The sequence below is a fragment of the Bufo bufo genome, chromosome 1 (assembly GCF_905171765.1).
Source record: "Bufo bufo chromosome 1, aBufBuf1.1, whole genome shotgun sequence".
Taxonomy (NCBI): Eukaryota; Metazoa; Chordata; class Amphibia; order Anura; family Bufonidae; genus Bufo; species Bufo bufo.
The window spans coordinates 201,681,133-201,962,903 of record NC_053389.1 but is presented as its reverse complement, the minus strand read 5'-3'; the positions used below and the strand labels follow the sequence as shown (position 1 = coordinate 201,962,903).

Sequence of the window (281,771 nt, the reverse complement as noted above, 5' to 3'; positions counted from 1 at the left end):
TTGAAAAGCAATATTGACTCCACAGACGTGAGTAATCACATACTGTATATCACGTCTCTCAAGGTCCACACAGGGATTTCAGAGGGACTTAAAGTTATGTCAGTAAGAGTATACATTAAGGCAAGCATAAATAAAATAAAGAACAAAAACATTCAACATGTGAGTTACAATTAGGAGAGAAGGCAATTAGGTTTTAGTGGCATTGCTACTCAGAGAGCAGAAGTGTGAATAGCAAGTTAGATGGTGATCATGATTTGGAGAATTTGGCCCATAAGTCCCATTTAGGCATCAATTTGGCCCAAGTGTGTGATCGTAAGACAAAGAGTTTCTCCATCTCATAATTGAGTTATACAGTGGAAATAAATTCCTGTATGGTTAACGGTGAACTAGATTTCAAGGATTTTGCAATCATCGCCCTGGCTGCCAGAATGATCTGGCCACAAACTGTTCGAATTTGCAAAGGAAAGTCTGCCAGACCCACAAAAACATAAGGACAGAGACGGGGGCATGGGGATGATCCGTCCCACAACTTTCTGAAGGAGAAGGAACACGGCTTCCCAAAAAGTGGACACAAGATGGCAGTCCCAGCAGACATGTTTGTAAGTAGGCGGAGTATGAGTGGTTGAGTTTGTTGATGTGTGCTGGTGTGAGGTACCAACAAAGTAGAAATGCTATCTCCCAATGTGTGGCACCTTTGGATACCTGCTTTACAATGGGGAAAGCGAAGTACCAATCCTCCACAGGATGTATCACCCCTAAGTCTTCTTCCCATCTGAGTACAAATGGAGGTTTCACTGTTATATTCGGGGATATACAGATGCTGTAGAAAAAGGAGATGCCTTTAGTGGAAGTTCTAGGGGATGAGAGGAATTCCTGAATTTGGACGGGGAACCTGAATGAGGATTTATCAGGGCTAGCTAAAGCATGTCTGATCCTCAGATATTTATAAAAATCTCTTTGCGGAATAGCAAAGCTGTGAGTTATACTCTCAAAAGAGTGCAGGGATGTACCTTCATATAGTTGGTTAATTCTATGTACAGGTGAAACTCGTAAAATTTGAATATCGTGCAAAAGTTCATTTATTTCAGTAATGAAACTTAAAATTAGAATATTGTGAAAAGGTTCAATACTACTGTGAAGGCTTGGGTCTTCAACAAGTTAAGTTTGTAGTAGGAGACATTTTGAAACATATTTATGACCTTCTGTACCCCTGCTAGAGAGGTTTCTGACTGGGACAGCGACAATATGACATTGTCAGTATAGAGTCCTAGAGTATGGGAAGTTCCCTTAACCAAGATACCTGAGATGTCAGGGGACGGACAGTTTCTGCAAACGGCTCCATAACTAAGGCAAAAACAATAGGAGAAAATAGGCAACCTTGTCTGGTTCCATTGGATCCGACAAGAAGCCAGGGGTGCATACTCGGGCTGACGGGGAGGAATACAAAGCTAATATAGCAGATTTAATAAGTCCCTGAAACCCAAACTTGTCCAGAGTGGCCGATAAATAACCCCAGTACACGCAGTCGAATGCCTTCTCTGCATCCCATGCCAGAAACAGAGAAGGCGTCTGGGTGCTCTTGGCTATCTGGACCAAATTAATGAATCTTCTTGTTCCATCGGGTGCCTGTCTGCCTGCGACAAATCCTACCTGATCTGGGTGGACCAAAAGCATGATATAGTTCAACAGGTGTGTTGCCAATATTTTTGCATAGAGTTTCACGTCCGAGTTCAAGAGGGAGATGGGGCTAAAATTCTCAGGAGTTGTCAGGTCCTTGCCTGGTTTGGGGAGGGTGACTACATGGGCCATAAGTTTCTCAGCAGGGAAGCTTCCTTCCTCAGCTGCCTTGTTAAAAACCTTCTCTAATGTCAGTGCCAACATAGAGGAGAAATGTTTATAGTAAGTGTTGGTAAACCCATCTAGGCCTGGGGCTTTGTTTGGTGGTAGTCAATTGATTGCCATGGTGATTTCTTCTGCAGTGATAGGCGTTGAAGGGCTATGTACCTGGTCTGGTGATAATTTGGGCCGATGTATAGTGTCAAGGAAGGAATTAATAGCCTCCTCCGTGGGGCATGGGGTTTGGGCATCATCTTGCAAATTATAAAGAGCCTCATAGTTTGTCTAGTACATAACCGATCCAGGAAGAAGCAGTGGTTTGTTTAAGTCTATTGGCTAAAAATGCCCCTGCTTTATTGTTATGTACATAGCATTGCAACCTGAATCTTTTAAAAAGGAACTCATGTTGGGATGACAGTACTACTTGAAGACACCTTCTGAGATCCCTCAGAGTTATGGAATGAGAGGCAGAGACAGAGGCCTTATTTAAGGTCTCAAAACTATGGATAGAAGAGATTATTGCGTTTCTTCTTCATCTGTGCACAGCACTAGATGAGAGTGCCTCTCATGACAGCCTTGTGTACATTCCACAAGATCTGGGGATTAGGGATGAGTGGACCCGTGGATTTTCAGGTTTGCCGAACTTCGGGTCAAAGTTCGGGTTCAGGACCAGAACTTGACCTGAACCTGAACCCATTGAAGTCAATGGGGACCTGAACTTTGGTGCACAAAAATGGCTGTAAAATAATCGTAGTAAGGGCTCCAAAAGGAAGCAAAATAAAAATAATAATCTTGAACTAGGAGGTAGAGGTCAAAGTGGAGTAGGAGGTTGAGGAGGCGGTGGACATGGCGGTGTAGGTGGAAGCGGCGGTGGGGGAGGAGGAGGTAGCCAACACTGTTTTTGTTGTTTTTTTATTTTTATTTTTTTCCCCATTATTTATTTATTTTTTATAAATTTTTTTATAAATATGGGAAGACCCCAAAACATTGGGAAATAGAAAAGAGAATGCAAAGAGAAAGTGCGCTAGAGTATAACAATGGCTGGGTGCGGCCGGTATACTTGTCTACTCAGCACAAGGTACCGACAATACACTTGCTGTAGGGCAGGCCAGCACCTCCAAGGCGTAAAGGGAAAGCTCAGGCCATGTGCCCAATTTGGAGACCCAGAAGTTTAATGGGGCAGACCCATCAATCAGTACGTGTAGGTATGTGCACACGTACTGTTCCACTATGTTGCTGAAATGCTGCCTCCTGCTAAGACGTTCCGCAGCAGCTGGTGGTGCTGGTTGTTGTGGCGTGCTGACAAAGCTTTTCCACATTTCGGCCATACTAGCCCTCCCTTCTGAGGTGCTGGCGGTGCCCCAGCTGTATTTGCGACTTCTTCCTCCTCCTCCTCTGCCTTGTGCTTTCACTGAGCCCCCACTGTCAGGTGTGAATGCCATCAGCAGCGCGTATACCAGCGTGCGCTTGTATTCGCGCTTGTATTCTTCCAATCACGCTCCAGTGACAGAATTAAGGACAGCACATTGTCCTTGTAGCGGGGATCCAGCAGCGTGGCCACCCAGTAATCAGCACTGATTAGAATGTGGGCAAATCTCCAGTCGTTGCGCAAGCACTGCAGCATGCAGTTGCTCATGTGTGACAGGCTGCCCAGAGGCAACGTCAAGCTGTCCTCTGTGGGAGGTGTATCGTCTGTGTCCTCTGTATCTCCCTAGCCATGCTCCATTGATGCCCATAAGCTGCTTTGGGTGCCACCCTGCTGTGAACACGGTTCATCCTCCTCCTCATCCTGCAGAACTGTGCCCTGGCTGGACAGTTGTATACCTGGCCTCTGTTGGTGCAGGAACCCACCCTCCGAGCTACCTGTGAAAGACTGGCTTGATAACCAGGCAAATGATCCCTCTTCCTCCTGTGACAACATCCTCTTCCATCATCGTCCAAAGTGTTTTTTCAAGGAGACATAGAAGTGGTATAGTAATGCTGAGGACTGCGTCATCGGCACTGGTCATGTTGGTGGAGTACTCGAAACAGCGCAACAGGGCACACACATCCTGCATGAAGGCCAAGTCATTAGTAGTAAAGTGGTGCTGTTCCGCAGAGCGACTCACCCGTGCGTGCCAAAGCTGAAACTCCACTATCGCCTGCAGCTGCTCGCACAGTCTCTGCAGCATGTGCAAGGTGGAGTTTCACCTTGTGGGTACGTCGCATATAAGGCGGTGAGCAGGAAGGCCGGAGTTACGCTGCAGCGCAGACAGGTGAACAGCAGCAGGGTGAGAACGCCGAAAGCGCACACAGACGGCCCGCACTTTCTGCAGCAGCTCTGACATATTGGGATAATTATTCAGGAACCTCTGCACCACCAAATTCAGCACATGCGCCAGGCAAGGGATCTGCGTCAAACCGGCTAGCCCCAGAGCTGTTATGAGATTTCGCCTGTTATTGCATTCCACCAGGACAGGCTTGAGGCTCATCGGCAGTAACCACTCATTGGTGGTGAAGGTGTTACGCTGACTGGATGAGGAGGCGGTAGAGGAGGCAACAGGAGGCAAAGGAAAACGTCCTGCAACCCTCGGTGGCCGAAGAACTCGCGTCAAACTGCTATCCACCTCAGGCCCAGCTGCCACTGCATTTACTCAGTGTGCAGTTAGGGAGATATAATGTCCCTGCCTGTGCCTACTGGTGTCACTACCAGAGCTTTGGGACGTTCTCACAGCTCTGTTTCTCCACCCCTGTGATGATGTCACTACTAGAGCTGGGAGGAGTTTTCTGTTTCCTTCCTCCCAGCTGTTTCTCCTCCGTTTGATTTCCCTGCCTTTATATTCCCCCTCCTCCTATTGTAGGTGTGGATTATATTTCTCATTTGGGTTGTAGCTCTTTCTTGAGTATGTTCCCTTGTATGCTATCCTTTCACTGGACCTGTGTTCTGCTGCAGCAAGTACTCCGGATATTGCCAGCCTGTCTTTGGATCCGTCTTCACTGCGGCTGCAGCCCTTCAGCTAAGTGTGCAGACATTGCTGTGTATCTGTGTGTTTTCTGACTGGATCCGAGGCGACCACGGTTCCCTCCATATACTGAGCAGGGCACCGGTGGCCGTGCCCCTTCCACTATTGTAGGGGTTACAGTGGCCATCAGTCTTAGGTACGCGGGCATGCCTCCTTCCACCATTTGGATCCGGGCATGGGCTTAGCAGCATAGGGAGAGCTTTTGAGGGTCGGACAGGGGTCACCTTTTATCCTCCCTAGTTTGGGTCCGGTCAGTAGCTCTATTTTCTGTGCATGCTCTTGTTGCTCACACACAGCCATGACATTATAATCCACCAAAACCGTCTTTTTTGACATGGATCCGCTTTCTGGGTCTTTCTTTGGAGGTAGCGGATCTCCGTCAATCTATGACTCAGCTTCAAGCATTGGGCTCTGCTCCGGCCCATGGAGTCTGTTGCGAGCCAAAGGTCTCACTTCCGGAAACGTTCTCCGGGGGCAGTGAGAGTTTTGTTCGCTTCAGAGAGGCATGCAAACTCCATTTTTGCTTGTGTCCACATTCCTCTGGTAATCAGGAGCAGAGGGTGAGGATTGTCATCTCCCTGCTCAGGGGTAATGCTCAGACTTGGGCTTTTTCGCTGCCATCAGGGGATCCCTCCCTTCGATCCGTGGAAGGATTTTTTGTGGCCCTGGGGCAGATATATGATGACCCGGATCGTGTTGCTCTGGCCAAATCTAACTTACGTGTTTTATGCCAGAGCAAACTGTCTGCGGAGCTTTATTGTTCTGAATTTCGGAGATGGGCAGCTGAATTAGGTTGGAATGATGCTGCACTCCGGAGTCAGTTCTGTCATGGTCTCTCAGAGAGATTGAAAGATGCGTTTGCTTTCCATGAGAGACCAACGTCCTTAGAGTCTGCCATGTCACTGGCGATACGCCTTGACAGTCGTCTAAGAGAAAGAAACGAGACCTCTCTGTCCAGCCATTGTCAGTCTAGGGGCAGTGGTGCGGACTTATTCAGTGTGCAGGGGCCTCATCCTGTCTCGCTCCCCTCTGAGGAGGAGCCCATGCAGCTAGGTCGACTTGCCCCTGATAAAAGAGGATTTAGTCCTCAGAGTATGGTGTGTTTTTGTTGTGGGGGCATAGGTCATTTGGCAAATGTTTGTCCGTCTAGGAGATTCTTGAACTGTACTAAGAGCGATAATAAGAGAAAAACCTCAAAAGGTAAATCATCAAACTCTGCTTCATCTGCTACTTTGGGCAAAGTTGATGTAGGAATTGATGCTTTTCCTCTGACCTGCAGTTCCCGTTTTCTCCTGTCTGCCAGGGTGGCGCTAGAGAGCAAAGTCATTTCTTGTGAGATTTTTGTTGATAGTGGAGCGGCCGTCAATCTTATTGACACTCAATTTGTAGCCATGCATGGTTTTCAGGTTTGCACATTAGAAAAGGATATACCTGTTTTTGCTATTGACTCTGCTCCACTCTCACAGAGATCTCTGAAGGGCATTGTTCACAATATTCGGTTAGCTGTAGGTGACACTCATGTGGAGGATATATCTTGTTTTGTCCTTAACGGATTGCCTTCTCCTCTAGTTTTGGGGTTACCCTGGCTCACTAGACATAACCCCACTATTGATTGGCAAGGAAGGCAAATAAATGAGTGGAGTGACTTTTGTAGAGAGAATTGTCTTACAGCGACTTTTGCAGAGGTGTCTACTAAAACTGTGCCATCATTTCTCTCTGATTTCTCGGACGTGTTTTCCGAGAGCGGTGTTCAGGAGCTACCTCCTCACCGGGAGTTTGACTGTCCCATTAACCTCATTCCCGGCGCCAAGCTGCCAAAAGCTCGCCTCTACAATCTCTCACAACCGGAAAGAATCGCAATGCAAACCTATATCTCCGAGAGTCTCGATAAGGGGCATATTCGTCCCTCAAAATCACCTGTTGCCATTGGTTTTTTTTTTGTTAAAAAAAAAGATGGCTCTCTGAGACCTTGCCTAGATTTTAGGGAGCTGAACCGTATCACGATTCGCGATCCCTATCCCCTTCCTCTGATCCCGGACCTCTTCAACCAAATTGTTGGGGCCAAGGTTTTTTCCAAATTGGATTTGAGAGGCGCGTACAACCTGGTCAGGGTAAGAGAGGGGGATGAATGGAAAACGGCCTTTAATACCCCTAACGGGCATTTCGAGAATCTCGTTATGCCTTTCGGCCTGATGAATGCTCCGGCCGTCTTTCAGCATTTTGTTAACAGTATTTTCTACCATTTAATGGGGAAATTTGTATTGGTGTATCTTGATGATATTTTGATTTTTTCCCCTGATGTTCAGACCCATCAGGATCATCTTTTTCAGGTTCTGCAGATTCTGCGGGAAAATAAATTGTACGCCAAGCTGGAGAAATGTCTTTTTATGGTATCGGAGATTCAATTTCTGGGTTTTCTCCTCTCTGCTTCTGGTTTTCGCATGGATCCGGAGAAGGTCCGTGCTGTACTTGAGTGGGAGCTTCCTGAGAATCAGAAGGCATTGATGCGCTTTTTGGGTTTTGCGAACTATTACAGAAAGTTCATTTTGAATTATTCCTCTGTGGTCAAACCCCTCACTGACATGACAAAAAAGGGGGCGGATTTTTCCTCTTGGTCGGAGGAGGCGCTTGCAGCTTTTTCTAAGATTAAAGAAAGTTTTGCATCTGCTCCCGTCTTGGTGCATCCCGATGTTTCCTTACCTTTTATTGTTGAGGTGGATGCTTCCGAGGTGGGTGTGGGTGCGGTTTTGTCCCAGGGCCCTTCTTCTGCCAAATGGCGACCCTGTGCCTTTTTCTCTAAAAAACTCTCCCCGGCAGAGAAAAACTATGATGTGGGAGATAGGGAGTTGTTGGCCATCAAGTTGGCTTTCGAGGAATGGCGCCATTGGTTGGAGGGGGCCAGGCACCCTATCACCGGTTTTACCGACCATAAGAATCTGGCATACTTGGAGTCGGCCAGGCGTATGAATCCGAGACAGGCCAGATGGTCTCTGTTCTTCTCCAGATTCAATTTTGTCATCACATTCCGCCCTGGGATCAAAAATGTGAAGGCTGATGCTCTCTCTCGCTGTTTTCCGGGAGGAGGAAACTCCGAGGACCCGGGTCCCATTTTGGCGGAGGGGGTAGTTGTTTCTGCTCTATATTCGGATTTGGAGGCCGAGGTCCAGGCTGCCCAGACTGAGGCACCTGCCCGTTGTCCTTCTGGGAAGTTGTTTGTGCCTCCTGAGTTACGTCACAAACTCTTCAAGGAGCATCATGATACTGTTCTTGCTGGTCACCCCGGGAGTAGAGCCACGGTAGATCTCATTGCTCGGAGATTTTGGTGGCCGGCTCTTCGTAAGTCGGTGGAGGGTTTTGTGGCTGCCTGTGAGACGTGCGCTCGCGCTAAGGTCCCTCGTTCACGGCCTTCAGGTTCCCTTCTCCCGTTACCCATACCTTCCCGTCCTTGGACACACCTGTCCATGGACTTTATCACGGATCTTCCTCGTTCCTCAGGGAAGTCGGTGATCCTGGTGGTGGTGGACCGTTTTAGCAAGATGGCTCATTTCGTACCTTTCCCTGGTTTACCCAATGCTAAAACGTTGGCGCAAGCTTTTGTCGACCATATTGTTAAATTGCATGGCATTCCCTCTGATATTGTTTCCGATAGAGGCACGCAGTTTGTGTCCAGGTTCTGGAAGGCTTTCTGTTCTCGCCTGGGGGTTCGGCTGTCCTTCTCTTCTGCTTTTCACCCGCAGTCGAATGGTCAGACTGAGCGCCTCAATCAGAATCTGGAGACATATTTGCGCTGTTTCGTGGCAGAGAACCAGGAGGATTGGTGTTCATTTCTCCCTCTTGCTGAGTTTGCTCTGAACAACCGCCGTCAGGAATCTTCTGATAAGTCGCCATTCTTTGGTGCATATGGGTTCCATCCGCAGTTTGGGACATTCTCGGGAGGGGCTCTTTCTGGTTTGCCTGAGGAGGAGAGATTTTCCTCGTCTTTGTCTACCATTTGGCAAAAGATTCAGAGTAATCTTAGAAAGATGAGTGAGAAGTATAAGCGTGTGGCTGATAAGAGACGTGTGCCTGGTCCGGACCTGAGTGTGGGTGATCTGGTGTGGTTGTCTACAAGAAATATTAAACTGAAGGTTCCCTCCTGGAAATTGGGTCCCAAGTTTATTGGGCCTTATAAAATCTTGTCAGTCATCAATCCTGTTGCCTTCCGTCTTGATCTTCCACGGGTTTGGAAGATACATAATGTATTTTACAGATCTCTCTTAAAACCATAAGTCCAGCCCACGGTACCCTCCTCTTTGCCTCCTCCTCCGATTTTGATTGATGGCAATCTGGAGTTTGAGGTTTCCATAATTGTGGACTCTCGCATTGTCCGCAGTTCTCTCCAGTACCTCGTTCATTGGAAGGGTTATGGTCCTGAGGAGAGGATGTGGGTTCCGGTGTCGGACATTAAAGCCACTCGCCTCATCAGGGCATTTAATAGGGCTCATCCTGAGAAGGTGGGTCCTGGGTGTCCGGAGTCCACCCGTAGAGGGGGGGGGGTACTGTCACTACCAGAGCTTTGGGACGTTCTCACAGCTCTGTTTCTCCACCCCTGTGATGATGTCACTACTAGAGCTGGGAGGAGTTTTCTGTTTCCTTCCTCCCAGCTGTTTCTCCTCCGTTTGATTTCCCTGCCTTATATTCCCCCTCCTCCTATTGTAGGTGTGGATTATATTTCTCATTTGGGTTGTAGCTCTTGCTTGAGTATGTTTTCTTGTATGCTATCCTTTCACTGGACCTGTGTTCTGCTGCAGCAAGTACTCCGGATATTGCCAGCCTGTCTTTGGATCCGTCTTCACTGCGGCTGCAGCCCTTCAGCTAAGTGTGCAGACATTGCTGTGTATCTGTGTGTTTTCTGACTGGATCCGAGGCGACCACTGTTCCCTCCATATACTGAGCAGGGCACCGGTGGCCGTGCCCCTTCCACTATTGTAGGGGTTACAGTGGCCATCAGTCTTAGGTACGCGGGCATGCCTCCTTCCACCATTTGGATCCGGGCATGGGCTTAGCAGCATAGGGAGAGCTTTTGAGGGTCGGACAGGGGTCACCTTTTATCCTCCCTAGTTTGGGTCCGGTCAGTAGCTCTATTTTCTGTGCATGCTCTTGTTGCTCACACACAGCCATGACATTATAATCCACCAAAACCGTCTTTTTTGACATGGATCCGCTTTCTGGGTCTTTCTTTGGAGGTAGCGGATCTCCGTCAATCTATGACTCAGCTTCAAGCATTGGGCTCTGCTCCGGCCCATGGAGTCTGTTGCGAGCCAAAGGTCTCACTTCCGGAAACGTTCTCCGGGGGCAGTGAGAGTTTTGTTCGCTTCAGAGAGGCATGCAAACTCCATTTTTGCTTGTGTCCACATTCCTCTGGTAATCAGGAGCAGAGGGTGAGGATTGTCATCTCCCTGCTCAGGGGTAATGCTCAGACTTGGGCTTTTTCGCTGCCATCAGGGGATCCCTCCCTTCGATCCGTGGAAGGATTTTTTGTGGCCCTGGGGCAGATATATGATGACCCGGATCGTGTTGCTCTGGCCAAATCTAACTTACGTGTTTTATGCCAGAGCAAACTGTCTGCGGAGCTTTATTGTTCTGAATTTCGGAGATGGGCAGCTGAATTAGGTTGGAATGATGCTGCACTCCGGAGTCAGTTCTGTCATGGTCTCTCAGAGAGATTGAAAGATGCGTTTGCTTTCCATGAGAGACCAACGTCCTTAGAGTCTGCCATGTCACTGGCGATACGCCTTGACAGTCGTCTAAGAGAAAGAAACGAGACCTCTCTGTCCAGCCATTGTCAGTCTAGGGGCAGTGGTGCGGACTTATTCAGTGTGCAGGGGCCTCATCCTGTCTCGCTCCCCTCTGAGGAGGAGCCCATGCAGCTAGGTCGACTTGCCCCTGATAAAAGAGGATTTAGTCCTCAGAGTATGGTGTGTTTTTGTTGTGGGGGCATAGGTCATTTGGCAAATGTTTGTCCGTCTAGGAGATTCTTGAACTGTACTAAGAGCGATAATAAGAGAAAAACCTCAAAAGGTAAATCATCAAACTCTGCTTCATCTGCTACTTTGGGCAAAGTTGATGTAGGAATTGATGCTTTTCCTCTGACCTGCAGTTCCCGTTTTCTCCTGTCTGCCAGGGTGGCGCTAGAGAGCAAAGTCATTTCTTGTGAGATTTTTGTTGATAGTGGAGCGGCCGTCAATCTTATTGACACTCAATTTGTAGCCATGCATGGTTTTCAGGTTTGCACATTAGAAAAGGATATACCTGTTTTTGCTATTGACTCTGCTCCACTCTCACAGAGATCTCTGAAGGGCATTGTTCACAATATTCGGTTAGCTGTAGGTGACACTCATGTGGAGGATATATCTTGTTTTGTCCTTAACGGATTGCCTTCTCCTCTAGTTTTGGGGTTACCCTGGCTCACTAGACATAACCCCACTATTGATTGGCAAGGAAGGCAAATAAATGAGTGGAGTGACTTTTGTAGAGAGAATTGTCTTACAGCGACTTTTGCAGAGGTGTCTACTAAAACTGTGCCATCATTTCTCTCTGATTTCTCGGACGTGTTTTCCGAGAGCGGTGTTCAGGAGCTACCTCCTCACCGGGAGTTTGACTGTCCCATTAACCTCATTCCCGGCGCCAAGCTGCCAAAAGCTCGCCTCTACAATCTCTCACAACCGGAAAGAATCGCAATGCAAACCTATATCTCCGAGAGTCTCGATAAGGGGCATATTCGTCCCTCAAAATCACCTGTTGCCATTGGTTTTTTTTTTGTTAAAAAAAAAGATGGCTCTCTGAGACCTTGCCTAGATTTTAGGGAGCTGAACCGTATCACGATTCGCGATCCCTATCCCCTTCCTCTGATCCCGGACCTCTTCAACCAAATTGTTGGGGCCAAGGTTTTTTCCAAATTGGATTTGAGAGGCGCGTACAACCTGGTCAGGGTAAGAGAGGGGGATGAATGGAAAACGGCCTTTAATACCCCTAACGGGCATTTCGAGAATCTCGTTATGCCTTTCGGCCTGATGAATGCTCCGGCCGTCTTTCAGCATTTTGTTAACAGTATTTTCTACCATTTAATGGGGAAATTTGTATTGGTGTATCTTGATGATATTTTGATTTTTTCCCCTGATGTTCAGACCCATCAGGATCATCTTTTTCAGGTTCTGCAGATTCTGCGGGAAAATAAATTGTACGCCAAGCTGGAGAAATGTCTTTTTATGGTATCGGAGATTCAATTTCTGGGTTTTCTCCTCTCTGCTTCTGGTTTTCGCATGGATCCGGAGAAGGTCCGTGCTGTACTTGAGTGGGAGCTTCCTGAGAATCAGAAGGCATTGATGCGCTTTTTGGGTTTTGCGAACTATTACAGAAAGTTCATTTTGAATTATTCCTCTGTGGTCAAACCCCTCACTGACATGACAAAAAAGGGGGCGGATTTTTCCTCTTGGTCGGAGGAGGCGCTTGCAGCTTTTTCTAAGATTAAAGAAAGTTTTGCATCTGCTCCCGTCTTGGTGCATCCCGATGTTTCCTTACCTTTTATTGTTGAGGTGGATGCTTCCGAGGTGGGTGTGGGTGCGGTTTTGTCCCAGGGCCCTTCTTCTGCCAAATGGCGACCCTGTGCCTTTTTCTCTAAAAAACTCTCCCCGGCAGAGAAAAACTATGATGTGGGAGATAGGGAGTTGTTGGCCATCAAGTTGGCTTTCGAGGAATGGCGCCATTGGTTGGAGGGGGCCAGGCACCCTATCACCGGTTTTACCGACCATAAGAATCTGGCATACTTGGAGTCGGCCAGGCGTATGAATCCGAGACAGGCCAGATGGTCTCTGTTCTTCTCCAGATTCAATTTTGTCATCACATTCCGCCCTGGGATCAAAAATGTGAAGGCTGATGCTCTCTCTCGCTGTTTTCCGGGAGGAGGAAACTCCGAGGACCCGGGTCCCATTTTGGCGGAGGGGGTAGTTGTTTCTGCTCTATATTCGGATTTGGAGGCCGAGGTCCAGGCTGCCCAGACTGAGGCACCTGCCCGTTGTCCTTCTGGGAAGTTGTTTGTGCCTCCTGAGTTACGTCACAAACTCTTCAAGGAGCATCATGATACTGTTCTTGCTGGTCACCCCGGGAGTAGAGCCACGGTAGATCTCATTGCTCGGAGATTTTGGTGGCCGGCTCTTCGTAAGTCGGTGGAGGGTTTTGTGGCTGCCTGTGAGACGTGCGCTCGCGCTAAGGTCCCTCGTTCACGGCCTTCAGGTTCCCTTCTCCCGTTACCCATACCTTCCCGTCCTTGGACACACCTGTCCATGGACTTTATCACGGATCTTCCTCGTTCCTCAGGGAAGTCGGTGATCCTGGTGGTGGTGGACCGTTTTAGCAAGATGGCTCATTTCGTACCTTTCCCTGGTTTACCCAATGCTAAAACGTTGGCGCAAGCTTTTGTCGACCATATTGTTAAATTGCATGGCATTCCCTCTGATATTGTTTCCGATAGAGGCACGCAGTTTGTGTCCAGGTTCTGGAAGGCTTTCTGTTCTCGCCTGGGGGTTCGGCTGTCCTTCTCTTCTGCTTTTCACCCGCAGTCGAATGGTCAGACTGAGCGCCTCAATCAGAATCTGGAGACATATTTGCGCTGTTTCGTGGCAGAGAACCAGGAGGATTGGTGTTCATTTCTCCCTCTTGCTGAGTTTGCTCTGAACAACCGCCGTCAGGAATCTTCTGATAAGTCGCCATTCTTTGGTGCATATGGGTTCCATCCGCAGTTTGGGACATTCTCGGGAGGGGCTCTTTCTGGTTTGCCTGAGGAGGAGAGATTTTCCTCGTCTTTGTCTACCATTTGGCAAAAGATTCAGAGTAATCTTAGAAAGATGAGTGAGAAGTATAAGCGTGTGGCTGATAAGAGACGTGTGCCTGGTCCGGACCTGAGTGTGGGTGATCTGGTGTGGTTGTCTACAAGAAATATTAAACTGAAGGTTCCCTCCTGGAAATTGGGTCCCAAGTTTATTGGGCCTTATAAAATCTTGTCAGTCATCAATCCTGTTGCCTTCCGTCTTGATCTTCCACGGGTTTGGAAGATACATAATGTATTTTACAGATCTCTCTTAAAACCATAAGTCCAGCCCACGGTACCCTCCTCTTTGCCTCCTCCTCCGATTTTGATTGATGGCAATCTGGAGTTTGAGGTTTCCATAATTGTGGACTCTCGCATTGTCCGCAGTTCTCTCCAGTACCTCGTTCATTGGAAGGGTTATGGTCCTGAGGAGAGGATGTGGGTTCCGGTGTCGGACATTAAAGCCACTCGCCTCATCAGGGCATTTAATAGGGCTCATCCTGAGAAGGTGGGTCCTGGGTGTCCGGAGTCCACCCGTAGAGGGGGGGGGGGGGTACTGTCACTACCAGAGCTTTGGGACGTTCTCACAGCTCTGTTTCTCCACCCCTGTGATGATGTCACTACTAGAGCTGGGAGGAGTTTTCTGTTTCCTTCCTCCCAGCTGTTTCTCCTCCGTTTGATTTCCCTGCCTTATATTCCCCCTCCTCCTATTGTAGGTGTGGATTATATTTCTCATTTGGGTTGTAGCTCTTGCTTGAGTATGTTTTCTTGTATGCTATCCTTTCACTGGACCTGTGTTCTGCTGCAGCAAGTACTCCGGATATTGCCAGCCTGTCTTTGGATCCGTCTTCACTGCGGCTGCAGCCCTTCAGCTAAGTGTGCAGACATTGCTGTGTATCTGTGTGTTTTCTGACTGGATCCGAGGCGACCACTGTTCCCTCCATATACTGAGCAGGGCACCGGTGGCCGTGCCCCTTCCACTATTGTAGGGGTTACAGTGGCCATCAGTCTTAGGTACGCGGGCATGCCTCCTTCCACCATTTGGATCCGGGCATGGGCTTAGCAGCATAGGGAGAGCTTTTGAGGGTCGGACAGGGGTCACCCTTTATCCTCCCTAGTTTGGGTCCGGTCAGTAGCTCTATTTTCTGTGCATGCTCTTGTTGCTCACACACAGCCATGACAACTGGTCCATGTATCGGTAGTTATGTGGACTTTGCCACAGATGGCATTGCGCAGCGCACATCTTTTTTTGTCTGCCACTTGGTTGTACAGGGCAGGGATGGCTCGCCTGGAAAAGTAGTGGGGCTGGAAAGAGCCATGTACTGTGGGACAGCCACCGCCATAAGGTTTTTAAAAGTCTCTGTCTCCACCAAACAGAATGACAGCATTTCAAAGGCCAGGGATTTTGAAATGCTGGCATTCAGGGCCAGGGATCGCGGGTGGGTAGGGGGATACTTCCTCTTTCTCTCCAGTGTTTGGGTAAAGGACACCTGAATGCTTCCATGGGACAGTGTGGACATGCTGGGTGACGGTGGTGGAGGTGGTGGTGTTGCAGGTGCCACTATCACTCCATAGGGGGAGGAAGAGGCCGAGACTGCAGCAGAAGTGGTAGCAAGAGCAGCCTGAGATCTTTTGTTGTTTTTCAGGTGTGTACTCCACTGCAGCTCGTGCTTTGCATTTCGATCCCTGGTCATGCAGGTGGTGCTCAGGTTTAGAACATTTATGCCTCACTTCAGCCTCTGATTGCACAGCATGCAAACTACTTGCGTCTTGTCGTCAGCATATAGTCTGAAAAAAAACTGCCACGCCAGGGAACTCCTTGGAGCTGGCTTTGGTGTGTTCAGTCCCTGGGTGCAGTGGGCAGTAGCAGGCATACTGGCTAGGGGACGGCCACTCTCCTTTTGCACCCTGCTCCCTCTTTTGCTGTGTGGCTGGCGCTGTGTGACCACCACCTCTTCCTCCGAACTGCAAACGTCCCTCAAATGACCTTGATTCCATGTGGGGTCTAGGACATCATCATCCTCCACATCATCTTCCACCTACTCTTCACCCCTGCCCTCCTTGCCAGTCTGCACACGGCAGAAAGTCGCAGCAGTTGGCACCTGTGTTTTGTCATCATCAGAGACGTGCTGCGGTGGTCCTTCCTTTTCCACATCCTGAAACATAAGTGGTTGGCAGTGCACTCAATCTTTTCTAATTCTGGGGCAGGGTTATGTGGATTGCCCACGGAAACCCCACCAGCAGAGTCATCAGAAAGCATAAGAGACTGCTGCATGACTTGGGGCTCAGACTGCTTAGCTGATTTGCAAGGGGGTGAGGTGAAATACAGATGCCCATGGGCTGCAGGTGCCAACTCTGCGGTTTCAGCAGGTGACCGGGTGGGAGACAATGTGAAGTAACTGGAGGCACTGTCAGCCATCCAATCGACTACCTCCTCTACTTGTTCTGGCCTCACCATTCGTACACTGGTATTTGGGCCTAAAAAGTGACGCTGAAGGTTCTGTCGCCTACGTGCACCTGAGGAAGGTGTTTCATTTGGGCATGTAGCGGGCACAGATCGACCACGTCCTCTCCCTGCAACAGGAGCTCCACCAACACCAGCAGCACCACGACCAGGGCCACGTCCCTTATTTGATGCTCTCCTCATTCTTTGAGGTCACCCACCAAACTAACAGACAGATGACCTATATTAATTTCCCTGTCACATATGCAGTGCAGGTGTACCTCGAACCAAAAGTGGGTATATGTCACCCACTGAACTAACAGACAGATTAACTATATTAATTTCCCTTTCACATATACAGTGCACGTGTACTCACAGAATTAACAGCCAGATTAATTATTATATTTCTGTGTCAGGGGTACAAAGATGGTGCATTGCACCCACAAAAAATTGCTGTAGGTAACCCACAGAATTAACAGCCAGATTTATTATTAGATTTCTGTGTCAGGGGTGCAAAGCTGGTGTATTGCACCAGCAAAAAAATCATTATAGGTCACCCACAAAACAATAGCTAGATTTCTAACACTCTCCCTCGCTTCAGCTGCCTGCTTCCTGTCCCTGCACTACTCAGAGCTGATGGGAGGTGCTACACATGATACAGCTTGTATAGAGGCTGGGTCACATGATGCATCGGCCAATCACAGCCATGCCATTACTAGGCATGTCTGTGATGGCTTCTAAGTGCACACAGCTTAACAGCTTGATTGGCTACCCTGCAGCCTTTCAAAAGCTTTATTAAATGCCCGAACACCGAACTTAAACCCAAACTTTTCTGGCAAAGTTCGGTACGGACCCAAGCTTTACAGTTCGGGTTCGCTCAACACTACTGGGGATCTATGTGAGGAGTAGTGTTTAAATCAAAATATGTAGATAGGGCCGATTTCAACCTATTACAATAATTCGGATGGGACAAGGTCCGCTAGGTTTAGGGTAAAAATCAAAGCTGGAAAAAGATTGATAGGGGGATGAGAAAAAGGTGAAGTCAATCTCACCTCCATGCTGACAACGCCATACATTGCAAAATCCCTCCTCTGCCAGAGAGTTTGCAAGCGGTGGAAGATGTCTCCCAGGAGCATGGTGTCTAGTTGAGCATCCAAAATGGTCCCCAAGCTCACCAACTTTATCTTGGGGAGTGGAGACGCCTAGAACCGAGGTTGGTGCCTGTTGGGAAAATAAACATTAAAGAGGGTATATGTTACATTATTGATGTCACACATTACCCCTAGATATCGACCTTGCGGATCTGTGATGGTATCATGTAGTGAGAAAGCTACCGAGTTTTTGATAGCTATGGCTACACATTTACGTTTAGCATGGCAGGATGAAAAAAAGATGTGAGGGAACAGCTTATTGGTAAATTTGGGTGATTTGAGCTTATGAAAGTGGGTTTCTTGCATAAAAAGGACATTGCAGTGGAGGTTTTTGGCTTCCCTCCAAACCATGCTCTGCTTTTAGGAACTATTAAGTCCCTTAACATTCAAAGAAGCTATAGATAATATCATAATAAGATGAGATAAGGTGCATAGTATGGGTTGCCTAAAACTAGAAAAAACATAAAAAGGAAAAAAAGGAAAAATAGGAAACGTAAGTGAATGCCAGCTTGTAGCTGGCCAGCTAAGACCTTTCCTAGGTTGCTAGTATAGCTTATACAGTATGTGTATACAGCTAAACCTGCTAATAGCCTTAATACAGTTCCTATGTTTATGTGTTAAAGACAAAAGCAGAGTTATTTACTGTGACATCATGTTTTGGATGTCATATAACTGTTATATTTTGTGTTCACAGAAGCAGAAAAAGATAATATGCCTTTAAGATTTATTTTGTAATGAAAGGTAAGCTCAGTGACACAGCAGAAATAACAGAAAGCATAGTGTTAATCTGTTGTTGCTGGGCAGAAGTCTAGACCAATCAAAGCCAGCTATTCACACAGCAAGAGTTTTCACCAATCACAGCCAGCCTCACACACAACCTGTCTGGGAATTTGCCTAGAAGGAGCTGCTAGAATCATTATTCAACAGAGACAGGAGCTGAAGAGACATTCACTCCACTGAGAGCTGTGTTTTTATGGAAGCAGAGAGGCCAAAATAGGTATTTAAAACAGTTATATAATGTTCCTACTGTTAGTATAGTGATTCGAAGTGTATACTGAACCAGTTATATGTGTGTTTACTTACTTGCATCCAATTGCAAACTACAAATACCAATTGCAACCATTCAAATTCCATATTGCAATCGAAATTGCATACAACCATAACAGATCATACTCAACCAATATGCAAATAGGTACTGCAAACTGCAAACCCAGTTTAGCCAGTAGAACTGTTAAATCTCAGATATACCTCTCAGAGAGACCATAAAGTGCTTAAATAACTTAAAGTGACAGTACAGATACTGAAGAGAGAAATATATCCACCATTTTATGTTAAATGACAAGATTGAACAATTGAGCCACCATCTTATGCATACCACCATTTTATGATACTTTATTCAACACTTGTTTCGTACATGGACTATCTGCTGCGGAGGTTTAAGTTAATAAAGATGTTATTTCAAGCATTTGGTGTGCTCTTTAAACCTACTGTTTCAATAGAACGGCGCTAGAGGAATTACAGAGTAATAGACAGTCTGGTTAGACTAAAAGTCAGAGATATCAATATTCTTCTATTGCCACAGCGCAAAAGGCACTTCATAGTGCTGCGCCTGCCATACAGCTTGTATAGCAAATCAGTCTCTGGTACAAAGTGAAACTGTACCATAGCACACGGGGAGAGAACAGTCAAATCCACATTGATGCTCAACTCAAGGTTATCTAGAAAGCTAAATCAAACCTGCATGTGTATAACAAACCAGAACACGTTCAATACCAGTCCTCATCCCGTCAGGTAAGTGGCAGTGACTGTTGTCCAGTCGGCAGCAACTGACGGAGGCGAGCGGTGTTGTGATCGCAGGGGCTATATGATCTGCCATCTTGAAGGTTCCACTTCTCCAGGATCTTCATACCCTCCGCCACTGAAGAGATGATCGTAGAGACTCCATTGCGCGAAATCATAAGCTTGATTGGGAATCCCCATCGGTACTTGATATAGTTTTCCCTCAGTAATTTAGTGATTGGTAGAAAGTCTCTATATGCTTGTAGCGTAGCCGCTGAGAGATCAGGGTATAAAGAAAGTGCGGTGTATAGTGGTGGAAAAGAGCCATATTTACAGGCCTCAAACATTATAAGTTCTTTAATATGGTAGAAATGTACCCGCATCGGGGTGTCCCTCAGGGATTTATCCGGAGCTGCTTTGGACTTTTGTGATTCCAGAGTAATATCCATAGAGGTTAAGGTGGGCAACAGGGCCGTCTTTTCGAATGGGCACGCTGGGCAGTTGCCCGGGGGCCCCACTTGCCTGGGGGCCCGCCTGCCCAGTGAACCCACCAGCCAACTTCCCAACCGTCATTTAGCAGCGTTGCCGCCAGGGCCGTCTTTACCAAGGGGCAAAAGGGGCAGCTGCCCTGGGCCCAGTTGCTCCTGGGGGGGCCCAAGGCAGCTGCCTCTTGAGCCCTGCTAGCTACTGCCCGGGTGTCAGGCTGTCGGCTACACAGGCATCATGATCGTACTGTGTTAATGATCTTAATTCTAGGACCTTAATGAGTTTTGATCTAGGACCTTAATGACATCATTACCATGTGACCAGTAACCTAGCAATTACTGGTCACATGGCTATGAAGTCATCACAGGTCCTATCAGGAGTGTTGCAGAAGTTAACTGTGGAGCTTTTCTGTGTAAAGATTACATCAGAAAAAGGTGACATGGGGTTGTTATTTTAATATACTGTAAACTACTGTATAGTGGGGTGCTGTGTACTGTGTGGGGGGCTGTATACTGTGTGGGGGCCTGTATACTGTGTGGTGGGCTGTATATTGTGTGGTGGGCTATATATTGTGTAATGGGCTGTATATTGTGTGGTGGGCTGTATACTGTGTGTGGGGGGGGGGTGGCCTGTATACTGTGTGGTGGGCTGTATAGTGTGGGGGGCCTGTATAGTGTGGGGGGCCTGTATAGTGTGGGGGGGGGGGCTGTATAGTGGGGGGAGTGCTATACTGCTGTACTGTATAGTGTGGGGGGCTGTATACTGTGGGTGCGGTATAGTGTGGGGGTCTATACTGCTCTACTATATACTGTGGGGTACTGTATAGTGTGGGGTGCTAAACTGCATACTGTGTGGTGCTGTATACTATAGGGTGCTATACTGCATACTGTGTGGTGCTGTATACTATAGGGTGCTATACTGCATACTGTGTGGTGCTGTATACTATAGGGTGCTATACTGCATACTGTGTGGTGCTGTATACTATAGGGTGCTATACTGCATACTGTGTGGTGCTGTATACTATAGGGTGCTATACTGCATACTGTGTGGTGCTGTATACTATAGGGTGCTATACTGCATACTGTGTGGTGCTGTATACTATAGGGTGCTATACTGCATACTGTGTGGTGCTGTATACTATAGGGTGCTATACTGCATACTGTGTGGTGCTGTATACTATAGGGTGCTATACTGCATACTGTGTGGTGCTGTATACTATAGGGTGCTATACTGCATACTTGGGGGTTTACATCCACTTTAATCATACAACTAAAAAAACGAAATAAATATAGATATATATATAAATGTACACACACTCTGGTGCTGGTGGGTAATGCTGGTGTGGGTACTGCTGGTGCTGGTGGGTATTAATGTTGGAGTGGCGTGTGTACTGCCTGGGTACTCTACATTGTGACATCACAAAAAAAAAAAATGTTTGGGTTTACATCCACTTTAAGTTATTAGTGCCCCTCAAGTTTTGACTGTAATATCTTATGTGTCCCCCTTATATAGCAATCTTAGAGTTGCCACTCGTTCGAGGAAGTGTAAAAAAGGTGAGGAAAAATAAAGTTTATTACGTGTTGGTGAAAATAACCTTTAGTGCAGAAATGAAACGTAATGTTTTGAGTGGAGCACAGAAGAGGAAAAAGGCTGCAGAGGAGAAAGAGAAAATGTGCAAACTTCCAAAACTAACATCTTGGCTCAATCCAGGTGCAACGTCAGCCAGTAGTTCTGCTCCTCCAGATGTAGCATCCACATCTACATGCACTCCAATTCCAGCAGAAATACCAATGGTATCATTACCTGATCCTACTGCTGGGGAAAATCCACAAGAGGAAATGCCCAATAAATATCGCCTTATTGATAATTTGCATTTTTATTCTAGTGCGTGATTGTGTAGACAGGGCCCCAGTGCACTGTATTGCCCGGGGGCCTATAATGCTCTTAAGATGGCACTGGTGGGCAACAGTGTCTGGAAGAGGCGCTTAAGGTAGTCCATGAGTTCAGGTGTAGATACTTCCTCTGGTATGCCTCTGACTTTAATGTTATTGCGCCGGGACCTGTCTTCGGCGTCTGTGGCTTTAGTCTTAAGCCATTTGACATCCTCTTCCAATGCATTATGCGCATCCACCAAATCATTGTGGGAGAATTCAACTATTTTACGCTCCTGATGATCTGTACGTTCTCCTATGGCGGAGACATTGGATTGGAGTTTGCGAGTGGACGATACATTCTTGTTGATCCCGTTTTGCAGTAGGATGAGCATATTCTTTAGAGTGTCCACTGTAACAGGAGCAGAGGATGCTGGTGAAATGTCTCATTGAGGCAATACTGTATTAACATCTCCATCATCATCCTGAACATTACTCATCTTTTAGGCTGGGCCTTTGCTATTGGCGAAGGCCGACGGTGATGCCACTGACCTCCTCTTCCCATGCTCCTCATTGTGCTCTGGAAGGATGGATGCCGCATTATGTACGAAGAGGGTGGGATCCCCATTCATCCAGGGAGCCCCTAGATTGTGATGAGTGGCTCATAGGGCGAGGCAAGGAAGGCGCCGTCTCGGGTTGGGCAGGCATAGAGAGGTCTGCGGCCCCCAAAAAGTCAGTTAATCTCCTCGGTGCACAGGCTTTACCTTTCTTTTGGTCATGGTGGGGCCGACGGTGAGGTGCCACAGCCACACTATCTGTGGGATTACCTCCCAGTGGGGAAGAATAAGATGGTGTGGCTCAGCTAGTTTAGTAGGCCTTGGATTAAGCAAGCGCTTGTACATGTGGCCAAAACGGCCGCCACAGTTATGCAGAAGCCCTGTTCAATATGAAGCCATCTGTGCTGGGGAGTGGAAGGGTTGGGTGTAGGACGCCGCTGCAGGGAAATTTCTACAGCTACCTCACCTCTGACTGTGGAGTCCCGCAGTGTGAGGAGGTAACTGGAGTTGGGCGGTGGTGTATTGTCAGCAATGTTGGTGCTGGTGCCCTTAAATACAGTCCCAGTAGATGGCCGCCGATGTTAGAGTGTAGAAGGTCACCACACTTGGCAGGTTATGCAGGTTTTAAGTGCTGCGAGCCGTGTTAGAACATCTGTCTCCGGGAGAGCAGCCATCTTCCTCAGCCGCCAAGCTCCCCCCAAAAATATTCTACATTTTCAAACCAGCAGATGAAACTGAATACTTTTGTAACTGCACTTAATTAATATTAATAGTTATTCAATAAAATGCATCTGTTAATGCCACCTGCTGTTTGTTCTTTGCCTTATATCTCTGTCCACTCCTGTAAAATCTCTGAGGCGGACGCACATACTAATTTCCATCCTTTAACTACCAAAACCCTATCTTCTGTTAGAACCTGTGACAGATACAGTTAGAGAGTTGCAGCAGAAAGGACACGTGCCCTGAGAAAAGACCCCTGAGCTTGAACGCATCGGCTTAAGACACATGACGAAACGAGGCCAGAAGCCTGAAGTTGACCTGTGCCCAGGTTGGAGCACATCGCACCACATGGGACTTCCCCCTCTGACGTGGGAGTGTCAATCTGGAGCATATAGTAAAGGCTGGAAGGCTACTGATTCTGTCTTTACTTCATCTCATATATGTATTGGTGAGTGCAGCCCTTTTGTGATTTATCTGTTTTGTGCTCCTGATGACACCCAGAAACTCGTCGAGCTTTTACTATAATAAAAGAGTATTGATGAGAAGAGCTGTTAGATCATTTCAGGGACATCGGGGCACATTTAGACGCCGGTCTTAATAAAGGCCAATAGCTGGCAGTTATGAAGAGGTGTTGGCGTCTCCTTTATTTTTTGCACATTCAGCGCCAGTTCTAAATGTAAGACAGCTTCAGAGTGGTCTTACATTACGACCATTTTCTACACCTAAACCAGGCATAGAAAATGATGAATGAGTCGAGCCTGTTGGCCTGTCCCCCTTCCCCGCCACTCCCACAATTTTAGACCTGACGTGAGTGGGGAGAAGTCGCAGATAGTGGTGCAACTAACTGCTGCGCCATCATCTGCACCTGAAATTTGACAAATTTAGGAGTATTTCAAATTAGTAGATGACCCCCATCATCTCTACTAAACATCTACAAGTGATTTTGGCGGGAGAGAGATGGGCTTGAAAGTGTCTTGAGCTTATCTTGCAGACCCCCTCCCCAGTGGAGCGAGTACCACATATTGTAACCTAATTTTACACCCTCCTTATGATACTAATGTCAGGTACCATATATTTTGAATCTTCTATTAACTTCTTTATGTATGCCATATGGAATATAGGTAGATCTGGCACCTGTCTTAATGTTTTTATATAGCTGTTTACTATGATTCTTCCTCTCTGGTCCACAAGGGAGTGATCCCATGGCGAGGGAAGCCTTTTCTTCCTCAATCTATTAGCAAACACTATTGGTGAAAGTGATTAGAGAACTCACTATTTATCTAATAATTAGATAATATCTGCACCCCCATCCTGTTGGAGCCCCCTTATATTTCCCTTTGGATTTTTGGAAGATGAATTGGATATCTCTGGATTCATGTGAGGTAAAGAGCTGGTTCTAGCTTTCTTAGAAAGAGATTGCCGTGTACTATATGACATCTGATTTTAATTTTTTACATTAAAGGGTTTGTGCAGTGCTAGTATATTAATGACGTATCCTATCAGATTAGCAGGAGTCCGACTCCCGATAGCCCCGCCCATCAGCTGTTTGACAAGGCCATGGTGCTCATGCAAGTTCTCCGGTCTGTTCAATGTTTACCTGCTCGCCATCTAACTGGTAGTGGCAGTACAGTGTAGCTACAACTTTTCTTTCTGTTTGCCCGTTAGGATGCATCATCAATATTGTAGTGCCGCACAACCCCTTTAATCATGGATATCACCTTTAAATCTGTTATGATTTTGTCTATCATAACCACATTGGACAGTATTTCTCATCATTAAACAATGGTGAGTTGTGTAATTGACTATAAAGGAGACCCTTACACATTAGACAGAAGTAGTTTGATGGTTGAACCATTGAGTAAAAGATTATCTGGTGACCAGTCTGTTGCAGATACAATCATACACCTTTTAGTCCACATTCTTTCAAAGAGCAATCTTTTGAACATTGTCCATGCACAACCTTTCTGTGAACTAGAAATCTTTAGTCTGACTATCATCCAAACATTTCAAACATGGTACATAGTCTACTTCTTTTCAGATTATGATGGTCTGTCATCAGGTGGCTAAAACAATTATTTGTTGTTAAATGTCATCCAATGAGCAATCATTTGAAATTTAGGCTAATGTTTATGGTATTCTCATCTTTAGCAAGAATGGTATATCCCATGGATATGTCATAAATGCCTGAAAGGGGAATAACTCTTTGAAAACAAGGAGGTTTGACACATTCACATGCATGCTTGGCTGTGTACCTAACAAGGATAGGGGACATCTCCACTGAGAAGAAAGACTGGGATTGTTCAATCTAACATGCCCAACCCTTCTCTGACCTGACATCTGCTAATGGGTGAGAGATAGGATAACATCATATCTATTAGATAGTCAATTGGATGCAGAAATTAGTCGGTTCAGTACATATACTATCAAGGGGAGCAGCAGGATACACAAAAGAAACTCTTCTCAAAAGGCCACCGTACACATGCAGGACTTCTGGCTCTGCTTCAAAAATCTCCCTCTGAGCGGAAACCTAAAAGACTCCAATATAGTTCCTCAGTTCGGCTCAGGTATGTGCCGAATCCGTCCTTTCCGTTCTTCTGCTCCTATGAAGGAGCCGGAGAATGGAAAGGCTGAACGCTGATGTGAACTCAGCTTAAATGGGACTTGCAGAATTTAATACATATGCTGCAGAAAGCACTCTATTCACATGATTTCTCTGCATACACTTTGTATGTTAGTTAAAGTTGATGTTGGGACAGAGTTCATATACCTCAATGCGTAGATGACTTGGTCAGGATCAAAATCCATGCAATGAAGGTCATCAACACAAGTAGCAACATTTCACATATTCACAACTTCATTGGGGGCTTTTGTTATTTTCATATTTCAGATCCTATATAACCCTGCCCCTTTTTCTTTATACGTTTAAACCCATGCAAACAATCATATTAGTATGGAAGTCAAATATTAAGGCCTCATGCACACGACCGTTGTGTGCATCCGTGGCCGTTGTGCCGTTTTCCGTTTTTTTTCGCGGACCCATTGACTTTCAATGGGTCCGTGGAAAAATCGGAAAATGCACCGTTTTGCAGCCGAGACCGTGATCCGTGTATCCTGTCCGTCCAAAAAATAGGACCTGTCCTATTTTTTTGACGGACAACGTTTCACGGACCCATTCAAGTCAATGGGTCCGTGAAAGAACACGGATGCACACAAGATTGGCATCCGTGTCCGTGATCCGTGGCCGTAGGTTAGTTTTTATACAGACGGATCCGAAGATCCGTCTGCATAAAAGCTTTTTCATAGCTGAGTTTTCACTTCGTGAAAACTCAGAACCGACAGTATATTCTAACACAGAGGCGCTCCCATGGTGATGGGGACGCTTCAGGTTAGAATATACTAAAAGAACTGTGTACATGATTGCCCCCTGCTGCGTAGCCAGGCAGCAGGGGGCAGCCCCCCCCCCCCTGTAGTTAACACATTGGTGGCCAGTGCGGCCGCCCCCCCCCCCTCCCTCCCCTGTAGTTAACTCATTGGTGGCCAGTGGGCCCCCCTCCCTCCCCTGTAGTTAACTCATTGGTGGCCAGTGCGGCCGCCCCCCCCCCCTCCCTCCCCTGTAGTTAACTCATTGGTGGCCAGTGGGCCCCCCTCCCTCCCCTGTAGTTAACTCATTGGTGGCCAGTGCGGCCGGCCCCCCTCCCTCCCCTGTAGTTAACTCGTTGGTGGCCAGTGGGCCTTATCCCCTCCCTCCCCCTCCTAATTAAAATCTCCCCCCTATCATTGGTGGCAGCGGAGTGTACCGATCGGAGTCCCAGTTTAATCGCTGGGGCTCCGATCGGTAACCATGGCAACCAGGACGCTACTGCAGTCCCGGTTGCCATGGTTACTTAGCAATTTGTAGAACCATTATACTTACCTGTGAGCTGCGATGTCTGCGTCCGGCCGGGAGCTCCTCCTACTGGTAAGTGACGTCCGGCCGGGAGCTCCTCCTACTGGTAAGTGACATGACTTGACATGAGGAGTTCTGTATGCTAAAAAATGTGTCCCTATAATGAAGAGGGGGCGGGGCGTGATCTTGTGGGGCGTGTGCAGGGACAGTACAAGGACAGCCAAGGAGACTGCAGGGAATGTGTATCGCCATGTGCATCATGTTCTAGTGCACCAACATTCATAATTAATATATTCTGTTAAGGATACAGTTAGTGTGCCTCAGTATTAAAGGCAGGTGCAATATATCTCTGTGTGCGTCACTGTGCAGTGCACCGACATTTATAGCTAATCTTTTCTGTTAGCAAAACAGTTACTGTGCTTCACTATTAAAGGCAGGTCTAATATATCGCCGTGAGCATCACTGGGCAGTGCACCAGCATTCATAGGTAATCCATTCCGTTGGCTGTAGCCTTACGTTGTGTCTGTATTTACAGGCAGGTGTAATTCATTGCCCTGTATATGAGTGTGCAGTGGAGTGAAATTTATCATAGCTAATCCCTTCTGTTAGCTGTAGCATTACAATGCATCCATTTTACGGGAAGGTGTAATTTATTGTCCTTTACACACACTACTCATAAAAAATGAGGAATAATTGGCTTGTGGGTGAATATTCAGAATGAACCTAAAATTTACTCTAACCGCTACAACCGTTACTGTAACTTAATGTGACCTTTTCTAAACTTTTGAATTTACATGTCGAACTCTTTCTTTAACAAGGAGCTTGAAGGCAAAATATACAACAGGTGTTTGATCCATGAATCGCCCAGTATTTCCTGGTTCAATTAGAATTGGTATTTAAACAGTCCTCCTCATCATGCTGTTTCACATTTTGACATCATGAGACTAAGACGACATCCTAACATTTGATCAACAGTACCTTGCAATTGCGAGACTTCAAGCAGGATTTTCTTAGACGGAAGTGGCCACTGAGAGTGTCACAGAGTGTCATCAGCAGGTTGCAAAAGAGATACAGAGAGACTGGAAAAGTTACAGAAAGACATAGAAGTGGACGCATCCCACACTGATGACAGCTTCTTTGTGAACAATACGTTGCGGAACCGGATGATGAATGCCACACAACTCGAGGCACATTTAAGGGAGGTGAGAGGCACCCAAGTGTTACGTCAGACCATTTGAAACTGTTTACATCAGCGTGGTCTGCATGATAGCCGACCTGCAAGGGTACCCAACCACACCATAAGGCACAGGCATCATCGTCTTGCATGGGCCAGGGACCATCTACGCTGGATGAGGGACCAGTGGGCCTCAGTGCTGTTCACTGATGAAAGTCGATTCACGCTGAGCAGAAATGATGGCCGACAAACGATGTTGGAGATGTCAAAAAGAGAGCTATGCATCAGCCACTGGTGAGCCGATGGTGGTGGTGATGTTTCAGTGTGGGCAGGTGTGTTAGAAGCATCCAGGCTGCCATGGTACCCAATCAGATTTCACTGTGGGGGCTCCGATTGGAAGGCAGAGGGAGCCGCATCTGAAGGGTTAAATTATGGGGTTTGGCGGAATCGCTATTCCCCGTCATTGTGGCCGGGTGCCTGCTGTATGATATAGCTGGCACTTGCTGCGTATGGACCGGGCTCACTGCAGCAGCCTGCTCCATACATTCCTTAAGCCACTGTGACTTATGGGTATACCTGATTTATAGCAATTTGTGACTAATTCATTCTTAACAAATCTAATTTCTTGGCTAACTTTGGCGAATCGGCCGAAACAAATTTTTCAAAACTTCGCTCATCTCTAAAGATGGCATGAATTTACCCTTGGAGCTCATCCTAGACACACCTACAGGTATCTCTAGTTTGTGTACTAAGGCACAGACTACATGTAAAAGGATACTTCATAACTATAGTTGATGCGTTAAGGCCCTTGTACACAGAGGTAAAATGCTTTTTACTGTCAAGTAGTGTACATGGCACATAACAATAGGAACAAAAATGGCCATGCCAAGTCCTTAAGATTTGGGTTCAATTTATTGCTTTTCGAGCTCAAATAAAAAAAAAATATATAGAAACAACACAAATTGTCAACCCAAATCTCTGCCCTAGAGACCATTCAAAAGTCTGTATCACCCAACTCCGTGGAGGAACTGATTATAGCTAATAAAAAGCTGGAAGACCATCTAAATGTTAAATCAGAAAAGGCATATTGTATCAATATAGCAAATTAAATCAGGAGCCATTATATATCATTTCATTCAAGACATACACATTTAAGTCAGATGATTATGACCACTTCCTACTTTCGATGTCAGCAGCATGTAGCTCATGAGGGAAGTCACCTGTGGTGAGCTGGCTTGGTGGTTATATAAGGTGTGTGATAGGCTGTCTGCACACATATCCCTAATGGCTGACCTGAGTAAAAGGGGTGATTTATCACAATTATAAAAATAGATATTATTGGCGTTCGGGCCAAGGGTGGCGGTATTTCTGAAACTGTTCATGTGCTGCTGTGGTAAAAGTGTTTAGTGAGAGAACAAATGGCACCACTGCAAATAAGCGACATTGAAACTACGGAGCACTACGTGTCATTGATGTGAGAGGTGAACATCGGCCACAAAGGTGCGTGAGGGTGGGCCGGCATGTTACAGTTGAGCAGTTCACCAATAAAATCAACCAGGGGGCTACCAGACGTGTATATAAAACAACAGTTCAGCAAACCATACTGTATATGGGGCTCCGATGTAGACAGATTGTCACTGTACCTCTGCATCTGTAGTTGCATCAGCAGGAAAAGGCTTCAACTTTCGCACCAGTATAGGCATTGAACCTCTGCTGATTGGCAAAGGGTTGCCTTCTCCATTGAGTCATGCTTTATGCTTCATTGAACAGATGGACGTTGGCATGTCAGACAAGAAACATCGAAGAACAAACATCCTGCAACCATTGCTAGAAGAACACAAGCTAGTGGTAGCAGCGTTATGGTCTGGGGAATGTTTTCGTGGCATTCTCTGGGCCCACTCATCCATGTGGAAAGCACTCTTTACTGATTTGCATATGAATCCATCATTGCAGATCACGTACACCCATACATGCTAAATGTCTTTCCTGGGGCGAATGGGATCTTCCAGCAAGACAATGTGATGTGTCACATGGCTAGAAATGTCCGACATTGGTTGGAAGTGCATTATCAAGACCTCAAGTACTACCTCGACTCCATTATTGCCCAAACTTGAACCCAATTGAGCATCTGTGGGACCCCCTCAATCATCGTGTTTGCTCTATGGATCCTCCTCCATGCATTCTCCAGCAGCTGCGGGATCGACTGCAGTCAGCATGGCTCGACATACCTGTGACAATCTACCAGGACCTTATTGAGTCATTCCCAGCCAGTCTAGCTGCCGTCTGTGCTACACACAACGGTTACTCTGGATATTAGCTGGTGGTCATAATTAGAGATGAGCGAATTTTTGAAAAATTCTAATTGCCGGTTCTGCAAATTTTTCGGGAACAATTCGGTTCGATCCGAATAAATTTGTGGCGAATTACGTTAAAAAACGTCTATTTCCTTTCTGCTGAGAGCCTTTATAGTGGTGTAGAACACTGTGCCTTGCAGTAACACACATAGGGAGTCTGCTTTGCTAGTGAAATTATACTGCGAGTCCATATGACATGCAGATGACAGGAGTCGCTCTTAGAATGACTGCACACTTCACTTATTTGGGCGGTCACGGGGCCAAAACTGAAGTATCAACTTACAGGTAGATGTTATCTTCAAGAAGAAGTGCACTCCTTTTACACCCTCGTAAGCTGATTCCACATAGATGTCTACTGAACCTGTTCTATTAAACGCTTATACAAGTAGAGCCCCCCTGACAGAGTGGAGAGGGTGTCAGCAGTGCGTTTATGTTGACGTCACTGATTAATTTTCCCCATTCTCTGATCCATCAGACCAATTACCCAGTGTAACGGACCGTTTCAGCAGACAAGGGGTTAAAATCCGTTTAGGCGATATGCTGTCACGGCTGAGGGTGGGGGAAATCCTCAGCCGTGTGGAGCCCGGTGATGTTATGGCTGCTTGACCAAGAAGACAGGATTAGGAAGCAGGTCACCTCCTAAACGCATCCCTAACCTGACCCTGACTCCTAGCTACATGAGCCAACCTTGATGGTAGGAGGGCTCATGCTCCGGAACCTAAAAGTCCCTGCTAGCCCTCAAGATGGCCCTAAGCTAGGAGCTGAGTAAGACAACCCACTCCTCCTAAGCACGGAGGAGCAGGAGTCTCAACGGCCAAGCTGCTGGAAAAGAGGAGACATAAACAGCTCTATGGATATGGCAGGTGAACAAAGAGTTCCACCTACCTGCCACAGCCTTGCTGACTGGATCCCTGTGTTAGCAGGGTGCAGATCACAAACGCATCCCCACACAGGGACCCAGATCCATAGCTGCACAAGATCACAACAAAACATCAAACGGACATCACACATCACTAGAAATAAACTTAATGAGACATTATGGTTATGACCACAGGGGTGGCTCTTACTGGCAGGTAGTAAAGACAGGAGGCTGCTTTCAGCTAAGCATGGCTGAAGCAACCTGCAGACCTGCAAAAGCAGTGAGGCTTTATAGGCCAAGAAGCCACACCCCACTGTCGGACACACCCAGTGCACACACACACTAGGAAGGAGATTAACCCTTCCAACACCAGGGAAGGGAAAACACCACTTAAAGGGGACGTGCACACAATAACATAAAAAGCAAGTGCACACATACACACATCACACAAAACCGCATGCACAACATAGCAAGCTGCAATGGCACAGCTCAGACTGCTACGCTGCCACATACATACTGTTGCCAGCGGCAACCACAGGTGAGGCAAATACCACCGCCCTCAACTGTGATTGACAACCAAAGAAAACCGCTGACAACCGCATGCGGTTCAGGAGTCACGGTCATAGCCATGGCCGTGACATATGCCCCTTTCTGAGAGACAGGCACAGCTACTGCAGAACACCCAACTCCCGAACTGGATACAAAGTAGCACTCCAAACTGGAACCTCACGCCGCTGGGGAGGGCGACCGACCGTCTCCGCTCCCAATACAGTGTCCTGCTGCTGGGGAAAGGAGACTGGGCTCTCTATTCCCTGCTGGACACTCTGCCGCTGGGGAATGGAGACTGGGCTCCCAATTCCCAAAAAATCACTCTGCTGCTGGGGGGCAGGAACAACTACCTCTGCCCCCTGTAACTCAGCCTGCCGCTGGGGAGGGAGGACGCTGCTCTCCTCTCCCTGCATTTCACACTGCCTTCCCGGCATATCACTCTGCTGCTGGGGGGCAGGAACAACTACCTCTGCCCCCTGTAACTCAGCCTGCCACTGGGGAGGGAGGACGCTGCTCCTCTCTCCCTGCATTTCACACTGCCGCTGGGGAATGGAGACTGGGCTCCCAATTCCCTGCAATTCACACTGCCGCTGGGGAATGGAGACTGGGCTCCCAATTCCCTGCAGGACCAGGGGAGAGACCTCGGTCCCATCTCTACCGGCCACCTGGGGTCCTTCCCAGTAACACTCTACAATATCTGCCCAGCTGAATGGGTCTGGATCTGGGTCTGTCACCTTACTGTCCTGCTGAGCCTTCCCAATGGAGTGGAAGAGATCTCGGTAGTCCTGCTCCAGTTCCCACTCCAGGGTTGCTAGGTGAGCCAGTTCTTGCTCTACTTCATGGGGGTCATCCCACTGATGCCTAGCCTCCCTCTCATAGAAAATGTCCTGAAGTCTGGACTGTGCAGGGCTCCTGAAGTCAGGCTCTGCAAAGGACTCCCATAACAAGCTAGGACCATCAAACTCCTCTCCCTCTGGCTTGTCATGTTCGGCTGTCCAGGGTATATACTGTGCCATATACCACCAAAGCGCCTGGTAGGCATCCTCCAGCCATAGCTCCTGCCATACCCGGTGCTCTAGTTCCTTCACCCATTCCTCCAGGGGCTGCTCTCCCAGGAAGGGCATCCGCAGGGCCACTTGCTTCTGCAACCGCTGCTCTTCACTGGGGAGACTCTCACCCCGCTGGTATTGTACCTTATCCAGGGCCTGGTACCAGATGCCTTTCCTTAATGCATCCCAGCCATCCAGGTCCTCCTCCTCGTATAACACTGCTGGTTCCATCCTGGTGCTTTTAGGGTCGCTGTACTGGGACATGCGTTGTCCTTAAATTGTAGAATCCACAGAAATGGTGTCTCCTGTAGCTGTCCTTCTGGCTGTAGGAACGATCCCGCTGCTTGCCACCAATGTAACGGACCGTTTCAGCAGACAAGGGGTTAAAATACGTTTAGGTGATATGCCCCTTTCTGAGAGACAGGCACAGCTACTGCAGAACACCCAACTCCCGAACTGGATACAAAGTAGCACTCCAAACTGGAACCTCACGAATAGCTGCTAGCAGACGAACAGGAATCAGCTTACACTCCTGGCAATCAGTCTCTAACAGCATACAGCGGATCCCCCCAATAACGAGACAAGGCTCCGTGTTGAGGGTCAAGCAGTGGTCTGAGGTGCTGGCACACCCAGCCTGGTTTTTATTACAGTTGTTTGCAAATACAGGTCCGCCCACAGGGAGGTATAAAACAACCAAGCCCATCTGGTGTACACGCCCCTAGGGGACCAGAATGAAGACTGTGACATAGGACAGATACAACATATCCCCACAATGCATCATGGTTTCCTCCTCTCTGTCCCGGAGACAACCTGAGGAGCAATCCAATTATCTCTCAGGACAAAGGGAGATTGCCAATACACATGGGTATACAACAGGACAGTCATCACCATTTAAACACACAATGGGACAATGGCACAATAGAAACACACCCAGCATATTCCTCCCAAGCTGACAAGTTACACTTATTATAAATTGTTACAACTTTGTGAGTTTACATTGGCCATACATATAACTTACATCAATTTAAACAGTATAACTTGGGGACAAACCTATCCAAAATTCACTTGAATAGGTTCAGGGGTTTAAAAATTAGTATGGGCCATAATCCTGAGGCAAGAGGCGGATAAACAGGCCTCTCCAAAACCCAGTGGCGAAGGTTGGTTTCGCCACACCCAGAAAAAACGGATCCTGTCTGTGGAGCATACGCCTTCACTTGGTCAGCATTTGCTGAATAATCCATCAGTATTGTTAAAAGCAAAAAAAAAACTAAGTGGATCTAAAACAGAGATGACACGTGAATGGAATATTTGCATGTCTTCTGTGTTTTCTACACACTCCTGCTTTTGGCTTCCAAATCATAAGCCAATTCTGATGGAACCATACAGACCTTAAAGCTGCTACACAGACAGGATCTGTTGTGCGTCTTGTTTTTCCTTCCTTCTGACAGATCAGAAGAAGTGTCAAATAAATGATTATGTCAGCCACATCTGAAAGCCAAAATAGTGGACCATTCATGAAGTGGGAAGGGTGGGAACAGCATGAGAAGTCCACAGAGTAGACCTACGACATAGTGGTGAGGTGAAAGAAGCATGAGGAGACCACAGAGTGGCCCAATGACAGGGTCTGGAGGTGGCAACAGCATGAGGAGAGCACAGAGCAGCACAATGACAGAGTCTGGAGGTGGCGGCAGCAGCATCAGAAGATCACAGAGTGGCAAGGTGACATACTGTGGAGGTGGGTGGCGATACCAGTACCCACTGAAGATGGTGGGTGAAAGAAGGAGCACTTGGCATCAGATGTGTGGCATCAGGCGGGTAACGGCATCAGAATAGTAGCTGAGCCAGGTAGCCAGAAGAAGACGGTCTCTTTTGTCAAATTGTTGGTGTGACACCATGGATGATCTAGTCTGATGCATCAGGCATTGGTGTGTGGAAATCCTGGCTGATCCACGCCTGATTCATCTTGATGCAATGTCCCACTATGTGCTATATGTGGGCACTTTAAACTCTTGCTAAATGTCATATCAAATGTATTGTGGTATCATGCTGTAGTTCCCTTTAACAGTCTGGGGGGTGTAAAGTTAGTGTGTCCGATGCTAATGAAAAGATGAGGAAGTTAATGGAGGAGGTGGAAATTTGTATTTCCATCAAAATAATTAAAAAAAACCATTTTAACGCATATAAGTACAGCACTGAATGCTGAATACAAGATTTTTTGTCCACTGAAATAATTCAAAAAATATTTTACCGCATATAAGTGCAGCGCTTAATGCTGAATACAAGATTTTTTGTTCACCGAAATAATAAAAAAAATATTTTACCGCATATAAGTGCAGCGCTTAATGTTGAATACAAGATTTTTTGTTCACCGAAATAATAAAAAAAATATTTTACCGCATATAAGTGCAGCGCTTAATGCTGAATACAAGATTTTTTTGTCAGCCGAAATAATAAAAAAAAATGATTTTACCGCATATAAGTGCAGCGCTTAATGCTGAATAAAATTTTCTTTTCACCGAAATAAGTCACAAAAGATTTTGCCACATATAACTGCAGCGCTGAATAAAAAATTTTTCCACCGAAATAAGTCACAAAAGATTTTACCACAAACAACTGCAGCACTGAACGCTGAATGAAATTAGTTTTTCCCCCGAAATAATAATAAATTATACACTGTATAAAATGTATTTTTACACCATAATACTTGTCACGGCTGTGTGTGAGCAACAAGAGCATGCACAGAAAATAGAGCTACTGACCGGACCCAAACTAGGGAGGATAAAGGGTGACCCCTGTCCGACCCTCAAAAGCTCTCCCTATGCTGCTAAGCCCATGCCCGGATCCAAATGGTGGAAGGAGGCATGCCCGCGTACCTAAGACTGATGGCCACTGTAACCCCTACAATAGTGGAAGGGGCACGGCCACCGGTGCCCTGCTCAGTATATGGAGGGAACCGTGGTCGCCTCGGATCCAGTCAGAAAACACACAGATACACAGCAATGTCTGCACACTTAGCTGAAGGGCTGCAGCCGCAGTGAAGACGGATCCAAAGACAGGCTGGCAATATCCGGAGTACTTGCTGCAGCAGAACACAGGTCCAGTGAAAGGATAGCATACAAGGGAACATACTCAAGCAAGAGCTACAACCCAAATGAGAAATATAATCCACACCTACAATAGGAGGAGGGGGAATATAAGGCAGGGAAATCAAACGGAGGAGAAACAGCTGGGAGGAAGGAAACCGAAAACTCCTCCCAGCTCTAGTAGTGACATCATCACAGGGGTGGAGAAACAGAGCTGTGAGAACGTTCCAAAGCTCTGGTAGTGACAATACTTCAATAAAGATTTTACCACATATAACGGAACACGGAGATGGAAAGGGTCTTCGGATTCCCCCCGCACTATATGGACGTCTCAGAAATGACCCGCTGCTCCTGACAGCAGCTCCTGGGAAGGTAATGGAGCATCCCGGTCATCTGGCATCTATTCACTCCGCTAAAGGATTATTTAGAAAGTGTGTAGAAGCCACACGGAGCTCCCCATGCTGCAGATTTATCATGGAGACATCATGGAGATTTAACCGCATATAACCGCAGCGCTGACCGCTGAATACATTTTGTTTTTCGACCAAAGTACTTCAATAAAGATTTTACCACATATAACCGCCGCACTGACTGACTGTTACCGCCGCTACTTCCATGACCCCCTGCTACTTCCCGGGTAGGTAGGCTGCTGCGAAGCAGGTGCTCTACGCCGGGCATGTTTGGCTCCCGACCTCCCACTGCTGCCACCCTGCTGAATCCCAGCCATGCTTTCAACACATACAGTTGTGTTCAAAATAATAGCAGTGTGTTTAAAAAGGGAATAAAGTTCATAATACTTCTAATAGCTTTTATTTCCATACACATAAATGCATTGGGATTTGGGAACACTACACATTCTATTCCAAATCAAAACATGAAGAAAAATATATCAAATTTGTGTTGTTCCTCTAAAAAAAATTGAAGAAAAGTTAAAAAAATAGCAGTATTTGTATTCTTCTTTACAAACTCAAACATTCACTATATAAACGGAAAAATGTTTGAAGATTTTGCTTTCCTTTGAATCTTAACTAATATTTAGTTGTATAACCACTGTTTCTGAGAACTGCTGTACATCTGTGTTGCATGGAGTCAACCAACTTCTGGCCCCTATGAACAGGTATTCCAGCCCAGGATGATTGGAGTACATTCCACAGTTCTTCTCTATTTCTTGGTTTTGCCTCAGAAACTGCATTTTTTATGTAACCCCACAAGTTTTCTATTGGATTAAGATCCGGGGATTGGGCTGACCACTCCATAACGTCAATCTTGTTGGTCTGGAACCAAGATGTTGCACGTTTACTGGTGTGTTTGGGGTCGTTGTCTTGCTGGAACACCCATTTCAAGTGCATGACCTCTTCAAGTATTCTGATGTATTCAAACTGATCCATGATCCCTGGTATGCGATAAATAGGCCAAACACCGTAGTATGAGAAACATCCCCATATCATGATGCTTGCGCCACCATGCTTCACTGTCTTCACAGTGTACTGTGGCTTGAATTCAGTGTTTGGGGGTCATCTGACAAACTGTCTCCGGCCACTAGACCCAAAAAGAACAATCTTACTTTCATCAGTCCACAAAATGTCTCTTTAGGCCAGTCAATGTGCTCTTTGGCAAATTGTAACCTCTTCAGCACATGTCTTTTTTTCAACAGTTGGACTTTGCAGGGGCTTCTTGCAGATAGCTTGGCTTCACATAGGCATCTTCTAATTGTAACAGTACTCCCAGGTAACTTTAGACCTTCTTTGATCTTCCTGGAGCTAATTTTTGGCTGAGTCCTTGCCATTTTGGCTATTCTCCTATCCATTTGAATGGTAGTTTTTCAGGTTTTGGTTGCCATTTTAAAGCATTTGCGATCATTTTAGCTGAGCAGCCTATCATTTTCTGCACTTCTTTATATGTTTTCCCCTCTCCAATCAACTTTTTAATCAAGGTGCGGTGTCTTCTGAACAATGTCTGGAATGACCCATTTTCCTCAGAATTTCAGAGAGAAATGCACTGTAACCAGCATGTACAACATTTGCTGCCTTCCTTCCTTAAATAAGGGCAATAATTGCCACCTGTTTTTCAAAGAATGAATGACCTCACTCATTGAACTCCACACTGCTATTATTTTGAACATGCCCCTTTCAATTAGTGATTGCATTACAGAGAATCAGCAGCATGCATATCATGACTGTTTGGTCTGTTGGATTTATATTACTCTACTACACCTGCTAGTAAATTATTTGCCATGTAGAAATATAATTTCTACCAAAAACAGTGATTGATCAGGTAAATAATGTCTGACTGAGAATGTATTTTTCTGTTTGTACTGAAATAGGCCACTAAAAGCTTTCAACACATCTAACCACCGCCGACGTGAACTGAGAATGTATTTTTCTGTTTGTACTGAAATAGGCCACTAAAAGCTTTCAACACATCTAACCGCTGCCAACGTGAACTGAGAATGTATTTTTCTGTTGACATATCCTCTAACATTTCCAGGTGAATTGCTCTGGAGCTCAGACATGTAAATATTAGTCCATATCTCTTGTACTCCTTGCGGTTCTGTTTGGTGATGAATGGGCCAAAACAATCCATTCCGCTATAAAGAAATGGTGGTGATGGGTTTACACGATCTGCCGGTAAATCTGCCATTCTTTGTTCTTCTGGAGGTCTACGTGCCTTCCTGCAGACTACACATTTACTTATATACTTTGCTATAACTTTGCTTCCTTTCACAATCCAGTAACCATCTTTTCTCAAACAGCTCTGAGTAAAGCTTCTTCCCTGGTGCAAGGATTTGTTCAATCTTGAATAATCAATCTTGTGAAGGTAGAGTTTTTGGGTAGAATTGCTGTATGCTTCACTCTGTTAGGTAACAATGAATTTTCCAGTCTCCCTCCCACCTTCAGTATACTATCCTGCAGAACAAGATTAAGCTTGTACAATAGGTGGTTGTTTGGAAGCCTTTTAGGTTCTTGAATAAGTCTCTTCAACTCTTCACTGTAGAATATCTGTTGGATGAGTCTTATGACTGTTTCTTCAGCTTTCATTCTTTCTTCTACATTCAACAATTCCTTCTTTCTGATTCCCTTTGCCAAACGTTGAATTCGAGCTACTACATTTATGACTGTATTTCATTTTAAACATATGGCTAGTCTTTCAAGTATGTCATCTTGACACTTGGCAGCAGTGCTCAATGTTTGTACAATTTTTACTTCTGGATCATCCATAGACAATTCTGTGTAAACTTTACTTGACATGATTTCCTTTTCCCAAAGGAACTCTGGGCCTGTGAACCAATTAGAATTTTTCAATTCTGTTATATTCAGGCCTCTTGAAGCATGATCTGCTGGGTTATGCTTTGTGTCAATGTGATGCCAATGTACTGGATTTGTTATTTCCTGAATTTTCTCAACTCTGTTGGCAACAAAGATATGGAATCTTCGAGCTTTAATGTTTATGTATCCTAGGACAACTTGTGAGTCTGTCAAAAAATATTCTTCATCTATTTTCAACTCCAATTCTCCTCTCTTGCTTACTGATGCTGAAACAACAGCTGGTGTCAGTTCAAGTCTTGGTATTGTCTGAATACTGGTAGGTGCAACTCTGGCCTTCCCCATAACCAGGGCACAGTGTATCTCTTCTTCTCCTATCACTCTGATGTAGGAGCACTGACTATAACCATAACTACTGGCATCTGAAAAGTGATGAAGTTCTATTTTCTTATACTTTCCAAAATTATGAGGTACAAAACATCTGGGTATCTGAACTTCTCTCAAGTTTTGCAAGTCTCTTATCCAACTCTCCCACCATGGCCTCAAATTTTCATATATGGGCTAATCCCATCCTAACTTCTGTCTGCATAATTATTGTAGTATTTCTCTTGCTCTGAGGATTACTGGGGCCAAGAATCCTAATGGATCAAATATAGAAGCCACTGCGGAAAGAATGGTACGTCTAGTTGCAACTTTCTCTTCAATAGATACTTCAAAGAACATGTCATTCTCTACATTCCATCCCAATCCAAGTACGTTCTGAACTGGAAGATGATCATAATTTAGATCTACATTCTTCATTGTTGCTGCACGTTCAGAGTCACTGATGGATTCCAGTACCTCTCTGTTGTTTGAGATAAATTTGTGAAGGCACAGGTTTCCTCTTGCGCATAACTTTTGGCTTTCTTTCACTAGTTTGATTGCAGATTCTGTAGACTCTAGACTTATAAGACCAACATCTACATAAAAGTTTTTCTTCATAAAATTTGCTGCTGATGGGCAATCCTTTTCATTCTGATTGGCCAGGTACTTCATACCATAATTGGCGCAACCTGGAGACGATGCTGCTCCAAACAAGTGTACTTTCATTCTGTATTCTGTTGGCTCTGAATCTGTATCTCCGTCCTCCCACCATAGGAAATCTCTATCCTAATTCTTCACATGAAACTGGTGGAACATCTTTTCAATGTCACACATGACCGCTACGGGATACATTCTGAATCTACAGAGTACACCAGGCAGAGTGTTCGTAAGATCGGGTCCTTTTAGTAGATGATAGTTCAATGTAACACCATCATACTTTGCTGAGCAATCAAATACTACTCTAATCTTATCTGGTTTCTTTGAGTTGTAAACACCTTGATGTGGGATGTACCACACGTCTCCTTCTTTAGGTTGGTTATTAACTTTCTCTGCATGTCCTTCTTCGAGGATGCCTTCCATGAATTTCAAATAATCATTCTTGAGTTTGGGATCTCTTCCCATCCTTTTCTTCAAACATTTCAATCTTGCTAAGGCAAGATTTCTGTTATTTGGCAGACTAGGTCGTTCTCTAAAAGGTAAGGGCATTTCAAGAAGACCTTGTTAATTCTGCTGAATACTTTCTTCTAGAGTGCGTACGAACCTTATGTCTTCTTGGGATACACTCTTTTCTTTAGAACTTATGTCTGCCAAGTTGGATTTAAGGATCTTGATTACTTTTGCTGGACTTACAGTTGGTAACTCTTGGACAGATATTCGATGACACAATCCTGTCACCTGTCTTGAGTTTGCGATCTGCTGTTTTCCTCCAACAACACCCCATCCTAGATCAGTTTCAACAGTGTAGGGTTCACCCTTTCCTCCTGTGATCACCTTTGTGGTACCAAGGCTTCGGGACAATCGTAGCCTATCAAAAGTCCAACACCAAACTCCTTCAGTGGGACATTTTATGAGATATGACAGATAGGTGCTCCCAATTATTGGCTGTTTCACAGGTAGGCATGCGATCTGAATCTAGAGGTATATCGTCTTTTGTATAAGCTGGAGGTACATCTAATGTGAAGTTTGAATGAAGTCCTCTAACTCTCAGTCCTTTGACCTTTTGACTGTTCACTAATGTGTCTCTTCCCGTCATTGTGGCGAGTTTGAGCTTCACTGGTTCTGTAGCCACTTGTAATTTCTTGCAGATTTCTTGATCAATGAAGGTGACGTCATTGTGGGCATCCAGTAGTGCATAGGCGTATACCTTCTTATTCCTCCTTTTAGGATTTTAGGATTTGAAATGCACACTAGTACAACCATTGATGTGCCATTGCTTTCTCCTTTCTCCTTTCACAGATAATACCGATACTTTCTTTTCTTCCTCAATATCTTTAGGTATTGAGGATTTATGTTTCTTTGGACGTTCTTCATGTAGTGGTGTAGGATGGCATCCTTTACAACTGCTGCATGTGGCCTTTTTCTTACACTCCTTAGTAACTTGGCCTTTTCCTCGACAACCGAAACACAGTTGATAATCCAGTACAAATTTTTTATTTTCCTCTGGGGAATTCTCCTTCAATTTTTGCCACTTGTGTATAGAGTCTCTCCACAGAACATACCATTTGAAGGTAGTCTGAAGATTTGTCGGTTCTGTCTCTCTACTGATCCCAGTAGTTACTTTGAACTTGCTCTCGTAGGTATCTGGACTTTTAGCTGCTGTGTTGGTTGCAAAGCTAGTTGCTCTGGCACGTCTTATCTCCCTTGCAGGCCTTTCTTCTAAGGATTTTAGGACGTAAGATGATGTTACTGGATTATATGCTATCCGTGCTTCCTCATTGATGACTTCAGAGGACTCTTTAAAACTTGGGAAGTTCTTACCTAGATCTGTTTAGTCACATAACGATTCCATCTAGAAGCCACTTCTTCAGGTAGCTTAGTTAGCATCCTGTGGTTTCTAGATAGTCGTTCAGTACTTCCAGTCCTTGAACATGTGGGATGGCATTGCTGCATGCTTGCAGGAACTCACCATACTTTTGGAGTCTGAAGGGTTCTTTAGGACCTATTTTAGGCCAGTTATTCAATTTCTCTCTAAAGGCTCTTTGTACTAAGAAAGGATGACCATATCTTGCATTTAATTTTTCCCAAGCTTGCTTGTAGGCTTCTTCGTTTCTTCTATAGAAATTATCTTCAAGAACTTCCTTGGCTTCTCCACCAACATATCTCTGAAGGTAGAATAACTTGTCAACTGGACTGAAGCAATGATGTATTCAAAGCTTGCCTTCCACTCTATGAACTTCAGTAAGTTTCCTGAAAATACAGTAGGTTCCGGAACGGGAAGTGTAGCGAGGATTGTTCTCTGTGGTCTTGCTGGGACAATGGTTGTAACATTCTCCTGACCGTTGCAGTGACATCTAGGAATAGAATCATCCAGTTCTATTTCCTCATTTAGTTCTGAATTAGGGGAGTCCTCTTCTTCTTTTTTCCATTAGAGATAGAAGGTAAGTTCACACACCTTTTTCCTAACACTGGACTAGGTCTCTCTTTGTCTTTCTGAGCAAGGGCGGAAGGATAATGACTTATTTCCTCGCTAAGTGCTGGAGATTTCCTTTCATTCTCCTGGGCGTATGGAGGAAAATAGGAGTCTGTTTCTTCACTTAGTACAGATTTGAACCTAAGACTACTCTGATTCATATCCTCTTCGTGTACTCTAAGTCTGGCTTCTAAGATCTTAACTTCGTTTTGCTAAATCTTTAGTGACCGCAATACGTGTCCATGTTCCTTACAATGTCCTGGGAATGTGTCGTAAGCGACTGCAGGTTACCATATGCTGCCATAAGCTCTGATTCAGATTCTTCTACAGTCTCTACCATATCACTCAAGTTCCCTTTTATACTTTCTTGCTTTAATTTTCCATGAATACCATTAATGTATAATTTCCACCTCTCATACATTCTGGTGAACTTTTTCCTTTTAATGCTGATTCTTGCTCCAAATTTTCCAGCATCTTTGGGGTCAGTTTTCTGGCACGTGATGAACCTCTTAGTTCATCTGTTTGGGCTATATTTGTTTGAGGCAAGACATGCTGCATCAGACTCTTCTAACTCAGACAGGTTCTCTTGCTCTTCCCCCTCTACTCTATCTTTGCATCCTCTAACAGTGGCATAGTAATATCAGGTTCAGAGATTTTACTTTAAATGCTATAACAATCAATACGAATATTAAAGACTCTTTCACTTTAAATGCAATACTGACAAATGCAGAAATAAATTATTTTCATTTTAAATTCAATAGCAATAGATGCAGGCAATAAATGACTTTCACTTTAAATACTTTAGAGTCCGTGTAATACAAACTCTTCTTTTTTTTTACTTTATTCCTAAACACGAAAAGTCCCTTTATGCCAAAGCCTATATGCAATGATAGGTATTAAAAGGAAAGCTCTGACCTTATTCTGAAGAGCAGGCTCAAATGTCAGTCTTAAAGGAGACGTGTCTTTTCTTGATGTGTTGCAATGCTTGCTCTGACTTGCGATGCTCTGTGATGACTTGCGATGCTCTGTGATGACTTGCGATGCGCTGGCTTGGATACGCTGCTGCAGGCTTTGGGCCTAGTGGAGGGAAACTAGCTGGCTGCAGTACGTGGTCTATCCGTGGATAGCGGTGCGGGCACTCTAGCTCTGGACTTTGGCCTCCCACCATGCATCTATTTCTCTCTCTAGGGATCGCAGGAGGGTTGGCGCTCTTTCTCTGACTATTTTGCCTTTGCCGTTCTGCCACTTTAAGAGTCGGCTGCAGTTTGACTAATGCACACGTTCTATGGCCTCTATGGTAGCTCCGCTGAGGTGTCTTTGCTTGCTCACTCAGGGATCAGTTGCTGCGCAGCGGTATATGCTGGCGCTTCGCTGCTCTAATGCGCTCTTTTCCAACACTTTGACATTTCTTAATAAGTCAAGCACTGCATGTTCCGGCCTGATCACCATATATTTCAATGTATTTACACCAAACATTGGGCATAATACACTTATAGATCCAAATCCCTTGCTTCCCTCAACACAGTACGTGATAAAACTGACCACCTTTAACCACCAATAGGGGAACTTAATCCTTATTGCATAAGAATTTATACAACTAGCAATCAATTTGATGTGGACCTGTCAGCTCTTCCGTTTTACTAAATACCATCTCTCTGTGATTCCTCCTAAAAATATATTAATAAATGGACAATTATGTGCCACCATTCCCCAAGTCAATTGGGTGAACCTATCCAATTTGACAGTTGCAGCACTTTTTGGACTGTATTGGAGGGTGTAGCGGAAATAACAACCCAGTTGTCAATTTATTCATGCATTTCAAAAAGCAGCAAAAGAGGAATGACACAACATAAAAGACTTAAAGGGGTTGTGCAGGGGTTTTATATTGATGATCTATCCTCAGGATAGGTTGTTCTGTCTTCATACACGTTCACAAAGTGTGCAGTCTGACATTCAGCATAAACCATTCCTGTCTTCCAAATAGGACTGTTCTTTGTAGTCTAACTTGTTTATTGGCAAAACAGGAGTATTTAATGATAAAACTATAAGAATACAAATAACATGAATAAGTATATAGCATAGCATGTACTGTAACATTTGCATAACACTGAAGCACATGGTAAAATGGCTGCTTAACATAGATTCCATGGCTAGCTAACAGTATTAACTCCCTGAGTGACAATGATAACTAGCTGAACAGCTCTGCATAACATATTGTCCCTGAAACAAAGTTAGATCTCTCACCAGATATGTTTTACCAGGATGGTGGAGTTTAAGAAGGAGATATGCAGAAGGACAGCTCTGTGCTGTGTCCTGGAGACTTCTCTTTCCCAGGATGGTTTGCACTCCCACAATGCTTTGCACCACCCTCAATACAGCAGTCTTCGAAACAAGAAAAAAAAAGATACAATTTAACACCGCTAGATGGTGCTATTACCACATTAATCACTACAGAAATACTAAAACCCTGGCTGATGTGAAATAGAATTATTTTCCCAAACCACGCTAGGCAGAACATAGGTCATTAATATCTGTCAGGCGGAAGTCCGACACTCGGCACCCCCGCCGATCAGCTGGTTAACAAGGAGACGGCGCTCCAAATGAGCGCTGCTTCCTGTTTATTGCACCACTTGTTGCCTCGGAAGTGAGTGTAATTACAAGTACTCGCCTGATTCACTTGAATGGAACAAGTACTTGTAATTACACTACACCACTGGTATACAGGGGAGACGACACATAGAGTAGGTCATCAATATAAAATCCCTGCACAACCTTATTAACCACCTCCGGACCGCCTAACGCAGATTCGCGTTCCGGAGGTGGCAGCGCTGCGCACAATCACGCATATACGCGTCATCTCGCGAGACGCGAGATTTCCTGTGAACGCGCGCACACAGGCGCGCGCGCTCACAGGAACGGAAGGTAAGAGAGTTGATCTCCAGCCTGCCAGCGGCGATCGGTCGCTGGCAGGCTGGAGATGTGGTTTTTTTAACCCCTAACAAGTATATTAGACGCTGTTTTGATAACAGCGTCTAATATACCTGCTACCTGGTCCTCTGGTGGTCCCCTTTGTTTGGATCGACCACCAGAGTAGCTCAGTAATATGTTGCACCAAGCACCACTACACTACACCCCCCCCCTGTCACTTATTAACCCCTTATTCACCCTTGATCACCCCTGATCACCCCTGATCACCCCATATAGACTCCCTGATCACCCCCCTGTCATTGATCACCCCCCTGTCATTGATAACCCCCTGTAAGGCTGCATTCAGAGGTCCGTATGAATTTTACGGATCCACTGATAGATGGATCGGATCCGCAAAACACATACGGACGTCTGAATGGAGCCTTACAGGGGCGTGATCAATGACTGTGGTGATCACCCCATATAGACTCCCTGATCACCCCCCTGTCATTGATTACACCCCTGTCATTGATCAACCCCCTGTAAAGCTCCATTCAGATGTCCGCATGATTTTTACGGATCCACTGATAGATGGATCGGATCCGCAAAACGCATACGGACGTCTGAATGGAGCCTTACAGGGGCGTGATCAATGACTGTGGTGATCACCCCATATAGACTCCCTGATCACCCCCCTGTCATTGATTACCCCCCTGTCATTGATCAACCACCTGTAAAGCTCCATTCAGATGTCCGCATGATTTTTACGGATTCACTGATAGATGGATCGGATCCGCAAAACGCATACGGACGTCTGAATGGAGCCTTACAGGGGCGTGATCAATGACTGTGGTGATCACCCCATATAGACTCCCTGATCACCCCCCTGTCATTGATTACCCCCCTGTCATTGATCAACCCCCTGTAAAGCTCCATTCAGATGTCCGCATGATTTTTACGGATCCACTGATAGATGGATCGGATCCGCAAAACGCATACGGACGTCTGAATGGAGCCTTACAGGGGCGTGATCAATGACTGTGGTGATCACCCCATATAGACTCCCTGATCACCCCCCTGTCATTGATTACCCCCCTGTCATTGATCAACCCCTTGTAAAGCTCCATTCAGATGTCCGCATGATTTTTACGGATCCACTGATAGATGGATCGGATCCGCAAAACACATACAGGCGTCTCCCTGGAGCCTTCCAGGGGGGGTGATCACCCCATATAGACTCCCTGATCACCCCCATGTCATTGATCACCCCCCTGTCAGGCTGCATTCAGATGTCTGTATGATTTTTACGGATCCACGGATACATGGATCGGATCCGCAAAACACATACGGACATCTGAATGGAGCCTTACAGGGGGGTGATCAATGACAGGGGGGTGATCACCCCATATAGACTCTCTGATCACCCCCCTGTCATTGATCACCCCCCCTGTCATTGATCACCCCCCTGTCATTGATCATCCCTCTGTAAGGCTCCATTCAGACATTTTTTTGGCCCAAGTTAGCGGAAACATTTTTTTTTTTTCTTACAAAGTCTCATATTCCACTAACTTGTGTCAAAAAATAAAATCTCACATGAACTCACCATACCCCTCACGGAATCCAAATGCGTAAAATTTTTTAGACATTTATATTCCAGACTTCTTCTCACGCTTTAGGGCCCCTAGAATGCCAGGGCAGTATAAATACCCCACATGTGACCCCATTTCGGAAAGAAGACACCCCCAGGTATTCCGTGAGGGGCATATTGAGTCCATGAAAGATTGAAATTTTTGTCCCAAGTTAGCGGAAAGGGAGACTTTGTGAGAAAAAAATAAAAAATATCAATTTCCGCTAACTTGTGCCAAAAAAAAAAAAAATTCTATGAACTCGCCATGCCCCTCATTGAATACCTTGGGGTGTCTTCTTTCCAAAATGGGGTCACATGTGGGGTATTTATACTGCCCTGGCATTCTAGGGGCCCCAAAGCGTGAGAAGAAGTCTGGTATCCAAATGTCTAAAAATGCCCTCCTAAAAGGAATTTGGGCACCTTTGCGCATCTAGGCTGCAAAAAAGTGTCACACATGTGGTATCGCCGTACTCAGGAGAAGTTGGGGAATGTGTTTTAGGGTGTCATTTTACATATACCCTTGCTGGGTGAGAGAAATATCTTGGTCAAATGCCAACTTTGTATAAAAAAATGGGAAAAGTTGTCTTTTGCCAAGATATTTCTCTCACCCAGCATGGGTATATGTAAAATGACACCCCAAAACACATTCCCCAACTTCTCCTGAATACGGAGATACCACATGTGTGACACTTTTTTGCAGCCTAGGTGGGCAAAGGGGCCCATATTCCAAAGAGCACCTTTCGGATTTCACTGGCCATTTTTTACAGAATTTGATTTCAAACTCCTTACCACACATTTGGGCCCCTAGAATGCCAGGGCAGTATAACTACCCCACAAGTGACCCCATTTTGGAAAGAAGACACCCCAATGTATTCCGTGAGGGGCATAGCGAGTTCCTAGAATTTTTTTTTTTTTTGTCACAAGTTAGTGGAATATGAGACTTTGTAAGAAAAAAAAAAAAATCATCATTTTCCGCTAACTTGTGACAAAAAATAAAAAGTTCTATGAACTCACTATGCCCATCAGCGAATACCTTAGGGTGTCTACTTTCCGAAATGGGGTCATTTGTGGGGTGTTTGTACTGTCTGGGCATTGTAGAACCTCAGGAAACATGACAGGTGCTCCAGAAAGTCAGAGCTGCTGCAAAAAGCGGAAATTCACATTTTTGTACCATAGTTTGTAAACGCTATAACTTTTACCAAAACCATTTTTTTTTTACCCAAACATTTTTTTTTTATCAAAGACATGTAGAACAATAAATTTATAAATGGATCTCGTTTTTTTTGCAAAATTTTACAACTGAAAGTGAAAAATGTCATTTTTTTGCAAAAAAATCGTTAAATTTCGATTAATAACAAAAAAAGTAAAAATGTCAGCAGCAATGAAATACCACCAAATGAAAGCTCTATTAGTGAGAAGAAAAGGAGGTAAAATTCATTTGGGTGGTAAGTTGCATGACCGAGCAATAAACGGTGAAAGTAGTGTAGGGCAGAAGTGTAAAAAGTGGCCTGGTCTTTCAGGGTGTTTAAGCACTGGGGGCTGAGGTGGTTAAAGAAAAATGCTCCAGAATAGTTATTTTACTGGGGATGACTAAAACAGACACTTCAAGAAAGCTGACAGGTCCTCTAGTTAATGAAAGCTGTAAAAATACCTTTGCACTGAGCTCCCCCTAGGGGTAGCTGCAGGAGATACTATGGCTCTATGTCCTGAAGCAGCAGGAGTTCAGAGCTGGGCCCTCTTCTCACTATGGGCCCCATTGCAGTGACATAGTCTACCTTAAAAACCCGCCATCTCTCCTGACATGTATGTTGTAGTAGCTATAGCTAAATGCACTCCCCATAATATAACAATTCTTCAGCATCTATTCTTATGACTCGATGTTGTGCTGTTCCCCTGTTATTTTATTTCTAGCCTCTAGGAGCAATGGGCTCAGCTCTATCTGCAATGACAATGCCACGGTAGCACTGTCTTAGAGGATCATCTGCATAAATTAAAACATAATTTTTCTCATCAATGCAGGCAAACATAAACATGGGACCAACACAGATGCCTTCAGCTGCCAAGCACACATGTAACAGGTCAGTCAGTTTCTTAGGTACAAACCTGCCGACAGATGCCCTTTAAAACTCTTAAAAATGGTTCTGAGAGCAAGTAGAAGTTCCGAGGATATAAAGTCACAGGCTATAACTGTCACGGTACCTTCTGTGACAGAGGTTAGAAGATCAGAGAAACTGACTGCACGTGAAGCTAACTGACAGTCTCTTAATTCTCAGTGTTGTTTGGTAATGACCACACCTCTTGTCAGGTGCAGCTGGTGGTCATTACTGCTTCCCTATTTAGTTTGGTTTCACACTTCATACCATGCGGTTGATATTCTCTGCTTGGATTTGGAACAGTTGGTGTGTGGATGATCACATCCATTTTCTATAAGATAAGTTGCACTGCTCTTTGTATTTGGTTGTTTCCTTGTGCTTGTTGTTACTAGGCCTCAGGGAGATGCTGGTTCGTTCACCTGGGAAGGAACCAGTAGTCTCATTCCCTTTCACTAACTCTAGGGCATCTCAGGGCTATTAGGGTTTAGGTTACGGCGTATGTATTTTCCCACCTTCAGGGTCTATACATACTGACAGAAGTTAGGGCCAGATCTAGGGATTTCCTAGGAGGTGACCTTTCCCTTTTCCCTAGCCTTGAAGCCTAGTTCTTTGTCTTCTCCCTTCTGTTGTCTTTCTGGTGTCCCTCTCCTCCCCATTATTCGTGACATTATCAACCGCCGTAAAACCCCAATTTTTTTTGTATCAGTGCGGCAATGGATCCGATTTCTGCACTGGTCGGACAACTCCAGGGGCTGTCTCTGGAGGTAGCAGACCTCAGCATGACCGTCTAACGGATCCAGACACCACAGGCGGCTGGTTCCGACAGCGGGAATCTGGTCTGCCCTGAACCCAAAGTGGCTCTTCCGGACAGATTTTCTGGGGGAAGTGACAATTTTAGTCGGTTCAGGGAGTCATGCAAATCATATTTTAATTGGCGTTTTGGCGTTTCACGAATATCGCGAGTCATTGGAGGTGGCTATGTCCCTGGCTGTGCGTATTGATAGACGTTTGAGGGAGAGATCTAAGGCTCCTCACATTCAGGACGTACTATCATATAAGGTGGCGGCCTCTTCTGGGTAAAGAGACACTTGAGCACTAGAGATGTCGCGAACATAAAATTTTCCGTTCGTGAACGGCGAACGCGAATCTCCGCAAATGTTCGCGAACGGGCGAACCGCCATAGACTTCAATAGGCAGGCGAATTTTAAAACCCACAGGGACTCTTTCTGGCCACAATAGTGATGGAAAAGTTGTTTCAAGGGGACTAACACCTGGACTGTGGCATGCTGGAGGGGGATCCATGGCAAAACTCCCATGGAAAATTACGTAGTTGACGCAGAGTCGGGTTTTAATCCATAAAGGGCATAAATCACCTAACATTCCTAAATTGTTTGGAATAATGTGCTTTAAAACATCCAGTGTGTGTATACGATCAGGTAGTGCAAGGGTTACGCCCGCTTCACAGTGACAGACCAAACTCTGACAGACCAAACTCCCCGTTTAATGCACCGCAAACAGTCCATTTGCACAACCGCAAACTCGCCATTTGCACAAGGTTGGATACCAAGTTAGCCATGTCCCGTTCCTTGTCCTCACTGACGTCATTGAAGGTCTCTTGCTCCACCCAGCCACGTACAACACCAAGGGTCCCCGAAAGGTGACAACAAGCCCCCAGGGATGCCTGCTGTGGTTGGTCTTCCACCTCCTCAAAGACACCTTCCTCCTCTGACTCCTCTTCTTCAGACTCCTCTCTCTGCGTTGCCGCAGGTACAGCAATCGACGACGACAAGGCTGCTTCTGGTGGTGATGGTGACCACAACTCTTCCTCTTCATGCTCATCTACGGCCTGATCCAGCACTCTTCGCAGGGCACGCTCCAGAAAAAACGCATATGGGATGAGGTCGATGATGTTGCCTTGGGTTTGACTGATCAGGTTTGTCACCTCTGCAAAAGGACGCATGAGCCTACAGCCATTGTGCATGAGCGTTCAGTAACGCGGCCAAAAAATACCCAGCTCCGCAGAGGCTGTCCTCTTTTTTTTTAATAAAAAAAAAATCTGTTCTTAACAGTTTAATCTCTTTTTTGTCCCCTATCAGGGGCCGGTGTATGGAATAGATTTTAGGAACCGGGAGATGGAAAAAGATGCTTGGTCGGTCCTCTTACTTCCAATTTGGGGCACTGCGCGTACGCCTTGCAATGTACTGTGCCACCAGATATGAGTGGTGCGTTTAAGTAGTACTATTCCTATCAGTTTAATCCCTGTTACGTCCCCTATCAGGGGACGTGTATGGAATAGATTTTAGGAGCCGGGAGATGGAAAAAGATGCTTGGTCGGACCTCTTACTCCCAATTTGGGGCACTGCGCGTGCGCCGTGCAATTTACTGTGCAATACCAATATGAGTGGTATGTTAAGTAGTACTATTCCTATCAGTTTAATCCCTGTTACGTCCCCTATCAGGGGACATGTATGAAATAGATTTTAGGAACCGGGAGATGGAAAAAGATGCTGGTTGGTCCTCCTACTTCCAATTTGGGGCACTGCGCATGCGCCGTGCAATGTACTGTGCCACCAGATATGAGTGGTGTGTTAAGTAGTACTATTCCTATCAGTTTAATCCCTGTTACGTCCCCTATCAGGGGACGTGTATGGAATAGATTGTAGACAACCGCAAAGAGTTGTCAATAGTTGACACACTCATGACATAAATTTTATTCCTCTATGCGTCAATCTTGGTGTAGTGATGACTGTGCTCGTGCGCACGTTTGGGAGATTGCAGGCGATGGGGTTTTTTCAAAGCCTATGGTTGTGCTGAGGTAGTTCAGTGACAGTTGAGTGACCCAGAAAACAATGATTCTGCAGTGTGGGCCCATTGTTGGCCTAGTGGGCTTTAATGATCACCTTAGATGATCACAAAGAAAATTAATGTTTTTTCTATGCAAAATTATCCAGCCGATCGTTTTTGGTCTGTTCACAATGAAGCAACGACCTTATCATCTGGGGTGTGCCAACATTGCCAGTGCCAACACACTCATAGAGGTGGTCGCTTCATTGTGATACGCAAGCCCCTTCACCACAACAAGGTAACGATCACGAAGGGGAATTGACACATGTATGTGCCTTTTTTTTTGTTTTTGCATCCACAGTGCAGCACCAGAGGCCATAAAAATTGATGTTTTCCAGGCAGAAAGTGCACTAAAACATTGCAGCTTGAACCCTAGTTGGTGGCGGATAAGTCACGCAAGTCACCCGGCATGCAGAGATAAAATACAGCAACGTGTGGACCATTTTTAACCCAAGGCAGCTCATCTCATCAGGCCTTTTTTAGTCAAATGTATCGCCCACTGTCAGTCCCTTCGGGATCCATGCCTCATTCATCTTAATAAAGGTGAGGTAATCTAGACTTTTTTGACCTAGGCGACTTCTCTTCTCAGTGACAATACCTCCTGCTGCACTGAAGGTCTTTTCTGACAGGACACTTGAAGCGGGGCAGGCCAGAAGTTCTATCGCAAATTGGGATAGCTCAGGCCACAGGTCAAGCCTGCTCACCCAGTAGTCAAGGGGTTCATCGCTCCTCAGAGTGTCGATATCTGCAGTTAAGGAGAGGTAGTCTGCTACCTGTCGGTCGAGTCGTTCTCTGAGGGTGGACCAGGAAGAAAACAAATGGGATGATGTCGCTGATGGTGCCTTCAGTGCGACTGACTAGGTTTGTCACCTCCTCAAAAGGACGCAAGAGCCTACAGGCATTGCGCATGAGCGTCCAGTAATGTGGCAAAAAAATACCCAGCTACGCAGAGGCTGTCCTAGCACCCGGTCATACAAATACTCATTGACGGCTTTTTCTTGTTGGAGCAGGCGGCCGAACATTAGGAGTGTTGAATTCCAACGTGTCGGACTGTCGCAAATCAAGCGCCTCACTAGCATGTTGTTTCGCCGCTGAATATCTGAAAAGTACGCAATGGCCGTGTAGGAACGCCTGAAATGGCCACACACCTTCCTGGCCTGCTTGAGGACGTCCTGTAAGCCTGGGTACTTATGCACAAAGCGTTGTACAATCAGATTCAACACATGTGCCATGCATGGCACATGTGTCAACTTGCCCAAATTCAAATACAAATTGCTTCCGTTGTCACACACCACTTTGCCGATCTCCAGTTGGTGCGGAGTCAGCCACTGATCCACCTGTGCGTTCAGGGCGGACAGGAGTGCTGGTCCGGTGTGACTCTCTGCTTTCATAGCCCCTGGGGCGCTGGGGGGGTGCAGTTGATGTGGAGCAAGACGCAGCAGCAGAAGAGGACTCAGCCGAGGAGGCTAGCGAAGAGGATGGAGTAGGAGGAGTAGAGGTGGTGGCAGCAGGCCTGCCTACAAGTCGTGGCGGTGTCACCAACTCCTCTGCAGAGCCACGCATTCCATGCTTGGCAGCCGTCAGCAGGTTTACCCAATGCGCAGTGTAGGTGATATACCTGCCCTGACCATGCTTTGCAGACCAGGTATCAGTGGTCAGATGGACCCTTGCCCCAACACTGTGTGCCAGACATGCCATGACTTCCTTTTGCACAATAGAGTACAGGTTGGGGATTGCCTTTTGTGAAAAGAAATTTCGGCCGTGTACCTTCCACTGCGGTATCCCAATAGCTACAAATTTTTTGAAGGCCTCAGACTCCACCAGCTTGTATGGTAAAAGCTGACGGGCTAAGAGTTCCAACAAGCCAGCTGTCAGACGCCGGGCAAGGGGGTGACTCTGTGACATTGGCTTCTTACGCTCAAACATTTCCTTGACAGACACCTGACAGTGGGCAGATGAGCAGGAACTGCTCAAGGCGAGAGACGGAGTGGCGGATGGTTGAGAGGGGGCAAGGAGGACAGCAGTGGTTGACGTGGCTGAAGATGCTGGACCAGGAGGAGGATGGTGGCTTTGAGCTTGTGTGCTGCTTGTACTCGTCATCATGTGTTGATCCCATAGGCGTTTGTGATGTGAGATCATGTGCCTTCGCAAAGCAGTTGTACCTAGGTGGGTGTTGGATTACCCACGACTCAGTTTCTTTTGGCATAAGTTGCAAATGGCATCGCTGTTATCAGAGGCAGACACACAAAAAAAATGCCACACTGCTGAGCTTTGCAATGACGGCATTCTGGTGGTGGCATCAGCATGCATTAATTGGCGTGCTGTCTGGCTGACCCCGGGTGCCGATACATGCTGTCTGACTGTGCCACTAGCTCCTTGCGACGACCTCCCCCTGCTTCCAACTCGTCTCCTCCTCCTCTTTGTCTCCCCATCTGAACTTTCCCCCTGTTCTTCTTCTCTTCGAGCGGGCACCCACGTGGTGACATCCACGGACACATCGTCATCATCAACCGCTTCACTTGTATCTGACAACTCAGCAAAGGAAGCAGCAGCGTGTACAACATCATCATCATCACACCGTTTTTTTAGATTAGTTGTACTATGTGTGCAAGCTACTGTGACACCAGATATGAGTGGTACTGTGCACTGGCAGTAGTTGGCACAGTACACGCTGTAGGCCTGACACACACGCTTGCAGGCAACTAACTGCTATTATATTACAGTCAAAATTGTTGTTGTTTTTTTAAATGTAATCTACTGTGACACCAGATATGAGTGGCACTGGTGACACTGTGCACTGGTAGGGCCTGAAACACACACGCTTGCAGGCAACTGACTGCTATTATATTACAGTCAAAATATATATATTTTTTTTTTATGTAATCTACTGTGAGACCAGATATGAGTTGCACTGGTGACACTGTGCACTTGCAGGGCCTGAAACCCACGCTTGCAGGCAACTGACTGCTATTATATTACAGTCAAATATTTTTTATTTAATGTAATCTACTGTGACACCAGATATGAGTTGCACTAGTGACACTGTGCACTGGCAGGGCCTGACACACACGCTGGCAGGCAACTGCAATTAGATTACAGAGGGAAAAAAAAAAAACAGACTGATGTACTAGCCTTAAAAAGGGCAGAGATCAGATGAGTCTTTCAGGACTGGAGTGGACACTGAATACACTGGCCTAGCTATCGATTTCCCTATTAAATCAGCAGCAGCTACACTGTCCCTCCTCTCACTAAGACTGCAGCTTCCGAAAGAATCTAAAATGGATGCTGTCCAGGAGGTGGGAGGGTCTGGGAGGGAGGGTATGCTGCTAATTGGCTGGAATGTGTCTGCTGACTGTGAGGTACAGGGTCAAAGTTTGCTAGATGATGACAAATAAGGGGCGGACCGAACATCACATATGTTCGTCCGCCGCGGCGAACGCGAACAAGCTATGTTCGCCCTGAACTGTTCGCCGGCGAATAGTTCGAGACATCTCTATTGAGCACATGTCTGGTGATAAGCCAATGCAGCTGGGGGGAGCTACCCCTGGATCTGGTAATAAGAACTTTAGGCTTAAGATGAGACTCTGCTTTTTCTGTGGAAAAGGGGGACATTTTGTTAACGTATGTCCTCATGTTAAACGTCAAGGTGAAAAAAAAAATGTGTTTAGTCCCCATCTCACTCTTGGTGGTGTGGGTGGGGAATCTGAGAAATTGCTTTTGTCTTTTGCCTGTGGGAATTAAAGTATTTATTGACAGTGGGGCAGGGGTTAACCTAGTTGATGGTCAGTTCATTTGTATGCATGGGTTATTTTGTGCTGGAGGGTCTGCCTGCTCCCTTGGTGCTAGGTTCAAGCAAACATAAACCTACCTTCGATTCGCAAGCAAGACAGATTTTTGATTGGAGTGATTATTGCATTGACAACTGTCTTGGTAAATCGCTTTCTGTTGAAACCACTAAAGTTGTACCTTCATTTATTTCAGATTTTTCAGATATATTCTCTGAAAGTGGAGACCAGGAGCTACCTCCACATTGGGAGTATGATTTCCCCGTCAACCTTATTCCCAGAGCTATGTTGCCCAAGTCTCGGTTGCATAATCTTTCTGAACCCGAAATTGTAGCCATGCGAGAACGTATCACCGAGAGTTTGGCTAAAGGTCATATTAGACCATCCAAATCCCCACAGTGGATGCAGGGTTCTTCTTTGTTAAGAAAAAGGACGGAACTGTTAGGCCATGTTTGGAGTTCTGTGAGCCTAATCGCAATACTGTCCGTGATCCTTATCCTCTTCCTTTGATCCTGGATTTATTCAATCAGATTATTGGTGCCAAGGTGTTCTCCAAATTGGATTTGAGGAGGGCATATAATCTGGTAAGAATCAAGGAGGGGGACAAATGGAAGATGGTCTTTAATACCCCCCTGAAGGTCATTTTGAGAATTTGGTCATGCCTTTTGGGTTGACCAATGCTCCTGCGGTTTTTCAACAATTCATTAATGACATCTTACATCATCTGGTGGGCAGGTTTGTTGTGCTGTATCTGAATGATATACTAATTTATTCTCCAGACATGGAGACTCATCAGGATCATATGAGACAAGTGTTACAGATCCTAAGAGAGAATAAATTGTATGCTAAGATGGAGAAGTGTGTATTTGCAGTTCCGGAAGTGCAATTCCTGGGTTACCTACTCTCATATTCAGGTTTTCGTATGGATCCGGAAAAAGTCCATGCTGTGTTGGACTGGGATCGACCCGAAAATCCGAAAGCGCTCATGCAATTTTTGGGGTTCACCAACTACTACCGTAAATTTATATTGAATTACTTGTGGGATTTCCTAGGAGGTGACCTTTCCCTTCTCACTAGCCTTGAGGCCTAGTTATTTGTCTTCTCCCTTCTGTCGTCTTTCTGGTGTCCCTCTCCTCCCCGTTATTCATAACAATAACATTGTGAACAGTTATAAAGATATGTAATCTGATGTGTTAGACATCACAAAAAGTCACCATAAATGTATAGATTTAGGTACTGTGCATCCATCCACGATGAGAGAAGTTAAAATTTTTCAAAAAGGAAAACAAATATGACGAAGATTAGCAAGTTAGTGGGATAAAATGTACTCTACCATGGAAGTGGAACTTCCAGGTCTTTAGTTTTAATGGTACAATAGAAAAGCTCATGAATGGTGGGTATGTAGGAAAGAATGAGATGATAACGTCTTAAAATCTTCTTTATTATAAATGTGTGAAAGTCTAGTCATAAGAGTTGAGCGAACACCTGGATGTTCGGGTTCGAGAAGTTCGGCCGAACTTCCCGGAAATGTTCAGGTTCGGGATCCGAACTCGACCCGAACTTCACCCCGAACCCAAACCCCATTGAAGTCAATGGGGACCCAAACTTTTCGGCACTAAAAAGGCTGTAAAATAGCCCAGGAAAGGGCTAGAGGGCTGCAAAATGTAGGTAAATCCCCTGCAAACAAATGTGGATAGGGAAATGAATTAAAATAAAAATATAATAAATTAACCGCCTCACGTCCGCCCATAGGATATAAACGTCCTATGGGTGGACGTCTATTTCTGACAGCACGTTTTAAAACGTCCTGTCAGAAATAGCAGCTGCACGCTAATCGTGCAGCTGCTGATCGGGTTGCCCGCTGTCAGTGACAGCAGGGCAACCCTAAGACAAGGCAGGGACAGTTCCCAGGTGTCCCTGCCTTCACGATCGCTGCAGACACAGCGCTCACCGAGCGCTGTGTCTGCAGAGAAGGAAGCGCTGTGCGCTTCCTGTTCCGGCCCGGCGGTCATGTGACCGCCGTGACCGGAGAGTGCAGGGGCTGTGTGAGGTCTCTCAGAGACCTCGATCAGCCCTGCTGTGAGGCTGTACAGCGCAGGATTGCTGCTGTACAGCCTCTATAGGGGTGCATTTGTCCTGTAACTGGGGCTACTATCTCAGCCCCAGTTACAGGAGAAATCAACTGTGAAAAAAAAAAAGAAAAAGTGAAGCAAATGTCCCCCAGAGGTCTTGTATGACCTTATGGGGGACAAAAGTGTAAAAAAAAAAAAAAAAAAATAAAGGGTTGAAAAAATAAAATAAAATAAAGTTTCACATGTAAAAAAAAAAAAAGTTCCCAAGTTAGGAATAAAAAAAAAAAATTAAAATAGAAAAAATAAAGTAAAATAGACATATTTAGTATTGCCGCGTCCGTAAAAACCAGCTCTATAAAAATATCACATGACCTAACCCCTCGGGTGAACACCGTAAAAAAAAAAAAAAAAAAACGGTGTCAAAACAAGCAATTTTTGTCACCTTGCATCACAAAAGGTGCAACACCAAGTGATCAAAAACGCGTATGTCCCACAAAATGGTACCAATAAAACCGTCACCTCATCCCGCAAAAAATGAGCGCCTACATAAGAAAATCTCTCAAAAAATAAAAAAACTATAGCTCTTAGAACATGGAGACACTAAAACATAATTTTTTTGGTTTCAAAAATGCTATTATTGTGTTAAAGTGAAACAAATAAAAAAAAGTATACATATTAGGTATTGCCGCGTCCGTAAAAACCAGCTCTATAAAAATATCACATGACCTAACCCCTCGGGTGAACACCGTAAAAAAAAAAAAAAAAAAAACTGTGTCAAAACAAGCAATTTTTGTCACGTTGCATCACAAAAGGTGCAACACCAAGTGATCAAAAACGCGTATGTCCCACAAAATGGTACCAATAAAACCGTCACCTCATCCCGCAAAAAATGAGCCCCTACATAAGAAAATCTCTCAAAAAATAGAAAAACTATAGCTCTCAGAACATGGACACATTAAAACATAATTTTTTGGTTTCAAAAATGCTATTATTGTGTAAAACTTTAATAAATGAGAAAAAGTATACATATTAGGTATCGCCACGTCCGTAACAATCTGCTCTATAAAAATGTCACTTGACTGAACCCCTAAGGTGAACGCTGTAAAAATAAATAAATAGAAACTGTGCTAAAACAACCAATTTTTTGGTCACCTTGCCCCATAAAGTGTTATATTGAATGATCAAAAAATCATATGTACCCAAAAATAGTACTAATAAAACTGGCACCTTATCCCCTAGTTTCCAAAATGGGGTCACTTCTTGGGAGTTTCTACTGTAAGGGTGCATCAGGGGGCTTCAAATGGGACATGGCATCTAAAAACCATGTGGAGTTCCTTTCCTTCTGCGCCCTGCCGTGTGCCCATACAGCAGTTTACGACCACATGTGGGGTGTTTCTGTAAACCGCAGAATCTGGGTAATAAATATTGAGTTTTGTTTGGCTGTTAACCATCGATGTGTTAGAGAAAAAAATTGATTAAAATGGAAAATCTGCCAAAAAAGTGAAATTTAAAAATTTGATCTCCATTTTCCTTTAATTCTTGTGGAACGCCTAAAGGGTTAACAAAGTTTGTAAAATCGGTTTTGAATACCTTGAGGGGTGTAGTTTCTACAATGGGGTCATTTATGGGGGTATCCACTATGTAGGCCCCACAAAGTGACTTCAGACCTGAACTGGTCCTTATAAAGTGGGTTTTGGCAATTTTCTTAAAAATTTGAAGAATTGCTTCTAAACTTCTAAGCCTTCTAACGTCCTAAAAAAATAAAATGACATTTCCAAAATGATGCCAACATAAAGTAGACATATGGGGAATGTTAAATAATAAATATTTTATGAGGTATCACTTTCTGTTTTAAAAGCAGAGAAATTGAAATTTAGAAAATTGCGATTTTTTTTAAATTTTTGGGTAAATTTGGGATTTTTTCATAAATAAAGGTGAAATATTTTGACTCAAATTTATGACTATCATGAAGTACAATGTGTCACGAGAAAACAATCTCTGAATGACTTGGATAAATAAAGGCGTTCCAAAGTTATTACCACATAAAGTGAGATATGTCCGTTTTGCAAAATTTGGCCTGGTCAGGAAGGGGGCAAAGGGCCCAGATGGGAAGTGGTTAACCAATATCAATTGGAGAGAGGTCTCATGGCAGAGAATCAGGCTTCATGTCATAGCAGAGAATCAGGCTTCACGTCACCCACCACTGGAACAGGCCATTGTCAGATATTTAGGCCCCGGCACCCAGACAGAGGAGAGAGGTCCCATAGCAGAGAATCAGGCTTCATGTCATAGCAGAGAATCAGGCTTCAAGTCATAGCAGAGAATCAGGCTTCATGTCATAGCAGAGAATCAGGCTTCACGTCACCCACCACTGGAACAGGCCATTGTCAGATATTTAGGCCCCGGCACCCAGACAGAGGAGAGAGGTCCCATAGCAGAGAATCAGGCTTCATGTCATAGCAGAGAATCAGGCTTCATGTCACCCAACACTGGAACAGGCCACTGTCAGATATTTTTAGGCCCCGGCACCCAGACAGAGGAGAGAGGTCCCATAGCATAGAATCAGGCTTCATGTCATAGCAGAGAATCAGGCTTCAAGTCATAGCAGAGAATCAGGCTTCAAGTCATAGCAGAGAATCAGGCTTCATGTCACCCAACACTGGAACAGGCCACTGTCAGATATTTTTAGGCCCCGGCACCCAGACAGAGGAGAGAGGTCCCATAGCAGAGATTCAGGCTTCAAGTCAAAGCAGAGAATCATGCTTCATGTCACCCAACACTGGAACAGGCCACTGTCAGATATTTTTAGGCCCCGGCACCCAGACATAGGAGAGACGCCCCATAGCAGAGAATCAGCCTTCATGTCATACCAGAGAATCAGGCTTCAAGTCATAGCAGAGAATCACGCTTCATGTCATAGCAGAGAATCACGCTTCATGTCATAGCAGAGAATCACGCTTCACGTCACCCACCACTGGAACAGGCCATTATCAGATATTTAGGCCCCGGCACCCAGACAGAGGAGAGAGGTCCCATAGCAGAGAATCAGGCTTCATGTCATAACAGAGAATCAGGCTTCAAGTCATAGCAGAGAATCAGGCTTCATGTCACCCAACACTGGAACAGGCCATTGTCAGATATTTTTAGGCCCCGGCACCCAGACAGAGGAGAGAGGTCCCATAGCATAGAATCAGGCTTCATGTCATAGCAGAGAATCAGGCTTCAAGTCATAGCAGAGAATCAGGCTTCATGTCACCCAACACTGGAACAGGCCACTGTCAGATATTTTTAGGCCCCGGCACCCAGACAGAGGAGAGAGGTCCCATAGCAGAGATTCAGGCTTCATGTCATAGCAGAGAATCAGGCTTCATGTCACCCAACACTGGAACAGGCCATTGTCAGATATTTTTAGGCCCCGGCACCCAGACAGAGGAGAGGTTCATTCAACTTTGGGTTGCCCCGCAATATAATGGTAAAATGAAAATAAAAAAAGGATTGAATGAGGAAGTGCCCTGGAGTACAATAATATATGGTTAAGGGGAGGTAGTTATAAATGTCTAATCTGCACAAGGGATGGACAGGTCCTGTGGGATCCATGCTTGGTTCATTTTTATGAACGCCAGCTTGTCCACATTGGCTGTAGACAGGCGGCTGCGTTTGTCTGTAATGACGCCCCCTGCCGTGCTGAATACACGTTCAGACAAAACGCTGGCCGCCGGGCAGGCCAGCACCTCCAATGCATAAAAGGCTAGCTCTGGCCACGTGGACAATTTGGAGACCCAGAAGTTGAATGGGGCCGAACCATCAGTCAGTACTTGGAGGGGTGTGCACACGTACTGTTCCACCATGTTAGTAAAATGTTGCCTCCTGCTAACACGTTCCGTATCAGGTGGTGGTGCAGTTAGCTGTGGCGTGGTGACAAAACTTTTCCACATCTCTGCCATGCTAACCCTGCCCTCAGAGGAGCTGGCCGTGACACAGCTGCGTTGGCGACCTCTTGCTCCTCCTCTGCCTTCGCCTTGGGCTTCCACTTGTTCCCCTGTGACATTTGGGAATGCTCTCAGTAGCGCGTCTACCAATGTGCGCTTGTACTCGCGCATCTTCCTATCACGCTCCAGTGCAGGAAGTAAGGTGGGCACATTGTCTTTGTACCGGGGATCCATCAGGGTGGCAACCCAGTAGTCTGCACACGTTAAAATGTGGGCAACTCTGCTGTCGTTGCGCAGGCACTGCAGCATGTAGTCGCTCATGTGTGCCAGGCTGCCCAGAGGTAAGGACAAACTGTCCTCTGTGGGAGGCGTATCGTCATCGTCCTGCGTTTCCCCCCAGCCACGCACCAGTGATGGGCCCGAGCTGCGTTGGGTGCCACCCCGCTGTGAACATGCTTCATCCTCATCCTCCTCCACCTCATCCTCGTCCTCCAGTAGTGGGCCCTGGCTGGCCACATTTGTACCTGGCCTCTGCTGTTGCAAAAAAACTCCCTCTGAGTCACTTCGAAGAGACTGGCCTGAAAGTGCTAAAAATTACCCCTCTTCCCCCTCCTCCTCCTGGGCCACCTCCTCTTCCATCATCGCCCTAAGTGTTTTCTCAAGGAGACATAGAAGTGGTATTGTAATGCTGATAACAGCATCATCGCCACTGGCCATGTTGGTGGAGTACTCGAAACAGCGCAACAGGGCACACAGGTCTCGCATGGAGGCCCAGTCATTGGTTAGAAGTGGTGCTGTTCCGCAGTGCGACTGACCCGTGCGTGCTGCAGCTGAAACTCCACTATGGCCTGCTGCTGCTCGCACAGTCTGTCCAGCATGTGCAAGGTGGAGTTCCACCTGGTGGGCACGTCGCATATGAGGCGGTGAGCGGGAAGGCCGAAGTTACGCTGTAGCGCAGACAGGCGAGCAGCGGCAGGATGTAAACGCCGGAAGCGCGTTAATGCCTCGCTTTAGGCTCTGATGGCACAGCGTGCAAACCACTTGGGTATTGTCGTCAGCACATTGTTTGAAGAACTGCCACGCCAGGGAACTCCTGCCTTTGGGGTGCTCGGTTCCAAATGGCGGTGGCCAGTAGCAGACGGACTCTCTTGGCGGCGGGTGTTCTGCTTTTGCCCACTGCTCCCTCTTTTGCTACGCTGTTGGCTCGGTCTCACCACTGCCTCTTCCTCCGAATTCTGAAAGTCAGTGGCACGACCTTCATTCCATGTGGGGTCTAGGACCTCATTGTCCCCTGCATCGTCTTCCACCCAGTCTTCCTCCCTGACCTCCTGTTCAGTCTGCACACTGCAGAAAGACGCAGCAGTTGGCACCTGTGTTTCGTCATCATCAGAGACGTGCTGAGGTGGTATTCCCATGTCCTCATCATCAGGAAACATAAGTGGTTGTGCGCCAGTGCATTCTATGTCTTCCACCGCTGGGGAAGGGCTAGGTGGATGCCCTTGGGAAACCCTGCCAGCAGAGTCTTCAAACAGCATAAGAGACTGTTGCATAACTTGAGGCTCAGACAGTTTCCCTGATATGCATGGGGGTGATGTGACAGACTGATGGGCTTGGTTTTCAGGCGCCATCTGTGCGCTTTCTGCAGAAGACTGGGTGGGAGATAATGTGAACGTGCTGGATCCACTGTCGGCCACCCAATTGACTAATGCCTGTACCTGCTCAGGCCTTACCATCCTTAGAACGGCATTGGGCCCCACCAAATATCGCTGTAAATTCTGGCGGCTACTGGGACCTGAGGTAGTTGGTTCACTAGGACGTGTGGCTGTGGCAGAACGGCCACGTCCTCTCCCAGCACCAGAGGGTCCACTAACACCACCACGACCATGTCCGCGTCCCTTACTAGATGTTTTCCTCATTGTTACCGTTCACCACAATAAGAAAAAAATTATTTGTATTGAATTCAAATTCAGGCCTTTTTTTACAGGCACCTAACACTATCTGGCTATCTATTTAGGTACTGTATTACACTAATACAGGGACAGCAGTAACGACAGATTTAGCTGAATATAAATTGTAGGCCTAGTATTTAGGCCCTGGATGACAGGTATCCCTTTTACGGACAGAATTAGACTTGGAAATGCACGGTAGCATGTGAAGTTATTGAGGATGACCCTATCCGCACCTTCAATGTAATATACCCTTTTATGGATAGATTTAAACTTGGCCTGATACAGCAGAAACCACTGATTTAGGGAATTGCTAAGTTGGGAATTGTATTCAACCTAGAACAAAAACTGTGCTTCGGCAGACAGCAGACAGTATTACAATTGGCTAGCCACAGCTGAAACACCAGATTTAGGGTACTGCTATTTTGGCAATTGTATTTTACCCCTCAATAAAATAGCAAGCACAGCCAAGTCCCTGATGTAGGATATAGCAAAAAACAAAACAAAAAACACACAAGACACAAAATGGCCGCCGATCACCCCAGAAAAAAGTGACTGAAAAACGCTCTGGGCAGGCTTAAAACAGTGAGCAATTGAATAGCAGAGGTTGTATGATACACAGCTGTATATCGATCACTTCAGTAAGTAAATCACTGCCTAATCTGGCCCTAACAGAAGCAGCTGCATTCTATCCCTACACTGATCATAGCAGAGTGACGTGCGGCGCTACGTGACTCCAGCTTAAATAGAGGCTAGGTCACATGCTGCACTGGCCAATCACAGCCATGCCAATAGTAGTCATGGCTGTGATGGCCTCTTGGGGCAAGTAGTATGACGCTTGTTGATTGGCTGCTTTGCAGCCTTTCAAAAAGCGTCAAGAAAGCGCCGAACACCGAACCCGAACTTTTACGAAAATGTTCGGGTCCGGGTCCGGGTCCGTGTCACGGACACCCCAAAATTCGGTACGAACCCGAACTATACAGTTCGGGTTCGCTCATCCCTACTAGTCATCATTATCGGTAACTGAATAGGAGTTTGAGTCTTCTCCATGAGGAAAAGCCCATGAGAATACAGCAAGTTCTGGTGTCTATACGAGTCCCATTGACTAGAGCAGAGAAGTTGTGTCATTGAAGCCTGATCTGGTTTTCCTTGGTACTTATTAGCTGACCCTGTATTAGATGACCTTATATTTACCCTATGAGTACTTTCACAGTTTTCCTTATAACTAATTTTCTGCTAAAAAAAAAAAAGGCCACACAATAAAGCCATACTTTATCAGCGCTTTTATAGCTTTTTTTCCCCCGGTATTTTTGCCCATATAGTGTGTTTTACTACCTGCATGCCCAATGTATTTTTTAGAGAAATGTATGGGCCCTCCTGTGATGTATGGAAGAAAAGCATTCGTAAAAAAAAACACCATGCAAACAACGAATAAAAAAAACTTCAACACACATTGAACATGCATATTTTTTTAAACAGAAAAAACAACAACAATAGAGGTCTATGGGAGACAAATGCCATGCAATGAGGAGAAAAAGACTTCAGCCAGTGTATGCAGGGATTAAAAAAAAAATAATGGCATTAACTCAAAGAAGGTGAAAAAACGCCATTTCACAAAATGTGTGTTTTTGTCCTGAATTTAATATTTCCCACAGACTTCTGTGCAATGTCTGTAGCTGGCATTTATTTAAAGAGTAACTTAACCTTTGTATAAAATGTTAATACGATGTCCCTAATAAAACTTTTTCTAAAATACTTTATTTAATAATTTTGTATTTTCTTAGTCTTTTCCATCCCTAAAGTGCATTCACTGTGCGCTTAAAACTCAGTTATCTGTACATCGCTTACAGCTCACCGATGTACGGTGTACATTTTATCAATGGGGCTGCAGCAGTGCTGTGAGTAAAGGCAGGAGCGCATATTGCTGCTCCTGCCCGTGCTCTCCGGAGGATTACTAGCTCCTGGCTTAGCACATGGGTACCCTGTACCCATGTACTATGCCAGGATTAGCTGAGTGGAGCGGGCTTCTGCTTCACTAAACTAAGAGCACTGCATGACAGCTTTTAGCTAAGCAGAGCAGTCAGAAGCAGGAGCCCGCTCCACTTAGCTAATCCTGGCATAGCACATGGGTACAGGGTACTTCAGGGTAATACTCCGGGGAGCACGAGCAGCAATATGCGTTCCCGCCAGTACTCACAGCGCTGCTGTGGCCCCTTTCATAAATTTCACAGCCCGTACTCCATACACTGCTGAGCTGACAGCGGTGTACAGAAAACTGAGTTTTAAGCGCACAGCTTTATGGAGGGAAAAGACTAAGAAAAATATAAAATTAATAAAGTATATTAGAAAAAGTTTTAATAGGGCAATAGGGACATCATATAAAAATTTGATACAAAGGTTTAGTTACTCTTTAAATAAAAAATTCAGGAAAAACTGACAGCAAAAAAATGCCCCAAAGAAATGCAAAAAAACACATCCCAACCCACCTCCCCCCCTGAAAAAACAAAAAACTAAACAATGCGTCAGTCTAAAGCAGCTAATCCATAAACATTATTACACACTGCTACAATTCAACATCTCTGGCTTTATAAATGAGGACTTGATGGTGCCTCAGGATTGGGGAAAAATACTTATTTCATGGTCCAAAGCAGTTGCGTACTGAAATGTAAGGGTACTTTCACACTTGCGTTGTTTGATTCCGGCAGGCAGTTCCGTTGACTGAACTGCCTGTCTGATCAGGCAAACTGTATGCAAACGCATGTCATTTTTTCTGACTGATCAGGCATTTTTCAGACTTATCAGGATCCTGGTCAGTCTGAAAAATGCCTGATCAGCCAGAAAAATTGCATTGCAATACCGGATCAGTTTTTCCGGTGTCACCCGGCAAAACGGATCCGGTATTTTTTTTTTTTCATTTTTAAAGGTCTGGAATACCAGATCCAGCAATGCGGCACTAATACATTCCAATGGAAAAAAATGCATTCAGGCAAGTGTTCAGTTTTTTTTGCCGCATTCATTGGGAAATCAGCAGCATCTTTACACTGGCAGATTATTGCTAACGAGTTTTAGAACAAATGCTAGTTAGTGATAATCTGCCTGAACATCAGGCAGTGTAAAGGGACTTTAGTGAGAGTTAGAGAGACACACAGAGAATGTTGCCCATTGTAGTAAATTTTCTACTTCACAACATTTCTGAATTCAAAGCTACACTGCAGTACTGTAATGCAGTACTGTTCTCCATGCTTCAGAGAGATCAGGATCATCTCTTCTCTTTGTGTGTGCCTTGTATTGGAGGCACCATAATAGCTGGTCTCCTTTCTCTTCCTCAAGGACTTCTTTGGGCAACTTCATTGCTCAGTCAAGATGAAAAGCAGTTACCTCTCTGGAGATGAATTCTGAATAAGTAAACAGTTAAGGAGAAGAGGAAAGGAACCTGATAACTGAAGAAAGAGGCATTTTCTGCAATTAGATGTATTACAAAGTTTCTGTTATCAATATTTAATTTGTACTTTTGATTTATTGAACGTTGTTTATATAATTGGAGGTACCCTTTTAGACTTATTCCATGGTCCTTAATGGTCCATGTGTTTGGATAAAATATAACTTATTTGCCTCTTTTTCGGTCTGATGCATGTACAAAGCAATTCCAGGTGCAGCAGGTTGTCCCTGTGGCATCCATTAGAGCTTGCTAAGTCTTTTTTATCTGTTAGATCCTAACAGAATCCAACAAATGAAGCTACCGTATGAAATTGAAGGCATTTTTACAGTAGAGCCCTGAAGAAGTCTATGGCACAAATAACAAGGACTGCATGAAATGAAACAGAACATATTTAATTAATAGCTCCTGTTTTGTTGTCTCAAATATTTCAGACTTTTTTGGAACATTAGTAGCAGAAGTAAACCATTAAAAATGAAAAAAAAAAAAAAAAATCTCTCTAAATATTAGGATAGCAAATGGAAAGAAAATTAAGAATGGAGAACACTTGTACATTACTTCCATTACCTACTACACCTCCATAGATCTGAATTCCTACAGGCTGTTCATTTCATTTCCCTGTATATTTACTAAAATAAATTATACATTTTGTATATAAAAATAGTATGCATTTCTGAATATTCCACTTGTCCTGAATTCCCCCCCCCCCCCGACAAAACATACGCCATATCATAATAAATGAGAATTAAAAGGAAAACCCACCTAAATTACCTTCTAACCTGTCAAAGGCATGTGGGAAGAGTACAGGTCCAGTGAGTACATAGCTCCTCTATGCAGCATCAAAGAGGTCTACAGTACCCTGTCAGGCACCATGGACCGTTGGTGAACCCACTCCTTCCCTTCCCCAGACGTTTTGTTAAATTAGTTTGATTTCCCACTTTAAACACTGAATATTACATTGCATGTGTCAGTCAAACAACTATGCTCCAGCAGATAATTGGATTTCCCCATGAACAGGTGAGAAATCCGAATCAGGAGCATATTATTCTATTATGATCTGTCAATCATATGTCTATTGTATATTGTCCAGCTAATAAAGAAATTCAGAATTTCTAACTTAAAAAGGCATACTAAACCTGAGAAGCAGCAGAATGCTGGGGATTAATGTCCAGTGTGTGCTTTCATAGATGGTCAGTTATCACATTTCATAGTGTTACACATAACTGACAGGTTCTTTGCTAGACGTGCTGGTGGAGATTAAGGTTTTACCTCAATGAACCCTGAGACCTAATACAATCTTTACTTTCTACTTAAAGGGGACCTATCAGATCTTTTTGGCCACCTAAACTTCCTCCATGCAATAAGAGATGATCTAGCAAAGTTTCTAAACAGGTTCCTATAGGTTTCTTTTTTCAAATGGCACGTACCTATGTGTTTATTAGTAGTGACGAGAAGACCTCTAGGGGTTGCCACTTGCAGGAAAAGTCACGCTGCCCATAGTCCAAATCCGCCCTTCTTGTCTGGACTGACATTCCCCAGCTGCTTTACATCACTACTAGCCTCCTCCAAATCAGCACCATTGACTTCCACCGTTTGGTCATGGGTACTGCAGTGAGATGTACTGGGCCCAACTTCATTGCTGTACTGCGCATGCAGGAATCCCCTTCTGACATTCATTAGTAAACCAGCGCATGCGCAGTACAGTAGTTAAGCAGGGCCTGGTGTACCACACTGCACATGCTCAGAGAGTACAAGGATACTGCATAAGGGCTCATTCACACGAACGTATTTTCTTCCAGTGTCGATTCCGTTGTTTTTTTGTGGAGTGTATGCGGAACTATTTATTTCAAAAGGTCCACAAAAAAGTTAATCGGTGTGCATTTTGTTTCCGTTTGTCCGTTCCGCCAAAAAATAGAACATGTCCTATTATTGTCCACATTTATGGACAAAAATAGTACTGTTCTATTAGGGGCCAGCTGTTCCGTTCTGCAAAATATGGAATACACATGAACGTCATCTGTATTTTTTGCGGATCTATGTTTTGCGGACCACAAAATACATACGGTCGTGTGCATGAACCCTAAGCCTACGTTTTGAAGGAGGCTGGAAGGCTCAATCAAGACTGGAGGAGCAGGTTTGGACACTGGACTGTCTGACTCTTTCCTGGATTTGACAACCTCCAGATGACTCTTCATTGGTAATTATAGCGCATGCGGTTTGTAGCATCTGTAAAAACCATACAGGACATGTTTGGAAACTTGGTCGGGTCACTTTATACGGCACAGTGGAAGTTTAGGTGACTAAAATGACCAGACAGGCTCCCTTTAAATTGTGTAAACAATTGATACAATCAAAAGGCTGGAAATCTATAGAATAATATTTAGCGCCTACACATAGTAACACTGTTATATGTCACACAGTGTATAAAGGAGATGTATAACACACCACCAACACAGTAATCAACTCATACTATTAAATATTTAATGTGCAAACATTAATAGCATATTGCTAGAATGTCAGCCATGACTGATCGTCTATGATATCTAGAGCAAAGTGATTTTTTCTGAAGGCTAAACGGTTGGCTCATAATAGTCAATAGCCTGTCCACTTGGTTTCCATAAAGAAAAATTAGTTATAGGGGTTGTGCAACAATATATGTTGACGAGCTATCCTCAGGATAGGTTATCAATATCGGAATCGGCAGGGGTCCAACACCCAACACCCCTTGTCTTCAAGTTTCAGTGGTCCAGTGTAATAGAAACATGGAGCGAGTACTTGTAATTACACTTTCTACCACAACTAGGGAGACGACAATTAGTGTAATGAAGAGAAAACTTTGCTCGCACGGAGCGCCTCCTCCTCTTCAAACAGCTGATCGATGACACCCGCCAATCTAATACTGATGAACTATTCTGTGGATAGCTTGGCAATATATGTTGCTGCACAACCTTTAAGTCACACCAATCAAAGCAAGTCCGAGTAGGAAATAACGAAAATATAGCTTTATTATTTCATGATAATTAAAATCACAATATTAAAATGGTTGGTGACACAAACACAAACAAGGCTAACAATGCCCTAGCAGGGAATAAAGGGTAATGGCTTCATATTGCTGGACAATTGATCCACCTAGATATACATGTATATTATGTTAGGACCGAAATAAAGTGCAAAGTGCATATGCTTATTTCACATATATATCCTATTGCAGCCCACGCAAAGTCAAATAGCATCCATATATACGATCATACCAAGATATACATTCATGTAATGTTAGGACCGAAATAAAGTGCATCCATATGTATGATCATACCTAAAAAGCCGTCTCCTCCTGCGACCCCAGGAGGCATGATCATACATATGGATGCTATTTGACTTTGCGTGGGCTGCAATAGGATATATATGTGAAACAAGCATATACACTTTGCACTTTATTTCGGTCCTAACATAATAAACATGTACAGTACAGACCAAAGCTTTGGACACACCTTCTCATTCAAAGAGTTTTCTTTTTTTTTCATGACTATGAAAATTGTAGATTCACACTGAAGGCATCAAAACAATGAATTAACACATGTGGAATTATATACATAACAAACAAGTGTGAAACAACTGAAAATGTGTCATATTCTAGGTTCTTCAAAGTAGCCACCTTTTGCTTTGATTACTGCTTTGCACACTCTTGGCATTCTCTTGATGAGCTTCAAGAGGTAGTCCCCTGAAATGGTTTTCACTTCACAGGTGTGCCCTGTCAGGTTTAATAAGTGGGATTTCTTGCCTTATAAATGGGGTTGGGACCATCAGTTGCGTTGAGGAAAAGTCAGGTGGATACACAGCTGATAGTCCTACTGAATAGACTGTTAGAATTTGTATTATGGCAAGAAAAAAGCAGCTAAGTAAAGAAAAACGAGTGGCCATCATTACTTTAAGTAATGAAGGTCAGTCAGTCAGACGAAAAAATTGGGAAAACTTTGAAAGTAAGGGCTATTTGACCATGAAGGAGAGTGATGGGGTGCTGCGCCAGATGACCTGGCCTCAACAGTCACTGGACCTGAACCCAATCGAGATGGTTTGGGGTGAGGTGGACCGCAGAGTGAAGGCAAAAGGGCCAACAAGTGCTAAGCATCTCTGGGAACTCCTTCAAGACTGTTGGAAGACCATTTCAGGGGACTACCTCTTGAAGCTCATCAAGAGAATGCCAAGAGTGTGCAAAGCAGTAATCAAAGCAAAAGGTGGCTACTTTGAAGAACCTAGAATATGACATATTTTCAGTTGTTTCACACTTGTTTGTTATGTATATAATTCCACATGTGTTAATTCATAGTTTTGATGCCTGTTTGAATGAGAAGGTGTGTCCAAACTTCTGGTCTGTACTGTATATCTAGGTTGATCAATTGTCCAGCAATATGTTTACATGAAGCCATTAGCCTGTATTTCCTGCTAGGGCATTGTTAGCCTTGTATGTGTTTGCATCACCAACCATTTTAATATTGTGATTTTAATTATCATGAAATAATAAAGATACATTTTCGTTATTTTCTACTCGGACTTGCTTTGATTGGTGTAATAATTGAGGGGCTTTGCTTCCGGGTCATGACATTTTGCCCCAATACAATTTTTTGGTGACAACCTTTAAGTCAGTGGCAGTGCTCTCTTCCAGCAATGCGGTCATTGCCATTGTCTGGGGTCACGGGGGTGGGGAGGGTAGTTGCCCCACTGATACTAGCAATATGCCATCAATGTATGTGCAGACAAAGCCTCAGCTGTACATTTTGGTATGTCTAAAAATGAGTAATAATAAACCCATAGAGAGTTGACATGCCACACATATTTGTTCATGCTAAAAAAAATACTTTTCAAAAATTCAAAAAGCAACACTGAATGACATCTCCGGCAAACAATACAAATTAAATAACATCCACAGCACAACTAGATTTTATCCCAGAGATTTAAATTGCACAGAACCCAGAATGTCCAGTTTTACATTAAGGCAGTTCACTGTACGCACAGTAACAAACCACTAGCCCAAACGTTTATATTTGACATAACAAGTCAGTCTTCTCAGTGTAGGCTAATGTCAGTCATTAGGTTTGTATCTGCCAAACAATGAGATGGCTTCTTTCTGATCTCCTGTATCTTGGGTTTGTTTGTAGACGTTCTCCATAACCCTCCTCTGTGTCTCCAGTTTCATCACCTAAATTAAGAAAGTAAAAATAAGAATATAAAACCATGAAAGTAATACATCAGTAGGCACGCTAGATGGGCAACTAACACAATTTGAACCTCTAAGGCCCCTTGCAGATGAGCGTGTCCGGATTAGGTCCGGATGCGTCCCGGTGCATTGCGGCAAACCCGCGCGAGTAGGAACGCAATTGGAGTCAGTTTTGACTGCGATTGCGTTCCCATGTTCAGTTTTTATCGCGCGGGTGCAATGTGTTTTGCACACGCGTGATAAAAAACTGAATGTGGTACCCAGACCCGAACTTCTTCACAGAAGTTCAGGTTTGGGTTAGGTGTTGTGTAGATTGTATTATTTCCCCTCATAACATGGTTATAAAGGAAAAATAATAGCATTCTGAATACAAAATGCATAGTACAATAGGGCTGGAGGGGTTAAAAAAAATTAAAAAATTATTTAACTCACCTTAATCCACTTGTTCGCGCAGCCGGCATCTCTTCTGTCTTGTTCTGTGAGGAATAGGACTTTTGATGACGTCACTACGCTCATCACATGGTCCTTCACATGATCCATCACTATGGTGATGGATCATGTGACGGACCATGTGATGAACGCAGTGACGTCATCAAAGGTCCTATTGCTCACAGATAAAGACAGAAGAGATGCCGGCTGCGCGAACAAATGGATTAAGGTGAGTTAAAAAAAAAAAATCACATTTTTTTTTTAACCCCTCCAGCCCTATTTTACTTCATTGTATTCAGAATGCGATTATTTTCTCTTATAACCATGTTATAAGCGAAAATAATAATGATCGGGTCTCCATCCCGATCGTCACCTAGCAACCATGAGTGAAAATCGCACCGCATCCGCACTTACTTGTGGATGCGGTGCGATTGTCACGCAACCCCATTCATTTCTATGGGGCCTGCGTTACGTGAAAAACGCACAAAGAGGAGCATGCTGCGATTTTCACGCAACGCACAAGTGATGCACAAGAAATGAATGGGTCCGGATTCAGTGCGGGTGCAATGCGTTCACCTCACGCATTGCACCCGCGCGGAAAACTCGCCCGTGTGAAAGGGGCCTTAACAGCGCACCATAATACACCAGTCAAGGTGCTATCTAAAATTAACAGCCTTATATAAAATCCGTCAGTCCCAATTAAGCGAGCATATATTGGCCTCTGGGAAAGAGACTTATGACTCAGCTTATCACCCACAGCAATATCTAACATCTACAAATACTACCATGGACCGTCCTCATGCATCCAAATTCAAGAAAACTTGTATAAGATACTGACTCGCTGGTACGTTACCCCGGGTAAAACCAATAGACGGTATCCTTTTATACCGGACACCTGCTGGAGATGCAACTCAGAAAGAGGGACGTCTTTGCACACTTGGCGGTCATGCTCTAAGTTGGCGACATTTTGGACCTCTGTTTTGGAGACTACCAAAACCATTCGCTCTTTAACATTGCCTTTACCTGCCTTCTAGGTTGGAATGTAGAACGACAAAGCATGCAAAGAAGATCTGAACTTTCATACATGTTAGTGGCAGCTAAACTCCTTATCCCTCCGCTATGGAGAACACAACTTTGCCCCACTCTCTCTCAATGGTTGAACAAAGTAGATCAAATATATAGTATTGAAGAATGAGAAATAGCTGCATTTGCTAACCATTCACACGCTAGATTTACGAAGCTTTGGTCCCCGTGGATAACTTCCCATAAAGCTCCTTCCTTCCTTAAAGGGGTTATCCCATCAAAAGGATCACAGTTTAATTTGTCCACGCTGCGACAATGATCATTTTACTAAATAACCAATTCCTACCCTTCTCGCTAAAAACCTCCCCCTTTTACTTCATTGTTCTACTGTGTCCTCCCTTAGTTACGGCCACCTTTCGCCGGCCGAATGCAATTGCCGCGCATGCGCGGCGAGCGAAAACACCTTAATCCAGTGTGTGGCTGCATTTCTTCCATGAAGCAGTTCTTCATTCCCTTGTGCTGCTTCTAAAACAGAGCCGCGCATGCTCTGTTTTTAGCGCAACACAAGTGCGGTAGTAATTATTGTGCCAGCAAGTCCGGAATGCAGGACGTGAGAGGGTAGAGAAAGCGCTGCGGCGTCTCCCGGAATGAAGTTCGGCTATAACGGGAGCGCGCACGCAAGTAAGGGAGGCGGAGTCAACTGATCAGCAGAGCGCTGACGAGCTGCCCATCAATAGAAAGGACAACGCCCCAGGAAATAGGCGTTAGTACAGAGCGAACAGGAGATGCTGCGATGAAATTAAAAGGTGGGATAACCTCTTTAACCATATATCAACGGACGACCCTAACAACACCTGTGCTCAAGACACACATGAGACGAAAGCAACAACTATAACACTAGTTTTACCTCTTTCATCTAAAGAAATCTGAAGACTGTGATCTCGGGTTAGACAATCCATAATGACCATTCCCCCTCTTCCCTCGCACCCTCCCTTATACATATCGCATAAATATTCTACAAGTTCACTTACTTTTCAAGTTTATCATATGTTACTACTTTCTTTGCGTTGTTCTTTTAAGGAATACTGTTAAAGGTCAAGGTACAACTACGGGTGATCATCTGATGCATTATTTATATATTTCCTTGACCCTTCTGTATTAATTAGCAACATCATGACTGCACATTCCTATAGAAGAGCTATAAGTTTCACAAGTTATGACCGGTTATTATGCAATCTATACCTGTAAAACATTTATGGTCTTTAATCATTATCCTATAAAATCTGAATAAAAAGACAATTCAAAAGAAAAAAGAAAAACCATGAAGGTAAAGAGGTTGTCCAGTTTTTGTTTTTTTATAATTAAAAAAAAGTGATGGATGGTTGGCTTGGTAAAATATGAAAAAGGTGCCTTCCCTTCCTGCCTCATTTCCTTCAAGCCGCTCTGACATCTTCCCAGACGTGTTGTTTTGACTCCAATGGTGGCATTATGTATACTGCTGCAGCCAATCACTGACTTAACCGTTGTACAGAACAAGGCCGCTGAGGCCAGTGATTGGCTGCACAGGTATATGGAGCAACACTGCTGCAGCCATCAGTATGTCACTGGCCAGGAAGATGACAGAGGTGCGGTGATAGATCAGAGTGGGCACAGTCAATAATCAATATCTACCTAAAGGGGCATATAAAGATCTTATAGGGCCTTCAAAGCAAAATTTAACATGGCCCCCACTGCCACGCTAACTGCAACAATACACGTTTATTAATAATTCGCACCGCAGTGTGCAATCCCCCAGATTTCTGACAAGTGGAAGAAATTTTAATTAAAAAAATTGTAATGCAAAAAGTCTCCCTCCACCTCACCCAAATTATTCAGACTTCTATGTTGGGAAAAAGTGGAAAAGGTACCTAATAAATATGGCATTCATTCTGACCACCATATTTTTCAATGTGATTCAATGAGAGGGGTGATTCCCTCTATATGAGGTTGCAGCACCATACCTTAACTATTGCTAGTGAGCCACCACAACCTACCAATATTTTTCAATGTATTTACATCAGGCAACTGGCAAAAATAGAATTATAAATCTCCCGCTTCATGTCTATTACAAAGCTGGCTGCCTGCAGCCACCACTAGAGGGGGCTCAGTGCATAGAAATTTATGCGGTTACAATTTACTGGAAGCTGAAACAATTTCTTTGAATTGTGCTCAGAGGGAGCACAATGCAAAGAAATTATTTCAGCTCCGAGTAAATTGTAGAGGACTCTAGAGGAGTGGCGGTTGTATGAAATCGCCGTGTTTTCACCTCGTGAAGAGAAAGTTCTTTCCATGGGTTCCCATAGCAGTTGCGTCGTCTGCCTCCACTGAAGGTACTCCACTGTCTACCTATCTATTATCCATCCAATCGCTGCCTCAAGTCTCTCTGCCTCAAGTCTCTCTGCCTCAAGTCTCTCTGCCTCAAGTCTCTCTGCCTCAAGTCTCTCTGCCTCAAGTCTCTATCGATCTGCTATCTATCCATCCATCATAACGGAGTACATACCAATCTTGAAGTTGATGTATCCTTCACCGCCGCTCATCACTAAAATACTTGAGTTTCTTGTATTTCCACTGCCACCTCCTGGCAAAGAAGGGTTGATGTAACCTATTGAGTGAACACGGTTTTAGTACTATAATAATCATTTTATGCATTGTATAAAGCATCATCATGTCACGCTTTGTTTCCGGGGTAGGCAGGAAATCCTGCAGGTTGATACACACCATGTGCAAATTTATCTCCTGTTTGTTTAAACCTAGATATTAATGGGGTTGAGTCACAAATAAACTTATCCTATAGCTAGAGCCATCTGATGGGGATGGGTACAGCTGCTATGACCCACAAGGATCATAAGTATGGCAGCATTGTGTGTCAGTATGAATGAAGCAGTGCAGCGTCCCAGTGGTCACTGCTAAAGGGGTTAATGTATCGTTAAAGGCCGTATATAGGGATATATGGTTAATTTGCCAGCCTCTTAGATGCAGTTACCAGGTGTTGGCAGGTCCCACCCCTCTAGATGGTAGCTGCTGGGGAGTGAGCTCTAGGAAGTGTGTGTGAGAAGAGAAGCAGAAGACAGGGATACACAACCAGAAAAGGTGATCGTAATAAGTGCCAGACTCTGAGGAAGTGAGAAAACAAATATAATAGAATGTAGAGCAGTCATTTCAAGAGAAAGAGTGTGGGCAGAAGCCAGCGAAGGTAATGCCTGCCTCAGGCTACAGACTTCACTGCAATTTGGATTGGGTTAGTAGCTTCAAGCACCCTTCCACACCCAAGAGACAGATTGGCCATCTCTCAATGGACTGCACCCGGCAGCTGGCTATTGCAGAATTATGGATAAAAGAAGAGAAAATTTGCACCCCTTTGGCCGGATTGGAAAGACTGCACTGTTAATGTGGAAAGGGACTCGGGGGGCTATGATACTACGTCCTTCTCCCACCCTATATGCAGCCTTGGGGAACTGTTTTATGACACGTAAACAGACTGTGCCTACTCGTGCAAAGACGTGTGTATCAACTGCTGAGCTCCCTCAGTGAAAGGTGGCGTTACCAGTCATTGCAACAAATTTATCTTCACTTACGCTAGTTTTCTGCTGCAAATGAAACCAGAAATCGAGAGCAGCTCACAGCTGCTGTAGATGCACAGACTGTCGGAGGATGTCCTAAATTATGACGACGCCTGCGCCTCATCATAAATAAGGTGCATCCTCTGGCACCGCAAGGGATATCACAGGGGCAGACTGGGAGCTTAAAGTGGCCCTTTGAAAAAACCTACAACTGGCCATATGTTGTATGCTGGTCCAAATTGACAGCAATAAAAGTAAGCAGGGGCAGCAATAATGTAGGCCAGCACAAAGTACCAACCTAAGCAGAACCAAATATAACAGTCCAGCACTATATATATAAGTATTCAACGGTATCACCATCCTGAGGATGGCAATATGGTTGATTTTAGAAGGGTACTTATGGCCGCCAGCCAGGTGTATAAGTACCTGATGCTTCTAGCATTAATTAATACTGAGAGCATACTACTACGTCTTTCTCCCACCCTATATGCAGCATTGGGGTACTGTTTCATAACACGATTACATACTGTGCCTACTCGTGTGTATCAACTGCTGAGCTCCTTGAGTGAAGCTGCATGTGTTCCATTGACAATCTGGTCTGGTCATTTCCTCCTCTGGCCCCATCTTCTGCCTTGCATCATACAATGCATCACCAACCACCATCAGGCAGGAGACAGTCACCAGGGTGTGCCCCAAGGGGAAGAAGGGGAGGGAGCACGGGAGCACCAGGAAGGACTATAGCCATCATGGGTACTACCCACCATCCTCTCCGCCCTCGCAACTCCCCTACGCAGGCTGTAAGGATAAGTTCATTTTGTGGCACAACCCATGTAATGATAAAAGTAGTAGTGTTCCTTTCACAGGTGGGAACAGCTAGGAATATAGGGGGCTGTGCAGAGCCAGACAACGTCGGGAACCCTGAAAGACACCGCATTTCCAAGGCAAACCATGGGAGCAATCTGCACTATGTATTTGAATTACTAGCAACAAGTTATGTAGATAACTTCAAATTTTACTTTCCCTAGTATGAATTTGTTAGTACTTATGCTATGTCATATCTGTTAACTAGGCCTTTGCTTTCCTACACCTAGCCCTTTCTTGAATTTTGACGTACACACTCATAATAAGCAGGAAGGAGTTCCTGCAAAATCCTGTACATGGAGCTGGGTACATGGGATCCTACCGGAAGCTCAGTGGTGACTGGCAGACACTCCCGCTGTAACGGCTGGGATCAAAACATAACTCAAATCCTGACTGTTTAACCACTGAGATCTGCAGTCAGTGCTGACCACAGCATCTGGGAGAAGCTCCATCAATCAACCTAATGGCCCCCATACAATGTGATTGTGGGGTGCTGAGATATACTATGGCAGCCGGATGCCTAAAGGTTGGTTTACACGGGCCGATGGCCGATTGTCGTAAAGGAAGTGCTCGGTCAGAGAAGAAGATCTCTTTCACAGTAATAGTGCTCCTTTGTCCCCATACAGAATCATTATTTCTGGGCAGCAGACCACTGTTTAGACCGCACATTCTGGTCCCCAGAAACGATGATTGATGTGTCTGCGCGAACTACAGGATCACCCGATGAACGAATGTCTTGCTTCTTCATCGAGTGATTGGTGACACATTTAGATCGCCAGATTATCGGGAATGAGTGTTCACAGGAATGGTCGTTCCCGATAATCTGGGCGATTATTGGTTCGTCTAAATCCACCTTAACAGTAGCTTCCAAGCCTACCGTGTGCAAGAGCCTATTAGGCCCTAAGGGTGAGCAGCCTCAGACAGTGGTCAGCCCAGAAATCATTTCCAGGGAGAGAGACCCAGAAGAGTCTGTATGGAATAGGTGGGGGACTGGTGAGGTGATTTTTAATTTTTTTTTACTGCATTTTAGTATTTTCATTTTACACATAAGAGTCTTACCTGGAACACATGCAAAAAATTTTACAGAATCTCTGTGACCGTGAAACGAGACTTGTGCATGCTCCAGGGAACAGTAGGGGCTCGTCTGATTTAAGATATCCTTGTTGTCCTTGACTTCTCCAGACTGTTCCTGTGTTCCTACAAGTATAGCACATTCATTACAAGAGCTGATTTTTATTAAGTGGGGCAATCAAATGATTGAGTTAAACAGGTTTCCCAACACTAGAGTAGAACAGAAAGTTGAATTATACAATGAGTAAGCTATCTTTTGTTAAAGTGGATCTGTCAGGGAGGGAAGATCCCTTTAAGTTAGAGCATCTGGTGGTGTGAGGAAGGACTGGCGATAGGGTCATGGGTGCCCACAGAGGAGCCATTGTAGCACAAATTGCTGAAAAAGTTAAAGAGGTTGTCCCATAACAACTTATTCTCTATCCAAAAACTATGGGGGTCATTTATCAAACTGGTGTAAAGTAGAACTGGCTTAGTTGCCCATAGCAACCAATCAGATTCCACCTTTCATTTTGGACAGCTCTTTTGGAAAATGAAAGGTGGAATCTGATTGGTTGCTAGGGGCAACTAAGCCAGTTCTACTTTACACCAGTTTGATAAATGACACCCTGTGTGTTTGCCACAATTTTTATGCCACCCTCAACAGTTTTCTGAAAGGGGGAGTAACCAGCCTTCTGCCACAAATGAAACCAGAAATCTAGAGCAGCTCAAAGCAGTCGTAGATTTCGGTTTAGGAGCACAGACTCTTGGAGGATTCCCTAAATTATTACAAGGCCTGCGCCTCGTCATAAATAAAGTGCATCCTCTGGCTGCGCAGTGGATTTCACAGGGGTGGACTGGGAGTTTAAAATGGCCCTGGAGAAAACCTAAAAGTGGGCAACAAAAGTAGAAGGGGACAGCCATAATGTAATGCTGCACAAAATACCAACCCAACAGAACTATACCACAAATACCACAGTACCGCACAAAATACTGCCGCAGTATTCAACTTTATCACCATCCTGAGGATGGCGATATGGTTGAATTCAGAAGAATACTTAAGGCCGCCAGACAGGTGTATAAGTACCTCATGCTTCTAGCATTAATGCTGAGAGCATCAGATTGTTATGCACCGAGACAGCAGCCATGAGGAGGGGCGGCCCCCTAAGCATCGGCCCACCAGGAAATTTCCCTTTAGCGAGTATGGCCAGTCCACACCTGGGATATCAAGACCAAAGAGCCGGTCTTGATCAATCTCCCCCATAGTTTTCACTTTGAAGTCTAGGATATTTTATGGACAATTGCATCAACAGCAGATCAATGCAAGAATAAAGATGGTTTCAAGGTCGGACGCCTCTAGAACACTATATTTTGGGTTAAAAGCTTGAGAAAGGAAAGACTGCATGCTACACAGTTACTGATAAGTGAACGAGGACCAAGCATGATTATTTCAACCGGGAGAGGATGACCGGAAAAAGATAAAAATTTGGCATGCTAAAAACTAACATGTCCGGCAGGGGCACATTGGCCATAGACCTTACAGGGAAATTTCCTGGTGGGCCGATGCCCAGGGGGCCGCCTGGGCCCTCCTCGCAGCCTGCCCAGTGGAAGTTTTTGGGGATGTATTTTGTGCTGTTGGCAGTATTCTGTGATGGACTGTGGCACTTGGCTCTGTTGGGGTGGTCTAATGTGCCACAATATGGTATTGCTGGCCTTGCCTTCCATCAATTTGGACCCGACCACAAAACGGGGCCACTTTTAGTATTTTTTTTTCCAGGGCCACTTTATGTTCCCAGCCCGCCCCTGATGTCCGGAAGCAGGGGGCAGTCAAACCCCTCTATACACAGATTGGCCGACATTAGTCTAATGTGTATGGCCAGCTTCAGAACACGCCAGCAAACATTTCACAAAGGCATTGCTAAAATATATGACTGATCAATCATATCTGTGCTCCCATAAATCATCTTACCCTTGGAGAAAGGAATAGAAACTATGACACCGCAGGAGGTGCCGACCCACAAGCGCTCACAGAATACAGACAGTGCAGAGACCTGGGCCATAGACATAAAGCTGCTCGAACCTGCAAAAAACGGTAAAAAACGGTTTTACATTTTATTTTCATCTTAAAGAGGAGCTGCCACCTCTGGTTTAGTGACTGATGTAATAACAACTAATGCCAGTCTCCTATTATTCCTGGTTTATAAAAGGTACAACTGGGTGTTACCAAGTAGGGGAGGGGCGTGGGTGTGTCCTTGCAGTCTGGCGTTGCCAGCACTGATTGGACAGTATCTGCATGTGCAGGGACACACCTCCGAGTGGTAACATTCAGTTGTACCTTTATTTATAAACTTACAGCAGGAATAAGAGGAGGAAGGAATAGGAATGGCACAACACTGAGTTAAAAGAATAAATGCCTCATGTGGAATACAATTATTTCTTAAAGGAGTTGGCCGCTTTCTGGCGACTGTGTATATACGTCGACTATAAGGCACTTATTAATGTAGCCTATGTAGAAATTCTGTGTCCGTTTCTATATTTCATAAGACATGCCCCCTTGTTGACCAAGACTTTTGTGCTGTCCACATGGAGGTCCTGTGCATAAAATGGCTGCTGATGGACCAGACCAATCACCTCCATGTGATGTCTCCTTTATTCACATACACTGCACCTGCCATCTGCAGGTCACTGCCGGCAGTTTAGTGCAGGTACGGCGTGTTAGAATGGAGGAGGCTGAGTGATGTGTCTGGTCACATGACCCTCCATCAGCGGCCATCTTATGGACAAGACCTTTATGTGGACAGCACAAAAGATTTGCCTAACAAGGGGACATGGCTTATGAAATCTAGCAAATGGCACATAATATGAACACAGGCTATATTAGTAGGTGGCATATAGTCATCTTACATATGCAATGGTCAACAGTAGCCAAAAAGTGGACAAACCCTTTAAATCAGTCATGTCAGGAATGGTGACATTCACTATACACACACATCATAGGGATTTTTTACCAGTATACGGTACTACACTGAGAATTATTTACTGATGATGTAACTATATTCATTTACTCACATTGGAGGTAATATAAAGTCTATTATACCCTGGGCTTCAATTTCTTTCTATTTTCAAGATCTCAGCTTGCTGTTGGTGAATAGAAACAGGGGCTGTCAGAGGCTGTAAACCAGTACACAGCTACTACGCGTCACTGTTGTGATTCTCTGTAAGCCGAGCAAAGGGGACGTCTGGCAGGGTGTCTTATGTGTCAATATGCTTTCAGAACCAGATGATTATACTATATAGAATTGGAGAGCGCACCGCAATATAAGATTACCACTAGATGGTATAGAACTCCACTGCTACTAAGTAGATATAACTCTGAAGTTTCTGATGTGTGCTGGAGATGCGGACAGGGCATTGGAAATTATGAGCATATATGGTTTTCATGTCCTTCTCTTACCACCTTCTGGAAGGATATATGCAGTGTGATCAATAAGATTTTTGGCACGGATATTACTCTGTCAGTTAACCTGGTTTTGTTTAACTTGTATAACACACATCAGCATGTCGCAAAATCAGATCTTTGCAACTATTTCCTAAACATTGCCAAGATACTTATTCCAAGGAGATGGCTTCAGAAAGACCCGCCGACTTTGAACGACTGGTTCATTGAACTGTACAAAGTATGCGATTTTGAACGAAAAAGATGGCTTACGGCAAACAGACCAGACAAGTTTGAGAAGATCTGGAGAAGATGGCTAGCTGCGGATAAATCAGATATCCTTTCTGCTTAGAGTGAAATAGATGATCGTTATAATGTACCTAGATAGTTTTAGGCTCACAAGTATTTCGCTTTTTCCAACAAGTCATTCACTTGTATGAGCAAGCTAAGTCAGATTTTGTCTTATACTTTTCTAGTTTGTGACAGGGCGTTATTGACTAGTAAAAATGCTTTTCCCCCCACCCCTCTTACCCTACTCCCTTCCCAATTATCTGATTGCTGTTCTTTATGATTTACATTGTAGATCAATATTGTCTAGGCTACAAAAATGTTTACTGTTATGCTCAGATGGTTTATGTAACCTTTTTGTACTTATGAAAAAAATAAGTATAAAATGTGAATAAAATAATAATTTACACAGATGATTATACTATATATTACCAGTTTTATGTCAATTTAACATTTTCTTGTGGAAGTAAAAAAAAAAATATATATTTTAAATATATTCACAGTTCTGAAAATAAACCTCCTTCAGTGGTGTAAAAACCTCCCGCCCTAGTCCTTCCCTGAGATGTCACATAACCTCACAATAGCGGCCAATTTTAGAACTGGCCAGGGCCACGGCTGCCACGTCATAGACATTCAAGGTGACTTCACTGCCCTGATGACCGGCAGCAGCCGAAGCAGTCAGACATGGCGGTGGAAGCAAGAGACTGTGAGTATATTTAAAAGCTCTGTCATTTCTTCCTAAGTGTTTTTTTCTGAAATCCACCAGGACGCCCAGAAGACCCCTTCAAGAAGTGCATAAGTGACATGACAGCTCTGTGTTGGTGGCTCCTCTCACCCAACATTCTCTGAATGAACGGCTCCAATTCCAGTTCTTGTAAAGGCTGCCCGGTCTCGGGATGGAACAGACGTAGAATAGAATCCAGGCGGACGGACACCCATACTCCATCTCTCGCAGCAGCAATGTGCCTCACTTGACTTTCAGGACGATGCGTTGCTTCAAACCATATCTAGATGTCAAAAAGGACAAAAAGGTGTATATAATCCATTTACATCTCCAACCACGGCTACAGACTCAGGCGGTATGTCCGACAATTACATCCCGAATCCTCCGAGCAGGAAGAGGGAATGAGCACAACAGACTTCTGCAGAGGCTCACCCCCTCACACAGAGCGCCCACAAAAACAGAATCCTTATTGAGAATGCATTAAAAAGGTTATGTCATGATTGATGTAAAAAATACAAATCAGACAAAATATAGTAAATGACAATCTCTATCTCACCAAGCTAGAACCAGCCCTGTGCCTCCAGAGATCTGCCCATTGCACTGCTAGATTTATTTCAGGCTGGCAGCTTAGGGGGCGAGCCCTTTCTCAGGGGATGTGTCCTTTCTGCTGCAGCTCTCTCCCTGTGACTGTCGCAGCTTCTAACAGTAAATATGGCTGGTGGCAGTTGAAGATTTAAACTGAGTGCGGGTGATGGACAAGAAATAATAAAATAAAAAAAACAGCAGGTGGGGGCTATACAGATACAATTTCTTGAATAACTCAGTGGCTATATTGAATTTTTAATTACATCCAATTACAAAAGTATTAAGATCCAGATGCTGGTTTGAAAAATGTAGAATGTGTTTCGTGGCACAAAACCCTGAAATAAATCTAGCAGTGCAATGGGCAGATCTCTGGATCCATGTGTTTAACAGTAATAACCTATTTTTGGTAGCCTTTTATTAATAGTACCGCACTCCTTAAAAGAGGTTGTCCCACATCAGAGAAAGGGGCATTTATCATGTAGAGAAAGGGGCATTTATCATGTAGAGAAAGGGGCATTTATCATGTAGAGAAAGGGGCATTTATCATGTAGAGAAAGGGGCATTTATCATGTAGAGAAAGGGGCATTTATCATGTAGAGAAAGGGGCATTTATCATGTAGAGAAAGGGGCATTTATCATGTAGAGAAAGGGGCATTTATCATGTAGAGAAAGGGGCATTTATCATGTAGAGAAAGGGGCATTTATCATGTAGAGAAAGGGGCATTTATCATGTAGAGAAAGGGGCATTTATCATGTAGAGAAAGGGGCATTTATCATGTAGAGAAAGGGGCATTTATCATGTAGAGAAAGGGGCATTTATCATGTAGAGGAAGGGGCATTTATCATGTAGAGAAAGGGGCATTTATCATGTAGAGAAAGGGGCATTTATCATGTAGAGAAAGGGGCATTTATCATGTAGAGAAAGGGGCATTTATCATGTAGAGGAAGGGGCATTTATCATGTAGAGGAAGGGGCATTTATCATGTAGAGGAAGGGGCATTTATCATGTAGAGGAAGGGGCATTTATCATGTAGAGGAAGGGGCATTTATCATGTAGAGGAAGGGGCATTTATCATGTAGAGGAAGGGGCATTTATCATGTAGAGGAAGGGGCATTTATCATGTAGAGGAAGGGGCATTTATCATGTAGAGGAAGGGGCATTTATCATGTAGAGGAAGGGGCATTTATCATGTAGAGGAAGGGGCATTTATCATGTAGAGGAAGGGGCATTTATCATGTAGAGGAAGGGGCATTTATCATGTAGAGAAAGTTAATACAAGGCACTTACTAATGTATTGTTTATGTCAATATTGCTTCCTTTAGTGGCCAGACCCATTTTTCCATCACACTATACATTTCTCGTTCCCATGGTTATGACCACCCTGCAAGTCAGCGTCAGTGGCCATGCTTGAACACTATAGAAAAAAAGCACTGGCCTCTCTGGTGGCCAGGACCATAGGACTGCACATAGGTTGGTGTTTTTTCCTTTGGTGTGCAAGCCCGACCACCAATCCTGGATTGAAGGGTGGTCGTAACCACGGAAACGAGAAATGTATAATGTGATGGAAAAATGAATCCAGGCAGCGAAGAAAGCAATATGAACAATCACAATACATTAGTAAGTGGCTTGAATTAACTTTCTCTACATGATAAATGCCATTTCCTGAAGTGAGAGGACCCCTTTTAAAGTATGCATGTTCATGTCCATATGACAAAGAATAAACCGTGCCATAATGTTTCTCAGCATACATCAAGTAGATCCTGATTCTTTCAAGCAAGCAACGTTTCTGTCCAGGGTGGACCTTTGTCAAGTGAAATCTGGAATGGGTAGGAGCTGGATGTGTGGAGCGAAGAAAGCCACAGCCAGACGCACGGATTATTCTTTGTCATATGGATTAATAGATGTGATTCGCTTTGCATTTTTAAGAAGCAGTGCCGCAAATTTCTGTACTATCCTTGGGACAGGTCATCAATATCAGATAGGTGGCGGTCTAACTCCCAACACCCTCGTCATTTGAAGAGGGTGTAGCGATGGGACGAGCACTATATATCGTATTCTGGTTGTGCTTGGTACTGCAGCTCAGTCCCATTCTCTTGGATGGGAATAAGTTGCAGGAAGGCCATCACTGAAGAACGAGACATCACAGGCCAAGGAAGAGGCCACATCGCTCACCAGACTTTCACAGTCCCTTCCAACAGTTGCTTGGCAGGAGTGCCGGGAGACGGGACCCTCACCGATCAGATATTAATTACCTACCCTGAGGATATTTAACTCCCTGAAAACCCCACATAGATGAGAGGAATGACATGCTGGATGAGCGCTTCTTATCTGTGTAGTTGTTCTCGTCATATTTTTTATGCATTTTCAATAAAGATGAGAATTCATTTTTATACAAGGTGTGCTGGGTTCTACTCACATTCTTGTGTCCACCTTGTAACATCATGTATTTTTAGGTCCAACTGCTTGATGGTTATTTTCATACCATATCTTTATAGCGGTTGGAGCTTTGATTTTCTCATACAGAGCTCCAAATCCCCTGCACAGAAAGGGCTGACGGATAGAGATTCCAGAGGCAGCCACCTGATGGAGTTTAAGAGCCTAGTGTACACCATTTATTATTGCATTCAATGTATAAGCCATTATTGCATGTGATTTGGAGCTTTGTATCAGTAAAACAGATATGAAATTATGAGAAATAAAAAAATAATAATAATAAACAAATGCATATATAGATAAAAAGTACATTTACTTTAACCCTCGGGTCTGAACTAAAGGCATTATTAAAGGGTTTCTCCAGCATTTTACTATTGATGGCCTATCCTCAGGATAAACCATCAATATCTGACTGGCCCGGGGTCTGACCTGCACCTGGAAAATATAGTGGACAGAGCTAGTTAACTGAAGTGAATGCTAGTGTGACGTGACTCCTGCCGATCATATAGCGATGGCCAAACTGAGAACTGGCAATAGGAAAAATCTGGAATACTCCTTTAAATAGCGCTTATATGTCATGGTTTATATGTTATTCAGCTTTTTCTGTATTAAGGGCAGCTGAGGAGTTTTGTGACAAATCTACTACATTTACCAGATTTACAGCTGAGAGATCATGTCACTTGGCTCCTGTTACCTGATTAGAGGAGTTATTCTTGATCTATGAATATTATGGTTTAAGGCTATGTACATCTTTGGGGGCAATTTTATTCATTATTATAATTTTTTTCCATTGGTCTTTTAAAAATATGGCATCCTTTTTTCTGTACAGAGCTGACATGCTGCAGTAGCTGCCTGTGGATATTCTATCTTTTCCATCAGACCAGGAGCAGACGGGCTCCTTATCTTTGCTCTCTGACATTATAAACACTCATTATACTGTAGCTCAGTTCTTGTCTTACTGATAAGAATGTGGCTTTAATAAGTGTTTATGACCTCTCAGCAGTTTAGAGATGAGGGTTATTAGATGACCGCCACAGTGAAAGTGAATAATAATATAATAATAATCTTTATTTATATAGCGCCAACATGGGATGAAAGCCCAGGGCCAGCAACACTGCAGCAGGGCGTTTCTCCTAGCAACTAGGAGGATGACCACTGCAAGAAGGATGGGAAAAGGAGTGCAGCAAAGGTCAGACAGATGCTGGAGGTAGGGGACTCTATTATTAGGAGGACAGACAGGGTCATCTGTCGCCGAGACCGTGAATGCCGAACAGTGTGTTGTCTGTCGGGTGCTCGGGTTCAGCATATTGCTGATCGGATTGGCAGATTGCTGGGTGGGGCTGGGGAAGACCTGGCGGTCATGGTACACATGGTGCACCAATGACAAAGTCAGGGGAAGATGGAAGGTCCTTAAAAATGATTTTAGGGAAGTAGGAGAGAAGCTCAAGTCCAGGACCTCCAAGGTGCCACGAGCGTCCCCAGTGCCACGAGCGTCCCCAGAGAGACAACGGGAGCTTAGGGAGTTAAATAACTGGCTCAGAAGCTGGTGCAGTAAGGAAGGGTTTGGGTTCATGGAGAACTGAGCCAACTTCTCTGTCGGTTACAGGCTCTACAGTAGGGACGGGCTGCACCTCAATGGGGAGGGTGCAACTTCCCTGGGGGGAAAATGGTTAGACGGCTGGAGGAGCTTTTAAACTAGGATCTGGGGGGAGGGTGGGTCATACTAATAAGGGGGTAGATAGTGTAGATACAGAGTGGGATATAGGAGGGGACAGCGGGGATTTAGTGGGGGCTGGGGTTAGTGAGGAAAGTAGGGAGAAGACTGGGCAGAACTATACACTTACAAGAACCTGTTACATACAAACATCAACCAAGGTAACCCAAAAATCCCGGATATTCACTTTACAGGTAATAGTAATTTAAAATGTATTTTCACAAATGCCAGAAGTCTACCTAGCAAAATGGGGGAGCTGGAGGCTATGGTACTAGAAGAACACATAGATATAGTTGGTGTGGCTGAGACCTGGTTGGACTCTTCGCATGACTGGGCTGTAAATATTAAGGGTTTTACACTATTTAGGAAAGACAAGGTCAATAGAAAAGGAGGTGGCGAGTGATCTGAAGACAAGTGTGAAAGAGGCAATTGTGGGTGAGGATGGTGAGGATGTAGAAACCTTATGGGTGGAAGTTCAAAGGGATATAATCACGGAAAAAATAATACTTGGTGTAATCTATAGACCCCCTAACATCACAGAGGAGATAGAAGCACAACTGTATAACCAAATAGAGCGGGCGGCACAGGCTGGTATAGTGGTTATAATAGTAAAAGGGGGGGGGGGGGGGGGGGGGGTAGTCACTAAAGACAAGGAAAAGGCAGAGTTACTAAATGTTTTTTTTTAGCTCTGTATATACAAAAGAAGAGAAAGGAGCTGATATCTGTGGTGCTGGGGCTGTTAGCCAATTGAGTATATTACTGGTTGTACTAACTGTAGATATGGTCCAAGATAAGTTAGATAAGGTGAACAAGGCTCCAAGTCCTCGTGCCTGACTTTTGCTAAATTTAAATTAGCCCAACATATATTGCTAGCCGCCAGAATTCATATCGCCTCTAAATGGAGGTCCAGCTCCTTGAATTTTCAGGCAGTGATCGACAGGGTTAATAGAATCCTCCTATACGAGAGGCTCTCGGCCATCCGATTGGACACGTGCGAGTCTTTTGAAAAGCTCTGGGAGCCCTGGCTGTCCTCTTCCTACTCAGTGGATTTTCGATATAGCATGATACTATAATCTAACAAATACCTAATACGGTAACATATAGATGTATAAAATTGAAATGTCGACAAAACCTTGGTTTTGCTTTATTGTCAAACTACATTACCTTTTTTAATTTTCATCATTGGATCTCCCATTGTAATTGTTGTAATGACTTTATGTATTTACATGTTTTTTACAACACTTGTACTCTTCTCTATATACTGAACAGCATCTAAGATGCTCCTTTCCAGTAAATAAATCTTTGAAACATAAAAATTATAAGCAGGGGGACAGCAATGACTGAACTGAGCTCTTTAAGCACTCTTGGGTGTAATCCATCTGGGTTTGTCTCCAAGAAGGCATAAGGAAGGTGAAGGTGAGTAAGTACAGTCCAGCAGCGAGGATAGCAATCTGGAAATTTTTTTCCAGAATTGCTGGACACGTGGACAAGACCACCAAATGTGGTAGACCGTACCTTCTCCCCCACATCCTCTAAAACATAAAGGAGAAACTTCAGGATAGATGTGGTGCAATCTATAGGGCACTAGATATGTCCTATGGAGGACTTTTATCAAGGTCTCCGCCAAAGTAATTTGCCATGAGTTTTTGGTCAGGGTCTGGGAACGGAGATGCCATTTGGATAGGGGAAATTCTTCCTGGATATCCTCTTCCCAATCTTTCATGTATGGCAATTTAACTCCTGGGGAGGCATTAAGCGTGACAGTAATGCCTGTTTGCACAAGTAGAAAGTAATAAACCAAAGGGTGTAAAGTCTAAAGTTAAGTTACTAACTCTATGAGAGTGAAGAAAGGAGAATATTTGGTTAGCATTATATAACTCATTAACTGGGAGTGTGTATTTGTCTTTAAAGTCACTTAGGGGTATCATATTTCCCCTGATCAATAACCTATGGAGAGAGGAGAATCCATTAGAAATCCACCACTGAAAAGTATCTGTCCGGAGACCCGGGGGGAAAGCCGGATTTCCGAACAGGTAGAGAAGTGATGAACATCTGGATTGTAATTTAGCCTTGAACCTGACAGACCTCCAGAGTATTAGGGAGTGATAGGATAATGGAGAGTAGGTCCGAATTCTTGGTGGCAAGGGGAGGGGGGACCAGAGTAGAGCTTTCCAAGACCAAGGACTAAGAAGGGATTGTTCAAAGGAGACCCACAGAGGGTGTGCTTCTGGCTGTAGATGTGTTAAGAATAACTGGGCTAAGCTTGCCGCTTTCTAATACTTTGCAAAATCGGGGACTGAGAGACCCCCTTGTGATTTATGTCTACACATTACGGTACGGGAGATGCGGGCTCGTTTATTGTTCCAGATAAATTTCATCACATCTGACTACAAACTACGGATATCTTTGCTGGGTATTTGAACTGGAAGATTCTGATACAAATCTTAAGGCCTGTAATATTTGGGCTATTCCTAATATGAATGGCGAGAGGCTCCATCGCAATGGCAAATAAAGCAGGTGATAGAGGGCAACCCTGACGTGTTCCCCTAAGAATCTGGATGGAGGTTGGATGTGTAGATGGGAGTTTGAGATAGGCAACTGGGGTAGAATAAAGGGAGTGGACAGCTTGTAGAAATGGACCTCTAATACCCATAGTCTGTAATACTCTATACAGATAATCCCATGTGACGGAGTCAAAGGCCTTTTCTATATCTAGGGCCAAAAGTTGTTTTATTATTCGCTACTTGTATTATATTAAGGACCTTTCGGATATTATCAGGGGCCTCCCTGTCGGGGATGAAACCCACCTGGTCCTTATGTATAAGGCTGGGTAGGAGAGTATTAAGCCCTCTGGCCAAAATGGATGAGAAAATTTTTGTGTCTAAATTCAGTAAGGCTATGGGTCTGTAATTGGATGGTGATAGGGAGTCCTTTTTTGGTTTAGGAATGACTGTGATATTGGCCACCAGAAAATCTGGATGGGGAATGTTACCCTTCAGTAAATGGTTGCAGAAGTTTGTGATATGTGGGGTTAGTATGGGGGCAAATTTTTTATGGTAAAGGGCTGAAAGGCCGTCCGGGCCTGGGGCCTTCCCCAGTTTCAAGGCTTTAATTGTGACTTCCACTTCTTCTGCTGTAAATTCCCTACCCAGGTCACATAGCACTACGGGCGATATCCGTGGAAGTGGGATTGATGATAAAAAGGTATCATCTGCCTGCCTCTGGTCAGAACCCGGTTTCGCATAGAGTTGTTGGTAGAAGGCATGAAAAGTGTTGTGAATGACATCTGGGTTGGAGGACACTTGGCCAGATCGTGAACGGATTTGAAAAACTTGGTTAATTTTTTGATTGGCTTTTAATTGGCGCGCTAACATCTTGTCAGGTTCATTCGCATATTTATAATACTATGCAGTCCATCGTAAGGCTTTTTCTGTATTATTTGATAGGATCAGATTTATCTGCATTTTGGTGTCTTTTACTGCCTTAAGCAAGTAAAGTGAGGGTGTCCTCTGGTGAGCTTGGACCAATCTACTCAGTTTGGCTTCTAAAGCCAGGAGGGTTGAGTTCCTTTCCCTCTTTAAGTGGGACGCCTCCTTGATCAGATGCCCCTTCATGAAAGCTTTATGAGAAAGCCAGATCACCACAGGGTCTATGTCTGTGTTAGCATTGTCTGCAAAGAAATTTACCATCTCTTCCTGGAGCCGATCACAAACAGTGGGTCTAGTTAAAAGTGATTCGTTAAGTCTCCACGTAAATAGGCGACTGGTGGGGGCGGATGGAGTGACGTCAACCATGACCATGTCGTGATCAGACCAGGAAGCAACAATATGCCTGCAATATGACACAGATGGCAGGATGGATGTGGAGGCTAAAATGAAGTCTATACGAGTGTATAGGCGATGGGTGGGTGAGTAGTAGGTGCAACTCCTCTGTGTGCCGTTATGTTCCCTCCAAGTATCTGCAATGGAGAGAGATTCTAAAACCCTTTTGATATGGGCCCCTTGCACAGCAGAGCGCGGTGTATGTGGTGGAGACGAGCGATCCAGTAGAGGATCCATCACAAAATTAAAGTTACCACAGCACCACATCTCGTCGTATGTGAGGGTTTCAAGCAGTTGGTGCATTTGAGTAAAAAAAAGTAACCGGATCGTCAGTAGGAGCATATACATTTTCAATACATATAGTGCGGTCCTTACATTCACCCAGCAAGATAACATATCTACCATTGGGGTCTATGATGGAGCGGGAGATTTGGAGAGGGAATGAATTCCGTATAAAAGGTTATTACTCCTCTGCTCTTGGTTTGAAATGTGGATGAGAAGAACCTGGTGTACTGAGGATGAAACAACTTATGATGGGAGGTGGATGTGAAGTGGGTCTCCTGTAGGCAAATAATATCTGGACTTGATCGATTGGGGTAAAAAGAGGATGTGCCCCAAACGCATACCACGACGTGGACGCAATGATTTTTGGACTAACGACTCAGACTCGAGTTTGTCTGAGGGAAATGGAGCCAATCCAGCAAATAATCCACCCCTTTAGAAAAAGAACGAGAATGGGGCGTGGGAGACGCTCAAGAAAAGTCCAAAGAAATTCGCAAGTCGACGAGACAGAGGCGTCAGGTCTCGTGGCGACAATAGAAATAGAGGACGAAGCCTCCAATGTCAGTGCCATGGACATAGTGGTGACCCTCACAGGGTTAGAACTGCCCACGGGCTGCATCCCTCTCCTCAATCGAGGGTTGGGATTCAGCCTAGCTGAGCAGTAATGCCCAGTCGATTTTGAAATCGATTTGTTCTTATCTGTTCGTAAATTATTTCTCAAGAAAATGTTCATGGAATCCCCTTCTAGTGATAAACCTCCCTTGCCCGGGGAAATCCCCGCGACAATAACGGAAACCGATTTTCATTTGAAGGGTCGCTTTAATAACCACCTCAGGACCGCCGTACGCAGGATTGCGTCTTTGCGGCGGTCCTGTTGTTCTGGGTGGACGCGCCGGTGCGTCCTCTCGCGAGACGCGAGATTTCGTGCATTGCCGGCCCGCGCATGCGCATCGCGGGCCGGCAAAAGTTAAAGAAGTATTTCGTCACCAGCCTGCCAGCAACGATCATTGGCTGGCAGGCTGGCGATTTTCAAAAAATCGAATCAGAAGCCAGATAACAGATCATATTAGTAAATATGATCTGTTATATGGCTTGTCTGCTCCTGTGCTGGTCCTTTTCGTCGGTTGGATCCAGCAGAGGAGCAGACTTCACAGTGAGTAGCACCAACACCACACTTTAGCCCCAGATCACCCCCCTGCACCCCAATTAACCCTTTGATCACCCCTTTGATCGCCCCTGTCAATCACTATTGAAAGGAAAAAAAGTGATCAGTGTAAACTGTCACTTTTTTTTTTCACTAGTATTGGCTGTTAGGTTTTAGGGATAGTTTAGGCCCCTTGGTTAGGTAGTTAGCGTCAGTTAGCGCCCAGCCCACCGCACCGCAGTCACTTTTATTCGCTGATTAGCGTATCGCTAATCAGCATTTGTACTTTTATAGTATCTGTAAGTGATCAAAACTGATCACGGTCAGATCTATAATAGTATTAGTGTCACTTTAGTTCGCCCTCCACCCAAAACGCAGTGTTTGCCCGATCAGGCCTGATCGGTCGCCCACACGTGCGTTCACCCACGCCCGCCCCACCGCAGTGACAAAAAAAATTTTGTTTTTTGATCACTGCACATTCACTTTACAAGCACTGCGGCGATAAAAAAAATCAGTTTTGATATTTTTTATCAACCGCAGCAGCCTCCGGTACTTCGCTAGCCTCCCCTTTGTAAGACAGGTTTGCTTTTTTTCTTGGGTAGTCTCAGGGAATACCCCTAAATTTAGTAGTCCAAATGTCAAACAGGGGGTATTCTTCTGAAGAGGCCTACAGGATTCTGACCCAGTCGGATGAGGAGTGGGAACCCTCATCTGATGAATCTAGCGGGTCAGAATATGAACCTGTGGAAAGCAGTGGCTCTCTGACCCAAAGTTCGGACGAGGAGGTGGAGGTCCCTGGCAGCACCAGGCGTACCCGGCCCCGTGTCGCTAGACCACAGGTTACGCAGGATCCGTTTCAAGAGCAGCAGAGTGGGGCTGTCGCTGCCGGATCACGTGGTGAGGCATACACCAGCAGCGCAGCCCTTCCTGGACCTAGTACCAGCACTGCCGTACAACATGGTGACGTGGCGAGCACCAGAAGGGCAGTTGAAGCTGGTACGGTGGCACGTGCACTAGTTACCCCGTCGCAGCCACCGCGCAGACAGGCCCGTAGAGCCCCTAGAATCCCTGAGGTGCTGGCAAACCCTGATTGGCAGTCACCAACTTCAGCCGCACCTGTAGTTCCCCCTTTCACCGCCCAGTCTGGAGTTCGGGTTGAGACGGCTCAAATCGGTTCGGCCCTGGGATTTTTTGAGCTGTTCTTGACTGCGGAGCTCTTGGACTTAGTCGTGGCAGAAACAAATCGGTATGCCACACAATTTATATCCGCCAACCCGGGAAGCTCTTATGCCCAGTCTTTCCGGTGGAAACCAGTCCAAGTTTCCGAAATTAAAATTTTTTTGGGCCTTCTCCTCAACATGGGTCTAACTAAAAAGCATGAATTGCGGTCATATTGGTCCACGAACCCAATTCATCACATGCCCATGTTCTCTGCTGCTATGTCCAGGACACGATTTGAGACCATCCTACGTTTTCTGCATTTTAGCGACAACACCACCTCCCGTCCCAGAGGCCACCCAGCTTTTGACCGGCTCCACAAAATTCGGCCCCTCATAGACCATTTCAACCAGAAATTTGCAGATTTGTATACCCCTGAGCAAAACATCTGCGTAGACGAGTCCCTAATACATTTTACCGGGCGCCTTGGCTTCAAACAATACATCCCAAGCAAGCGTGCCCGGTATGGGGTCAAATTGTATAAGCTCTGTGAAAGGGCCACAGGCTATACCCACAAATTTCGGATCTATGAGGGAAAAGATCAGACCCTGGAGCCGGTCGGTTGCCCTGACTACCTGGGGAGCAGTGGGAAGACAGTCTGGGACTTGGTGTCACCCTTATTCGGCAAGGGGTACCATCTTTATGTGGACAATTTCTACACAAGTGTGGCCCTCTTTAGGCATTTGTTTCTAGAACGGATTTGCGCCTGTGGCACCGCGCGAACTAGTCGCGTGGGCTTCCCCCAACGGCTTGTAACCACCCGTCTTGCAAGGGGGGAGAGGGCTGCCTTGTGTAACGAAGAACTGCTCGCGGTGAAATGGAGAGACAAGCGTGACGTTTACATGCTCTCCTCCATTCACGCAGACACGACAATCCAAATTGAAAGGGCAACCCGTGTCATTGAAAAGCCCCTCTCAGTCCACGACTATAATGCGCTCATGGGAGGGGTGGACTTCAATGACCAGATGTTGGCTCCCTATTTAGTTTCCCGCAGAACCAGACGCTGGTATAAGAAGGTGTCTGTATATTTAATTCAATTGGCGCTGTACAATAGTTTTGTTCTCTACAGTAAGGCTGGGAGAACACGATCTTTCCTCAAATTCCAGGAAGAGATCATCGAGAACCTCCTTTACCCAGGAGGTTCCGTGGCCCCATCCACCAGTGTAGTTAGCCGTCTACACGAGCGACATTTCCCCAGTGTCGTTGCTGGTACCTCAACCCAACCGCCACCCCGAAAAAAATGTCGTGTCTGTAGCAGGAGTGGAATAAGGCGTGACACCCGCTATTTCTGTCCTGACTGTCCTGACCACCCTGCCCTATGCTTTGGTGAGTGTTTCCGGAAGTACCACACACAGGTACACCTAGCATAGGGATTGCATCTCACAGGACAGGCACACAGGGCTATTAGGGCCCTTTTACTCACAGCTGCTGCAAACCTCTCCTTTCACCTGGGATAAAGTGCATAATGTACTTCGCCACATCTTTGGGCAATTTGCGCTTTGCACATTGTCCCATGGGGAAGGAGAGGTTTGTTCTATAAAGGTAAAAAAAACTAAACAAAAAAAAAATTACCGGTAAGTAAAAAAGTTAAACGTTCAGTTAAAAAAGTTAAAAAAAAGTTTCTATGTTCTGTTCAACAGTTAATAAATTTATTGCGTTGCGGCCTGGTTTTTTCTTTTTTGTTTTGTTTTTTTTTACCTTTCAGGTGGACCAACCGATCGACTAGCTGCAGCACTGATGTGCATTCTGACAGAAGCATTGCGCTGCTGTCAGATTACACGCAAGTCGGTGTATGCGGCGCTGCAAGACGAGATTTCTCCTCTGCAGTAAAAGATATGTTTGCCGAGGCATATGAGCTGAGGAGGTGGCGGTGTTCATATACTTTGGCAAACACTTTGTATATATAAAAAAAAAAATCCCGGCAATGATTTATTCATCCACATCGATTGATGTGAATGGAGAAATCTGGTTTGCCAGGGCATACGAGCTGAAGTGGGTATGGATGTTGGGCGGAGCTCCTATGTCCTGGCAGACGCCTTTCCCCTCCTTTTTTTTTTTTTGGCAGAGATTTTTTCATCCACATTGATCGATGCGAATGAAGAAATCTGTGCCGTTCATTTTTTTCTTTCAGCCCAGAGGCTGAACGGAAAAAAAAAAATCTCATTACCCGTATGCTCAATATAAGGAGAATAGCAGAAACTCCTAATGCTGGGCATACATGTAATGATTGTGGAGACCCTCAAATGCCAGGGCAGTACAAACACCCCACAAATAACACCATTTTGGAAAGAAGACACCCCAAGGTATTCGCTGAGGGGCATATTGAGTCCATGAAAGATTGAAATTTTTGTCCCAAGTTAGCGGAAAGGGAGACTTTGTGAGAACAAAATCAAAAAAATCAATTTCCGCTAACTTGTGCCAAAATTATTTTTTTTCTATGAACTCGCCATGCCCCTCATTGAATACCTTGGGGTGTCTTCTTTCCAAAATGGGGTCACATGTGGGGTATTTATACTGCCCTGGCATTTTAGGGGCCCCAAAGCGTGAGAAGAAGTCTGGTATCCAAATGTCTAAAAATGCCCTCCTAAAAGGAATTTGGGCCCCTTTGCCCACCTAGGCTGCAAAAAAGTGTCACACATGTGGTATCTCCGTATTCAGCAGAAGTTGGGGAATATGTTTTGGGGTGTCATTTTACATATACCCATGCTGGGTGAGATAAATATCTTGGTCAAATGCCAACTTTGTATAAAAAAAATGGGAAAAGTTGTCTTTTGCCAAGATATTTATCTCACCCAGCATGGGTATATGTAAAATGACACCCCAAAACACATTCCCCACCTTCTCCTGAGTACGGAGATACCAGATGTGTGACACTTTTTTGCAGCCTAGGTGGGCAAAGGGGCCCACATTCCAAAGAGCACCTTTCAGATTTCACAGGTCATTTACCTACTTACCAGACATTAGGGCCCCTGGAAAATGCCAGAGCAGTATAACTACCCCACAAGTGACCCCATTTTGGAAAGAAGACACCCCAAGGTATTCCGTGAGGGGCATGGCAAGTTCCTAGAATTTTTTATTTTTTGTCACAAGTTAGTGGAAAATGATGATTTTTTTTTTTTTTTTTTTTTTTCATACAAAGTCTCATATTCCACTAACTTGTGACAAAAAATAAAAACTTCCATGAACTCACTATGCCCATCAGCGAATACCTTGGGGTCTCTTCTTTCCAAAATGGGGTCACTTGTGGGGTAGTTATACTGCCCTGGCATTCTAGGGGCCCAAATGTGTGGTAAGGAGTTTGAAATCAAATTCAGTAAAAAATGACGAGTGAAATCCGAAAGGTGCTCTTTGGAATATGGGCCCCTTTGCCCACCTAGGCTGCAAAAAAGTGTCACACATCTGGTATCTCCGTACTCAGGAGAAGGTGGGGAATGTGTTTTGGGGTGTCATTTTATATATACCCATGCTGGGTGAGAGAAATATCTTGGCAAAAGACAACTTTTCCCATTTTTTTATACAAAGTTGTCATTTGACCAAGATATTTATCTCACCCAGCATGGGTATATGTAAAAAGACACCCCAAAACACATTCCTCAACTTCTCCTGAGTACGGGGATACCAGATGTGTGACACTTTTTTGCAGCCTAGGTGGGCAAAGGGGCCCATATTCCAAAGAGCACCTTTCGGATTTCACAGGTCAATTTTTACTGAATTTGATTTCAAACTCCTTACCACACATTTGGGCCCCTAGAATGCCAGGGCAGTATAACTACCCCACAAGTGACCCCATTTTGGAAAGAAGAGACCCCAAGGTATTCGCTGATGGGCATAGTGAGTTCATGGAAGTTTTTATTTTTTGTCACAAGTTAGTGGAATATGAGACTTTGTATGAAAAAAAAAAAAAAAAAAAAAATCATCATTTTCCACTAACTTGTGACAAAAAATAAAAAATTCTAGGAACTCGCCATGCCCCTCACGGAATACCTTGGGGTCTCTTCTTTCCAAAATGGGGTCACTTGTGGGGTAGTTATACTGCCCTGGCATTCTAGGGGCCCGAATGTGTGGTAAGGAGTTTGAAATCAAATTCAGTAAAAAATGACGAGTGAAATCCGAAAGGTGCTCTTTGGAATATGGGCCCCTTTGCCCACCTAGGCTGCAAAAAAGTGTCACACATCTGGTATCTCCGTACTCAGGAGAAGGTGGGGAATGTGTTTTGGGGTGTCATTTTATATATACCCATGCTGGGTGAGAGAAATATCTTGGCAAAAGACAACTTTTCCCATTTTTTTATACAAAGTTGTCATTTGACCAAGATATTTATCTCACCCAGCATGGGTATATGTAAAAAGACACCCCAAAACACATTCCTCAACTTCTCCTGAGTACGGGGATACCAGATGTGTGACACTTTTTTGCAGCCTAGGTGGGCAAAGGGGCCCATATTCCAAAGAGCACCTTTCGGATTTCACAGGTCATTTTTTACTGAATTTGATTTCAAACTCCTTACCACACATTTGGGCCCCTAGAATGCCAGGGCAGTATAACTACCCCACAAGTGACCCCATTTTGGAAAGAAGAGACCCCAAGGTATTCGCTGATGGGCATAGTGAGTTCATAGAACTTTTTATTTTTTGTCACAAGTTAGTGGAATATGAGACTTTGTAAGAAAAAAAAAAAAAAAAAAAAATCATCATTTTCCGCTAACTTGTGACAAAAAATAAAAAGTTCTATGAACTCACTATGCCCATCAGCGAATACCTTAGGGTGTGTACTTTCAGAAATGGGGTCATTTGTGGGGTGTTTGTACTGTCTGGGCATTGTAGAACCTCAGGAAACATGACAGGTGCTCAGAAAGTCAGAGCTGCTTCAAAAAGCGGAAATTCACATTTTTGTACCATAGTTTGTAAACGCTATAACTTTTACCCAAACCATTTTTTTTCTACCCAAACATTTTTTTTTTATCAAAGACATGTAGAACTATAAATTTAGAGCAAAATTTCTATATGGATGTCGTTTTTTTTTGCAAAATTTTACAACTGAAAGTGAAAAATGTCATTTTTTTGCAAAAAAATCGTTAAATTTCGATTAATAACAAAAAAAGTAAAAATGTCAGCAGCAATGAAATACCACCAAATGAAAGCTCTATTAGTTAGAAGAAAAGGAGGTAAAATTCATTTGGGTGGTAAGTTGCATGACCGAGCAATAAACGGTGAAAGTAGTGTAGGTCAGAAGTGTAAAAAGTGGCCTGGTCTTTCAGGGTGTTTAAGCACTGGGGGCTGAGGTGGATAAGGAGGAGATAGAGTGTATTCAGTTTTTGGCCAGTATGGAGGCAGAGGAAACAGTCAGCAGAGACAACCAGGTGGAGAAACATGTAGGTGGCATCAGGTCCACTTTCCTTCCTCCCATGCCGGCCGGCTCAGCGATAGACCTGTTCCACAACAACGGGTATTGAGGGAGATACGTGCGCTGATGTATCCAGCTGCACCCCCTAATATTACTGGGGAAGAGTATCAGGCCCTTTTGTGGTTGAAACAACAGGATAATATCATAATTAAGCCGGCCGACAAGGGAGGGAACGTGGTCCTGATGACCAGGGAGTATTATTTGGAGGAGGCAGGTAGACAACTGGGGGACGGCACAGTATACCAGAAGTTGAAAGGGGACCCCATTCAGGGGGTGACCTCGAGACTTTGTGCACTAATTGAGAAATACATAATGGCCGGGTTTCTACCCAGAGGTATGGCTAGAAGGCTCATCCCTACCCATCCTAAAACTCCCGTATGGTACTTCGTACCGAAAATTCACAAGTCACTGACCCGACCCCCAGGCCGCCCCATCGTGGCAGGGATCGGGTCAGTGACTGAGCCACTTTCTGGCTATGTGGACTGGCTCCTCAGGCCACTCCTTGCTAGTACTCAGACATACCTCAAGGACACAGTTGACTTCCTCCGTGCACTCCAGTTTTTTAAGTGGTGGAGGAAGTTTAGCCTGGTGTCCTTGGATGTTGAGAGTCTTTATACCAGGATCCTTCATGATTTAGGGCTCCGGGCCATCAATCTCTTACTCAGTAGGAGCGATAAGGGAATTATGTTCAATACCTTCATTCACGAAGCACTCGACTTAGTTCTCACCAGCAATGTGTTCCAGTTCGATAGTCAGTGGTACTGCAATGGGCACGCCGGTGTCGTGCACCTTTGCGAACCTGTACCTGGCGGTATTTGAAGAGACGTATGTTTTCTCGGTGCGTAACCCCTTCCTGCGGTTTATACATTTATTTCTACGTTATGTCGATGATATTTTTTTGGTCTGGTCAGGCGGCGAGGAGTCGTGTCGCAAATTTGTGGACTACCTCAACACGCACAATCAGATGAACATGCGATTCACTTCCACTTTTGGGGGTGAGTCGCTGGACTTTCTGGATGTGCGCGTTACAGTAGAGGATGGTATATTACACACCATGGGCTTTCGTAAGCCCAAGGCGACTAACTCGCTGCTTCACCAGACCAGCTTTCATCCGCCATCGGTGAAGGGAGCCATCCCATACGGACAATTTGTCCGTCTACGGAGGATCAACGACACCGATGTCGGATTTTATCGGCAGGCAAATGAGCTTAGGAACCGGTTGTTGGATCGGGGTTACGCACCCGGAGCAGTCTCAGCAGCTTTGCGGAGGGCAGCTGCACTCGATCGGGACTCATTGTTGGTCGAGAGAAACACGAGTGTTGAGCAACCCCGTTTTGCCTTCGCATTTAAATATAGTCCCGCCGCGGATATCATCAAGCGGGTAATAAATAAAAAATTGGGATCTGCTTAAAGGGGATCCTGCTTTGAAGAACCTCACAAGCCAGCGGCCATTGGTCACGTTTAGAAAGTGTCCAACTCTAAAAGATAAGTTGGTCAACAGTGTGTTGCATAAACCACTGACGGAGACCTGGCTTACGGGTAAAAAACCAAGAGGAAACGATAAGTGTGGGCATTGCTCTTTTTGTACATTAAATGTATGTAGCAAGTGGCTACAAATTGGAGGAGTTAAACATGTAGTGCGGGATTTCATGACTTGTCGTACGCCCTACGTTGTTTATGTAATTTTTTGTCCGTGTAAGAGATTTTATATTGGCAAAACAATCCGCCCACTCTTTGAGAGAATACGAGAACATGTCAATTCTATTCGTTCGTAAGGGGTGCCCCCGCTTGATTGAACATATTAGAGCTGCGCATGGTGGTCCCCCGCGTAGTCTTTCCTTTGCAGGAGTGGAACAGGTTCGACCCATCCCTAGGGGAGGGGATCGACACCGGCTGCTCCTGCAGAGGGAAGCAAGGTGGATTCTACGTACCGGAGCGACCGAAGCATGACATGTCCATATTCCTTTAATATATAAACTAGGAAAATATGAAACCCATATGTCTTAAGCTCTGTGATGGTAAGATAGTGGACCCCTTAAGAGATGGGTCCTCTCCTGCATAGCAGTGTTTTCTTTATGCTGTATGAAACAGCTAAGTTCATTGTGCAGCCATTCGCATTATAAAAGCATGCTAGGATTATCATGAGTATATAGCTAAGTAATGGTACAGATCTGTAAGTAATAATCTTTCTCACATGTATGAATTTAACGTCACTAATTTTAGGCGCTCAGCTGTTCGCTGTGGCCACGGCTACGGGGCGTTGATCCTATAAAGCGCTAGATTGCGCGATGACGTCTATAGCGGCCAGAGGAAGCGCGATAGTACGCGCGAAACGGCCGTAGCCGCCGATCATCTGCAACAAGCTGTCCGCCCCTGCACCCCGCTTATATGTGTCCTGGAAAAAGGAAGAATAAAGATTTACATGATTTCAACTTCGGTGAGTGCCGCATGATACTTTGTTTCTTCTCTCTACGCTACAATATCTGGACTATGTTTAATGTATGAGATAAAGGCCGTCTTACGTTTTGTCGGGGAATTAAAACCTCTTACATTATGCGTTAGTAACTTACACATAAATGGAAAGGTGATAAAGCTTCTGCTAATGTCAGCTAACATTAATAACCCTTTTGCATCAGAGAGGATAGAAGAGATGATCTCCATAAAAACATCAAAAAAAATAAGACAAAAATAATAACAAAGCACTAATAGGTGCAAAGTGATAACATAAATAGCTGGACCAGGAAATATAGGTGGGTCAATTGTAGGGATCAGAGGGATAATAACTAACCCCTGACCTGCAAAAGAGGACCCTATAATGGATGGCAACATGTGGGTCCGAATCGCTGTTTCCCTGTATAATAACAGGACTGCTGCTAGATGAAGGGGTAGTTAGGCATGTTGAAAATCAAGGGGCACACCGGGAGGGAATAACCTTGAGGTGTTGATGTGTGCAAACCCCACTTGTACAGCAGCCGTAGGAAGGTGATTCACAACGTAACGTTCAGTGTCCTGGCGGTTTGTTCACTGCTTGAGAGGCGGCGGGGATCTTTGTCCAGACCCGGGCCGGTCGTTGTGGTCTTGGGGGAGCCGGAGATCCTTCTGAGCGGTCTACCGCTATACCGGCGCGTTGTAGAGTCTCAAAGCCCTCCGCGGGGGTATGGATCGTGTGAATGAGAGAATTCAGCTGAAAAGAGAGGGCGAAAGATAACCCCTATCTGTATCGTATTTGAGCTTGCTGTAAAGCTTGGGTCACTGGTCTAATTTCTCTGCGTTTTCGCAGGGTTGAATGGGCTAAGTCCGCATACAGATGAACAGAGGATGGAAGACCAGGTAAGTTGGACATATTTCGTGCATCAGTGAGGACCATGTCCCTCACCTCTGGGTGGTGAAATTTAAGGACCACATCCCTAGGAATCTCCGGTGAGCGTGGTTTGCCCAGGGCTCTATGAACCCTATCCAGCCGTAGCTGATTCGGCTGCGCTTGGGGCAGCAAAGCTGCAAAGAGAGAACCCATGGTAGAGGAGAGGTCTTGAAATGATTTAGGCAGGCCTCTAATTCTTAAGTTCCCTCTCCTGGACCTATTCTCTAGGTCTTCTAGTTTTAATTCAAGCGCTTATAGTTGTGCAGTATGGGAATCAATGTCTTCCCTATCGGCGCCTATGGCGTCTGCAATCTCGTCCGTTCTGGACTCCAGGTCAGAGACCCTATTTCCCAGGTCTTGTATTTGGCGGGTAAAGTCCGCCACTGCTTGAGAGAGTTCAGCACGAAAGAGGACTTCAATATTCTTGTACAAGTCAGCCTGACCTGAGTGCGGCACTTCAGAGTCGAGGTGCGGTCCACTTTCAGTTGAGGAGGCCGGGCTTGCCGGGGATGGGGCCTGGTCCGCCATGATGGAATGCCTTGTGTTCCTGAAGATCTCTGGTAGGGTCTGTGACGGTGCCGGTGTGCCCAGAATTTTAGATTTACCCTTTCCGCGGGTCTTCTGTGTCCCCTGCATGGGTGTTGTAGGCTGATGGAGCCGAAGGATCGGCGCTGAGAGTGGGAAAATGTCAGCGGTCGGAGAGGAGCTCACAGAGGCATATCTTCCCTGTAAGCCGCGCGCATGCACCCCTTGCTTATAATTTTTAAAGATTCTCTAGGTACTGGTACAGTGCCAAGTGATTGGCGCAAGGCAAATGTGGTGTCCATATTGAAAACACGATCTAGGTCCTCCACAGGTAATTATAGACCAGTTAGTTTAACTTCTGTTGTGGGAAAATGTTTGAAGGACTCTTAAGGGACTATATACAGGAGTATGTGACTGTAAATAATATTATAAGTGATAACCAACATGGGTTTACCAAGGACAGAAGTTTAATTTATTTATTAATGATATCGAGGAAGGGATTAATAGCACCATTTCTATTTTTGCAGATGACACTAAGCTGTGTAGTACTGTACAGTCTATGGAAGATGTCCATAAAATACAAGCTGACTTGAACACTGAGTGATTGGGCATCAACCTGGCAAATGAGGTTCAATGTGGACAAATATAAAGTTATGTATCTTGGTAGTAATAATCTCTGTGCTTCATATGTCCTAGACCTAGGTGATGTAACACTGGGAGAGTCACTTATAGAGAAGGATTTGGGTGTCCTTGTAGATGGTAGATTAAATAACAGCAAGTAATCAGCTGCTTCTAAGGCCACCAGGATATTGTCATGTATTAAACGAGGAATGGACTTGCGCAGCAAGGATGTGATATTACCACTTTACAAAGGGTTAGTGCGGCCTTATCTGGAATATGCAGTTCAGTTCTGGGCACCAGTCCATAGGTCATGTGATAAAAATATCACATGACCTAACTCCTCAGGTGAACACCGTAAATAATAAAAACGGTGTCAAAAATGCCATTTTTTGTCACCTTAAAATTTACCCAGTGAAATCTGCTTTCCAAAAAATCATATGGCGTTCCTTTCCTTCTGCACAATGCCGTGTGCCTGTACAGCAGTTTACGACCACATATGGGGTGTTTCTGTAAACTACAGAATCAGGGCCATAAATATTGAGTTTTGTTTGACTGTTAACCTTTGCTTTGTAACTGGAAAAAATGGATTCAAATGGAAAATCTGCCAAAAAAGTGAAATTTTGAAATGTTCTCTCTATTTTCCATTAATTCTTGTGGAACACCTAAAGGGTTAAAGTTTGTAAAATCAGTTTTGAATACCTTGAGGGGTATAGTTTGTAAAATGGGGTCATTTTTGGGTGGTTTCTATTATTTAAGCCTCACAAAGTGACTTCAGACCTGAACTGGCCCTGAAAAAGTGGGTTTTAGAAATTTTCTGAAAAATCTCAAGATTTGCTTCTAAACTTATAAGCCTTGTAGCGTCCCCAAAAAAATAAAATGGCATTTCCAAAATGATCCAAACATGAAGTAGACATATGGGGAAAGTAAAATAATAACTATTTTTGGAGTTATTACTATCTATTATAAAAGTAGAGAAATTGAAATTTGGAAATTTTTCAAAAATTTGGGTAAATTTGGCATTTTTATAAATAAAAATGCATTTTTTTTACTCCATTTTACTAGTGTCATGAAGTACAATATGTGACGAAAAAACAAACTCAGAATGGCCTGGATAAGTCAAAGCGTTTTAAAGTTATTCACACATAAAGTGACACTGGTCAGATTTGCAAAAAATGGCCTGGTCCTTAAGGTGAAATATGGCCGTGTCCTTAAGGGGTTAAGGGCCATGGCTGCTTGTAATCCGGGAGGCGCTTAGGATTTCATGTTTCCCCTAGTTTGGCCAGCATGAATCTCTGTACAAGTTCCCTTTATGCTATTTACAAGGACACCAAAGAGGAAATTTATCAAAACTGCTGTAAAGGAAAACTGGCTATTGCCTATAGCAACCAATTAGATTCCACCTTTCATTTTTCACATCTCTTTTGAAAAATTAAAGGATCAATCTGATTGGTTGCTATGGGCAACTGTGCCTGTTTTCCTTTACCCTAGTTTTCATAAATCTTCCCTCAAGAATTTTCTAATGTCAACCCCAGGACCAAGAAAAATTGGATTTTTTGTACTCACCGTAAAATCCTTTTCTCGTAGTAGGCATTGGGGGACACAGCACCATGGGTATATGTCCAACTACCACTAGGAGGCACTAGACACAAAAAGTGTTGGCTCCTCCCCGTTGGGCTATACCCTCTCCACAGGCACAAGGCTATTCAGTTTGTACAAAAAGCAGTAGGAGAGAGAAAAAAAGCAAGGAACCAACAACTCCCGTCCCAGGAAAGATCAAGAGACCAGCCCGGAAAATCGGAAGTAAAAACATAGGGTGGGATCTGTGTTCCCCAATGCCTACTACGAGAAAAGGATTTTACGGTGAGTACAAAAAATCCAATTTTCTCGTGCATGGCATTGGGGGACACAGCACCATGGGACGTCCCAAAGCAGTCCCCGAGGGTGGGAAAAGAACAGCCATGCCACCGGTTGGGTATACAGGTGCAGGAGAACCATGTGACCCAACAGTAGAAAACACGGAATGGGCAAGAGGTTCCATAACAAGGAAGAAGCCTCAAGGAAGAATCAGAGAAGACTGTCAGCACCCCAGGAAAAATGCCTGGAAGAAAATCCCAAATGCAAGAAGGCGGCAAAAGGGAACACCGAGCTCAGCCAAGGGCTGGAGAAAAAATTAGGACAGCACCGCGTGTTGGGACTACCTAACGCTCTAAATTGTCTCAGACCCAAAGAGCGAAAAAACCTGTGGCCAACCCCTGACAGGCCAGGGGAGAAAGGAAACAAGGAAGTACTGGAAGCCAAACGAGTGAGTGAAGCCGTAGCAAGGCTCACATGTGAAGGGAGCAGGTCTCCCCTCACCGCAAGGCAGATGATGAAGTTATGCGCCCTATTTAAAAGGCGAAAACCCAAGGCTGCTAGAGGAAACCGCCAACCCTTGGAGAAGGAGGGGGTTGTAGGTAAAAGCCAGGAAAAAAGAGTAAGACCTGCGTCCCAAAAACAGGAGATGAGGCCCGAGCCTCGGAAAACAAGATATCACTGTGAAGCGTAAGGCCAGAGGAAACTCTGGGCATGTGAAGCATCAGGGAAAAAAGGAACCAGATACAGGCCCAGGAAATCTCAGCAGGACACACTGGACTGAAAGACATGGAAGTAGAAGGAGAGTACTCCAACCGTCTAAGGAGGAAAGGTTCTACAACAGGAGGAGGTCCCTCCCGAAGGAGACTATACGGCGGAATTGCAAACCGTTGTGCTAAACCACTCAATACCAGGTACTTGACGTGGGAGGATGGGAAAAGAGACACGAATCCCAAGAAGACCACAAGGTTATTGGAACCCATAAAGGGAACAATCAACCCAGGCCCCGATCCCCCCAAAAAAACGATTGCCATGCAGAACCTGAGTGGTCAAATAAACGGGGACCAGGGACTCCAGAAGGAGTACCCGGGATGGGCTCACAAGGAACCAGGAGCTGAACCACCAGAAGACAACGCAAGCCAGAATATCCAGGAAAGGAGAGATGAAACTACCATAGGGGAAGGGACATTGGCCATGGACAACTACCCATTCCAAGAACAGTGACTAGCAAACTGTATACATTGTCCCAGAGAGGACAAGTACAGCAGCTCGGGATGTACCACTAAATTGACAGACATCCATATGCATAAGGAATGCAGAAGTCGCCATGAAAAAGCCGGGTGAGACTACACAGAAATGTAGAAACCAGCCGCGACCGGCGTACTGAAAACTCCCAGGGGGGAGAAAGTACCTGACAGGTGCAAACGACGGCAAGGTCCAAGGGGACTGCCCCTCTGTCATGTAGTACAACTAAGCAGAGAATATAAGGGAATACCGAGAACACCTGGACCCAGAAGGAACTACGGGACCCTGTCCGATGCCAGAGCAACCAGCTGAAAAATTACCTACCAGGCAGGTGTGTGGCGCTCAGTGGTCCTGTCCCTGACCCGTCAGGGAGGACGTCCAGCGATGAAAAATGCTGATGACCCCAGAAGGATTCCATGTGGCAGAGGACATCCAGCGATGACCGAAAACTGCTGCAGCGGCCGATGCACACCAGCTACGTGCCCCAACAAGGTAGAAGATCCAGTGGAGATCCCTGTACTCCACCAGGAATGGGCCACTCTGTAATAGGAAACAACGCGAGTACTCCTCTATAACATGGGGTAACGCGAAGCGCAGCATACCGTAGTACCTTATAGAGATGGCAAGAGCAACCCTAGCACAAAGGCCAACAACCACCTGGCCATGGTGTAGGGAGCATGGTTGTATGTGGACCACCCGCCAGATCAGAACAGATCAGCCATATACTGGAGCTACAATAAGTAGCACTAGACCGACAAGGTGGGGGTTGGGCTGGCCCACCCCTGCCAGATATGGAAACCATGCACATGCAGAACCAGGATGGCCTGTTGTAGACAGTGCCCTGAGAAGTACAAGGAGACCATTGAGCACGACAGAAACGGAGTGGAGATGTATGGAAGAACCAAAAGGGTGAAACCAACATCCGCAGCACAGATTAGAACCTGGGGGCAGAAAGCACCCAGTAATACAGAAACTGTATGGGCCACAGATTGCACCATAGGGCCCAGCACCTTGAGTAATACAACCACACGCCTAAAATATAGGGAAAGTGGCTGCATGTCTAAGGAGAGTGGAAACATAGCCACAGAATCTGGGAATGCTACTGCATTTGGAGGGTACAGGTACTCAACCTGTAAAGTAGAAATATGGCTGCGTAGTGCAGAAAACGACCAGAAAGGTGTAATGGGTACAGCATCTGGAGATGGTAGAGGTACTACCTTTAAGATCGGAGCAATGTGGCCACATGGTGCACCCTAAAACCAGAGAGGTGCAACAGCTACCGCGTTAGCAATGGTACCTATATTCCGCCCGGGAAGGGGAAAATAGGGCCGCACGGTACCACAAAGAACAAGACAGGTGCACACTACAATCAGGTAGGTGAAATGGCAACTGAAGGAGGCCCTCTATTTCGCCTGAAAAAAAGGGAAACAGGGCCGCATAGTACACCATAGAGCCAGACAGGTGTAACGGCTGCAGCATCAGAGACGGTGCAGGAACTCTACCTATGAAGGGAGTAAGATGGCCGTTTGGTGCACACTATGATGAGGTAGGTGCAATGACCACGGCAATTGGAGGAGGCCTCAATATCTCGTCCGGTAAGGGAGAGAAAATGCCACATGGTACACCATAAAGCCAGACAGGAGCAACAGCTACAGCATCAGGAAATGGTGCAGGTACTCTACCTATGAAGGGACCAAGGTGGCAGCTTGGTGCCGACTAGAACCAGACAGAGGCAATTCTACGGCAATTGAAAGTGGCCTCTATATCTCGCCCGTAGGGAGAAATGTTGCCGCATGGAACACAATAGAGCCCGCCAGGGGTATTGGCTACAGCATCGGAGATGGTGTAGGTACTCTACCTATGAAAGGGAGCAAAAAAGTCTGGGGACAGACAGGAGCAATTGCAACGGCAATTGAAGGCGGCCTGTATATCCCGCCCGGAAGGGAAAAATAGTGCCGCATGGAACACCATAGAGCCAGCCAGAGGTATCGGCTACAGCATCAGGAGATGGTGTAGGTACTCTACCTATGAAAGGAGCAAAGTGGCTGGGAACAGACAGGTGCAATTGCCAAGGCAATTGAAGGCGGCCTGTGAATCTCGCCCGGAAGGGAGAAATAGTGCCGCATGGAACACCATAGAGCCAGCCAGGAGTAATGGCTTCAGCATCTGGAGTAGGTGTAGGTACTCTACCTATGAAAAAAAAAGCAAGGCGGATGGAAACAGCCATATATAATTGCTTTTCTTTACCAACCAACAGGAGGCGCTTGCCAAGAACAGGGACCCCCTGTTATGAGGTAGAGTGGCGAACACCAGCACCAGGATGGGGACCCGGTGGAAACACTCTCAAATGTGTAGAGCATAGCCCCTGGTATAGGGGAACCAGGAAGGCTTGTCAGGTACAGCCTATGGCAGTGGTGCAGGTACCCCCCTGTTAAGGAGAAGGCGTACGTACCAGAGACACCAAGTAGGTGACTCATTATGCTAAACACGGGGACGGCTGCCTTACCTGTGCGGTAGAATACCTGTGCAGTCAGGGGAGCGCCATCCGAAAATCCACTAGAGGGGATACCAACCCTGGGTAGGAGAGGTTCCTCCGTGCACGTTAGTCTTGACCTCCCAGAGGCTTCTGTATGGAGGAAGACCGCCTGATGCTCTGTTCCGAGGGAATCGGTGCAGAGGAGTCCCCCGAGGCAACGGATGGGGTGACGGGAAGGATTCGTCACCAGCCTCAGGCCTGTCCTGGGGAGGACGCGAGGATGTCGAGGAGGGGTGGAATCCTGTTGAGACCACCCGAGGTTGTACTGTGAGCTACCCCTTGCCGGACCCGGTATCTGAGCATGCCTCATCTGCAGGGAGGACCCTGGGAGGGCATAGGTGGCCGTAATTGGATAGGTAGCGGTCCAGCGACTCCGCCAGGGATTGGGAGAGTCGGACAAGGTTCCCATGGCTTTGACAAAGAGGGAGACCATTCAGAAGGGACCTACACAAAAGGATTTGGTCAGGGGACACAATGGGGTCTGGAAAGAGGTACTGCACACAAGCAGGGACAGGCCAACCGCATGGCAGCCTTCGTAGACAGCGGACGCACGTGAAAAGACGTGGCGATCCGAGGAGAGGCTGGGAGAGGAGACCCTCATAGAGCAGCCAGCAGAGGCTGTCATATCTGGACCCGGATGCCATGTTCCCCAAAGAGGTGCTGCAGCAGCTATAGAGGCTGCAGGAGAAATGAAGCAATTGAGGAGGGGTGGGGGGGAACGACTTGAGTGAACCCTATGTACAGCATTAGCTGCCTTCACACAGTACATAGGACAATGACCTAAAGGGGGTCTGCAGTTCTTTTAAACGGAGGATCTATCCACTGGATAGATAACCCACGTTAGACCAGTAAAGGGTGGAGGAGATAGCCCCTCCCGAGGGCCGGGCGGGGTCAGAAAAGCCCGGGAAGCAAGGAGGAGGGGCCGGGAAGATCGCGGCCTAGCAGGCCCAAAAGCCGGGGCCTCGATTTATGAGGCGGCCGGGAATGGAGCGAGGGGGGCGGGACGAATCGCGGCCGACCGAGGGGCCTCCGGACCCACAAAACTAGGTGAGGAGGGTGGGGGGGGGGAGCGACGCCTGGGGGTGGGCGGAACAGGGCAAACAGAGCACCTGGGAGCCGGGAACGGGCCATGGAAGATGAGGCCTAGTCCCTGCAAAAGCCGGGGACTAAAGTAGCGGGGAAGGCCCAGGAGAAGCGACGCCTGGACTGTGTGGCCAGGGAGGAGAGAAAAAACCAACCAAGGGGGAAGAGAAAGGTGGAGGAAGATGGAAGCTTCCCAGGACCCCCAGCTAAGGTGGATCCCACCCCCCTGGCCACAGGAGGGAACCTAACCCTGGGGCAGGGACAGGGGATATACTCACTATACTCACCATCTGATGTCTTCGGGCGCCGCAGGGTCACCCCTTCGGCAGACTCAACACGGGAACCGTGGGAATGCCGGCAAGCCACTGCGGATGCAGTCTGTGGGGACTGGGTGACCGGCGATGGTACAGAAGTACGCGCCCGCAGGGGGGGCAACTAAAGTGGAACACGATGGAGCCCCAGCCTGCAGCAGGTATAACGGTGGAGATCACCGAGACCTGCAGAAGAGAGAAAAAAAGAATAAAAAATAAAATAAAAAATAAACAGCAGGACCTGCAAAAAAGCAGGACAGGTCTGCCTCCTACGGACACTAGACAAAAACTGAATAGCCTTGTGCCTGTGGAGAGGGTATAGCCCAACGGGGAGGAGCCAACACTTTTTGTGTCTAGTGCCTCCTAGTGGTAGTTGGACATATACCCATGGTGCTGTGTCCCCCAATGCCATGCACGAGAAAACAAGTCCACTATGCAGTCTTACATAGTACAACATTTAAATCCTCACCATACAAAACTACAGAATGTGATCTATACAAAATAGAAATAGGCCCCCATATTTTAATATTTAATACCTGCACAGACCTCAGTGGACACTATGCTAAATGAATGCTGTCATAATGTGAAGACATAGCAATACATGGGCCTTTTAGACACCATGGGGCAGATTTATGAAAACGGTCTCTGCTGCCAACAGCAACCATTCACGGTGCAGCTTTCATTTTTTAAGGCACTATATGAGATGAAAGCCGCGCTGTGATTGCGTGCTGTGGGCAAAGGTTTTTCTGTTAGAGAGTTTTCGTAAAACTGCCCTAGTGCTTTAATGAAGCTGTTACATGTTAAATGCTCACTCCAGCCTCGTACGAGGTCTCAACCTGTTCCATAAAAATGAGGTGGAAATTTTGGAGGAGAAATTACTTTGACTTTGGCCATCCTTGGAGCCACAACATAAATCCTATTCCGGTAGCCACACCACACGTCCCCGTGAACAGCCGCAGAGCAGCGGATGGATTGCTGCGGCCTCCCCAAGTCCACAACTTTTGGATTGTCCAAATCCCAGTTCCTAGCTGAATGAAAAAGAAATGAACGTATTGAAAGGACACCACTTCATAGAGATAAAAGAATTCACACTGGAATCACTTGAATTTGTCAGTTTTACTTACCAGCGTTCCTTTTAAAAATTGCAAGTGTCCCGTCACCCAAAGTAGTGACTACATGGCCATCGTTGTGCCTATAGTGAGATACCAAAAGACCAATAAACAGCTGAACATTACAGCACTGAGTCCGTCATACACATTCGCAAAACGACTATTTTGGTGGTTAGATTTTTCTAATCCGATTTTGGTCACTTTGCTCCTCTAACATCCAATGTGATGGACTTGATGGTTGAATCTAGGTAATATTATTTCCTGACTGTTATTTCCTTAGGCTGTCAACGATGCCACTCAGCGAAGTCCGTTGGGCACAGCTGGTGTCATATGACGGATCCAGCACCACCATTATTTTCTTTGTCCTGCACCTTCGACAGAGCAGATCAATGGAAATAACAAAGCAGGTGTCAACACGAAGGATTGTAATTTACAAAAAAAGAACTGCAACACAGCAAAAAGCTGACATTTCAACTAATGCTCCGAAAAGCGTCCCATGTGCAGACAAGCTCTCCTCTAGGTAACTCCATCCTCCTCTTTCCATCCAACCCACCCGCTGAGGGAGCAAAAGATAGTAATGGTGGCATGACGCTCAGATCTCAGCTGACTCTGGAGGAGATACTGGGAGTTCAGACTGGGAGTGCATGTTTAATTCCGAGACTCTTCTGGTAGTAGATAATCACCCGAGGCAATGCTGAAATGAAGTTCAACACACACCCAACATCTTCCATGAGTAGGGAGAGCTACTTTACCTGTCTCACCAAAACCAGTAGGTATGGCAAATTTTCATCTAATGTGTATGGATAGTTTTAAAGGGGTTGTCCGAGCTAAAGATATTAGATAGGTCATCAATATCAGATCGGTTGAGGTCCGACTCTCGGGACCCTTGACGATCAGCTGTTTAAAGCAGCCGTGGCACTCATGCAAGCTGCACCCTCTTCAATATTTACCGGCATACTGTCTCCACTGTAGCGGCTGCGCAGTGTATTTACAACTGTCCCATTGAAGTGGAAACAGCATACAGGTAAGCACTGAAGCGGATGCAGTCTACTTCAAACAGCTGATCGGAGGAGGTCCTGGGAGTCAGACCCCCACCGATCTGATACCGATGACCTATCCTGAGGATCGATCATCAATATCGGTAATTCGGACAACCCCTTCAATTATCAACAAACACTGTGGATATCAAAATGTTATCTTGCACTTTTCCATACATTTCTATATAGAGAAGATGTCCAGCAGTGTCCTTGTGACAAATCACATTCGAGGACCTGCATGGATTTTAGGACATGAAGCAGATTATCAAAAGAATTGTTCCAGATTTTTAGCAGAATTTTGTAGCAGATTCAACTTTTTGCAAAGCTAAGGATCTGGAGTAAAATTAAAAAAAAAATCTGCTACATCTAAACCAAGCCCATCAGTATAACCCACCTTAAAGGGGTTATCTGGGCTTTTAATATTGATGACCTATCCTCAGATCAGCGGGGGTCTGACATCTGGCACCCCCGGCGATCAGCTGTATGAAGGGAATGCACACGCGCCGTCTCCCTTCTCTCCATAGACATAGCAGTGGCAAGCAGGGACAGAGAATGGAGATGGCACGTGTGCATTCCCATTATACAGCCGATAGGCGGGGGTGATGGGTGTCGGACCCCCACCTGTCCTGAGGAGAGGTCATCAATATTAAATGCCCAGAGAACCCCTTTAAACTACTCCTATTTCTAAGGCAAATATTAATGAAACATGCGAGAAGCACAAAAGTCTTACGTAATACTGTGGATTGCATCTTTAAGCTGAATTTTCTGAAGACACGTCCTCCATCCAGAGACAGCCGAGTGAATGAACAAACTGAATTGAAAAAGGAAAACAACACTGAGAGACGCATATAAAAATCTGCACCAGAAAATCCACCAAAACTGTGATACATTTTTGGGCGTGGATTTTCTGCTTATGTTAACTACCACATTGAAGTCTATGGGAAAAGGTGCAGAATTTGTAATTCTGCATAACAGGTCAAATTCCACACGGAAGAAAGATGTGAAAAACCATTCAATTTGCAGATACTGCATAAAGCCTCATTCACACGTCAGTGTTTCACGGACGTGTGATGCGTGTGATGTACATGTTCTCCGCGGACAGCACACGTCCTCATTCATTTTAATGTGTGTATTCAGACATCAGTGTTTTAGCGCGGTCCGTGGGTCTGTTTTTTTTAGCACGGATGCATGCTCTATTTTGTCTGTGTTCACGGATCCATCACGCCCATTATAGTCCATGAACACCACGGATGGCACACGGACAGCAAAAAAACGGACACACGGACCCAACACGGATCCACAGACAGCTTCACGGATGCATCACTGACCACCTGCTCACGGATTTGAGCACGGACACGTAAATGAGGCTTTACACTAATGGCAACTCTCTACAATGCCCAATTCAAAAATGGTGGAGAGAAGCGTAGGTATCTCTAGTCATTACGCATGGCATGGTGCATCATCACGGCAGATTGCTGAGTGTAGGTTGGAGGTGGAGCGGCGTTTGGGCGTGATGATGCATTGCGTCTCACATGTGCCTTGGCATTCGGAAATGATGGAACATGATTAATTGTCACTGTTGTTAGACCTTATATTTAACCCTATATAAGACTCATCCCTTTTCATTACTCTCAGCCCCCCCCCCCCCAGAAGAAGCTGCTGGGACGTAACGCATTGGAATCTGAGGAGCAGCGCATGACACAGGTTCTGACTTGAGGGACTGGTAACTATACATGAACTGGATCAGACTATAATAGTTTTGCTTTAGTTATTAATTTCAGTCATGTTAATATGACATTGGATACACAATACTGCACTTCTATACATACAGCAGTTACCTATAAAGAATAGTGGAAGGGACTACCTGTTATTTCAATCATGTTAATAGGATTTACTTGCTATATAGCACCGCACTTTATATGATAGGCGGTCTGCATACAGCAGTTACCTATAAAGAGTACTTGAATTGATTCGATGATAGGGTATTACTGTGTTATCATATACGATAATTACCTATAATGTTGTGTTATATATCCCCTAGGTATAATATACTGTACATGAACTCTACTATAATAATCATGCGCATAGCCTGCGGCCCCTTCTGACATTGTTTTAATGGGTTTTTAGTGGATTTTTGTGCTATTGTAACAATAAAGTATTATATTCTGAGTATTATTTATACATGTTTTGGATTTATATATCGGGAATGCACTTACAGGAATGTAGAAAAGTTTTTTGCTCAAACTGTATTCCAATAAATATATTTTATTTTCTAAGTAGTTGGATTATTTACATGATGGAGATGAAAAGCCTGATGTCGCAATTTTACAAGAGTAAATTTGTTACTTATAACCAATTAACCAATCTAACCATACATGAGCTATTTACAAAGGTGTCAAAGTGTGGAGAAACAGAAGGGTTGGATTTAGGAGGCCGGTGGAGCATTTACAGCTCACTGAGGGGGCACAGGCCAGGGCCACTCAGGTGGTAGGTAAAGGTAGGAAGGCTATATCTGGGTGACAAGGGAAAGAGTGCACCCGAGTAAATCGACTTTCTGACTGATTTCCTTGATGTAAATTCCAGAATAGCATCATCACATCAGGATATCTTTTCCACTGCTGTAGTAAGTATAAGGGCAACAACAAGGTCCAGACAGGTGCTGGTGCAGGGGAGTCCATTATTAGGCCTTATTCACACGTCAGTGATTGTGAGCCAAAACCAGTCTTGGAGACTGCACAGAGATGAGATATTAGGGAAAGATCTGCACCTGTTCTGTGTTTAGCGCTGCACCAGTTTTGGCTCAAAATCACTGATGGAAATCACTGGCCGAACACTGACGTGTGAATGAGGCTTTAGGTGGACCGAGAAGGTCTCAGAGTGAGTTTTTCATGATGTGCTCAGGTACTGGACTGGTCATTTTACATATCAGTGAAGCCTTATTCACACAGTCAGTGTTTGGTTAGCGATTTCCATCAGTGATTTTAAGCCAAAACCAGGTGCAGATCTTTCCCTTATACCTTATGTCTGTGGAGGCTCCAGTCCTGGTTTTGCCTCACAAATCACTAGTGGAAAACACTGACCAAAACACTGACATGTGAATGAGGCTTAAGAATGGAACAGCTAGAAGACAACTGAAGGCCAAGAAGTAGGTCTTAAAGGTTTTCAGTTAGGGTAAGGATAGGCCAAACCTAAATGGGGAAGTTAGCTGGAGATATAAAACTAAAACTGCTAAAAAGAAAGACTTGGATATAACAACAAAGAACAATATATTGATTGGACAAAGTATTAAAAAATGCTTTCCTAATTTAAAGAACATCAGCTAATGTAAATGTTAAATCAAGTAAGAAAAGTTGCACCTAGAAAAATAAATTGTTAATCATATAAAAATGAATGGCAAAAGATTTGAATGGGTTGTTTGGCTCCTGTTCCAATACTTACCGGGTCCTCGATGGCCTCTGCTCCCATCGCAACACACAGGAAATCCCAGGAGATGCCTACTAAGCCAATCACTGGCTGAGAGGGCTTCAGATGGGACCAGGAAGCTAGGACTCGGTAGGCATTGGAACGGGGGTGGAGGGGGGATTGGTGAGGTGAGTAATGCTGCTTCTGTTTATTTGTTTTAACCTACTCTAAGGCTACATGCACATGATCGTATGTGTTTTGCGGTCCGTCAAAAAAAAAAAAAAACTGATGACATCCGTATGCCATACCTTTTTTTTTGCGGATCCATTGTAACAATACCTAAAACGGACAAGAACAGGACATGTTCTATTTCTTTTGCGGGGCTACGGAACGGACCTACTGATGCGGACAGCACACGGTGTGCTGGCCGCATTTTTTCGGACCCATTGAAATGAATGGGTCCGCATCCTATCCGCAAAAAAAAAACAGAACGGACACAGAAACAAACAACGTTCGTGTGCATGTAGCCCAAGTCCTTTTCTAAAAAAGTATTCCCTAGTGAACAACCCCTTTAAGAGTGCCAAATCTAGGAAAAAACTAAGATAATTGTTGGGGACCAAGAAAAGGCTTGAGACCTTAACTACCTTCATGTAACAGTTGCAGTCAATCACTGGCCCCAACGGTGACCCGCTACATCCTGTCATCATCACTGCAGCAGGAAGTAGAGAAAGGAGGGGGACTGAGGACCCTTAGAAGGAGAGCGATGCAGGGTCATTGAGGTGTGAATACCTTTTTGTAACTTACTTTCACTCTGCTGCAAAGTTTTAAATATCATTTTTTGCCTTAACCCTTCAATCAACAATGGAACATTACATCAGAACCGGTTTTATATAATAATCATTTTTTGAGAGGAGGGATAAATCTGGGTGTTGATAAACATTAATGTTAAGAGAATCCAGTGAAATGTTTTGACTGCCTTTATGGAATCTACTAAATGCCATGTGTGACACATCAGAAAAACGTTTTGACTTGATTTCCCCATTTAAGAAAGTAAACAGAGATATTCATGATTTATGACCATAAAGAAATGAATTATTACATAAAAATTTGACATAGTAGACAGAATGGGTTTCTTATAACCTTCCTTCCTGTGTCCCCAGCCAGATGGTGGCATCTCTGCTGACATCGTTACAGGCTTCTTGCTCTTCTACACAATTCAGTCTGTGGGCTATAAAAGATATTGGAGCTGTAATCCTATTACATGTAAAATAAATAACTTATCACAATAACTACTGGTTCATTCTTAATCCCTTCTATCCCATGAAGTCTGAAGATATTTAAACTCCCTCGTACTCCCCAAAAGTGCTCAGCTGCACCCAAAGGATTCAAGAACATTGAATTTAGACTATCGCTCTGTATGTTCTACAGTTCTGATGGCGTTCGGGTTCCGGGTGAATTCCGTTATGGATTCTGTTATCACGGAATATAACGGAATTCTATGACGGCATGCACCACGGAAGCCTTTAAGACTAAGAGGCATTCAGTTTTGTATTTCATCATAATAAAAATCTATGGGCAGCATAACAGACGCGGCTGGTTTTCATTACGCAGGACAGGATTCCTTCTTAACGGAAACTGGCCAGATCCATTACGCTGCCCATAGACTTCTATTATGATGGAATGCAAAACTGAATGCCTCTTAAAGACTTCCGTGGTGCATGCCGTCATAGAATTCCGTGATAACAGAATCCATAACGGAATTCACCCAAAACCTGAACTTGCTCATCTCTACTCATGACCTATCCTCTGGTCACTATTATCTGATTGGTGGGGGTCCTACACTGGGGACCAAAGGTCACACTACAATTTTTCCAGAAGAGTAAATTACTTGTTTTAAAAAAATTTAGGAGTATTTTTAGGTAAGGAGGAGTACTAAAGGTGCAGTAATTCAAATACATAATATAGAGGCCGAAAGGCTTGTTCACTGTTTGTGGCCTCTGTCACAGACTCTACAAGAAAAACTGGACAAAAATCCTTGCATGGAGAACTTTTTTTGTCTGGTAAAAAGACAAGATCCTGAACGGAAACTGAACGGACTCCATCATAGTCAATGCAGTCTGTTCAGGTCAATTATGTGCCCGATCCATAAATTCCTCTCTATTACATTTGTAAGACTTGTCCAACCACATCAAGCATATTTTAAAATGGATCAATGTGAAATTCTATCCCTTTATGGTGATGGATAACTATAAAAAAGGCTCTGCAGCTGTAGCTACAGTGTGTATTTTAAAGTATGCTGGCCTCATAAAACCCACATCAGCTGTCCCAGACCAACTGAAGATGCAGAGTTATCCCCTCACGAGTAAGGGCTGTATTACACCAACAGATTATCTGACCAATATCTGTCCAATCAGACCAATAGTGGGTGTGTATAATAAGGATCGACCGATTATCGGAGTTACCAATATTATCGGCGATATTCATGATTTTCAAAGTTATCGGTATCGATAGCGCGCCATCACAGAACATGAGCGTGCTGATGTCGGCGCGCTCATGTTCCCTCAGCAGCACAGGGGAAGAGTCACAGGAGGAGGTGCCCAGCCTATATGACAGGAAGCTGCGATCAGCGGCAGTTAACCCCGCAGGTGCCGCACCTGAGGGGTTAACTGCTGCCACTGATCGCAGCTCCCTGTCAGAGGTAGGGTGCCGGCTATGTGATTCTGCGCCGACACACCCACCTCCTGTATTAAACGTTTATTATCATTGGTGTTGCATTGCGCCCTCCCCAGTATTAAAAACATTGGTGGCACAGTGCGCCCTCCCCCCCACCCCCCAGTATTAAAATCATTGGTGGTGCAGAGCTCTATTAGGGTGAATAGGACAAGGGATTAAAAGATCCCAGGTTCTAGCTCCTAAGGGGGAAAATAGTTATTAAATAAAAAGTAAAAAAAAAAAAAACACCAAAATATTAAGTATAAATCACCCTCTTTCCCAATTTTACATATAAAATATATAAACAATAAATAAATAAACATATCACATATTGCCACGTCCGAAAAGTCCAAACTATTAAAATATTTTAAAAAATAATCTTCTATGTGGTGAACGCCGTAACAGAAATTTTTAATTTTTTTTCAAAAATGAAAATGCACAGAATATCGGTATAAGTTATCAGCTATCAGAGTGAAAGTTCACAGGTTATCGGTATCGGCTCTAAAAAAATCTATATCGGTCGATCCCTAGTGTATAACAAAAGATCTGTGTGTGTAAACAGATGATTCAAACAATGATTGGTCAGAAAATCTGTCGGTGTATTACAGCCTTAAGGCCTGTAGTTCACTGAATGAGGGTCGGCCAGATCATCGCTAACAAGCGTTCGTAGGAACGCTAGTTAGCGATGATCAGCCTGTGCAATACTGCTGCTGATTCCCCGATGAATGGCAAACGCATCTTATATACAGGTACAAAAATCATCATTTGCCGGCAGCAGATCAGGACGTCTAATCACGCTCTGCTACCGGCAAATAATGATTCTGTATGAGGACGAGCGATGGCATTAGCGATCCCTCCTCCCCACACCGAGCAGGCGATTGTTGGGAAGGAACGCTTCCTTCCTGACAATCAAAATGCTCATCTGCCAGTCTAATACAGCCCTTAGTTCTGGAGCAGCTTACTTTTAAAATTGTGATATAAATGGGCAGCACGGAGAAAACGAAGGCCTACCTGGCACATAGGTGACGCAGAGGACATGTGCATTGTTAATTTCAAACTGATCCATGACATGGTTTGAAGAACTTGCATCTATCACCATGATCTCACTGACAGAATGGGTACCCGAACAGATCCACGTTAAACTATTCAAGTGCGTACCCTGTCCATGAACGAAATAACAAACAACAGTTAATAAGAAAAAGATCAGTTCTGTCAACAACACGTTAAAATATCCGTCACCAAAATAATCTATGATTTTTCAGAATCCATGTTAGGATGGTATATAAATTCTGCACTCGGAGAAAGTTATTGTCATCATATGTTCTGCACAATTCCAGGATTAAATCTGTACATCTACTTCTCACAAATATTTATTTGAAAAAATAATAAATTTGACATCTCCCTTTTTAAACCGACAGCTGATTGGCCAGTCATGTGACTAGGGCTGAATCAATTACTCGACTGAATCGAGAAATTCTACACAAAAATATCCTCGATGCAAATTTGCATCGAGGATTCGTTTGCGTCATGTGACCACGGAGCAGGAGTGAAGCGATTGCTATTACTTACCGCTCCGTGGTCACCCGCCGGCCCGTACCGCGGTGCACTTTCAGCCCTGACACATCGTCAGGACATAGTGCACGTATGCGTGCACTATGACCCGACACTGTGTGATGTCAGTACAGCGCGTGGAGAAGAAGATGGAGGAGCTGTGGAGCAGTGCCACTACAGGAAAGTTAAGTACCGGCACTGGGGGGGCAAGCTGATGGCACTGTGGTGGGGGAGAGCTAAAGGCACTGGGGTGGGGGAGAGCTGAAGGCCCTGGGGTGGGGGGGAGAGCTGAAGGCACTGGGGTGGGGGGAGAGCTGAAGGCCCTGGGGTGGGGGAGAGCTGAAGGCCCTGGGGTGGGGGAGAGCTGAAGGCCCTGGGGTGGGGGAGAGCTGAAGGCACTGGGGGAACGGAGCTGAAGGCACGGGGGGGAGCTGATGGCACTGGGGGATAGTGGAGCTGATGGCACTGGGGGGAACTGATGCACTTGAGCTGATCGCACAGAGGGGAACGAAGGGTGTTGGGGAATGATGGCAGGGGGTCTGATGAGTTTTTATAAAGGAAAACAGTCAATTAATTATTTTTTTTATTATTAGAGTACGCGATTAATCGTAAAAATAATTGGTAGAATACTTGATTGCAAAAATAATCGTTTACTGCAGCCCTACATGTGACTAACCATTCACTTCTATGCAACAGTGAATGCGATTGGTCACTAAACCAGAATCATTCAGAGATGCCCCTTAGACTTTCACTTTCAGTAGGTCTCTACTTGAAAGGGGTTGTGCCATTAAGACAACTTATTCCCAAACCATAGGATAGGAGATAAAGAGTCTAATCAGCGGGTTTCATGATTGTGTGGCCCCGCGCCGATCACGAGAATGGGGAATCAGGGCTCCTCTGTTTGAATCGATCGGGGGTCACCCATGCATGTTGAGGCTCCACTCAGCTCTATAAGGCTATTGCTATCTCCGGCAGTCCCAGAGAGTTGACAGGCCAGGGGATGCTAATCGGACACTTATCCCCTATCCTGTGAATAGGGGATACCGTATTTTGCGCTCCATAAGACACACTTTTTTCCCCCCAAGCTCTCATTAGTACCGGAGGACCGAAAAGCGGTCAAGGCTCTGTACTTACTGCTTCCTGGTCCTCTGTGATTCGGCTGTGCAGTGGCTGCGCACAGCGTGAGGGCGCTCTGTGAGCTGAGGTCTGATTAACATTGGCGGTCTGATCTGATGTCTAATGAAAAATTATTGTTTTATTGTCCTCCTTTAAAACCTAGTTGCGTCTTATGGGCCGATGCATCATTTAGGGTGAAAAATACGGAAAACCCCTTTAAGCAGAACTACACTTTCACAAAACTGCAGGGTACCACAAAAAACGTGATTGTAGGGAAAGAGAGGTGTGAGGACTGCAATGAAACAAATTTGGTCCATTTATAAGTGTTGAGGATCAGGGCAATTATAGGGGACAGACATTTGTAAGAACGCATATTCCTGATATTTGCCCTGTGTAAAGGTGCCGCTGCTCAAATGAGCGAACTCTTGTTCGTCGGATGATTGCATCTATCATGCGACAAAAATCCTCATTTGTCGGCAGCACGTTGCTCTTTGTAAACCGGGATGTACTGACAGACAATGAATTTGTAGGAGGATGAAGGATTGTAGCAGCGATCATTTAACCCCATACACAGGGGATGACCGCTGCACGTAAGCAGCTGAATCCGCTGGCAATGATCGGGAATGAGCAGTTTGTTTCCAATTATTGCCCTTCGATTCGTCCCATGTAAATGTGCCCATAGGCAAGTACTGTGGCCATTCATGTTAAACACGGATGAGCATGTAGAGAATATTTTATAAAACACAAGTGGATTCCATAAGTCATGTTATCTTCCTCTGCTTCTTCTCTCACAAAGAACCCGCTAGGCTGTCTAGTAAAATATAACAAATTGAAAAAAGTTGAATTACATCTTCATTTCTTTTGGTCATGGAGTCTGTTGTCGTCGTTCCAGTTGCACACCACAGCTGTAAAGAAATATATAACATGCAAAACTGTAAGTGACACACTGAAGACAGAAGAACTTCATAGGAGGTCATAGCAATCAAGTATAAGATCTCAGTGGTGAAGTCATGATCTTCAACTGACTTCCATACTGAATAGGATCAATTAAAGGAGCACTCCTGGAAAAATGGAAACTGAAGGTAATCTTCTTACCGGTGACTGTCTTTAAGAGTTATCCATGAATCCATTCCCTTCTGGTCCTCTACTGTGTAATGTGACCAGCACTGACTCTTACTTTATTTCTATGACAGCCTCAATGTCAGCCACATAGCAATGACTAGAGAAACGGACTTCCTTCTACACATAAGATGCTGTGTCAGTTGAAGAGTCAAAGTGTCTGTAATATGACACAGGTTAGGACCAGAAGGGAATGGATACATTTCAAATATAGCCAGCAATATGAAGATTACCTTAAAGGGGTTGTCTCACTTCGGCATATAGCATTCATCATGTAGAGAAAGATAATACAAGGCACTTACTAATGTATTGTGATTGTCCATATTGTCTCCTTTGCTGGTTTGATTCATTTTTCATCACATTATATACCGCACATACGCATGGTTACGACCACCCTGTAATCAAGCAGCAGTGGTCGTGCTTGTATAATGTAGGAAAAAGCGTCGGTGACCTTGACCGTGGGAGTGTGCATAAGCTGGCACTTTTTCCTGTAGTGCGTAAGCACGACCACCGCTGCTGGACTGCAGGGTGGTCATAACCCCTGGATACGAGCAGTGAATAATGTGATGGAAAAATGAATCCAGCCAGTAAAGGAGGCAATATGGACAATAACAATACATTAGTAAGTGCCTTGTATTAACTTTCTCTACATGATAAATGCCATTTGCCACTTCAACTTACTTCACTCAGTAATTCAATGTAACAACACATTCCCTGAATAAATATTTTCTTCTTCCACAATACATTAGTCAGTGCCTTGTATTAACAATATGTACATGATAATGTCATTTCCTGAAGTGATACAACCCTTTAACTATAATTAACATCATCTAGCTTTCTAAGGCCCCGTTTACACGTCCGCAATTTCATTCCGCAAAATGCAGACCCATTCATTTCTATGGGGCAGCACGATGTGCTGCCCGGATCCGGAATTGCAAAACACACACGGACGTGTGAATGGACCCTAAGGGGTCAGAGAATAAAAAGTTTTGTGGGAGTGCTTCTTTAAAGTCATTTAACCTTGCTGGCATTTCCGTTACTTGAAATCTGACAGGTCATTTTAAAGTTATTCAAAAAGAATCAAAATGTATTTTCTGGCACCCAGAAGCAGACTTCATGCATGCATTTATCACAGCTGACCACGGTTGTCGGTCGATTGGTGATACAGCAGGCACCTGGCCTCTATGGTACCCGCTCATGTCTAAATCAAGGAATTCCGCCATATATGTTCGGCAGTCATCCTTAAAGGGGTAGTCTCATCATAGACAATTGGGGCATATCGCTAGGATATGCCCCCATTGTCTTATAGGTGCGGGTCCCACCGTTGGGACCCGCCCCCTACAACGAGAACTGGTGGCTGGAGGACTCTGGTCCGGCCACCACCAAGCCGGCTCCCCATAGAAGTGAATGACCGGCCACCGCTCCCATTTACTTCTATGGGCTCGACAGAAATAGCCGAGCCAGCGCTCGGCTATTTTCGCCGGCCCCATAGAAAATGAAAGGAGGGCGGCTGCGCATACACAGTGCACCCTCCTTCACTTTCGTGGCTCCGTTCTCGATATAGGTGAGGGTCCCGCACCTATAAGACAATGGGGGCAAATGCTAGCGATATGCCCCCATTGTCTGTCATGAGACAACCCCTTTAAGGGGTTCATTTCCTGGGCATTTAAGGAACTTTTTATCTGGGCACTTCGCCAAGAATACTAAAAATCATTCACACTTAGGCCTCCAGACATAATACACTGTACTACAGAAGTATTATACTGGTGATTGAGCCCTCTAGTGGTCAAATCCCATAGTGGGACTACAACAATATTTAAAAAATGAAAATAAAATGTTTATAAATATTTTGAAAAAAATAAAAAATAAAAGTCACAAACATATTTGTTTCCATTGAAAAAAAGGTATGAAAAAAAAATACATGTTTTGTATTGTCACGTAGGTAAAGAAACTTACTATAAAACTAACAATATTTATATTGCATGGTGAACACCATAAAAAAAATATATATTAAAAAATTAAATAAAAATTGCTTCTTGTTGTCAACTTGCCTAAGAAATGAAATAAGAAGTGATCAAAAGTTATATATTCCTGAAAATGGTCCCAATAAAAACTACAGCTTTCTCAAAAAAAACAAGCCCTCACACAGCTCCATCAATAGCTCCAAGAATAACTCCTAGGCCTAGAATGACAGAGGTTTAAAAGAATAAATCAGTTTTACTGAATCTTTCCCCATGAAACTATATACGCCGGGCCCTCACGTAACAATATTAATTGGTTCCAGGACATCCATTATAAGTTAAAACCATTGTAACTTGAGTCCATAACTCTATGGAAAACTAGTAAGTTGTTCCAAAGCCCCAAAATGTCATCCCAAAAAAAAGATTTAAGACAAATAAGCAGATAACATAGGGTACTTTCACACTCGCGTTTTTCTTTTCCGGCATTTTTTTCCATAGGAATGTATTAATGCCGAATCCGGCATTCAAATTGTTGCATTGACAGATCCAGTATTCCGGTCTGCGCATGGGCAGAGCTTTAAGGGTACTTTTACACTTGTGTTGTTCTTTTCCGGCATAGAGTTCCGTCCTAGGGGCTCTATACTGGAAAAGAACTGATCAATTTTATCCCCATGCATTCTGAATGGAGAGCAATCCGTTCAGGATGCATCAGGATGTCTTCAGTTCAGTCTTTTTGACTGATCAGGCAAAATATAAAACCGCAGCATGCTACGGTTTTATCTCCGGCCCAAAAAAAGGAGATTTTTGTATAACTTACCAGTAAAATCTCTTTCTCGCTCTTCATTGGGGGACACAGAGACCGTGGGTATAGCCATGTCCTCTAGGAGGCGTTGACACTAGGCAAAAGCTGTTAGCCCCTCCCCTGGCAGCTATACCCCCTCCCGCCTGGAGAGAGAGCTTCAGTTTGTGTACCAGCAGTAGGAGAGGCAAGTAAACAGACGAAAAAACGTGGAACACCAACAATGCCAAGGAACCAACAACGGGGTTCTAACCAGCAACTGCCGCAACTGTGGTCGAACAATACTGGGTGGGTGCTGTGTCCCCCAATGAAGAGCGAGAAAGAGATTTTACTGTTAAGTTATACAAAAATCTCCTTTTCTCGCCCATATTCATTGGGGGACACAAGAACTGCCACCTGCAAGACCACGCAGCCCAAGACAGCGTCCACCGATGCATGAGTATGCATCTGGTAGAATTTGTGAATGTGTGTCAGGAGGACCAAGTAGCCGCCTCGCACAACTGTGAAGCCGAAGCGCGATTCCTCCAAGCTCAAGATGCGCCCACCGGTCTGGTGGAGTGAGCCATGACACCTAAGGACGGGACCTGCCCTGAAAACGGTGTGCCTCCGCAATTGCAGCCCAAATCCAACGTGCGATTGCCACCATGGAGGCCACCAATCCCTTGCGAGCACCTCCCAAAATGACAAAAAAAGGGGGGAACCGTACGCCGGAACGAACTGGAGGCTGCTATAATCTTCAGAGCCCTGACAACATCCAAATGGCATAACACCTTTCCTTTAGGGTGTGAAGGAGAGGGACAATGAGGGAAGGGAAATGTCTCGTTGATATGGAAGTCAGAGACCACCTTCGGGAGAAGGAATGGGCCGGAGAACCGCCTTATCCTTATGAAAAAACCCGAAAGGGTTCTCTGCGAGACAGCGCCGCCAACTCGGACACCCATCAGATGGATGTGACAGTTACAAGAAAATACTACCTTCCAGGACAGGAGTCGGAGATCTCCTGCAAGGGCTCAAGGGAGAAGTCTGGAGCGCTGAGAAGACTATACTCAGAACCCAAGGCGGTAGAGGAGGACGGTACGGAAGAACCATATGTGCCAGTACCTGAAGGAAGGTTTTTATGGCCCAGGGGACTCTGGAAAAGCTGTGTCCCCCAGGGCAGAAGGTGCCGACACTTGACCCTTCAAGGCACGAAGGGCTAATCCAAGGTCCAATCCTGATTGTAAAAAGGACAGGACCGTGGGGAGAGAAAAAAAACTGAATTGGGGAATGCCCCAGCCTTCACAGAAGCCCAGGAAGGACCTCCAGGTCCTATAATGGATCCTAGGCAATGCAGGCTTCCTGCCTGATCATAGTGCGGATGAAAACCGGCGAAAACCCTCTCCGTGACAGAATGGCGGTTTCAATAGCCACGTCGTCAAACGAAGAGACCTTAAATGCTGATGGAAGACCGGACCCTGAGGAAAAAAAAGGTAGTTTCTGAGTGGCAGTGACCAAGGAATGTCTTCTAGAAGGAGAACGAGGTCGGCGTACCACGCGTGACGGGGCCAATCCGGAGAGACTAAAATCGTCGGAATGCCCTCCACTAGATCTGTCATAGAACCCCGGTAGGAGTGGGAAGGGGGGGGGGGGGGAAACACAAGAGTAGTGAGAACTCCTGCCAAGGGGAAAAAACAGGGCATGCACGCCACATGCTTCCAGATCTCCTACTCGGGAGAGAAGGAGGGAAGCTTTCTCATAGTGGGAGGGATTCCCTGTAGAAGGAGGGATGTGGAGGGCACCACAGTCCACCAGTCGGAACCGGAGCATGTCTGGAAATGGACGGCCAACGGACGAATGCCTCGTGCATGTGGATGAGGGAAGGAAGTAACACAGAGGCTACCAAGGCTTGCGGGGTGGCTATGAATCATGAGCCAGAGGAGGAAAAGACAGAAGGAGAGGAATAGGCTAGGTCTAAGCTCATTCCCCATCTGAGACTGGCGCTATACAGAAGTAGCCAGGATATGATGGCTGTGCAAAAAACTCCGCCTGAGGAGGAAGCCAGGCAAGGGGAGTCCATTGTATTGCTAGCCCTTTACCTCAGCAGAGTATAAGCCACCGAATGCAGTGTGTGGCGAAACTAACCTCGCCACTGGGTTTTGGAGGGGCCTGGTTGCCAGCCTCTTGCCCCAGGATTATGGGCCCTCTCATCAGCCATGCTTCCTTTGTTCACAAAGGACTTTTACTAACTTTTGAACCCCTGGTCTAATTCGTGCCATTTTGGGATATGTTAAATGTCTATGTGTACTGTAAAGGGTGGGCCATTGTATGTTTGAGTGGTGATGTCTGTCCTATTGTCTCCACATGTGTATTGGCGATAATTGACTTACTCCTCGGTTCTCTCCAGGACAGAGGACATTGTGTATTCTCCTGCCTGTGATAATTACATCAACCCATTGTACCATAATTATATCACAGGCAGAGGGGAGGATTTTGTGTGGGAGTGTTTTACTGTATTGTACGTGGTTATTGGTTGTTTTTACAAAACCCTGTGGGTGGTACTGATGTGTACCAATGTTATATAAGATCAATAAAACGCACAGCTCTGGGTGACCACTGCTTGACCCTCAACACGGAGCCTCGTCTCGTTCTTGGGGGGGATTTACTGTATGCTGTTAGAGACTGATTGCTAGGAGTGTAAGCCGCTTGGGTGCGTTTCCTATTCGTCTGCTAGCAGCTATTCGTGAGGTTCCGTTCGGAGTTTGGAGCATTCCCTTGTATGCCGTTACACAGTGCTAGAAGAGTCCACCACCTGACAAAGGAGCTGTGCAGTAAGAACCCTAGTATGGAGTGGTAAGGCAATACCACTCCCCCAGTAGTAGCTAGCGCTCGCCCGACCATACTGCTCCAGAGAAGTAGAGCTAACGTAAAAACTCTACCTGGAAGGGCGCTGAACAGGAGCAACTGCCAAAGCTAGCGCCAGAGTAGGACCCCTACCTGAGGGGGACACCCCACTGGAGCGACCACGAACTCTAGCATTAGCGTAAGCTGCAACTGTGGAGAACACGCTGTAGTAGCTAAACCAGAGTGCTAACAGAACCACCTTCCAGAGAAGGAGGAGTGGTGGATAGAGAATATAGAGTCAGTGAAAACACACTAGACTCGCTGGAACGTACTCACCATATTATGTGCAATGGTGCACGCACTACGCATTGTTGCGAACAATATCATGACCGACTGGAACAGAGGAGGCCCATGGAGATGGGGGGTCCCACAGGACACATAGGTGATGCTAGGTAACCACCTGAGAAGGCAGAGGAAGATATAATCTTGCCCAAAACCAGCACCAAAGAAAGAAGGATACAATGTGGAATAGCCACCGTATCCACTTGCAGCATCCATATACTACTAGATGAAGAGTATCGGGCACTCGCGGATACCAACTGATGCTACGTCCCACTTGGAATAAGCTAAGGCATCATAAGATTATTAATTATTCCCCCACGAGTGGATCACTTTTTAGAAGACGGTAATGCAACAGGAAGCACGGTGATGTGCAACACTCCGTCTATGTAAAGGATAGTACGACAGTAGGGACTATATCCAATGGTAGTTAAACTACTCCACCTAAGAAGTGGAATGCTCTATGAAGGGGGATTAATGCCCACGGTGGGAACTAGAGCATATGGCGAGTCCTGTACCGTGTGGGAGTGCAATTATTGCACCTAAGTAAGGGGGTAATGCATACAGCAGACCTTGTAACCAGTGATAATGTCATCACGCCACCTATGGAAGGTAATGCATACAGCAGGTACTGAACTCAGCAGAGATGCCATTTTGCCACCTACAGAAGTGGGAAAAAATACGTCCGGCACTGAAACCGTGTTATTGTACTTAGTCCACCAATAGCAGAGGAATGTATAAGGCAAGTACTGTATCCCGTAGAAGTGCAATAACTCAGCTAATGGAAGTGGGTAATGCATACGACAGTACTGCTGGCTACCGTAGACGCAATCTTGGGAGAATGCTCCGGATTGATGTCAGGGTCTGAATCAGTGATTCCCCCCTCTCTCGGACTGACTCTCTCCAGGAGGGAGGGTGCGTCTGAGCGTGACCCAGGGAGGAAGGGTGGGGGTGTGAGATATTCAAGGAGAAAAGACGACCCGCTTGCGCGTAGGTTTACCCCTCAGAATCTCGGCTCTGGCAGTTGCGGACTGCGCAGGCGGACACTTATCAACCAAACTACCCGGTGGGTGGGATGGGAATTTCTAGAGGCCCATCCATCGGATTGCGCAGGCGGTGCATAATCAACCAAAAGACCCCAGAGGGTGGATTGAGAAGTTGCAGAGGTGCTCCATTAGAGTGCGCAGGTGGAGAATTATCCACCAAGCGACCCCGGAGGGTGGAGTGGGATATCCAGAGGTCCTCCATTAGATGGGAACTGTCAGAGGTCCTCTGTTGGATTGCGCAGGTGAAGGATTATCAACCAAGCGACCCCGGAGGGTGGAGTGGGACATCCAGAGGTCCTCCTTTGGAATGCTCAGATGGAGAATTATGAACCAAACGACCCAGGAGGGCAGATCGGGAACTGTCAGAGGTCTTCCGTTGAATTGCGCAGGTGAAGGATTATCAACCAAGCGACCCCGGAGGGTGGATTGGGACATCTAGAGGTCCGCCAATGGAATGCGCCGATGGAGAATTATGAACTAAACGACCCAGGAGGGTGGATTGGGAACTGTCAGTGGTCCTCCACTGGATTGCGCAGGTGAAGGATTATCAACTAAATGGTCCCAGAGGGCGGATTGGGAACCTTCAGGGGTCCTTTACCGTATTGCACTGGTGGAGCGATATCAACCCGACAGCTGCTCCTCCAGAATCCGTAAAGAGCACGGACCCAGTCTGGTACCGCATAGTTAATGTTACATATTTTGAGGCTGAAAGGGGTTTTTGAACAGACACCCTGGACATGGTGTAAGGCATTACCACAGAGCTACCAGCGTGATGAGGCTGGATAAGAAGGAAGGGGTAAATTCTGCATTTCTAAACCCCACAAAAAACCTGTACTGGCCTATACAGAAGTGGCCGGTCAGGAAGGGGTAAAGAGACCAGGGCGGTGACTTAGCGGGCTTCTGAGGTCGGGGGACCGCTTAGGCGGGCGGGAAAAATCTCGTTAGTGCGCTGCTCCCCCCCATATCCGGGCAGGAACTTTGCGGCCTATGCATGCCGCGAAGCCGGGTCCAAGTGAATGCGGGGCCGACCGGGAAGGAAGCCCTAACGGTCGGCCGGAGGACCGGCAGAGGTGCACAGATGTACACACCGGCCGGGGGAGCCCGCCATGTGGGCCGGAGAAAAAACGCAGGAGGACCTCCTATGTGAGCCGAACGAATAAGGTGAAAAAACGGGGCTTAATGCGCTGCCCTGTGGCGCCCGGCTGAACTACACCCCGCGGCCCCACGACAATAAGCTTTGCGGCGGCAACCCTTTTCGGAGCGGCGCATGGCGCCCGCTTCCGAAAAGGGGGCAAATCATGGCGTCTGATATCGGGGAGCGGGATATTTATCCGCTCCCCTCCTTGCCTGTGAGGCGGGGGGCATGGAAATTAATTCCCCCTATGTGCTTAAGCCATTGGCACTGAGGGGAATGAGGGAGCCATTTTGGGCCTATGCTGTACTGAGGAGGTCCTCACGTCTATGAGAGATACACACGTCTATGAGAGGATACGGGGGGATCCCCTACCTAATACCCTACAGTTGTTGAAAACCCTCATCAATAGATATGTGGAGGTTGGCTTTCTCCCCAGAAACATGTCGGACAAACTTGTCCCATTATCTCCAGCCAAGCCATCCTGGTATTTCCTGCCCAAGGTTCACAAGTCGCTGAGCCATCCCCCGGGACGTCCCATCGTCGCGGGGATTGGCTCAGCGACCGAGCCTTTGTCCAAATATTTGGACTGGCTCTTGAGACCAGCACTCACTAGCGCCCGTGCATACCTCAGGGACACAAATGATTTTTTACTAGCCCTCAGGGAGATATGCTGGCAACAAGATTACCAGTTGGTGTCCCTCGATGTGGAAAGCCTCTACACCCGCATCCCACATGATGCGGGTGTCGAGGCGGTCCTTGACATCGTGACGAACCTGGGTAAGAGCGATTTATATTGTGAATTTGTTGGTGAGGCACTCAAGTTTATTTTAACTAATAATACTTTCCAGTTTGGGAACGAGTGGTTCAGACAAAGGGTGGGAACGGCTATGGGGACCCCCGTCTCCTGTACATTTGCCAACATGTACCTTGCCAGACTAGAGGACAGGTATGTTTACTCTACCAGTAATCCTTTTCTCTCTAAGCGCAAAACGTACCTACGTTTTGTAGATGATGTGTTTCTAGTCTGGGAAGGTACAGAACAAGAATGTGGTGAGTTTGTGAAGTATCTCAACAATAATGACATGGGTATGACCTTCACCCTCAATTTTGGAGGCAATAGGTTAGAATTCTTGGATGTGGCTGTCCTGGTGGAAGGCGACGGGTTGGTCATGGAGGGCTTTCGTAAGCTCACGGCGACCAACTCCTTGCTCCACCACGACAGCTTCCATCCACAGTGTGTCAAGAAATCCGTACCTTACGGTCAATTCATTAGATTGAGACGTATCAACAGCACAGACAGTGGATACCATAGACAGGCTCAGGATCTCAAACAGTGATTAGTTAGGAGAGGCTACCCTGAAGAGGTACTAGATAGGGATATGGAACGAGTGGAAAAAAACTTCACACAAGATAGTCTCCTTAAAAGTGGGTATGAGAAAAAGGATCAGAGCCAAAGGGGGAAAAAGGGTGCCAGATTTGCATTCTCATTCAAGTACAGTCCCATGGCTGAACGCATACGATCAGTCATATTTAAAAATTGGGACGTTTCGAGAAGGGATGCAACTCTAAATGAACTGACACAGCAGAAACCCCTGATCTCCTTTAGAAGGAGTCATACTGTCAAAGACAAGCTTGTTAGGAGTAGGTTTCAATCAGATAGGAGCAAGAACTGGCTTAAAAGTAACCTTCCTAAGGGCAACTTTAGGTGTGGAAGCTGCTCACTGTGCACTAGTAATTCTCAGAAAAAATGCATTGAATTTGCTGGCATTTCACATAAAGTCAATACTTTTATTAATTGCCGCAGTACTTATGTAGTATATTTACTATTGTGCACATGTGGACGCTTCTATATCGGCAAGACGATAAGATGCCTTTATGAACGAGTCAGGGAACATTTTAATTCCATCAAGACAGGGAAAGGATGTCCGAGACTCATAGAACATGTGAGAAGAGCTCATGATGGTGACATCAGTTGTATCTCTTTTTCAGGTTTAGAAACCGTACCCACGCCCCTGCAAGGAGGAGACAGACATCGTCTACTCCTACAGAGAGAGGCTAGGTGGGTACTACGTACACAAGCCCTAGGGGAATTAGGTATGAACGACAGGAACGATCTTAGCCCCTTTCTATAACATTTCATGTATTAGCATATTGTTATATTATCTATATTGCCTATGATCCGTGACAGTTGCACATGTCATTGTTTTTATATTTATATTTATATTATTTTCAGTCATTCCCTTTATGCAGACGCAGCCTGGCTTGTTAATTTCCATGACAACGGCCTGCGCCAGCATTTAAAAGGTGCGATGCGCAAGCACGCATTGACGCACAGCCAGAAGAAGCGCATGTAGCGCGAAACGGCCGCCGCTGTTCAATGCGTGCTCAGGATCTGTCCGCCCCCTGCCTCATGTTATTTTGAGAAATAAAGCTGTCTACTTACACACGGGTGAGTGCCGCTGCCTATTTTCATTTCTACACTGACTTCGTTTTGCATCTCATCTGTTACGTCCAGCTGAGCACCTCCGATCGTGTGTGTCCTCTTCAAGCCACGCCAGCGTCTCATCCATGTGCGCCTAGCCGGTGTAGTGGTGCCGCCCCCTACCTTATTTCACTTAAAAAATAAAGAATCGGCTAAGTAAGCCGCCCTGCATAAGGCAGGGAGGTCTTGCCTCCTATGACACTAAGCTAAAACTGAAGCTCTCTCTCCAGGCTGGAGGGGGTATAGCTGCCAGGGGAGGGGCTAACAGCTTTTGCCTAGTGTCAACGCCTCCTAGAGGACATAGCTATACCTACTGTTCCTGTGTCCCCCAATGAATATGGGCGAGAAAACTGAAGACTTGCCTGAATGCCGGATCCGGCATTTTTTTCCATAGGAACGTATTAGTGCCAGATCCGGCATTCAAAATATCGGAATGCCGGATCCGTCCTTCCAGTATGCGCATGAGCAGATCGAAAAAAAGGTGAAAAATAAATAAATGCCGGATCCGTTTTTCCGGATGACACCGGAAAGACGGATCTGGCCTTTCAATGCATTTTTCTGACTGATCAGGCATTTTTAAGACTAATCAGGATTTTGATCAGTCTTACAAATGCCATCAGTTGGCATACGTTTTGCCGGCGACGGAACTGCTTGCCGGATCACTCTGCCGCAAGTGTGAAAGTAGCCTAAAAATTTGAAAAATATAAATACCGGATCCGTTTCGCCTGATGACACTGGAAAAACAGATCCGGTATTGCAATGCATTTTTCTGACTAATCAGGATCCTGATAAGGGTACTTTCACACTAGCTTTATTCTTTTCCGGAATAGAGTTCCGTCAAAAGGGCTCAATGCCGGAAAAGAACTGATCAGGCATATCCCCATGCATTCTGAATGGAGAGTAATCCGTTCGAGATGCATCAGGATGTCTTCAGTTCAGTCATTTTGACTGATCAGGCAAAAGATAAAACCGCAGCATGCTACGGTTTTATCTCCGGCCAAAAAAACTGAAGACTTGCCTGAATGCCGGATGTATTAGTGCTGGATCCTGATCAATCTTACAAATGCCGTCAGTTGGCATACGTTTTGCCAGATCCGGCAGGCAGTTCCGACGACGGAACCGCTTGCCGGATCACTCTGCCGCAAGTGTGAAAATAGCCTAAGTCTGAAAAAATGACATGCGTTTGCATACAGTTTGCCTGATCAGGCAGGTAGTTCAGGCAACGGAACTGCCTGCCGGAATCAAACAACGCAAGTGTGAAAGTACCCTAAGGGTACTTTCACACTAGCGGCAGGACGGATCCGACAGGCTGTTCACCCTTTCGGATCCGTCCTGCCGCTATTTCGCCGTGCTGTCGGACTGCTGCTCCGTCCCCATTGACTATAATGGGGACGGGGGCGCAGCACGGCGAGAGGCCGCCGGACTAAAAAGTCGGACATGCAGTACTTTTAGTCCGGCGGCCTTTCGCTGTGCACTACCGTGCTGCGCTGTAGCTCGCACTACCTTTCGCTGTAGCTTGACTATAATGGGGACGGGGGCGGAGCTACAGCGCAGCACGGTAGTGCACAGCGAAAGGCCGCCGGACTAAAAATACTGCATGTCCGACTTTTTAGTCCGGCGGCCTCTCGCCGTGCTGCGCCCCCGTCCCCATTATAGTCAATGGGGACGGAGCAGCAGTCCGACAGCACGGCGAAATAGCGGCAGGACGGATCCGACAGGGTGAACAGCCTGTCGGATCCGTCCTGTCGCTAATGTGAAAGTAGCCTAAGAAAGATAAAGAACACCCTTACATATAACAGTCAGGAATGGCCGGTGGATGCTGTAAATCCCTTTCTATGATGAGGACAGGAGCTTCTTCAGGGTCCTGTACAGTACACAGTCTGCCAGAAAAATAAAATGGAGCCGCCCATGTAATACCGCACTATACTGTGAAAAGGCGCTACTATACAACCAATATAGATGTTTTACCAGTGAAATGGCCATGTTGATTGGTTAGATTTGAGTCTGAAGCATTGTATGTTGCATCTAGTTTCAACTTTTTATAGCCCAGAAAAGACCTGCTCCGCTCCTCCTGTTCTCGTCCTACCAGCAGATTGTGCTTCCAGTCAACATCTCTTTTGGTTGTGTAAAGGATAAAATGTCACTTACCTTTGTTCTGGGATCTTTCTGATCCAAAAGACGAAGTTGGACTAACACAGGTGCATCCCTAGGCTCGCCTTCTGCATGAGAGTCCCCCTAGCAGACACAATAAATTCAATGCATTAATGTTAAACAAGGTCATACTGTCATAAATCTGCCTGCTATGCCCAAAGTGTCAGATGTGGTAAAAAGGTAAAAAAAAAGCCTTCCAGGGAAATAAAACGCCTACTACAGGAAATGTGATAAGAAAGACTTCCCCTTCCACACGTGCTTCCTGTTGACTCCAGAGGAAGCAGCAAGAAGCTGCTGCAGATTGCCATCTTTCATATAGCCTACCATACCGAGCCTGGTAGCCTATAACCATGAGTGATGGCAAAGCCTGGGTTGTACGTCACTCCCTATAAAACCCATGGAAAAGCAGACCTTAAGCACTTCTAGACAGGGCCATTTGCCCCCTTCCTGACCAGGCCTAATTTTGCAAATCTGACATGTCACTTTATGTGGTAATAACTTTGGAACGCTTTTACTTTTCCAAGCCATTCTGAGATTGTTTTCTCGTGACACATTGTACTTCATGTTAATGGTAAATTTCAGTCAATATGTTTTACTTTTATTAAAAAAATCCAAAAGTTAATGAAAATTTGAAAAAATTCACTGTTTTCTAAAAATTCACTGTTTTTGAATCTCTCTGCTTTTAAAAACAGAAAGTGATACCTCATAAAATATTAATTACTTAACATTCCCCATATGCCTACTTTATGTTGGCATCATTTTGTAAATGTCATTTAATTTTTTTAGGATGTTAGAAGGCTTAGAATTTTAGAAGCAATTCTTAAATTCTTTAAGAAAGTTTCCAAAACCCACTTTTTAAGGACCAGTTCAGGTCGGAAGTCTCTTTGTGCGGCTTACACAGTGGAAAACACCCATAAATGATCCCATTGTAGAAACTACACCCATCAAGTTACTCAAAACAGATTTTACAAACTTCGTTAACCCTTTAGGTGTTCCATAAGAATGAAAGGAAAATGGAGAGGAAATTTCTAAATTTCACTTTTTTGGCAGATTTTCCATTTTAATAATTTTTTTTTTCTTTAACACATCGAGGGTTAACAGCCAAACAAAACTCAATATTTATTACCCTGTTTTTGCGGTTAACAGAAACACCCCACATGTGGTCGTAAACTGCTGTATGGGCACACGGCAGGGCGCAGAAGAAAAGGAATGCCATATGGTTTTAGGAAGGCAGATTTTGCTGAACTGGTTTTTAGATGCCATGTCCCATTTGAAGCCCCCCTGATGCACCCTTACAGTAGAAACTCCCAAAAATTGACCCCATTTTGGAAACCAGGGGGATAAGGTTCCAGTTTTATTGGTACTACTTTTGGGTACATATGATTTTTAATTGCTCTATATTACATTTTTTATGAGGCAAGGTAACCAAAAAATGGCTGTTTTGGCACTGTTTTTATTTTTTACAACATTCATCTGACAGGGTAGATCATGTGCTATTTTTTATAGAGCAGGTTGTTACGGACACAATGATATCAAATATGTCTACTTTCTTTGTTTGTTTGTTTCAGTTTTACATAATAAAGCATTTTTTTATTTTTTATTATGTTTTTGTGTCTCCATTTTCTGAACGCCATTTTTTGTAATTTTTCTGCAAATCGTCTTGTGCAGGGGCTGTTTTTATTGGTACCCTTTTTGGGTACATGTGATTTTTTGATCATTCATTATTACACTTTAAGGGGCAAGGTGACCAAAAAATTTGTTGTTTTAGCACAGTTTTTATTTAATTATTTTTACAGCGTTCACCTGAGGGATTAAGTCATTTGACATTTTTATAATGTAGATCGTTACGGACGTGGCAATACCAAATATGTATACTTTTTCTTATTTATTTAATTTTTACATAATAATAGTATTTTTGAAACAAAAAAATAAATCATGTTTTAGTGTCTCCATAGTCTGAGAGCCATAGCTTGTTTAATTTTTGACCGATTGTCTTAGTTAGGGTCTTATTTTTAGCGGTATGAGGTGACGGTTTGATTGGTACTATTTTGGGGGGCATACGCATTTTTGTTCGCTTGGTGTTGCACTTTATGTGATGTTAGATTACAAAAAATGGCTTTTTTGGCACAGTTTTTATTTTATTTTTATTACGGTGTTCACATGAGGGGTTAGGTCATGTGATATTTTTATAGAGCTGGTTGTTACGGACACAGCGATACCTAATATGTATACTTTTTTTTTTTTACACTTTGCGGCCCCCATAAGGTCATACAAGACCTCTGGGGGACATTTAACTCCATTTTTTTTTTTTCACTATTGATTTCTCCTGTAACTGTGGCTGACATAGTAGCCCCAGTTACAGGGGAAATACAGCCCCCAGAGAGGCTGTACAGCAGAATACAATGCTGTACAGCCTCAGTGCAGGGCTGATTGAGGTCTTCAGAAGACCCGACAGCTCCTGCACTCTCCCGACCCCGGCGATCACATGACCACCGGGCCGGGACAGGAAGTGCATATCTGTATACACAGTGCTCGCTGAGCGCTGTGTATACAGCGATCTAGAAGGCAGGGACACCTGGGAAATGTCCCTGCCTTCCCTATGGGTTGCCCTGCTGTCCCTGATAGCAGGCTCCCCGCTTGGCAGCTGCACGATTAGCGTGCAGCTGCCATCTCTGAATGGACGTTTTAGAACGTCCATTTAGAGATAAACAACCGCCCATAGGACGTTTATATCCTATGGGCGGCCGGGAACTGGTTAAAAATTGGATCTCCTGTCACAAGTTTGAAAGGCCCAGTTATTTGTAGAGTCAGTACTGAAAGACTGAAATTGTTGGAACAGTAGTACGGCAATATTAGTAAATGGCAATATCTTGGTACAGTGGTAAGTAGGGGCAGTTTTGTTAAAATACCAGTGCAGGTAACTTTCCCCCATTCGCTTACCCTGTTCTTTAAAGCAAGAGGAAGACTCCAGCCATGAATCTGTGCTCTCCCGTGCTCACTCCAGATATGAGAACGAATCTGACGATAATGTTCTTGTTTCTTTCCTCGTAATGACAAAGAGTCAACGTCACTGAAGAAAAGACAAACATAAAACCAGTGGTATTTTTTTCAGACTAAACTGATCAGAAGTTCACAATAATATACATGTGTATAATACACTGCAAAACACCTGCATTGAAGTGAATCAGGCCTGTCAGGGTAATGATGACAGGCATCTCATTAGAATCTGCCTTGGGGGCATAGTCTATTAGGTTAAGGGTCCATTCACACGTCCGCAAAAAGGGTCCGCATCCATTCCGCAATTTTGCGGAACAGGTGCGGACCCATTTATTTTCAATGTGCTGTCCGCATCCTTTGCGGATCCGCCAAAAAATAGCGGATAAGAAAAGGCATTTTCTATGAGAGTGCCGGCAATGTGCAGGCCGCAAAATGCGGAACTCACTTTGCTGATGTCTGTGTTTTGCGGATCCGCAAAACACATACGGACGTGTGAATGGACCCTTACACAGATGGTAGATCCAACGGCTCATTCTTGGGTCCCCAGCTGCCATAGTAACTCATCATGTCGTTGGGAGAAGACAGGGCCATGGGGTGACAGAGGGAGCATGATCTGAGTTACCTGTAGCTGTAGGCTTCAGCTGACACTTGCTATTGATGGTGCAGGCTAGGTCCCGAGCCTGTGCCATCTATGCTCCTTACGTGCATGCCAGTTCATAGAAAGGCTTCTCATCAGGGCCAAAACATGTTAAAAAAATATATATTGCCATATGACAAGATGTCATGTTCTCAAGGGTGAGAAGCCATAGTTTAGAGGATTACCAATAAAATATAGACGTCAGTGGTTCTATCTTATAGAGAACCTGCTACCAGATTTATGCTGATGTGAGTGCAGCATAAACTGGTGACACTTACCTTGAGTAAAACACTAGGTCACTTACTTAAACTAACCCAGTGAATTTTGCTAAAATCTGTAAGCAACCTCTCCAGCGTGAGACGAGAACTGGAGTCCGTTCAATACTGAGCAAGAGCTAGGGAGTCCTCAGATTCATGAGCTTCCAGCAGTTCTATCTCTTTGCCCCGATTGACAGGTCTCCTCCTATAGCAATCAGTGGACGGGGGCAGTGTACAATACAGCTCAACTAACCCAAAATGGCTGGATCAGTTCGAGTAAGTCACCCAGCGTCTTGCTCAAGTTATCTGTCACCAGTTTGAGATCAGAGTAACAGAGAAGGTTATATTGTCCCATCTTGTAATGAACAACAATGGCGCTTGTGCAAGATTTCGTCCTAGCGTGTACTGGCGATCTCTGTAGTACTCACCCTCCCCAGTCTTCTTTTCTGGAAGCGGCACTTCACTGTCCTGACCGCATACAGCGTCAAGACGCAGTGCGCGCACTATGACCTGACGCTGCATGCAGTCAGGTCACAGAGCAGCTCAGGCCGGGAAGACAGGGGAGCGCAACTTCTGCCGGAGGTGAAGAGGACCCGAGGCGCAGGATAGGTAAAAGGATGTTTTTATTCTAATCTGATCGAGGGCTGATCTGAGATCTGATAGGGGTCTGACAATGAGGGCTGATCTGAGGTCTGATGGGGATCTAACATTGAAGTCTGATCTGAGGTCTGATGGGGGTCTGACAATGTGGGCTGATCTGAGGTCTGATGGGGGTCTGACATTGTGGGCTGATCTGAGGTCTGATGGGGATCTAACATTAAAGTCTGATCTGAGGTCTGATGGGGGTCTGACATTGTGGGCTGATCTGAGTTCTGATGGGGTTCTGACATGGAGGGCTGATGTGATGTCCTGATAAAGGGGTCAGGTGTGATGTCCTGATATGGGGGCCTGATCTGACGTCCTGATATTTATGGGGGTCTGATCTGATGTCCTGATATTTATGGGGGTCTGATATGAGGTCTGATGAAAAATATATTTTTCTCCTCTTAAACCTGGGGTGCGTCTTATCACCGGGTGCATCTTATAAAGCAAAAAATACGCTACTTGTAGAGGCAGTGTGGGGAAAACACAGAGCATCTTCTTACACGTTCCCTTTAAGAAAGAATTGCATGCAGTACAAATTTCCAGTGCTAGGTAATGTGACATAAGTGTGCTGTAGAATACCGAATGCCACCAGGCTCATCTGTGATACAGCATAACCCCTACATGCCTTGTCACATGTCAGTGAAATTACTAGTAGTGTTTTATGATTATTGGGGCTGGCCACCCTCTGGTTACTGTTGACCAATGTGTTTGACGATGATTATATTGCACTTACTAATACAGTCTTTGTTGAAATTCTGTGCTATTTTTTATAATTTAATAAGGTACACCCCCTTGTTTGCCAAGTCTTTTGTGTTGTCCACACATAGGTCTTGTCCATAAAATCACCGCTGATAGAGGGACATGTGACCAGGCACATCACCTCCATGTGAGGTCTCCTCCATTCAGATACACTGGGGGAAATTTATCAAACTGGTGTAAAAATAGAACTGGCTTAGTTGCCCATAGCAACCAATCAGATTCCACCTTTCATTTTTCACAGCTCCTTTGGAAAATGAAAGGTGGAATCTGACTGGTTGTTATGAGCAACTAAGCCAGTTCTACTTTACACCAGTTTGATAAATCTCCCCCACTGGACTATGCCTGCTATCTGCACTTGCACAGTTGGGAGCTAAGTGCAGAGTTTTTGAATAGAGGAGTCACTCTATGGGCAGTATATTAGAGAATGGAGTACCGCACACTGTTTTACTCTTCCAGGTGCCAGCAAAGACCCAACGGTCATCCACCAATAGTATAAATATGCGGCTCACAGTAATTTTATTTAGTGATTTTCACAATAAGAACTTCATCATCCAGTTTATAGGAAATAAAAAACTGTGTAACCACTATCCATATATGAGACGGACATTTCGGTACATAGGGACCTTCTTCAGCAGCTCAGAGTTTCTATAGGAAAATAATAGCACATCTATAATGAGGTATCTGAACCCTTTGTGATAAATGAAGTATTCAATATGGATATATATACACAATTGATTATATACATAGTGAGGATAAAGGCCAATATATAGAGGAAAAGTGGTGGAAGGGAGAGTATAGGAGGAATCCTGTGTGAGGGTGTAAGGAAAATATAGGCCAAAATGTCATTTTGCTCTATGGTTTCCTATAAACTGGATCATGGAGCTCTTATTGTGAAAATCACTAAATAAAATTACCTTTAAATTGCAAAGAATATTCCGTGTGCTGCATATTTATACTATTCTCTATAGACAGGGCCTCTATGTGGACCGCACAGAAGATTTGCCTAACAAGGGGACATGGCTTATGAAATATAGCAAACAGCACCTAATATCAATAAAGGCTACAATAGTAAGTGCCATGTAGACATCTGACATCCACATTGGTCAACAGTAGTCAGAAAGTGGGCAACCCCTTTACACAACTGTTTAAGAAGACGAGAGCAAGCCACTCACTCGGAGGTATTAGGAGCATATAAATTCACAGACTGATTTCGTGTAACACTGTTTCCATCAGTAGAATACATTATAGCAGCAGAAGACTTGGCTCGGATAAGTACTGGAGAAGGCGTTGGTGGTGGTGTTACTGCTCTCCCTTGTGGTCCAGTAGAAGAACTAAATAGTCTGTCAAATCTGTACAAATAAAGCAAGATTTTAAAAATGCCACTATAGTCAGGTGAAACATTTAGTAGAACACACAGCAAGCATTTACATATAAAAAATGAATCAAAATAGCTTTTCAAATAAATAAAAATAAGTAAATATATTAATTATGTCTTCAAAAACCACCTGTAGACCTCCCCTCATGCTATCAAAACAGCTCTGACCCAGTGTGGCATTGAGCACACAAGCCTTCTGAAGGTGTCTTGTATCTGGAACGGAGATGTTAGAAGCAAGTTCTCTGTGGATCGGACTTGTTTTTCCAGCAACTCAACACCATGAACTCTACGTCATGTTCCTCAAAGGAGTGCTGAACAATTTTTGCCGTACGGCAGAACGCATTACCCTGCTGAAAGTGCTCACTTGCCATTAAGGAATACTGTTGGCGTGAAGGGGTGTACATGGTCTCCAACCATGTTTTGGTAGACAGCACAGCCACATTGCCAAGAACATCAAATTGCTCCTGTCAGCTTGCCTCCTTCTCATAGTGCAGTCTGGTGCCATCTGTTCCCCAGGTAAGTGATGAGCATGCACCAGGCTGTCCACATGACGAAAATTAAAACTATCAGACCAAATCTATTTTTTCCATTGCCTCCACGGTCCAACTCTGATGCCCTCTGTACCTGCTTAGGGCAGTGGAGAGGGTTCACCATTGGCACTGGTCTGCAGCTACAGACCCATAAACAGCAAAGTTGTGATGCACTCTGCGTTCTGACACATTTCTATCGTAGCCATTAACTCGCAATTTGTGGGATGGGGCCAGACAAGCTAGCCTTCATTATCTAGGCATGTCAATGAGCATGTCGCTGATTCACCGGTTGTCCTTCCTTGGACTATTTTTGGTAGGTGGTAAATCAATCACTGCATATCAGGAACACCCTACAAGTCCAACCATTTTAGAGATCTTTTGACCCAGTCTTCTAGCCGTCTTGGCTCTTGTTAAAATAGCTTAAATGCTTATACCGTACGTAAACTTCAAGAGCAGACTGTTCACATGCAGCCCAACATATCCCACATAACACTGTAGCATTTTTCATCAAAATATCAAATGTATTTCCATCTCCTGGCTGGTGCCATTAGTACGCCTCAGGTTGATCAGTAAATAAGGGAATGAGTGAGTAATGGAGATGGTTTATCGACATCAGAAAATTATCTAAGAGCAAAAATATTAACCTGGAATGAACTAAAGGGCAACTTAACGTGGGACGAAGATGAGCAAATGCTAAAATGCAAACAGCACACAAGCTGTAACCAGCCTCACTGTGTAAATAAATGAAAGCTTAATATACACTTCACTCACCTATGCGGTTTGTTACGTTGCCAAGCGATAGAGTTAATATATGCTAAGTTATCATATACCTCATGCTTGTTGAACAGCAGACAGTGCCAAAATATTTTCAGCACTGAACAGAGAATGTACTCATTCACATGGGCCTTAACCCCGTGGAAAAACTGTCTAATTTCCATTTGACATCACAAAAAACCTATAGAAACTTAAAACTACCTACAAAATTCCATTACAATTCCTATCATTACAAGATAAAATAAAATCTCTATTATTGGAATCACAATGTCCACAGCCTTGATCTGCCGGCGGTCTGCAGTTAAGAAGCCGAGTTGTACTTCTAAGCTGAACCATCTGGAGAACATCTGTCTGGGCTACAGGGTTCGACGCAATTCTTAAAGACAAATTCATACCTCAGACATTATATGTAGCAGGATATACCGCACCTTAAATATCTGATAAAGTCAGGTGATCGCATGTTAAAATTCCCATATTAAAAATAAATAAAGATAATTGCTATTGGCTACGTCCCAAAATGCCCAAACTATTATGGAGGGCATTATCGCTATTGAGCGTACTGTAAGTGTCACTATTACTACTAAGGGCAGTCTGGGAGCACTGGGGGGACTAGCTATATGGCAGTATATTTTCTGCATAGTAAATTGGGTGCATTGGAGACACAGTATTTGGAGTAGAAGCAGAATTACAATGTCGGGGCACCAGGAGGGGGAGGATGATGTAAAACTGAGGAATCTAAGATGTACGTGTGCCAGACTCTGCAGAAACAAGACACAGCTGAAAGATGTCATCAAGGCAGTCTGGGCCGAATGGAGAAGATGAGGAAAGAGAACGTCTACATCAGAGAAGTCCCCGGTCTTAATAACCCCAATATCTGGCTTTGGATCAGACGACGTTATGAAGAGACGCAGGCCTCTACATAACTTTGGCGCATCCAGCGCCAGTCTAAATGTAAGACTTCTTCCTAGCGGTCTTACATTTAGACCATTTTCTACACCTAAAACAGGCATAGAAAATTGAGAATGTGGAACACAGAGCTGACCACAGCACTCTCCCAAGTAGCTTTATTGGGTGCGTGTCCCCAGGTTGGTCTCCCTCCACCAGGGTCACCAGATATACTTTTGTATCAATGTAGGAGACAGCACACCAATGAGTTTTTTTGATTGCTTCTTTTAGTTAGTTCATTTCAGGTATTTTTTTCAGCACCAGTGGTATCAAATATACATCAGTGCAACGTATCGGGCCGTTTATTTGGTTCCCTTTTTCAAGCTGATCCGGTGTACGGCCATGTCTGGTGTGCATGCATGGCCGCACACCGGATCAGCTTGGAAAAGGGCACCAAATAAAAAGGGCCCGATACTCCTACATACATACATTAGAAATTGGTGAATGAGACAGGCCTGCTGGCCCATCCCCTTCCCCGGCCACTATTTTAGACCTGGCGTGAGCGGGGTGAAGTTGCAGATATTTGCACCTGAAATACGCCTAATTTAGGCATATTTCAGCATAGTAAATGAGCCCCAAACTTTATACATATAATTTTGATTTCTAAGGCTACTTTTACACTATTCAATGGGGACAAAACGGAAATTAACAGACTGGAATTCTCCAAAATGTATTCTGTTCCATTTGGTTGCGTTCCCATACCGGAGAGCAAACTGCAGCAAGCTGTGGTTTTCTTTCCGTCAGGGGATGCGGAGAAAGACAACACGACCTACAATGGATCCGTTTTCTCAGACACAATAGAAAATGGATCCGTTCCCCATTGACTTTCATGATGTTAAAAATAATACAACCGGACCCGTTCATAATGGATGCAGACGGTTGTATTATCAGTAATGGAAGCGTTTTTGCTAAACCATGACGGATCCAGCAAAAACACTAGTGTGAAAGTAGCCTAAAGCTATGTTAAAGACCGGTACACTTACACCTTCCAGAAGGAAGACTTTTTCATCTGTACATCTTGGACCTCCTTGGAAGCCCTGCAAAAAAATAACAAAAATAATATCTCGTGAAATAATAGTCATAAAAGCACAAATATCATTAACCTATATTTTCACATAAGTCATTGCTTTAAAGGCTATGTACACCATGAAATCCTAAGCGGCTCCTGGATTACAAGCAGCCATGGCCTTTAAAGGCTATGTACACCTTTGGAGGCAATTTTTGTTTATGATTGCATTTTACTCATTTTTGGCTAAAAAACTTATTTTCAAATGGTCTTTATTAAAAACATTGAGCCATTCTGTTACAATAGGTTAACTGTTTTTCTAACTGTGTGACTGGTACTTTCCCTTTCATTTTGTGCCGGTCATCTAATAAGCCTTATCTCTAAAATACTGAGAGGTCATAAACACTTATTTAACCCTTCAGTGACCACCCATACATGTTTTTACTGCGGACACTAAGGGGCCTTAGGCTGAGCCGCCGCTTTTTCACATGAGAGCCGCGGCCCTGCTTTAACAGCCCAAACCGGCAGGAGTGCCGATGCTGGCTGTTTCACACTTTACATGCCGTGGGCAAAGGCGCCCGCCGTATGTAAAGTGCTGACAGAGGAAGCAGACTCCCTCTGTCTCCCATCGGCACCCCGCAAATGCGAACGCAGGGTGCCGATGTGTGTGAAGGCTGGGACTATTACTGTAAGTCATGAAAAATGACAAAAAAACAAGATTTTTGTATAACTTACCAGTAAAATCTCTTTCTCGCTCTTTCCTTGGGGGACACAGAAGACCTTGGGTATAGCTCATCTCCCTAGGAGGCGTGACACTAAGTGAAGACTGTTAAGCCCCTCCTCCACAGCTATACCCTCAGCCTGGAGAGAGAGACTGCCAGTTGCGTGTCCAAGTAGTGAGAAAAGGCAAAGTCCAAAAATTGGAACCAACAAGCCAACTACCCAAAGGGTAAAACAAACTCGGAAACAGTCAGAGAAGAACAAAGAATGGGTGGGTGCTGTGTCCCCCAAGGAAAGAGCGAGAAAGAGATTTTACTGGTAAGTTATACAAAAATCTCGTTTTCTCGCCCAGTTTCCTTGGGGGACACAGAAGACCTTGGGACGTTCAAAAGCAGTCCAAAGGGGGAGGGACCACAGCACCAAGGCGAAGCACCCGAAGGCATCAAAAAACCGCCGCCTGCAGACCAGGCGGCCCAAAACAGCATACGCCGAAGCCCGAGTATGCACCCTGTAGAACTCGGTAAGGTGTGCAAGGAAGACCAGTGACCGCCTTGCACAAATGCATGGCCGAAGCCTAATGCCTCCGGCCCAGGAAAAAACCGACAACTCTGGCCAAATGAATGGTGACACCAAAAGCAGAACCCTGCCCTTGGTGCGGCAACCACAACAAGAGCCACTCTGAGAAAGCGGAGGAAAGCCACCCTGGAGGCCGTCAACCCTTTGCGCGGACCTCCTGGAAACACACCGAACGTCGACAAGAGTCGGAGATCTCCAAGTAAAAACTGCAAGGCCCAAACAACGTCCAAATCGGTGAAGTGTCCGTTCCCTGGGGTGGGAAGGGGAGGACGACTGCCTCAATGAAATGAAAGACAAACACCACCTTCAGAAGGAAGGAAGAGACGGAATGGAGAACAGCCCTGTCCTGGGGGAAGACAGAAGGCTCGGAACAAGAAGGGCCGCCACTCAGGCACCCATCAGAGACACGATGGCTACAGAAACCCAACTGTACAGGACAGAAGGAGTAGAGGGAACTTCTGTAACGGCTCCAAGGAAAAATTGGAGCGCCAAGAGCCCCGTATGTAGTTCCCAGGACGGTACCGGAGGACAGTACAAAGGAACCCAAGAGCCGCTCCATGGAAGAAGTTCCTGACAGGCCCAGAGGGTCGGGGAACGCTGAAAGAGGAAGGACAGGAATGACACTTGATACTTCAAACAACAGAGTCCCAGCCCCAGGTCCAGGCCGGACTGGAGAAAGACAGAACCATGGAGAAAGGCAGAGTGGGGGAACGCCCAGCTTCCCACAGAACCCCAGGTAAAGCCCTAAGTCCTACCACAGATCCTGGACGAAAAACTCGGCTAGAAGCGAACACTAGCGAGCCCCTAGAGTCGCCTGGGCAAGCGGGTGAAAACCCAATGATCAGGCGCAGACCAGTAACACGGGTAGAACAGTCGGTAGACTGATCCCGTCGGCCCCCGAGCAAGGTTGTCCCGTATCCCCCCAGAGTGGGGAAGCAGAAGGACAAACGGACAGGAACCGAAGGGTCCGCCCAGCAACCGCCAGGACAAGACAGGCTAAAGCCGAAGCCAATGTAGCCACCACAGGAAGACGGACTACAGTTCCGGTGTGGGAGATCTAAAGACAATCCTGACCAAATGGTAGTCCTCCCAAGTTACCGAGAAGGTGAATCCAAAGCAGAAACATTGCCTAGAATGGAAAAAACGCAATCTGCACCCAGCGGGAGGACAGAAAACGGTAGACCCGGTAACTAGGCACACAGCTAGTACAGCCAGTGTGGACAAGGGAGACTCAAAAGGAACACCAGAACCATCCACATAAACAACCATGCTCTCCCCAGAGGGAAGGGCAGTGAAGGAACAGCCTCTGAAGCGTGGCCGGAACAGACGCCACATCGGAATGATCTGTACCGAGTGGGAGCCAAACAGAGCCGGCGAGAAAAGGCAGGCGAGACAGAGGCCGGTATAACACCCTCCAACCGAAAGGGGGAGTGGGCAACAGAGAGGCCATAGGACAGCTCAAAAGCAGAACACCGCTACACAGAGACGCCCGGTTCACCGCCTCGCAGAAGGCGAATACCCTGAAGAACCCAAGGTGGAGGTCCCCCGGACCTGTATAAGCGAGCACCCAAGAGAAGTTGGGTGACCTTCCCAAGAAGAGCGGCCCGAACCTGGTAGCAGATCAGACTGAAGCACCGAGGGCGCCAATCCGGAAAGAATCATACCACACTGCACCCGAAGAAGAGGAAATGGTATTAGGCGAGGGGACCATAGTCCCGCCAGAGCCAACATAAAATGCGAAGGGCGCTGCAGACAGCGCTCTCGACCATGCGACCACTAGCACAGGGAAACAATGCCGCGGAAGGACAAATGGGCCAACGAAATGAATGAGTACCACCCAGCTCTGTGCAGTAGCGAACAGTAGAGCCCGTCTACTTAAATATAAGGTATTCATTTGTTATTTATTGGACAACACCTTAGGCTTACACAGATGGACAGAATGATCTCCTTAGAGAATAGCGCAAGGCTTGCGGCAATCATTGTATCCCAAGAGAAAAAGTATGTCGCAGGAGGAAAGGAGGCATACGTACGAGTAGCCCCGTAAGCAGTGAGAAGGCCAACCCACCTACGGGACGAGAAGGAAACAACGCACAAGAACGTCCGCTCACTGCAAAAATATCACTCAGCGAAGAGGGCCAGCCACAGAGTGCCACAGTATCTACGGGAGTACAAACTGAAAGGAGTTATGCACAAGACTAGTATGGTATGCGATGGAACGCAAACTGACCGCCCTGAAAAAGGGGGGAAATGTACCTGGCAAGCTGCAGTGGGCAAGAATGCAAAGGCCTGCCCCAAAAAGGGGGTGATGCCCAAGGCCGTACCTACGTCAGAGAAGTAGGGCATACCATACTTCGCCCAGAAAGGCGCCATGCACATGGCCACACAGTATCCAGCAGGAACGCAGGAGGTCCACCTAGTGAAAAAGGGGGGCATGCACAGGGCTATCTTAGCATTAAGTGAGTGTGCAACAATTCACCCAACCCGAAATTTCGTGAGAGTGTAACTACTCCGCCAATGAAGGGGAACATGTGCAAGTCCAGTACAGCACATACAAGGACAGCCTTGAATCTTGTGAGCGTGCAAAATTCCACCCATGGAATGAGGGGTGGTCACGCACAAGGCCAGCACCGTATCCAATGGGAGCGCAAGCGTTCCACCCATGTTAGAGGCCATGCTCAAGGCCAGCAACGTATCTGGTGAGAGTGTAGTATGCCGCCCAGAAAAGGAAGGGGGGGGGGGGGGGGTCATGCACATGGCCAGCATCGCATCCAGGGAGAATGCGAGCAGTCAGTGAGAATGTGTGTATGCCACCTGAAGGAGGCATGCCCATGGCCGGCAGCGAATCCAGTGAGAGTGCGTACACCGCCCACGGAAGAGGGTCATGTATATGGCCGGCCGCGGATCCAGAGAGAGTGCAAGCACCCCGCTATGTATAGGGGTCATGCACATGGCCAACAATGTACCGGCGAGAGAACAACCACCGACCGAGGGAGTGTATGTATGCCGCCACCCGGGAAGGAGGCATGCCCAAGGCCGGCAGTGAATCCAATGAGAGTACATCATACCGCCTATGTAAGGTGGTCATGCACATGGCTGGCAGTGAATCCAGTGAGAGTGCCGAATGCCGTCCACAGAAGGGAGTCATGCCTATGGCAGGCAGCGAATCCAGTGAGAGTGCCGTGTTCCACCTATGGAAGGGGGTCGTGCACATGGCCAGCATTGTATCCGGAGAAACTGCAGTAGGCCGCCAATGAAAGGGGGATCATGCACAAGGCCAACCCGCAGTTAGGGAGAGTGCAGTATCCCGCCCAGGAGGGGGGGTCCTGCACATGGCAGGCACCATAACTGGAGAGGGTGACGAATGTTGCCTACAGAAAAGGCATGCACTTGACCAGCGCCGTAGCGCGGAGAGGGCAAGAAACCGCCTAGAAGGGGAAAAAAGACCCTGGCAGCGCCGCAGCCGGGGAGCGCGACACCATGCCGCCTATGGAAGGGGGGCATGTATACAGGCAGCACTCTGAGATGAGGCTGCAGCGTCCTGCGCAGCCCACAAGTCATATATATAATAAATAATTTTTTTTTTTAACACACAGCCTCACTGAGGCAGAAAAAAATAAAATAAAAGGGGGGCCACCTACAGGGCACAGATCCACCCATACAGGCCCATCGGAAGCCGGCCTGTACCCAAAGGGTTAACAGGGATCCGGCCTGGGGGGCGGCACTGCGATCCTCTGGGGGCGGGGGAACCTCCAGGCGGGAAGAATTCGCGCCTGGAGAAGTTCCAGCCCCCTCCAACAGAGGCCTGAATTTTGCGGCCTAGTAGGCCGTGAAGCTGGGGCCTAAATTTTTAGCGGCGCCCGGCTGACCGGGGCCGCACAGTATTTAAAGTACCGGCCGGCCTACGGAGCGGCACATACCGGCCGCGGGTGCCCACCCCGCGGGCCGGAAGAGCCGGGGCCTAAATTTTTAGCGGCGCCCGGTTGACCGGGGCCGCACAGTACTTAAAGTACCAGCCGGGCCTACGGAGCGGCACATACCGGCCGCGGGTGCCCACCCCGCGAGCCGGGGACCCGGATAGAGCGGGATCGCGGCCTTTAAGTGGAACACAAGTTTTGCGGCGCCCGGCCGACCGGAATGTTCCGACGGTCGGCCGGGGCTGTTGAAGCGCTCATTTGCAGGCCGCGGTGCCCACCCAGCTGTCCGGAAGTGAGGACCCTGCACCCGGCAGCCATTTCACCCCTGGAGCGGGCCCCTGCCTAGAACAGCGCTCCATATGGCCGGCAGCTACAACCACCTTTCCCCTGGACCGGTGCCCGTGAGAGTAGGGAGGGTCAGTGGCAGCAAGGCGCGGGCCCTCTGGCCCTGAAGTAGTGGCCGGTAAGAGGGAGGGGGACCCTGAGACCGGGTCTGTGAGGGTGGGACGCCTGCATAACCCCTCCGTCAGGGGCAGCTAGTTGCGGACCTCCGCAGCTCCCTAGGCATTCCTCTTGTAGGAACAAGGGTGCCAATGTCCTGGAGGCCAGGAGAGAGGGAGCAGAATGTCGCCCTGCGACAGCCCAGGGGCCAGCCTAGGTCTAGCAGGGACAGAAGGGTCCATAGGCCCAGTATAGGGTCAGGCACGCAGGAGACCGGGGGGGACGGGGACGTAGGGCTGGAGAAGCCTCTCTCTCACCATAGTCGTCTTCACCCTCGGTCCGTTCCAGCAGGGTCGCCCCTTCAGGTACTGGCACCGTAGTGGCAGGACGCTGGGAGAGGGACTTGGCGTGCGGGCGACCCTTGCGCTGGCGGGATGTAGGGGAGCTGGGCTGCCCTGATCCACCTTGCCTTCTGTGGGGGAGGCAGCAGTGCGGATGACCGGCACTGGCGCAGCTCAACCCCGGGAGAACAGAGAGGTCTAGTGCGACTCTGTTATCCCTGATGATCTGGAACAAAAAGAAAATAAAAAAGTAAAAATCTAAAATTGAAACAAGGAGAAATCAGCCCTGCAGAGCAGGGAGTGTCTTGCCTCCTTGGACACTAAGCAAAAACTGGCAGTCTCTCTCTCCAGGCTGAGGGTATAGCTGTGGAGGAGGGGCTTAACAGTCTTCACTTAGTGTCACGCCTCCTAGGGAGATGAGCTATACCCAAGGTCTTCTGTGTCCCCCAAGGAAACTGTGCGAGAAAATTAAAAAAAAGCTCCCCCACATGTTTTGTATTGCCGCATCCGTAACGACCTAGACTACATAAATATCACATAAATTATCCCCTACAGTGAACGCCGTAAAAATAAAAAATTAACAAAAAAAATGACAGAATTGCTAATCTATTCTTAGTGGCCACCAAAAAAAAATTTATAACAAGTGATCAAAAAGCATCATTTACTTCAAAATGAAACCAATGAAAAATATAAGTTGTCCCGCAAAAATCAAGCACTCACACAAGTCCATAAAAAGAAAAAGAAAAAAGTTATGGGTCTTGGGAAGCAGAGATGCAAAAACATTTTTTTCCTTTTAAAAAAATGGGTTTTACTGCAAAAAAAGTAGTAAAATGTAAAAAAAAACTATATGTATTTGGTATCACTGTAATTGTACTGACCCAGAGAACAAAGATATTATATTATTTATACCGAAAGATGAACGCCGTAAAATTTATAATGTAAAAACACAGTGGCAGAATTGCTGTTTTTCCCATCTCCCTCCCAGAAATAGTTCATAAAAGTTAATCAGAAAGTTACGTGTGCCCCAAAATGGTGCCATTAAAAACTACAACTTTTCCCGCAAAAAGCAAGCCTTAATACACCTATATAGATGGAAAAATAAAGTTATAGCTCTTGGAATGCGACTATGAAAAAAGGAAGAAAAAACGCTTGGTCAGTAAGGCCAAAAACAGGCTGGTCACTAAGGGGTTAAGCCACATTCTTATGAGTAAGGGCTCATGCACACGATCATATGCCCTCCGAGACATACAGTCCGTGAGAGGGCCATATGTCCCGGAGCGGCATACATTGTGCGCACGGGAGCGCACAGCATCTTAGGTTACTATGATGCTGTGCGCATCAGACCGCCCGCGGGGGTATTGTTCCGCACTTATAATATCATATGTGTGCTGGACAATAGCCCCGCGGGCAGCACGATGCGCACAGCATCATAGTAACCTAAGATGCTGTGCGCTCCCGTGCGCACGATGTATGCCGCTTCGGGACATATGGCCCGCTCACGGACCATATGTTTCGGAGGGCATACCGTTGTGTGCATGAGCTCTAAGCTAAAGATTGAACTTTAATGTGTGTTTATAAGGTCATACGGATCAGAGATAAGGAGCCCTCGGCTCCCCAACTGATGGAAAAGAGAAAATCCAGAGGCTGTTTCTAGAGCATCTCAGCTATGTACACAAAAAAGGGCTCCATATTTTTAATAAAGACCAAGTGAAAAATAGATTTTTAGCTCAAAATTAGTGCAGTGCAATAATAAAAATAAATTTGCCTCCAAAGGTGTACATAGCCGTTAAATACAAAATAAGAAGCTAATGTTTTATGTAAATTGGATGACTCAAGGTATAAAGGACAAGATGGCCATCCCCATAATCATGTGCAGGAAATAGAATTGAACATTGTTTACAATAAGACTAGAAAAACGGGTAAAAAAAAATAAAAAATAAAAAATGTGTCAGTATCTGGTTTCATTTGATTAAAAAAACCTTGGTAAAACATTCCCTTTAAACTTAAGATCAATATTCTCCCATGTCGGTTTCTTTGTAACACTGACCTCAACATTTCAGTTCTGCGTATTGCATCCTGAAGTTCGATAAGTTTCTCCTTGTACTGGTTTCTTTCCATCAGCACACGCGCCATTTCTGCTCTGGTGAACCGTTTTCTCTGGGCAGCTGGAATGTCCACCTTTGAGGACAGAATGGTACAGGCAGCATCACCACCCAAATTCATTGTGGAGACATCTAAGTCAGTTAACCCCCTGAAGGGAATCTGCTACCAATATTTTGCAGATATAATGAATGCTAAGGTATTCAAACACTGTTTACACATGCCTTTGCTATCTTTATGTGCATTTCTGATTGCAAGAAAATTTTGTTTTTACTATATGCAAATGAGGCACAAAGTGCCCTTTCAGTCTCTGAAAGAGAGCAAGTCCCCTTCTTCAAAAAGCCCACCTTTTCCCAAATCCCAATACCTCTCCCGTGAACGCCTAACTCAGCACGGTCACCGATGCCTACCCCTCTGTCTGTGACACTGCCTCTCTACTGCGCAGGCACAGACTGGCAGCCTGCCTGACCCTGTACACCACAGCACATAGTGTGGCTATCGGCCTTACTGTATTATTGAGCATGCGCAGCACTGCTGGCTTCGTCTCTGCGGGAAAGCCAGAAGTGGAATTACCATAACAGTGGTACCACAGTGAAGTCAGCAACGCTGCGAATGCAAGGTATATACTACAGTCAGGCCGATGCCCACACTATGTGCTGTGGTGTGCAGACCCAGGTAGACTGCCAGTCTGCGCAGGATGAGGACACAGTGAAAAGGCAACGTCGCATAGAGATAGGGGCGCACCACGTGGGAGGTACTGGAAGTGGGGAAGAGGAGGGCATGGGTTCTTTAAAGAGGCAGACTTGATTGGAAACGCCCTGCTGGACACTGTGCCTCATTTGCATAAAGTACAAACTTCATTTTCTTGCAATCAGAAATGCACATAAAGATACCAAAGGTATGTTTTAAACCATGTTTGAGCACAACCTCACCTTAGCATTAGTTATTTAGGCAAAATATTGGTGACAGATTCAGACACTATACCTTTTCATCGCAGCAGTTAGTGGTTCTCCGGAAAAGATAAAAGAAAATAGTGAAAAAACATGTTATTATAAATAAACTCTTAAATGCCTTTCATTATTTATAATGGCTCGTTTGGTCTAGGGGATAATCAGTGAAGGAGTTAAAATGGCTGCTTTCTGATTCCTGGACATGGACACCGTCCTCCTAATTACACTGCAGGACGGCCATTGTGGGAATACAGAGCCCTATGTAAACTTCGGTCTCTGCAGCACAATATTATGTGTAGATGACAACCGTGTGCTTCAGGACAGAGTTCACCTCACCTCATACTCACAAGCTGAGGTGCTTTCTAATGACGCTCCTCACCTGTCATTAGGAGGATGCATTTCATGCTCATAAATCTGACAGCGGCCATTTTACTTCCTTTACTGATTGTCCCCTAGACAAAATGAGCCATTATAAATTATTAATGGCATTTAAGAGTTTATTTATAAAATGTTTTTCAGTATTTTCCTTTTTTTTTTTCAAGGAACCTTGTACAAAAGCACAGTGTTTTAGCAAGCAGGAGAGAATAAGCCCTGAACTGATGGCCCATGTGGGTTGTAATGGATTCTAAGCTGTTTAATGACAGCTGAGCTCCTGCACTAAAGCCCGGGTTATTGCAGTGTATTTCAGAAGTGACCAATCACAAGTTCAAATCCCATATAGTAAGACTAGAAAAATTGTAAAAAATAAAAAATAAATTGGAAAGAATAAGCCCTCATACAGCTCAGCTGATGGAAAAAATAAAAGTGTTATGGGTCCTGATACAGAGCGACAGAAAAATTCATTCTTCAATCTTGTTTTTATTGCCAAAAGTAGTGAAACCAAAACTATACATGTGGTATCGCTGTGATCATACAGCCCAGGGCGTAAAGTTATCATGTTCTTATACCACATGCAGAAAACTGTAAAAACAATAACCCCAGAAATCAATGGCGGAAATGCTTTTTTTTTAATCTTTAACCCCTCCCCCCCCCCCAAAAGTAATAATAAATATAATAAACAGAAGCAACAAAATATATGATATGTGCCCCCAAATGGTGCCATTATCAATAGAAAATGTTTCTGCATGTGCGCTTTACAGGGTATAGGGTGAGGTTAGCAGTCTTATTTTAGACATTTCTGGAAACTGCATTAAAAGGGTTTTCCCAGACTTTTATACTGATAGGTCATCAGTATCTGATCAGTGGGGGTCTGACACCCGGGACCCCTGCTGATTAGCTGTTTGAGAAAGCAGTGGCGCTCCTCTGATTGCCTCGGCCTTCAGTGCCGTACATTGTAAAGCGCTCAGCCCCATTCAATTCAACCACATGGCCTTGGAAAAGCGGAGAGAAGGCCGCAGCACTAATGTAAGTACGCTGCCTTCTCAGACAGCTGATTGGCAGGGGTCCCAGGTGTCACACTACCACCGATCAGATACTGATGACCTATCCAGAGGATTACCAGTTTGATGAACGTACCTCAGTATCCTCTCTGCATAACTTCCTTGCTTCATCCAGTTCAGTGCGAGTCCTTAAAATGAAGAAACACCCACTTAACACCAACAGCATTTAAATTGAAAATGAATCCTACTAAGTCGACATCCTGACTTATAAACCCAAAATATCTGCAATTTACGATATGTCCTTTGGCGGGTGATACTGTATCTTCTACTTTCTAATTGTCTCTTTTGCACTGCACAGAGTGCACATTGTGGGTGGCACTGCTAGGAGGGGGCACACTGTGACGGCTTAAAAAGGGGGGAGGGCTCTGTAACACCCATAAAAAAGAATGGAGACAATCGGGCATACGCCGGCGTTCACCGCAATTAGGCACAGAATAAGTGGAAGGGTGGCCGGCGAGTCCTCGGTAGAAGAGGTGGGACCTCCATCAGACTAATATGGCATATCGATGTCCAAGATGGGAATATCACTATAGGGAAAGGTGGATTACAGTCCGAAGAGAGAAGAATTAACACTGAAGCCTATTAGTCTACACTATTTTTGTAATGGCCGTCCCACGGCTGTTTTCAGAGCCGATTACAGTCTATGGGGACATTCACATGGGCTTTTTTTTTTTATGTCCTATTTGTGGCCGCTTTCACGACCAGCGGACCCCATTGAAATCAATGGGCCCATTTTTTATGGATGTATTGACAAGCGTACACCTGTCTAATGGTTGTTAAAAAACAGCCACAAGGGTCTTTCAGGAGTTGAAATAAAAAAAATTTAACATTTAAAAAAACACCTCATCCACTGATCCACGGAATGCAGCAAGATCCGCGCTCCCAGTGGCGTGACGTCACATTACGTCAGGTCCTGCTGCATCCAGTGAAGAGCGAGGGTTTGAGGAGCAAGTGTCCCCGCGTGTTCCTTTTTATTTTTTTTTTTTAATGTTGGCACTAGTGGGGGGGGGGAGCCAGGGGCATTATATATGGGGGTCAATATAGACAGATATAGATATATATAGGGGCACAACTGTGGGCCATTATATATGCTTGGAGGCACAACTGGGGGCCAATATCAATACTGGGGCACAACCTGGGAGCTATTATAACTACTGGGAGGCACTAAGGGGGGAATTATCTGTGCTGGGGGCACAAAGGGGTGCATTATTTATACTGGAGACCCTATGGGGGGCATAATATATATACTGAGGGCACTGCAGGTGTTGGAGCTTTAACTTAAACCCCAATGAAAATCATCACGACTCAAAATGGATGCAAAACGGCCGTTAAAAACGGACAGACAGACAGAAAATGGAGGCACGAATGACTGACAGCCAATCATCTGTGAATATAGTCGCAGATTCTCAGCTGTATGGAGCCCTATGTTAAATTGGTGACTTTTCTTGTACATATCTATCCAAGGCTGATACAGTGATCTACATAGAGCTGGAGGAAAAGAGCAGCGAGACAAGACCATTACGCAAGTTTGAAACGGGCAGGTTATTTTTTTTTTTAAAACAATAACACTATGAAGTATCTGCATAAGGGTGGATTCATAGTGAACTGTAGGTCAAAGGAATATGTTCCCGATGTATACCTTTTTTGTGGGATGTCTCTGTACGGTGTAGTCTACTGTGTTATTCTATTAAAGGGGTTTGGTGTAAGCTCTGCACCAGAGCTACATACACAGCACAGTCAGCATTGCACTTTAGTAGCGAGCTTCCTCCATTGAAATGTTGATTGTGCTGTGTAGCTCCTCCACTGTCGACACCGCACCGAACAGCTGATTGTTGGGGGTTCAAGGTGTCAGGCGTCTGCTGATCAGCTAGTGATGGCCTGAGGATAGGCCATCACTTACTAAAGGCTGGACAACAATAAAAATACACTGACATATACTGCCCCATGGAGGGCAAATGGACCCTCTTTTGGCCTCTGTCAGGTGAATGGAGACTATGTGTAAATGTAATGCACACACTGGGAGCTTCCCTAACATTGCTGAGATAAGGGGTTGATCCAGGGATTTATTCTGTTATATTTGGAGTGGGGATGGAATTTCTTCCCCACGCCACTGCAGAATAAAAGATTGAAGACTCGTGCCTTTTTCCGACCTATGTAACTGTGTTAGGTCTCTCGAAAGAAAAGCATCTTCAGTGTGTGAGATTAATATTTTCTATTGAGGCGCTCGGAAAAACCTCAGCTCCTGAATATATGCCCGAAGACAAGAATTAAATTCAAAAACATCTGACCTCACCATAGGTGAGCCAAACGCTTATTGTTAAGCTGCATGAATGCTTGAGTCATTCTTGGCAAAATAATGATCATAAAATGTTTTCTCTGATGAATGGAATGTCTACATTGAAATTTTGGACAAGCCAGTACCTCTCGGTAATAGTCTGGCTGACCACACGGTGTCCTCCCAGGGATTTACTAGAACCGCACTTTGATAAAACTACTGTTACACACTCACATCTGCAAATCCTGCTCCGTCTCTCGTAACTTGGACTCACAACGAGACAGATTTTGCATTACAGTGTCGATCTCGCTTTTCAGAGCCTCTCGCTCTGCCGTCAGCTCCTCCACCCTCGCAATGAGACTCTTCCTAGCCATATCAACTTCAGTCCTGTGGAAAAAATTAAGATGTAGAGAAAACTGAATATTTCTGTCACAACATGATTGCCATCCCTGACTGCCAATATTCTTTATTCCCATGCTAGATAAATCAATTAAAGGGGGAAACTATGTATAAGGACAGATGCCATAAGTAATGTGTCAGTTATGTTACATTTTAACCCCCCCCAGAAGTTAAATCAAAATTGGAAAAACGCTCCCCAAAACGTCCCTTTTTTATTGTAGATTTTGATTCATGGGTAAAGGAGAATTGATAACATGCACAGAAGTCCATGATATCATCTGCCTGGGGTCATGTGCAGGTAAAAGAGGAAGATTTTTTCCTCTCTTTCAGCAGCCAGTTATCACACGGACTGTCTCCTCTCTTCCATACTAGAGGATCACAGACAGCTAAAGGGGAGGGGCTATTTAACCCTTCATAGCTAAGGCTGGGGAGTAGACCAAGCTCACAGCGCTAGGTGATACAAATATATATATATATATATATATATATATATACACACACACACATACACACACAGTGCTGCCCATAATTATTCATACACCTGGCAAATTTTGACTTAAAGTTACTTTTATTCAACCAGCAAGTAATTTTTTTACGGGAAATGACATAGGTGTCTACCAAAAGATAATAAGACGATGTACAAGAGGCATTATTGTGGAAAAAAAACATTTCTCAGCATTTATTTACATTTGAGCAAAAAGTGTCCAGTCCAAAATTATTCATACCCTTCTCAATAATCAATAGAAAAGCCTTTATTGGCTATTACAGCAATTAAACGCTTCCTTTAATTGCAGACCAGCTTTTTGCATGTCTCCACAGGTATTTTTACCCATTCATCTTTAGCAATGAGCTCCAAATCTTTCAGGTTGGAGGGTCTTCTTGCCATCACCCTGATCTTTATCTTCCTCCACAGATTCTCCAAGTCTGGACTCTGGCTGGGCCACTCCAAAACGTTAATGTTGTTGTCTGCTAACCATTTCTTCACCACTTTTGCTGTGTGTTTTGGGTAATTGTCATGCGGAAATGTCCACTGGTGCCCAAGGCCAAGTTTCTCTGCAGACTGCCTGATGTTGTCGTTGAGAATCCTCATGTATTGCTCTTTTTTCATGGTGCTGTTTACTGTGATTAGGTTCCCTGGTCCATTGGCTGAAAAACACCCCCAAAGCATTAGGTTCCCACCACCATGTTTGACAGTGGGGATGGTGTTCTTTGGGTTGAAGGCTTCTCCTTTTTTACGCCAAATGAAGGAAACATCATTGTGACCAAACATCTGACCATAACACAGAAGACCAGAAGTCTTCTTCTTTGTCCAAATGAGCTTTTGCAAAGGCCAAGCGAGCTTTTGTGTGCCTTATCTGGAGAAGTGGCGTCCTCCTTGGTCTGCATCCGTGGAACCCAGCAGTGTGCAGTGTCTGTTGGAATGTCTGCCTTGAGACATTGCCACCAGTAGAGCCCAGATTCACCAGGATGGCCTTGGTGGTGATACTTGTATTCTTTTTCACCTCTTGTATTTTTTAATAATACTTTGCACTGTAGCCACTGGAACTTGAAAACATCAGAAATGGCCTTGTAGTTCTTTCCTGACTTGTGAGCAGCCACAATGCGCAGTCGCAGGTCCTCACTGAGCTCCTTGGTCTTAGCCATGACTGTCAACAAACCAACTGCAGAGAGCTGCTGTTTTTCACCTGTTGAGTTGATTAAAACAGCTGTTCCTAATTAATCAGGGTAATTAGGATGCTTTAGAACAGCTTGGACTATTTGGAATGGTATAGAACTTTTGATTTTCCCACAGACTGTGACAGTTTGTGAAGGGTATGAATAATTTTGGACTGGACACTTTTTGCCCACATGTAAATAAAAATTAAGAAATGTTTTTTTCCCACAATAATGCCTCTTGTACATCGTCTTATTATCTTTTGGGAGACACCTATGTCATTTCCCGTCAAAAAATTACTTGCTGGTTGAATAAAAGTAACTTTAAGTCAAAATTTGCCAGGGGTATGAATAATTATGGTCAGCACTGTGTGTGTAATATATATATATATAAAGATATATATATATATATCTATATATATATATATATATATACACACACCCACTGAACAAAAATATAAACGCGACACTTTCGGTTTTGCTCCCATTTTGCATGAGCTGAACTCAAAGATCTGAAAAATTTTCTACATACACAAAAGACCCATTACTCTCAAATATTGTTCACAAATCTGTCTAAATCTGTGTTAGTGATCACTTCTCCTTTGCCGAGATAATCCATCCCACCTCACAGGTGTGGCATATCAAGGTGCTGATTAAACAGCATGACTATTGCACAGGTGTGCCTTAGACTGCCCACAATGAAAGGTCACTCTGAAATGTGCAGTTTGATCACACAGCACAATGCCACAGATGTCGCAACGTTTGAGGGAGCGTGCAATTGGCATGCTGACTGCAGGAATGTTTACCAGAGCTGTTGCCCGTGCAATGAATATTCATTTTCTACCATAAGCAATCTCCAAAGGCGTTTCAGAGAATTTGGCAGTACATCCAACCAGTCTCACAACCGCAGACCACGTGTAACCACACCAGCCCAGGACCTCCACATCCAGCATGTTCACCTCCATGAGTCTGAGACCAGCCACCCGGACAGCAGCAGCAACAATAGGTTTGCATAACCAAAGAATTTCTGTACAAACTAACAGACTATCAGAAAACGTCTCAGGGAAGCTAATCTGCATGCTCGTCATCCTCATCGGGGTCTGGACCTGACTGCAGTTCGTCGTTGTAACCGACTTGAGTGGGCAAGTGCTCACATTCGATGGCGTCTGGCAGTTGGAGAGGCGTTCTGTTCACGGATGAGTCACAGTTTTCACTGTTCAGAGCAGATGGCAGACAGCGTGTGTGGCATCGTGTGGGTGAGCGGTTTGCTGACATTAACGTTGTGGATTGAGTGGCCCATGGTGGCGGTCGGGTTATGGTATGGGCAGGAGTATGTTATAGACAACGAACACAGGTGCATTATATTGATGGCATTTTGAATGCACAGAGATACTGTGACGAGATCCTGAGGCCCATTGTTGTGCCATTCATCCACGACCATCACCTCATGTTGCAGCATGATAATGCACAGCCCCATATTGCAAGAATCTGGACACAATTCCTGGAAGCTGAAAACATCCCAGTTCTTGCATGGCCAGCATACTCTCCAGACATGTCACCCATTGAGCATGTTTGGGATGCTCTGGATCAGCGTATACGACAGTGTGTTCCAGTTCCTGCCAATATTCTGCAACTTCGCACAGCTATTGAAGAGGAGTGGACCAACATTCCACAGGCCACAATCAACAACCTGATCAACTCTATGCGACAGAGATGTATTGCACTGCATGAGGCAAGTGAGGCAAATGGTGACCACACCAGATACTGACTGGTTTTCTGACCCGCCCCCAATAAGGCAAAACTGTGCACATTTCAGAGGGGCCTTTTATTGTGGGCAGTCTAAGGCACACCTGTGCAATATTTATGCTGTGTAATTAGCACCTTGATGTGTCACACCTGTGCAGTGGGATGGATTATTTCGGCAATGGAGAAGTGCTCAGTAACACAGATTTAGACAGATTTGTGAAGAATATTTGAGAGTAATGGATCTTTTGTGTATGTAGAAAATGTTTCAGATCTTTGAGTTCAGCTCATGCAAAAAGGGAGCAAAACCGAAAGTGTTGCGTTTATATGTTTGCTCAGTGTATGCAGCTGTGAGATACAGCTATTAGAACGGGCTGAGTTGCAATACCATACACAATTTGTGGTCAGGATTGGCACTGTTTTTGGAGAAAGCAGCCATGTTTTTCTACTCTTTTAATCAATCCAATTTGAGATCGAGACTGTTTTCGACAAACTACTTGCAAAATCTCGATGCAAATCATTTTTTAAAAAGCTAAAATATAAGGTATTTTTTACATAAAAAAAGTGAACATATGATAAAAACAGAAATGCTGGGAATAAAATGATCATATTTATTAAGCTTACTGTGCATCTCTCAGCTGGGCATTCTCCATTATCAAAGCATCAACAGGATTACCACCTGGAAAAAGAAATAGAGAAAAAGAAAGTATTATGAGTCCAGGAACTGCTGGAAATGTAATGCAGGCTATTATAGGTTTGGTTTTGGTTTTGTTACAGCTGTCAATGTAAAAGTCAATGGTGCATGGATCGGCAACCTTCGTCAGCCCAGCTGCTGTGAAACTACAACTCCCAGCATGCACACCTATTTGACTGTTCTTGTAACTCTCATAGAAGTGAAAGGAGGATTCTGGGAGTTGTAGTTTCAGAACAGCTGGAGTGCTGGAGGTTGCTGATTCCTACAATAGTGAAATCTCATCATCAATTTCTCACATTGACCACTAGATGTCAGTACAATCAGCATTTATACACAAGCATACATAGAACAGTATGATCCGATATGTGAGCGGACATATGGTGGCCATACAGTGGGTAAAGCATAGAGCCCAATGTGCAAACCTTTTACTGCCACACTTTGCCCTCACAGCAGCATTTCTGTTCTGCGTTAACCGCAGTCTCTTGATTTAGCTTTGTGTGCGAGGAGGGGCAGTAAGTCACTGTGTATTGGCACACGCCCTGGCAGGTAGTGAATTCAGAGGCACACTAACATTGTATTTGAGGCACTTTTTAAGAGGGCTACAATTAAAGGCCTTTTACACGGACCGACAATCGGGAACAAAGAACGCTCACACCGTATCACTGCTCTGTGTAAATGTGCCGCCAATCACCCGACAAACGAGGAAGCCGTAAGGGGATCAACGATTATATCACCGATATCACCCACATACTAAAGATGACTGCTGCAGGCAATAAGGGCCAATAGATAAATTGTTATCACCAACCTACTGTATCTGTCCATGTAATAGGGGGTAGGCAGACATGTTAGTGCTATTGTGTATGTCTACAGGTGAGTGTTATCTGTGTACAAGCGTCTCCGGTGTGTCCTCTGTGCGCAGCATATATATCTGCATATATAGATTGGGGGGCCCCAGACGCTCACCCGGGATAACAGGGAAATAGGCCTGGGAGATTTTGGGTGAAAAAAATCATCTTGAATATTTCAACTTTATGGATGATTATTGATTATAATGTCAATTGTGTTTTTTTCTTGCTTAATTAACTAAAATACATGTCCAACTAGTGCACTGTATAGAAAGGGGGTGTCCTGTATATGAAGGGATATCCTGTATATAGGGGGGTGTCCTGTATATAGATGGGTGCATTGTATATAGAGCAGTATGCTGTATACGATGGGTGCACTGTATATAGAGGAGTATACTGTATATAGGGGGTGCACTGAATATAGAGGAGTATACTGTATATAGGGGGTGCACTGTATATGAAGGGTTATCCTGTACATGGGGGGGGTGTCCTGTATATAAAAGGGTGCATTGTATATAGAGCAGTATGCTGTATATAGATGGGTGCACTGAATATAGCGGGGGTGTACTGTATATGAAGGGTTATCCTGTATATAGGGGGGTGTCCTGTATATGAAGGGATATCCTGTATATAGAGGAGTATACTGTATATAGATGGGTGCATTGTATATAGAGGAGTATACTGTATATAGAGGAGTATACTGTATATAGATGGGTGCACTGAATATAGAGGAGTATACTGTATATAGGGGGTGCACTGAATATAGAGGAGTATACTGTATATAGGGGGTGCACTGAATATAGCGGGGGTGTACTGTATATGAAGGGTTATCCTGTACATGGGGGGGGGGGTGTCCTGTATATAGAAGGGTGCATTGTATATAGAGCAGTATGCTGTATATAGATGGGTGCACTGTATATAGTGGGGGTGTACTGTATATGAAGGGTTATCCTGTTTAATTGGGGGGGGGGGGGGGGATGTCCTGCATATAGATGGGTGCATTGTATATAGAGGAGTATGCTGTATATAGAGGGGGTGCACTGTATATAGAGACATTATATGTACATGACATTAACATACCTATGGGGTACAGTGTATATAATACAAGGACATTACTACGGTGTACAGTATATAATACATGAACATTACTATGGGGGTACAGTACAGTGTATATAATACATGAACATTACTACTGTGTACAGTATATAAGAATACATGAACATTACTATGGGGGTACAGTACAGTGTATATAATACAAGGACATTACTACGGTGTACAGTATATAATACATGAACATTACTATGGGGGTACAGTACAGTGTATATAATACATGGACATTACTACTGTGTACAGTATATAAGAATACATGAACATTACTATGGGGGTACAGTACAGTGTATATAATACATGGACATTACTATGGGGGTACAGTACAGTGTATATAATACATGGACATTACTACGGTGTACAGTATATAATACATGAACATTACTATGGGGGTACAGTACAGTGTATATAATACATGAACATTACTATGGGGGTACAGTACAGTGTATATAATGACATGGACATTACTATAGGGGTACTCCACTGGTATCATTCATTAGTATAATTTTGGGGTGCATAACACTTATTGATCATTTATTCAGTTTTTTGGTGGCGAATAAGCAACAATTCAGAATTTTTTAATATTTTTTTTTAAGGCATTTACCCTACAGGAAAAATTACGTGACAACTGTATAGTGCGGACGCGGCAATACCAAATATGTGGAGGGGATAAAATTCAGAATTTTTATTTTTTTAGCTATTAACAGTCCCACAAGGGGAATTTAACGGCGATCTTTTTAACGCTTCTAGAATTATCTGTACTAGTGCTATACTAAAAGTCACCAGCAGGCTGCGCCAGAGAGGTGTGGCCTGCTAGAATACACTGCAGGCATTAGGTTCCAGCGTGCGGTAGACAGACATCGGCATTAGGGATGAGCGAATTTCATATTTTGAAGTTAGTGTGCGGGTTCGTGTTGTGGTTACCACGGACCATAAGGAAATTCCATGACGCAATGCATAACGAAATGCCTTTAGAGGCATTCCGTCATAATAGAAGTCTATGGCCTGCATAACGGATCCGTCCGGTTTACGTCATGCAGGAGAAGACTCCAGCATAACGGAAACCAGACGGATCCGTTATTCAGGCCAGAGACTTCTATTATGATGGAATGAATAACGGAATGCCTCTAAAGGCATTCCGTTATGCATTGCGTCATGGAATTGTGTTATGGTCCGTGGTAACAGAATCCAAAATGCAATTCAGCAAATACCACAACACAAACCCGCACACGAACTTCAAAATATGAAATTCGCTCATCCCTAATCGGCATCCTGCAATCTTATTTGTGGAGTGCCGACGGGAAGCAAAGGGAGTCCGTTATTGAGAGACTGGACTTGACCAGTCAGGGCTATTAGAGCAGGAGCCCTACTGTCCACTGCATGCGAGACCCAAGCAGCACTTATTCTAGGTCGTCGTAAAATGGGCGCGGCCTAGAATAATGCCCATTTATGTACCCCATAAAAATACGTATTGGCGGTCACAGGCGGAACTCCTGCAGGGGACAGGCACGGGCTCCCGCCACCCTCCTCCGGCTGGAAATGAGTCATGTCAGACTGAATGAGTGAGTGATTATATACCAGCGCAGTCTGAACAAGTTCTCTACAGTCCCTGTCCAACGCCAGGATTAAAAATAAAATTGTTACAAACTAAAAGGGTGTATTAATCAAATGAATTTGATTAATCGCCCAGCCCTACAGGGGAGCTGAAGGAAAGAGCACTCCACAGGGCCGGACCACCAGAAGATCTAATCATGAACAACACAGTCTCATCAGACAACACATTTCAGGTCTAATAATGCCTCTTCAACAGGTTACAAAAAACATAAAAAGGAAAGCTTAAAGGGAACCTGTCACCGGGATTTTGGGTATAGAGCTGAGGACATGGGCTGCTAGATGGCCACTAGCACATCCGCAATACCCAGTCCCCATAGCTCTGTGTGCTTTTATTGTGTAAAAAAAACGATTTGATACATATGCAAATTAACCTGAGATGAGTTCTGTCCCTGACTCATCTCACGTACAGGACTCATCTCAGGTTAATTTGCATATGTATCAAATAGTTTTTTTTACACAATAAAAGCACACAGAGCTATGGGGACTGGGTATTGCGGAAGTGCTAGCGGCCATCTAGCAACCCATGTCCTCAGCTCTATACACAAAATCCCGGTGACAGGTTCCCTTTATTGAATGGATCCTCTGGTGTTCATCTAAGTATGGAGAATGTCCGTTGACGGAGCTTGACTGATTATCTCATATCCACCATTCTTTCCTTCCTGATGGAGTCACTGTACAGAGGGTCTGAAGAGTTGGCCTTGTCTGAACAAGTGGTCTTACACAATTTCATGAAAACAGGCGCCAAGGACCTCACATTTGTAAGTAAAGTAAACGTAGAAGCAATGCAATATAATAAGGCTCCATTCAGACGTCCGTAGAATGGGTCCACATCCGTTCCGCAATTATCCGGAACGGGTGCAGACCCATTTATTCTCTATGGGGCCGGAAGAGATGCGGAGAGCACACTATGTGCTCTCCGCATCCGCATTTCCGGAGCGCAGCCCCGATCTTCCAGTCCACAGCTCCGCAAGAAAATAGAGCATGTCCTATTCTTGTCCGCAATTGTGGACAAGAATAGGCATTTCTATGGGGGTGTAGGCCGGGTGTAATGCAATGCACTACGGATGTCTGAATGGAGCCCAAGATATCAGGTTTGCATATATCTTGGCTTCTGCAGAGTGCAGGACACGATACCTTGTAAGTCAGCACCCTCGTCCACATCTGAAATAAATTCTGGACTGGTTCCATACATCTCAGCAAAAAGGGAATCATTGTTCCGCTCATGTGCTTCCTCTCCTGGATCTGAATTTGCTTTTGGGGTACTTGAGGGAGGACACAAAAAACAAAGGAATTAGGACATTAAATACTAAAATGGATTGTGAAAATGAGTATTATTCAGGTTCTTCAGGTGAACACTTGGAGACACCAGCCATACAATTTTCTAATACACATCTTTTTCCAATAGCAATTCCTCACATATAAAAATCTGTCCTGTTCCTGAGATAATCACACAGGTCCACAGGCAATTACATGAAAGAGCTCTTCACCAGTCAGCTGGATGTGTCGGAGCGTGCTCCTGTTGTATACGCTGGGAGTGTTCATAAGGTGCAGACTCCACAACATGCTGGACCTGTAAGTGTCCTTCAGTGCGGTTTCACTCATGTCGCTTTGAAGCAGTTTTTTTTTACCAAAATAAGGAATGTATTAAAAAAAGTTGAATCTTTCCTATATAATTCCCCTCCTTTTACCATCCATGTCTTGCTTCGGCTTCAAAAAACGAATTAACCTCTCCCCTACATCCACTATACATGTATGGCAGATGTCAGGTCTTTAAGGGCATCTGTCAGCAGATTTGTACCTATGACACTGGCTGACCTGTTACATGTGCGCTTGCCAGCTGAAGGCATCTGTGTTGGTCCCATGCTCATATGTGCCCGCATCGCTAAGAAAAAATAGGAATTAGACCTACCGGTAATTGTATTTCCAGGAGTCCGACATGACAGCACCACATGGAGGAGGTCTCCCTGCCCACTATTGGGACAGGAACAAAGAGGTTAAAAGCTCCCGCCCCCCGACAAACACCCACCGGTGTTTTTTTTTAATTATCACACAATGATGGATGCTAAATTTAAACTATTTTTGAATCAATTATTCAACATATCACATTAATCATAACTAAAGGAAGATAAAAAGAGGTATATTCAGGTGCTGTCATGTCGGACTCCTGGAAATACAATTACCGATGGGTCTAATTCCTACTTTCCAGGATGTCCTCCATGACAGCACCACATGGAGCAATAACAGATTAGTACACACATTAGGGAGGGACCACGGCCTGGAGGACCTTACGTCCGAACCTCTGGTCATGGTTTCCTGCAATGTCTAATCTATAGTGTACAAAATGTATGCGAACTCGACCACGTTGCTGCTTTGCAAATCTGATCGATTGAAGCTTCCGCATGTTCTGCCCAAGATGCCGCCCTGGTAGAATGGGCTCTAATATTTTGTGGACAAGCCAGTCCCTTCAGATTGTAGGATTCTATAATTACCCTTTTTACCCATCTGGCCAAAATTGTTTTGGAAGCTTTCCTGCCTTTATTTCGGCCAGCAAACTGTATGAACAGATTTGTATCCTTCCTAAAGCTGCTAGTAACCTCCAAATATTCCAGAAGAGTCCGCCTGACATCTAGCATGTGGAAGCTCTTTTCCGTGTCATTTTTCGGATCTGCACTGATTTAGATAAACGTAGAGACTACTTTCAGTAAAAAGGTAGGATCCAGCTTTACAATGACCCTGTCATCTAGAATCTGAAGGTAAGGTTCCCAGGTGCTTAAGGCTTGTATCTCACCTATCCATTGGGCCAATGTTATTGCCACTAGGAAAACAGTCTTCAGAGAGAGATTTTTTTAAAGAGCAATTCTGTATTGGTTCAAAAGGGTTCTTTAATTAGGCAATTGAGAACTGTCGATAAATTCCAAGGAGGAACAGTTGATTTCGGAGTTGGTCCAATTCTTGTTGTTGCTTTTCTAAATCTGCTTACACATCTATTCTCTGACAAGGAATAATCTAGGAACCAGCTTAAGGCTGCTATCTGAACCTTCAGGGTGCTGGGTTTAAGACCCTTATCAAACCCTTCCTGTAAAAAATCCAATATTTCCGCCAACTTCGGGAGAAAAGGATTTCCATTTTTTGATACCAACCAGGAGTAAATAGATCTTCCATATTTTGTTGTAGATAGCTGAGGTTACCTGTTTATGGCTCTTTTGAAGAGTTGATATAACCCTGTCTGATAATCCCTGTAATCTTAACCTGCTGTCAATCTTAGTCTGTTTATTTCCGGATTCCAGATCGGAGAGAAGGTCTGGTCTAGAGGCAGAGTTATCAGATGTTCTGTAGCTATGGAGATTAGGACTGGAAACCATGATTGTTTTGGCCAGAATGGGGCCACTAAAATTACTTTTGTCGACTCCGCCCTGATTTTCCTGAGGACTGACGCTATTAGGGGAAATGGAGGGAATGCGTATGCCAGCTTCATATCCCATTTTTGAGATAAGGCATCTACCCCATATCTGGATGATCTCTCGGATTTAGGGAGAAGAAGGAATCTACCTACGCATTCCCTTTTGTAGCGAAAAGGTCTATTTCGGGATATCCCCATACCTTCGTTAACTCCTTGAACACTTGTTTGTTCAGAGACATTCGCTCGGGTCCAGGTAGTGTCTGCTCAGAAAATCTGCCGACTGATTTTGTGATCCTTGAAGATAGACTGCCGAGATTGATAAGACATTATTTTCCGCCCAGGAAAAGATCTGGTGCGAAAGAGCTTGAAGAATTCAACCCCTTGGAAGTAATGTTGTCCTATTTTGGCCCCATCCCTGCTGACTAGCATCTGTCATTGCCACGATATAGGGACTTAGGTTCCAGGAAGTCCCTCTTGAGAGATTATCCGCATTGTCCCACCATTTCAGAGATTCTTGAGCTTTGTTTTTTAAGTGAATTTTTTGATTCAGTGATTGTTGGTTTCCATCCCAGACCGAGAGAATAATCTTTTGTAATGTTCTTGAGTGGAAACGACTCCATGGGACCGTCATGATACAGGCTGTCATCAAACTCAGGATGCTCATCGCTTCCCTTATTGTACATACAGATTTATTTTTAATGGGCCTTGACATTTTCTAATAGGCTTATCCGTCTGTTTCCTGAAAGGAAGGATATCTGCAACCTGGAATCTAGTACGGTTTCTAAAAAGATCTTCCTGTTGTCTGGAACTAGGTCTGATTTTTCTAGACTCAGGATCCAACCTAAACTCTGTAGGAGGTAAATAGCACTCCGGGTCTGGTCGACCAGAGTCCGAATTGAATCTGTAATCAGAAGAAAGTCGTCCAGATATGGCACAATTTTTATCTCTTTCCTCCTTAAGAAGGCAACAATATCTATTATCAACTTTGTAAATACCTGTGGGGCTGAGGATATCCAAACGGAAGGCATTGGAACTGATAATGACTTACTCCCCCATTCTCCCTTATTGCAAATCTTAAATATTTTTGGTAGTCTAGGTGGAGCGGCACATGATAATATGCATCTTTCAGGTCCAGGGTGCACATTACCGCTCCTGGAGGAATTAGGGGTATAGTAGATCTAATCGATTCCATCTTGAAGCGTCAGTATTTTATTGATTTGCTCAGGACTTTCAAATTTATTATGGTCCTGAATGAACCGTCCAGTTCATGAATAAAACCCATCACCTTCCTGATGTTTTGGGACCTGAACTACTGCTCCTAATTGTTTTAAATTTGAAATATCTCTTACAAGGTTTTGCTGTACTGCATTTTGTCCATACTAAGTTATCAGATATTTTTGTTGGGGGATTTCCAAAAATTCTATTTTGTAGCCTTCTTGGATTATCTGTTGCGCCCACGGGTTTTGAGTTATCTGACGCCACGCTGGAAGAAAGAATTTCAATCTTCCCCCCACAGGTCTGGCCTCATTGCTTGTTTTGGGAGTTGGGGTTAAGTAAAAAAAAAACTTCCCTTCTCCCCTTTTGGATAGGACCATCTTCCAGATTTTCCTTTGTCCTTAACCGTTTTTTTGTTTTTTTGTAGGAATCTTTTACAAAAAAACTGCTGCTTTCTAGCTTTTTCTTCTGGAAAGCCTTTCTTTTTGTCTGTGGCTTTTTCAAGGATATTGTCCAGCACTGGACCAAAGACGTAGGCCCCCAAGAAAGGAATGGCACATAAATTTATTTTTGGACGTCAGGTCGCCCAACCAATTTTTTAGCCACAAGGCTCTTCTTGCCGTGTTTCAAAGAGCCCCATTCCTAGCAGCAAACCTGACTGATTCCGCAGAAGAGTCAGCTACAAAAGCCGTGGCCATTTTTAACAGGGGAATAGATTCTAGTATATTTTCCCTAGGAGTGCCCATTTTTAGATGGTTTTCAAGTTGAGACAACCATAAAAGCATAGATCTCGCAACTGATGTTGCGGCAATATTTGTGCTAACTAGAGCTGCGGACGTTTTCCTAAGAAGACAGTCAGCCTTCCGGTCCATCGGTTCTTTAAGTTGCGAGGAATCCGCAAATGGAATTGACATCTTTTTTGCGACCCTAGCTACGGAACGGCTGTTCCTCCTTTACGATTTTACTGATACAATCACTGCATAGTTGTTTAGTGTAAGTATCTTGAAGCCTCTTGTTGCACGTAGCAAATCTTTTAGGCTTCTTTTTAGGTTCCACCTTATGGGTAGTTTCTTTTTCCCCCTAGGAAGATATGACAGACAGTCTTTTAGAGTAGATACCCAAAGGGATAAAGAAAGGGACCGGATAAGATATTTACTTACATGTCCCTGCGCAGGAGGCTCTGGGGATTGCTCTCTGCGGATAGCTGATGTATTCAAAATGTGAGGACCCTGATGCTAGCTCCCCTGAGATTTAAATACCACTGGCACTTGCCCCTCCTGTTGCCACGTTGCCTCTCCTATTTCTTCTGGGACTCATCCTAGGAGAGTCAACCGGATGGGACGCGAGGCTGGAAAGCCAAGCCTCCAGTGTCCCCTGCCATGCTGGACGCCGATGGACACCGCAATCCTCCTCACCGGCCGGGGTTATAATCGCTGAAGCCACTATGGGCGCCGCCATCTTGTTTCTGGCTGCCCTTCCTTGGCCCCAGAAATGACGTCAGACGACCTGTGCCTCGTGCATACTGCGTCTTCCATGCGGTCCCGGCGTCCATCGATGAGGAGGAAGTCTGCTGCCCAGAACCCCACCAGGGTTACGGCAACCATCTCCCCAGCCCACGGCCTACTTGGAACTCCGACCTTTTCTACAGACACTTGGCCATCAGATACCTGAGGGGCTGGGGAAACAGCTAAGGTACCCCCAGCTTAGAGGGTTTTAGCATGGCACCTTACCGGCAGGGAAGGAGAGGAACATGCCCCCCGATCCAACCCCTGCCAGTCTCCGGGTTCAGAGACCCCTCTCTGTCCCCGTCCATTATTGGGACAGGAAAAAACACTGGTGGGTGTTGTTCCTGTCCCAATAGTGGGCTGGGAGACATCCTCCATGTGGTGCTGTCATGGAGCACGTCCTAAGGAATAAGGAATGTATTTTTAAAAAAGTTGAATCTTTCCTATATAATTCCCCTCCTGTTACCATCCATGTCTTGCTTTAGCTTCAAAAACCGAATTAACCTCTTCCCAAAATCCACCATACATGTATGACAGGTGTCAGGTCTTTAAAGGGCATCTGTCAGCAGATTTGTACCTATGAAACTGTCTGACTTGTTACATGTGCGCTTGGCAGCTGAAGGCATCTATATTGGTCCCATGTTCATATGTGCCTGCATCGCTAAGAAAAATGATGTTGATATATGCAAATGAGCCTCTAGGAGCAACGGGGGCATTGCCATTGCACCTAGAGAATGTGCTCGCTCTGCAACTGCTGTGTCCTCTGCACTTTGATTGACAGGGCCAGGTAGTGAAATCGTCTTAACGCCTGGCCCTGTCACAGTGCAGTTGCAATGAGAGTTGAGCCTCTAGGTGTAACTGCAACACCCCCGTTGCTCCTAGAGGCTCATTTGCATATAGTAAAATAGTATCATTTTTCTCAGCAGACGGGCACATATGAACATGGGACCAACACAGATGCCTTCAGCTGCAAAGTGCACATGTAACAGGTCAACCAGTTTCACAGGTACAAGTCTGCTGACAGATGCCCTTTAAAGAGGTTTTCTGAGTGTTTAATACTATGACCTGTCCTCAGGAGAAGACATCAGTAGGTATTCGGTGGGGGTCAGACTGCCAGCACCCCCAACATTACCTTTTTGAATAGACTGTGGAACTCCGGTGAGTACCGTGGCCACCAAAAACAGCGCCATCCATTGTATAGCGGATGTGCGTGGATGGAACTGAGCTGTGTCTAGGTCATGTGACCAATACACGAGATGTCAGTGGCCTAGGAAGAGGCTGCAGCGCTCGCGGACTGCCGCAGTCTCTTTGAACAGATGATCACAACAGGGGAGCTGGGAGTCGAACCCCCACTGATCTGATATTGATGAGCTATCCTGAAAATAGGTCATCAGTATTAAACACTCGGACAACCCCTTTAACCCTTACCGGACCTCCCACAGGCTGCGGGTTCTTCTGCTCGTGTCCTGATCAGATGTGCACCCTTCTCTTTCTGTTCAGCTGCATTAACTATTATGATGCTGAACTGGAAGAGAAAGGCTCTGTCCGGGCCTGAGTGGAAGAGCCTACAGGCTGTGTGAGTGCAGCAAGGATGGCTGCATTGGCGGAGCGAGGGATGGGTAAGTACTAAATAAATGATACCTGTAAGCCCAAACCAGGAATGGAACATACAATACCCACACCTGGTTTGGACATAAATACTGATGAAGAATACTGGCCAGTCGGAAATATGTGATTGTGGCCTACAGCTATATATTCACATGGTGCTGTCAAGTGACATTCTTTGCTAAAGTCTTGCAAAAATTGCAGAGAAACAGGTGATTTGACTGCAAGATATGAATATGTACCCAGTGTCATACAAAAATGCTGAGAGAAAACTAACCGATTCCCTTTACATGTAATTAGGTGTCCGCCATCAGTACACCCATAAACCCCAGGACTGAGGATCTCCATTCCCTGTTCTCATTCATGGTCACTTTACAGATACATTTAATGAGGCTTTATAATTTCCCAGTGGTTAGACTTTTATGACAAATCAATTAGACATAAAAGTGGTCCACTGATAAATCCCTTTAACCTCCTAACAGTCCCATTAAAATTGGGAAAAACCTCCCAAAAAAGTCACTCTTTTTATTTATTGTAGATTTTTTATGTGTCTCTGCAGTAAATCTTGTGGACGCACAACTCAGGGGACACTACTGCATTTTTACCCATTAGTGACAATTAATTTTAGCCTTAAGGACCAATAATATTTTTCCCAGTAGTCATAACGTTTTAATATTTTCTTCTCTATTTTATTTTTTTGCAGGATTAGTTGTAGGTTTCATGAACCATTTTGGGGTATATATATAAAAAACCAGATAATGCAGCAGCACAGTCAGATGTGATGTACCGGGTGCAAAGTCCCCACAGAGGTCGGCTCTTCCTCCACGATATATATCAAACGAATGATGAGGCAGCACTTCCAGTAAAGGGTGAACGGGTGTGTAAATAAAGTTTGGGGTCCACACCCGTTCACCCTTTACTGGAAGTGCTGCCTCATCATTCGTTTATATATTAGGGCTGCACGATATGGGAATTTTGTGCGATTGCGATTAGGGCCCTAAAAATTGCGATAACGATGTGCGATGCAATATTTTAAGGGAATTGTGCTAGAGGTCCATTTGCTTGGATTTTCCCATATGAGCCGCTGACGCGGCTGGGTATGACATAGTTATGGGGGATCTGTGGATGACGCTGTTATGTGGGGGGATCTGTGGAGGACGCTGTTATGTGGGGGATCTGTGGAGGACGCTGTTATGTGGGGGATCTGTGGAGGACGCTGTTATGTGGGGGATCTGTGGAGGACGCTGTTATGTGGGATCTGTGGAGGACGCTGTTATGTGGGGGATCTGTGGATGGCGCTGTTATGTGGGGGATCTGTGGATGGCGCTGTTATGGGGTATCTGTGGAGGACGCTGTTATGGGGTATCTGTGGAGGACGCTGTTATGGGGTATCTGTGGAGGACGCTGTTATGTGGGGGATCTGTGGAGGACAGTGTTATGGGGGATCTGTGGAGGACACTTATGGGGACCTGTGGATGGCACTGTTATGGGGGATCTGTGGAGGACTCTGTTATGTGGGGGATCTGTGGAGGACGCTGTTATGGGGGATCTGTGGAGGACGCTGTTATGGGGGATGTGTTCTATGACACATAGGGCCATGAGGGGGGGGCAGCATAAGACACATATATAGCATCTTATGCTGGTTCCCCTCATGGCCCTATGTGTCCCCTCATGTGTCCTAAACTGTGCACATAACTGGCTTTGAGTTAAGTATTTTACTAGTGTGTAAAACAAGCTCTCTCCTATTGATAACATGGCCGCCTCTGTTACTCACTGTCACTATGAATGCACTGCAGCGAGCGGCAGCGAGGTGTCCGGCCGGCGCGTGACTGACGTCACTTAGTAACGCTCCTCCCACTTCAGGAAGCAGGAGCATTACTAAGTAACGTCAGTCACGCGCCGGCCGGGCCACTCGCTGCCGTTAGCTGCAGTGCATTCATCGTGACAGTGAGTACAGAGGCTGGACCTGTTATCAAAAGGAGAGAGATTGTTTCACACACTAGTAAAATACTTTACACGCAAAGCCAGTTATGTGTGCGGGGCCCCTTCATATATAATCGCGGCATTTTCGGGTCGGCCAAATCGCCATATCGCATTTGCCGATTATCGCGATTCGATTATTTTTTCGATTTATCGTGCAGCCCTAATATATATATATTGTATTAGATAACTTTTATTATTTTATTTTACGGGAAAGATAAAAAACAGCAATTTTTACATTATTTTTATTTTTACCACACAGCGTTCACTGTGTGGATAACAATTTTATTATGTGGGTTACTACAATGATAAAAATGCCACATTTCTATATATTTTTACTATTTTTCCTTTCCTCCTGCAGGCTGTGAGCTCTGCAGCTACTCCCTCATTCTTCTCCAGACTGACAGGGAGGGAGGGCAGTTGCTTTACTTGCTCATATCTCTAGTTTGGTACCAGCTAGAAATATGGGCTTTGTATTTTTTGACATTCCAAGCTTTCAGCCAATACCAGAATGACAGCAATATCTTCAGTACATGGGAAGATATCACTGTTAGAAATCGGGATGCAGTGAATACAGCTGAAAATGAAAGTAAAAGCAGGTTTTACCCATGTTTATACCCATCATTACCGACTCAATTTCTAATAGTGATATCTCCTCTGTTGCTTGGACTAATGTTGGAATGCCAGCTTTCAAACAACACCATGGAGTATGCAGTTTGTATGGGTTTCCTCCGGGTACTCTGGTTTCCTCCCACACTCCAAAGACATACTGATAGGGCTCTTAGATTGTGAGCCCCATTGGGGACAGTTGGATGCTAATGTCTGTAAAGCGCTGCAGACTATAGTAGTGCTATATAAGTGCATAAAATAAATAATAAATAAATAAGACCAGTTTCATGCTTCTAGCTGCTACCATTCAGGAGATATCAGCATCTAAAACAGCCCTCCCCCCTCCACTTTCAGCCCAAGCTCAGCTCCCGCAGAACAGTTAAGTACTTTTCACACAGCACAAGTTGAGCTCGGCCAAAACAGTTAGGTAGTTAAAAGGTTTTTTTTCCTCAGAAACCACCCCTTTCAAAATGGTAGTTGGGGGAAATCAGCTGTTCATGCCAGATCCTGCTGTGGGCACCACTGACAAACTGGTGATTTTACCAGGGAAGGTAACGGCCAGCCCAGCATTTTCACCGCAGCAGAAATATGGAGTTTTACATGGCAGTAGGGTTGTTGCGATACCCAAATTTTGATTTGGTTTCGATACCATAAAAAAATTATTGCGATACTCGGTACCATTTGATACCACGCAAAAAATATAATATACCAGAAAAAGCTGCGTGCATTCCGCATTTTATGGAACATCCGGCCCATAATCGAACAGTCCTATCCTATTTTTTGGGGGGACAAGGTGACAAAAAAAAAATTGTGAATCATGCAGTTTTTTTTTGTTTTTTTTTCTGTTACGGCGTTCACCGCATAGGAGATTTTTTTTTATATTTTAGTAGTTTGGACTTAGTGATGTTTATTTATTTATTGTTTATATATTTTATATGTAAAATTGGGAAAAGGGGTGATTTATACTTAATATTTTGGTATTTTTTATTTTATTTTTTTACCTCCTTTAATAATTATTTCCCCCCTTAGGGGCTAGAACCTGGGATCTTTTAATGCCTTGTCCTATTCACCCTAATAGAGCTCTATTAGGGTGAATAGGACTTCACACTCTCCCTGCTGCGGACAATTTTTTTATGATTGCATTTTACTAATTTAGGCTGAAAATCTTTTTTTTCAATTGGTCGTTATTAACCAACTCCGGACCGCTGTACGCAGATTCGCGTTCCGGAGGTGGCAGCCCTGCGCTCAGCGACGAATATACGCGTCATCTCGCGTGAGCCGGGATTTCCTGTGAACGCGCGCACACAGGCGCGCGCGCTCACAGGAACGGAAGGTAAGAGAGTTGATCTCCAGCCTGCCAGCGGCGATCGTTCGCTGGCAGGCTGGAGATGTGTTTTTTTTAACCCCTAACAGGTATATTAGACGCTGTTTTGATAACAGCGTCTAATATACCTGCTACCTGGTCCTCTGGTGGTCCCCTTTGTTTGGATCGACCACCAGAGGACACAGGTAGCTCAGTAAAGTCCCACCAAGCACCACTAAACTACACTACCCCCCCCCCCCCCCGTCACTTATTAACCCCTTATTAGCCCCTGATCACCCCATATAGACTCCCTGATCACCCCCCTGTCATTGATTACACCCCTGTCATTGATCAACCCCCTGTAAAGCTCCATTCAGATGTCCGCATGATTTTTACGGATGCACTGATAGATGGATCGGATCCGCAAAACGCATCCGGACGTCTGAATGAAGCCTTACAGGGGCATGATCAATGACTGTGGTTATCACCCGATATAGACTCCCTGATCACCCCCCTGTCATTGATCACCCCCCCTGTCATTGATTACACCCCTGTAAAGCTCCATTCAGATGTCCGCATGATTTTTACGGATGCACTGATAGATGGATCGGATCCGCAAAACGCATACGGACGTCTGAATGAAGCCTTACACGGGCGTGATCAATGACTGTGGTTATCACCCCATTAAGACTCCCTGATCACCCCCCTGTCATTGATCACCCCCCTGTCATTGATCACCCCCCCTGTCATTGATCACCCTCTGTAAGGCTCCATTCAGACATTTTTTTGGCCCAAGTTAGCGGAATTATTATTTTTTTTTCTTACAAAGTCTCATATTCCACTAACTTGTGTCAAAAAATAAAATCTCACATGAACTCACCATACCCCTCACCGAATCCAAATGCGTAAAATTTTTTAGACATTTATATTCCAGACTTCTTCTCACGCTTTAGGGCCCCTAGAATGCCAGGGCAGTATAAATACCCCACATGTGACCCCATTTCGGAAAGAAGACACCCCAAGGTATTCCGTGAGGGGCATATTGAGTCTATGAAAGATTGAAATTTTTGTCCCAAGTTAGCGGAACGGGAGACTTTGTGAGAAAAAAATAAAAAATATCAATTTCCGCTAACTTGTGCCAAAAAAAAAAAATTTCTATGAACTCGCCATGCCCCTCATTGAATACCTTGGGGTGTCTTCTTTCCAAAATGGGGTCACATGTGGGGTATTTATACTGCCCTGGCACTCTAGGGGCCCCAAAGCGTGAGAAGAAGTCTGGTATCCAAATGTCTAAAAATGCCCTCCTAAAAGGAATTTGGGCCCCTTTGCGCATCTAGGCTGCAAAAAAGTGTCACACATCTGGTATCGCCGTACTCAGGAGAAGTTGGGGAATGTGTTTTGGGGTGTCATTTTACATATACCCATGCTGGGTGAGATAAATATCTTGGTCAAATGCCAACTTTGTATAAAAAAATGGGAAAAGTTGTCTTTTGCCAAGATATTTCTCTCACCCAGCATGGGTATATGTAAAAAGACACCCCAAAACACATTCCCCAACGTCTCCTGAATACGGCGATACCACATGTGTGACACTTTTTTGCAGCCTAGGTGGGCAAAGGGGCCCACATTCCAAAGAGCACCTTTCGGATTTCACTGGTCATTTACCTACTTACCACACATTAGGGCCCCTGGAAAATCCCAGGGCAGTATAACTACCCCACAAGTGACCCCATTTTGGAAAGAAGACACCCCCAGGTATTTCGTGATGGGCATGGTGAGTTCATGGAAGTTTTTATTTTTTGTCACAAGTTAGTGGAAAATGATGATTTTTTTTTCTTTTTTTTTTTTCATACAAAGTCTCATATTCCACTAACTTGTGACAAAAAATAAAAACTTCCATGAACTCACTATGCCCATCAGCGAATACCTTGGGGTCTCTTCTTTCCAAAATGGGGTCACTTGTGGGGTAGTTATACTGCCCTGGCATTCTAGGGGCCCAAATGTGTGGTAAGGAGTTTGAAATCAAATTCTGTAAAAAATGACGAGTGAAATCCGAAAGGTGTTCTTTGGAATATGGGCCCCTTTGCCCACCTAGGCTGCAAAAAAGTGTCACACATCTGGTATCTCTGTATTCAGTAGAATTTGGGGAATGTGTTTTGGGGTGTCATTTTACATATACCCATGCTGGGTGAGAGAAATATCTTGGCAAAAGACAACTTTTCCCATTTTTTTTATACAAAGTTGGCATTTGACCAAGATATTTATCTCACCCAGCATGGGTATATGTAAAAAGACACCCCAAAACACATTCCTCAACTTCTCCTGAATACAGAGATACCAGATGTGTGACACTTCTTTGCAGCCTAGGTGGGCAAAGGGGCCCATATTCCAAAGAGCACCTTTCGGATTTCACTCGTCATTTACCTACTTACCACACATTAGGGCCCCTGGAAAAGGCCAGGGCAGTATAACTACCCCACAAGTGACCCCATTTTGGAAAGAAGACACCCCCAGGTATTTCGTGATGGGCATGGTGAGTTCATGGAAGTTTTTATTTTTTGTCACAAGTTAGTGGAATATGATGATTTTTTTTTTTTTTTTTTTTTTTCATACAAAGTCTCATATTCCACTAACTTGTGACAAAAAATAAAAACTTCCATGAACTCACTATGCCCATCAGCGAATACCTTGGGGTCTCTTCTTTCCAAAATGGGGTCACTTGTGGGGTAGTTATACTGCCCTGGCATTCTAGGGGCCCAAATGTGTGGTAAGGAGTTTGAAATCAAATTCTGTAAAAAATGACCTGTGAAATCCGAAAGGTGCTCTTTGGAATATGGGCCCCTTTGCCCACCTAGGCTGCAAAAAAGTGTCACACATCTGGTATCTCCGTACTCAGGAGAAGGTGGGGAATGTGTTTTGGGGTGTCTTTTTACATATACCCATGCTGGGTGAGATAAATATCTTGGTCAAATGCCAACTTTGTATAAAAAAATGGGAAAAGTTGTCTTTTGCCAAGATATTTCTCTCACCCAGCATGGGTATATGTAAAATTACACCCCAAAACACATTCCCCACCTTCTCCTGAGTACAGAGATACCAGATGTGTGACACTTTTTTGCAGCCTAGGTGGGCAAAGGGGCCCATATTCCAAAGAGCACCTTTTGGATTTCACAGATCATTTTTTTACAGAATTTGATTGAGACTTTGTAAGAAAAAAAAAAAAAATCATCATTTTCCGCTAACTTGTGACAAAAAATAAAAAGTTCTATGAACTCACTATGCCCATCAGCGAATACCTTAGGGTGTGTACTTTCCGAAATGGGGTCATTTGTGGGGTGTTTGTACTGTCTGGGCATTGTAGAACCTCAGGAAACATGACAGGTGCTCAGAAAGTCAGAGCTGCTTCAAAAAGCGGAAATTCACATTTTTGTACCATAGTTTGTAAACGCTATAACTTTTACCCAAACCATTTTTTTTTTTACCCAAACATTTTTTATTTTAATAAAGACATGTAGAACAATAAATTTAGAGCAAAATTTATATATGGATGTCGTTTTTTTTGCAAAATTTTACAACTGAAAGTGAAAAATGTCATTTTTTTGCAAAAAAATCGTTAAATTTCGATTAATAACAAAAAAAGTAAAAATGTCAGCAGCAATGAAATACCACCAAATTAAAGCTCTATTAGTGAGAAGAAAAGGAGGTAAAATTCATTTGGGTGGTAAGTTGCATGACCGAGCAATAAACGGTGAAAGTAGTGTAGGTCAGAAGTGTAAAAAGTGGCCTGGTCTTTCAGGGTGTTTAAGCACTGGGGGCTGAGGTGGTTAAAAATATTTAGCCGTTCTGTCACAAAGGCTTAACTGTTTTTCTAGCTGTGTGCATCCTACTTTCACTTTGTGCCAGTCATCTAATAAACCTTACCTCTAAACTACTCATAACTAAATCATAAATGCTTATTTAAGCCACATTCTTATTAGTAAGATAAGGATTGAGTTTTGATGCATGTTTATAAGGTCAGAAAGTAGAGATAAGGAGCCCGTCAGCAAGCTGTCTGACGGAGAAGAGTGAAAATACAGATCCCGCTGGTAGAGCATCTCAGCTCTGTACAGAAAAAAGGACTCCATATTTTTAATAAAGACCAATTGAAAAATTTTAGCTCATAATGAGTACAATGCACTATAAAAAATTGCCCCCAAAGGTGCACATAGCCTTTAAGGTTAAAAGCTCTGGGGATCCCTTAGACTCATCTCCCAGTCAGTGGTTTAGTGAATCCACAACCAAAAAAATACATATCAGTTAAAGGACGTTGTGATCAGTTTTGATGTGAAGAATAGCAAATTAGCACTTCAACTCTTAAACACTATCCACTTATGTAAAAACTCCATCAACATAATAGCTCAATCATGGAATAGGCTGATAAATAGTCTAACCTCACTTCAAAAGCTTCCAAATGTAGTTTCAGTTCAGGAGTAGAATTAATGATGTCATCAACAACAGATGGTATTTCTGGCTGAGGCGGATCTACAAAAGGACACCCAAAAAAATAGCCATTAGTATTACAAATGTATTATTAAAAGATTTTGAAAATGTATAAATCAATGTAGTTCCCATACGAACTGAATATGTGAATCACCAGTGGGTAAAAATAGTGACACAAGATAGTTGGCTAGTCCAGCTCATTCTCACCATATCATCATACAGCCTCATGGCTCCGTAAAGCCTCTGAGCGCAGCAGTAATAGGACTCTCACCCTTCTATCTAAGGTCCTGCTGTACCTCGAAATGCCTTTCTTTCTGAGGCATACAGTTTTTCTATCAGATTAGCTCAGTTTATAAGCTTTATTATAGAGGTGTGCTTCTATAGAGCACTGCTTCTAGAGTAGAATGCCATTATATGGCCTCATACAAAGCCAAAGGGGACTACTGTAGTACAGAACCACAGGGGACTGTGTGATGCTGTACAGCCTACTGAGGCCTATACATTGTACTGAGATACTGTGACAAGGGGGATATGGATCAGGAGGTGGTTGCCTGGTTTCAACCACCCTGTTAGGGAATTAAAATTCAATGGAGTGTGGTCCCTCTTACAGAATGTTAAAGGGGATGTCCCACTACTAAAGAGGTGGCCCAGCCTTGAAGCTAACAACCATTTGGGCCCTCCCCTGTCCCCCTGAACATAAAAAACCCACATTCCCATTCCATCTCTGGTACACACAGGATCAGGAAGCGACTTGGCCCCATGACCACTGCAGCCTATTACAGGCCTCAGCAGTCACAGCGACTGATGTACTGTTCAAGCCACTTTGATCAGGAAAAGGAGCGGTGGGACTGCAGACAGGTGAGTGGGTTTCAGGGAACAGGAGAGGACCTCAGGGGTAGTCGGCTCCAAGGCTAGACAACGCCTTTAGATACTACATTCAAAATGAAATCACGCAACCCTTTACAATTTTTCAACTATTATAATAATAAAATAAAATAAAAAAGTTAATGTCTAGATACTGCTGTTACATACCTGGCACCCCTGGTGTTCCTTGCCTGCTCTCAGACTGTCCACCTAATGTGTCCAGTACTGGTGACCAAAATCGTCCTCCAGTGCACCAATTCTTATGGATGACTTGCACAATAGTAGGAATCACTCCGCTGCCAGTGTGAACGAGGATTTGGGCAGTGGGACTGAGCTACTGTGCTTATGTGACCACCAGCGCTGACACAAGTGATGGGGGGGGGGGGGGGTCCCAGACTCTCCTATGGGAATGGAGCAATAGCGCGCATACGCGACAACCGCTCCAGTCACTTCTATGAGACCCCTGACCAGTAACTGGTCCGTGTAGTGCAATATCTTGCCATTCCATACCTTCAGCTTGCAGTTCATCTTGAAGTGGAAATGCCTTCTCCTCAGGCTCCTCTTTGGGCAGGCCATTCGTGTCATCTTGGGAGCTGGTGCCTGTGATCACTGGTTTACAATCTTCTATTAAAGCCTTTTAGAGGAGCCGCATAGTAAATAGGATTCTTATTAGTACAGATAGTATAACAGTATAGTAGAAAAACAATGCAGTTAATTAGCTAGTGCAGTCCAGTGATGTCACCAAATACTACATGTACATAGTGAAATGGCTAATCCTTCACAGAAAATGGAAAGGGGTTTTTCAGGACTTAAAGAGTCAGAAAATGACCTATTGTTTAAATCACATTCTTATGTTTAACCTATTTTTAAATGTTTTTTTTTAATTTTCCATGTAAAGATCTATAGTTCAACAAAAAACATGGATACCACCATGCACCTCCAGATACCCATTCACTGTAAATGGGATCTGGCCGCCTTCCGGCATACATGCTGGCTTTCAGTCGGACGGAAAATGCTGTGTGTAGTAGTTTTTGTCCGGCTGAACGCAGGCATATATGCCAGATACAGTACTGGATCAGAGTGTGGAGCCTGGCCCTAAGGCTAATAATCGGTGCCTCTTCTTGGTCTGTACAGATCACTTTACTGCAGTTAACTGCTTATATGTCAATCTAATCCTGCCTGTAATGATATCACCTCGGTGTATAGATAAGACAGGATCCACCATTCACAATAGGCGATTGTCAGAACGTATCTATTCGTTCCTTGTACAATGACTTCTGCACAGGTCTATGGCCAATGGGGCTGCTGTAAAGCACCTTTTATTAAACAGCTCAGGAAAAATGGCCGCCCCCATGATCACACTCAGGAAATAGAATAAACACACCTGTAATCAAAAAATAAAACGGATTCTAAAAAAGTATGTGTGTTACTATCCGGTTTAAACTGGCAGTTACATTTTTTTGGTGACACATTTCCTTTAAATACTGATGGGGGGGGGGGGGGGGGGTAGTCAAATCCTGACAACCCCACTGGTCAGCGGATGGAATGAGCCACAGGGTGCTGGAAACAGTACAGCTTCGTCCCATTCACTTAAACATTGAAAATACTCATCGCAATAAGACCCCCACCAATCAAAGCCCTTGATATGTCTCTATGGGGTTTATGCAAGTTCAATTGCATGGGACTAAGCTTGCATACAATGAGTAGAGAGCGCTCTACGTGAGAGATCAGCAGGGGTCTCAGCACTCAGAGACCATTATGTCCCTATGACTATAATATACTAATATATATATACAGTAAAGCCCACATACTGAGAGATTGTAAGTAAATTCCAGGTATCGTCTATGCACGCAAATGTCATTTTGACTATGATCTTGGCAAATAATTACATGATTCACACTTTGCTCATCTGTGGTGACCTAGCAGTCTAGGTCTTAATAGTGATGACATAAAAAGCTGAGAACAACCAGATCATTTTACAGCAGCAGAAATAGTACATGAAACAACTATACAGTATACCCAACATTTAACAGCAGAACCACTCCCACGCATGGAGAGCGTCTTATGGAAAAAGAGTGCAAGAGCAGACTGGAGCCGCGCAGCAAGCAGAGTACAGCTCTCAGTTCAGTGCAGCCAGGTGCTATAATGAACACCTTCAGTTCAAGCACGTTATATAAGGGCTCATGCAGACAGGGCCCCGTGACCCTGCTGCGGACCACAAATAGCGGTCCGTAATGCACGGGCACCTGGTGCGATCCACAAAATACCACAAAAGATAGGCACGCACCCGAAATCCCACGGGAGCGCTTCCGATCCATGCTTCTGCTCCGCAAAAGATAGGAGATTATCAATCATTGGCCGTACCTGGCAGATTGCGGACACATTCAACATAATGGGTCCGCATCAACACCACGGAGTGCACACAGCCGGTGCCCGTATATTGCGGACCGGCCATTTACAATCGATAAAGGGGCATGGAGCACTTACGTTCATCTGCATGAGCCCTCATACACTCATACCGTTCACACCAATAAGAAACAGAAAGCCTGCCTCTTTAACTCAATTAAGGGTCCATTCACACGTCCGCAACGTGTTTTGCGGATCCGCGGATCCGCAAAACATGGACAGCAGCAATGTGCGTTCCGCATTTTGCGGACCGCACATTACCGGCACTAATAGAATATGCCTGTTCTTGTCCGCAATTCCGTGTCTGGGAAGCACATCGTGCTGCCCCATAAAAGTGAATGGGTCCGCAATTCCGTTCCCGCAAAATGCGGAACGAAATTGCGGACGTGTGAATGGACCTTAACTCAACATCCAACATCCAATAATCCAACACCTAAGAAACTAACATTTCTTTCCAGAGCAGAAATGCAATAAAATGTGGAATTTCACAAGATCAGGGACCGAGCAGAGTTAAAAAGGTCAGCAATCTGAGCAGAAGTAAAAAAAAAAAAAAAAGTGAAAAATTCACCTAAATTAAGAAAAAAAAAGTTGGGGAATGTCTATACATGCTACAAAAATAAATAAAAAATCAATAAATAAACAGTCACAAACTCCGCCACCAAGTCGGGGGCAAAATCGGAATGTGTTACATGGAGATTTTGCCATAGATTTCCCCCTACTACATTGCTTGTGGACGGGTGGGGGATACCGGCTCTCATTAGGGAGACAGTGCAATGATCCACGGGAAAATAATAGGCAAAGAGGAAGAGAACCGTCGCAATGGCGCCACCTTTAGGAAGTGGCTCTCTATGAGTCTGACTTTGTCTCATAGGGAGCCACTTCTATAAAGATCACATGGGTCAGAACTGCTGCGAAACTTTCCAAGTGGTAAAATCCCCTAGCGGAATACAGAACACTAGCGTTTTAGTTTTCCCGTATTGAGATCCATCATAGGGGATCAATATCGGAAATAAACGCTTCAGTTTTGTCCCCATTCATTGTCAATGGGGACAAAACTGAACTGAACAGAACGGAATGCTCCAAAATGCATTCCAGTCCGTTTAGTGGCGTTCCCATACCGGAGAGCAAACCGCAACATGTTGTAGTTTACTTTCCATCCTGGGATGCGAAGCAAGACGGATCCGTCATGATATCCAATGCAAGTCAATGGGGACGGATCCGTTTTCTCTGCCACAATAGAAAACGGATCCGTCCTCCATTGACTTTCAATGGAGTTCATGACGGATCCGTCTTGGCTATGTTAAAGATAATACCACCGGATCCGTTCATAACTGAAGCAGATGGTTGTATTATCAGTAACGGAAGCGATTTTGCTGAACCCTGCCGGATCCAGTAAAAACGCTGGTGTGAAAGTAGCCTTACAAAGCTCGCAGCATAAGAATTCTGTTGTGGATGCCGTGCAGACTTGCTCTGGGCTATCCCCACTGACTTAAACAGGGAAGAAAAAAATCCACAAGTGATCTAGTGTTGCAGATTTTATTTATTTTTTACTATTTTTCTCAGTGGCAGGTCAGCACCAAATTCTGTGGATGTCTTCAGAAATAATCTGCCTAAGGTCATCTGTGTGCTTTCCGACAGAACATGTCCTATATTTGTCCAAGTGCGGACCGCAGACACTTTGAAGTCAATGGGTCAGCAGCAAAATGCGGCATAGACACGCCATAGTCCGCCATTCACGGACGGCAAAACGGACACAGTTGTGTAGATGAGACCTTATAGTACAATATTTTCTACTAATAATCCCAACTTCAGCATTTTACTGTACTGTCACTTTCGTTATAGCAGCATCCCAATCCTGCACATTATTAGTCATGACAGTACAGAATCGGTATATGCGTCGTTTCAATAATGTCCCTAAATGGTCTAACCTGTGGTTGTGGTACAGCTCCCTGGCATTTTGCTTTCAGGGAAAGAAATTCTCTCGTAAATTCCCTTAGTGTCAGTTCCACAGACTAGCCAACTCATTTCTCCACTGTGAAGTCACTGCCAAACATCACACCATTTTCTGGCTTCCCGCACTTCCATGAGCATGACTTGAGGGGAAGTGGGAGACTTGGGAAGAGCAGAACTTTAAAAAATGGTCACAAGGTTGTCCATGAAATGGAGTCTGAAAGGTGAATGTAACTTACTTTGTCATTACTAAGGTTGTAAGGGCATCCACCATCAGGGACGGATTCTAGAGAGGACGGGGCCTCCTGAAAATCTAACAGCATTGCCTTCTTCTCTCTAAAACAAAAAGGTCAAATTAGAATCTAAAATAAATTATGACATTTTATATTTCAAATGTTAAGGCGGCATGCTTCGTCCACAGAAATACGTGGTCGTACCACAGTAGCTAAATGTTCACAACCTGAAGCACTGTGCAAAAGGTTTACTCAGGTGTGGAAAAAGTGCAGTAAAGAACATCGAAAATAGAAGTGCGAATGGGTTAAATTTATTCTGCAGCAGAACTAGGACCCCAAACATACAGCCAGTGTCATTAAAAGGGTTTTCCGAAACGTTTGTTTAAACTGATGATCTATCGTGACGTCACTGGGCCAGCGGTAAACAGGGAGAAGGCCGCGGTGCTCCTGGAGCGCCGCTACACTCTCAAACAGCTGATCTGCGGGGGTCCCGGGTGTCGGATGCCCGCCTCTCAGATGCGGATGATCTATCCAGAGGATAGATCATCAGTTTAAACATATTGCAGAAGCCCTTTAAATACTAGTGACCAACCCTCTGGACAGGTCATCAGTATCTGATCAGTGGGTGTCCAAAACCTGGAACCCCCACCAATCAGCTGTTTGAGACTGCACCGGCACTTCTGTGAGTACCGCGACCATCTCCCTCCTGATCAAGCTTAGCACCATACATTGTATAGCGGCTGTGCTTGGTTCACTTCTATGGGGTTGAGCTGCTCCTAGCCCATATGACAGATAAACATGTTGTCACTTGCCCTGGGGAAAGATGAAAGACGGTCGCGGCGCTACTGTGACCGCCAATGCTTTCTCAAACAGCTGATCGCTGTGATCCCAGGTACTGGATAGGTCATCAGTATTTAAGCCTCGGAAAAACCCCTATAAGAACTGTCTTTAGCGTAAAGATGAACAAAGAGTCCTGAAGTCCTTATATCATCATCATCTTCATCACAACATCACAAGTATTTCTGGGATTACAGAAAGAGACTGAAGGACTTGAGCAATCCTAAATCCAAGATGTTTGGAACAACCTCCTTCAAAACCCGTGTGAAGGTGTACCTAGAAGAATTGCTGCAGTTGGCCACGCCAAATATTGATTTCATTTAGATTTTTCTTTTGCTAATTGATGAATATAATCTATTAACACTTTCATCTTTGAAAGCATTCTGACATTGCAGCATTTTTCCCTATATCTGCCTCCAACGTCTGCACAGGGACGTACTTCTTGTAGCTTTGTGGGAATCAAAGTTTATACAAGTGTCCCATCTATGACTTGATTCAATCCGTTCTTTCTTTGGAACAGTTTTCTACTAAGTCATCAATACTTGCAAATTCAAAGTAGTCCAAGGCATAAGAGATTCCAATAAAAATATCAGTGTTCATGTATCTACAAAAGTGTAAGGGCCACGTTTCAGCCACTGAGGGTCTTTTTCTGCCTCTTTTTGCTATAGGTTCAACAAATGCCCTCTGTAGATGAAACGCTACGCTAGCCAATAAGTGAAGTTGGAGAAACAGAGATACTACCCCAGTTTGCCACCAGCTTCTGTTCATCTGCCTCCAGTAATGAGGCCATTGCTGGAATCCCGTAAACAGAGGGAGATGGGGGACCCAGGAAGCATTGGCTGGGAAGGTATTACTCCTCTTGTTATCTTATAACATTGTAAGCTCACTGTAAAACCATGGGGCTAAACCTTCCCTTTAAGTAAAATAATCACCAAAAGCTGCACAAATATCATATTCTTTATGTCACATATTCTTTTACAATGTGAGAAAAACTAGAACTCTTGAAGAAAACCCACACAGGGAGAACATGCTAATTCCACCCAGATGTTGCCCGATCTTGGAATGAAGCCTACGGTCTGGGGCTGCAAGACAGCCGTGCTAACCTCGGAGCCACCCACATGAAACTAGCTTGGGAGAGTGTCTTGGAAAACAGATTTCCCCATTTTGTGGCCTCTCAGGGTGACTGAGCGTCTATAAATTATAGCACATAATGCTGATTAAACAACTTTTTGTTCTTCAAAAGCAAAGTTCTGTATAATATGGCCTCCATAACTAAGGCATGGCCAACAGAATCTGTGGGAATACCCTGTAGGTCAGAATCTGGGGTGGTAGAAGTGGAAGCGCTCACATTCCCACGAGGATTACAAAGAACATTACTGCATAGTTTATGCCAGAAAGGGAGGAAAGGACAGAAAAAAAAAGTACAAGGCAAGGTGGCAAATAGACTTTCAACAGTAACAGAGACTAAATTGGTTTCGGTCTCATATTATTAGAAGCTACTGTAAGGCTTAATTCACTCAGCTTCTGGTGTGTAGCCCCCAAAATGCTCCCAGCATATAAAATGAACATATCCACAAACCTAATGAGCTAGATGTATGTCAAGAGAAAAACTTATTTGGTTTACATCAAAATCATTTGTTAATGGGACTCGCCAGGAAATCCACTGATAAAACAGGCACAATGACTCATAGGGCCAGCTCAACTGAATGTGATGATACCTTCCACTTAGCAATCCTTTGCTTCACTGTGCCCAAAAAAAACGTTTCTTTAATCCATATGCAAATGACCAGTTAAGTGCACCGAAGGTGGGCCCAAGCCATTCTGTGCACCCTTGTTCCTCCTAGTTCCTCTGTTAGCCCAGCATGCCCCTTCGTGATTGACAGTTCCAGGTCCCTGCATAGTCAATCAAGAAGGACATGGAGAGGCTGGCAGACGAAGCAAAAGGAGCAAAGGTGCACAGAGTGGCTTGGGCCCACCCTTGGTGCACTTAAAGGGAACCTGTCACCAGTTTTATGGTGTCCTAACTAAGGGCAACATAAATAAGTGACTGATTCTCTTAGCAAAATGCTGGGTCACTTTCTTTAATTGACCCAGTCAATCTGCCAACATCTTGTATTGAAAAGCTCCAGCTCATAATGATGAGTCCTGAATATTCATGAGCTCCTGACTCTCCCCACCCACCTGCTGCTGAATGACAGTTTGTTTCCATATGAATCAGCAGGAGGTGGGCAGGGGAGTGGCTATAGCTCTGAATTAAATAAACGCTGGACTCAATGACATCACGCTGGACTCAAATCAGCTCATTAGCATGCAGCATCTTTGTGTGTATATTATGAGGTAACCATCTGTCACACCAGTAAGTGAATACATCTAAGGTACTTTTTAGTAGTTAATGATTGTATATAATTAGTTAGATTATAATCAAATATCCACATGACAGGTTCCCTTTAACTGCTCATTTACATAGGAATTAAGATTATTTTTCCTCCAGGATAAAGCAACGGATCTCGAAGTGAAAGGTATCATTACATTTAGCTAGTCCTACAAGACATTATGCCTGGTTTAAAAGGAATAAAAAAAAAAAAAAACACGGGCAACCCTTGTAAATGGCCTAAAATAACGAAATAATGAACACTCACTAGAGATGAACAAATCAATTCTTACAAATGGATTACTTCATCTTAAGGAGTTTTGCACCGGTGAAGGACTGTCCTATCTACAAATTAAGCTCCCTCCTGCTGCTGGATTAACAGGGCCGGACATCTCGCCCCGGCCACAACAATCTCAGTCCTGCGCCACTGCCTGAGTAGCTGTGCAAGCGCAGAGGTTGTGCGTCCACTTCCCGAACAGCTACTGAGGATGTACCCCTACACTTCTCAGTTGCTGCTCCAGAAGCGGAAGCAGAGCCTCTGCGCTTTTACAGCTACGGGGGCAGTGGCGCAGGTCCAAGATTGTTCGGGCCGGGTGAGATGTCCAGCTCTGTCAATCGAGAGGCAGGCAGGAGCTTCATCTGCAGACAGGACAGTCCTTCACCGATGCAAAACTCATTAAGACAAACAAATTACAAACCTTAAGATGTACAAGTAAGTAGTTCTTAGCCAAACCAGACACTCCTCCAGTCCTGCCAATCAGTACCTTTCTCTGTACAAATAAGGGACAAGAACCCCAAAAAAGCAGTCTGCGGGTGGATCACTCTTTCTTGGAGACTTCTTTGAGGAGTCTCTAATTTGTCTGACATGAGCTAATTTGCATAATTTTTTCCCCATGGAGAACTGCCTAAAATATAGGTTTCCATGCACCTGCTGGGACTCTTCAAGGTGAACCAGTAACCCCTTTCTTGCAAAATTGTATCCTGAAGTGGGGCTATATCTATAGCAATGCAGCCTGTCTGGTAGGATCTTAATAAATATAAGTCTTCTACGTTGGGCAAGACTTTGACACATAGATGTTTGCTCTTAATTGTCACGTTACTAGTTATGAGATCACACCATTTAAGTTTGCTTAAAGGCAGATGAAAGATGCCAATCAAGGGCTTAAACATGAAGTCACAGTGATCTGTGACAACTGCAGTTTAGCTGCAGTGCCTACGGTAGTCTGCGGTAGTCTAAGACACGCCTCCTATTTCATCATTGGTTCAGGCTGCTGCTGTCTCCTCCCCCTCCCCTGCAGCTCCGCCTCTTGAGATTGGCTGCTCTGTATAGAAAGAAGCCCATCACAAGCTCATTAGAAGGTCAGTGCATGGAGAGATGATTTCCAGTGTGGCAAGGGCAAAATGATTCACCAGTGAGAAAATTAAGATTATTAGGTAATTGCTACATACACTGGGGCAAATGAGCCTAAATGAGGAGATTTTCTAGCGTTTTGCTTTTAAGATTACTTGTACATTTGCAACTTCATCGCATTAAAAAAAAAAAAGTATAAACTGAAAGCAAAACAAAAAATTTAAGCACATTAATATTAAAGGGGTTTTCCAAGATATTTTTTATTGATGACCTATCCTCAGGATAGGTCGTCAATATCCGGTCCAACACCCGGCACCCCTGCCAATCAGCTGGTTGAAGAGAAGGCCGTGTGCTGTGCCAGCGCAGCCTTGTCTTCATTCTTTACCTGCTCGCTGTCGACATCGCAGAGGTGATCAGGTGTAATTACAAGAATCCGTCTCATTCACTTCAATGGGACGGCTCGTTCTTATATACTTGGATAGTATTGACGTGATTTACAACTTGTAATTACATCGGCTCACCGCTGTGATGTCGACGGCGAGCGGGTATACAGTAAAAGGAAGGCTGAGCTGGTGCAGCGCCTTCTCTTCAAATGGCTGAACAGCGGGGGTGCTGGGTGTCAGACCCCTGCCGATCTGATATTGATAACATATGCGGAGGATAGGTCATCAATAAAAACATCTTGGAAAACCGCTTTGGCTACTAGTCTCCATATTCAATAATAATATCCTATCATTTTTGTATACAGCTCCTATGGCATATGAAGGGACGCCCATTCCCCGATACTACTATCTACTCCAGGCAGGAGTTGGAGCAGATTTCTGCTGTAATGTGTGCCAGTTTTCTAGAGCACATGTTGCTAAATGAGTCTGGTCATAGTTGTCCTGCCCACCACTAACCTCCTCCTGCCCTCATTTTGTAAATATGGTGATGGTGTCGGAGAAAGCTACAAAGTTGCAAATTTTACTACATAACCACACTAGTGACAACAATTGTGACTTTTCTACACCAGAAAACTGGCATACAAACTATAATAAAAATCCCCAATGTGTACAGTAATCCCGCGCTAAAACATTGTCACGTTGACTGCAAGTGGCCATGATGTCAATGTCTTTCAGCACTACTTACAAGCCCTGCAGGGAACTGTTGCGTCCAGAGAGTCGAACAGCTTCTGAAGAAAGTGATCTTTGGTATCTCAACTCTTTGTAGCTCTTCACAATCTGCAGGATCCATATGAATTGATTAGAAATGTTACAAGGCCCAGATATTTTCATACCTGCACTCATACACCTTGCTCCACTTTCCTAATACACACGGAAGGAGATTTATTAATATTTTTAAATGGGACCGGTCACCTCTTCTCCAACCCTAAAACAGGACACCCTGATATGCAGGTAGCAAACAGCTCCTAGTTTCAGACTTCTGGACACGATCCTCCCAGTAATAAAAGTTGGATGTGAGTTGTGTGTCCATGATGCTGCTGTCTTCACTAGCACTCATGTATCACCACAGCTTCATTTGTGGGCTGATTATCTCTTCTGCAGCCCCTGGCAGATCTCCTTTCCCTTTTGCTCACAAACAGTGATGCTGTTGTGTGTGTTATTCCCTCTCTCTTCCCTTGCAGTCTGTATGTGGGTTCTGTCCCTGTACTCTGTACCCTACCCACATCCAACTGTGCTTTTCCCCCACATCTATCCACAGATAAAGTTTAGCCTGCCTGATCTGTAGTCCCTGAAGACTTGGATGCTTTCCCTTCTATTCACTTGTTCTGCGTTGCCAACCACAGTCAGTAAATTCTGGACAGTCCGTAAAAAGAGGGGAAAGAGTTTTTTTCCCCAAAAAAATTGTGCATTGTGTATACTTGTGATAATTTGTCTGTAAAATATAAATTTAGCATATATATTATATATACAGGGTGGGCCATTTATATGGATACACCTTAATAAAATGGGAATGGTTGGTGATATTAACTTCCTGTTTGTGGCACATTAGTATATGTGAGGGGGGAAACTTTTCAAGATGGGTGGTGACCATGGCGGCCATTTTGAAGTTGGACATTTTGAATCCAACTTTAGTTTTTTCAATAGGAAAAGGGTCATGTGACACATCAAACTTATTGGGAATTTCACAAGAAAAACAAAAGGGGTCCTTGGTTTTAACATAACTTTATTCTTTCTATGATTTTATCTTCACAGCATAGACAATTGCCTTCAGATGACCCCAAACATAAAAGTCTAAGGGGGTCAGATCGGGAGACCTTGGGGGCCATTCAACTGGCCCACGACGACCAATCCACTTTCCAGGAAACTGTTCATCTAGGAATGCTCGGACCTGACACCCATAATGTGGTGGTGCACCATCTTGCTGGAAAAACTCAGGGAACGTGCCAGCTTCAGTGCATAAAGAGGGAAACACATTATCATGTAGCAATTTTGCATATCCAGTGACCCCCTTAGACTTTTATCTTTGGGGTCATCTGAAGGCAATTGTCTATGCTGTGAAGATACGAGATGTGCAGCCCCTGAAACTACGGATACTGGAAGCCTGTGCTAGCATTTCTCCTGCGGTGTTGCTATTAGTGTGTGAAGAGTGGGAGAAGAGGGTTGCATTGACAATCCAACACAATGGGCAGCACATTGAACACATTTTATAAGTAGTCAGAAACTTGTAAATAACTCATGAAAGAATAAAGTTACGTTAAAACCAAGCACACCATTGTTTTTCTTGTGAAATTCCCAATAAGTTTGATGTGTCACATGACCCTCTTCCTATTGAAAAAACTAAAGTTGGATTCAAAATGGCCGCCATGGTCACCACCCATCTTGAAAAGTTTCCCCCCTCACATATACTAATGTGCCACAAACAGGAAGTTAATATTACCAACCATTCCCATTTTATTAAGGTGTATCCATATAAATGGCCCACCCTGTAGATTAGCTATTCCTGATTTTTTTGTCAAGTTACTCAGAATAAAGAAATAATCAGGCTGGCAGCCTTCCCACCTCTCTGATCTGAATCTATGCCAGAAGCAGATGTTATGGATTTTCAGCCTAAATTCCAAACCAACAATCTGTTAGAATTTACTGCACAATTCATTATAAGCTGGAGCAAAACCGTCCACAGATTTTAGGGCGCGCTATGTACGAGCACAGATACAATAGTAATGAGCCAGCTCGCCCTTGTTCCAAATGAGCCTACAGTTTTCATTCCTAATGCACCGATTCAACTAGGCGGCTTCCATGATTAAACATGCCTGCTTGAATATTTTCAAAAAACTACAATCGAAGTGAATGGAGAGAGCTGCGGATGCGCAATCACAGCGGCTGCAAGACAGGGCCCCATTCTCGAGACAGGTGTGGCTCCCAGAGGTGGGACCTGCATCTATCGGACATTTATGGAGTATCCTGTGGATGTGCCACACATCTGAGATGAGAAAACCCCCTTTAAAGAAAACCACAGTGTTGTATCGTGATACAGTATGTTCTCGGACACTATGTCCACGTGGCATTTTCTTTCCGCGCTAATTGGATTCTGTGGCAAATACACATCGGAAAACTGGGGGGGGGGGGGGGGGGGAGTCTTGACTACTTCTGAAAGCGGGACCGCCCTTATGACTATTTACAGGTAGCACACATTACAATTGTATTATTTCTATTTATTATTTTTTCCTTTATGCTTAAAGTGACTTTTTAGAGATTGACATCTTTATTAACCACTTAAGGACCACAGGTTTATACCCCCCTAAAGACCAGGCCCTTTTTTACAAATCGGCACTACACTACTTTCACCGTTTATTGCTCGGTCATGCAACTTACCACCCAAATGAATTTTACCTCCTTTTCTTCTCACTAATAGAGCTTTCATTTGGTGGTATTTCATTGCTGCTGACATTTTTACTTTTTTTGTTATTAATCGAAATTTAACGATTTTTTTGCAAAAAAATGACATTTTTCACTTTCAGTTGTAAAATTTTGCAAAAAAAACGAGATCCATATAGAAATTTTGCTCTAAATTTATAGTTCTACATGTCTTTGATAAAAAAAAAATGTTTGGGTAAAAAAAAAATGGTTTGGGTAAAAGTTATAGCGTTTACAAACTATGGTACAAAAATGTGAATTTCCGCTTTTTGAAGCAGCTCTGACTTTCTGAGCACCTGTCATGTTTCCTGAGGTTCTACAATGCCCAGACAGTACAAACACCCCACAAATGACCCCATTTCGGAAAGTACACACCCTAAGGTATTCGCTGATGGGCATAGTGAGTTCATAGAACTTTTTATTTTTTGTCACAAGTTAGCGGAAAATGATGATTTTTTTTTATTTTATTTTTTTTCCTACAAAGTCTCATATTCCACTAAGTTGTGACAAAAAATAAAAACTTCCATGAACTCATTATGCCCATCACGAAATACCTTGGGGTCTCTTCTTTCCAAAATGGGGTCACTTGTGGGGTAGTTATACTGCCCTGGCATTCTAGGGGCCCAAATGTGTGGTAAGGAGTTTGAAATCAAATTCTGTAAAAAATGACCAGTGAAATCCGAAAGGTGCTCTTTGGAATATGGGCCCCTTTGCCCACCTAGGCTGCAAAAAAGTGTCACACATCTGGTATCTACGTACTCAGGAGAAGTTGAGGAATGTGTTTTGGGGTGTCATTTTACATATACCCATGCTGGGTGAGATAAATATCTTGGTCAAATGCCAACTTTGTATAAAAAAATGGGAAAAGTTGTCTTTTGCCAAGATATTTCTCTCACCCAGCATGGGTATATGTAAAATGACACCCCAAAACACATTCCCCACCTTCTCCTGAGTACGGAGATACCAGATGTGTGACACTTTTTTGCAGCCTAGGTGGGCAAAGGGGCCCATATTCCAAAGAGCACCTTTCGGATTTCACTCGTCATTTTTTACAGAATTTGATTTCAAACTCCTTACCACACATTTGGGCCCCTAGAATGCCAGGGCAGTATAACTACCCCACAAGTGACCCCATTTTGGAAAGAAGACACCCCAAGGTATTCCGTGAGGGGCATGGAAAGTTCCTAGAATTTTTTATTTTTTGTCACAAGTTAGTGGAAAATGATGATTTTTTTTTTTTTTTTTTTTTTCATACAAAGTCTCATATTCCACTAACTTGTGACAAAAAATAAAAACTTCCATGAACTCACTATGCCCATCAGCGAATACCTTGGGGTCTCTTCTTTCCAAAATGGGGTCACTTGTGGGGTAGTTATACTGCCCTGGCATTCTAGGGGCCCGAATGTGTGGTAAGGAGTTTGAAATCAAATTCTGTAAAAAATGACCTGTGAAATCCGAAAGGTGCTCTTTGGAATATGGGCCCCTTTGCCCACCTAGGCTGCAAAAAAGTGTCACACATCTGGTATCTCTGTATTCAGGAGAAGTTGAGGAATGTGTTTTGGGGTGTCTTTTTACATATACCCATGCTGGGTGAGATAAATATCTTGGTCAAATGCCAACTTTGTATAAAAAAATGGGAAAAGTTGTCTTTTGCCAAGATATTTCTCTCACCCAGCAGGGGTATATGTAAAATGACACCCCAAAACACATTCCCCACCTTCTCCTGAGTACGGGGATACCAGATGTGTGACACTTTTTTGCAGCCTAGGTGGGCAAAGGGGCCCATATTCCAAAGAGCACCTTTCGGATTTCACAGGTCATTTTTTACAGAATTTGATTTCAAACTCCTTACCACACATTTGGGCCCCTAGAATGCCAGGGCAGTATAACTACCCCACAAGTGACCCCATTTTGGAAAGAAGAGACCCCAAGGTATTCGCTGATGGGCATAGTGAGTTCATGGAAGTTTTTATTTTTTGTCACAAGTTAGTGGAATATGAGACTTTGTATGAAAAAAAAAAAAAAAAAAAAATCTGCATTTTCCACTAACTTGTGACAAAAAATAAAAAATTCTAGGAACTTGCCATGCCCCTCACGGAATACCTTGGGGTGTCTTCTTTCCAAAATGGGGTCACTTGTGGGGTAGTTATACTGCCCTGGCATTTTCCAGGGGCCCTAATGTGTGGTAAGTAGGTAAATGACCTGTGAAATCCTAAAGGTGCTCTTTGGAATGTGGGCCCCTTTGCCCACCTAGGCTGCAAAAAAGTGTCACACATGTGGTATCGCCGTATTCAGGAGAAGTTGGGGAATGTGTTTTGGGGTGTCATTTTACATATACCCTTGCTGGGTGAGAGAAATATCTTGGCAAAAGACAACTTTTCCCATTTTTTTATACAAAGTTGGCATTTGACCAAGATATTTCTCTCACCCAGCATGGGTATATGTAAAATGACACCCCAAAACACATTCCCCAACTTCTCCTGAGTACGGCGATACCAGATGTGTGACACTTTATTGCAGCCTAGATGCGCAAAGGTGCCCAAATTCCTTTTAGGAGGGCATTTTTAGACATTTGGATACCAGACTTCTTCTCACGCTTTGGGGCCCCTAGAATGCCAGGGCAGTATAAATACCCCACATGTGACCCCATTTTGGAAAGAAGACACCCCAAGGTATTCAATGAGGGGCATGGCGAGTTCATAGAAATTTTTTTTTTTTGGCACAAGTTAGCGGAAATTGATATTTTTAATTTTTTTCTCACAAAGTCTCCCTTTCCGCTAACTTGGGACAAAAATTTCAATCTTTCATGGACTCAATATGCCCCTCACGGAATACCTGGGGGTGTCTTCTTTCCGAAATGGGGTCACATGTGGGGTATTTATACTGCCCTGGCATTCTAGGGGCCCTAAAGCGTGAGAAGAAGTCTGGAATATAAATGTCTAAAAAATTTTACGCATTTGGTTTCCGTGAGGGGTATGGTGAGTTCATGTGAGATTTCATTTTTTGACACAAGTTAGTGGAATATGAGACTTTGTAAGAAAAAAAAAATAATAATTCCGCTAACTTGGGCCAAAAAAATGTCTGAATGGAGCCTTACAGAGGGGTGATCAATGACAGGGGGGTGATCAATGACAGGGGGGGTGATCAATGACAGGGGGGGTAATCAATGACAGGGGGGGGATCAATGACAGGGGGGGTGATCAATGACAGGGGGGGTGATCAATGACAGGGGGGGTGATCAATGACAGGGGGGGTGATCAATGACAGGGGGGGTGATCAATGACAGGGGGGGTGATCAATGACAGGGGGGGTGATCAATGACAGGGGGGTGATCAATGACAGGGGGGGTGATCAATGACAGGGGGGTGATCAATGACAGGGGGGTGATCAGGGAGTCAATATGGGGTGATAACCACAGTCATTGATCACGCCCGTGTAAGGCTTCATTCAGACGTCCGTATGCGTTTTGCGGATCCGATCCATCTATCAGTGCATCCGTAAAAATCATGCGGACATCTGAATGGAGCTTTACAGGGGGGTAATCAATGACAGGGGGGTGATCAGGGAGTCTATATGGGGTGATCACCACAGTCATTGATCACGCCCCTGTAAGGCTTCATTCAGACGTCCGGATGCGTTTTGCGGATCCGATCCATCTATCAGTGGATCCGTAAAAATCATGCGGACATCTGAATGGAGCTTTACAGGGGGGTAATCAATGACAGGGGGGTAATCAATGACAGGGGGGTGATCAGGGAGTCTATATGGGGTGATCACCACAGTCATTGATCATGCCCCTGTAAGGCTTCATTCAGACGTCCGGATGCGTTTTGCGGATCCGATCCATCTATCAGTGGATCCGTAAAAATCATGCGGACATCTGAATGGAGCTTTACAGGGGGGTAATCAATGACAGGGGGGTAATCAATGACAGGGGGGTGATCAGGGAGTCTATATGGGGTGATCACCACAGTCATTGATCATGCCCCTGTAAGGCTTCATTCAGACGTCCGGATGCGTTTTGCGGATCCGATCCATCTATCAGTGGATCCGTAAAAATCATGCGGACATCTGAATGGAGCTTTACAGGGGGGTGATCAATGACAGGGGTGTAATCAATGACAGGGGGGTGATCAGGGAGTCTATATGGGGTGATAACCACAGTCATTGATCACGCCCCTGTAAGGCTTCATTCAGACGTCCGGATGCGTTTTGCGGATCCGATCCATCTATCAGTGCATCCGTAAAAATCATGCGGACATCTGAATGGAGCTTTACAGGGGGGTAATCAATGACAGGGGGGTGATCACCACAGTCATTGATCATGCCCCTGTAAGGCTTCATTCAGACGTCTGTATGCGTTTTGCGGATCCGATCCATCTATCAGTGCATCCGTAAAAATCATGCGGACATCTGAATGGAGCTTTACAGGGGGGTGATCAATGACAGGGGTGTAATCAATGACAGGGGGGTGATCAGGGAGTCTATATGGGGTGATCACCACAATCATTGATCATGCCCCTGTAAGGCTTCATTCAGACGTCCGGATGCGTTTTGCGGATCCGATCCATCTATCAGTGCATCCGTAAAAATCATGCGGACATCTGAATGGAGCTTTACAGGGGGGTGATCAGGGAGTCTATATGGGGTGATCACCACAGTCATTGATCACGCCCCTGTAAGGCTTCATTCAGACGTCCGGATGCGTTTTGCGGATCCGATCCATCTATCAGTGGATCCGTAAAAATCATGCGGACGTCTGAATGGAGCTTTACAGGGGGGTGATCAATGACAGGGGGGTAATCAATGACAGGGGGTGATCAGGGAGTCTATATGGGGTGATCAGGGGTGATCAGGGGCTAATAAGGGGTTAATAAGTGACGGGGGGGGGGTGTAGTGTAGTGTAGTGGTGCTTGGTGCTACTTTACTGAGCTACCTGTGTCCTCTGGTGGTCGATCCAAACAAAGGGGACCACCAGAGGACCAGGTAGCAGGTATATTAGACGCTGTTATCAAAACAGCGTCTAATATACCTGTTAGGGGTTAAAAAAAACACATCTCCAGCCTGCCAGCGAACGATCGCCGCTGGCAGGCTGGAGATCAACTCTCTTACCTTCCGTTCCTGTGAGCGCGCGCGCCTGTGTGCGCGCGTTCACAGGAAATCTCGGCTCACGCGAGATGACGCCTATTGGCGTTAGCGTAGCCTGGGGGAGCCGCCGCAATGACGCCTTTCGGCGTTACAGTTGCGGGAAGTGGTTAAGGTATTACATCCGGTACAGTGCTATGGCGGCAGATTAGGGGTTTCATGGGTGATGACAGGTTCCCTTTATGTATGTCACGCTAATAGTTTTTCTAAAGTAAAACTATTTTTTTCAGAAATAACAAAAAAAAAATCAGTTACCTTGGCATGGAGTTGTGTAAGAGAGGCGAGTTCCTTATTCAGGAGTGCCTTTTGCTCCTCCAATCCAACAACTATAAAAAAAAAAATTATATCAAATAAGAATACATTTTATAAGTACTTTACGCAAACAATACAAGACAATAACCTTAGGTACAAACTACGGTGGGTTCTTCAAATACATAGTTAATTAAGAATACATTTGCCCTAAAACCGTTCACCTGACCCCACCTGACTACTACATTTCTTCTGCCAGAGCAGCGTACGTTACAGGGTTGTTCTAGAAGTAAGGCAACAACCTCAGGCTGTATTACACTCCCAATGTGGCAGGCGATCGTCAGGAGGGAAGCGTCCCCTCTCGGCAATGCAGCGATCTCCTCTGCAGCATGGGGAGGAGTGATCGCTAATGCCATCGCTCATCCCCGTGCTGTATAGGGGTTTGCCGGCGGCAGATCATGGTGTCTAATCACGATAATCAAACGATCATCTTTTAATCTGTCAAAAGACTTGAATTGCCCGACAATACAGCGTTTGCTTGTTCATCAGGCAATCGGCGGCAGTATTACACTGCCAGATGATCGCTGACGAGCATTCACGTGAATGCTCGTTTGCAATTATCTGCCAAAAGATCTGGCAGTGTAATAAAGGCTATAGGCTAGTTTCATACTAGCACTATTAGATCTGGCAGGAAACAGCTTGCCGGATCTCTCTGCATTAGCTATTTTAGGGACTGGTAGAGACCTGGGCGCAACCCAGCAAATATGCAGAGAATCGCCCGGACACAGGCAGCGCTGCTTCCTACTAACGTTAGTATGAAACTAGCCTTATATTGGGGGGGGGGGGGGGATTATTTTCCAAACCCCAATCTGGCAATCAGAATAAGGCCTAATGCACATGACCGCAGATCCGCAAAATATGGATACCGGCCATAAGCATGCCGCATTTTTGTACTAGAACTGGCTATTCTTGCTGAAAAACGGACAAGGATAAGACATGTTCTATAATTTGCGGTACGGCCACATGGATGCGGATAGCACAGTTTGACAACCTGTCTAGGTACTGCACCCATTCCCGTGATTACTTTGGTTGCCCTCCTCTGTACCCGCTTCAGTTCTGCTATATCCTTCTCATGCCCAAAATTCTGCACAATAGTCCATGTGGTTTGTATGGATGCAAAACTATCTTCTGTGCATCTTCTCATGCACCCCAGCAGCGGCTAGCTGGTACCACTTGCTAAAGTCACGGTTCCCGTCCATCTGCAGTGTTAAGACAACGGAGGAGTCTGAGGGGTTTGGCGGATCACATGACCCTCCATTTTGGGCTGCCGGTGAGAGAGAATGCTAACAAACAAGAATCAAACATATTGACCCTGATGGTTTAATAGCAATGAATCACTAGCTGCCTTCATGAGCTGTTCCCAGGACATACCGGGGCCAACGCCTTTAGTTACAGCATAATAGAGCAGGATCCTACACTGCCCTGGATTTTATAGGCCAAGGGGAGAGGCAAGTCTGAAGTGTAGGCTTCCATCCAAAAAGGCCACCTTGACACCGGCAAATAGACCCATCCAATTTTGATCAAAAATATGTTGAAAATGCCTCAAAAGTTAACGTACAGTAAGTAGAGCAGTAATACTATGTAGTGTATGGTTTGTTCTGCATGTCCACCATGGTAGCACTTGTACTCTACAAGTCCATCCTTAAAGGGGTTGTGTCCCTTCAGCAAGTGGCATTTATCATGTAGAGGAAGTTAATACAAGCCACTTACCAATGTATTGCCGTTATCCATATTGCTTCTTCTGCTGGCTGGATTCATTTTTCAATCAAATTATACGCTGCTCGTTTTTCATGGTTACAGACCACCCTGTAATCCATCAGTGGTGGTCGTGCTTGCACACACTATAGGAAAAAATGCTGGCCTCTCTGGTGGTTGGGACCATGGGTGTGCACATAGGCTGGTGCTTTTTCCTATAGTGTGCAAGCGAGACCACTGCTGATGGATTGCAGGGTGGTCGTAACCATGGAAAAATGAATCCAGCCAGCAAAGTAGGCAATATGGACAGTCACAATACATTAGTAAGTGCCTTGTATTAGCGTTATCTACATAATAAATGCTATTTGCTAAAGTGACTAAACCCCTTTAACCTCCCAACAAAATTGGAAAAACCCTCTGAAAAATGTCACTTTTTTTATTTAGATTTATAATGTGTGGCTGCAGTAAATCTTGTTGGTCGACAACTCAGGGGACACAATTGCATTTTTAACCCCTTAGTGACAAATTAAATTTTTTTTGCCTTAAGGTCCAATAATATTTTCCCCCTAATGTTCTAGCAGTCATAACTTTTCAATTTTTTATAAAAAATTAGATTTTTTTTTCATTTTGCAGGATTAGTTGTAGGTTTTATATAGTGTATTAAATAACTTTTATTATTTTATTTTTAGGGGAAAAGAGTACCGGTAAAAAAAAAATGCAATTTCTACATTATTTTGTGGAATTTTTTTTACGACGCTCACTGTGTGGTAAAAATAATATAATTTTATTATCTGGGTCACTACATTGATGATAACGTCACATCTCTGTACATTTTTACTATTTTTCCTTTCCTCCTGCAGCCTGTCCGCTCTGCAGCTGCTTCTTCTTTCTCCTCCTGACTGAAGGGGAGGGGGGGGGATGCTGCTTTAACTGCCCATATCTCTGGTTAGGTACCAGCTAGATATATGGGCTTTGGCATGAAAGCTGTAATTCCAAGCTTTCAGACAATGCCATAATGACCGCAATATGTTTAGTACAGGGGAAGATATCACTGATAGAAATCGACATGCTGTGAATGCTGCTGAAAGTAAAAGCAGGTTTTACCCGCCATTATTCCCAACTCGATTTCTAACTGTGATATATCTCCTCTGTTGCTTGGACTTATGCTGTCATTTTGGTCTTGTATGAAAGCCTAGAATGCCAAGCATTTAAAGCAGCCCTCCCCTCCCCTCCCCCCCCTCCCTCCACTTTCTGCTCGAGCTCAGCTAAGGCAGAACAGTTATATACTCTGGCAAAACAGTTGGGTGGTTAAAGACTATGTAGACCTTCGGAGGCAATTTTTTTTTAATGATTGTATGATGCTATTTTTTGGCTAAAAATCTTTTTTTTTATTTAGCCTTTATTAAAAATATTGAGCTCTTCTTTCACAAAGGCTTAACTGTTTTTCTAGCTGCGTGACTGGTACTTTCGCTTTTTGTTGGTCACCTAATAAACCTTATCTCTAAACTACTGAGAGGTCATAAATAGTGTTGAGCGAACTTCTGTTTTAAGTTCGGCGTCTAAAGTTCGGCTTCCGGTTAGCGGAGAATCCCGATATGGATTCCGAATTCCGTTGTGGTCCGTGGTAGCGGAATAAATAATCGGCCATTATTGATTCCGCTACCACGGACCACAACGGAATTCGGAATCCATATCGGAATTCTCCGCTAACCGGAAGCCGAACTTTAGACGCCGAACTTAAAACAGAAGTTCGCTCAACACTAGTCATAAACACTTATTCAAGCCACATTCTTATCAGTATGATAAAAACTGAGCTATAATGAGCGTTTATAATGTCAGAGAGCAGAGATAAGGAGCCCGTCTTCTCTTGGTCTGACAGAAAATCCAAAGGCTGCTACTAAATGTCAGCTCTGTACAGAAAAAAGGACGCCATATTTTTAATAGACCGATTAAAAAAAAAATTTTTCGCTCAAAATGAGTACAATGCAATAATACAACAAAATGCCCCCAAAAGGTGTACATAGCCTCTTTAAAGGCTATGTACACCTTTTGGGGGCATTTTGTTGTATTATTGCATTGTACTCATTTTGAGTGAAAAATAATTTTTTTTAATCGGTCTATTAAAAATATGGCGTCCTTTTTCAGCTTTGAAGCACGTTTTAAATAAACCCCGATTCCCCCCCCCCCCCCCACCCCTTGCAAGGGATGCAAATTTACTTGCTCCCAAGTGCTTGGGTACAGCGACTTGCGTAGGAAACTAGACAACCCCTTTAATAATGGTCAAATAAAGTATATTAGCTGATAAATATAAAATAATGTTTATTTCTAAGGTCTATACCTGCCCTTCTGGCTTTATGACAATTTATAGAATTAAGACAATAACCACATATGTAATCACCATACTCCACCAATAAATACATAGGAATACCCTGCATATTATGTATGGCAGGGCAGGTGAAGAAAACACATTGCAGTGTCCATACCCTTTATTCCCCTTTCCAAGTACACTATATAACTGCTGTCAGAGCATGGTGTGTGGTGTTGTCTGAAACTTGGAGGGACCCCGGAGTGCTAGAGATCTAGAATGGGTCTAAGATAATATAAGTGTTCTGATCTGGGGCCGAAAATAATTTTAGGGGTCTGAATACCATTCATTATGTAGAGAAAGTTACTAAAAGGCACTTACTAATGTATTATGATTCTCCATATTGCCTCCTTTGCTGGCTGGATTCATTTTTCAATCACATTATACACTGCTAATTTCCATGGTTACGACCACCCTCCAATCCAGCAGCGATGGTTGTGCTTGTACACCATAGAAAAAAGCACCAGCCTGTGTGTGCTCCTGCAGCCTCGGCCACCAGACGGGACGCCACTTTTTCCTATAGTGTGCAAGCACGGCTGCTGCTGGATTGCAGGGTGGTCATAACCATAGAAACAAGCAGTGTATAATGTGATGGAAAAATGAATCTAGCAAAGGAGACAATATGTACAATCACAATATATTAGTAAGTGCCTTGTATTAACTTTCTCTACATAATAAATGCCACTTGCTGAAGTGATAGAACCCCTTTAAGGGATCTAAATGGGTTTAGGGGTCTGAATGCGTCTAACAGTCCAGTTTTCCATTTAACAAATTATAAATATTGATGGAAATCGAGAGAAAGGAGAAGTGCATCAAGGGTTTGGCTGGCTACAGCAACAGGAAGTGCAGTGGGATGTGCTAAGGACAATGGATGTGGAACCACTGTGTCAACCAAAAGATTTCACTTCGGGTTAATCCTAAGGGCATAATCCCTACAGTCCCCTGGTTTTCTCCTTTTAACCCCTATAAAAGGGATCTGGACTTTGCTGCACGGGAGTCACCAGGCCGCAACCTCCTGGAGGAGGCCCTGTGTATTTAAATAGCTGGGTCAGAGACTCCAGTGCAGAGCACAGAGGGATCAGGCAAAACTCGTAGTCAGTAACAGACCAGGGTCAGACCAAGCAGAATATGTTCAAATTTGTAAAACAGTCTGAAGGGTAGGCAGAAAAGGATCAAAACAGTAATCAGTAAGAGGTAGGCCAGGTCAGATAGTGGAAAAATCAGTGTCAGGAATCAGGCAGAGGTCAGTACACGGGCAGATAAGCAGAACAGAGCACCTTTTGCTCAGGCACACTCCCAGACATGGGGAGAGTGCCTTAAATTCCCATGGATGACCAGACATAGGCTGGGGAAGAATTAGGGAGAGTGCGCACACCCTAGACGCAGGATGGAGAGGTCTACGTTGGCAGGAGGCAGGTTGAAGCCTGCAAGGAACACGGCACTCTGGCGGCAAGACCCACTGCAGGAGGGCAGTGGAGGACAGCAGAAGCAGTGTGAGTAGAGCAGCGCCCATGCTCGCCCGGGGGAACAGGATAGTGGCGTGCATGGAGCGGCAATATAAAGTGGTTTGTTTATATGGTAAAAATGGGTCAAGAGTCCAAACTGAAAAAGAAAAAGCATGGGGAAGATGTACATCAACTTGAGCTTATCTGGTAATAACCATAGTAATCCTGGAAAACCCCTTTAAGGGCCACAAGATTTTACACAAAACTTATAGATGAAGTTTTATTAACAGTTTTTGAGGAATGTTAAAAAAATCCTACTATATTATTTTTGCGCTTTCATTTTAGCGGTGTTTACTGTGCAGTATAAATGACATATGACCTTTGTTCTATAGTTCTCTTTACGATTTACTACTCATGCACAATATTAGCACTTTTCATGGAAAGAAACAAATTTTTTATGTCGCCACAGTTCAAGAGATGTAACCGACTTTTCCATCGATGCAGCCATATAAGCGCTTGTTTTGAGGGACAAGACATTTTCTTAATAGAATCATTTTGCGGTAGTCAGAACGTATTAACTTTTATTTTTTTTGGTGGAGGAGTGGGGGAAAAAAGCAATTCCACAGTTTCTTTACGTCATTTACCATGTGGTTAAAATAGTGTGCTAACTTTATTATAAAGGTCATTATGGTTACGGTGATACCATACACATGGGAGGAGGGATACACTTTCATAAAATAAAACCACTTTTATGGAAAAACAATGTTTTGGATTTTTTTTCCACAAGGAGACCTCCCAATGTGAGCTTGTGATCCTTGAAGTAATAACTTTTGTATACTAAGGCTGGGTTCACTTGTTGCAGGCGCAGTGTTTTTTTTTTTTTTTGCCACAGCTGCAATGTGTGAACCTAGCCTTAGTATTCCTAAAAATTATTGCCATCAGTAATAAGTTGGTAGGCAACCATTAGGATGTGCCTTTGACAGCCATGGCAAGCTGGGATGTCTTTGCCACGGCAATCTAAGAGCATCTCGAGATTGCAAGCCTCCTCCCAGAAGGCCACAGGAATGGGAAATATAATAATGCAATTCTTCTTTGAAGTGAGACATGAAAGAGGCTGGAAGGTAGTCAGAGGCTGAACTTTTTAGTAATATTTTGTGCTGATTTACATTAAGCCCTTAAAGAAGCACTCCCACAAAAATTTGTATTCTCTGACCAGTAAGAAAGGTACATGATATAATCGGTAGTGAATGTAATCTCCTTACCGGTGATTGGATTTGTGAGTTATCCCCTCCCTTCTGATCCTCAGCTGTGTCATGTGACCAGCACTCTGATCTCCAACTGACACAGGACAGGAGGTCAGTTACTTCTCTATTCATTTCTATGAGACTGACATTGAGGCTCCCATAGGAATAGATAGAGAAACTGACTTCCTGTCCACACATAAGATGCTGTGTTATTTGGAAACTCTGATTGTTGGTCACATGACACAGCTGAGGATCAGAAGGAAGGGGATAACTCACAAATACAGTGACTGGTAAGAAGATTAGCTTCACTACAGTTTACATCATGTACCTTTCTCACAGGTCAGAGTCTGCCATACAGACTCTTCAGGGGACTTCTTCCGACTGCCTTTTGACCGGACTGTTTCAGAAGAAGATTGCAATACTAGTTGCTGTACAATCCCAATGCCCCGGCAGCGTCAAAATTGTGTGAATGGGCCCTTAAAGATTTGCAAACCTCTAGTAGGAATAATACAGGAATGGCACAACATAGAGTCATTAGTGCATCCAAAATAAATGCTCCCCTAGCCTTGGTCTCCTGCTCAGTGCAGGTCTCTTCTGGCATGTGCTGTATGCAGCTTTCAGCAGGTGCAATGATGGCAGGAGTAGTAAGGGTCCATTCACACGTCCGTATGTGTTTTGCGGATCCAGAAAACACGGACACCGGCAATGTGCATTCCGCATTTTGCGGACCTTACATCGCGGAACGCTCATAGAAAATGCCTTTCTTGTCCACAATTGCGGACAAGAATAGGACATGTTTTATTTTTTTGCGGAACGCAAATGCGGATGCGGACAGCACATTCTGGCCCCATTGAAAATGAATGCGTCCGCACCTGTTCCGCAAAATTGCGGAACGGATGCGGACCCATTTTTCAGACGTGTGAATGGACCCTAAATGAAGTAGGGAGCTGACAACGCAAATACATGTGGCAGCCTTCCTGGGGCAGCGGGACATTTCATGCTAGATTGGAGGCAAGGAACGTGTGAAACTAGTGAAGAGATATCATTACTATAGATTAATTTTTACCCTGTAACACGTACTTTCACCAGGAGTCCTAACACATGAGCACTATATGAAGGGGCACTTACTCTGATCTGCATAACTTCGGGCTTTCATCTCCATGTTCTTGGTCTGAGCTTCCATATTTAGAAAATTGGCTTTAAAAAGTTTCCTTTCCTGTTCAATACCATCTTCCATTTCCATACATCTCTGAAAGGGAAGGCCAACAGAAGTATAGAAATCATAAAACAGTGAAGTAGATAAAGAACACTTGAAGACTGACATAAGATAATTCATTCTCGAGGGAACTGTCACCACTGTCCACATGGAAAAAGCTGAAATTATTTCTTGATATAAACATTTATGAGCTTAAAAGGGCTTTCCAGTACTTGCCTATTGACGGCCTATTAGATCGGCAGGGGACTGACACCAGCACCCCTGTCAATCAGCTGTTTGGGAGTAGCCCTGGTGCCGAAAACAGGTGCCAGGACTGCACAGATCCATACACTGTGTAGTAGATGGAGCTGGTTACTACAGCAATGCTCCTGAGCAAGGGGATATCCACAGAACCTACTTTCCGCATAGGAGCTACTCCGAACAGCTTACTGGCAAGGGAGTAGGTCCACAATGGAGTTACTTCAGATCCCTGTCACTTCGGGAAGGTGTAACGTGCTCAATACACCCTTTGTGAACCTTAGACATACAATTCCCTCCAGGTGCGCAAGGGGGTTAAAGTGAAGTTCCACATACTGTAAAATTTAGAAACCTAGCCAAAAGCATTATATAGAAGTCGATTGGTCTTTGAACAACCATTGGACTGATGATCATCTGGTGAATGATTCTTACACAGATGAAGCCGTGCACACTTTGGCCATCACAGTAATCTGAACTGGCCATACATGTTCAATCACACCAGGCAAAGGATGACATCTTTCTGAGAACATTCTTTCATGGAGACATAATTTGGGTAGTAGCCAATATCAGACAAAAAAATTTAACGCGATCAACTTCTTTCTAGATGATTGCTCAGCTCAAACGTTCATTGAATTTCACTAAACTATTGTTTTGGTTGAACTTGCAGGTTTTGAACAACTTTCGACTGATTGGTATGGCGACCTCATCAAGCTAGTAAGCAATTCAAACAAGAGGCTTATGGGTCCTACTCGCAAGAGCTTACAATCATGGATAGTATCTGTGTATGTCTGTGAAGGTTCTCATTTATCCAGGTCATGGTATATCTGTAAAGAATAAATCAAGGCAACTGGACTTACTGCAGATTTCTTAAAAACGTTTCACTCGTTCTTCCAACGAGCTTTCTCAATTCTCAGAATTGAGAAAGCTCGTTGGAAGAACGAGTGAAACGTTTTCAAGAAATCTACAGTAAGTCCAGTTGCCTTGATTTATTCTTTACAGATAGTATCTGTGTATGCGCAGACATGAAGTGACTGAGTACATGGAGTTGGGGGGGGGGAAATCGGATCAGGTCCTGAAGACCTGTAGAAGGAAAGTAAGAGGGACCTGGAAGGAAATGGAAACAGGTGAAACGAGTTATTTAAAGAGGTTCCCCTAGACTAAATGGATCATAATTCATACTTCTAATGTACTTTTACTGTTTTAATGATACAATAAGCACCCAATACACTGCATACCTGTCAGTGGTGTAATGGTGTATGGATCCCAAATCGCTATAGACACCCTGAACTTTGGGTGCCTATTTTGTCATTAGACAAGTAAAATAAATGAAGTACATTACAAAAATGAATTATTAAAACAAATTTAAATAAAAGTTTAGTTACTGAAAAACCTGTTTCAATTTAGCTACCATTTGTACTTGGGCATTTCAACACATTTCGGTGCATCAGAATACAAGTTTCATTCAAGGCATTGTACTGCATCAATACATTGTGCAGTTTTAACAAACATATTGTACTGCAATAACTTCAATACTATAGCGGTTTCCTTCCACGCGTTATATTAGGTCAAGACACCATGCAGTTTTATTGAATACGTTGTGTGAAAATAACTAAATTAATATATCAGTTTTTGCTAATGCATTACATTGTGTCAATATACAGTGCAGTATTAGTAAACGCATTGTACTGCAATAGCTCCATTAATATAGCAGTTTCATTCCAAGCAGGGTATTACATCAATATACTGTGCACTTTTAGTTAACGTATTGTACTGTATTAATATACCACTTTTAGTCATTAGAAATTGTCAATACCAGTGTGCAGTGTGTTTGTAAAAGCCGAGGGTGCTTAACTGTGCTGTTGTCTCTAAATTACAGAGAGAAAAAAAAAATCACTTGAAATTTTTCTACCGTTTAACAATCTGTGTACAAAAATGTCTGGTAAAGGGAAGAGTGGAAAACGAAAGATCCATGCCTCATCATCTCAGTTAGAATAAGGACAGCTGTACTAGTTCAAACAGCAGTAGTGGTGCCAGCCTTCTGGCCAATAGTACTAGTAAGACACAATTTTCCCTTGGTTCCAATAGGTTCCACATTATTATTGAGGACAAAGAGAATGACATTGTGGACTCTACGGCTCACTCCTCCTTTCAGTCACAGCAGGATGATTGTCACCTCTGAGTCTGACTGTGACATGCAGCCAGGGGGTCACAAAATTCCTCTTGCTCCTTGCAGCCCCAAACCTTTCATTTGCATTGTCTCTGCCTTCATTATCCCCTCCTAATGGGCGCCTTCTTTTTTTTGTAAGAAGAGGCAACAAAACCCCATGTGCTATGGAAGATACCCAAGAGAGCCTCCTTGTTGATGACTTGTATACTGTATATTTTTTTTACATCCTTCTGATACTTGTGATTGGATAATGTGAAATCACTATTAATATTAGAATACATAGGTCATGTAGTGTCATCATGTACTGAGCTGTCGTGTGATAATCAACATGGAAGTATGCCTAGGTAACTCCAAGTAATGGATTTTAAGTTCCGCTCTGACAGTATAAAAGGGTGATAATCAATTGACTTTGACCAGCACAGTTGACCAACGGTAATCTGGAATTTACCGGTTATTAGTGACGGTACAATAGTATTATAGATATTGTGCATAGATCCTGCAAATAGTGCACTGTCGCCAGCAGAGGGGGGAACCTTTCGTGTTGTCGCAGTATTGTCTTGTAATCACTGCCATTAATGTCATTTGTGCACAATTATGTATTTATATATTTTTTTTTAATAATAAAGATTGAATTTATAATATATGTGTGTGTTTATATATTTGGTGAATCACTGGAAGATACCTAGTCACCATTATTTCTACAAAAAAAGCCATCCCTGCCTTATACTGTCACGTGGCGTAGGACGCACGCTACTGTGAATACCTGAAACAGCTGTAACGGTCTGTACCGCTTGATCCACGACATTCCAACTTGCTGGAATTCCACCTTGTATATGCTAGAGCAGTGGTCCCCCACCACCGGTCCGTGGCCCAGGATGATTGTTTGCCGGGCCGCGAAAATACAGACAAGTAGAAATGCAGGAGCCGGCAATCTCCATACCAGTATGACCATCCCTGAGGCAGCTGCTCCCAGCCAATCCCAGTGCTTCTTTCATGTACACCTGATGCGAGAGCAGCTATAACAGGCCCGTTGATTGATTAGTGGTAAGACAAATGCTGATTGGCTATAAATGGATTGGGGGTGGGGCTTAGCGCAGTCGGAAGTGTAGTGTTTTCAGGTTAGTGTGGCTTGCTGTACATTACTCGGGTTGGTGACTACCTGTAGTGAATGACCCTGTGTGCTGTGTGGGCCCTAGCTGCTGTCATGGGGTTGTCACTGTTACTGCCTGAGGTAGGTAATCCTTTGTGTTTGCATCATACAATAAGTTAAAGAAGCAACCTATGGCCTTAAGTGCACTACAAAGCCGAGCAAGCCCTCAGCTATTCATGCCACGCAGACACTGAATAGATATTGTATGGGGGAAGCTGTTGCCACATGCAGTATAATGTCACCTTGTCCCCAGCCGCCTCGTACAGTATAATGTCTTTGTGGCCCCATGCAATATAATGTCACCTTGGCCCCAGCCGCCTCATACATAGTGTTATATATTTTAATATGCACCCTGTGTTTTGTTATGCGCGTGAATCAGTCAGTGTGGACTAGATCCCCCCGGTCCCTGGGAAAATTGTCTTACATGAAACCGGTCCTTGGTGCAAAAAAGGTTGGGGACCACTGTGCTAGAGCATCTGTATGAACAGCATAAATTGGACCACCTCAGTAGGGAGCATGTGTTGTTTTGAGATCAGGCAGTGGCGGCTCATCAGAGGCATGTGCCGCATAGTCAGGCCCAGATTTGTGTGTAGGAACAACTGTGGCAAGAACAGTGCCATACAGTCTTCATACAGTCAGGTCCATAAATATTGGGACATCGTCACAATTCTAACATTTTTGGCTCTATACACCACCACAATGGATTTAAAATGAAATGAACAAGATGTGATTTAACTGCAGACTGTCAGCTTTAATTTGAGGGTATTTACATCCAAATCAGGTGAACGGTGTAGGAATTACAACAGTTTGCATATGTGCCTCCCACTTGTTAGGGAACCAAAAGTAATGGGACAATTGGCTTCTCAGCTGTTCCATGGCCAGGTGTGTGTTATTCACTCATTATCCCAATTACAATGAGCAGATAAAAGGTCCAGAGTTCATTTCAAGTGTGCTATTTGCATTTGTAATCTGTTGCTGTCAACTCTCCAGATGAGATCCCAAGAGCTGTCACTATCAGTGAAGCAAGCCATCATTAGGCTGAAAAAACAAAACAAACCCTTCAGAGAGATAGCAAAAACATTAGGCCTGGCCAAAACAACTGTTTGGAACATTCTTAAAAAGAAGGAACGCACCGGTGAGCTCAGCAACACCAAAAGACCCGGAAGACCACGGAGAACAACTGTGGTGGATGATCGAAGAATTATTTCCCTGGTGAAGAAAACACCCTTCACAACAGTTGGTCAGATCAAGAACACTCTCCAGGAGGCAGGTGTATGTGTGTCAAAGTCAACATTCAAGAGAAGACTTCAGCAGAGTGAATACAGAGGGTTCACCACAAGATGGAAACCATTGGTGAGCCTCAAAAACAGAAAGGCCAGATTAGAGTTTGCCAAACGACATCTAAAAAAGCCTTCACAGTTCTGGAACAACATCCTATGGACAGATGAGACCAAGATCAACTTGTACCAGAGTGATGGGAAGAGAAGAGTATGGAGAAGGAAAGGAACCGCTCATGATCCTAAGCATACCACCTCATCAGTGAAGCATGGTGGTGGTAGTGTCATGGCGTGGGCATGTATGGCTGCCAATGGAACTGCTCCTTTTGTATTTATTGATGATGTGACTGCTGACAAAAGCAGCAGGATGAATTCTGAAGTGTTTCGGGCAATATTATCTGCTCATATTCAGCCAAATGCTTCAGAACTCATTGGACGGCGCTTCACAGTGCAGATGGACAATGACCCAAACAATACTGCAAAAGCAACCAAAGAGTTTTCTAAGGGAAAGAAGTGGAATGTTATGCAATGGCCAAGATAATCACCTGACCTGAATCCGATTGAGCATGCATTTCACTTGCTGAAGAAAACTGAAGGGAAAATGCCCCAAGAACAAGCAGGAACTGAAGACAGTTGCAGTAGAGGCCTGGCAGAGCATCACCAGGGATGAAACCCAGCGTCTGGTGATGTCTATGCGTTCCAGACTTCAGGCTGTAATTGACTGCAAAGGATTTGCAACCAAGTATTAAAAAGTGAAAGTTTGATTTATGATTATTCTGTCCCATTACTTTTGGTCCCTTAACAAGTGGGAGGCACATATGCAAACTGTTGTAATTCCTACACTGTTCAACTGATTTGGATGTAAATACCCTCAAATTAAAGCTGACAGTCTGCAGTTAAAACACATCTTGTTCGTTTCATTTCAAATCCATTGTGGTGGTGTACAGAGCCATAAATGTTAGAATTGTGTCCATGTCCCAATATTTATGGACCTGACTGTACACTTCATACACAGAACAAGCCACTGTTTCTTCTGACATTAACATGTGTGTGTATATATAAATATAGGCAGAGATCTGCCCACTTTAAGTTATAATTTTTGGATGCTTGTTCCCAACAAGCCACAGTTTTTTTTTTGGGAGATAACACCATGTGTGTTTAAACAACATTTGTCCTCAATAAGGGACAAATTGTGGAAGGTTTCTAATACTAAGAAGCATAACAGACCGTTAAGAAGTCACTCTGACAATATTTACTATTGCTGTCATTGTGTTAAATAACTTAAAACGGGGGAAGAAAGAGAAAAAACATGATTCCTAGGAAACCGCAGAGTGCCACATACCAATTTTGAGACCAACTGAATCACTTTCGATTTGTGTAGAATCAATTTGGACCCAAAATGATTTGACAAATCGGAAAACTAGACAAATTTAAAGAAATTTACTCACTGTCTCTTGTTTTTTATATATCTATACATTATTTTAACAAACGTTTAAGGGGGGGTTAAGATTATGCTAACATGGGCGACGGTCGCTAATATATTTAAATACTGTTACAAAATTATTTTTCCACTGTACAAAACATTAAATGAAGAAGTAAAACTAACTGCAGTCCCCAAAGACCCATGCTTCCTCATTCAACAAGCGAGTTTGCCAGCTGAGCACCAAGCAAGAGAAAAAATGGCATATTTCATATTTTTTCAAATTTTACCAATGTTAAAGGGGTTGTCAAGATTTTTTTACTTTATCAAATTTCAACCACAGCCTGTATCTTGAAAAATGTATATTCACTAGCTCCCCGATCATCTGGCTCAGCTTCCTTCATTGGTATTCTGGTCCCCGTCCTCTCAACTTCCAAATGGACAGCATTAGGCTACTTTCACACTAGCCTTTTAGTTTTCCGGTATTGAGATCCGCCATAGGGGCTCAATACCGGAAAAAAACGCTTCAGTTTTCTCCCCATTGATTGTCAACGGGGACAAAACTGAACAGAATGGAATGCTGCAAAATGCATTCCGTTCCGTTTAGTTGCGTTCCCAGACCGGAGAGCAAACCGCAACATGTTGCAGTTTGCTTTCCGTCCTGGGATGCGGAGCAAGACGGATCCGGCATGACCCCCAATGCAAGTCAATGGGGACGGATCCGTTTTCTCTGCCACAATCTGCCAAAATAGAAAACAGATCCGTCCTCCTCCGTCTTGGCTATGTTAAAGATAATACAACCGGATCTGTTCTTAAGGTATGCAGTATTATCAGTAATGGAAGCGGTTTTGCTGAACCCTGCCGGATCCAGTAAAAACGCTAGTGTGAAAGTAGCCTTACATGCACCTCTGCAGCCTTTGACTGGCCTCAGTGGTGATGTGCCGCTTGGGGACACGTCACCACTGAGGCCAGTCATTGGCTGCGAGGGCCTACATGATCCTGTAAACATAGAATGTGTCGGCAGATAAGAACCCTTTGGCCCATCTAGTCTGCCCAATATACTAATGTACATCCAGAAGTTGAAAGGAGGGAGACCAGAAGGCCAGTGAAGGGAGCTGGAACCGAGTGTTGGGGAGCAGGTGACTTTGGACTATTTCAACAGGCTGGGGTTGACATTTTAAAACATAAAAAAAGCTGGACCCAAGATGTAAGGAGCTCATGGGCACTTCACCCACTACAGATTTGATCTTGGAGATCCCCCCGACTGATGGCCCAACCACAGATGTCAATGTAGCTACAATGTGCACTTTGGGTCAAGATGGGGACTAGGTTCACATCATGCTTTTTATATACTAAAAATCTTTTTTGCATGGTTATATTAAAAAGCGAAGCCTGTTGAGGCAACTCTACCTTATTGTACACTGGCCAAACACAAGCCAAAAAGAATAGGGATCGACAACCTTCAGCACTCCAGCTGTGGTGAAGCTACAACTCCCACCGTGCACACTACTTTGACTGTTCTCAGGATTCCCATAGAAGTGAATGGAGTATGCTGGGAGTTGTAGTTTCACCACAGCTGGAGTGCCAGAGGTTGCTGATCCCTGGAATAGAGTACATTGTTAAAGTCTATCGGGTAGAGCTGGATGGGTGCGGCCTTATGCGAGACGTGAATCACATTAAAAGGGTAGTCTCCTGAGGACAAATCCTATCCAAATGCCCCAGTAGGGCATATGGTTGCTGGGAGGAGGTGGGGAGTTGGCGGGGGTCACACATTTGGGACCCCCACTAGGAGCCAGAATTGAGATCCCGTCGTAGCAGTCTCAAGCCGTTCTCATATTACATAGACAACCATTGACCGGTATGGCTACCGTGTAAATACTATATTTCCCCAGAAGTGGACATGGCTGCCTGGCTCACCTGGGTTGACAAACTCTTTGAATATAACGACGGTGTAAAGGTGGTGATACGCTTGAGCTGCTTATGATACAAGATTATCATGACCGAGATGACGCAGAGCAAACCAGCGGCTTCAACAAGAAACAAAACATCTGTATGGCAGTATACTGTGATCCTAATGGCATCCTAATGGCCTGGGAGCATTTACTAGATTCCTCAGGGGTGGGGCAATCGGGTACAGAGGTACGTGTCTTTAACTACTCAGGTGCCACAGCTGCTGTTTATCATGGCATCAGAGGGGGTTAAATGGCTAAGATCAGTGTTATGTCCATCCATCCCCCCCCCCCCCCCCCCCCCCCCCCCAATCTTACTCCAGCACACCATTAGTGCTTAGAGGACCTGTCCCCTCTCCTGACATGTCTGTTTTAGTAATTACACGCACTCCCCATGTAATAACAATTCTGGAAGATCTATTCTTGTAAGGGCTCTTTCACACTTGCGTTGTTCTTTTCCGGCATAGAGTTCCGTTGTCGGGTCTCTATGCCGGAAGAATCCTGATCAGGATTATCCCAATTCATTCTGAATGGAGAGAAATCCATTCAGGATGCATCAGGATGTCTTCAGTTCCGGAACGGAACGTTTTTTGGCCGGAGAAAATATCGCAGCATGCTGCGCTTTTTGCTCCGGTCAAAAATCCTGAACACTTGCCGCAAGGCCGGATCCAGAATTAATGCCCATTGAAAGGCATTAATCCGGATCTGGCCTTAAGCTAAACGTCGTTTCGGCGCATTACCGGATCCGACGTTTAGCTTTTTCTGAATGGTTACCATGGCTCCCAGGACACTAAAGTCCTGGTTGCCATGGTAAAGTGTAGTGGGGAGCGGGGGAGCAGTATACTTACCGTCCGTGCGGCTCCCGGGGCGCTTCAGAGTGACGTCAGGGCGCCCCACGCGCATGGATGACGTGTCGCATGGATCACGTCATCCATGCGCATGGGGCGCTCTGACGTCATTCTGGAGCGCCCCGGGAGCCGCACAGACTGTAAGTATACTGCTCCCCGCTCCTACTATGGCAACCAGGACTTTAATAGCGTCCTGGCTGCCATAGTAACACTGAACGCATTTTGAAGACGGATCAGTCTTCAAATGCTTTCAGTTCACTTGCGTTGTTACGGATCCGGCGGGCACTTCCGGCAAATGGAGTGCACGTCGGATCCGGACAACGCAAGTGTGAAAGAGGCCTTAGTCTATGTTGCGCCATTCCTTTATTATTCCTGCTAGAAGTTATGAATGAATTGCTGGCAGTTTGCAATGAAGATCCAGATGGGTGTTACCAGTTGGGGGAGTGTCTTTGCACAGTCTGACACTGGCAGCACTGATTGGATAATGTCAGACTGTGCAGGAACACACCCCCAACTAGTAACACTCAGCTGGACCTTCAATGTAAACCACTAGCAATTCATTCATAACTTCTAGCAGGAATCATAAAGGAAAGGCACAACATATAAATATAAGAATAGACGTTCCAGAATTGTTATTACATGGGGAGTGCAAGTAGTTACTAAAACAGACATGTCAGGAGAGCTTAGGGGTCTTCTTGAGAAAGGATTGTGTGAGTTATCCCCTATCCTATTCCTCTGTGCTGAAGGAGCAGCAGGTGCATCGCCGCACCATTCATTCTCTAAGGCTGGGTTCACACTTGAGCGTTTTACAGCGCGTTCAAACGCGCTGTAAAACGCTCAACACATGAAAACCAATGCTTCCCTATGGCCCTGGTTCTCACTTGAGCGTTTTACAGCTCGTTTGAACGCGCTGAAAAACGCCCTACGCTCAAACAAGTTCTTGAGCTTCTTTGGGGCGTTTTGACGCGCGTTTGTGGCCATAGGACACTGCAGTCAATCACACAAACGCGCGTCACACGCGCGTTTACTATTGCAAAAAAAACGCATAAAAACGCGCATATCAAATACGCTCAGGTCTGAACCCAGCCTAAGGGAGATCTGGAGATAGCCACCTCCAGCACCCCCATAGGGCCCAAGCTCCACCAGAACAGGGGAATGGGACCCCCACTCTACAGATCAGTGGAAATCCCAGTCCAGTATCTGGACCCCCAGAGATCAGCTAGTGGATAGTGGATAACATAAACTTAGTAAAGCTCTTTAAAGGGGTATTCCGGTTGTTTGAGGTAACCCATAGGAAAGCGGTAGGACCCCCCCCTCCCCCCACCAATCACGAGAACAGTGGCCCTGTACCCTTTGCAGCCCCCTGAAATGAACGGAGTGGCCGGTCACACATGAGCGTGGCTGCTTTATTTCTATGGGAGTTCCGGAGATAGGTGAGCGCTGTAGAATAGAGCGCACAGAAATGAAAACGCAGCGGGCACACGCATGTCCAACCAGCCATTCCGTTCATTTTAAGGGGGGGTGCAGGAGGTACGGAGCTCCCGTTCTCGTGATCAATGGGGGTCCTGGCAGTAGGGCCCCACTGATCTAATAGGGGATAACTTCCAACAACCGGAGAACCCCTTAAGTTGATCACAAGCCTCTTATACCACTTTTCTCAGACTGGTCCGCCTGTCTGTCCAGAATGCAGCGTACAGACAGACAGAAAGACACTGTGGTTTCCTATAATTAAATCCCAGTGTTCTTATTTTCAGCTCAGGGAAAATGAAGAAGTGATGTGATCTGTCGCTGTAGGAACAGGGAAGACGCGGTTACATACAGCGCGTTTCTGAAGAACGCCGCCATTTTCATGGTGTTTTTCATGTGGTTTTGAGTTTGGTGTTATTACATTATATGAGACGCACTTCCTACACCGGCCCAGATTTACCCATGTGGCGTAAGTTATAGTAAAACTGAGCTAAGACCCACCCTCTTTTCTTGCCACTTTAGAAAAGTGGCGAGCTTAAAAAGTCCCAAATTATGGCGCAAATATGGCATGCATCACAATTTGTGACTTTTTTTTACGCCACAGTAGTAAAATGTCCCCCCTAGTGTTTCTCCACTTTTTTCTAACATGCTTGACAAGGGGGGAAACTTAGCGGAAAGGATACAGAGATTTGCGGGGAAGGGGTGAGACATAATTCTGGCCTAAAAACCAAAGTAAGCCAACCAATAGTATCTATCCCTGCCCCACACTCATCATCCAGCGCAAGCCCCTGTGACAGATCTGGCGCAGGTCTAGACTGCCGATAAGATTAGTAAACCTGGACAATGAGTTTTGTGGCATTTTTGGAGTCACTTTTTTTCTTCAAACTACAGAGTGGTCTGGAAAGCCTCCTCGTTCTAAGGATCAGCAGGGGTCTCGGCCCTGGGGACCCCACTTGTGATATGTCCCTAGGAGATATCAAAAGTTTCGAAAACTAAGGCACAATGCTTACCCCACCAGGCGCCACCCCGTGAAGACTGCGCGGCGCTGCAGGAGTCTCCATACACAGCCTCAGAGCGGTGTGCTGAATGGTCCGCCAGCCCGCTCAAACCGACCAATAACAATGCTCCTTGCTCTCCAGAGCTTTCGGTCGCCAGCAGCATCGCTGCGCTGCCTGTGCGCCCTGCACGCAGGGAAAAGTCTAACGCATATTGGTACACAGACTTTAATAGGCAATAAAATGGCCTGAACAGGAATAGATGACGCTTGTACAGGCGTTATTGCGATCTCTGCAAAGTGCGCTACAAGTAATTTACCGGCTAGGAGTCCAGCAGCATCCTGCGCCTGCACAGAGAAGCAAGGTGCAATGGCCTTGGCTTCTTCTGCGCATTGTGCGCCACAGGTACATCTCCTACAGCGCAAGTGGATTTAGAAATCCCATTTGCATCTAAGTCTTGAGCTGAGACATTTGCAGGGAGGTATCAGACTACACCCAGCTTCATTGTGCAAGAAGCTACTGGCTGGTTCCCTTTAAAGGGGTTTTGCCAAGACTTTGATATTGAAGGCCTATCCTCAGGAGCCGTGGAGGTCTAAATGGTTGCGCCTGGTATTATAGCTCAGTCCCATTCACAAGGATGAGACTATTAGTCACAGGCGCTGTAAAAAGTACAGCTCTATGCCTGGCCAGCAATGGAGAGGGGGCTCACTGGAGTGCTCAGAACCCTTCAAGGATGTGTCATCTCATCCATTGGTGGCCACCAATGTCAGATAGGTCTGGGTCCCATCTTTGGTACCTACAACTATGTCTAGAATGGAGCCCCCAAAGGTGAATTAGAGAACACTGCGCATGCGCTGCCGCCCTTCAATCGGCTATTTCCAGCACTCTCATAATAATGAATGGAGTAGGCCGTGCTTGTGCGGTGGGCTCTACATTCATTTCTATGGGACTTCCAAACATAACCAAGAGCACCCGCTTGGCTATTTTTGGAATGGACAGTCCGCTGCTCATGCGTGGTTCACTTTGGGGGCTCCATTCTAGAGACAGGTGCAGGTCTCAGAGGTGGGACCAGCAACTATTGGACATTGATGGCCTATCCTAGCAATATGCCACCAATGTATGAGGTGACACAACCCCTTTCAGGGGTGCAGACAGTCAAGCCACCACCGATCTCTCCTAGAAAAAAAAAGTCATCAATATCTATGTTCCAGAAAACACCTGTAAGGCCCAAACAGGCCTGGTCCTTAAAGGGGTTGTCCAATCTTGGCCTTTCATGGCGGAGATGAGAATAACCTTCTGTGAGCTCGTCCCGGGGTGGCCAGAATTACGGAAATGGCCAGCACACCCAAAGACGGCAGTGTACGGCTGCAGGGTTGGACGTCTTGCAATCGTCAAGCCACAGCAGCAGCAACTGACGGGTCACAAAGAGACCCCATTTACGTTCATGACCACCATGCAAGGCCAACGCAACACGTTGCAGCCAAAGTTACGGTGTAGCCCCCGCCTAAAGAACAAGTGACGAAAGAGTTGTGACAAAGTGTTTTATTTGTATGACGTCCGGCTCCCTCTGAACTGAACCACTGATTAGTCTAGGGGGTAGTCAGTATTCCGCATGTCGTAGATTAGGATACTGTAGAAAATGGCGGAGTGAGTTATTAACCGTCTCCTTACCTCTTCTGCCCGCTTCCGTCCGTCCCGCTCCCTTTCATACTGGATCAGCAGTCTCTGCTTATCATCTTGGACCATCTCCAGTTGGTCCTCTTTCTCCCTGGAGTGGGTACAAGTTGTGGCCAGGCTTTCCAGTACAGAGACCATTAGGGGCATCAGACCTGTGACCGCCTCTTGTCCATAGGCGCCAACCAGTTTCTCCAGCTCAGAATAGATGCTTGAAGCCATGGTGGTGACCATCTCATCATAGACCTCCAGGGAGGTCCTGCTCTCCACCTCATCTCCAAAGATCTCCTCTATCTTCTCATCCATAGTGCAATCCCCAGGAGGCTCTCCTGTATACAGTCTCACCTATACCCCTGTCACGTGACCTCATCTACATACGGGACCTCTGCTGCCTCCCATACTACGACCAGTCAGTCTTCCAAGAAGTGCCGCAGCAGCAGATCTGCTCTTCCTCCTCACTAAACTTCCTTCCTCCCTCTGCTCGTCAGTGACTTCCCGGTGTCTTCCATGGCACGTCAGTAACAAGCAGACTTATCCGCCATGTCACCAGCCACTACTGGTTGTGCCCTTCGTGATCCTGATGCCTCCGAGCAGCTGCCAATTACAGACCCCGAGGTGTAAGTTACAGGGACTCGCAAGGAATGGAGGAGGGAGGGGGCGGGGCCTCCGAATGAATGACAGCAGCATTGAGCAATCAGCAGGCGGAAGAGAAAGGTGTCAGCCAATAGGACGCGTCGCCAGGTTGGACTGAGCGGCTTCCTGATCTTTGCAGTCTTGTGTGAGAGGCGCTGGGAGAGGAAGAGACACCTTCTGGGGCGGTCATGTGACTGCCTGGTCATGTGAGGTTGGCACAGGACACCTGAGGAGGGAGGGCAGGTCTTGCCCACTTGTAATCTTCGCTGGGAGAGGGATCGTGCAGCTGTTGTGGTGACGGCCAGAAATAGGAACAGCAGAAAACTCGTGCCAGGAGGAATAACAGAAGTGTGTGCGTGTGACGGTAGGGGAACTAGTGCCAGGAGGAACAACAGAAGTGTGTGCGTGTGACAGTAGGGGAACTAGTGCCAGGAGGAACAACAGAAGTGTGTGCGTGTGACAGTAGGGGAACTAGTGCCAGGAGGAACAACAGAAGTGTGTGACAGTAGGGGAACTATTGCCAGGAGGAACAACAGAAGTGTGTGCGTGTGACAGTAGGGGAACTAGTGCCAGGAGGAACAACAGAAGTGTGGGCGTGTGACAGCAGGGGAACTAGTGCCAGGAGGAACAACAGAAGTGTGTGACAGTAGGGGAACTAGTGCCAGGAGAAATAACAGAAGTGTGTGCGTGTGACAGTAGGGGAACTAGTGCCAGGAGGAACAACAGAAGTGTGTGTGTGTGACAGCAGGGGAACTAGTGCCAGGAGGAACAACAGAGGTGTGTGCGTGTGACAGTAGGGGAACTAGTGCCAGGAGGAACAACAGAAGTGTGTGCGTGTAACAGTAGGGGAACTAGTGCCAAGAGGAACAACAGAAGTGTGTGCGTGTGACAGTAGGGGAACTAGTGCCATGAGGAACAACAGAGGAAGAGAGATGTGTGTGACAGCAGGGGAACTAGTGCCAGGAGGAACAACAGAGGAAGAGAGATGTGTGTGACAGCAGGGGAACTAGTGCCAGGAGGAATAACAGAAGTGTGGGCGTGTGACAGCAGGGGAACTAGTGCCAGGAGGAACAACAGAAGTGTGTGACAGTAGGGGAACTAGTGCCAGGAGGAACAACAGAAGTGTGTGTGTGTGACAGCAGGGGAACTAGTGCCAGGAGGAACAACAGAGGTGTGTGCGTGTGACAGTAGGGGAACTAGTGCCAGGAGGAACAACAGAAGTGTGTGCGTGTAACAGTAGGGGAACTAGTGCCAAGAGGAACAACAGAAGTGTGTGCGTGTGACAGTAGGGGAACTAGTGCCATGAGGAACAACAGAGGAAGAGAGATGTGTGTGACAGCAGGGGAACTAGTGCCAGGAGGAACAACAGAGGAAGAGAGATGTGTGTGACAGCAGGAGAACTAGTGCCAGGAGGAACAACAGAGGAAGAGAGATGTGTGTGACAGCAGGGGAACTAGTGCCAGGAGGAATAACAGAAGTGTGTGCGTGTGACAGTAGGGGAACCAGTGCCAGGAGGAGCAACAGAAGTGTGTGCGTGTGACAGCAGGGGAACTAGTGCCAAGAGGAATAACAGAAGTGTGGGCGTGTGACAGGGGAACCAGTGCCAGGAGGAACAACAGAAGTGTGTGCGTGTGACAGTAGGGGAACTAGTGCCAGGAGGAACAACAGAAGTGTGTGCGTGTGCCAGGAGGAACAACAGAAGTGTGTGCGTGTGACAGTAGGGGAACTAGTGCCAGGAGGAACAACAGAAGTGTGTGCGTGTGACAGTAGGGGAACTAGTACCAGGAGGAACAACAGAAGTGTGTGCGTGTGACAGTAGTAGAACTAGTGTCACACGCACATATTGTTTGCAGCCATCTTGTTTTTTGTAATTATGTTTGCTTCATGGATATTCACCTGTGATTTTGAAGGTTCTAGTCTAAATTTTCTTGCAGTAGGGCACTAGTGCCAGGAGAAATAACAGAAGTGTGTGCGTGTGACAGTAGGGGAACTAGTGCCAGGAGGAACAACAGAGGAAGAGAGATGTGTGTGACAGCAGGGGAACTAGTGCCAGGAGGAACAACAGAGGAAGAGAGATGTGTGTGACAGCAGGGGAACTAGTGCCAGGAGGAACAACAGAGGAAGAGAGATGTGTGTGACAGCAGGGGAACTAGTGCCATGAGGAACAACAGAGGAAGAGAGATGTGTGTGACAGCAGGGGAACTTGTGCCAGGAGGAACAACAGAGAAAGAGAGATGTGTGTGACAGCAGGGGAACTAGTGCCAGGAGGAACAACAGAAGTGTGGGCGTGTGACAGCAGGGGAACTAGTGCCAGGAGGAACAACAGAAGTGTGTGACAGTAGGGGAACTAGTGCCAGGAGAAATAACAGAAGTGTGTGCGTGTGACAGTAGGGGAACTAGTGCCAGGAGGAACAACAGAAGTGTGTGTGTGTGACAGCAGGGGAACTAGTGCCAGGAGGAACAACAGAGGTGTGTGCGTGTGACAGTAGGGGAACTAGTGCCAGGAGGAACAACAGAAGTGTGTGCGTGTGACAGTAGGGGAACTAGTGCCATGAGGAACAACAGAGGAAGAGAGATGTGTGTGACAGCAGGAGAACTAGTGCCAGGAGGAACAACAGAGGAAGAGAGATGTGTGTGACAGCAGGGGAACTAGTGCCAGGAGGAATAACAGAAGTGTGTGCGTGTGACAGTAGGGGAACCAGTGCCAGGAGGAGCAACAGAAGTGTGTGCGTGTGACAGCAGGGGAACTAGTGCCAAGAGGAATAACAGAAGTGTGGGCGTGTGACAGGGGAACCAGTGCCAGGAGGAACAACAGAAGTGTGTGCGTGTGACAGTAGGGGAACTAGTGCCAGGAGGAACAACAGAAGTGTGTGCGTGTGCCAGGAGGAACAACAGAAGTGTGTGCGTGTGACAGTAGGGGAACTAGTGCCAGGAGGAACAACAGAAGTGTGTGCGTGTGACAGTAGGGGAACTAGTGCCAGGAGGAACAACAGAAGTGTGTGCGTGTGACAGTAGTAGAACTAGTGTCACACGCACATATTGTTTGCAGCCATCTTGTTTTTTGTAATTATGTTTGCTTCATGGATATTCACCTGTGATTTTGAAGGTTCTAGTCTAAATTTTCTTGCAGTAGGGCACTAGTGCCAGGAGAAATAACAGAAGTGTGTGCGTGTGACAGTAGGGGAACTAGTGCCAGGAGGAACAACAGAGGAAGATAGATGTGTGTGACAGCAGGGGAACTAGTGCCAGGAGGAACAACAGAGGAAGAGAGATGTGTGTGACAGCAGGGGAACTAGTGCCAGGAGGAACAACAGAGGAAGAGAGATGTGTGTGACAGCAGGGGAACTAGTGCCATGAGGAACAACAGAGGAAGAGAGATGTGTGTGACAGCAGGGGAACTTGTGCCAGGAGGAACAACAGAGAAAGAGAGATGTGTGTGACAGCAGGGGAACTAGTGCCAGGAGGAACAACAGAAGTGTGGGCGTGTGACAGCAGGGGAACTAGTGCCAGGAGGAACAACAGAAGTGTGTGACAGTAGGGGAACTAGTGCCAGGAGAAATAACAGAAGTGTGTGCGTGTGACAGTAGGGGAACTAGTGCCAGGAGGAACAACAGAAGTGTGTGTGTGTGACAGCAGGGGAACTAGTGCCAGGAGGAACAACAGAGGTGTGTGCGTGTGACAGTAGGGGAACTAGTGCCAGGAGGAACAACAGAAGTGTGTGCGTGTAACAGTAGGGGAACTAGTGCCAAGAGGAACAACAGAAGTGTGTGCGTGTGACAGTAGGGGAACTAGTGCCATGAGGAACAACAGAGGAAGAGAGATGTGTGTGACAGCAGGGGAACTAGTGCCAGGAGGAACAACAGAGGAAGAGAGATGTGTGTGACAGCAGGGGAACTAGTGCCAGGAGGAATAACAGAAGTGTGTGCGTGTGACAGTAGGGGAACCAGTGCCAGGAGGAGCAACAGAAGTGTGTGCGTGTGACAGCAGGGGAACTAGTGCCAAGAGGAATAACAGAAGTGTGGGCGTGTGACAGGGGAACCAGTGCCAGGAGGAACAACAGAAGTGTGTGCGTGTGACAGTAGGGGAACTAGTGCCAGGAGGAACAACAGAAGTGTGTGCGTGTGCCAGGAGGAACAACAGAAGTGTGTGCGTGTGACAGTAGGGGAACTAGTGCCAGGAGGAACAACAGAAGTGTGTGCGTGTGACAGTAGGGGAACTAGTGCCAGGAGGAACAACAGAAGTGTGTGCGTGTGACAGTAGTAGAACTAGTGTCACACGCACATATTGTTTGCAGCCATCTTGTTTTTTGTAATTATGTTTGCTTCATGGATATTCACCTGTGATTTTGAAGGTTCTAGTCTAAATTTTCTTGCAGTAGGGCACTAGTGCCAGGAGAAATAACAGAAGTGTGTGCGTGTGACAGTAGGGGAACTAGTGCCAGGAGGAACAACAGAGGAAGATAGATGTGTGTGACAGCAGGGGAACTAGTGCCAGGAGGAACAACAGAGGAAGAGAGATGTGTGTGACAGCAGGGGAACTAGTGCCAGGAGGAACAACAGAGGAAGAGAGATGTGTGTGAGAGCAGGGGAACTAGTGCCAGGAGGAACAACAGAGGAAGAGAGATGTGTGTGACAGCAGGGGAACTAGTGCCATGAGGAACAACAGAGGAAGAGAGATGTGTGTGACAGCAGGGGAACTTGTGCCAGGAGGAACAACAGAGAAAGAGAGATGTGTGTGACAGCAGGGGAACTAGTGCCAGGAGGAACAACAGAGGAAGAGAGATGTGTGTGACATCAGGGGAACTAGTGCCAGGAGGAACAACAGAGGAAGAGAGATGTGTGTGACAGCAAGGGAACTAGTGCCATGAGGAACAACAGAGGAAGAGAGATGTGTGTGACAGCAGGGGAACTTGTGCCAGGAGGAACAACAGAGGAAGAGAGATGTGTGTGATAGTAGGGGAACTAGTGCCAGGAGGAACAACAGAGGAAGAGAGATATTTGTGACAGCAGGGGAAATAATGCCAGGAGGAACAACAGAAGGATGTGTGTGTGTGTGTTAGCAGGGGAACTAGTGCCAGGAGGAACAGCAGAGAAAGAGAGATGTGTGTGACAGCAGGGAAACTAGTACCAAAAGGAACAACAGAGGAAGAGAGATCTGTGTGATAGCAGGGGAAATAGTACCAGGAGGAACAACAGAAGGGTGTGTGTGTGTGACAGCAGGGGAACTAGTGCCAGGAGGAACAACAGAGGAAGAGAGACATGTGTAACAGCAGGGGAACTAGTGCCAGGAGGAACAACAGAGGAAGAGAAATGTGTGTGACAGAAGGAAAACTAGTGCCAGGAGGAACATCTGAAGAAGAGAGAGGGGGACTAGTGACAGACCGAACAACTACCTACCAAGCGTGGCCAAAGTAAGGACAACCATATCATAGACACGCCCATCTACCTGGGACTTCTGAGCAGAGAATGTTTGTAGCTGGTTCCTATACTGCCCTGAATATTGTAGGCTTAAGTAAGTCCAAAGTGAGGCAGTTTCTTTAGTGATAGGGACCCAACTGCGGAAGCCATCTTGACGCCTGGTAGATGGGCCCGACACGTATGTGCGCTAAGAGCTTCCATTACTCATTTATAGTCTGTATTGTACCACTTTTATCTAGAATGACCCCCATTTCCTAGCTGTATTGTTTGTATATATAATGGTGTGCAGCCATTTTGTTTTTGACAGCCATATCATAGGCACTAGAGATGAATGGATTTCTTTGAAGAGAACCTTTCATCAGGCTAGCTCTAGTCTAATTATTATCCTACCTTATAGGGCAGCCCCCACTGATGCCATGGCACTTTTTTTTTTTCCTACAGAACCTCCCGTTCGTCCGCTGTTGGCCCCGTATATTTTGGCGCCTTATATTATTATAAGACGACTCGGTTATACTAGGCGGAGACTTAGCCAGGGAGAATGAGCTCAAGGATGTCTACACGCTCAAGTTCTTGTGATTGTCGCGAGGGGCGGGGCGCTCTGATTGGATGCGTTCACAGCCAGGGAGAAGATAACTGCGCCCAGGGAAAATACAAGTCTCCTTCTAGTATAACCGAGTCGCCTCATTATAATATAAGGCGCCAAAATATACGGGGCCAACAGTGGACAAACAGGGGGTTTTGTAGAGAAAAAAAAGTGCCATGGCATCAGTGGTGGCCGCCCTATAAGGTAGGATAATAATTACAATTCACGCAAATGGGTAACAGCAATTAAAACTTTACATTTAATTAAAGCTACATTAAAAGATGTGGGCCCATGAATCAATTCCTTTTTTTCAAAGCCTGTAGCCTAAAGCCTAGGAGATGCGACAACTGGCTACCATACGGTAAATGTCATATAAATGTGACAGAGGGTAGAAAAGAAGAGACAGGGATACTGGGTCGCTGTATCTACCCAATAGACACTCTAGATGACCCTTGAAATCCCTCTTCCAAAAGGACAGTGACTGCCCAGTTTCGTCAAGTAATACAGAAACAGAGACAAAAAGAAAGGACTCCTAAATGAAACCAACACAATTGTTCCAACGCGTTTCATTGGCATCAGCCAAATCCTCAGGGGACCGTTCCAAAAATGGTCTTATTATACCAAGGAACCCAGTCAGGGCTCCCTGGAACATTCACAAGGTAATATACAATGTATACTTAGCTGTCCAAAGGTTCCTCAAAAATGGCTCAGCAAAGGATCTTCTGCATGTGGCGTCCTGCGTGTGGCAGCAACCATATGAGCGTCTCACCAACCGACTTATAAAGCCGCGCTGAAACGCTCAAAAACCCGCCCTCTGGTATCACATGACCGATCCAAAGGTCGATCACGTGAGGAGTCAGATGACTGAACCCAGCACGTGGTCGAAAAGAGCCGGCCTGAGAGCGCGTCCTCCGGATATAGGACCGCCCCCTTACATAGTGTCAGAGCAAGGTGGGGATGTGGGAGGCGACTGGGCTTAAGTCACCTCCCACTACATACCCGTCTATGTATTTTAGAATGCACCGAGTGCAACCTAAAGTCTAGGTAAGCGCTCAATGCAAAGAAAGGTTTAATTTACAGGTACTCAATACAATCAACAATGACCTGAAGTAAAGTAGGAGTTAATAAGAAATGACTCGGTGGTGGATATTAGGTGATTAACAACCAAAGTATCACAGGGGACAAAAGCCAGATGAACAAAATTACTAGCACTGTACAGAGCTAACGAACAATTACAGATCTAAGTGGACTAACGACTCCATACACTTGGGGATAAATACATCGAGATTCTCCCCTAGTTGTCCAGAAAATGGACCCATTTAGATGGACCCCATTATAAGTACTGGTGCATCCTACAATAAAGTAGATACGTTAGCCCTCTATATATCCATGCCAAGTGAAGATATTAATAAACTTTACAAATATTAAGTAGGAGGAAAGTGCACAAACTGGGTCCCACTTTACAATGATGGAGTATCAAATGTGACAATCAAAGAGTAATTGTTAATTTAGTCCTCTGGGATCGGCTGTTTTAAGTAAAAAAAATCCACCAGGTTTTTCTCTGCAATACTTTCTTGTCCCATTCACCTCCTCTCTCAAGTGGCTGAACGGCCTCAGTGCCCATGAATCGAAGTTGGGAAAAGTCTCCCCCATGATCCACTTCAATGTGTTTGGCCAGAGGGGTATCTTTTTTATGTCTCAAGTCAACCAAATGCTCACCAATGCGCCTGTGCAGTTCTCTGGTGGTCTTTCCAATGTACTCAAGGCCACACCCAAAGGTAGCTTTATAGATATCCCCTTTAGTCCTATAATTGAAAAAGGATCTAATGGAGTATTCCTTCCCCGTAACCCTACTGGTAAATGAGCGTCCCTCAGTGATGACTGCGCAGGCTACACAGCCACTGCAGTGAAAGCACCCCTTAATTGGTTGAAGCCAAGTTTGTGGTCCATGTGGTGCCTCACTAAAGTGGCTGTGGACTAAACGATCTTTAAGGCTGCGCCCCCTACGGTAGGTGACCTGAGGCGTTTCTGAAATCACTTTCCTAATATCTGGATCCAGCTGCAAAATGCCCCAAATATTTATTCAATATCGATCTGACCTCTTTTGCCACTGAATCAAAAGTCCCTATTAAACGGATTTGGTTGGTCTCAATGTTATCCGTTTTGGGGTGCAGCAGCTCCGTCCTATCACTTTCACGTGCTCTCCCATAGGCTCTCTTAAGTATAGTGTCTCGCAAGTCATCGGCTTGTTCCTTAAAATCCCTTACTGAAGAGCAGTTCCTCCTCATCCTGAGGTACTGCCCCACTGGAATCCCTCGTTTGAGAGACAGAGGATGATGGCTCCTCCAGTTCAAAAGTGAATTGGTAGCCGTTGACTTGAGAAACGTCCCGGTCTTGATTCCCTCCCTGGACCCCTGGCAATCTCAATGTCCAAAAATGGGAGAGTATCGGTCTCAAAGTCAAAAGTAAATTTCATGCCAATGTCATTAATGTTTAGTTCCCTCACAAATTAAATCAAGCCATGTTCACTGCCCTTCCAAATAAAATAAAAAATGTCATCGATAAGCCTATTCCAGGTGATTACATTAGAGTCATGTACAGTCGTGGCCAAAAGTTTTGAGAATTACATAAATATTGGAAATTGGAAAAGTTGCTGCCTAAGTTTTTATAAAAGCAATTTGCATATACTCCAGAATGTTATGAAGAGTGATCAGATGAATTGCATAGTCCTTCTTTGCCATGAAAATTAACTTAATCCCAAAAAAAACTTTCTACTGCATTTCATTGCTGTCATTAAAGGACCTGCTGAGATCATTTCAGTAATCGTCTTGTTAACTCAGGTGAGAATGTTGATGAGAACAAGGCTGGAGATCATTATGTCAGGCTGATTGGGTTAAAATGGCAGACTTGACATGTTAAAAGGAGGGTGATGCTTGAAATCATTGTTCTTCCATTGTTAACCATGGTGACCTGCAAAGAAACGCGTGCAGCCATCATTGCGTTGCATAAAAATGGCTTAACAGGCAAGGATATTGTGGCTACTCAGATTGTACCTCAATCAACAATTTATAGGATCATCAAGAACTTCAAGGAAAGAGGTTCAATTCTTGTTAAGAAGGCTTCAGGGCGTCCAAGAAAGTCCAGCAAGCGCCAGGATCGTCTCCTAAAGAGGATTCAGCTGCGGGATCGGAGTGCCACCAGTGCAGAGCTTGCTCAGGAATGGCAGGCAGCAGGCAGATGTGAGCGCATCTGCACGCACATTGAGGCGAAGACTTTTGGAAGATGGCCTGGTGTCAAGAAGGGCAGCAAAGAAGCCACTCTCCAAAAAAAACATCAGGGACAGATTGATCTTCTGCAGAAAGTATGGTGAATGGACTGCTGAGGACTGGGGCAAAGTCATATTCTCCGATGAAGCCTCTTTCCGATTGTTTGGGGCATCTGGAAAAAGGCTTGTCCGGAGAAGAAAAGGTGAAAGCTACCATCAGTCCTGTGTCATGCCAACAGTAAAGCATCCTGAGACCATTTATGTGTGGGGTTGCTTCTCATCCAAGGGAGTCGGCTCACTCACAATTTTGACCAAAAACACAGCCATGAATAAAGAATGGTACCAAAACACCCTCCAACAGCAACTTCTTCCAACAATCCAACAACAGTTTGGTGAAGAACAATGCATTTTCCAGCACGATGGAGCACCGTGCCATAAGGCAAAAGTGATAACTAAGTGTAATGACCGGCGTCATGCAAAGGGAGGGAAATGGGAAGGCCCTGTCCAAGGGAGAGGGAAAGGTGGTGACCCCTGACTCACCTTGAGGCTGGCACCTGACTGCCCTGACGTCCCTAGACGGGTTCCTCACCCGTACGCCGATCACGTGCCTAAACCCTGGCTTTCCCTAAGATGAGCCCTACGTAGTGAACAGGGCGGTGGGAACACTAGTCCGCACCACTGACACTAAAGGAAAACACCAAGGAGAGGACAGACAAAACATATAATCCCAGGTGGGCGACAACAGCAGACAACAAAAGCCCAACAGGGATCCGGAGGGTAACGCTCTGGAACAATTACCAGGGATCACAGCTACACAGCTCCAGTGGGTCAGTATAGAAGTCCAGGCAGGAAGCTCTATATCTGGCAACCAGAGAAGTGGGAGAGGGGAATATAAGGAGGTTAGGAGTGCTGGACAAGAAACAGCTGAGGAGAAGAAGCTACGGATCCCTGAGTGAGCCAAAAAGGGTTGCAAGGCAAACCCAGAAAGCTACCATTAAGAAACAGCACTATCTTTATACATAGAGCGCGCAGCCACCCGCTGCGACTTCCTGACCCCGGGTATAACGGAGTCAGACGTGGCTCTTGTCACCCTCGTGACAGTACCCCCCCTTCCACGAGGGGCCTCCGGACACTCAGGACTAGGTCTCTCAGGATCAGAGGCATGAAAAACCCGAACTAACCTGTCGGCGATTACCTCAGACGCTGGAACCCACATTCTTTCCTCGGGACCGTAACCCCTCCAATGCACCAGATATTGAAGAGAGCGGCGGACCCGACGAGAATCAACAATTTTGGATATTTGAAACTCTAGATTACCATCCACAATAACAGGAGGGGGTGGCAGCGGTGATGGTTCTAGAGGTGGAACATACTTTTTGAGTAACGACTTATGGAAGACGTTATGAATTTTAAAAGTCTGAGGTAGCTCCAGGCGAAAAGCCACGGGGTTAATTATGGCTACTATTTTGTAAGGACCAATAAACCTAGGACCCAGTTTCCAAGAGGGAACCTTTAATTTAATATTCCTAGTAGATAACCACACATAGTCATTCACTCCTAGGTCCGGACCTGGCGACCGTTTCTTATCAGCCATGCATTTATATTTACCTCCCATATTTTTCAAATTAGCTTGCACTTTCTGCCATACAGATGAAATAGATGACGAAAACCGTTCCTCTTCGGGAACCCCAGAAGACCCCCCCTCTTTGAAAGTACAGAATTGGGGATGAAAACCATATGCACCAAGAAATGGTGACTTGCCAGTGGATTCCTGACGGCGATTATTTATGGCAAACTCGGCAAATATGATGACCACACCTCTTGGTTTTCAGACACAAAACACCTTAGATATGTCTCAAGGTTTTGGTTGGTACGCTCAGTCTGTCCATTCGACTGAGGATGGAAAGCTGAGGAAAACCCCCAAACGGGAACAAAAAGCTTTCCAAAACTTAGAAATAAACTGGGTTCCGCGATCCGAAACAACATCGGAAGGGACCCCGTGAAGCTTCACGATTTCACTGATGAATACCTGAGCAAGAGTCTTAGCATTAGGTAGTGCGGGTAACGCAATGTAGTGTACCATTTTGCTAAACCTGTCTACTACTACCAAGATAACTGTTTTACCCGCAGACAAAGGTAAGTCAGTGATAAAATCCATTGACAGATGTGTCTATGGCCTATTGGGAATGACAAGTGGCAATAAAGACCCTGCAGGACGTGTATGAGAGACTTTCGCGCGCGCACAAGTAGAACAAGAAGACACAAAATCCATTACATCCTGACGCAACCTTGGCCACCAAAAACGACGAGACAATAGCTCCAAGGTTGCTTTACTACCCGGGTGCCCAGCAAGTGCCGAATTATGATGTTCCTTTAATAATTCGAGACGCAGGTTTAACGGTACAAACAATTTCTCTGAGGGGCAAGAGACCGGGGCGTCCCCATGGGCCTCTAACACCTTCCCCTCCAGAACAGAGTGTACCGCAGAGACAACCACTCCTCTTTGTAGAATGGGTACTGGATCACTCACATTACCCCCTCAAGGGAAACAACGAGATAATGCATCTGCCTTGGTATTTTTTGCCCCAGGACGATAGGTAATAAAAAAGTTAAACCTGGTAAAAAATAGCGACCACCTAGCTTGTCTAGGGGTGAGACGCTTAGCTGATTCGAGGTACAGAAGGTTTTTGTGGTCTGTAATCACCGTGACGGGGTGGATTGCCCCCTCTAAAAAATGACGCCATTCTTCAAACGCTAGTTTAATAGCTAATAGTTCCCTATTGCCAATATCATAGTTCTTCTCCGCTGCAGATAGTTTTTTAGAAAAGAAAGCACAAGGACGCCATTTGCCAGGAGACGGACCCTGAGACAGTACAGCCCCCACTCCCACCTCTGACGCATCTACTTCAACAATAAAAGGCTGGGAGACATCAGGTTGGATTAGTACAGGTGCCGAGGTAAACCTCTCTTTTAGAGAGGAAAAAGCAATTTTAGCGGCGTCAGACCATTTAGAAAAATCAGTCCCCTTCCTAGTCATATCAGTAAGGGGTTTGACAATCACCGAATAATTTTTAATGAACTTTCTATAGAAATTTGCGAAGCCCAAGAACCGTTGCAGTGCTTTGAGGTTCTCAGGAAGATCCCAATCTAAAATTGCCTGGACCTTCCTAGGATCCATACGGAAACCTGAAGCAGATAATAAATAACCTAGGAACCGTATTTCCTGAACGGCGAAGACATACTTTTCAATTTTCGCATATAATTTATTCGTCCGTAGGACCTGCAGTACCTGTCTGAGATGCACCTCATGTGTTCTCAGATCAGACGAATAAATTAAAATATCATCTAGGTATATCACCACAAACCTGCCGATAAGATGACTAAAAATGTAATTAACGAAATGTTGGAAGACAGCAGGAGCATTGGTCAGACTGAAAGGCATGACTAGATTTTCATAATGCCCCTCAGGGGTGTTAAAAGCTGTCTTCCACTCATCCCCTTCCTTGATACGAATCAGATTGTAGGCCCCCCTAAGATCAAGTTTGGAGAACCACCTAGCACCCGCAATCTGATTAAACAGGTCAGGAATGAGAGGAAGAGGGTATGGGTCTCGGATGGTTATCCGGTTCAATTCGCGGAAATCTAGGCAAGGACGCAGGCCCCCATCTTTCTTTTTAATGAAGAAAAATCCTGCAGCCACGGGTGAAGAAGAGGGTCTGATGTGTCCCTTAGCCAAGCTCTCGGAGATATAATCTCTCCGGGCCCGAAAGATTATATAACCTGGTCTTGGGTAATTTTGCACTGGGAATCGGGTTAACCGGGCAATCATAAGGACGGTGAGGTGGTAACTTCTGACAACCCTTTTCAGAAAAAACGTCCTCAAAGTCCGAAACAAATGTAGGTAGAGTAGCTATGGTGGCGACTAAGCAATTGCTATTTAAGCAATTTTCTCTGCAATGCTCACTCCACTCCAATATCTCCCTGGCCTGCCAATCCACCACTGGATTGTGCGCTACCAACCAGGGAAGACCCAATACCACAGGAGTGGGAAGCCCCTCCAGAACATAACATGAAAGACACTCGTTATGGTGGTCCCCTACCCGAAGGTGTAAGTTATGGACAATGTGAGTGAGGTTTCTCTGAGACAGAGGAGCAGAATCAATAGCGAATATGGGAATAGGTCTCTGTAGCGTACAGAGAGACAAACCCATAGTGTGGGCAAAATGGGCATCTATCAAATTTACTCCTGCTCCACTGTCTAGAAAAAAAGAAATAGTCTCCGTTTTAACACCAAAAACAACAACCGCTGGCAACACAAATTGCGATGTTCGTATGGAGGAAACGTATACCCCCCGGCTGACATCCTCCACACAGCCTGGGGTTAGTAGTTTTCCGACGGTCTTTTGTTTTTGAGAAAGGAAGGACAGACATTAATGAAATGACCCCTCTCCCCACAGAAAAAACAAACCCCACGCCTACGGCGAGCCTCAGGAGGACGGACCTGACGAGTAGTTCCTCCTAGCTGCATAGGCTCGTCTAAGTCCGTACAGACTAACTGCTGCTTGGGAAGGGTTACCAATTGCTCAGGATTTTTCAATCTGTCCCTAAGACGTCTATTTATTCTGATAGAAAGGGACATAACCGCATCAAGGGAAAAGGGAGTCTCATACAGCGCAAGCGCATCCTTAATCCTTTCGGATAACCCAGAGCAGAACTGACTCCTGAGAGCCGGGTCATTCCACTAGGTATCCGTAGCCCACCTACGGAACTCTGCGCAATACTCCTCTACTGGCTGCTCTCCCTGTAGGAGTCTCCGTAATTTTGATTCAGCCAGTGCGACTCGGTCAGGGTCATCATATATGAGACCCAAGGCCCCAAAAAATTCATCCACTGACCGGAGAGCCTGGGAATCAGTGGGTAAAGAGAACGCCCAGGATTGCGGGTCCCCCTGAAGCAGGGAAATAACAATCCCCATCCGCTGTTCTTCATTACCAGAGGAGTAAGGGCGCAGCTTAAAATATAACTTACAGGCCTCACGGAACGTCACAAATTTGTCCCTTCCCCCAGAAAATCTGTCAGGAAGAACAACCTTGGGTCCCGCCTCAACCTGGTTACCCGTAGCAACCGCTGGGCTTGCGGTCTGTTGCAATTGCTGCTGTTGCTGGAGGACCGACGCCTTCAATCCTGCCACTTCCAAAGACAGGCCTTGAAGTTGCTTTGTCAAAGCAGCAATTGGATCCATACTGGATTCTAAATAGGCAGAAAGAAAAAGTATTTATTTATTTATTTTTTTCCTACACAAAATAAGGGCCAGATATAATGTAATGACCGGCGTCACGCAAAGGGAGGGAAATGGGAAGGCCCTGTCCAAGGGAGAGGGAAAGGTGGTGACCCCTGACTCACCTTGAGGCTGGCACCTGACTGCCCTGACGTCCCTAGACAGGTTCCTCACCTGTACGCCGATCACGTGCCTAAACCCTGGCTTTCCCTAAGATGAGCCCTATGTAGTGAACGGGGCGGTGGGATCACTAGTCCGCACCACTGACACTAAAAGGAAAACACCAAGGAGAGGACAGACAATACAGACAAAAATATAATCCCAGGTGGGCGACAACAGCAGACCACAAAGGCCCAACAGGGATCCGGAGGGTAACGTTCTGGAACAACAACCAGGGAACACAGCTACACAGCTCCAGTGGGTCAGTATAGAAGTCCAGGCAGGAAGCTCTATATCTGGCAACCAGAGAAGTGAGAGAGGGGAATATAAGGAGGTTAGGAGTGCTGGACAAGAAACAGCTGAGGAGAAGAAGCTACGGATCCCTGAGTGAGCCAAAAAGGGTTGCAAGGCAAACCCAGAAAGCTACCATTAAGAAACAGCACTATCTTTATACATAGAGCGCGCAGCCACCCGCTGCGACTTCCTGACCCCGGGTATAACGGAGTCAGACGTGGCTCTTGACACCCTCGTGACACTAAGTGGCTCGGGGACCAAAACATTGACATTTTGGGTCCATGGCCTGGAAACTCCCCAGATCTTAATCCCATTGAGAACTTGTGGTCAATCCTCAAGAGGCGTGTGGACAAACAAAAACCCACTAATTCTGACAAACTCCAAGAAGTGATTATGAAAGAATGGGTTGCTATCAGTCAGGAATTGGCCCAGAAGTTGATTGAGAGCATGCCCAGTTGAATTGCAGAGGTTCTGAAAAAAAAGGGCCAACACTGCAAATACTGACTCTTTGCATAAATGTCATGTAATTGTCGATAAAAGCCTTTGAAACGTATGAAGTGCGTGTAATTATATTTCACTACATCACAGAAACAACTGAAACAAAGATCTAAAAGCAGTTTAGCAGCAAACTTTGTGAAAACTAATATTTGTGTCATTCTCAAAACTTTTGGCCACGACTGTACATTTGGTGTGTCTCCAAAGACAATGTTCCTTTCCCACCAGCCCAGGAACAGGTTAGCATAAGATAGGGTGCAAGAACTCCCCATCGCCGTGCCCCTGAGCTGGTGGTAAAAGGTCCCAGGAGCAAGCCGATGACTTGCGAGACACTTCATTGTGGGATACACCAGTACTTATAATGGGGTCCATCTAAATGGGTCCATTTTCTGGACAGCTAGGGGAGATTCTTGATGTATTTATCCCCAAGTGTATGGAATCGTTAGTCCACTTAGATCTGTAATTGTTCGTTAGCTCTGTACAGTGCTAGTAATTTTGTTCATCTGGCCTTTGTCCCCTGTGATACTTTGGTTGTTAATCACCTAATATCCACCACTGAGTCATTTCATATTAACTCCTACTTTACTTCAGGTCATTGTTGATTGTATTGAGTATCTGTAAATGAAACCTTTCTTTGCATTGAGCGCTTACCTAGACTTTAGGTTGCACTCTGTGCATTCTAAAATTTATAGACGGGTATGTAGTGGGAGGTGACTTAAGCCCAGTCGCCTCCCACATCCCCACCTTGCTCTGACACTATGTAAGGGGGCTGTCCTATATCCGGAGGACGCGCTCTCAGGCCGGCTCTTTTCGACCACGTGCTGGGTTCAGTCATCTGACTCCTCACGTGATCGACCTTTGGATCGGTCATGTGATACCAGAGGGCGGGTTTTTGAGCGTTTCAGCGCGGCTTTATAAGTCGGTTGGTGAGACGCTCATATGGTTGCTGCCACACGCAGGACGCTACATGCAGAAGATCCTTTGCTGAGCCATTTTTGAGGAACCTTTGGACAGCTAAGTATACATTGTATATTACCTTGTGAATGTTCCAGGGAGCCCTGACTGGGTTCCTTGGTATAATAAGACCATTTTTGGAACGGTCCCCTGAGGATTTGGCTGATGCCAATGAAACGCGTTGGGTCAATTGTGTTGGTTTTATTTAGGAGTCCTTTCTTTTTGTCTCTGTTTCTGTATTACTTGACGAAACTGGGCAGTCACTGTCATTTTGGAAGAGGGATTTCAAGGGTCATCTAGAGTGTCTATTGGGTAGATACAGCGACCCAGTATCCCTGTCTCTTCTTTTCTACCCTCTGTCACCTTTATATGACATTTACCGTATGGTAGCCAGTTGTCGCATCTCCTAGGCTTTAGGCTACATGCTTTAAAAAAAAGGAATTGATTCATGGGCCCACATCTTTAAATGTAGCTTTAATTAAATGTAAAGTTTTAATTGCTGTTACCCATTTGCGTGAATTTTAATTATTATGCTACCTTATAGGGCAGCCCCCACTGATGCCATGGCACTTTTTTTTTTCTACAGAACCCCCCTGTTACGGATATCTTACACTCCAGCTGAGTAAATCCGTACAGCGTCTCCCGAAAACCAAGTAAATCCGAAGGTGTTGTGAATATATAGCTCCCAATCCCCCACAAACAGGATCCAGGACTTCAGGAAAGGGGTAAAAACGGGCAACTTTATTGATGGCCACAGCTCAGCCTTTTATCAAGTCCTCCAGCAAGGGTTACTCACACGGGGCCCTTGTGGAGAACAGGCACACAAAATACAGTGACCAATCAATATACAGTAAGATATAACACACCCCTACATGAACTGTAAAATCTCTCCTCTCTATCCTGGAGATAATTGGATAAAGGGGCCAGACATAGTTCCATGCGGTCCATGACCCAGACCATTGTGTTTGCTAAATGTATCACAGGCAATATCCATTGTGTTCGCTAATGTCCATTGTGTTTACTAACTGCGTCACAGGCAGAGGAGGTGGTTTGTGTACTTTTAAAGGGTGAAATAGGGTTAACTACATGAACAAAAGAAGAAATACAAGAGTCTGGACATTCCTAAAACAGGGGTTTTGTCACATAGCTCCCCCTTAGTTCCATGGGATGGCATACCCACCTAGACCCCAACGGGTTGGCTTGGGGATGCCCGAGAAGCAGTTGGCAATGGGTCCAGTTCTGTTTGGTGAGACAACCCGTCTGCATTGGCATTCTGTTTCCCTGGTCTGTATTGCACAGTGAAATTATAAGGCTGCAGTACTAGGCTCCATCTCAATAGTCAGGGGTTGTCTCCTGCCACCCGGTTGAGCCAAATCAGGGGGTTGTGATCAGTCATAACAGTGAAGGAGCACTCGTATAAATAAGGTTGTAGTTTCTTGAGGGCCCAAACGAGGGCAAGCCACTCCTTCTCCACAGTGACATAAATGACTTCCCTGGGTATCAGTTTTCTGCTCAGGTACACCACTGGGTGCTCCATGCCCTCCTCCCTGACCTGACTCAATACAGCTCCCAATCCAAACATTGAGGCATTTGTATGGACGTGAAATGTTTTAGAATGATCTGGTGCCGCTAATACAGGTGCCTCGCTGAGGGCCGTTTTTTTACTTTTGAAAGGAGTCCGGACACTCTGGGGTCCATACAACTTGCTTGGGGAGAGACTTTTTGGTGAGGTCTGTGAGGGGCTTAACTATAGTGCTGTAATCCTGTACAAACTTCCGGTAATACCCAGCGGTCCCCAAAAATGCCATAACTTGTGTTTTGGTGCAGGGCTGGGGTCACTAGGTTATGGCCTCTACTTTGGCGGGTTCGGGCCTTTGTTTCCTGGAGCCCACTCGGTGGCCTAGGTACTGCACCTCTGCCATCCCTACATGACACTTGTCTGGTTTTAAGGTTAGGTCTGCAGTCTGGATTCTCTTGAGCACCACCGACACATGCTCCAGGTGGGCCTCCCATGTGCAACTGAAGATGGCTATATCATCTAGATATGCACTTGCAAAGTCCTGAAGTCCCTCTAAGAGCCAATCAGCCATCCTCTGAAAAGTAGCCGGGGCATTCTTCTTCCCAAATGGCATGACCTTAAACTGGTACAGACCAAATGGGATGACGAAGGCCGACTTGGGGATGGCCTCCGGCTCCAAAGGGATCTGCCAATATCCCTTGCATAGATCTATAGTGGTCAAGTAACTCCCTTTTGCCATCCGGTCTAACAATTCGTCTACCCTGGGCATGGGGTAGGCATCAGTGACTGACCGGTCATTGAGCCTCCGGTAGTCGACGCAGAAACGGGTCGTCCCATCCTAACAGCAGTATAAAGTAGAGACAGGTGAGATGATTTCAGCGGTCTGTCATTTTTAAGTTAAAAGTAAGTGGTTGCCAAGAACCAACATCACAAATATTGCAGACTGGGCCTGAAAAAGAGCCACCTGAGAAGGGTCCTGGTTATTCATAAATCCCTGCTCTCCCTGCCCACCTGCTGATGACTGACAGTCTTCTACCTAGTTTTCTCACTATATCTCTAGGAGAGAACTGTCAGTCAATAGCAGGTGGGCAGGGAGTGCAGGAGATTAGGAATAACCATGACTCTTCTCAGGTAGATTTGACTCTTTTCAAGGCCTGGGCTGCAATGATTATGATGCTGGTTCTCTGTAACCACTTACTTTTAGCTCATAAGTTACATACCGCTGAAATCCATATTTCTGTCACTGTCCGGCTTTACTTACTTTTAGCTCATGAGTGACACTCCACTAAAATCAGCACTTCTGTCACTATTTTAGGCTACTTTCACACTAGCGTTCGGGGCTCCGCTTGTGAGCTCCGTTTGAAGGGTCTCACAAGCGGACCCGAACGCATCCGTACTGCCCTAATGCATTCTGAGTGGATGCGGATCCGCTCAGAATGCATCAGTCTGGCAGCGTTCAGCCTCCGCTCCGCTCAGCAAGCGGACACCTGAACGCTGCTTGCAGCGTTCGGGTGTCCGCCTGGCCGTGCGGAGGCAAACGGATCCGTCCAGACTTACAATGTAAGTCAATGGGGATGGATCCGTTTGAAGTTGACACAGTATGGCTCAATTTTCAAACGGATCCGTCCCCCATTGACTTTCAATGTAAAGTCTGGACAGATCCGTCTGAACTACTTTCACACTTAGAATTTTTTTTAAACTATAATGCAGACGGATCCGTTCTGAACGGATCCAAACGTCTGCATTATAGGAGCGGATCCGTCTGTGCAGACATCAGACGGACCCGCTCTGAACGCAAGTGCGAAAGTAGCCTTATACTGCCCTCAGTGAGGTCAGCATAAAGTTGATGACAGGTTCCCTTTAAAGTCTTACAGTTGCAAGAAAAAGTATGTGAACCCTTTGGAATGATATGGATTTCTGCACAAATTGGTCATAAAATGTGATCTGATCTTCATCTAAGTCACAACAATAGACAATCACAGTCTGCTTAAACTAATAACACACAAAGAATTCCATGTTTTTATTGAACACACCATGTAAACATTCACAGTGCAGGTGGAAAAAGTATGTGAACCCTTGGATTTAATAACTCGTTGAACCTCCTTTGGCAGCAAAAACTTCCACCAAACGTTTCCTGTAGTTGCAGATCAGACGTGCACAACGGTCAGGAGTAATTCTTGACCATTCCTCTTTACAGAACTGTTTCAGTTCAGCAATATTCTTGGGATGTCTGGTGTGAATCGCTTTCTTGAGGTCATGCAACAGCATCTCAATCGGGTTGAGGTCAGGACTCTGACTGGGACACTCCAGAAGGTGTATTTTCTTCTGTTTAAGCCATTCTGTAGTTGATTTACTTCTATGCTTTGGGTCGTTGTCCTGTTGCAACACCCATCTTCTGTTGAGCTTCAGCTGGTGGACAGATGGCCTTAAGTTCTCCTGCAAAATGTCTTGATAAACTTGGGAATTCATTTTTCCTTCCATGATAGCAATCCGTCCAGGCCCTGACGCAGTAAAGCAGCCCCAAACCATGATGCCCCCACCACCATACTTCACAGTTGGGATGAGGTTTTGATGTTGGTGTGCTGTACCTCTTTTTCTCCACACATAGTTCTGTGTGTTTCTTCCAAACAACTCAACTTTGGTTTCATCTGTCCACAGAATATTTTGTCAGTACTGCTGTGGAACATCCAGGTGCTCTTGTGCAAACTGTAAACATGAAGCAATGTTTTTTTGGACAGCAGTGGCTTCCTCTGTGGTATCCTCCCATGAAATCCATTCTTGTTTAGTGTTTTACGTATCGTAGATTCGCTAACAGCGATGTTAGCATATGCCAGGGACTTTTGTAAGTCTTTAGCTGACACTCTAGGATCCTTTTTCACCTCATTGAGCAGTCTGCGCTGTGCTCTTGCAGTCATCTTTACAGGACGGCCACTCCTAGGGAGAGTAGCAGCAGTGCTGAACTTTCTCCATTTATAGACCATTTGTCTTACAGTGGACTGATGAACAGCAAGGCTTTTGGAGATACTGTTATAACCCTTTCCAGCTTTATGCAAGTCAACAATTCTTAATCGTAGGTATTCTGAGAGCTCTTTTGTGCGAGGCATCATTCACAGCAGGCAATGCTTCTTGTGAAAAGCAAACCCAGAACTGGTGTGTGTTTTTTATAGGGCAGGGCAGCTGTAACCAACACCTCCAATCTCATCTCATTGATTGGACTCTAGTTGGCTGACACCTCACTCCAATTAGCTCTTGGAGATGTCATTAGTCTAGGGGTTCACATACTTTTTCCACCTGCACTGTGAATGTTTACATGGTGTGTTCAATAAAAACATGGTAACATTTAATTCTTTGTGTGTTATTAGTTCAAGCAGACTGTGATTGTCTATTGTTGTGACTTAGATGAAGATCAGATCACATTTTATGACCAATTTGTGCAGAAATCCATATCATTCCAAAGGGTTCACATACTTTTTCTTGCAACTGTATCTCAAGTTATCACAATTGTTTGATTGCTCTTATTTCTGACAAGGGTGATACAACCAGTTATTAGGTTTAGGGCTCATGCACGGGCAGAAACCGTAGTTCCGCCATATGCAGACACAGGAGCAGATTCCGTGCCTCCGTTCCGCACCGCATCTTCCGGATTGCGGACCCATTCAAGTGAATGGGTTTGCATCAGTGATGCAGTGCACAAACAGCCGATTACAGTCGTGTGCATCAGCCCTTAGGTGACTGAGTTATTTTTTCAATGGGTGATATAGGTTTCAACCACTTTGATAATATCCGCTGAACGTGTACGGTGGATGCATTCTCTTTAATAATGTTGCACACTCAGGATTGGAGCGAGCGCTATAGCTGCTAGGTGCTTGCTGTTTCACACAGCAAACACCTGGGGCTAATTTCTGCAATCAGAATTTAAAGGCTATGTACACCTCAGGAGGCAATGTTTTTTATTATTGCATTGTACTCATTTTGAGCTAGAAATATGTATTTATTAAAGGGAACCTGTCACCTCTACTATGCTACCCTCACTAAGCATTTCTAAATGTTTATTGTGTTACCCTAAACATATAAATTACACTTTTAATTTCATTTGCAGACAAATTCAATAAGTATTATGCATTTTTGTACTTCCCGCCTTTTAAGCAAATTAACATAAAAGAGTCATATCTTACTTGTGTGACCAGAGAAGAGTCATATTTTCAAGCTCTGACTCATCTCAGGTTAATTTGCATATGTATCAAATCAGTTTTTTGACACAATAAAAGCACACAGAGCTATGGTGACTGGGTATTGTGGATGTGCTAGCGGCCATCTAGCAACCCATGTCCTTAGCTCTATACACAAAATCCAGGTGACAGGTTCCCTTTAAGAATTTTGAGCCCTTTACTCTGTACAGGGCTGAGTTTCTCTATAGCTCAGTTCTTATCTTACTGGTGAGAATGTGGCTTAAATAAGAGTCACGGTCCCTCGCGTGAGAGAGGTGAGAAGATCGGGGAAAGACACCCGATTCCTGTCCTCCAGGGAAGTTGTTTGTCCCCTCAGAACTACGAAACACGATGTTTAAGGAACATGACAATACTGTTCTTATGGCACACCGTGGGAGCAGATCCACTGTGGATCTCATTTCTCGAAGATTCTGGTGGCCAGGGTTACGTAAATGTGTTGATGGCTATGTGGCAGCTTGTGAAACTTTTGCCCGTGCAATAGTGGCTCATACTCGGCCTTCAGGATCTCTATGTCCCTTGTCTATCCCATCCCGACCCTGGACTCATTTGTCCATTTACTTTTTCACAGATTTCCCTAATTCTTCTGGGAAAACTGTGATTCTTGTGGTTGTTGACCGCTTCAGCAAGATGGCGCACTTTATACCATTATCAGGTTTGCCTAATGCCAAAACTCTCGCTCAAGTGTTTGTCGATAACATCATGAAACTACACGGCATTCCCTCTGATGTGGTGTCTGATAGAGGGACTCAATTTGTTTCCAGATTCTGGAAGGTGTTCTGTACTCGTCTGGGGGTCCAATTGTCCTTCTCTTCCGCCTTTCATCCTCAGTCGAACAGGCAGACTGAGCGCACTAACCTGAATCTGGAGACTTATTTGAGATGTTTCGTCTCTGAGAATCAAGAGGAGTGGTCTTACATTTTTGTCATTGGCCGAGTTTGCCATTAATAACCGTAGACAGGAGTCCACTGATAAATCGCCGTATTTTGCTGCATATGGATTCCATCCGCAGTTTGGCACATTTTCTGGTACTGAGACGTCTGGTATACCTGAAGAGGAAAGTCATCTGTTTGGCGGAAGATTCAAAACAATTTAAATAAAATGGGCAAAAAGTATAAACGTATGGCTGACAAGAGACTTGTGAGTGGTCCTGACCTGAGAGTGGGTGATGGCTGTCCACAAGAAACATTAAGTTGAAGGTACCCTCTTGGAAGTTGGGGCCAAGGTTTATTGGGCCATACAAGATCTCTGCCATTATTATTATGGTTGCTTTTCGTCTTTAGCTTCTGCAGGCTTTGAAGATTCATAATGTGTTTCACAAGTCTTTGCTGAAAAGATATGTTGAACCTGCTGAACCGTCCTCACTGCCACCACCTCCTGTCATGGTGGATGGTAATCTTGAGTTTCAGATTGCCAGGATAGTGAACTCACGTATTCTTCGTGGATCTCTTCAGTACCTCGTGCACTGGAAGGGTTACGCTCCAGAGGAAAGAATGTGGGTTCCTGCGACCGACGTGAATCGCAGTCGCCTTGTGAGGGCCTTTCACAGGGCGCATCCTGATAAAGTCGGTTCTGGGTGTCTGGAGGCCACGCGTAGAAGGGGGGGGGTACGGTCCCTCCTGTGAGAAGATCGGATAGAGCAAGCTTTCTGTACAGATGTGATGCATGTAGTGAATGCATAGCACCCGTACTGAATCCTGACCTATTCATTTCAGTGGGTCTGTGCACATGAGCGTTGTTTTTCACACATCATTTCTGCGTTCAGAAGAAATTGCAACATGTTCTATATTCTGCGTTTTTCACGCAGTTCTGGTTCCATAGAAGTGAATTGAGCTTACGTGAAAAATGGAAGGCATCCGGATGCAATGCGTTTTTTAATGATTGTTGTTAGGAGATGTAGATTGTTATTCTTCATATTTTTTCACACACGTGAAAAATCCATCCGGTCCAGATGGAAAAACGCACACACTCAATGCAATCATAGACTAAACTGATTGAACTTGCTTGCAAAACTATCAGTTTTTCCCTGACCAGATCCTGACATAATCCATATCACTTGTCTGAAAGAGGCCTTAGAGGACCTGGTGATTTTCTGTTTTTCCGTTTTAATTTTTCCTCTCTGCCTTGTCATAACTATAACTTTTTTATGTTTCTGTTCACATGGCCATACTGTATGAGGGTTTCTTTTTTTGCAGACAATTTGTGCTTTCTAATGGCACCATATACTGGTCCATACAGTATAGTGAGAAGCTGGAAAAAAAATTCTAATTGGGACCTGTTACCTTCATTTTCTGGGTCAATAGAATTACAACGATACCACATTTGTGTTTTAGTATTAAAAAAAATAACATTTTCTTTTTATTGCTATATTCTGTCCCCCTTAACTTTTTTACCGCATAGGGAACACTGCAAAAATAAAACCTTAAAAACTGTGGCTGAATTGCCTAATTTGGAATTTTTTTCTAGCTTCCCACTACATAGTATGCAATATTATATGGTGCCATTAGAAAGTATTGTCCAGCAAACAACAAGTTCACATACAGTTATGTGAATGGAAAAATAAAAAAGCTATGGATTTGGGAAGGCCGGAAGTAAAAACACCATCAGATCAGATAAATTCCAGCTCAATCTGACAATGTGGATACCAGTCTCATCAACCACTCTTAGCTCATGACACATTAATAGGATGATACCATCAGTCCTTGGCATCACTCACTTACCTGTGCGTATTACCACACACACTGACAGAATATCTATGACCTCCCTTCACCTGCCCCAGAGCCTCCTCCTTTACCCTACTCCATCATGGTAAAAAGAAAAGAAAGACTAGGAGAAAAGGAGAGCTGAGGTCCAGTGGCAGCATGGCTGCATTCCTAAATATTTTTTCCACCTTAGATACTGACCAGACTGTCTAAGCAGCATGGCCCAGGTGAAAAAAACAGAGCTACTGAAATGTCTTTACCTGATCTCCAATTACAGTACCTAAAGATCTCATCCATGTTTCCCAGGACTGCCACCTAGTCTTATAGGATGCCAACACCTGATATGAAATACACCAGCACCCACCAATGTCTTCTACTTCTGCCACCAGTTCACACTGATCATGCTGCAAGCGATTGACAATATAATTATTGACCCCAGGACATTTACTGCAACCACCAATGCATCAGAGAAAAGGTAACACTCATCACATTATTACAAAAGGTATGACTAGACCCAGAGATCTGTTCTATAGTCAGCCACAAGAAGGCACCGCTTGTTGGCACCTTTGAGCAGGGACAAAATTAAGCTACCAGAGGAACCAGGTCATCCTTTTAAAATGACAGGCTAAGCCTGCATCCTGAAGAAGAGCGTAAAGTTTATGCTCAGCAAGATGACACATTACTATCAAACCTCAAGTGGTGTCCAGAAAGCGAAGTAAAGTAGTGGGACCCTCCATCTTGTCAGAAGCAAAGGGAACGTCAAAGTCCACTGCATAGTATGATCTGAGCTCAATGCAGTCGAGTACAGGCACCTCCTCTCAGGAAGGCTCAGGCAGCTCCAGCCATCCAAGACCCATGGAAGTACCTCTATTACGTAAACCTGCTTGAGGAGGAGGAAAGCTACAGCAGGACAGTCACAGGGGGTGAACTGCATTGCCTAAGTTGTTGCCTTGCTGTCTCACTCTGGAATGGTCACATTAAATGGTTCCAATACAAAAATGGTTATGTTTTGCATGATTTAAGGGAGAAATGCAATATTTTATTGAAAGGCAATCCCACAGTTTTTATTTTTTTTTATTTTAGGTTGATATTTTGCCGGCTGCAGTGGTACACAGTTTGACTGCAGTGGTACACTATTAGACTGCAGTAGTACACAGTTAGACTGCAGTGGTACACATACTGCAGTAGTACACAGTTAGACTGCAGTGGTACACAGTTTGACTGCAGTGGTACACAGACTGCAGTGGTACACAGTTTGACTGCAGTGGTACACAGTTTGACTGCAGTGGTACACAGTTAGACTCCAGTGGTACACAGACTGCAGTGGTACACAGTTTGACTGCAGTGGTACACAGTTTTACTGCAGTGGTACACAGTTAGACTGCATTGTTACACAGTCCGACTGCAGTGGTACACAGTTTGACTGCAGTGGTACACAGTTAGACTCCAGTGGTACACAGTTTTACTGCAGTGGCACACAGTTTTACTGGAGTGGTACACTATTAGACTGCAGTAGTACACAGTTAGACTGCAGTGGTACACAGACTGCAGTAGTACACAGTTAGACTGCAGTGGTACACAGTTTGACTGCAGTGGTACACAGTTTTACTGCAGTGGTACACAGTTTGACTGCAGTGGTACACAGTCCGACTGCAGTGGTACACAGACTGCAGTGGTACACAGTTTGACTGCATTGGTACACAGTTTGACTGCAGTGGTACACAGTTTGACTGCAGTGGTACACAGTTTTACTGCAGTGGTACACAGTTAGACTCCAGTGGTACACAGTTTTACTGCAGTGGTACACAGTTTGACTGCAGTGCTACACAGTTAGACTGCAGTGGTACACAGACTGCAGTGGTACACAGTTTTACTGCATTAGTACACAGTTAGACTGCAGTGGTACACAGACTGCAGTGGTACACAGTTTGACTGCAGTGGTACACAGACTGCAGTGGTACACAATTAGACTGCAGTGGTACACAGTTAGACTGCAGTGGTACACAGTTTGACTGCAGTGGTACATAGTTAGACTGCAGTGGTACACAGTTAGACTGCAGTGGTACACAGACTGCAGTGGTACACAGTTAGACTGCAGTGGTACACAGTTTGACTGCAGTGGTACACAGACTGCAGTGGTACACAGTTTGACTGCAGTGGTACACTATTAGACTGCAGTAGTACACAGTTAGACTGCAGTGGTACACAGACTGCAGTAGTACACAGTTAGACTGCAGTGGTACACAGTTTGACTGCAGTGGTACACAGACTGCAGTGGTACACAGTTTGACTGCAGTGGTACACAGTCCGACTGCAGTGGTGCACAGTTTGACTGCAGTGGTACACAGTTAGACTCCAGTGGTACACAGACTGCAGTGGTACACAGTTTGACTGCAGTGGTACACAGTTAGACTGCATTGGTACACAGTTTGACTGCATTGGTACACAGTTTTACTGCAGTGGTACACAGTCCGACTGCAGTGGTACACAGTTTGACTGCAGTGGTACACAGTTAGACTCCAGTGGTACACAGTTTTACTGCAGTGGTACACTATTAGACTGCAGTAGTACACAGTTAGACTGCAGTGGTACACAGACTGCAGTAGTACACAGTTAGACTGCAGTGGTACACAGTTTGACTGCAGTGGTACACAGTTTTACTGCAGTGGTACACAGTTAGACTGCATTGGTACACAGTTTGACTGCAGTGGTACACAGTCCGACTGCAGTGGTACACAGACTGCAGTGGTACACAGTTTGACTGCATTGGTACACAGTTTGACTGCAGTGGTACACAGTTTGACTGCAGTGGTACACAGTTTGACTGCAGTGGTACACCGTTAGACTGCATTGGTACACAGTCCGACTGCAGTGGTACACAGTTTGACTGCAGTGGTACACAGTTAGACTCCAGTAGTACACAGTTTTACTGCAGTGGTACACAGTTTGACTGCAGTGGTACACAGTTTGACTGCAGTTGTACACAGACTGCAGTGGTACACAGTTTTACTGCATTAGTACACAGTTAGACTGCAGTGGTACACAGACTGCAGTGGTACACAGTTTGACTGCAGTGGTACACAATTAGACTGCAGTGGTACACAGTTAGACTGCAGTGGTACACAGACTGCAGTGGTACACAGTTTGACTGCAGTGGTACATAGTTAGACTGCAGTGGTACACAGTTTGACTGCAGTGGTACACAGTTAGACTGCAGTGGTACACAGACTGCAGTGGTACACAGTTTGACTGCAGTGGTACACAGTTAGACTGCAGTGGTACACAGACTGCAGTGGTACACAGTTTGACTGCAGTGGTACACAGTTAGACTGCAGTGGTACACAGTTTGACTGCAGTGGTACACAGTTTGACTGCAGTGGTACACAGACTGCAGTGGTACACAGTTTTACTGCATTGGTACACAGTTAGACTGCAGTGGTACACAGTTAGACTGCAGTGGTACACAGTTAGACTGCAGTGGTACACAGACTGCAGTGGTGCACAGTTTGACCGCAGTGGTACACAGTTAGACTGCAGTGGTACACAATTAGACTGCAGTGGTACACAGACTGCAGTGGTACACATTTTGACTGCAGTGGTACACAGTTTGACTGCAGTGGTGCACAGTTAGACTGCAGTGGTACACAGTTAGACTGCAGTGGTACACAGACTGCAGTGGCACACAGTTTGACTGCAGTGGTACATAGTTAGACTGCAGTGGTACACAGACTGCAGTGGTACACAGTTTGACTGCAGTGGTACACAGACTGCAGTGGTACACAGTTTGACTGCAGTGGTACATAGTTAGACTGCAGTGGTACACAGTTTGACTGCAGTTGTACACAGTTCGACTGCAGTGGTACACAGACTGCAGTGGTGCACAGTTTGACTGCAGTGGTACACAGTTTGACTGCAGTGGTACACAGTTAGACTGCAGTGGTACACAATTAGACTGCAGTGGTACACAGACTGCAGTGGTACACATTTTGACTGCAGTGGTACACAGTTTGACTGCAGTGGTACACAGTTAGACTGCAGTGGTACACAGACTGCAGTGGCACACAGTTTGACTGCAGTGGTACACAGACTGCAGTGGTACACAGACTGCAGTGGTACACAGTTTGACTGCAGTGGTACATAGTTAGACTGCAGTGGTGCACAGTTTGACTGCAGTGGTACACAGTTTGACTGCAGTGGTACACAGTTTGACTGCAGTGGTACACAGTCCGACTGCAGTGGTACACAGTTAGACTCCAGTGGTACACAGTTTGACTGCAGTGGTACACAGTTTGACTGCAGTGGTACACAGTTCGACTGAGTGGTACACAGACAGCAGTGGTGCACAGTTTGACTGCAGTGGTACACAGTTTGACTGCAGTGGTACACAGTTTGACTGCAGTGGTACACAGTTAGACTGCAGTGGTACACAATTAGACTGCAGTTGTACACAGACTGCAGTGGTACACAGTTTGACTGCAGTGGTACACAGTTTGACTGCAGTGGTACACAGTTAGACTCCAGTGGTACACAGTTTTACTGCAGTGGTACACAGTTTGACTGCAGTGCTACACAGTTAGACTGCAGTGCTACACAGACTGCAGTGGTACACAGTTTTACTGCATTAGTACACAGTTAGACTGCAGTGGTACACAGACTGCAGTGGTACACAGTTTGACTGCAGTGGTACACAGACTGCAGTGGTACACAATTAGACTGCAGTGGTACACAGTTAGACTGCAGTGGTACACAGACTGCAGTGGTACACAGTTTGACTGCAGTGGTACATAGTTAGACTGCAGTGGTACACAGTTAGACTGCAGTGGTACACAGTTAGACTGCAGTGGTACACAGACTGCAGTGGTACACAGTTAGACTGCAGTGGTACACAGTTTGACTGCAGTGGTACACAATTAGACTGCAGTGGTACACAGTTAGACTGCAGTGGTACACAGACTGCAGTGGTACACAGTTTGACTGCAGTGGTACATAGTTAGACTGCAGTTGTACACAGTTAGACTGCAGTGGTACACAGTTAGACTGCAGTGGTACACAGTTTGACTGCAGTGGTACACAGTCCGACTGCAGTGGTACACAGTTAGACTCCAGTGGTACACAGTTTGACTGCAGTGGTACACAGTCCGACTGCAGTGGTACACAGTTAGACTCCAGTGGTACACAGTTTGACTGCAGTGGTACACAGTTTGACTGCAGTGGTACACAGTTCGACTGAGTGGTACACAGACAGCAGTGGTGCACAGTTTGACTGCAGTGGTACACAGTTTGACTGCAGTGGTACACAGTTAGACTGCAGTGGTACACAGTTAGACTGCAGTGGTACACAGACTGCAGTGGTACACAGTTAGACTGCAGTGGTACACAGTTTGACTGCAGTGGTACACAATTAGACTGCAGTGGTACACAGTTAGACTGCAGTGGTACACAGACTGCAGTGGTACACAGTTTGACTGCAGTGGTACATAGTTAGACTGCAGTTGTACACAGTTAGACTGCAGTGGTACACAGTTAGACTGCAGTGGTACACAGACTGCAGTGGTACACAGTTAGACTGCAGTGGTACACAGTTAGACTGCAGTGGTACACAGTTTGACTGCAGTGGTACACAGTTAGACTGCAGTGGTACACAGTTTGACTGCAGTGGTACACAGTTAGACTGCAGTAGTACACAGTTAGACTGCAGTGGTACACAGACTGCAGTAGTACACAGTTAGACTGCAGTGGTACACAGTTTGACTGCAGTGGTACACAGACTGCAGTGGTACACAGTTTGACTGCAGTGGTACACAGTCCGACTGCAGTGGTGCACAGTTTGACTGCAGTGGTACACAGTTAGACTCCAGTGGTACACAGACTGCAGTGGTACACAGTTTGACTGCAGTGGTACACAGTTAGACTGCATTGGTACACAGTTTGACTGCATTGGTACACAGTTTTACTGCAGTGGTACACAGTCCGACTGCAGTGGTACACAGTTTGACTGCAGTGGTACACAGTTAGACTCCAGTGGTACACAGTTTTACTGCAGTGGCACACAGTTTTACTGCAGTGGTACACTATTAGACTGCAGTAGTACACAGTTAGACTGCAGTGGTACACAGACTGCAGTAGTACACAGTTAGACTGCAGTGGTACACAGTTTGACTGCAGTGGTACACAGTTTTACTGCAGTGGTACACAGTTAGACTGCATTGGTACACAGTTTGACTGCAGTGGTACACAGTCCGACTGCAGTGGTACACAGACTGAAGTGGTACACAGTTTGACTGCATTGGTACACAGTTTGACTGCAGTGGTACACAGTTTGACTGCAGTGGTACACAGTTTGACTGCAGTGGTACACCGTTAGACTGCATTGGTACACAGTCCGACTGCAGTGGTACACAGTTTGACTGCAGTGGTACACAGTTAGACTCCAGTGGTACACAGTTTTACTGCAGTGGTACACAGATTGACTGCAGTGGTACACAGTTTGACTGCAGTGGTACACAGACTGCAGTGGTACACAGTTTTACTGCATTAGTACACAGTTAGACTGCAGTGGTACACAGACTGCAGTGGTACACAGTTTGACTGCAGTGGTACACAGACTGCAGTGGTACACAGACTGCAGTGGTACACAGACTGCAGTGGTACACAGTTAGACTGCAGTGGTACACAGACTGCAGTGGTACACAGTTTGACTGCAGTGGTACATAGTTAGACTGCAGTGGTACACAGACTGCAGTGGTACACAGTTAGACTGCAGTGGTACACAGACTGCAGTGGTACACAGTTTGACTGCAGTGGTACACAGTTAGACTGCAGTGGTACACAGTTAGACTGCAGTGGTACACAGTTTGACTGCAGTGGTACACAGTTTGACTGCAGTGGTACACAGTTTTACTGCATTGGTACACAGTTAGACTGCAGTGGTACACAGTTAGACTGCAGTGGTGCACAGTTAGACTGCAGTGGTACACAGACTGCAGTGGTACACAGACTGCAGTGGTGCACAGTTTGACCGCAGTGGTACACAGTTAGACTGCAGTGGTACACAGTTAGACTGCAGTGGTACACAATTAGACTGCAGTGGTACACAGACTGCAGTGATACACATTTTGACTGCAGTGGTACACAGTTTGACTGCAGTGGTGCACAGTTAGACTGCAGTGGTACACAGTTAGACTGCAGTGGTACACAGACTGCAGTGGCACACAGTTTGACTGCAGTGGTACATAGTTAGACTGCAGTGGTACACAGACTGCAGTGGTACACAGTTTGACTGCAGTGGTACACAGACTGCAGTGGTACACAGTTTGACTGCAGTGGTACATAGTTAGACTGCAGTGGTACACAGTTTGACTGCAGTTGTACACAGTTAGACTGCAGTGGTACACAGACTGCAGTGGCACACAGTTTGACTGCAGTGGTACATAGTTAGACTGCAGTGGTACACAGACTGCAGTGGTACACAGTTTGACTGCAGTGGTACACAGACTGCAGTGGTACACAGTTTGACTGCAGTGGTACATAGTTAGACTGCAGTGGTACACAGTTTGACTGCAGTGGTACACAGTTAGACTGCAGTGGTACACAGACTGCAGTGGCACACAGTTTGACTGCAGTGGTACATAGTTAGACTGCAGTGGTACACAGACTGCAGTGGTACACAGTTTGACTGCAGTGGTACACAGACTGCAGTGGTACACAGTTTGACTGCAGTGGTACATAGTTAGACTGCAGTGGTACACAGTTTGACTGCAGTTGTACACAGTTCGACTGCAGTGGTACACAGACTGCAGTGGTGCACAGTTTGACTGCAGTGGTACACAGTTTGACTGCAGTGGTACACAATTAGACTGCAGTGGTACACAGACTGCAGTGGTACACATTTTGACTGCAGTGGTACACAGTTTGACTGCAGTGGTGCACAGTTAGACTGCAGTGGTACACAGTTAGACTGCAGTGGTACACAGACTGCAGTGGCACACAGTTTGACTGCAGTGGTACATAGTTAGACTGCAGTGGTACACAGACTGCAGTGGTACACAGTTTGACTGCAGTGGTACACAGACTGCAGTGGTACACAGACTGCAGTGGTACACAGTTTGACTGCAGTGGTACATAGTTAGACTGCAGTGGTACACAGTTTGACTGCAGTTGTACACAGTTCGACTGCAGTGGTACACAGAATGCAGTGGTGCACAGTTTGACTGCAGTGGTACACAGTTTGACTGCAGTGGTACACAGTTTGACTGCAGTGGTACACAGTTTGACTGCAGTGGTACACAGTCCGACTGCAGTGGTACACAGTTAGACTCCAGTGGTACACAGTTTGACTGCAGTGGTACACAGTTTGACTGCAGTGGTACACAGTTCGACTGAGTGGTACACAGACAGCAGTGGTGCACATTTTGACTGCAGTGGTACACAGTTTGACTGCAGTGGTACACAGTTTGACTGCAGTGGTACACAGTTAGACTGCAGTGGTACACAATTAGACTGCAGTGGTACACAGACTGCAGTGGTACACAGTTAGACTGCAGTGGTGCACAGTTAGACTGCAGTGGTACACAGACTGCAGTGGTGCACAGTTAGACTGCAGTGGTACACAGACTGCAGTGGTACACAGTTTGACTGCATTGATACACAGTTAGACTGCAGTGGTACACAGTTAGACTGCAGTTGTACACAGTTTGACTGCAGTGGTACACAGACTGCAGTGGTACACAGACTGCAGTGGTACACAGTTAGACTGCAGTGGTACACAGACTGCAGTGGTACACAGTTAGACTGCAGTGGTACACAGACTGCAGTAGTACACAGTTAGACTGCAGTGGTACACAGTTTGACTGCAGTGGTACACAGACTGCAGTGGTACACAGTCCGACTGCAGTGGTACACAGTTTGACTGCAGTGGTACACAGTTAGACTCCAGTGGTACACAGACTGCAGTGGTACACAGTTTGACTGCAGTGGTACACAGTTTTACTGCAGTGGTACACAGTTAGACTGCATTGGTACACAGACTGCAGTGGTACACAGTTTGACTGCAGTGGTACATAGTTAGACTGCAGTGGTACACAGTTTGACTGCAGTGGTACACAGTTTGACTGCAGTGGTACACAGTTTGACTGCAGTGGTACACAGTTCGACTGAGTGGTACACAGACAGCAGTGGTGCACAGTTTGACTGCAGTGGTACACAGTTTGACTGCAGTGATACACAGACTGCAGTAGTACACAGTTTGACTGCAGTGGTACACAGTCCGACTGCAGTGGTACACAGTTAGACTCCAGTGGTACACAGTTTGACTGCAGTGGTACACAGTTTGACTGCAGTGGTACACAGTTCGACTGAGTGGTACACAGACAGCAGTGGTGCACAGTTTGACTGCAGTGGTACACAGTTTGACTGCAGTGGTACACAGTTTGACTGCAGTGGTACACAGTTAGACTGCAGTGGTACACAATTAGCCTGCAGTGGTACACAGACTGCAGTTGTACACAGACTGAAGTGGTACACAGTTTGACTGCAGTGGTGCACAGTTAGACTGCAGTGGTACATAGTTAGACTGCAGTGGTACACAGTTTGACTGCAGTGGTACACAGACTGCAGTGGTACACAGTTCGACTGCAGTGGTGCACAGTTAGACTGCAGTGGTACACAGACTGCAGTAGTGCACAGTTAGACTGCAGTGGTACACAGACTGCAGTGGTGCACAGTTTGACTGCAGTGATAGACAGTTAGACTGCAGTTGTACACAGACTGCAGTGGTACACAGTTTGACTGCAGTGGTACACAGACTGCAGTGGTACACAGACTGCAGTGGTACACAGTTAGACTGCAGTGGTACACAGACTGCAGTGGTACACAGTTAGACTGCAGTGGTACACAGACTGCAGTAGTACACAGTTAGACTGCAGTGGTACACAGTTTGACTGCAGTGGTACACAGACTGCAGTGGTACACAGTTTGACTGCAGTGGTACACAGTCCGACTGCAGTGGTACACAGTTTGACTGCAGTGGTACACAGTTAGACTCCAGTGGTACACAGACTGCAGTGGTACACAGTTTGACTGCAGTGGTACACAGTTTTACTGCAGTGGTACACAGTTAGACTGCATTGGTACACAGTTTGACTGCATTGGTACACAGTTTGACTGCAGTGGTACACAGTCCGACTGCAGTGGTACACAGTTTGACTGCAGTGGTACACAGTTAGACTCCAGTGGTACACAGTTTTACTGCAGTGGCACACAGTTTTACTGCAGTGGTACACTATTAGACTGCAGTAGTACACAGTTAGACTGCAGTGGTACACAGACTGCAGTAGTACACAGTTAGACTGCAGTGGTGCACAGTTTGACTGCAGTGGTACACAGTTTTACTGCATTGGTACACAGTTTGACTGCAGTGGTACACAGTCCGACTGCAGTGGTACACAGACTGCAGTGGTACACAGTTTGACTGCATTGGTACACAGTTTGACTGCAGTGGTACACAGTTTGACTGCAGTGGTACACAGTTTGACTGCAGTGGTGCACAGTTTTACTGCAGTGGTACACAGTTAGACTGCATTGGTACACAGTCCGACTGCAGTGGTACACAGTTTGACTGCAGTGGTACACAGTTAGACTCCAGTGGTACACAGTTTTACTGCAGTGGTACACAGTTTGACTGCAGTGCTACACAGTTAGACTGCAGTGGTACACAGACTGCAGTGGTACACAGTTTTACTGCATTAGTACACAGTTAGACTGCAGTGGTACACAGACTGCAGTGGTACACAGACTGCAGTGGTACACAGACTGCAGTGGTACACAATTAGACTGCAGTGGTACACAGTTAGACTGCAGTGGTACACAGACTGCAGTGGTACACAGTTTGACTGCAGTGGTACATAGTTAGACTGCAGTGGTACACAGTTTGACTGCAGTGGTACACAGTTAGACTGCAGTGGTACACAGACTGCAGTGGTACACAGTTAGACTGCAGTGGTACACAGTTTGACTGCAGTGGTACACAGTTAGACTGCAGTGGTACACAGTTAGACTGCAGTGGTACACAGTTTGACTGCAGTGGTACACAGACTGCAGTGGTACACAGACTGCAGTGGTACACAGTTTTACTGCATTGGTACACAGTTAGACTGCAGTGGTACACAGTTAGACTGCAGTGGTACACAGTTAGACTGCAGTGGTACACAGACTGCAGTGGTACACAGACTGCAGTGGTACACAGACTGCAGTGGTACACAGACTGCAGTGGTGCACAGTTTGACCGCAGTGGTACACAGTTAGACTGCAGTGGTACACAATTAGACTGCAGTGGTACACAGACTGCAGTGGTACACATTTTGACTGCAGTGGTACACAGTTTGACTGCAGTGGTGCACAGTTAGACTGCAGTGGTACACAGACTGCAGTGGTACACAGTTTGACTGCAGTGGTACACAGACTGCAGTGGTACACAGTTTGACTGCAGTGGTACATAGTTAGACTGCAGTGGTACACAGTTTGACTGCAGTGGTACACAGACTGCAGTGGTACACAGTTTGACTGCAGTTGTACACAGTTCGACTGCAGTGGTACACAGACTGCAGTGGTGCACAGTTTGACTGCAGTGGTACACAGTTTGACTGCAGTGGTACACAGTTTGACTGCAGTGGTACACAGTTTGACTGCAGTGGTACACAGTCCGACTGCAGTGGTACACAGACTCCAGTGGTACACAGTTTGACTGCAGTGGTACACAGTTTGACTGCAGTGGTACACAGTTTGACTGCAGTGGTACACAGTTCGACTGAGTGGTACACAGACAGCAGTGGTGCACAGTTTGACTGCAGTGGTACACAGTTTGACTGCAGTGGTACACAGTTTGACTGCAGTGGTACACAGTTAGACTGCAGTGGTACACAATTAGACTGCAGTGGTACACAGACTGCAGTGGTACACAGTTTGACTGCATTGGTACACAGTTTGACTGCAGTGGTACACAGTTTGACTGCAGTGGTACACAGTTTGACTGCAGTGGTGCACAGTTTTACTGCAGTGGTACACAGTTAGACTGCATTGGTACACAGTCCGACTGCAGTGGTACACAGTTTGACTGCAGTGGTACACAGTTAGACTCCAGTGGTACACAGTTTTACTGCAGTGGTACACAGTTTGACTGCAGTGCTACACAGTTAGACTGCAGTGGTACACAGACTGCAGTGGTACACAGTTTTACTGCATTAGTACACAGTTAGACTGCAGTGGTACACAGACTGCAGTGGTACACAGACTGCAGTGGTACACAATTAGACTGCAGTGGTACACAGTTAGACTGCAGTGGTACACAGACTGCAGTGGTACACAGTTTGACTGCAGTGGTACATAGTTAGACTGCAGTGGTGCACAGTTTGACTGCAGTGGTACACAGTTAGACTGCAGTGGTACACAGACTGCAGTGGTACACAGTTAGACTGCAGTGGTACACAGTTTGACTGCAGTGGTACACAGTTAGACTGCAGTGGTACACAGTTAGACTGCAGTGGTACACAGTTTGACTGCAGTGGTACACAGACTGCAGTGGTACACAGACTGCAGTGGTACACAGTTTTACTGCATTGGTACACAGTTAGACTGCAGTGGTACACAGTTAGACTGCAGTGGTACACAGTTAGACTGCAGTGGTACACAGACTGCAGTGGTACACAGACTGCAGTGGTACACAGACTGCAGTGGTACACAGACTGCAGTGGTGCACAGTTTGACCGCAGTGGTACACAGTTAGACTGCAGTGGTACACAATTAGACTGCAGTGGTACACAGACTGCAGTGGTACACATTTTGACTGCAGTGGTACACAGTTTGACTGCAGTGGTGCACAGTTAGACTGCAGTGGTACACAGTTAGACTGCAGTGGTACACAGTTTGACTGCAGTGGTACATAGTTAGACTGCAGTGGTACACAGTTTGACTGCAGTGGTACACAGACTGCAGTGGTACACAGTTTGACTGCAGTGGTACATAGTTAGACTGCAGTGGTACACAGTTTGACTGCAGTTGTACACAGTTCGACTGCAGTGGTACACAGACTGCAGTGGTGCACAGTTTGACTGCAGTGGTACACAGTTTGACTGCAGTGGTACACAGTTTGACTGCAGTGGTACACAGTTTGACTGCAGTGGTACACAGTTTGACTGCAGTGGTACACAGTCCGACTGCAGTGGTACACAGTTAGACTCCAGTGGTACACAGTTTGACTGCAGTGGTACACAGTTTGACTGCAGTGGTACACAGTTTGACTGCAGTGGTACACAGTTCGACTGAGTGGTACACAGACAGCAGTGGTGCACAGTTTGACTGCAGTGGTACACAGTTTGACTGCAGTGGTACACAGTTTGACTGCAGTGGTACACAGTTAGACTGCAGTGGTACACAATTAGACTGCAGTGGTACACAGACTGCAGTTGTACACAGACTGCAGTGGTACACAGTTTGACTGCAGTGGTGCACAGTTAGACTGCAGTGGTACACAGACTGCAGTGGTACACAGTTTGACTGCAGTGGTACACAGTTTGACTGCAGTGGTACATAGTTAGACTGCAGTGGTACACAGTTTGACTGCAGTGGTACACAGACTGCAGTGGTACACAGACTGCAGTGGTACACAGTTCGACTGCAGTGGTGCACAGTTAGACTGCAGTGGTACACAGACTGCAGTGGTGCACAGTTAGACTGCAGTGGTACACAGACTGCAGTGGTACACAGTTTGACTGCAGTGGTACACAGTTTGACTGCAGGGATACACAGTTAGACTGCAGTGGTGCACAGTTAGACTGCAGTTGTACACAGACTGCAGTGGTACACAGACTGCAGTGGTACACAGACTGCAGTGGTACACAGTTTGACTGCAGTTGTACACAGACTGCAGTGGTACACAGTTTGACTGCAGTGTTACACAGTTAGACTGCAGTGGTACACAGTTTGACTGCAGTGGTACACAATTAGACTGCAGTGGTACACAGACTGTAGTGGTACACAATTAGACTGCAGTGGTACACAGACTGCAGTGGTACACAGTTTGACTGCAGTGGTACATAGTTTGACTAAAGTGGTACACAGTTTGACTGCAGTGGTGCACAGTTAGACTGCAGTGGTACACAGACTGCAGTGGTACACAGACTGCAGTGGTACACAGTTTGACTGCAGTGGTACACAGACTGCAGTGGTACACAGTTTGACTGCAGTGGTACACAGACTGCAGTTGTACACAGACTGCAGTGGTACACAGTTAGACTGCAGTGGTACACAGACTGCAGTGGTACACAGTTTGACTGCAGTGGTACACAGTTTGACTGCAGTGGTACACAGTTTGACTGCAGTGGTACACAGACTGCAGTGGTACACAGTTTTACTGCATTGGTACACAGTTAGACTGCAGTGGTACACAGTTTGACTGCAGTTGTACACAGACTGCAGTGGTACACAGTTTTACTGCATTATTACACAGTTAGACTGCAGTGGTACACAGACTGCAGTGGTACACAGTTAGACTGCAGTGGTACACAGACTGTAGTGGTACACAATTAGACTGCAGTGGTACACAGACTGCAGTGGTACACAGTTTGACTGCAGTGGTACATAGTTTGACTGCAGTGGTACACGGTTTGACTGCAGTGTTACACAGTTAGACTGCAGTGGTACACAATTAGACTGCAGTGGTACACAGTTAGACTCCAGTGGTACACAGTTTTACTGCAGTGGTACACAGTTTTACTGCAGTGGTACACAGTTTGACTGCAGTGGTACACAGTTTGACTGCAGTGGTACACAGACTGCAGTGGTACACAGTTTTACTGCATTATTACACAGTTAGACTGCAGTGGTACACAGACTGCAGTGGTACACAGTTAGACTGCAGTGGTACACAGACTGTAGTGGTACACAATTAGACTGCAGTGGTACACAGACTGCAGTGGTACACAGTTTGACTGCAGTGGTACATAGTTTGACTGCAGTGGTACACAGTTTGACTGCAGTGGTGCACAGTTTGACTGCAGTGGTACACAGTTTGACTGCAGTGGTACACAGTTTGACTGCAGTGGTACACAGACTGCAGTTGTACACAGACTGCAGTGGTACACAGTTAGACTGCAGTGGTACACAGACTGCAGTGGTACACAGTTTGACTGCAGTGGTACACAGTTAGACTGCAGTGGTACACAGTTTGACTGCAGTGGTACACAGTTTGACTGCAGTGGTACACAGTTTGACTGCAGTGGTACACAGACTGCAGTTGTACACAGACTGCAGTGGTACACAGTTAGACTGCAGTGGTACACAGACTGCAGTGGTACACAGTTTGACTGCAGTGGTACACAGACTGCAGTGGTACACAGTTTGACTGCAGTGGTACACAGTTTGACTGCAGTGGTACACAGACTGCAGTGGTACACAGTTTTACTGCATTGGTACACAGTTAGACTGCAGTGGTACACAGTTAGACTGCAGTGGTACACAGACTGCAGTGGTACACAGTTAGACTGCAGTGGTACACAGACTGCAGTGGTACACAGTTTGACTGCAGTGGTACACAGTTTGACTGCAGTTGTACACAGACTGCAGTGGTACACAGTTTGACTGCAGTGTTACACAGTTAGACTGCAGTGGTACACAGTTTGACTGCAGTGGTACACAGTCCGACTGCAGTGGTACACAGTTAGACTCCAGTGGTACACAGTTTTACTGCAGTGGTACACAGTTTGACTGCAGTGGTACACAGACTGCAGTGGTACACAGTTTTACTGCATTATTACACAGTTAGACTGCAGTGGTACACAGACTGCAGTGGTACACAGTTAGACTGCAGTGGTACACAGTTAGACTGCAGTGGTACACAATTAGACTGCAGTGGTACACAGTTTGCAGTGGTACACAGTTTGACTGCAGTGGTACATAGTTTGACTGCAGTGGTACACAGTTTGACTGCAGTGGTGCACAGTTAGACTGCAGTGGTACACAGACTGCAGTGGTACATAGACTGCAGTGGTACACAGTTTGACTGCAGTGGTACACAGTTTGACTGCAGTGGTACACAGTTTGACTGCAGTGGTACACAGTTTGACTGCAGTGGTACACAGACTGCAGTTGTACACAGACTGCAGTGGTACACAGTCAGACTGCAGTGGTACACAGTTTGACTGCAGTGGTACACAGTTAGACTGCAGTGGTACACAGTTTGACTGCAGTGGTACACAGACTGCAGTGGTACACAGTTTTACTGCATTGGTACACAGTTAGACTGCAGTGGTACACAGTTAGACTGCAGTGGTACACAGACTGCAGTGGTACACAGTTAGACTGCAGTGGTACACAGACTGCAGTGGTACACAGTTTGACTGCAGTGGTACACAGTTTGACTGCAGTGGTACACAGTTTGACTGCAGTGGTACATAGTTAAACTGCAGTTGTACACAGACTGCAGTGGTACACAGACTGCAGTGGTACACAGACTGCAGTGGTACACAGTTTGACTGCAGTTGTACACAGACTGCAGTGGTACACAGTTTGACTGCAGTGGTACACAGACTGCAGTTGTACACAGACTGCAGTGGTACACAGTCAGACTGCAGTGGTACACAGTTTGACTGCAGTGGTACACAGACTGCAGTGGTACACAGTTTGACTGCAGTGGTACACAGTTTGACTGCAGTGGTACACAGTTAGACTGCAGTGGTACACAGACTGCAGTGGTACACAGTTTGACTGCAGTGGTACACAGTTAGACTGCAGTGGTACACAGACTGCAGTGGTACACAGTTTGACTGCAGTGGTACATAGTTAGACTGCAGTGGTACACAGACTGCAGTGGTACACAGTTTGACTGCAGTGGTGCACAGTTAGACTGCAGTGGTACACAGACTGCAGTGGTACACAGACTGCAGTGGTACACAGACTGCAGTGGTACACAGTTTGACTGCAGTGGTACACAGTTGGACTGCAGTGGTACACAGTTTGACTGCAGTGGTACACAGTTTGACTGCAGTGGTACACAGTTTGACTGCAGTGGTACACAGTTTGACTGCAGTGGTACACAGTTAGACTGCAGTGGTACACAGACTGCAGTTGTACACAGACTGCAGTGGTACACAGTTAGACTGCAGTGGTACACAGTTTGACTGCAGTGGTACACAGTTTGACTGCAGTGGTACACAGACTGCAGTGGTACACAGTTTTACTGCATTGGTACACAGTTAGACTGCAGTGGTACACAGTTAGACTGCAGTGGTACACAGACTGCAGTGGTACACAGTTAGACTGCAGTGGTACACAGACTGCAGTGGTACACAGTTTGACTGCAGTGGTACACAGTTAGACTGCAGTGGTACACAATTAGACTGCAGTGGTACACAGTTAGACTGCAGTGGTACACAGACTGCAGTGGTACACAGTTTGACTGCAGTGGTACACAGTTTGACTGCAGTGGTGCACAGTTAGACTGCAGTGGTACACAGACTGCAGTGGTACACAGTTAGACTGCAGTGGTACATAGTTAGACTGCAGTGGTACACAGACTGCAGTGGTACACAGTTTGACTGCAGTGGTACACAGACTGCAGTGGTACACAGTTTGACTGCAGTGGTACATAGTTAGACTGCAGTGGTACACAGTTTGACTGCAGTGGTACACAGTTCGACTGCAGTGGTACACAGACTGCAGTGGTGCACAGTTTGACTGCAGTGGTACACAGTTAGACTGCAGTGGTACACAATTAGACTGCAGTGGTACACAGACTGCAGTGGTACACAGTTTGACTGCAGTGGTACACAGTTTGACTGCAGTGGTGCACAGTTAGACTGCAGTGGTACACAGACTGCAGTGGTACACAGTTTGACTGCAGTGGTACATAGTTAGACTGCAGTGGTACACAGTTTGACTGCAGTGGTACACAGACTGCAGTGGTACACAGTTTGACTGCAGTGGTACACATTTAGACTGCAGTTGTACACAGACTGCAGTGGTACACAGACTGCAGTGGTACACAGTTTGACTGCAGTGGTACACAGTTTGACTGCAGTGGTACACAGTTTGACTGCAGTGGTACACAGACTGCAGTGGTACACAGACTGCAGTGGTACACAGACTGCAGTGGTACACAGTTTGACTGCAGTGGTACACAGTTCGACTGCAGTGGTACACAGACTGCAGTGGTGCACAGTTAGACTGCAGTGGTACACAGTTAGACTGCAGTGGTACACAGTTTGACTGCAGTGGTACACAGTTTGACTGCAGTGGTACACAGTTAGACTACAGTTGTACACAGACTGCAGTAGTACACCAATTGACTGCAGTGGTACACAGACTGCAGTGGTACACAGTTTGACTACAGTGGTACACAGTTCGACTGCAGTGGTACACAGACGGCAGTGGTACACAGACTGCAGTGGTGCACAGTTAGACTGCAGTGGTACACAGTTAGACTGCAGTGGTACACAGTTAGACTGCAGTGGTACACAGTTTGACACAAGTAAGATTGTGTATGTGGGATGCAGAGGGTGTGTGTGAGAAGGGGCAGAAATATCTGTATGTATGCAACCTGCTCAGCCACACAGGACCCTGCAGGCAAGAATGGGGGGAGGCACTACTACCTTAAACAAAATAGTATTGGTTCCTTTCACCTATTAACCTTTTAAAGGAAAACTGTTGTGTGTGTGTACACAAGATGATTGTCTCAATTCAATTCTCATATAGTATAATGTGCCCTTAATTCCTCCTAGTTGTGCTGTGTCCACCGCTTACCTGCTGAATTTCTTTTTTCAAATGTCTTGTGCTGCCTGCTAATGTGGCAAATAAATTCCAGCGGGATGTATTCCTCGCACCCTTGAGTCCAGCGTTTTTCTACTGTCTGCTATAACCACGCCCCTAATCGCTTCAACGGTTATATCCCTGTAACTCCAAATCCTGTGCATGCGCGTAGTAGTACCAGTCTCCCGGCACCTTTTCCACCCTCCCAGTGTACACAGTGCATGCGTCTGGTCTTCTCCTCCAGAAAGTGACGACACGGCACCTAGAAAATGGAAAGATAAGAAGACCAGACGCATGCGCTATGTATGCCAGGAGAATAGAAAGGACGCCAGGAGACTGGTATTACTGCGCGCATGTGTAGGATTTTGAACAATACCTGGGAAAAAAGGGAGGTTTCAATCATTACAAGAGAAACTTCATTCGTTCTGAATTAATTTGTCACAAAGCACTTTAAATCAGCTATATCCTGGCCTGCAGGGAGAGTGTATCTCGGTGTACCTCATTGTGCATTGCAACAACATGCTAGTCCTTTCTGGTAGCAAAACAGTTACTGTGCGTCAGTATGACAGGCAGGTCACATACAGTGTATGGATGTGTGCATCAGCGTGCGTCACTATTAGGGTCCATTCACACGTCCGTTTTTTCTTTCCTGATCTGTTCCGTTTTTTGCGGAACAGATCTGGACCAGATCTGGACCCATTCATTTTCAATGGGTCCTGGAAAAAATCGGACAGCACAATGTGTGCTGTCCGTTTCCGTTGTTCCGTTCCGCATGTCCGTTTAAATATAAAACATGTCCTATTCTTTTCCGCAAAATTCGGATCCTGGTACAATACAAAGTCAATGGATCCGCAAAAAACGGAAGACATTCGGATGTCATTACGTATGTCATCCGTTTTATGCGGATTCCGTTCCTGGAAATTACATTTTAATTTTTTTTAAATTTTTTTTTTTCAAAGAAATCCAAACAACTTTATTTGCTTATTGAAATTTATACATGTTTCCGTTTTTTGCGGATCCGCAAAAAACGGATGACATACGGATAACATATGGAAACATTTTCAGGAACAACTGATCCGCAAAAAACGGACCGAAAATCGGGATATAGAAAAATACTGACGTGTGAATGTAGCCTAAAGCTCAGTTCACACTTTACTTATTTGGTCGGTTACGGTTCCAAAACAAAGAACAGGTGCAGATCTTTTCATGATACCTTATCTGTGAGTAGGAGTGGCTCCTGATTTTGGCTCACCATACAGTAACTGCTGGAATTAACTGACCAAATTACTGAAGTGTGAACTCAGCCTAAGGGTCCATTCACACGTCCGTAGTGTATTGCGGATCCGCAATACACCCAGCCAGAACCCCCATAGAACTGCCTATTCTTGTCCGCAATTGTGGACAAGAATAGGACATGTTCTATTTTTTTCCGGAGCTGCGGACCGGAAGATCGGGGCCGCGCTCCAGAAATGTGGATGCGGAGAGCACATAGTGTGCTCTCCGCATTTATTCCTGCCCCATTGAGAATGAATGGGTCCGCACCCGTTCCGGATATTGCGGACGTGTGAATGGACCCTAACAGGTCAATGTTTGCGTTAGGTACAATGGACTTAACCATGCAGTGGACCAAGATTCTACTGTAGAGTGAAAGAGCTGTCTCATTTTACAGTCTACTATTTCCACATAGATTGCTAGTTAACCTGTTAGCCACTGATTCTACTAAATTGTGAAAGAATGGTCTAATTTCACAGTTTGTGGTGTGTCCGCATTGATTGATAGATAAGGTACTGTGTTACCCACTCATTCTACTTAAGAGTGAAAGAGCGACCGTCTGCTGTTTCCACATAGATTGCTAGAGACAGTGTTCTGTTACCTGCTGATACAAGTAGTGGCGCCATGACATAGTAGGAAGTAAGTTTGTTTTGATGTCAACGTTTATTTTTCCCTTCTGATCCATCAGAAGAACAAAAAAAAAAAAAAAAAAGATCCGATCTTTTGATTATCCGCCTTCACATGGTCAGTATTTGGTCAGTAATGGATCCGTATTGGTAAGGCAAAAACAGGAGTGAGTCCTAAACTGAGATGACATATGAAGGACCCATTCCTGCTTCTGGCTTCCAAATCATGATCAAATCCTGATGCAAAATGCTGTCCGTGTGATAGAGGTGTTATAGACAGGATCTGTTGTGTTTTCATTTTTGGGTTCTTCTGACGGATTAGGAGAACAGTAAAATAAACTATGATATCAACAAGGGCGAACAGGGACATTAGTGTTCCCTAAACACATTGGTGAGGGTGGCAACAGCATAAGGAGGCAACACACTGGCCCAGTCGCAGAGTGGGGAGCAACAGCAGTGACAGTAACAGCACATGTTGGTGGCAGTAGGAGAAGATGGAAGCAGAAGCAGCAGGTGTATGGCATCAGGGGGGTTGCAGCATCAAAATAGTGGCTGAAGCACGTGGCCAGAGATAGCAGGCCATTTTTCACAATGTTCTGGTGTGGCAGCACACTGCAGTCAGAACATTACTGCCAGAATGATCTAGTAAGATGCATCAGGCACCAGTGTGTTGAAATAGTGGCTGATCCACGCCTAATTCATCTTTATAAAGGTTCATTTGTTAACATTTTGTATTGAAAGGCGAGTTCACTTTGGGGCAACGATGCCTCCCGCCACAGGAAAGCTTGTCCAGCGTAAAATCGGCCAGTTGCGGCCACAGTTCAAGTTTGGCTACCCAGTAGTTCAGGGAATCTTGGATCTGGGGTGACAGAGTGCAGTCCAAGTATGCCACTACCTGCTGGTTCAGGTTCTGCTCCATGTCCTGCTGCTGGCTGGTTTCTTCAGTAGGCAGGTGAAGAAATGTGCTCATGAGAGACTGGTGCTGCTCTTGCCCCTCCTCCAGCTGTCATGGCAATTGAACATGAGCACAGATAGTCCCCCCGGTCAGACCTTCGTGAGGATTGGCTATGGCGTACATAGGCAGCGACCAACTGACTATATAGGATGTCATTATAGTAGTTGAGTTTATCATCCCTCTCAGCAGGTGTAAAAAAGGCTCCCATTTTGGCCCGGTAGCGAGGGTCTTACATCGTGGACAGCCAGTAGTCATCCTTTTTCCGAATGATGATAATGCAGCTGTCGCTATGCAAGCAACTCAGCATGCATCTAGACATTTGCGTAAAAGGGCGCGGAGGGACTCCCTGACCCCATCTCCACTGCATACTGCCACAGTCTTTTGGGGTCATCTGCATTGTCTTCTTATCGCACTTTTATCGCAGCTCCTCCTGCTCCTCTCCTGTCATTTGTGCAGATAAACCACCTATTTCTATATAAATTTCCTGGATGTTAATGTCCTCCTCCTCCACAGGACTAAGGTAGGCGTGAGATGTAAGCTCCATGTCTCCTGTCCCCTGGCTAGTCAGATTTATCAGCATCTGCTCCAGGACGTGAGTGGAATCACATCATTCATCCCGTAGTCTTGGCAACTTTGACAAATAAAGTTGCCTCCTCAAAGGGTAGTACCCCTGTCCGCCTGCATCATCAAGAAATCGTTCCCGGCCTTCCTCTGCTCATATAGTCGGTCCAACATGTGGAGGGTGGAGTTCCAATGTGCGTAAACATTGCATAAGAGGCATTGTTGGGAAACACTATTCTACCTTTGCCGCTCAAGGAGGGCGTGTTTTGCATGGTAAGAGTGGCTGAAATGCATGCACAGTATATTGGCCATTTTTAAGACGTCTTGCAGTTGGGTGGAAGACTTCAGGAACCGAGTTACAACCAGATAAAAGACATGCGCCATGCAGGGCGCATGGGTCCGTCCTCCTTGACGCAGCGCCAACACAATGTTCTTTCCGTTATCAGTGACCATGGTTCCAATCTTCAGTTCTCCAGGATTTGATTTCCTGATGAAGGACGTGAAGCATTTCCTCCCCGGTGTGACTCGGGCTGGCCAAGTGCAGCTCTGCATAGGTGGTATGCTGGAAGACCACTCAGAACTGTGCCTACAGTGGAGACTGAGGACAAGGTGCAGGATGAGGTGGCAGAGGAGGACATTGGCACCGGAATCACAGCATAAAAACACAAAAGCAGCATTGCCATCACCTGGCCAAGTTGGTGGTGTGCCTGGGCAGGAACCACATTTACCCAATGGGCTATAAAGGACATATATTTTCCTTGACAATAGTTACAGCTCAGCATGCAATGATCTGTACCAGACACCGACAGGCTCAAGGACTGGCAGACCTTCTGCTCAACATACGTGTGCAGGGCTGGTACAGCTTTTTTAGAGAAGTAATGATGGCTTGGGACTCTCCACCTTGGCTCGACACAAGCCATCAGTTCTTTGAAATGGGCAGAGTGAACCACATGGAAAGGGAGGGACTGTAGTACCAGCAACTTGGCGAGGAGCATGTTCAGCTTCTGCACCGTTGGATGAGTACACACATACTGTTGTCTTTTTGCAATCGCCTCGGTGATTGATTAATGGTGAAATGCGTGACGAGGAGTAGGAGGAGAATCAGGACTAGTAGACGATTGGAAGGAAACACAGCTCTCCTCTGCAGAGGTGGTGGAGCTTTGAGAAAGGATTCGGGCCACTGGGAGGTGCAGCGGTTTCTGCGTCAGGCTATATTATATTATATTAGTGCCACGGTTTTCCCAGGCCACTTTATGGTGTTGCTACATGTGTTGCCACAGGGCCGTGGTGCCAACATTGGCACCCTGACTGTGCTTAACCTTCTGCTAACAGAACCTACATAAGGCCCCGCTGACGTCCTTCGGGGACTTGCTGAAAAATTTCAAAGCTGCCGATTGTGGCAGTTTATCCCCACCATTGCATGCTGACTGCCTGCCGCTGCCTCTATAAAGCCATGTACGGCTCGTTGTTTCTGGACAGGTAGGCTCCTTAGTAGTAAACTGTCTACCCTGGGTACGTTTTGCTCCAGATCTCACACTGCTGCCACCCTGGTGGTTTATGGCCACTCTTGCACCCTGCTGGCTGAGCTGCATGCTGACACCCTGCCTTTGTCTCACGGGCAAGCTGCCACCCGCATCCTCTGATGATGATGAAGCCCCCTCTTCACTCAGCTCCCACTTTCAATCAGTTACATCATCATCCACTACTGTCTGCTCCTCACTTATGTGACCCTCACCAGTCTCATGGCCGCGTCCCTGACTGCTTGCAACACCTGCTCCCAGGCAACTCTCATTGTTGCTACTTGCACGCCTACAGGAGGAAGCTCTCCTCCAAAACTGGCTGGGCTGTCATTAGACAGCCTAATGAAATTGCTTATCTACTTGACATGGTGGTATAACAGTTAAATTACACAGCTTATTCACCCCAATTTGAGAATCAGGACCTAATGGAATTGCTAATCTATTTAACAAGGTGGGCACCCCAATAACAGTAAAAATAGCTTATTCACCCCATTTTGAGAATCAAGGCCTAATGGGATTGCTTATCTAAAAACAAGATGGACACCCCAATAACAGTAAAAATAGACAGCTTATTCACCCCAATTAGAGAATCAAGGCCTAATGGAATTAATTATCTATTAAACAAGGTGGGCACCCCAATAACAGTAAAAATAGACAGCTTTTTCACCCCAATCAGAGAATCAAGGCCTAATGGAATTAATTATCTGTTAAACAAGGTGGGCACCCCAGGAATTGTTAAATTATACTACTTATTCACCCCATTTTGAGAATCAAGGCCTAGTTGAATTGTGGGCACGGCATCGCTTTAACTACTGCGCATGCATCGGCGAACAGCGCAAAACCAGCAACTATTTTACTGCATAGTGTACGGTATAAAAAAAAATACTGGGAGCACTATATAGGGGCATTTTATACCAGCACACATTATGTGTGAAACTATGGGGACATGTCACGGACATTCCTGCGACAGGTGGCAGGAGATCGGTGAGACTGGCAACACGTGGTTTGATCTGACATGTTTTCCGTTTGGATCAAATGACGTCTGTGTTGTTTCTGGTGCTTGCTTCTTTCCCCAGGTGTGGCTATTAGGGTAATTTAACCTTCTCTATTTATAGTTGCTTCTCCCACAATGCTGTGCGGTTTATAACTTCTGTTTGGACCTTTGGATAGATTGTGGTTGGATATCGGCTGAGTTCCTGGTGCTTCCAATGCTCCTTTGAAGTTAAGTCTTTCCTTTCCCTTTTGTATTTTGTTTGGGTTCTGTGTGTTGCATTTCCCTATTGTTTGTATTAGGCCTGAAGAAGACTCCTATTCGTTCTTCCTTTTGGAGGAACAGGTAGTCTCGTCCATGACATTAGTACCAGGGTCCTATAGGGCTTGATGGGACTTTAGGTATTTCTGCGTATGAACTCACCCCTTTGGGGTCTGTTCATACTGGTAGTCAGTCAGGATTTTTGGTTAGGGTTTTCACTGGGAGGTGTCCATTTTCCTTCCCTAGTTCTCAGGCCTGATTCCCTGTTCCCCCCTTCCCTCCTATGCTCGGTGTGGTGTTTCCCTCCCACACCGAAGCGTGACAGGACCTTAGCTCAACTGGTGGCACTTAGAGGGGGTATATTTTGTATTGGCACATGGGGACAATGGCTCCACTAGGAGAACAAAGAGGAGGCATTTTTTGTACTGGCACACATTATAAGGGGCATTGTTTGTACTAGCACACATTATTTTTCTGCTCACATCATAAGGAAGCATTTTTCTACTGTCACACTTTATGAAAATTATTACTACTGGGAGGCATTATGGTGAGCTTTATTACTACTGGGGGACTGTGGGGAACATGATTACTGGTAGGGGCACTATAGGAGCATTATTACTTCTGGGGCACAGTGGGGTCATTAGTACTGTTGGTGACACTGTAGGGGCACTATTACTACTAAGTGCACTCTGCCAGAGAAGTATTACTATTGGTAGGACTTTTGGAAGCACTATTACTGTGGGGAGCACCCTGGCACTGTATCAGCTTAGTAGACTTATTTTTGGGGAAATGATGTTTGCAACACTATTAGGGTTGGGGCATTACTTGCTTGGCGCAGTTATATTTTAGGGTACTGTGTGCCAATAATTATTGATGGGGGCACTATCTGTGTGGTATTAGTATTTTCAGGTGGACTGTTTCTGCAGTATAGTATTGGGGAGCACAGCTGGCACAGTATTGGGGGGGGGGGGGGGATGGGGTGTTCTGAAGGTGGGAGAATGATGGAAAAATAGAAAGATTTCTGTTTGTCAAACTCTGCAGAGTCTGTGGTCTGAAAGGAGACGATAAGGAATGAGAACATCTACATTAACGTCAACACTAACATCACTGGATGTAAATGGTATGTGGCACTGTATTACCCTATATGTTTTGCAGTGCTAAATGTAATTTTAGGAGGAAAGAGGTTAGGTTGAGAATTTGGCATGTGGATGGGGGGCGGGCGCCGTTTCAATTTTCGCCTCAGGCAGCAGAAAGGCTAGATACAACCCTATGCATCCCACCATGAATATGATCAATAAATTGTTCTAAACAAGAATATTTCAACACTTTAAGATCTTTTTATTTAATAAGATATAAAAATTACAAAATACAAATTAATAAATAACTGCAATGCAAAATATAATAAATAAATAATTTATAAAAAGAATACAAAATGTTCAAATGAAAATAGTTTTCCTGTTTTGGTCTACATGGGTCCTTTTTATTTGTTCAAATGAAGGATTCCAAACTGCATAGGCTCTTAATTTAACACAATAAAACCCAGATAGTACAGGTAAATACAGCATATCTGTTCTCTGCTACTCTTCTTGCTTTCAAAAATATTCTTGCAGAGAAGTATAAAACAACTGCAGTTAGTACAATAAATAATTTAGTGTTGGGGTTAATTTAGGCCCCTTTCACTCGAGCGAGTATTCTGCGCGGGTGCAATGCGTGATGCGAATGCATGGACCCTCACGGAATCCAGACCCATTCATTTCAATGGGTCAATGTACATGAGCGTTGGTTTTCACGCATCACTTGTGCGTTGCGTGAAAATCGCAGCATGTTCTATATTCTGCGATTTTTACACAACGCTGGCCCCAAAGAAGTGAATAGGGCTGAGTGAAAATGCGTTTTTCACTGATGGTTGCTACGAGATGTTGTTTGTAAACATTCAGTTTTTTATCACGCGGGTCCAAAACACATTAAATCGCATTGCACTCACGCGATAAAAACTGAACAACTGAACGCAATCGCAGACAACACTGAATGAACTTGCTTGCGAAATCGCGCATTTTTCACTGAATGCATCCGCAACGCATCCGGACCTAATCCGCTCATGCTCGTCTGCAAGGGGCCTTAGAGATTTTTTTGCTTTTTCTATTCAGATTACTAAAGCTGTCCATAAATATGAAATTCTAATCAGGCACAGTGTGGCTAATTAATCATCTGTGGGATCGTTCATAAGAACCTAGGGCTTGTACATAGTGGTAGATTTGTGCCATACACGTCTACATTAAGCCGACCAAGCTAGCAATTTTCCAACCTGATGTAATCATCAGTCCATTTCATTTGACTTTTACCTCACGTCTATGAACAGCTTAAAGGGTAAGTAACTTTTTGATAAACTTTTGATATCTCATAGAGACATATCAAAAATTTCAATCAGTGGGGGTCTGAGCGCTGAGACTGCCATCGATCCCTAGAACGAGAGGATAGCCCACTCTCCTTACTACAAAGGATGGAATCAACACGGGCCCATAGACTTTTAAGGAGCCCATCTTATGCAATGTGGAGAGAGAGAGCACATGTGTCTCTCCTCTCGTTCTAGGGATTGTGGGGTACTCAGCACTCCTGTCTTTATGACATATCAAAAGTTTTTCTAAAAGTTAGTGACCCTTTAAAGTGTACTTAAAGAGGACCTTTCATCGGTCCAAACATTGTAAGATAACTATCAGGCTGTGTAGAGCGGCGCCCCGAGATCTCACTGCACTTAATATTATTCCGGGGCGCCGCTCCGTTCTCCCGCTATTTCCCCCGGTATTTTCGCTGACTTGGTAACACTGGGAGGAGCTTGCCCTTTTTCTCCTGGGCGTCTCCTTCTCCCAGGCTGTAGTGCTGTCCAATCGCAGCACAGAGGAGTTTTTTTTTTATCCCAGGCTGTGAGCTCTGCGCTGTGATTGGGAGAAGGAGACACCCAGGAGAAAAAGGGCAGGCTCCTCCTAGTATAACCAAATCAGCAAAAATACCGGGGGACATAGTGGGAGAACGGAGCGGCGCCCCAGAATAATAGTAAGTGCAGTGAGATCCCGGGGCCGCTCTACACAGCCTGATAGTTATCTTACAATGTTTGGACTGATGAAAGGTCCTCTTTAAACAAAAAAAATTTTTAATATGTCATACCAACATATCAAAGGTTTTAATCAGTGAGGGTCTGAGTGCAAATATTTTCATCAATGGCTGGAAGGAACAAGTATAGAGAAGTGATCACATAGAGTGTTCTCCAATGTGCAGGATGGGGGCTCAATAGAAAGTTTAAGGGCCCGTCTTGATTCTGTCTTCTGCAGTGAAGGGAGAGAATGCGCTGAGGGCTTCTCTCTCCACGTTCTGCTCATCAGTAGGGATCTCCACACTCAGCCCCCACCAATCAAAACCTTTGATATGACAGGAGCCCTTTAAGGCTTGGACTTTACAGTAATTTTCTAAGTGACCATAAATCACACAAAAACCTCAAAAATCCATATTGTAGTAAATGTATAGTGGAAGACAACATATTTAGAGTAACCATGTCAATAAACAAGTAAAAAGTGAACTAGTGTCAGAACATTTGTCAAGAAGAAAGGAGGACAGGACACTAAAACTGGTGCCAAATACATATTACTTAAATAGATAAGAAATAATAGGGAACATGATTAACATAAATACCTAAAGCAAGTGAGGTATATTGGAATTCAGAATGACACTTTCCCACACCTCGGGTTGGTTCATAAATAAAGTTATAAATAACATGATTGAACGAGAACATTAAATATCATACAAAACAATCTGTGTGCAAACATTTTTTAACAGTCTATAACCTATCTGTATTCTGCATTCAATACCATCTTTTAAACGTGAAATCACTGAGATGTAGTTGCATTGATGTAACAGTGTTGTAGATAACTTTCTAATTCCCCTGGCACTTAGATAATACATAAATTAGATTATTTTTTAGTGAATTGTAAGAATGCTACAATGCATGTAGAAAAAAAATAAAAAATGACCATGTATTCTGGCCTAAAGGGCCTTTTACATGGGCCGATTATTTGCGGGAAGGAACGCTTATTCCTAATCAATGACCCAAGTCATTGGCCAGCTGATCGGCCAACAAACAGCTGATCGGATCCTTTATGTCAGCATAAAAAAAGACATTTTGCTGGCAACAGATTTCACTGTGCAAACAGTAATGTACTGCCAACTATAATGTAAACGAATGGCCGCACCAACCCATTATTCAGGGTATTATTGGCCCACATGAACACCATTACTAAGGCAAAATGAGACTGAGCCCTGACCACCATGTGGCCGGCAAGCAGCAGAATGGGTCACGTTCTGCTGTTTCAGTAATGGTGATGTGAGACAAGATCTGTAAACGAGGGACATTATTATATTGATTGGCAGAAATCTGCAAATGTAAAAAGACTACAAAAATATTGGATAAGCTTCACTACAGAAAACCGCTTAAGTCAATTCTGCTCAGTTCCACTGCTATCATTCTGACCGGGGTCCAATGGAGTTCCTTTTCTTTGCTCCTTTAGGCAGTAACATGGAGGGAACAAGGTGGTCAGCTGGGAATGTTTTTCAATGACAAAATCATATGTCAATCAGTAAGATTAATCTAAGGGTGAGACGGGTAAAGCTGTGCATATATACTAACTGTATATGTTCGCAACAGTTGCTTTTTAAATTGAAGCTGACCTGGTGATCGAAGGATTGCTGATGGTTCTATTTCAGAAACCCTCATTATTCTACTGTTTTTGTTGGAAGAAGATAGTATTACATTCCAGCAAATCAATTTTGGTCCATCCAAACAACAGATGGATAGGAATTGTCCACCATTTTGCAGCAGCTCTTCACTCTAGCTAATACAGCAGAATTCCTAGTGGGAGACCACCCTTTAGGATGTCTATGACCCAACGGGGCATATTAAAAGAGGCGTTCTTGAGTAGACATCCTCTTTAATGGGGAATTATAATTGATTTAGTAATTCAACTCTTGATCAAATCCCCAAAAATTGACATTTTAGGAACAAAGAACGATTTTTGCCAAGATTATAGACTTTTTAAGACCTTTGGGTGTCAGTGACTACCCTTTTTCCCTCCATGTCACAGGCAATCAATGGGAAAGCTAAAACAGCTCCATATTATGTGAACCCCACCAAACCACTCCCCATATCTCAGCCTTCTGGACTCTAACTGTAGGAAAACCTGAATTCTTAATTTTACATTTCAGGCTTTAAATAGTAAACTCACTGTAGGTCTGCAAGTTGGTATAAAAGTTGTTTTACTAGAATGTTTTACAATTTAATAAAACTTATAAAAAAAACTTTCCGAAAGCCATTAATTTACAATCAAGTGTATTCAGCTCGTAATTGTGAAGTTCCACAAGCAGCCACTAGGTGTCCCTGACACTTCATGAATTACTGTACTGTACTGTAGATATGTCATCCAGTCTAGATGAGAAAAGCCAGTTTGTTACAACAAGACATAATATTTCTGCACATCTCTAAGTGGAAGGAGTGAGTGCTGGGATGCTTGGTGTGTCACACCCTTTCAGAACAGTCCACAAATGAGAAGGTGAACGAAAACAAGAGGAAAATCATAAAATACTCTGAGCCAAATGTTAGGAGAATCAAACACCCATAAATATTAAAAATAATTAATGTAATGAGCACTGAAATGGTGTATTGTGCTGCCAGCAATATTTTCCAGTAACCTGAGATTAATGTTTTAAACATAATTTAAAGGAACAGCCAAGGCAAACCTTACTACGCAATGTAATATAGGTAACATCTACCGCAGGCCATCACTATCTTAATACAATATGTAGTCTGTTGACATGTGAACGACGGCAGTGTAGAGCTGAAACAAAATGATATTTGTTCCAGGTACCAGCTGGGGATCCCACCGCTACTATTCCCATTTTGATGTCCTTTTTAAAAATAAAAAAAAGTAAGACTGAATTAAAGGGGGTTTCCAGACTCTAAAAAATCTTGATATGGGCTGGACGTCAGTTAAATAACCCAGCTTATGTGCTTATACCTCTACATCTATGACGCACCGTCTCACACAACACTATGGCAACCAATGACTTAACATGTGAACCATACCGAGGTTTCCTCTGCAGCTAGCATTTAGCTGTTGTGGTCACCGGTCAGGCCAACAAGTTATCAATGGGGATCTCATAGCCCCTTTATTTGAAGCCTGAATAACCTCTCTACGAGCACAGATTTGCTCATAAAGAGTTCATCTTCTGCAAATTGGTACAACACTTACATTCTTAATGGGCCTATACAAGGTGAATAAAATAACATTTATACAAAACTGTTTTAAGACCTCAAATAAGTCATTCTATACGTGAGCTTGGTTCCATTTAGAATTTAAGAATACATTTTATCCATTTGATACCTCTCAAGATTTAAAGGGGATGCCCAACCAGTAATTTTATTTTACAAAAAGGTTCAGACTTAAATAAAAAAAAATAGTAATAATACACACCTCACCGATCCCCCAGGTGCTCCCAACCAACACCTTCCACTAGTTCATCTCAACACAGACAATGACTGTTCAGCCAATCACTGACCACTGCAGTGACCTGCCTTAGTCGGTGACTGGCCGAATGGTCATTTCCTTTGTTTTGGAAGACATAAAGACTGGAGGGGACAGAGGAAGCATTGGAACAGGAGTGGTGGCGAAAGTGGGGGAGGTATCACTTTTTTTGTTTTTTAATATCATTCTGACCTCTTTTTTTTTTTAAAAAAAGGTACTTGCAGGACAATGCTTTTTTTTTAGGAAATCAAATCAAAATGTAGTTTTATAATTCTCATTGTTTCAAGATTCATTGTGTTAGGCCCCTTTCACATCTTATTTGGATTATCCATTTTTCTGTACATCTTTCTTGATCAAAAGAAGGATCGGAGCAGAGAAAGGCAAGAATCTCTAATATGTCTTAGGGAATGTTTCTCCTCTACCTTGTGCTGCACTTTGATCTCAAGGGCAATGTGAGACATAGAACCTCCCATATGATTTGTGAAGGGGTCATTATACTGTGAAACTGAATATAAAAATTATCAAATAAAATGAACCAATATTATTCATCATAATATCAAATTCAATACATTCATTCCATGCACCCCTTTCCATGTCATTTTGAGTTTTTTAGTAAAAATAAAAATTATAAAAAGCCAAACGGAAGACAAGTAAGTTTTGTTCCCAATGACCTGCAGTTTGGACAGTTGAAGCTGTCATCTTTCTGAGGACATTCATAAAATGTAAACAAAATGGTGATTATTTCTTAAAAAATAAGTAATAACCCATAATTAAATATAATAAGAAAAACAACATATCCTTAGAAAAATCTGCCTGATCATATA

At 45.1% G+C, this 281,771-nt stretch overlaps 1 protein-coding gene across 1 annotated transcript; it reads right to left on the bottom strand.

The window, feature by feature from the left end:
- Positions 1 to 71,378: 71,378 nt before the first annotated feature.
- LOC121002787 (C-Jun-amino-terminal kinase-interacting protein 3-like) lies at positions 71,379 to 224,526 on the bottom strand. The gene is made up of 27 exons (XM_040434332.1): positions 223,873 to 224,526; positions 210,604 to 210,724; positions 202,673 to 202,743; positions 194,544 to 194,635; positions 188,863 to 188,959; positions 184,778 to 184,901; positions 183,355 to 183,445; positions 168,442 to 168,569; positions 163,672 to 163,726; positions 159,487 to 159,639; positions 157,054 to 157,105; positions 154,536 to 154,666; positions 146,474 to 146,527; positions 143,039 to 143,215; positions 139,512 to 139,641; positions 136,569 to 136,655; positions 123,568 to 123,624; positions 121,064 to 121,211; positions 118,481 to 118,568; positions 114,669 to 114,749; positions 112,917 to 112,984; positions 112,672 to 112,820; positions 83,770 to 83,941; positions 81,180 to 81,290; positions 79,223 to 79,360; positions 76,243 to 76,344; positions 71,379 to 72,233 (listed from the first exon to the last, which is right to left on the bottom strand). The coding sequence occupies exons 1-27, from the start codon at positions 224,179 to 224,181 to the stop codon at positions 72,124 to 72,126; spliced, it is 3,096 nt and encodes a 1,031-aa protein (XP_040290266.1). The 5' UTR covers positions 224,182 to 224,526; the 3' UTR covers positions 71,379 to 72,123.
- Positions 224,527 to 281,771: the final 57,245 nt, after the last annotated feature.

Excerpts from the sequence above, each read along its gene's own strand:
- LOC121002787 (XM_040434332.1), bottom strand. The coding sequence starts at position 224,181 with ATGGATGAGAAGATAGAGGAGATCTTTGGAGATGAGGTGGAGAGCAGG. Across the intron at positions 123,625-136,568 it reads AGAAAGATCCCAGAACAAAG|CTGTGGTGTGCAACTGGAAC; the intron begins GTAAGTGACATT and ends ATTTCTTTACAG. Across the intron at positions 72,234-76,242 it reads ATACATCAACTTCAAGATTG|GTGATGAAACTGGAGACACA; the intron begins GTATGTACTCCG and ends TTCTTAATTTAG.